This window comes from Candoia aspera, chromosome 10 (genome assembly GCF_035149785.1).
Source record: "Candoia aspera isolate rCanAsp1 chromosome 10, rCanAsp1.hap2, whole genome shotgun sequence".
Lineage (NCBI taxonomy): Eukaryota > Metazoa > Chordata > Lepidosauria > Squamata > Boidae > Candoia > Candoia aspera.
The window spans coordinates 21,245,250-21,516,874 of record NC_086162.1 but is presented as its reverse complement, the minus strand read 5'-3'; the positions used below and the strand labels follow the sequence as shown (position 1 = coordinate 21,516,874).

At 45.4% G+C, this 271,625-nt stretch overlaps 9 protein-coding genes across 9 annotated transcripts; 6 read left to right on the top strand and 3 right to left on the bottom strand.

Annotated features, from left to right (window-relative positions):
- Positions 1 to 51,701: 51,701 nt before the first annotated feature.
- Positions 51,702 to 159,594, top strand: CADM4 (cell adhesion molecule 4). Its single transcript, XM_063312545.1, has 9 exons — positions 51,702 to 51,838; positions 144,432 to 144,578; positions 144,844 to 144,996; positions 146,734 to 146,868; positions 147,783 to 147,944; positions 151,507 to 151,597; positions 154,614 to 154,786; positions 155,303 to 155,431; positions 157,367 to 159,594. The coding sequence occupies exons 1-9, from the start codon at positions 51,760 to 51,762 to the stop codon at positions 157,474 to 157,476; spliced, it is 1,179 nt and encodes a 392-aa protein (XP_063168615.1). The 5' UTR covers positions 51,702 to 51,759; the 3' UTR covers positions 157,477 to 159,594.
- Positions 159,595 to 168,728: 9,134 nt separating this feature from the next.
- LOC134503667 (basal cell adhesion molecule-like) lies at positions 168,729 to 180,494 on the bottom strand. The gene is made up of 8 exons (XM_063312546.1): positions 180,289 to 180,494; positions 176,946 to 177,070; positions 174,636 to 174,837; positions 174,017 to 174,159; positions 172,252 to 172,417; positions 170,680 to 170,815; positions 170,075 to 170,178; positions 168,729 to 168,937 (listed from the first exon to the last, which is right to left on the bottom strand). Exons 1-7 carry the CDS (start codon positions 180,359 to 180,361, stop codon positions 170,088 to 170,090), a joined length of 936 nt encoding a protein of 311 aa, XP_063168616.1. The 5' UTR covers positions 180,362 to 180,494; the 3' UTR covers positions 168,729 to 168,937; positions 170,075 to 170,087.
- Positions 180,495 to 197,337: 16,843 nt separating this feature from the next.
- Positions 197,338 to 201,130, top strand: LOC134503294 (zinc finger protein 497-like). The gene is made up of 4 exons (XM_063312061.1): positions 197,338 to 197,447; positions 197,754 to 197,857; positions 198,839 to 198,937; positions 199,810 to 201,130. The coding sequence occupies exons 2-4, from the start codon at positions 197,779 to 197,781 to the stop codon at positions 200,379 to 200,381; spliced, it is 750 nt and encodes a 249-aa protein (XP_063168131.1). The 5' UTR covers positions 197,338 to 197,447; positions 197,754 to 197,778; the 3' UTR covers positions 200,382 to 201,130.
- Positions 201,131 to 203,282: 2,152 nt separating this feature from the next.
- Positions 203,283 to 207,437, top strand: LOC134503427 (zinc finger protein 576-like). The gene is made up of 3 exons (XM_063312228.1): positions 203,283 to 203,557; positions 204,008 to 204,215; positions 205,109 to 207,437. Exons 2-3 carry the CDS (start codon positions 204,014 to 204,016, stop codon positions 205,624 to 205,626), a joined length of 720 nt encoding a protein of 239 aa, XP_063168298.1. The 5' UTR covers positions 203,283 to 203,557; positions 204,008 to 204,013; the 3' UTR covers positions 205,627 to 207,437.
- A 784-nt stretch (positions 207,438 to 208,221) lies between these two features.
- Positions 208,222 to 213,708, bottom strand: LOC134503530 (uncharacterized). The gene is made up of 4 exons (XM_063312331.1): positions 213,700 to 213,708; positions 212,641 to 213,155; positions 211,201 to 211,899; positions 208,222 to 210,211 (listed from the first exon to the last, which is right to left on the bottom strand). Exons 1-4 carry the CDS (start codon positions 213,706 to 213,708, stop codon positions 209,050 to 209,052), a joined length of 2,385 nt encoding a protein of 794 aa, XP_063168401.1. The 3' UTR covers positions 208,222 to 209,049.
- Positions 213,501 to 218,802, top strand: LOC134503426 (interferon-inducible GTPase 5-like). The gene is made up of 2 exons (XM_063312227.1): positions 213,501 to 214,302; positions 215,632 to 218,802. The coding sequence occupies exons 1-2, from the start codon at positions 213,707 to 213,709 to the stop codon at positions 216,833 to 216,835; spliced, it is 1,800 nt and encodes a 599-aa protein (XP_063168297.1). The 5' UTR covers positions 213,501 to 213,706; the 3' UTR covers positions 216,836 to 218,802.
- A 5,592-nt stretch (positions 218,803 to 224,394) lies between these two features.
- LOC134503420 (urokinase plasminogen activator surface receptor-like) lies at positions 224,395 to 233,353 on the top strand. Its single transcript, XM_063312221.1, has 6 exons — positions 224,395 to 224,535; positions 226,116 to 226,250; positions 228,525 to 228,665; positions 229,635 to 229,778; positions 231,209 to 231,346; positions 233,078 to 233,353. The coding sequence occupies exons 1-6, from the start codon at positions 224,466 to 224,468 to the stop codon at positions 233,284 to 233,286; spliced, it is 837 nt and encodes a 278-aa protein (XP_063168291.1). The 5' UTR covers positions 224,395 to 224,465; the 3' UTR covers positions 233,287 to 233,353.
- A 5,574-nt stretch (positions 233,354 to 238,927) lies between these two features.
- LOC134503529 (urokinase plasminogen activator surface receptor-like) lies at positions 238,928 to 246,781 on the bottom strand. The gene is made up of 7 exons (XM_063312330.1): positions 246,674 to 246,781; positions 245,501 to 245,614; positions 243,031 to 243,168; positions 241,741 to 241,884; positions 240,545 to 240,691; positions 239,949 to 240,080; positions 238,928 to 239,145 (listed from the first exon to the last, which is right to left on the bottom strand). The coding sequence occupies exons 1-7, from the start codon at positions 246,723 to 246,725 to the stop codon at positions 238,928 to 238,930; spliced, it is 945 nt and encodes a 314-aa protein (XP_063168400.1). The 5' UTR covers positions 246,726 to 246,781.
- A 3,724-nt stretch (positions 246,782 to 250,505) lies between these two features.
- On the top strand, positions 250,506 to 261,530 carry LOC134503528 (urokinase plasminogen activator surface receptor-like). The gene is made up of 8 exons (XM_063312329.1): positions 250,506 to 250,587; positions 253,229 to 253,342; positions 253,868 to 253,903; positions 254,519 to 254,665; positions 255,584 to 255,721; positions 257,231 to 257,407; positions 258,752 to 258,883; positions 261,219 to 261,530. The coding sequence occupies exons 1-8, from the start codon at positions 250,506 to 250,508 to the stop codon at positions 261,401 to 261,403; spliced, it is 1,011 nt and encodes a 336-aa protein (XP_063168399.1). The 3' UTR covers positions 261,404 to 261,530.
- Positions 261,531 to 271,625: the final 10,095 nt, after the last annotated feature.

Below are 271,625 nucleotides of genomic sequence, written 5' to 3'. Positions count from 1 at the left end.
ATAAGCCCTGGTTTGTACACTACAACAGCTGGAGTCATACCATGTCCTAAGTGAGACACAAAGATCTTTGAGCTTAGCAGGATGTATGAAGCTGGCTGAAGAATCAGAACATCTCCAGGCTGAAGAATGATTTACCCCTCAAGAGCTACACTTCTCATCAGCACAATTGTGTGAGTAATTTAGCTGGGCTCGGTACAAGAACAGAAAGCATCTGCCCCAATAGATGGGTGCACGTAGGATGGAAGGAAGAGGAAAACAAAATGAATCCCCTCTCTGGCTGATGTGGTGTGCCAACCAGCAATTCACTCGGAGCTGCAACCACACACCTTAAAATTAATGTGACGTGCATACAGGTAGTCCTTGCTTAACGACCATAACTGGGACTAGAGTTTCAGTTGCTAAGTGAAGTGGTCATTAATAGAATCCAACCTGATTTTACAACCTTTCTGTAGTGGTTGTTAAATGAATCACCATGGGCGTTAAGTGAACCCTGTTGCCATTAAGTGAATCACATGGTTCCCCATTTGATTTTGCTTGCCAGAAGCCAGCCGGGAAGGTCGAAAATGGTGATCATGTGACCACGGGACACTGCGATGGTCATAAATGTGAACCAGTTGCCAAGAGCCCAAATTGTGATCATGTGACCGCTGGGACGCTGCAACGGTTCTAAGTGTGAGAATTGGTCATAAGTCGGTTTTTCCAGCACTGTCATAAGTCCGAACCATCACTATATGAATGGTTGTTAAGGGAGGATTGCCTATAGTGAAGACCACTAGTGTAAGCACTAACACTCATGATGGAATGGTGATTTTAGAGTTAATTTGAAGAAGACAGCCGAAGTAGTATGGCTCCAGAACTGACCTTCACTAACTGTTGAGAACAGAACAGAAAATAAAATTGCAAGCTGGGTTCGAATTGCTTTTTCTTTCTGTGTTGTTGTATCAGCTAGAGTAGAAAGCAGAGAATGGAATGCCGCGGGAAGCACTCATAACCTCATAGATATGCCATCAGCTTAGCTCATATTTCCCTTAGCAATAGCAAGTGCCTACCCTTGGGCATCAGTGCCCACCTTTTGGGAGTGTTTTGCCCACCCAAGGGTCTGAATGATTATTGTTTACCCATGAAATTGTATTTGCTTATGATGTAATGATTTTCTGATTGTAGCTGTTTAAAACTGGATGCCTTAGGATTCCTTTTCTGCACCTGCTTTGAAAGCCAATTTCCAAGTGCCATTATCCTGTACAGAATAAAGTTATAAAAGAGATTTCTGCCTTACGTGTTAATTGGCAGTGCATGCCAGGTTTAAAGGACCCAGAATTCCTGGGACATCACTCACGCACAGAGAGACCTCCACTGATTCCAACACCGAGGCTCTCATTTGGTTAAAGATAAAATAGCACAACGAAATTGGCTTTAGGTCGTGAGCAGTGCAGAAACATACTTCAAAAGGAAAAGTGTGCTAACCCCTCAGACGTACAGCCCGTCTTCTTTGTGTAATAGGAACTCAGGGCAGCATCTGCTGAATGCCATTTGGTGGGTCGAGGGCTTCCAACCCAGCACTTACCAGAGCCAACCCTGATTACGATGGCTACACAACACTGTGTCATTTCAGCCAAGGCCTGGGGTTGCAGCTGAAATGGCAAACTCTGTCATGGTGTTCATGACCATTTAATTTAAAAGAGATTTAATTTTAAAGACTTTGGGGAAGAAGCCAAATCCTCAGTGGCAATATGAACACCTTGTACTAATATGTTTTCAAAAGGCAAAGAAATAGAGAAAAAATAACAGTGATATAAAAGTGCAACCTGGGAGGATCTCTGTCTAAAGGTAGTCTGCAGCATCCCTGAGCAGAATGCTGTTATCAGTGTCTTGGCAATTTGTGGCTTGGGACTTAGGGCCATAGGTAAAGGTAAAGGTTTCCCTTGACGTAAAGTCCAGTCGTGTCCGACTCTAGGGGGCGGTGCTCATCTCCGTTTCTAAGCCTTGGAGCCGGCGTTGTCCCTAGGGACACTTCCGGGTCATGTGGTCGGCATGACGACACGGAACGCCGTTACCTTCCCGCCGAAGCGGTACCTATTGATCTACTCACATTTGCATGTTTTCGAACTGCTAGGTGAGCAGGAGCTGGGACTAGCAACGGGAGGTCACCCCGCCGCGCGGTTTCGAACCGCCGACCTTCCGATCGGCAGCTCAGCGGTTTAACCCACAGCGCCACCGCGTCCCCTAGGGCCATAGAGATAGGCAAAAAGGCAAAACCAACAATGCTAGAAAGAGTCACAGTGTCAGCAAACCCATCTCAAATTTCTCAATATCTTACAAATATGTACTTTGCTTTGGGAAATGTCTTTTTCTCTAAAGCAAGAGTACAATACAGATAGTCCTTGTTTAGTGATTGCCTTGTTTAGCGACCATTCACAGTTGTGGCGGTGATGAAAAAGTAGCTTTGTGACCAGTCCTTGCATTTATGACTTCTGCAGGTTGGTAAAACAAAGGAAAGCTGAAGTAACATTGTAAGCAGAGTTATGGTTTCACTTAGTGTCCACTTTGCTTAACGACCGAGTTGCTGGTCCCAATTCTGGTCTCTAAACGAGGACTACATGTATTTGGTTTAAATCTGGTCTTCTGGAGCTTCTTACAAAGTAAAATGGAGAAGATTTGATTAGCTGGTGTAAAAAAAATAGACTAAAAGTGCTGGTAAGGCTACTGTCCTTTAGCTTTACTTTGAGAGCAGCTGGACAATATGTCACTAGCAATCCCAGTTTCCAGAAGCAAATCTGAACTGCAAGGATGTGATGACAGCCTCGCCTGCTCTTTGCAGCTGTGTCAACATTGCACACCCTGCATTCACACCCAAATAAAGGTTATTGTTGCAGAAATTTAACATCAAAGCCAAACACCCTACAGCAGTGTTTCTCAACCTCGGCAACTTTCAGATGTGTGGACTTCAACTCCCAGAATTCCCCAGCCAGCCTATCTGGCTGGGGAATTCTGGGAGTTGAAGTCCACACATCTGAAAGTTGCCGAGGTTGAGAAACACTGCCCTACAGGGACCCCGGGAGACCAATTCAATCAGTGTGTCAACTGCTTCCAGTGAGAAAGCGTATTTAAAAATACAGTGAACTTTTAAACTTTAATAAATGCGCATCTGCTACCCAAGTGCGTCTTAATCTCCCTACTCAATCCAGTTTGTTTTTCCTAAGCCTTCTACAAGAAAGAGTGTGTTGGGAATTACCGGGGGAAAAGTGAGCGAGTGAATCAGGATGCTGGGTTGTTCGGGGCTGAGGGAGTGGGGTATAGCAAAATAATTCAGAGGCAAGAATTAAAAGTTGTTGTCAACTATCTGACGAGCCAGCACCAGCATCTTCCCATACCGGTTACGTGGGAGTGTGCTGGCATGATGCTTCTGTGCCATATTCTTACATCTGAGAACACATTCTCTCTGTTTCACCCATCCTCCATTCGTAGTAATAAAAGCTTTCAGGCCATTGAGCACAGCAAAGGGAGAGAAGAAAAATTAATATCTGGAACTTCAGCCAAGTGAATCTTATTGAATTCTTGTTACTGGCCTTATTGAAGAGCATTTGCAGGGTTGACATAGTCATAATGCAGCAGCCTGGCAGAAGATGGATTTGAGTTTTGCTGAGCCAGTTGCGATTCCAGTTCCCTTGAGGAGTAGCAGGGAGCTGCCACCTAAAACCCCTGCTGGGCAAGATCCTGTTTATCTCTTTGGGGCTGTAATATATTACGCTCTAGATAAGGCTTTCCTGGGATTGGGTGATTCTGGTACGTTCACAATCTTTTTGTTCAGGCCAGTTCATTCCCTGCAATCGTTTAACTTATCTAACTTATCAAAGCTTCCCTGACTTTCCTCCTGGAATGAAACGGCTGCTTTAACCTCACTACCATCTTGTGAGGTAGATCCAGTAGAAAGACAAGGACATGGAATAGCCAGGTTCAGAAGTAATCATTGTTAATTCATTTTGAAATTGAGGATACCCCAAAGCTTTATCCTTGATCGGCTTCCCTCTTGGACTTACATACCCCTTTCTTCTCGCTTCTTTAATGAGTGACCTGGTGTTACGTTTATTTATTGACACTTATTATGAGATATTCAGGCGAAGACTTGAAACATGGTCTGCTTTAAGTCTTTAAAAGTGTGGAGCCCTCGGTGCTCTCTGAGCTGGGTCATTGGCTTGCAGATGTTTTATTACCCGACTAGGTAGCATCATCCATGGGAGTGAGTGTGGGCTTTGCTGCCTGTTTATATACAGTGGCTTGCCCTGCCAGTGTTGGTGGGGTGTGGTTTTCTCCTTGGTAGTGCCTTGATTCACTCGGTTTTCGCCTTGGTAGTGCCTTGATTCACTCGGTTTTCGCCTTGGTAGTGCCTTGATTCACTCGGTTTTCGCCTTGGTAGTGCCTTGATTCACTCGGTTTTCGCCTTGGTAGTGCCTTGATTCACTCGGTTTTCGCCTTGGTTTTTTGTTGTTGTTTATTTGTTTAGTCGCTTCCGACTCTTCGTGACTTCATGGACCAGCCCACACCAGAGCTTCCTGTCGGTCGTCAACACCCCCAGCTCCCCCAGGGACGAGCCCGTCACCTCTAGAATATCATCCATCCATCTTGCCCTTGTTAGTGCCTTGAAATCAAGGCACTACCAAGGAGAAAACCACACCCCACCAACACTGGCAGGGCAAGCCACTGTATATAAACAGGCAGCAAAGCCCACACTCACTCCCATGGATGATGCTACCTAGTCGGATCATGAGACGTCTGCAAGCCAACGGCCCAGCTCAGAGAGCACCGAGGACTCCACGATCCCACCCTGAGCCTCAGAGATCCTCTTCTATTGGTCTTGAAAAGTCTTCAGAAAGGTAACCATGACTGTTAGCAGCTGTTATCACACAAGCTCATCCAGTTCATTCTCACCCACTGAATGTTAACCAGAGAAAAGCTGAACTACGTAAAAAAACAAGAGGGGACCTGCTGGATCCAGCCATCATCCCGTCTCGTCCGGCATTCCTTATCATACAACGGCCAACTGGATGCATTTGGGAAGGTTGCAAGCCTGGAAAACAGCCTCCTTCCACTCTCGCATCCCAGCATCCGGTATCAAAGGCCACCTGCCTAGGATTCAGGAAGCCATAAAGTGCCTTCAATAGCCACGGATAGCTGGTTCTTCCATGAACCTGCCCAGTTTCCTTTGAAACCATCCAAATTGATGTCATTACCACAACTGCTGGCAGTGAATTCCATGGTTTAACTAGGTACTGTGTTAAAAAAAAAAAAAAGCCCTTTCTTCTATTGATCCTGAATTTCCCCACATTTAGTTTCAAGAGACGACCTTGAGTTCTAAGGCGGTATGAGAGGAGAAGTCTCATCCGTGTGGTCTGTGACATGAATGTTCTTTATGCTGAAGCATTAATCCTGTCACTGTCCTTTGTTCCAGGATAAAGACCGCCACCCCCAATTTTTGTATTGTATTCTCATAGTGAGCTGCCCCAGCCCCATAACTGTACATGGGTGGAGCAGAGAAGGAGCAGTTTGTAAACTTATTGCTCTGATACCTCAAATGTGGTCTGGAGAGAGGCTGCTGCCTCGGCCAGTAAGTTTCCTCTTTGAGGAAAGCTTTAAACCGGGTTTCTCACTTTCACAGTGACATGATAGAGTCTTGTTCTGATTGGGCTTGTTGGATCAGGTGGAACAGTTCTCCCCTGAAGATGTGTTCAACCACATCTCCCATCATTCTGATTCTGCATGACCAGGGATGATGGAAAGGTGACACTCAGATATATTTGAAAGGCACCAGGGTGGATGAGTCTTTTTTTGTATGGCATGAAACACTGCCTTATGCAGCAGGTGCAGAAATAAGGGGTCAGTGATGAGCTGTTGAAATATAGAGCAATTTATTTGGCATACCTGTCCAGTAGGTACAGTGGAGAATGTGTTCCATCCTTGGTATAAAACATGCTGGCTGGGGAATCCTGGGAGTTGAAGTCCACACATCTTAAACTTCACTGGCATGCTGGCTGGGGAATTCTGGAAGCTGAAGTCCACACATCTTTCAGTTGCCAAGTTTGAGAAACTCTAGTATAGAAAGAAGACCCAGCTGTTAATCCAACTGGGTTCTGTAGGCTGGAAAGATGCCATTTTGGCCATGTCTTAGACAGCAAAAATATTTTAGCACCTTCACTGAGAGAGATGGTCCATCCTGCCTCATGTTCTGCTTCAAACCTGGCTAATCGTGTGAGTGGAAAGTGTACAAAATCAGCACAATAGCAGTAAACTTCCTATACTTTTCTCCTCACCTTTAATTGGGGTTTAATACCAGCTTCCTGTGATGTTTAAACCAGAATCAGCCACTAGTTTGGGTTGCCATATGACCATCACTCTAGAGCCACCATTCTACAGTGACCCAGAGGGTGGCTGTTTAGAGTTAAAATGGCACAGAAAGCTGGACACCTCAATTAAAAAGCTGGGAATAGCAGCTAAACTGGCATCTGCATATATGCTGAAGCCACCGCCATGCAAGCCTAGCTAGGGGGGCTTCAGTTTGCTGTTATGTTGAGCTATAAGTCCACTTGCCCTTCATGAAAGTAGCCCTACAGTAGCTCATGAACAATAATGGCGCTTAGCTCAGTGGAGAGCGGTCCATGAGAAAGTTACAGTCTTCTTTTACACTGCTGTGCAGATGAGGCAAGTAAGTTTTAAGCTGGGGGGGACAGAGACTGTGAGATGGGTGACGTTTGAGGCCAACAGGGAGAACATGCAGACTGGAACCCATTTGGCACATAATAATTAGCATAGTAATTAGCAGACTAGGAGCATATTGAGGAAAATAATTGGTTCCCATTCTATAGATGGAGAACCCAAAGCCAGGGGAGATGAGGCATATCTACAGCTCCCATGGCCGTAAATTAGGCAGGTTTTAAATCAGTTTCTTGCAAATCCAATTCTAACAGTCTTTTACCCCTGCCCCACCCAAACTACAGATAGTCCTCACTAAACAATCACAACTGAGACCAGAATTTCGGTTGCTAAGCAAAGTGGTCATTAAGCGAATCTGACCCAATTTTACAACCTTTTTTGCAGCGGTTGTTAAGCGGATCACCACGGGCATTAAGTGAACCACGTGGTGGTTAAGCGAGTCATGCGGTTCCCCATTGATTTTGCTTGCCAGAAGCCAGTTGGGAAGGTCAAAAATGGTGATCACGTGACCACAAGGCGCTGCGACCGTCATAAATGTGAACTGGTTGCCAAGCACCCAAATCATGATCACGTGACCACGGGGACACTGCAACGGTTGTAAGTGTAAGAACTGCTTGTAAGTCAGTTTTTTCAGCACTGTCCTAAGTCTTAACCATCACTAAACAAATGGTTGTTAAGTGAGGACTACCTGTATACATTTGAAGATTGAAAAGGCTATAGGCATTTGGTGAATTGACTTGACATTTAGTACAGAAAACAAGTCTCTTGTGGGCAGGGATGTCTGCAGAGGGGTCAAAAAGTCAAGATGGTGGCCACAGCCATTGGAATGAAGCCCCACCACTTTTTTATGTGTGTCACATAAAGGGCAGGGCTTTAATTGCAAGGTGGCGGTCACCATCTTGACTTTTTTGACCCACCCTCCCTGTGGACACTCCTGGCTTGTGGGAAACAACTTGGTGGGATTCTTGCCAGCTCGCCATTTCATTCCCAGAAGAGCTGAAACAGTTTCTTCAAAACCTTTGCCTTGCATTTTTGGGTTTTTTTTTTCCTGCTTGCTGTCAGGAGGGGCAAAATTAGTATATACCCCTTGACAATCGAGACCCAAGAGGAAAATTTACCTTGGACTGACAATCCTCTTCTCTTTGGATCATTGCTTTCCCCTCCCCTTCCTCTGCGGGAGACGTGCAGTCAAGTAGTGAAGAAAATATTTAAGTGAAGTTTTATGGAGGGATTCCCTCCTGTGCATTCACTTAATTTGATATGGAATGGCAGTCTGCAAAGACACCCATTACCAGTTGGCATCTGCTATTATACGGCTGGATGTTCCTCGCTATGTTGGTTTGCCTGCTTTATAAGCTCAGGGCAAATAAAGAGGAAAGTAGGGGTCCTTATATTGGGGTGTTGCTGTTTTATGACTTTGGGGGGGGTGCACCTGATTTTATTTCAGGATCAAGAGGGAAATGAGGGAATATTTTACCTAAAGAGAGAATCCCAGCTTACCAGAACAGCCCTAAAGAGCACTCATGGGTTGTAAATGTAACTGCAGTAGAAGATACTCAGAGACTTTGGCATGGAGTAAGATTAATAGAATACTAAATACAACTAGGCATTGTAAGTTAATCATTCCAACAGAATAACATCTTTATAAATTTCCAGTTTGTTTCTGGTCCTAGTTTGAGGGACCAGGACCCTTGAACATTTAAACCCCGTTGTGGCTTGGAGATACAGTAAATTAAGATTTTATTTCCTCATCTGTGATCATCTATGAAGGTCTTTCTCCAGCATTTTGGCAACCTGAGAGGGATATCCGCAAAAGGCAGAACCTTTCTGAGAGTCCCTCCTCGTTTGTGGAATGTCTTAATCTGCAAGCCTTGTCATATAGATCTATTTTAATGTGTTTTTTCACTATCGGGCAACCCCCTTTTTATATTCAATGGCTTTTTGCAACTGAAACATCTACCCCAATATTATGCAGGGTTTTAATGTTGCTCTTTTAACTTGCTAGTACTTTTAAAGGTGCATATTATCTGCTGCATCTTCGTATGGTTTTTTTTCCTACTCTGTAATTGTTTCAGGGCTGCTTGATTGAATTATTTCCTGCGATGGTAAACTGTTAATGTTTTCTTTATGTTGGTTGCGGAACAATAATTACTGGGCTGATCCTAAATATAAAAAGCAAATAAATATAAATTCCACTTATTCTTCCCCATGGTCCCTGAAAAACGTATAGGGGGTAGAGCGGATGAAAGGAGAGAAGGCTGGTAAGGGGCTCAGGAGGAATCTGCTAATTGTTGAAGCTCCATCAGGACCAGAAGATAAACCTTTAGAACAGCCTTTCTCAGCCTTTTGACCCTGGAGGAACCCTTGAAATATTTTTCAGGCCTCGGGGAACCCCTGCGCATTCAGGCTCAAATAGAGGCCAGAAGTTACAAAAGTATCATATTCATTTCATGTATAGGCCTGTATATACCGTATGCATGAACAGTGTTCTTAAACTAAAAATAAAGAATGAAACTTACCTCCTTCATGTGAAGTTGCCTGAATTTGAAATAATTTTTTAAATAAACCGTGATCTCCCAGGGAACCCCAAGGGACCTCTCACGGAACCCTAGGGTGCCACGGAACCCTGGTTGAGAAGCCCTGCTTTAGAACCAAGACTCCCTGAAATGGCTGTGGGGTGTGTGTGTGTGTGTGTGTGTGTGTGTGTTCTGCTCAGGATGCAAAAGTAACCACGATTAGTCCTGAAACATGAGATGTTCGTGCTCTGCATCTTAAAGTCTTACATTATGTGGCCTTTAGAGGCCACAGTGCCTCATTTTAAGAGTCTAGAATTGAGAGAGATGTTGGCAAGAGATGAAGCCTTTCTGAATCTTCTTTTGACAGAAGCTCCCCCCACCCTTCAGCGCCCCGTTTCAGCCCGAGGAGCTCCTTTCAGCACCATTATCTAGGATAATTTTAGAGAAACAGAAACCGTGAATAGAGCTAGAATTAAGAGCCAGTTCTCCGTTTCCTCCTTCGCTTCACTTTCCTCCCTCCGCTCTCCTTATCTATGAGGAAGCCTGATGCTCCTTCAGCTGCTTCACCCTAACCCCCCACCCACCCCCACCCCGTCCCCCCACTTCTCAGCGTTGTTCTTTTCTAAGGCTTGGAGTGCATTAACCAGCAGCTAGCCAGAAAATCTCTGGAGCAAATCGAGAGGCGGTTAGATCCCTCCTTTGTGACGAGTTTTTTTGTCTGCAACTCCAGGAATGGAGGGGTTTCTGTAGCACAGCATAACCCAATAATGCACTAGCTGATGATATACAGTAGCAGGATTCTTAAAAATGGATATACACTTGATTTACAGTTGCGGCTATGGATCCCCCCCCCCCCGACTTCCTTTGTCCTCTACTAGGGTTATGCTCCTTGATGGATGAGAATATGCAAGACCGATGCATATCTCTCTCATGAATGCATGGCACAGAAGGAAACATGCATTACGTATCCTACAAAATGTTTTTTCAGCTCTGAAAAGGAGGACGTGATATTTTCTCCTCCCTCCTTCCTGCCCGACCTCTTCCAGCCACCCCCCCCCAATGGCTTTTTTGCCCACTGCTGCCTTCACAGAAAGTAGAACCAGTTCCTCTTTTGAGTGGCAAGCAAGAACCTTCACGAACTACCATGGTTATACTGAGTGGGTGACAAGAACTGTAGCTTCTTTATTTATTTTACTTGTATGACATCTATTCCTGAAGGCTCTGGGCAGCTTAGAATCTCAGCATAAAATATAATAATATCTCCAAGACTTCCCCCACCTTAAAAAAAAAAAAATGAAGTGAAGAAAATATAAAACAGGAGCATAACAAGTGACCCCAGTAAAAGATAGGACTCCTGTAGTTGACCAAATAAGCATATTTTCCACATTTGGCTTTGCTGTGGTCCTAGAAACTGTAGGTTTGTTTGGGGGCACATATTAAGTGGCCCCCACCCATTCAATTTCAGCTAACAGCTGGAAAGCAATGAGCATGTTTTGATTCCAATGCATATTGAGGATGTAGGGACTCCATCCAATTAATTGGAATATTTAGCAAAGGTGGAAAGATTTGACCTTACCCACAATGGAGGAATGGATGGTGAAGATGATGGAACTTGCCAAGATGGCCAGATTGACATCTCTGATCAGAGAAAAGACATTATCTAAATTTATTGCTGATGTTTTGTGTGAAACAGAAAAAAAAATGAGCTGATGATATATGGTTTTGATGATTAGAAAAAAATAGATTATAGAAAAAATGAAAGTCATGCTGTAACCATAGAGTAAGAGGCAAATTTATACTTATAACTGTTGTAAAGAAAATCGGAAGCCACTTCTTTATATTTTCTTTCTTTCTTTCTTTCCTGCACTTTTGTCTTTTTCTTTTTTCTTTCTTTTCTTCTTTCTTTCCTTTATTCTAAATATGAGTCTGTTAGTTTTTATCTTCCTTTATTAAAATCTTAATAAAGTTATATATAAAAAAGAGTTTATCTTTATACAGCCAGCTCCTGAGATCTCTGAGCAAGATGTTTAATGGAGGGAGACAGAAATATAAATCAGGGTTTAGAAAAAGTCTCTCTGTGTATGTGTGAGCTTGTTTGATTCTTCTTTTTTCCTTTCTTGTCTGCTTCTGCCTATCTCACTGTCAGTAATAAATGTATAATAAGGGAAAAAAATAATTGGAGTATTTAGGAAGGATGCCCTGTATTGAATCAAGGTTACAGAAGATTGGTCCACCCTTCTTAGTGCTGTTGTATTACCCTGACCTTCCACCATCTCAGATTAAAGTCTTTTCCAGTCCTACCTGAACATGCCCTGTGAAATGACCCTCGTTGCATGCAAACAGGCACTTCCCTTTCTGACTCATTTTGGTTCAGCACTTTGGAACCAGGGGACCATTTACCATCATCCTTATGATACTACATCTATGAAAGATGACAAGGGCTGGCCACTGTGGTGGCAAAACCCCCCCAGAAGGATGAAACAGGAATCAGCACAGAAATGCAGGATTTTCCTATATGGATAACCCCCAAGATGCAGAATCTGTTTTATCTCTTGATAGGAAACAAGTAGAAGTAGCTTCTGCCCTTTAATTCTTCCTCCACGAAAATGGTGAAAATGGTGAAAATGGTCTCCTGGCACGTCCCTTTTGGTGAGAAGACATCCTTTCAATGTTGCTCGGTGGGGGATGTTCCTTCGGCATCCTCTGGCTGTGCCAGGCTTGCAAATTAGGAGATGCCTCATCCCTCCTGGCTAGGAGCAGAGAGGAAAAACTAGGTTGCCGCTTGTTACAATTCACATGGCGTGGAAGGGAATCAATCTCATGAATGTACCCACACAAATGGGTCTATGCGGGAGACAGCCTGAGGCTTTAGGAACCTGATGATGAGCTCGCTCTTGCCAGACTTTTATATCAATATTTATATAATTGGAAAATTGAAAAATATAATCAAGTAGGGTCCTCCCCCCTTCTTTTTTCTTACTTCTTTCTGATCTTTCCAAGTTTGTGCCATGACTTCAATAATGGCAGCCAGGAGGGTTAGGGTCTTCCTTAGGAAATTCTGTGGATTCTAAGAATCCATCTGCCATTTTGAAGTAGTTGTGGATCAGTGAAGACACTGCCCTGATCTGGATCCTGCCCTGATCCTACCTATCAGGAATATATGTCTAGAAATGAGGTTGTCTCAATGCAGGAGATTGGGCTGGGTGATTATTAGAATTTCTTGGTGCCTATGACTCTCAGGGACGAGGAATCGGGAATAGAATTCTGCTCCTTACTTTGCAGAGCTATGATGATTATTGTAATTTCATTAGTGTCTGTATTTTCAAAATTGTCCAGCAACTTCAATCTATTACTTGCCATTGCCTTTATATAGTTACTACTGATGAACTTTGATTTTATGCCCAAATGGCTTTATGGGTTCCAATTTTGTATAGGGAGCTTACTGTTCATGGCTACTTTTAGAATAGATGTTTTCTCATTTCTTTTTTAGTTGTATAATAAAGTTTGCATATTAATGCGCCCAGATTGATAGAAACGCAGTGCTAATGCATATAAGAATACCCAGAGACGTATCTGCTAAGTTCCAATCCCTATAAGGTTTAGTCATTGGTGAACTGGAGCTGAGTATGATGGAGAATCTGGTGCAAGAGAGCACTATTGGCTTGCTAGAACAGTCTTCGCCAGGCTGGTGCCTTCAGGTGTGTTGGTTTTCAATCCCTAGTTAGGGCCAAGCTAGCTGAAAATAATAGAAATTGTAGGCCAGCATATCTGGATGCACCAGGCTGGAGGAGCAGAGTTTCGCTTTGTACCAGGCAGATGTGAATTCAAATCCTTGCTCAGCTCCAAAGACAGATGACATGGCACTTTATCAAAATCTCTACAGCTAAGCCCTGATGCAGAAGTTCATAGTGGTCTTCGCTAAAAGGAGAAGTGCCTCAGTTCAATGATGCAGACCATCATATTGTCCATCTACAGCAGAGTTTCTCAACCTTGGCAGCTTTCAGATGGGGAGATGCCAACTCTCAGAATTCTGGGAGTTGAAGTCCACCCATCTGAAAGCTGCCAAGGTTGTAAAATGCTGCTCTACAGATTCCATTGAAGGGAGTTCCTGTAGGACCCAGTTTAGGGGACTCTTTTTCCCGCCATCTGCCACAGTGACTGAAATCCTTTTAGGAGTGACTGTTCTCTGAAGTGTCGTTGCCTTTTCACTGTAAAATATAGATATAGATATATAAATAAATAAACCTGTGCTTCAAATAAAACGCTGCCTACTTTCCAATTTGGGCTTTGTATTTTCTATGCTGGATTTATTTTTAATGGTTCTAATTTAAATGCTACCATTTCTCATAGGCCAAAATAAAAAAGCTCTTAATTTTTTTTTAAGAACCTCTTTTTTAAGCAGACAAATAATAATACTTTTCTTCCTCCTCCTCCTTATTTAGTCATATTTCTTTTAAAATGTTCAGGGAAGATGCGTTTTAAAATAATACTAAAGGAGCTTTTAAAAATGTCTCAGTCATAAGCCCCTCTTCTGTTTCACTACTCCCCATCTTTTCTTTCAGCTGCATTTGTGCATTGCCACTGGGCAACGGTTGATTTCTTTCCCTGCTGGGTGGCTTGTAGAAATGTGGCTTCCTGCCTTGTTTACTGTTTATTCATGTTCCACCATGATTTATGAAGTCAGTATAGTGGTCAGCTTTGGGGAAGAGGGTGGGCTAGATAAGCTGAAAGTGCTCGGCTCTACCACCTTCACAAATTGCCTAGGTTCACTGTAGAGCAAGCCCCCCACCCCCTGCCCCAAGCAGGTCTCCCTTGTTGCTTTTTTCTTTCTTTTAAACCTCTTCTCTGACCCTGTAGGAACCAGCCCTTGAATGAAGCATTAAACAAGCCGCGATACCCCGAGTCAATTATCTCAGCTGGCTTCCTTGCCACCGGTGATCAGACGAAAGGAACTGTTCTCCATGGCCAGCTTTCAGAAGGCCTAGTTTGCTTCCCCTTTCAGCTCTGCCATCACCAATGGGTTCTGAGGAGGTCTCATCTGATTCATGTCTAAAGGGCCTACAACTGCACTGACGCACCTCCTGGGTTTCTGCTTTAGATCTGCCCAGGCATTTGGTTTCACAGAGAACTGGGTCTGTCCATCAAGACAACAGAGTGAAACTGCAAATAAAGAAAAGAAAAGGAGGGGGAGTGGGGAAAGAGTCAGAGGAAAAGAAACATGAAGAGAAGAAGCCAGCAGGTGCCAATTACATTTTTAAGGCCACCTCTTCTTTTCACGTATCTTTATGATACAGGAAACTTCTGCTTCTGCAGTAGCTTTCTGGTGGTAGCCTGGCTTGAGTCTAATTGTCTCTCATCAGCTGAGGCCATTTCCATCCTGCTACTGGTATCACTCCCCAAACCCTCAGAAGTAGATTGAAGGTTTCTGACCTGAAATGGGGAGGATAAAGAGCCAGATATTCTGCTGCGCCTGTGCTTAGGCAGATTCTGCTGAGTGAGACCCCCACTCACCCCCGCTGCATCCAAAAGGAAAGAATGAAAGAAAGAAAAGGAGGAAAAACACAATCATCTTGCTGCTGTACAAGCTCTAATTCCCTGCTGAAGATAAGAGGGAAAGTGACACTCTTGTTTGCTTTGTTCCTCCCTGTCTGGGCTACTGAGAGGAAGTTCCTTGCCTGTTGGGCTACCATTCCTCTTACAGGATCTGTTAAGATGGAAAAAGTTTGAAATCTGGAGAAGAGCCAAGGGATGAGTTCCTTCTAATGGGCAAATAGAGTAAAAGTCACAGAACAATTACTTAGCAGAAGTTTCGGGTACATTGTAGCTAAGCTGGAAATACTGTAAATTGGCTTAGCTCTCTGGCATGGCTGATATTGTGGGCACTCAGAACTGGTTTCATACTGGCACAAAATCCTCATCTGGAAATACATTATTGTGGACTATGTTGTCAGAACTGGGCCAATTAATATGGGAAGCAAGACATGTCCACAAGATGGTTGACTGGAATTTTGAGAGATATCTGCAACCTTGGTGTTGACTGGTCAGGTTCAGAAAGGCATCCAGGCAAACTTATCACCTCCATCATAAATCTGTCCACCTATGGGAAGATATGTATTTAAACTTCTGATGTGCTCAAGACAATCAATCCTGAATTAAAACAAACAAACAAACCATGAGATGGCACATGACCAAAGCAACAAGAAACCGACAAAGAAGTAACCGTACAAGCAGTGAAACAGAAAAAAAAATGAACTTATGATTTATGGTTTTGATGATTAGGAAAAAGAGATAATAGAAAAAAGAGAGGGATTTTTTTTTTGTTACCCTAGAGTAAGAGGTAATTTTGTATTTGTACTTATAATTGCTGTAAAAAAAATCAGAAGCTACTTCTTTCTATTTCTTTTTACTCTTTCTTTTTCCACTTTTGGCTTTTTCTTCGTTCTCTTTTTTCCTTTCTCTCTTCTTTATATTAGTTCTTGTTACTCTTTATTTCCTTTTGTCATGAGTGCCATTGAGCTAAAGTCATCAGCGCAATGGCACACATGACAATGGCAAGGAAATAGGTGAAGGGGTGCAAGATAAGTAGCCATCAACCCACAACGACTAACGGCCAACAAACAATAACTAAACGGATCACGGAGCACACCCAAGCCATCAGCGCCAATACAACGGGGATCGCCCAGCTGAAAGCAATCAGCAGAGGAATGGAAAACCTGATGATGGGCGATCCCGGAAACCCTCACCCACCGGCAGGGCAACGTATTGGACAAAGGGGGGTGACGTGACCGCGAGCGAGGGGGCGCTGACCGGCGCGGGGTATTTAAACCCCGCACCGGCGCGCTCCTGTCATTCTCAGCTTTTTTCTACCAACGCTGTACCTGCCCTGCAAATAAATCAGAGCCTGATCCACGAACCAGTGTCTGAGTGTTATTCAGAGGCAGGCAGCGCATGACATAAAGCTGAGAGTCATAAACTCAGCCTCGCCGAGCCCCACCGGACGACAACGAGCCGCGGGAGGAGTAGACGGCGAGAAGACCAGCAAGATGAGGCCGGAGCGGCGCGGGCAAGGAGGGCGAGCCGCGTGGCAAGAGACAGAGGAGGACCGACCAAGGCTAGAGGCACCGCGGACTCCCGGAGCCATGGACGCCCACCCCACCCGACCCGAGCCTCAGCTCCAACCCCAAGGGGAGATGGCGACGGAGGCAACCCGACCGCGGGAGGGAGCAGCACGACTTCCGAAACCAGCGGAGGACCCCGCGCCCCACATCGCACCCCAGCAACGGGCGTGGAGCGACAGCCCAACGGCGGTCAACACGGAGGAGGACGACGGAGACACCCAGCAGACGGCGGAGGAAGCGGACCCGCGGCAGAGGGACGATGAACCCCGCCGGCAACCCACCCCCGAGGACGCGCCAACGGAACCGGCCCCAGCGGCGGCGCGGGCTGTGGACAAGGAGGCACGAGCTGAACTCGCGGCCATGCGGGCTCAACTGACGGAACTCCGGACCATGCTCCAGTCGCTTATGCCCCCCGCGCCACCCAACGACGTCCCCGCACAGGCCCACACCCCGAGCGAAGCACCGAACCCACACGGGCCAGCGGAGGGTCAGCAGACGGCACAGGCGGCCGACACCACACCCCGGGAAGCGAGAGGCGGGGCCGCACAAAACGCCCGGGCCCCAAAGGACTTCCCCATCTTCTTCGATGGGACCCCCACAAAACTCTCGTTTTTCGTTACGAACGCTAGGGAGTTCATGGGGAGGCACGGACACTCCTATGACTCCGAGGCCGACAAGATCGCCGCCGTGGCGATCAAACTCCAAGACAGGGCGGCGGACTGGTACGTCCAACTGTACGAGTCCAGCTCCCCCGCCCTCGCCACCTTCCCTGTTTTCATCAATGAGATGAAAAACTACTTCGAAGACCCCCTAGCCAAAGTAAGGGCGAAAAGCGCACTCCAAAGACTTAAACAGGGCACACGCACGGTCCCTGACTACGCCCTGGAGTTCAAAGCCCTCGCGGGGAAGGTCAGCGACTGGTCCGAGACCACCCTGCTGGAAATGTTCAAAAGGGGGCTCAACCGCGACGTTCTCCAATGGGCCCTCTACCGCGACGACCCAGAAACGCTACACGGGTGGATCCACCTCGCGGGGAAAGCCGAACACGCGCACCGCACCTTCCTCATGACAACCACGGAAGACACAAACTATGCCGGGAAAAAGGTACCCGCACCACACGGGGGCATGGGCGGCCCCATATACCCAAAAAAGAAGTTCAACCGGGAGCCCTGCGGGAGGTGTGGCAAATTAGGGCACAAGACGGTGGATTGCTTCGCCAACCGACCGCCGACCAGCGCGCCCAAACCCACCCCGAAAATTAGCCCCAAACCACCCAACCTGGGGCCGCCCCCTCACCGCCGAATGACCGTGGCCACAGCGACACCAGAGGAGGGCTGGGACGCTTACTGGGGGGAAGAGGACAACGCAGACCCCGACCAGCCGGCGGGAAATGCTCCCCGCCTGCCCTGAAACGCGTGGCGAGGCAGGCGGTGGGACAACAGCGCGGACCACCTCGACGAAACGACGAAAGCCCCGTAATAATGGCAGCAATTAAACTCTCTGCCGGCAACGGAGCCACCACGGCCGCGGCACTAGTGGACTCTGGGTGCTCAAAAAACCTCATCCACCCCGACCTAGTCGCCAAACTCGACCTCCGCTGCTTCCCCCTCCCCACGCCGCTGGCATTCCACCAGCTGGACGGCTCTACAGCGGGAGGGAAACCAGCCACGCTACAAACCGAGCCGGTCACCCTGCAAATGGGCACTCACACCGAGCGCACATCGTTCGTAGTCACGCACATCGGACGGCCCATTGCAGTCCTGGGGATGCCATGGCTCGCGACAAACAACCCGCGGATCAACTGGGAGACCCGCACCTTCACATTCGGCGACGGCGAGTATCGAGCACCAGTTCCAGCGGGCAGAACCAACCCCACGGTAGGACGAGCGGAGGCGACCACACAAGACAACGCCGCTACCACAGCAGACCTACCAGAACAATACGCCGACTTCTCCGAGGTCTTCGGAGAGGCAGAAGCTGACCAACTACCCCCCCACCGCAAGACGGATTGCCGGATCGACCTACTGCCCGACGTCCCCTTACCTAGACCAAAGATCTATTCGATGACCCCGAAGGAGATGACAACCCTCCGGGAGTTCATCGATAAAAACCTAGACAGGGGATTCATAGAGCCAGCATGCTCACCGGTCGGAGCCCCCGTCTTATTCCGGGAGAAGAAAGACGGGACCCTACGGCTCTGCACCGACTACCGGGGCCTAAACGCGGCTTCCCTGTCCAACAAATACCCCTTACCCCTGGTGAAGGACATGCTCGCCCACCTGTCCACGGGCAAAGTCTTTTCCAAACTGGACCTTCGCGAGGCGTACTATCGCATCCGAATCAGGGAGGGGGACGAATGGAAGACGGCGTTCAACTGCCCCCTAGGCGCCTTCCAGTACAAAGTACTGCCCTTCGGACTCGCGGGGGCCCCTGGGGTGTTCATGCAGCTCATCAATGAGGTACTGCATGAACATCTGTTCAAAGGGGTCCTGGTCTACATCGACGACGTCCTTATTTACACAAAAACGCACGAGGAACATGTGACCCTAGTCAGGCAAGTCCTCGACAAGCTCAGAAGGGCGCAGCTCTATGCCAAGCCTACAAAGTGCGAGTTTCACAAAGAGCGCCTAGACTATCTGGGGTACCGAATCTCCGGGGACGGCATCGAAATGGACCCCACAAAAGTCGAAGCGGTGCTAAACTGGGAGCGGCCCCGCAACAGACGCCAACTACAGAGCTTCCTCGGATTCGCGAATTTTTACAGGTCATTCGCCCGGGGGTTCGCTGAGATAGCCCTCCCCTTAACGGACCTCCTCAAAACCAAAGGGGTGGGGGACACCCGACGCGCCAAGAACCCAGGCACAGTGCTGAATTGGACTCCCGCGTGCCAGACCGCATTCAACAAGCTGAAAGCGCTGTTCACTACGGAGCCAATCCTCGCGCACCCGGACCCAGAACGGCCGTTCGTGGTCCAAGCCGATGCCTCAGACTTCTCCCTGGGAGCCATCCTGCTACAGAAAGACCCCACGGGACTCCTGAAACCATGCGCCTACCTGTCAAGGAAGTTCTCCGAGACAGAGAGGCGATGGCACGTCTGGGAGAAAGAAGCCTTCGCGGTGAAATCGGCACTAGAGACATGGCGACACCTACTCAAGGGAGCCACCCAACCATTCGAGGTCTGGACTGACCACCGGAACCTCGAGGCCCTACGAACGCCTAGACGCCTTAGCCCAAAACAGGTCCGATGGGCCCAATTCTTCAGCCGCTTTAATTTCCAGCTGAAGTTCATGCCGGGCAAAAAGAACTTCCTGGCCGACGCCCTCTCCCGACTGCCCCAAGACGAAGAGCCCGCCCCAGACACCATTGGGACGGTCCTATCCGCCTCGCAACTGGGGATGGCCGTGACCACCCGAAGCGGCGCGCGGAGGCAGCTCGACTCTACGGCGCAGCCGACGGCGGGACAACCGGCGACTGGAAGAAGCCAACCGCAACTACCAGGGGGAATGCGCACGGACCTCGCCGCCGCCCTCAAAACCGACCCCTGGTTCCTGGCAAACCCCGACAAGGTAACGATGGCACAGGACCTGGCATGGGGGGAAGGCAGAATCTACGTCCCGGACTCGCAACGCCAGGCGATCTTGCATAGGTCACACGACGCCAAGCAAGCGGGACACTTTGGGTTCCTCAAGACCCTACACCTAACACGGCGTCAATTCTGGTGGCCCGCGCTCAGGCGAGACGTAAAAACCTACGTAGCGTCCTGCCCAACGTGCGCTAGGGCCAAACGGGCACCAGGCAAACCCGCGGGGCTATTGCAACGGGTGGCAGAACCCTCCCGCCCATGGGAGGAAATCTCTATGGATTTTATAGTGGACCTCCCACCCAGCCAGAAGAAAACGGCCATTTGGGTGGTGAAGGACTACTTCTCAAAGCAGGCCCACTTCATCCCCTGCACGTCGGTCCCATCCTCACAACAGCTAGCCAAACTCTTCCTCATCCACGTGTACAGGCTACACGGATGTCCCGCACGTGTGGTGACCGACAGGGGCACACAGTTCACCTCCAAATTCTGGTGGGCCTTCCTGAAGCTGACGGGGACCCAACAGGCCCTATCTACGGCTTGGCACCCCCAGACGGACGGAGCCACAGAGGTTCTTAATGCCACCTTAGAGCAATTCATACGATCATATACTAACTACCACCAAGACGACTGGGCTGAACTGCTCCCGTTCGCCGAAGTCGCATACAACAACGCCGTCCACACGAGCACGGGGAAAACTCCGTTCGAAGTAGTCTCGGGGCGCGACTTCGTCCCCATACCGGAGCTACCTCAACCCCCGGAACCCCAGGTGGACGCTAGCGACTGGGGACGGAAGATCGCGGAAGCATGGCCAGTAATCACGGCGGCGCTGAAGGATGCACAGGCAGCCTACAAAGAGCAGGCCGACAAGCACCGGCGCCAACAACCGACGTTCCAGGCGGGGGATATGGCCTATCTATCCACCAAGTTCCTAAAGTCAACCCAACCCTCGAAAAAACTGGGGCCTAAGTACATCGGGCCGTTCCGAGTCACGCAAATAGTGAACCCGGTAGCAATACGCTTGGACCTGCCACACAACCTCCGGAGACTCCACCCGGTGTTCCACACCAGCCTCCTGAAACCGGCAACCACCTCCCGATGGCACCCAAGCACGCCACAGCCCGCACCGGTGATGATCGACGGGCAACACCACTTCGAGATAAGGGACATTCTCGACTCCCGCAAGCAACGAGGAACTCTACACTATCTGGTCAGGTGGAAACACTTCCCCCACCCGGAATGGGTGGCGGCGCACAACGTTAACGCGCCTGACCTGACCAGAGCATTTCACCGGGCATACCCCGACAAACCACAACCAAGGTCAGCAAACCAAACCCCCCCCCCGCAGGCCCCCCCCGCCTCCCGTGCCCCAAGGGAAAGGGCCCCCCCAAGCCCGCGACTTGGGTGGACCTCCCCCCCCCCGGGACTCACTCCCCCCGCCCCGGGCCCACGGGGTGGTGACAAATGTTCGCCAGCACCCTCCCCCCGCCCCCCCCGGCCGCGGGGGAGTGGCAAGCAAGTCAACAGGGCAACCTGGGGGCAACGCCCAGGAGACACAACAAAGGCGACGCACTTTAAATAAGAAAAAAGAAGGGCCCTACCTGGAGCTGAGAAGCACCCGACCAGCCACGCCTCTCTCCTCGCCGAACTGAGCCAAACAAACAGGGTGTGGCTGGAGCATGCGCACGCCAGGTCAGGACCCGAGCATGCGCACCATGGACACACCCTGGGAAGGCACGTGGTAGAGGGAGGAGCAAAGGGAGGGGCGACAACTACTCCGGCGGGAACTTTGGAAAAAAAAAAAAAAAAAAAAAGTGGCGTTTTGACAGCTCCACGGAAAAAACCCAGAAAACCGGGGGGGAACACTATTCGGAAAGGGGGCAGTATGTCATGAGTGCCGTTGAGCTAAAGTCATCAGCGCAATGGCACACATGACAATGGCAAGGAAATAGGTGAAGGGGTGCAAGATAAGTAGCCATCAACCCACAACGACTAACGGCCAACAAACAATAACTAAACGGATCACGGAGCACACCCAAGCCATCAGCGCCAATACAACGGGGATCGCCCAGCTGAAAGCAATCAGCAGAGGAATGGAAAACCTGATGATGGGCGATCCCGGAAACCCTCACCCACCGGCAGGGCAACGTATTGGACAAAGGGGGGTGACGTGACCGCGAGCGAGGGGGCGCTGACCGGCGCGGGGTATTTAAACCCCGCACCGGCGCGCTCCTGTCACTCTCAGCTTTTTTCTACCAACGCTGTACCTGCCCTGCAAATAAATCAGAGCCTGATCCACGAACCAGTGTCTGAGTGTTATTCAGAGGCAGGCAGCGCATGACACCTTTTAAATTTCCTAATTCTCTCTCTCTCTCTCTCTCTTTTCTTCCATCCACTGACAGGCAGGTATGGCCAATCAACCAGACATCGTGGTGGTGACAAGGACCAGAAGGCAGCATGTAGTGGTGCCAAGTGACAGCAGCATCAGGAAGAAGGAGTATGAGAAGCTGGAGAAGTACCAGGGCCTGAAGGAGGAACTAGAGAGGATCTGGAAAGGGAAGGCCAAAGTGGTCCCAGTGGTGGCAGGAGCACTCGGGGCTGTGACCCCCAAGCTGGGAGAGTGGCTCCAACAGATCCCAGGAGCAACATCAGAGCTCTCTGTCCAGAAGAGTGCAGTGCCAGGAACAGCTAAGATCCTGCGCAGAACCCTCAAACTCCCAGGCCTCTGGCGGAGGACCCGAGGTTGAGGAAGACACATGCCACCCATAGGGGAGAGAGGGGTGTATATATTATAGTACAAGCAGATAAAAACATCAGGACTTTAAATACAGTTAATATTGTATTATCAAAGAATTATATAATTGCAGCTACAGTGATATCCACTTACAATAAGGATAGGTCAAGTTTTTTGTTTTTTGTCCTTATAAGAGGGAGGAAGCCAAGCAGGAAGCAGAGTATTTAAACACTTACAGCCAGCCAGTGATTTCAAGGGGCAGTAGAAAGTCAGGGATGCGGTGATGTGCAAATCCTGGGATGGCACCTTGCTACTTGTAAAACCAGTAGTCCTGAAAGATCACTTTAGAAGTTCAGTGGTGGAAGACCACGAGCAATCCACTGAAACAAACTCTTATGTCAGGCCTTTGTCAGCTGCCTGAACTGAAGGTATTTTTTTTCTCCAGGCATGAGTTCACTGAGATTTATTAAGGTGAAAAAGTAGTGGTACAAGAATTCCAGCAAGCGAACTAATTTTCAATTTAGAACCTCTCTATTTCAGTACACATTAAGGTGGAGACTTTCTGAGTCTTTTTCTCACAGCCGTAAGGTAGATCAGTGGGTTATCTTTGGTGAGAACTGGGAAGTTTATAGCTGGTTGTTTACATAAAGGTATCAGGAATCTATCAGTCAGAGAACAGATCTTACAATCTGTTTTCCCCCAATCCATGGGAGAGTATCCCAGGTTGAGCCATTTTTCTTGCAAATGAAGATTCTGCATCCTGCCAAAAGTTCAATGAATAGCAGAATTTGGCCACCACTTCAGAAAGTCAAGCCCCACATTGATCCCAATACAGGTAGTCCTCGCTTAATGACCACAATTGGTACTGAAATTTCAGTTGCTAAGTGAAGCGGTCATCAAGCGAATCCAACCCAATTTTACGACCTTTTTTGCAGAGGCTAAGTGAATCACCGCAGGTGTTAAGCAAACCATGTGGTCATTAAGCAAATCATGTGATTTCCCATTGATTTTGCTTGCCAGCTGTCCTAGAAGATAAAAAATGGCAATCACATGACCACAGGGATGCTACGACAGTTGTATGCGTGAGGGCCAGTCACAAGTTGGTTTTACCAGCACTGTTGTAAGTCTGAACCATCACTAAACAAATGGTCATTCAGTGAGGACAACCTGTATGTGATGTTGCTGGGGTTGACACATACCTGGTGATGGGGATGATGTGAATCCAACTTACCACACTGCTGTCTAATGAAGCAAAGATAACCAAACTGAAAGCAGCCTCAGATTTTGAAATCAACACTGCTTGGCTTAAACCGGTTTTCTTTTGCTAAGGATGGTTTGTGATCTAACTCATTGTAAAGGTTGGAGCTATAAAGAAGGCAGCTACTAATGTCTTGCAGTGCCAATTGCCATCCATAGCAAGGGAAAAGCAACTGTGGTATTTCATTTTCATTGATCAGAAGAACCAGGCAGGAGCTTCATCCCCAAATGGGGTTGCAATACAGTGATTGCCTATGGCTGCTGAAGTGTTTCGTTATCTATGTGCTCCAGAAAGAAATTAACAACAACAGGTGGCATGATTTAATAACTGCTGTGTAATAACATCTGTCAAAAAGGGGTTGTGCATATTTGGCCAACATTGCGAAGTGCTGTTTTAATACTGCTTTACATTTGGCAAAAGCAGTCAGAATTTCCGGCTCTGAATTTCAGAGAGAACATTATTTTGTTTGTCATAGTGAAAACAGCAGAACAGCTGTCCAGATGTGTAGAAGTTCATCTTCTTTAATTACTGGCAGGGCTGGTAGGGATTGGAGGACAAATGGAGGGCTCTAAGCAGGGAAGCTTGTTCACATTTTGTCTTTTCCAGCTTCTTGTGCCTCTGAAAAATGGTTGGTCTTCAAAATGCTTTTAGTTTCTTTGAAGACTATTGGGAGAAGGGGACATATGGATGTCCATCTTGGATTTAAAGCACCAACACTAGTGAACAGGTTTGCATATCATGGTAAGCCATGATTTGGTGTTACTAAGGTTTGCTCAAGCCATGATGGCCTGGTTCACACATGATAAGCCATAAATCATGCTAACAAACTGCAAAAGCTACAGCTACGCACAGCATTAAGCTCAAACCAAGCAGACTCCCATATGGCTTTGGAAAGGTGTGGACTCACTGTGCTCCAGTGCATGCCTGCTCAAAAGTAGATTGGTCAGAGGCTTTACTCTGTGTTTTAATCATGCTGAAATATCTACCTTTATTGTAATGAAAATTCATGACTTGTTTGCTCCTGAATGTAATTGCACAAGCTGTGATGCGGCAGATGTCCAAAGGATAGCCAAAGCCCGATCGTTTCTTCCTAGAGACCCTTTTCAAACGATGGTGGCAAATGTGATCCTTTGTGGATTTTTCTCCCTCTACCGCAAGGTGAATATTTCTGCTTTAGCTATTTCTTCTTCCTTTTCTGAAATTGTTCTAAATCAATCAATTCTGCACCTCATATTGCACATTCTTCCACTGAAGCTTGAAGAGCTGCTATTTTCTCTGTCCTTCTAAACTCCACTGTGCCATTTCCTTTGCTACCCTCCAGTTCTTATTTTGCCAACCTTTTTTTTCCTGCTGTTGCTATTGTTTGGAATAATCTCCTGTTTATGAGCTAGTAGAGCTATCCTATCTGGAGTGCAAAAACCTGATCAGCCACTAGAGGACAGCAAAATGAGTTCTAGAAAAGTCTGACTTTGCTGCCCTCTTGTGGTCATGCAGAGTTTTGCATTCTCTATGTAATAGCCCTAGCTAGAAGTTGGGTGGATTAATCATCTTTTTTTCCCTACAAATATTTATAGTACAAATCAAAAGCTTATGTTTTCACTGCCAGAGTTGTTGAGCTAATGGGTCCATTGCTTGAAGTGCAGTGTGCCGTACTAGGGGCATACCAAGCTTCTGCAAAAAATCTTAAGATTTGGGGTTGATTGTCTGAAAGTGTATAGAAGAGTATATGAGCCGGGATATCGAGTTCAGTGGAGTTCAGTTCCAATTAGGTGGCTAGAGGACTGCAGCCTTAAAAAGTCAATTTGATTATTTTTTGTACTTTTGGAATGTGTAGCTCCCTTGACAGTTGGTCAAGAAAACATATATTTATTTTGTTGGGGTCATTTACTGGTTCTGAGGGCTCCCTTTTAAACACAGGTAAGAGAAATCCGGCAGGTGTCATGGAAGGTGTCAGCTTGGTGCCTTTATAACTACCTTCCCTACCTGATGGCAGGAGAAGGGAAGAACTGGGGTGATCAAGATGGTAACAGCCTGGCACATTTGCTGTCTCAGACAAGACAAATGGAGTGAGGCTGACAGCAACGCTGGTGCCATGAATCTATTTCACAGTGAGCAATTGCAGAGATGATCATTAGTATGTATTGTCTGCAAGCCAGGATGTTCTGCCTTTGGAACAGCCCTTGCGAACCAGTGGGTGTTCTGCTTCAGTGCCACGGACAGGCTGGCGTTCCTGATGGGGAAGGAGGGCAGAAAACAGTGCTAAAATGTCCTGAGGACCTCTCTCTCAAACTGCCCTGAAGGCTTATCTCTGGGAGACAAGAAGACTTGATCAAAAATTGACTTTCTCCCCCCGAAACTTGTTACCTTGAACTTCAGCTTGTCTTTTCTGATTATTCAGGGCACATTAATGGACTGCATGAAAGCCAATAAATAGTTGAGCAGTCAAGATAAGGAGGAGGTTTGGTCTTCCAGATGAATGGAGTTCTGGAGCAGGCCGGACTTTCCCTGGAGGATCCGATTCACCAGCTGTGGAGGCCCCCTGGAGTCATCTTCAAAATGGTGAATCATCAGATTCTCAGCTCACCTATATGGAGTGCTCTCCTCAGAAAGACTGGCCTGGCATCTATTTAATATCTTTTTGGCATCAGACAATGGCTCTCAAAACTTTTCGCTGCCTTTTAAATTTCAGCGTTTTTTGACCCTGCGTCGTGCTGTGTTTTAATGTCACTATTTTATCCTTAGAATAATTTCAAAGGGATGTTTTATTTGATACTTGGTTTACTTTGTCTTTAGCTTTTCCCTCTGTTCTATAGAGGGTATTTTTAGGGCTGTTTCATTGTCTGAAAAAGGAGGATGAAACTGTGTACAGTCAACTGTTTCAAAAAGCAGAAAGTTTGCAGGAAAGTCATGGGCAGGCATGTGTTTTCCAGGCTATCTAGAAGGGTCAATCTCGGAAGGCACAACAACATTCACGACTTTTTTTATAAGTATAAATCTTCTTTTTTTAATTACAGCACTTGAAAATAAACATTAACAAACTGTTAAGTTACCATGAATGCCCCACCGAAAAAAAACCCAACTGAAAACCCACCCCTGTTAAAATGTAAGAAATTGTAAGCAATCTAACATTTATTTCCTAACTTGGAAATATATTTAAAAGGCTAACTAAAAAAAGTTGAATAGATCATAGCAGGTGAGAACCTATAGTTACATACAATAAGATCAGACACAACCAAACATAATCAATATTACAGCAAAATGGCCCAACGTTACAATCTTACATTTACCTTATTTGCCAAGCAAAAACAAAACAAGCATCAACACAAACATTTCAGATGAATCAAAAAGTACCATGGACTGACCAGAATTTGTAAATAAAATGCTGCTAGGCATGAGATCAGCACACTTTTTCCAACTTCCAGTGTCAAAATTCGGCCTTTGGCCATCACGTTGAAGCTACTTAACTCTTCTTTAAGGACAACGGTTGTGTGTCGAAGTCTGTATATCCTTCCTAACTTTACAGACATGCACTTCCTGTGAGCATTTCTTTCCCTGCAAATTCCTGTGACTGTTAATGTTTTCACTGGAGGCTGCTGTATCTATAAGAGGAGTTGTAATCTTGCTCGCTTGAGCACTGGGGACCACAGCAGACAGAGATATGGCCTTGTTAACTTGGTCTTTTTTTCTTTCTATAGGGGTTTTCAACTGCAGGAACATTTCTGGGTAGTCATTAAAGAGCTTTCTGGAAAGAACTGCTGTGCGTTGTGAACGGTGTCCTACTCATGGGGCTGCCCATCTTGAACAAGGTGTCTGTCCTTTTCATGAATTCCTGTCACACCTCCTGGGATAGTTGAACTGTTCTTCATGGAGTGCATGGCCACCTACTGCTCCTCTCCCAGGTTAGAAAACATAACCCCATCCAATGTGTTGCTATCTATTTAAAACAGGAACAGACTGCCTTACAGGTAGTCCTCGACTTACAACCACTATAGGGACCAGAAAATTTGTCGTTAAGCGGTACAGTCGTTAAATGAGGTATCACGTGACTCCGATTTTATGACTTTTTTTGCCACAGTTGTTAGCAAATCATGCAGTTTCCCATTGATTTTGCTTGTCAGAAGCTGCCTGGGAAGGTCGCAAATGGCGAGTAGATGACCCAGGACGCTGCAACCATTGTAAATACGTGCTGGTTACCAAGCACCCAAATTTTGATCACATGACCTCAGGGATGCTGCGACGGTCATAAGTGCGAGGACTGATTGGAGGTCACTTTTTTCAGCACTGTCGTAACTTCGAATGGTTGCTAAATGAATGGTTGTAAGTTGAGGGCTATCTGTATTCCTTATCTGATGGCACATCAGCACGATCAAAGAACAAGTAAATTATAATAAATACATATGAAACAAAGATAGTGTCATGTTCACTGATTCAATGTAGTTTATACATCGTAACGTTTCACATGCCATGGCGCTGACGCGCGTTTCTGTTTGGGAGGGAGCTGCTGTGAGACCTTGTACCAAGCTCTGTATGTGAAATCAGTACAGTGGAATGTGTTTGGGTTATTTTTTCTGCTCAAGGACTTTTCCCACAGACCATCAGAAACTGTTAGGAGCACCTGGGATTGTGAACTTGAGAAGATTCTAAAGGGGGAGGGATTTCATTTGCACTGAGGGTTTTTAGTTTGAATTTGGCGCGCTTTCATCATTCTCAGCTTTCTCTGTGATCCTGCATACTATTCTTTAATAAATCAGATATCTTTGAATTCCTACTCATGAGTCTGATGGTGTTTTAGAATAGGCAACCATTACACATAGAATATCAGAGTTTGAAATACTTAAGTGGGTGAAAAGAATGTTAAAAGGTGAGTTTAAAAAAGGAAATTTTTGCCTCCTGCATAAAAAACTGCAGACTTAGACATACCTCCACAGAGAAAGCATTCCGTAGCTGTGGCACCAGCAACACAACTGTTCCTCTGTTGAAGGCAATATTTGGAACATGACACTGGCCAACGATCTGTGCATATGAGCACCTTTGGGTCCTAAAACTGGAGAAGGCAGTCTTCCTCAGCCTGGTATTCTCCAAATGTTTGGGGATTGCAATTCCCAAAATTCCTAGCCAGCATGCCCAAAGGACAGAGATGAAGGCAACATCATGGGGACCAGCCAAAAAAAAAAGAAAAAAAAGACATGTTGCTGGGACATGTTTCTGCTGTGGTTTAGCTGCAAGTGATGGCTTCACGGAAGATAAACACCAGAATCTGTGGTTCTTTTCAGCTTTTGATTCTTCCTGAGATTACTTTGGAGGAGAATATTCAGTGCAATTACTTTTTCACTGGTCTAGCCTGCCATCACCATGGGATGTTTTGGCTCCCCAGTGTTTTCCAACAAGGGCATAGGCTCTTCTCCATCCAGAGAGGATTACTATTGTGTCCTTCACCTTTCCCGAAATGGGTTTCCAAAACCCAGTTGTGGGGCTCTCAGCTAAAATAATTGGATTCCTTCCTTTCTCTTTTGTTAGCGGCAACACACCTTCCCCCCCACCCCCCATAACTATTAACTCAGCTGTATCCGTTTAGATCCTGCTGACTACCTCAGACTTACTCTATCTGTGGACCGTGATTAACGCTCCAACACCAAGGCATCATTCATGTGCGCTGTTTGTATGCCTCTGGCTGCAAAGCCTGCTGCTTTTGAGGAGACATCTGTTAGCTTTAATTTCACTCCAGTCCTAGGTAGCTAGTACATTCCTTCAGACTTTGACAATTAGATAACAGGTTGCAAAGCCAGTAAATACAGTAGGGATGGAAAACCTTACTTATCCACCTTCAGGAGACTTGAAAGAACTGGCTAGAAGCTTAAGGACCTCAGATTTTAGCTTTTAAAAGAGAAGTCTCTGATCCTCATGGTTTTAGAAATCAACTGGAAAAAAAATCTGGTTGAAAATCTCTATGTTCAAAGGCTGCATGGGAGGCTGCTCAGCATCTCAAAGGATGGGTTTTGGAAACCCAGATTCAAATCTCAAATATAATTAGTGGTAAAACAGTAGCTGAGCACTGACCAGAAGGAAGGAGCTGTCTGAACCCACGACGAATGGGCTTCTCTTTCCTATTTCCTTGCATGAAGGTGAAAGTTCAAAAACTTGCTTCTGCTGCTGCTCTACAGTTTGTGTGGTCTGGAGTGAAAACCTGTCATTCATGTTAACCACAATTAATTCACAATTGAACCAACTTCAGACCATAGCTGCTGATGCTGCCTGATGTTTAAATGAACCCTAGTTAAGCTTAACTGTAGATCCATGACCTAATGCTTTGATGCAGCTTTAATCTTGTAGAAGATGGTGGGATCCTTTTGGGAGATTCTGTTGTAGGATGCTGTTCCCTCTGTTGCTTAAATGCAGAAAGACTTATTTTATTAAGAACAGGGCAAGGAGGAGACAGACCCAGGGACAACTGGGAAGACCCATCCCCTTACCTCTCTTTCTTGCCGCCGTTTGCTACGGTGGTCAAGGGGCTATTGGGGAGAAGAAATGGTGCAGTCTCCAGCCCAGGTTTCTCAACCTTGGCAGCTTGAAGATGTGTGGACTTCACTTCCCAGAATTCCCCAGCTCTCAAGTTTCATAAGTTTTATTATTGTTATGGTTGGTCACATGGTCAGCCAGTCGTTTAGACTGGATTTGGCATTTTTATCCACCTATCAAGTCCTTCCCAAGGACCTGGGATAGGCAGATGTTGTTGTTTGATGGTGTTAAAGGTGTTGTTGCAGGATATAAGCTGTTCCAAGTAAAGCTGCCTTTTGCAATTGACTGATAGTGATTTTGTCAATGCCGCTGGCGTTCATGTGGTGCTCCAGATGTTTTGGGATTGCACCCAAGGCGCCTATTCCTACTGGTACTACCTTTGCTTTCTTTTGCCACAGTTGTTCTACTTCTATCTGCAGGTCTTTGTATTTTGTGATTTTCTCCAGTTCTTTCTCTTCTCTTCTGCCATCTCCAGGTACTGCAATGTCCACTGGCCAGACTTTTTTGTCTTTCTTATCAACAATTGTCGAGCCTGGAGTGTTGTGTGGCAGGTGCTTGTCTGTTTGGCCTTTTCATTTTCTATTACTTTGTCTATTTTGTGGCCCCATCAGTTCTTGCTGGCAGGCAAGTGGTATGTCTTGCAGATATTCCAATGCACCGTTGTTGCTACTTCGTCGTGCCGTTGTTTGTAGTCAGTCTGTGTGATCTTCTGGCAGCAACTAACTAGGTGGTCCACTGTTTCTTCAGCTTCTTCGCAGAGGGTGGATTTGTTGTCTGTTGCTGTCTTCTTCTGGCTTTGAATGCATTTGTTCTTAAGGCATGATCTTGTGCAGCCAGAATTAGCCCCCTTTTTCCTCTTTCTTCAACTTTCCTACTCTTAGCCATTGCCAGGTCTTGTTCTTATCTGCTTTGCCTGCTAGTTTTTTTGTGTACTGGCCATGTAATACTTTGCCTTGCCATGTCTCTTTTTAATTCTTCATTTGGCCTTTCACGTAGGCCAGTATGGTCTTTTCGGTATTCAGTAAGCCTTCATGGTGTACTAGCTTCAGTGCATCTTCTTCACTGTCCTTCAGATATTCCTCCAATGCCCGTTTTTCTTCTTCAACTGTCTGGTGTACTTACAACATCCCATGCCCACCTATGCTCCTTGGTAAGTAGAGTCTGTCAATGTCACTGCGTGGATGAAGGGCATGATTCGTTGTCATTATTTTTTGGGTCTTCCTATCCAGGGCTTCTACTTCAGCTTGAGTCTTGTCCACTATTCCAGCTGTGTATCTAATGACTGGAATTGCCCAGGGCTTAATTGCTCTGATGGTATTTCCTCCACTGAGTTTGGACTTTAAGATCTTCATTCTCATGAAGCATTCACTACTAACCTTCTTCTTGACTTCATGTTATCAGCTTGAAGGATGCCCAGGTATTTGTAGTGATCTTCTTCATCCAGATTCTTGATGCTGTTTCCATAGGGCCTCTTGATTCCTTCAGTTTTCACTATTTTTCCCCTGTTGATGGTAAGGGTGGCACATTTGTCCAGTCCAAACTCTATTGCAATATCTTGGCTGTATATACGGACAGCGTTAAGCAGCGATTCTATTTCAGATGGTGTTTTTCCATACAGCTCCAGATCATCCATGTAAAGGAGGTGGGATAGCCTGGCAGCTGTTTTTGATGTTTGATAGCCATGGCCTGACTTGTTCAGTATTGTTGACAGAGGAATCAATACAATGACAAACAGTAGTGGTGATAGTGAGTCTCCTTGAAAGATTCCTCTCTTGATATTAACCTCTCCCAGTCTATCACCATTGACCAGCAACTGTGTCTTCCATTGTGCCATTGATCTTTGCACAAAGCTGCTATTATTATTATTATTATTATTATTATTATTATTATTATTATTATTATTTATGGTTAGTTGCACAGTCTGCCAGATGTTTAGAGTGGATTTGGCATTTTTGTCCACCTATCAAGTCCTTCCCAAAGACCTGGGATAGGCAGATGTATTATTATTATTATTATTATTATTATTATTATTATTATTATTATTATTCCTGTGATAGGCTGTTGGGGAGAAAGGACATCAGAAGGAAGCCTTATCTCAGGGTCAAAATGTACAGTGAAGATTGTCTTATACCATATGAGATGGCCAACCCAAGGCTATCTTCTCTGACTTCCACTGTCCAGGTTTTTGGACACAGTCTCTCTTCTATTACTTCTCCCCTCAGCCATTTAATGGTAGACCCTAGTGCTTCTTGAGTTGGTGTCTCCAGATGTGTTGGACTTCAGTTCCCATAATTCCTAGCTAGTGACCATGCTCGTTCAGGATCATAGGAGTCGAAATTCAACCCTCTGGAAGACTCCAGATTTGAGGAAGGTTGAGCTAGAGGTGAATCAGAGGGATTCAATCTGTGAATCAGGTCCTTTACTTTCGAACCACGTAGAGCATGCTGGCTGGGGAATCCTGGATGCTGAAGTCCACACATCTTAAAGTTGCCAAGTCTGAAAAACACTGATGTAGAGCCATTAGTGGTTCATGATCCCTTCCTGTGTTATAATTTACAATATTAGAGTGACACGCAGAAACCTTTCCAAGAAATAACATTCTGTTATGAACATGAGATTCCCTCTTCAGTCCTTCCCTTGCCCCCCCTCCCCAGCAAGATTGTTTTTACATCAGCAGGGGGCATAACTGGCTTGCTGGAGTGGGGTGGGGGAAGCTATGGTGAAAGACAGACCCTCTAACATCCTTCAAGACACTCCTGAGAAACATTTCCCATCACCCAATTTATGTATTTAAATCCTATTAAAAGCTACTCTAAGGAAGGATCCCTTGGTTACTGGAAGTTCTGCACAGGAAGAGATTAAGAAAAATCCACAAACTTAAATCAATTCCTGAAATAAATACTCACCCTGCAGAAGGATACAATTTCTAAGATCTGTCAAACTCTTCGGTGATATGCGCTGGTGGCTTTTCTCATGCATGTCTATATTTAGAACATGCCAATAACTCATCATGTTCTTCTTTCAACTCCCAGACCTTAATTCATCCCCCAAGTATCATGTCCTTGGCGGTTTTCCTTTCCCCCGCTTCTGCATTAGTTTTGCCAGACAGACATTTGACCTGCCGGAGGCGAAAGTCTATTTGCGACCTGATTGCAGATTACAGCCTGAATCTTTCTTTTTACAAGTGTTCTGTACTTTACAGCTCCTTGCCCTATTCAGCCTTGTGAACCAGGGTTCCTCAACCTTGGCAACTCTAAGCTGTGCAGACTCTAAGCTGGCTGGGGCATTCTGGGAGTCGAAGTCCGCACAGCTTAGAGTCGCCAAGGTTGAGGAACCCTGCTGTAAACTGTATTGGTGGAGAGCAGGAGGCGCAGATTTGGGTGGGTCTAAATACGGCCACAGTTTCAAAAATGACCAAGAGCTCTGTCCCTCTTATGCTTCAGTTTTTTTTACTGAGAAATGTTGTTGCAGGTTTGGGTGTTTTTTTTTTTGTTTTAATTTAAAAAAAGAGCTGTGTCATTCCACCCCCTCCCCCTTTGCCTCAAGCCAGGTTTAGTTTTTGTTGTGTTCTTTTAAAAAAGAGTTCTTAAAGTTTCCTTGGGTTTTTGGCAACTGGAAAATGGGATTTAAATTTCTAGCAGGATTCAACATTTGCACCACAGCCCTGCCTGTCAATTAGAAAAGTCTCTCTCCATAATGCGCCACTTCAGATGGAGGGTTGGGGTGACATTAACTGTTAATTAAAAGAATAGGGCATATCTGATCTTTGGGGCAGAACCCACCAAATAGTACTCAACTTCCTATGTATGCCCCAGGCTGCATTGATTTTAAATTGAAGTAATTTTAAATAAATTATTTCAATCGCCCAGAAAAAAAGGCCAATTTAAATAATTGATTTCAATCACATTTCCAGCTTCCTAATTCATTTGTTTACTGAGCAAGCAGGCAGATTAATTGACTGTCATAACAATTGAAACATACATGTCTGAAGCGAAATGGAGTCTTCATGCTACTCACAAGAACATCCCCCAGATTCTAGCTATCTAGCATCCATGCCTTTTGTATGATGAAGCTGAAATCTGCTTTAAAAAGCTGTTATGGAATGAAGGACATTGCTTTGACTGACTCTGTGCATCTGTAAACTAGGTAATTTCAGAAGCTAACTGCAGCAAGATTTTTATATCCACAACGATGGAAGAATAATGATACTCCCACCATGAAGGAATGGATTGTGAAAATGTCAGAATCTGCAGAAATGGCAAAACTGACCTGTTTGGTCAGAGAACAAACAACAATTTTTTTTTTGAAAGACTAGAAATCTTATATGGACTTTTTGCTGAAAGAAGAAAAAAATGAATTGATGATTTATGGATTTGAAGATTAAGAAAGATGTGGATTAAATGAGAGGGCGAGGGGATTTGCAAAATGTTTAAGAGGGAGGAGGGACAATAGGATTGTAATTATCTGTTGAAAAGAAGGTCGGAAGTCATTTATATATTTCTTAACTTCAGTTTTCTTTTTCTTTTCTTACACTCTTTTTCTTTTCTTTCTCTTGCTCCCTTTTTGTCTTTTATTATATGAAAACTCTTAATAAATATAAATAGATAATTTCAGAAGCCAGGGTTAATGGTCATTGAGCAGACCTGATTTTTTCTTTTTTAGATTTTTTTATCCCACCTTTATTATTTTTACAAATAACTCAAGGTGGAGAACATACCTAACCCTCCTTCCTCCTCCTATTTTCCCCACAACCACAACCCTGTGAGGTGGGTTGGGCTGAGAGAGAGTGACTGGCCCAAGGTCACCCAGCCGGCTTTCATGCCCAAGGCGGGACTAGAACTCTCCTTCTCCCGGTTTCTAGCCCGTTGCCTTAACCACTGGGCCAAACTGGCTCTCTTTTCACACAGTTTTCTTCATGATGAGGAAGTAAATCTTCATGGGCTTTGGTTGATATCTAAATATTCCTAATTTTCACCCTAATAAGTGCCCAGGTTTGAATCAGCTGTATTCTGATTCAGTGAGAAATCAGTGAGCTAGGCTCCTGGGGGTTATAACCTCCATGTATCTGCAGGGTGAACAAAATGGTGGACTAAACCAACTGAAATACAGCTAATTTAAGTTAGTGTTTTCCTTGGGAACCTCAGCATACAGAGCATATCTTCTGCTGCTGAACCGCATCTCTCGTATCGCTTGAACTTTGAGTACCAATTTTTGCAGAACAATGCAATTTGTTCTAATCAACTTCATTCATGAGTCTCCCATGGGTTTCTGGTGAGGATAAAATGGGCTTTACCAATGGTAAATCTCTTTTAGAAATAACCTATTGAAAATCACTGGGACTCTCTGCAGGCAGCTTAATGCAATCTTTTGCTCTACATAGTGCAGACTTCGATACAGAAAGGCAGTCCTGCCTTTCTGAACGTGATGGATTTGTCTGTGTTAGCAAAGTTCTGTGAAGTTAGGTTCAGCCTTCTTCCATCTTGCAGATATATCATGATCTAGGTAGTCTTTTCCTTCACGAGGCTGATTTTTTGTGTTGGATTTCAACCATCTCACAGGCAACGTCTCTGAATCTGCCCACTTGATCCAGCCATCTAGAGACAGCCTGCTGAGAATATCAACCCCTCTGCGAGAAGTACCTGGGGGGTTGGATTACAGGCCTTCTCTGGGGTTGCCCCAGCTCTTTGGAAGACTCTCTCCTAAACTTACTCACAGCTCCTACCCTGTTCGTCATCTGTAAATGATTAAAAATGGCATTCTTACAGCAAGTCTTTGGCCCCAGTTATTGAAAGATAGTGCCTAATATAGATCCTGAAGATGATATCATTGTTTGTATTACTTCTTCTTGTACTTGTATGTTGCCAGAGTCCTTTTGGACAGGGGCAGGTTGTAAATACGGTTAAATATTTAAATTAATTTTGTGAATATCCTGAGATCATTTTCACCCTAAATCATGTGGCCGAAAAATGTGTGTGTACAGGTAGTCCTCGCTTAGCAACCATTTGTTTAGTGATGGTTTGGAGTTACGACAGTGCTGGAAAAAATTACTTACAACCAGTCCTCACAATTATGACCATCGCACTATCTCTGTGGTCACATGATCATGATTTCGGCATGTGGTAACTGGTTCGCATTTATGACTGTCACAGTGTCCCATGGTCACGCGGTCGCCATTTTTGACCTTCCCAGCCAGCTTCTGGCAAGCAAAATCAATGGGGAACCACGTGATTCACTTAACGACCACAAGAATCACTTAACAGCTGCAGTGATTCGCTTAACCACTGCCGCAAAAAAGGTCAAAAAATCAGGTCAGATTCTCTTAATTACCACTTTGCTTAGCAACCAAAATTCCAGTCCCAATTGTGGTTGTTAAGCAAGGACTACCTGTATGTGTGTGTGTGTGTATAAACTCAGATCAAAATCCTCTGACAGCAAATAATGTGGGAGGCTAAACTGACCAAATCACTAGAGCCAGAATCTATGGTGGGGCAGAGAGACCCATCCATTCGCTCAGGGCCACAACTGGAGGGGGCAAGCGGGGCATGTGCCCCAGGCACCGTGCTGGGGGGCACCAAAATGAGCACTGGGGGGGGGCGCCAAAATGGGCACAAGATCCATGTTTGCCCTGGATGACACAGACCCTAGTTGTGGGCCTGCTTTCGCCCCCATGGGGTAATGGTCAATGAGCTGGAAGCTGAACTTCCTTGCTCTCTTTCATGGGTGTGCATACATGTACTTGTTCTGTTTGTCTATGCCTATAAATAAATGTTGCTTCTCCGCAGTCTTTTATGAGCTGGGAGGAGCCTGCCAATGTGGCATCTTCCCTATTTAATTCATGTTCCTTACAGCCTGCCAAGCATTGATGGAGGGGGGTGAAGGGTGAGGGGACAGGGGATGGACCCTTCTCCAGCACATTGTGTTGGGGAATGGGATTTGGAGAGGGTGGTGATAGCAACATATGCCCTTAGGTTGCCTGCATGTCCTTTGGGCTAACAAAAGGGAATACAGTAGGTAGCCAGTGTATAACCTGTGATTTGTTAAGTAGCCTTTGGGCATTTTTTTTCCTCTTTGGGAGAGAAAATCTCTAAAATGAGAATCATTATCATCCGTTTTGCAGAAAGTGAGCAATATTCAAATTGTAAAGCACTTTGCACTTATTTTCCAAGCAGCCAGATTAATTATTTAAAATAATAACCCTTCTTTTAAAATGCAATAGAAGATAATTAAAAGCCATGCGGATTTGCAAAATCATGACAGCAGCATTGCAGGGTCCAGAAGCTGCTCATGGAAGTACTTTCCAATCTGCCCATTCTGTAAAGAAGTGGATCCTTTCAGCCAGGTGCTCACTTGAAAATCCAGAGGTTAACACCAGTTGGCTTTTAAATTCCTTTCCCAATTTTCCCAGATCATAATTGAGTAAGTATGGGAGTCTTGGAGAGATGCAAATTCACACCTGCTTCTTCATCCTGAGCTGACTTTCTGCAATTGGTATCAGGAGCACTGATCCGTGCTGCGTTCCCAACAGTGCAGCAATTCCCAATTTGTGTGTCGAGGCAAAAAGGAGAACAATTAATGTGCCCAGAAGATTACATAGATGAAAGCTGGGGCAGGCAATCTTGTGTCCACCAGATGTTTTGGACTTTAAGCTCCCTGAAATCCTGACCATTGGCTAATAGCTGGGGAATTCTGGGAATTTTAATCCCAACGCATCTGGAAGGCACCAAGCTGGGGCTGGCTGCCCTCTGTTAAGGCTAAAGTTAATGGCAGACTGATTTCAGAATTGGAGTGATGGTTAAAGAGCAAGTGTTAATATCCTTGATTAAAAGGGACCTGTTTCTTTTGTAGAATAGTCCCCTTTTGGGAGAGATGGGCGGTGATAGAAATTTGAAGAATAAATAAATAAAATAGAATAACATAATTGTTCTAGAATAAAAGAAGCGAAACACGTCCTGCTTTGAGAGCTGGGCTTGCAAAACTAAGAAGCAGGATCCTGCTTTGCTTGTGAGTCACAGTATGAAAATGAAAGGTAAAGAATAGTTGATTCACATGCAGGCAATGAATGATGATGCCCTGACCTGTAAAACAGGCTCTGACAATGCAACAGCGGTGTGAACTCTCTCTAGGTCCAGGTGCTATTGCACTGTTCCTTGGCAGTGACTTGTTGTTTATTCAGAACTCCTAGATATAAAAGCTTCAGCAGAAAACCAGGCTTGGCCCTGCCTGGAAATTAGATTGATTGATTGCCCATTGCTCTCTCTCTCCCTCCCTCTCTCTCTCATTCTGCATCCTTTTCTGTTTGCTGCTTGAATGGCAAAAATGCCTCCCCTTGTTTATCCATGGTTGGCATGTCTACACTGTTTTCCACTCCTGAATCCCTTGCAAGTGATCTCAGGATGATTCACAATCATCTTCTCTTCTTCTGATCTTGTGACCCTGGAAACAAAGAGCAAAGAATCACTCATCTGCTCCAAATGGCCACAGGTTGTCTTGCCCCTCCATACATGAAAAAGAAAGATATTGCATTTGTCTTATCATATGCAGAAAATCAAAGCAGTATCAGTGAGGGGAAATGGCAAAGCCAACCAACCATCTTTCCTCTTGAAAGACCCGTTAGGGCAGCTGAAACTCTGAAGAGGGGAGGTAGCCAAAGTTCCACTGTGGTTTCAAACCCACCGCAGGGGAGCCAGAAACAAATCAGCTCAGCTCTTGAACATTGCTGGTGTCATGGAAGTTAATTTCCAACTCCTGCAGAATTGTGGTATGACAGCTCTGAGCAAGCAACTTATCTGGTGTATTTTGCATAAGCAAAAGGGCTGGATAATTATTAAAAGATTGCTGGGGTTTGAACCCTGCTTTCCTTTTGCTGTGAATTAAAATATAAACGGGGGAAAGAATTGCTGTTAGGGCCAGCTGGCCCACGAGACAAGCTGGGGCAGATGCTGCTTGAGGTGGCATTTGAGGGAAGGGCAAAAGTCATCGCCTCTTAACCCTTGTCATTCCAGACAGCTGCTCCTGCAAACCACAGAGCACACCGCTGGGGAATGTTTTATTTTGAAATGCTGGCTCCCATACATTTGTATGTAGGCAGCCTGCGTCTTGCTACCAAGGGCAGAGGGGAACGGCTGGAGCTGCCAGGCTGCAAAGAAATATTTCTGCCCCTGCAGTTAAAAGGATCATCCTGCTGTGGTTGCGCATTCCAAGTTTCGCATTTTACTGTTTATTGAGTGTCGAAGAGGAAGCTGATGGAGTATCTGGGTTGGTAAAGATTTTAGTGTATTTTAGTCCCCGCGGTATCGATGGTGGTTTTAAGCTCCTGTGATCTATATATGAACTACTATGTGGGTAATTTTGTTCTGTGCTGTTTTGTTTTTTAATGTGCATATTGGATTGTTATTGTGTTATGCTTTATTTGATTTTGCCGTTTACATAGGGCCCAAGAGAATCTGTTTTATAAGGTGACTAATGAATCTAAATATATAAATAAAGATAGACAAATAAATTGGAGCCATGCTCCTTGGCCTTCATAGCCATTCCAATCGCTAGCAACCCCTAGAATTTCCATTATTCTGATGCATTTTGAGGACACTCTTGTATGTATGTATGTATGTATGTATGTATGTATGTATGTATGTATGTGCCAGTTTGGTATAGTGGTTAAGGCACCAGGCTAGAAACCAGGAGACTATGAGTTCTAGTCCTGCCTTAGGCACGAAGCCAGCTGAGTGACCTTGGGCCAGTCACTTTCTCTCAGCCCTAGGAAGGAGGCAATGGCAAACCGCTCCCAAAAAACCTTGCCAAGAAAACTGCAGGGACTTGTCCAGGCAGTCTCCAAGATTCAGACATGATTGAACAGATTAAAAAAAAAAGTATGTATATATGTATGTATTTATTGAATCTATATGGCTGCCCATCTCAAATATACGACACTGGGTGGTTAACACTACTTGAAATAAGATAAAAACAATATAAGAAAATTATAAATAACAAAGGTAGTAGCCGAGAAAAACCAACCAACAACAGCAATTAGCATAACCATGATAGGGCTCAACCACACATCCAGGGCCCCAAGCTTGATGACAAAACCAGGTCTTCAGGACCTTATGAAAAGCTAGCAGGGTCAGGGCAAGTCTGATCTCTGAGGGAATGTTGTTCCTGAATTACTGAATATACAGTAGAATATTTTTTTACCCTCCGTTTTGCTGCAAAATTAAAAGGAAACAAGCAGAGATTTGATGCCCCTTGTGGTAAATCTCCAGAAGCCTTTGGCCACACATTTCTAAGATGTTCTGTATAATCACATTGTGAACTTGTAGGTAGCCAGCTGACATTTCTCTAAGTTCCAGCATTCTGCAATTAAACCGTGTTGTTTTGTGTGTGGGTCTGGATATAAACTAGGCTGTATGGTTGGTTAAGCAAAATACAGCTTATTTGTATTTATTTTAATTTATATGGCTGTCTATCTCAGTGTTATGACTCTGGGCGGTGAACAGCAGTTCAAAACATACAACCACACCCCAATAAATGTGGAAATGGCAGCTGAGGTAAAAGATCTGAACCGTCAACACAACCACCCATGGGCCCTGTCGCGTATTCTAATCTCCAGGCCAGGGACACAGCCACGTCTTCACAACCATATGGAAGGCCCCCAGGATCGGACCAATCAGATCTCGGGGGGGGATGATGTTCCAAAGGGTGGGCGTCATGACAGAAAAGGCTCTCTTCCTGGGTCCCGCCAGATGGCACTCCATAATAGACCTGGAGCATGCCTCTCTTGACGGATCTGATGGGACAGGTGGACACAACTGGAGAGAGGTGGTCCTTCAGATAACCTGGCCGCATGCCAGGAAGGGCTTCATAGGTCATCGCCAGCACCTTGAATTGAACCTGGAAGCATCCAGACAACCAATGCAGCTCGCAGAGCAGAGGTGGCACATGTGCCAAACGATAACGGCCTGCACCAGTGCATTTTGCACCTGCTGAAACTTCTGAATACTCTTCAGAGGCAGCCCTATGGAGAGTGTGTCGCAGTAGTCCAATCGGCAGATGACCAAGACATGAGTGGCTGTGAGCAGGGCCTCTTGGTCCAGCAGCAGGGCACAGTTGGCACACAAGACATAGCTGGGCAAAAGCCCTCCTAGCCATGGCTGCCATTTGCTCTTGCAGCAGGAGCTGGGAGTCCAGGAGGATCCCCAAATTGTGCTATCTGGGGTAGGGCAACACCATCCAGAACTAGAGATGGAAGGTCCCCAGAACCAGGGGGTCCTAAAACCCAGAGCCAACTCGGTCTTGCTAGGGTTGAGTTGAAGCCTGTTGTTCCCCATCCAGACCTCCACAGCCTCCTGAACTGAGACAGGGCCTCGTACCTGAGAACCCTAAGAAGCAGCTGGTACTGTGCAGACTGATGCTTGGGAAGAGAATAGGACATTGGCTGTCCTTTGGGACTCAGCTAGACCAGATATTCCCATGCTCCTGGATTGTTATGGTGAATCCTAAGTGCATCTCTGCAGCTGTGCTATAGAGCAGTGTTCCTCAACCTTGGCAACTTGAAGACCTGTGGACTTCAGCTCCCAGAATTCCCCAGCCAGCCATGCTGGCTGGGGAATTCTGGGAGCTGAAGTCCACAGGTCTTCAAGTTGCCAAGGTTGAGGAACACTGCTGTAGAGAACATACAATATTGATTTTTTTAAAAAAGCTCTTACATTCTTATCAGAGTTTTATTCTCTCTCCCCTCTCCCTTCTCCATGGGATGTAGAAATACGAACAGGATTTCATATCCCAGGAGTAAAACCTGGAGGAAATGGGTGTGTTTGGTCTGGAGAAGTAGATACGTTGATTTTCTTTTTCATGCATTTCCCTTGTGTGATTCAACAGCAGACTCTAAGGTATTGCACAAAATCCTCTGAAATATAGATGGACGCCATAGAGGACCTAAAGAGTTCTTAAGCAGGCAAATTGATATAGCAACAGCTCCTTACTGATAGAAAATGGGAAAACTGCTGACATACAGGTAGTCCTCATTTAGTGACTGCCTCTTTTGGCGACCATTCACAGTTACAACGGTGATGAAAAAGTAACTTTGCGACAAATCCTTGCATTTATGACCTTTGCAGGTCTGTAAAGCAAAGGAAAGCTGAAGTAAGATTGTAAGCACAGTCATGGTTTCAATTAGTGACTGTTTCATTTAATGGCCAAATTGCTGGTCCCAGTTGTGGTTGCTAAAGAACGACTACCTGTAGTAAGTGAGCTTTGAGAATGGGGATGCCTCTTTCTGTGCATATGTAAAGGTATGTACAGGTAGTCCTCACTTAGCGGCCACAATCGGATGGGCAGCTCAATCACTAAGCCCTGTGGTCGCTAAGTGGAAAATCACATGACTGTGATGGGCTTATGACCTTACTTCCCCATTGGTTGTTAAATGAATCACCATGGTCGTTAAGTGAAACATCCCATGACTGTGACTGCATTCCATTCTGTAGAGTATTAACTCTGCTTGTTGCAATCTGGATGTGAAGTGCCTGAATGGCAATCACGTGACCACAGGACGCTGCAACAGTTGTAAATGTGAGGATTGGTCGCAAAGCTATTTTTTACGCAGTCATAAGTTCGAATGGTCAGCTAAAAGATGGGACATCTGGGAAGCAGCTGATAATGAGGCAGCTGGTAAGCGAAACTACCTATATGTGTATGATGTCTGCAGAGGAGGAAAAAAAAGGGAAAGGGTTTAGGCCTATTTAATGGCAACCTCCCTCCTCTGACCAGTACTAGCACTAGATTGAATGATCCATCAGGCCTGTTCCAATCCTATTCTTTCTGGATCTGTGAATCTTATTTTTGTCTGCAGCGGTGTTAGACAACTGGCAGGGCACAGGCTAGCCTTGGCAGATGTCAACATATGACCACGACATCTCAGTCTTTACCCTTTTCGCTTTCACTGCTGTTGCCTGTCAGCCCAGAGATTTCCCTCAAGGCTCCCTTCCACCGTTATCTGGAAATTCTGAGTTTGGGAGAGCTCCAGCAGAAGATGAAAACTTCACCGACTTACGAGGTTGACTTCATCTGAGAGTGTTGCCCTCTTCCTCTGTGAGCTTCCTCTGTGTTGCCCTCTTCCTTACATTTTCTGAGTTTCTCAGTAAGTGCAACTTCTGATGAATCCAAGTAAATCCCTCCTTGATAGCACAATCTGGTGTCACTCTGGATCACCCAACAAGCTTTAAAGAGCCAGAAGTGAGTTCCAGGAAATCAGTAACTATATATATATATAAATAAAAGTTAAGAATTCTCCCAGTGTGTCTGATGATTCATTTTCCTTAAATGAAAACTGACGCATTTTTCAAAGGCAGAGCTTATGAAAGCTGGCTAGGTTTGAAGGCTAACGCAGAGGAGAAGACCTGTAAACAATCGAGCAGAAGGTTATAGGAGAAACTTCTTGGCTATGGCTTTCAAAAGGTGACTTCCTTGAGCCAGTTCCAACTACTACTGCTCTGCAGAGGAACCATGTTTCTCAGAAGTCTGATAGTAGAAGTGCACATTTTTTTCTGAATTAAATTGGAGGCAGAAGGCAGAGTAAGTGGTAAAGGACAGACTATTTATGTGATGGGTCCCTGGTTGAATTCCTAGCACTTTTAAGGAGGGCTGAGAAACATCCTTGCTGCATATTCTAGAGCAGGGTTTCTCAACCAGGGTTCTGTGGCACCCTAAGATTCCGCGAGGGGTCACTAGGGGTTCCCTGAGACAGGGCCGCAACCAGGGTCTGTGTCACCCCGGGGCAAACATGGATTCCGTGCCCATTTTGGCGCCCCCCAGTGCTCATTTTGGCACCGCACCACCATGGCGCCCGGGGCACATGCTCCGGTTACCCCCTCCTAGTTGTGGCCCTGCCCTGGGAGATCACGATTTATTTAAAAAATTATTTCAAATTCAGGCAACTTCACATGAAAGAGATAAGTTTCATTCTTTATTTTTAGTTTAAGAACACTGTTCATGCATATGGTATATACAGGCCTATACATGAAATGAATATAATAATTTTGTAACTTCTGGCCTATTTTGAGCCTGAATGCGCAGGGGTTCCCCGAGGCCTGAAAAATATTTCAAGGGTTCCTCCAGGGTCAAAAGGCTGAGAAAGGCTGTTCTAAAGACCTGCTTCTTGTCGGTAGTGGGACTCATCCTGGCATTGTCTCCGCGTTGTTCTACAGGGACAGTGCAGGAACAACTGTCTTACAAAGTGACAGGTTCCCTCATGATAATGGAAATATTTTGATTTCAAAGCGGGCTTGAGAACTTCCTTGACACTGATCTGGCTTATGCTAAGCTATTGTTTGCTGATTAGGCTTTACTGAATAAACCAGAACTGGCTGGATTTGGACCACACACTGAATTATAAAACATGACGGACAAGCTACTGTGTCTAGATTCACAAAACCCGCTAAGCCCAAAACCAAACAAACCATGTGCCCAGTTGGGGGATGCACGGCTATGAGAGATCAGAGGGGTGTGGGATTAGCCATTGAAGGGTGGGGGTAGCCCTTTTGGCATGTGTCTGAACTAGAAGTGATTCTTTACCCAGTGAGATGCTCACCAAATTCTCTTCAGAAAATAGTGTTCCACCCTCTCTCCATGCATGACCTTTAGTATCTTCCGTACAGATATTTCCTGTATAGATAATTTCCTTCTCTGGCTGGTTAGCTAGTCTGGTCCAATTTAATCTCTCCTCATAACTCAGGCCTTCTACTTTTCTGATCTACAGAATGCCTCCCGTTCATCTTTACTTTTCTGCTCCATTGCCCAGTTCAATTTGGTAGATTCTCTGCCCTCTTTATCCCCTTCTTGCCTGGCTCAGCATAAGTGTTCCTTCTTGTTAACCTGTCTCCTCTGATCTAGAAGCCTCTCTTGGGTGTGGCCGGGATGTTCTCCTTCGCTTGCATATCACTAAAAAAGAAGAAATGCATTGCTAAAAAAAGAGAGACAGGGTTGCATAACAATTGCCTGTATTCATATTTCTCTCTACTTAAGTAAAAAGAAAGAAATTATATGCCAGTATAATGGAGGAGAAATACGCAGTCAAGAAATATGCTGCAGACTAGCACTTGGTAGGACAGCAATGAAGGCCTTGGAGCAGATATTCAGCTGCCATGACATGCCTATCCTTACAAAGATCAGAACTGTGCCAGCAACATTTTCCCTGTGACCTTCTATGGAAGCAAAAGTTGGACTTTGAAGAAACTGGATAGAAAGTACATTCCTGCTTTTAAACTTTGGTATTGGAGAAGACTCCTGAGAACACTGTAGACAGCCAAGAAAACACACAAATGGATCGTGGAACAAATCAATCCAGAGTTCTCACTCAAGGCACAAATTATTGTATTTTGGATACACTATAGGAAGTAATATGAAAAATCTATAATGCTGGGAAAGGTAGAAGGAAAGAGAAGAAGAGGATGACCAGCGGCAAGATGGATAGGCTTGGTTACAATGGCAATGGGTGCACTGTTGGAAGACCTGAAAGGCCAAGCTGGGGACAGATCACCCTTGAAGAAAGTCTATCTGTGTGCTTGTTAAGAGTCTGCACCGACTTGATGGAACATAATCAATCAACGATAGAAAAGACTGGGATCAGGTGACCCATGTGTCTTCTGCTTGGACTATGTTTCAGGTACTGCCAAGGGTGGTGAGGCAACCTCAATCTCTGCTGCTCACCCTTTCTAGGATTCCTTAAATTGGATCTGAGTTAGATAAAGGTAGATTATTTAACTCTTGCTGATGACCCCTGACCTACTCGTTAAATTTGGAGCCCAGAAGACCAGGAACGGTGTCATGGCGAGTTTGTTCTCACAAGGAAAGAAGATGCCTTTGTAGCATCCAAATGTTATAGCTGGGTGTGCAAGAATCTGTTGTAGATCAAACAGATCTTCCAAGAGCAGATCTTCTCTGCTAGTAGAGCCTTCAAAAAGCAAATGCCCTTTCGGCAACCACAGGATGGCAACCTGAGACAGTGACCCATTATTTAGCCAGGAGCTTAATTACCTAATTCCTTCATCCATTATGTGTAATTCCTTCATCTGTTCAAATGAAGAGTTACTTTTAATGGGTTACACTTCAACGAGGATTCAAATTTGGAACACGGTAGGTAGGGATATTCTCAGTCCTTTATTACTACTAGTATGGGGGGTGTTCTTACAATATGGAACCCGACATGCAGACATCTGGGGTTTTCTTTTTAACCCTTAAAATCTTTCCCTTCTCTTGTCTGTTACGGTGTGTTGTTTTGCTGCCAAATTTCTACCTGTACTGCTGCTGCTAAACTTCAGGAGTCATGCTGCACAAAATGATCATTGTATGGATCTTACCTTGTAAGCATTCTACTTTTTAGGAACTAGTTTTCTGCAAATTTAAAGCTACGCTGTTTCCCTTATGGCTGTGTTGTTTGCTTTTGGGGGGAATCAATTAATGGAAGCAATAATTCATTAGTTACCAAAGCATGATATTAAACTGGAACCTTTTTATAGTTGTCTGGAGCTTCCCCCTCCTTCAGCTTGGGGTATTTCATTTGTAGGAATGTCAATTTGTTTACTGGAGGAAGGGGCATTGTGGTGCAGAAAAGTCAAGATGGTGCCCACTACCTTGAAATTAAATCCTGGTCCTCTTTTACATGCATCATAATAGGGGTGGGGCTTTGGCTGTGTGGCTGTGGCCACCATATTGACTTTTTTAACATCCTCCTAAGGTTTTGAACATTCGCAGGTGAGAGAACACCTGTTCTAAAATGTGCTGACATGCAGTGAATCATAATTCCTGAACAGTTCAGCCAGTTCTGTTGATGGAAAGCTACACATCTGGCATTCAAATGCTTTGGAACTGTTCCTTAATAGATGTTGCGATAACAACGCCCCTTGTTTGGTTTCAAAATAGGGCAGAGTACATAATTTGACACGGTTGTTCGAATTAATGTAGTATCTCGATTTGGGGGCCCATTTTGTCCTTCCAGTCCTCATCTTCTGCACATCTGATATAATTAATAATTGGAAATGAGAGAAAAGAATGATTGGGTAAAATTATTTGACAATTAGAAACCTTCCCCCCTTCATTAAGCACTACGAAACTGGTACCTTAAGTCAGATTGACTAATGACCTCAAAGCAAGAAATAGCCTTCCTCTGAAAAATTCACATGGGTTTGTGTCTTGAAGTCCTGGTATCACAAACTTGACTTTCAGGCCTGGCCCGTGTGATTCACTCTACCTTTGTTCTTCCTTCTCTTCTAGTGCTTCATAGTGCCTGAATCCTGGTGGGCTTTATTTTTTTATTGGTTTATGAAATGCGTACGGTGCCTCAGTCTGATTGGGCTCTAAATATTGTTTGCAAAAGCCATGACAGTTGGCTGGCTTTACACAACAAAACCAAACAAACCCAGTTATGGTGTAGAGCAGTGTTTTTCTTGGCAAATTTAAGATGTGTGGACACACTGGTGTAGAGGAATGTCCTTGGCTGCGTGGGCTACATGCTGTTCTCCCCCCTCTTTTTCTTTTTTCTTTTTTTTTGTGGCTGAGCTCAGAGCATCCAGTAGTTCTAGATTTGATCCATGCCACAACTACACTCTTGAGCTAGATTTGCAGCCTTTCGACTCTGGAGTTCTCTCTTTCTACAGCAGGTTGTGGCTCTCAAATGAACACACACAAAAAAGATGTTTGATGGCTCTATTCATCCCTTCTCCTTGAGAGACTGTATATGCTGAATGAGGGCCAGCAGAACAAAGAGTTACCTGCTTATTTTGGCCTTCTTGTTCCTTCTCAGTTATTCAAAAGAGGCCTTCTTGGCTACTGTGGTGGGGTCAGTTTGGAAGCAGAAGCTTGGCTTAGAGAGATCTTTAGTCGCTTGCAACTTGGGAACTCATACATGGAGGCTTGCCAAAGCTTAAATCTGAGGTTCTTGGAAACACTGAAGGTATTAGCTAGCCTGGCATTTGGTAATGGGAACCCTCGATGGATTTGAACATGGAGTATTTCCCTCCAGCTATCCTGTATTAATTTGGCTCTTTCATCTAATGAAGACACTTCCAGATGGTGTGATTTTCAATCCCAATTCCTTCAAGGTGTATTAGAAATGACTGTGGGACCATCTTTATTTCTGTGATCTTCAAATGCCAGGAACAGGCAGAGAACACCATGGGCTACAATGCCCCCTCCAGCTGAGCAACCAGAGGGCAAAAGTCATCATCCAGTCATTGTCCTGCTTCTAGAGCTACAACAACTACAAATCACCTCTCGTGTGCTTTCTTTGCAAAGAAAGGGGGAAAAACTGCCTGCTTCCTCTCTGACATTTTCAGTATAGCTATGTGTATTTTTCTGGCCATTTCCCCCTAAATCTGAGCCATTATTTGGGATGTCATTTTTGTTACCTCCAAGTCCCCACTGAAAGCTGCCTGGATGGCATGAAACTGGTTTTACAGCCTGGTGCTTTTTCCAATAGATGCAACCATGACTGTAGACAGCACTGTGGGGCCTCTACATGGGTGTGTGTAGGGAGAGAAAGTAATAGCTTGGTTGAGGCCAAACTGGGAGGTGGAGTTAAGCAAGGGTTTGATGTGGGAGAATCCACAGGGGTGGGTCAAAAATGTCAAGATGAGCCAAGTGATTGAAATCTTGTCCCCTTTTTAAAGTTCTCCCCAGCAGGGAAATAGCCCATTGCCAGCCTTGAGGAGCTCCAGTGTTGCAAACCGCAAAACAGATGATTGGAGCAGAATTGTAATCAAGTTAGAAGGAAATCAGTTACTTTGCCCAAATAGGGGGTGATGTGTATCCTGTGTGTCATCATAGGTCAACAATTTATTTGTTTATTTAAATTTTATCCCGCCTTTATTATGCTGATCAAAGCCACATGTGCCCTAAATTTGTTTGTACTAGTAACTGTTTCAGGTCTTCTTAAATATATTTGATGCCCCTGATCTGGGCCTGCTTAAAAAAAAAAAGGGTAAGGGACCATCCCACTGTCTTTTATTTGGAATCATAGATGTAATCTCCTTGCCTGAAGTCTATCCAGTCACCTGGTGCAAAGGAAAGGTAGTATTTTCCATAGATTATGCCTGAGCTCATAGCCAGCTTCCTTCAAAGCTGCAATAATGTTTAACGACCAAGAGGAAGAGCTTTTATTGTGGAAGCATTAAATGTTTTTTGCCTAATGATCGAAAATAGTAAAATCCTAGCCTTTGATGGTTAAGGGAGCATAATTCTCCTGGCCCAGAAGATTGACTGTGGTTTATAGATATTGCGCACCTTTGGTATACAAATCCAGGTAGCTTTTCCTACTGATAAGATGGAATCTTTTGTCCCTTATGTGTAACCACAGTGAAATCCAACCATACGCATAAGTTCTCCAAGTTGAAATCCAGAGTAATACTATGTCCTGACCAGCTCTTAAACAGTCTTCCTTCCACCTGTGAACTCATTTTGCAATGTTCATTGTTACAAGGATGCTTGAAGCGTATTGTAAGCATCTAATTCATAGCAGTTACATCTTTAGAGAAATTCTGCAAAGCAACCATGAACACACGGTACCAAAACGGAGGACAGTCTTCCTCTTTAGTAGGATGAGACTATCTGCTAAGGCAGGTTTGGGAATATAGTCAAACAATGACATCTCTCCTTTCCTAGAATCTTAGAATTAAAAGGTTTGCTGCTGAATCCAACCCTCTTCCAGAATATGCAAGAAAGCATCCTCAGCAAACAGCTGTCCTGTCATCTAAATGAAATGCTGAATTATCTTTGCTGGATTTCATTTAGATTTATATTATTTATTTTAAACTGAGACCTTCCAGATATTTTGAATAACTCCCCTAATTCTGACTACTGGTTGGGGCTTACTGAGGTGGCAAAATACCTAAAGAACTACGGTATTGTATTGTATTGTATTGATCTGAAGTTGCCTACCCCAGTTTAAACAATCTGGTTTCATAAACTAAAATAACTTAGGCTTGCAGAGTGTTTTAACTATGGTTTGTTGAATTAGTTACAGTTGTCTGGAACTGCAAAACAGGTGAAAGCCCAACAACCAGAATTTAAAATGACTGAGTTTGCACAACACACTAGGGCAAAAGCTGTGTGCAAGGAGAAAGTAATATTTAAAGCCAAAAAATCCACATTGTGGCTTAATGGGTAAACCAGGTTAGAGCGTAGCCCCCTTTTGCGTAGTCAGAAACTAAAACAAATAGCGTTCAGAGTAGTTTTCGTATTTAAACAGAAGTATTGTAAGAAGAAATGAAGAAGAATAAAAGTAAGACAATAGGGTGAAGTTATTATGGACTGTTTTAACTGTCCTTGTTTTTGTAGGGAGAATACTGATTTTTTTTTTTTTAAAAAAGAGTAATAGATACGATCTGGAAATCCAACTCTAGTACACAACTTTTCTCTAAAATAATCTGGATGTGGCTCCAAAGCAGGAGCCGTAAGTATCTGACTAAATGGGAGAACAATTTTTCCTCATTTGAAAAATAGGTTGGAGGGTGTAACTCTGCTCTCAAGCTTGGCGTGATGGATTGTGAGGAGCTGCACACTCAACGTGCCATTTCTAGAGTTCCCACGTGTAAAAATAGAGCCCAGCCCATTGTTAGGGCTTAGTTAGTAGCAGGGATGTGAATGAAAAAGCCATTAGCTCTGCATTTTGTCCGGGAAAAACTTTTTTTAAATGAAAAAGACACCTCATCAAGAATTACCTGTCTGGAAATCCTTGTCCCCAGGAGCTTATTCCTCTACATAATCTGAAATACGCCCTGCTTTTCAGTGTGGATTTCACCATTTTTAACACCATTAATGTACTTTTATTTTACTGCTCATCTTTCTTGTGATCTGCAACCTCAAACATAAGGCGAATATTAATTTAGTGATACAATATTATTATTATTATTATTATTAAGCAATAACACTGTAAGTTATAAGAAGATCGCTGTTTTAGGCCGATTTCTTGGGATTGATAGCTGTTTGGGGATGGCCCTGATGGGCTTCTCATAACCCAAACTATTTTCATTAAAAAAAGAAAAAGAAAAAGAAAGTTCCCATAGCTGCCAGGCCGGGTGCCAGCGGTGCCCCCTCCCGCTTCGAAGGGGGGGGAAGCCGGCCTCCCCGGCCCCTTTAAGGCCCCTCCCGTCGGGCCCCGCTTCCCCCTCCCCCGCCCTCCCTCTCCCGCATGGGAGTTGTAAACAGTTGCCTCCCCCTTCTTTCGGCAGGCCCCGCCCCCCGGCCCCCCGCTCGCATCTCATTAGCATAGATTAACGCCGGGGGAGCCGGAGTGCAGGTGCGGAGCCGGCGAGAGGGGAGCGCGAGGCGGCAGAAGGGAGCGCGGCAGGATGCGGTCGGCGCGGAGCTGCAGGCACTCGCCTCTGGCGGCCGCGGCGGGGATTTTGCTGCTGTGCGTGGCTGGCCGAGGTAAGCGCGGCGGCGGCGGCAGCGGCCCGGCTGAGAGCCGGCCTCTGGTCGCGCGCCCTCCCCCTCCCCTCCTCCCCGGGAGGCTCGCGCGGCTTCCCTTCGAACCTCGCCCGCTCGTCCTCTACGGCTGCCGCCGGGCGCTCCTGCGGTAGGCGCGAGAGGACGAGCCGGCGGCGCGCGGCGGCGGAGCCGGGAGCGAGGCAGAGCCGAGCCGAGCCAGCCAGACCCACCTGCGGTTGGAGCGAAGGGGGCTCCCCGGCCCGCCCGCTTGCCCGCCGGCACGGCTCGCCTCTGCCCTCCCAGCCGGGCAGTGGCCGCGGATGGACCGAGCGTGCCCTCCGCCCGGGGCCGCGGCCCTGGCCGAGGAGGGGCGGGCTCGCGCTCCCCCCTCCCGCCGCCGGCACCCTCCCGCCCGCATTGGGTGACCCTGGTACTCCCCGCGCCCGCCGCAGCAGCAACGGGCTGCGGGGCTGGAGGTGGCGAGGGGAACAATGAGAGGGCGCCGCAGGGACCGCGCTGCCGGCGAGGCTTTGTTCGACGGAGAGTGTGTCTGCGTGTGTGTGTGTGCGCGCGCGCGCGCGCGTGTGTGTGTGTCCCATTCCCACTTTGTCCGGCGAGCCGTGGGTAGGTTTGGGTGCCTATTTTGGTTCTCTCCGTAGCTCGTCCGCCAGATGATGCCCGGGAGGGGGGGGCATTGGCAGCAGCCTAGAGGTCGTTCACTGATGCTCTTTCAACTCCTAAATTGGAGGGGAGGGGGCGTCTAGATTCCTTCCTGCTTGCGCCTATTGCGGAGGGGCGACCTCACAATTCCTGAAGCATCCTTTCTTTGTAGATCAGTTTCTGTGTCCGACTCCAACGTTGCTTTTTGATTCCCGTTTGGGGAAGGGCTGGTGGTCGCTTCCTTTTGTTCATTAGTGCCACGTCTAATTGTTCAGCTCTCACTCTCCAACGGATCGCGGTTCTAAAAAAAGGCATCTAAATAGCTACATCATCTCTCCCCCCCCCCTTTCCCTTCTTTCTCTTTTGCCCTCATTTTCTATCGCAACAGCCGGGGCCACGAGTTGTGTTGTAGAAGGAAAGGCATGTGAGGTGGCCAGACTCAATTCCCAGGACTTCTAAGTGAATCCACCTTTGTCACATTTTTCCTTTCCCCCACCTCTGCGGGGCCATAAGGTGGCTTGACCGCTCCACCCCGTCTCCAAACAAACCGTCCTGAATGTTGCTCTGACCATTGGGGAGAATTACAAGAGCAAGTACAAGTAAAAATGGCGTTTCTAAATCACCCCCCCCCCCAATCCTGGGTATCCGTCAATTCCCATCTGATGCAGCAAGCACGGGGGGGGGGGGCGGGGGAGGCGGGTGCCGGGAAGAGAACAAAGCCGGGGAAAGTAAGATTGGGGGAGAAAAAAAAAAGGCAAGCGGCATTTTGGTCTGTTGAGTAGCCTGGTCCAAAGCACAAAGATGTTCCTTTGATTCCAGTTTTAAGTGTTTCAGTTTAATGGCATTGTAGATCTGTCTGACTGTGAGCTGAGCCGGGGAAAAGGCCTTTCATCTCCTTCCACCTTGCAGTGGGTGGGATTCATTGAAAAGGTCAGACTTCGGAGCTTTACATTCCCTTCTCTTCGCAGTTCACAGAGAAAAGTCTGAACTGTACTTGTAAGTGTCTCAACCAATCAATCAATCAATTTCTCTTTGGAGAGGTCAGCTTCTGTTCAGGCAGAAGTTCCAGCACAGCATGGGGTCTGCAGGCCTGTCAGGTGTGCGTCTTCCGCTGCGATTTTTTCTTGCAATCTGTCCACCTCTGTCCTTCACTGTTCAAGGATGCAATTATAAAGCAGGCCAGCAAATGGCTTGGATGAGGAATTGCGGGCGGCATAAGGCAAATGGGGCTTGAAGTAGGGTTCCGTGTTTGCAAGCGTGTGTGGGTGACCTTTACACACTCTCCTTCCTAGCTTCTGTGAGCTGGCTAGGTACTTTTCAGATCGGTAATTGGTTTATTTCATCACCATATAAGAATGGGCAGGGACGGTGAAAGAGTGTGTTCAGACGGCCTCAGCCATTCCGGCTTGTTCTTCCGCTGAAAGGACCAGGAAATAAAAAGATGGTGAATGTTAAGTCCAACTTTTCTTGAACGGTTTCGTGGATGTGTCCAAGGTTTGGTAGTTCGCAGAACTCCTTATGCAACATTTTTTAGTAGGCATCTGCTCTATGATGAAACATATATTTAGGGAAATGAAACTTAAGTATAAAATGTACTTATTAAAGATATGTGTGCATTTTGTTAAATAAATGCACCATTTGGGGATAAGCTTATTAAATCTCTGGGAGACTCATCTTCAGTAAACGCAGGCTGTGTGGTGCAAGCCTTTATGGGGAAAAACCCCAAAATTGTTGATTGAGTGAGAAAAGCCACCATTTTTGATATATAGTCTTTTCAGTAGCTTGGAGTTTGATTTTCCCTTCCACAACACCGGCGGTCTTGCAGATTTCTCATTCAATTTCAACCCGATTTTCAATTCTGCTTTTGCTGACAGTTTTTATCATCAGGGCAAACCTAAAAACCTGTTTGTTTGTTTTTAATAAGCTAGCGCTTCAGGCTTGGCTTTGCTTTTTCATTTTGGTTGGAAAAGCAGCAGGAAAGTGTGAATACTGTGTATGTACATGGACGAGTGGCTCAAAATAAAATTGGTGGATGCTCTTTTGCTGTCTCCCATTGTTTGATTAAAAAAAGAAGTAGGGGCAGAAGCTTTTTAGCAACTGGAGGAAAGAGAGAGAGAGAGAGAGAGAAAGAGAGAGAAGCCCACAAGTTTTGAGGCAGAGAAGGACATTTGAAAGGCAGAAGCTCTGGCTGCTGAACGAAAGGGTTTGCTCTGCCGAGATGCAAGATATGGTTTGTGTCGGATGGGCAGGCGCATGGGGGGAGTGATGCTCAGCCAGCAGGGGAAGTGATCGCAGAAAGTGCCTGTGATAGGGGTGGAGAGGAGGGGGAAGAATCTGGTTGCAAAGAAAATAGAACTGGTCTTGACTTTAATTTTGTGACTTTGCAACGAACTCTCTTCTGTTCCTTATCAGAGGCAGCAGGTCCATGCGCTGGGTAATTGCATTCTGCTTTAATCAATAGCTGGACTAAATCTACTTTCTAGGTCAGTGAGGGGAGGGTGTGTTTCCGTCCCCTCCCTTTTCCTCGCCCGCTCCTTCCTTTTCCTGCTTTACTCATCCTTCAGGCAGCAGAACCTGAATAGGGTTGTGGGCACGGGGAACAGGAGAATGACAGGAAAATGTCTTCAAATCAGCCTTGATGGACGGCAACAGTAATTATAGACTGTTGGGGTCCTAGAGTTTGGAGGAAGAGGTCTGCAGCCCTTGTGTTTGCACAAAGCATTGGGGCTTGCCAGGTGCATGAGTTTGCTTGTCAGGAAAAGACACTCTGCACATGCCTAAAAGCGCTACATCTGGCATTTCCATTTCTTTTTGCAAAGTAAGTGACCTAGTCTGCTTCTCCTCTCCTCTCCTCTCCTCTCCCCTCCCCTCTCTTTGTCTTTCTTTCCCAGGGACAGTCCCTTAAAATTAAAAGTCCTCGAGCAACCAGGCTTTTCAGTTGAATATTTTCAAAATAAAAGACGCTGGAAAAGCAGAGTTTGAAAAACTGTAAAAGACCGCAGTTATTTTTTAACATAGCCCTGAGAGGAGAAAAGAATCAAAGGAGCATCCCGTATGTTCTATATGGATTTATGAGCTTCTGGTGTAAGGGACAGTAACTCCAAAATAAAGGGCCTGGGGTAGCTAAAGTTCCTTAAAATGAGCAATGCTCTGGGCTTTTGAAATTTTCATTCTGGTTCCAGGGAGCAAGTTTTCAGAGAAAGAGGGCTGGGATTTCCCTGGTAGGGCTGTAAGTTGAAAGAAATACCTGTGAAATTGAGAACCACAGTTGAGGATTGTGTGGAAAAGAAGGGGTTTGTCTCTCTCCCTTTTCCCTGTAATTGTCATTAATATGCACATTAAAGCACCCAGTCAGTGCATGAGACCCCCCCACTGAGGGAGCACACTCCCAGGTCTGTATCCAAAGAGAATTCTTTGTGTGTGTGTGTGTGTGTGTGTGTGTGAGAGAGAGAGAGAGAGAGAGAGAGGGAGAGAGAAAGAGAGAAACAGAAACATCACTCTTGTAAAAAGAGGAGGGAGTCCAGAGACAGCAAGTGAGCCCTTTTATGCAAATGTGCTTACAAAACACTTCCTCTGTTTGATGCCAGAATTAATCGTTGCAAGAGCTTTCTTGCTTTTTTAAAACAAAAATGTATAAAATAATTGACTAGAATGCAGCAATGTTTTCTTCTTGCATCCTGCCTGCCCTTGCCCTTGCCCTCTTTGGTAATAGCAAGGGTGGAATATTGGGTGGAGCAGAAACAAACCTTCCACTAGGCTAACTTTTGCTAGAGCTCAAATCCGGCACTAGTTTGGAACACGTCAGGTGCCAGAAAGATACCCTGACAGAGGCATAGTCTGCCTTTTCCTCAGTCTGCAGTAGCTTTATTATATTCATAATAATAAATCGATGTTAGAGTGAGGAAATGCAGGCTACCTCTGGCTGGCAGACCCCTCTCCCCTTTTAAACAGGTAAAAGTTTTTTAAAAAGAGAAATGAAGAGAGAGACAGAGTACCTGTAGAACACCTAGGAGCAGAGTTTTTTCATATTTTGCAGAGTCCCACAGAAGACAGGGTGAGTTTTGATAGCACTCCATCTATCTCTTGAAAAGCTTGATCTGGGTTTTTTTTTAAAAAATGTGATCCCTCCAAATTAATTGCTCAGTCTCTTGAAAAATAGCACCTTGAGTGTGGAGTGCTGAATCCTCTGAATTAATGGAGGTTGTACACAGTGCACTGATGGTTGCTATTCCACAGCTAAATGGAAGGAAATAGTTGTGTGGCCAAGCCTGGGGACCAAACCTAACCAAAGAGTTTGCCTGCTGCTCTTGTCCAAAATGTATCCGTATTCTGGCGTGGAAAGGAAAGCAAATTCTGTGCCAGCCTTCAACTTGCTCAGCACTGGCTCAGGTTGCTTGGGATTTAAAGTCCAGCACATCTGGATTTGCTGCTTTGAATTCCTGGTGTCACAGTATTTATCGTTTGTTGTAATGGGGGGGGGGAGAGAGAGAGTATGTCTGTACGTGTCTGCCTCCTCTCTCTAGGAGTTGTCTACAGGTAGTCCTCGACTTACGACCACAATTGGGGCTGGAACTTTTGTCACTAAGTGAGGTGGATAAGTGAGTCATGCTCAATTTTATGGCCTTTTTGCTGTGGTCGTTAAGTGGATCACATGGTCGTTAAGCAAATCCAGATTTCCCCATTAGCTTTGCTTGTCGGAAGCCAGCTTGGAAGGTCGCAAATGGTGATCACATGACCCTGGGATGCTGCAATCATCGTAAATACATGCTGGTAGCCACACACCTGAATTTTGATCACATGACTGCAAAGACGCTGCAAGTGCGAGGACCAGTCACAAGTCACTTTTTTCAGCACCGTCGTAACTTCCAACGGTCACTAAACAAATGATTGTAAGTCGAGGACTACTTGTAGTTGTATAGCCTCTTCTACAGCAAAGGATGCACTTGGCGAAAATGTGGTTGGTGGGTCATGAAAAAGCAAAAACAAAAATTTGATTGAATTTCATTCAATTGAGAATGAAATGTAGTAAATATAGCCCCATTCCAATGGTGCATTTAATAATGTAGTTACCATTTGGTATCACCCTTTTTACAGTCTCCTTAGGAGTGGCGAAGGTTACAGGCAGCTTTGGGACCTTAGATAGGTATCTCTGTTGTCTCCCCCCTCCCCCAGCTCTTTGCACAGTGGATTGGCAGGTAATAGCTTGCTTGGGAAAATTAACCCCTGCACTGGGGTTAATTTTGCTAAGAATGCAACCCTGGGAGATTTGGAACTGAAATCAGGCCTTCGCGTGTACTCTGTTCTCAGTTGCCCTTTCCCAGATTTCTGCTCTTGGGTTGATGGGCAAAGACAGAACCCTTTCTGCTTTTGAATGTGTGACGGTTTGTTTCTGGATTATTGGGGGCAGTTTTTTTAACGAAGTCCTAACCAGTGACCTAGGACGGTGTTTCTCAACCTGGACAACTTTAAGATGTCTGGAGTTCAACTCTCAGAATTCCCCAGCCAGCCTGCTGTCTGGGGAGTTCTGGGAGTTGAACTCCAGACATCTTCAAGTTGCTAAGGTAGAGAAACACTCACCTAGGATTTTGCTGCCCCTTCGAAACACACAAAGACAACTTGCCTTGGGGAGCAGGAGGCCTGCAGTCGATGACGCTTCCATCCTAGTTTGGAAAAAGCACATTGCCAGTTGCAGATGGTGAATTCAAAAGAGCGATCTGCAATTTGGCAATCACAGAGGGATTTAGCGTCAAATGGCAATTTCTTTGTGCGTGCGTACTTGTTTCTTGATTGGTTTTTGTGTGTATCTGTGTGTGTGCTAGGAGGGGTTGATTTGCACTGTACAGGGCTGTTGGTGGAAAGCAGTTTGTTTGCACCCTGCTAACTCGGGTGGGGGAGGGGGAAGATAGCACTTTGTGATAGAGCAGCTACCTTTATTTTAGACACATGGAGGATGGGAACTTGATTTTAAAGGAGCAGGTGAAAAATGGAGATCTGCTGGCCAGACTGAGCCCAAAGGTTAGAAACATAGGTGTATTTCATGAGTTGGCTTGCGTCTTGCATCTTGCAAGTCATGGGGGGGAGGGGCGGAGAAAGATAGCTGCTGTTTGCTGAGACAGCTAGTTCTGTTCTAGGATGAAGGAAGGGATCTTGAAACAGGGAATTGGTGGCTGTTGGGTTAGATCTGGACTCCTAAGTCTTACCTTTTAAGGAGACCGCTTCTGGGCATAACCCCAGTAGGGCAGTGGGGTTGTGCATTTCGACCACTTTCTTCCAAACTGAGGCCCAGATTGCACTGGGTGGAAAATAAACATTTGAAACCTTCACACCTGCAGCTGCTGCAATCTTGTGTAAAGTGGAGCCAAAGCTTATCTTTGAAAAGTCTCTCGATCAGGATTACTCTCCATTCAGTTACTGACTGGGAGAAAAGCTTCTGGGCGAAGGAACAGATTTGTAGGAGTGTGTGTGTGTGTGTGTGTGTATAGAGGAGATAGTTTGGCGCCCCTCATCTGTGCAAAGCCCCCTTGGCTCCTTAAAACAGCTCTTACCTTCAGCATCATAAAGTGCAGGTCTCTCTTCAAAAAAAAATCAGAATCTGTCAATTTTAATTTAGTTCGAGACCCAGGGAAAAGCCTCTGGGGCGTTTTCCTCCACATGGTGAATGCTAAGAGACTTTGGGGGAGGATCTCATTCTTAGATACTTTGGTGATTCCCTCCTGTGCACGAGCCAAGGGGTGGGGGGGCTGTACCTTGCTTTCATGCTGCCAAGCTGAGTCTGTCTGTGCAAGGCAGGAGGGCTTTGTGCTGTAGTACCAGGGCCATGTCTGATGGCACAGGGATTCAAACTGCTCCGCTGATCCTGCCAGCTGCTGCTGCTGCTGCTGCTTTGCACAAAAGACGGTCCAGAAATCAGCAAACTCTGCCTCAAATCAAAGGTCTTGGTTTGAAATCATTTGGGTGGGGCCAAAGCTGTGAAGGCAAAGTCAATGGTTCCCCTTGTGAAAGAAATTAGGGGGGGCGGTAAGAGAAAGCCATCCTTTGAGCCCTGAACCCATTTGCAGCCTTGAGCATGCTAGGCATTTTTCCACCAGCTTTATGAGCTTTGTTGTACATGATTAGCCTGCTACTCTTTAAGCAAGGTTTCCATTGGTCCCAGTTTTGGAAGCAAAAGTTGGATCCACCTTTATCGCCTGGCCAGACTGTCTATTTTGGGTTTTAGCTGAGCCCCGTGTGTGAATCAGCCCTTGTGCATGCATAAACTCTGATTTGTTGTCTGGGTTTATGTATGAATCAGGCCGGTGTGGTTGTTCCAGAAACCAGGGTCATCACAAGGCAGTGTGTCTTAGTGCTGTGTGTGAACACAGACTGGTTTCCATGAGCAGCCTGGGGACTCCTGGGGCGCCAGAATTCAGGGTGGGGTGTAGGCAGAGATCTGCTCATTCTCGGGGAGGCCAGATAGATGCCTTTCAGAGGAAGGTGTAAGCGTCCGCTGGGTTATGAACTGAAGTGACATTCCTGAGCTCCAAGACAGGGTTTGCGCTGGGCTTGCCAAATCAGGGAATTCACTGGATAACTGCCTCTTCCTTTCTGCTGAATCGACCTCGCAGGCGTGTTGTAGGAAATGTGAGACGGTTTGGGGGAGAGAACTCGAGCCCCTTGGATGAAACTTGGCACCGAGTGTTAGAAGCAGCACCTTGCTGCCTTCCGATCCCAAACACGGGGTTAGGTATGTGTGAACGCTGGCTGTGAACGCGGTCCCTTAGGAACTGCGCCTACCTTTACCCCCTTCACCGACACCCTCCTCCCCAGGTCAGCAAACCCCCTGCGCCTCCCATCCCTGCACCGGAGGCGTTTTGTTTCCCGGCCGGGAAGCGACGACATCCGCTCTTTTCGCGGGCGAACCGCGTTTCTAAGCCGGGCTCCTCCCGCGACCGGGAGCGGCGGGGCGGCAGGACCCGGCAGAAGCGAGCGGCGGGGAGGCGCCGGCGCGGCTCCCTTGGCATGCAGCTCACGCCTCGCCTCTCGCCTCCCATTCAGAAAATAATAAAGCCCCCGCTCGGAACGGGCTGGACCCGCGCGGGGCGGAAAGCGGGCCGGGCGCGCGGGCCGCGCAAGCGGGCGCGCGCAGGGTCACCTGTCCGGGGAGGACGGAGCGGCGCTGCGCGGCCGGGGTGGGAAGGCGGTTGGATTTTGACCCGCCACCCCCGGCTTTGGGCGTGCAGAAAACTTTCCTCTTTTGGGCTAAGCTGAGTCGCGTCGTGGCCGCGGACGCGTATTTTGCTTAGCCGCCTCCCTTCCCCAGTTCCAGCGTCGGTGTCAAAGATACAGTCAGAACTAATTATGCAAGTTAATTAAGGTGATGCACATGTATTTCATTCTGCATAATCATTTCTTCTCCTGGCATTTGAGGTTTGGGTAGCCTTTATATCTATATACTTTTTTCCCCCAGAGGAGTGATGCGGTGGGGGAAGAGTGCGGTGAACTGCTTAATAGCAATTGGCCTGCTCAACTGCAGATGAGATAGCAAGCAGCGGCTGGCTACCTGGCTGTAAAGGTTAAGGGTTTAGCTGCCCCTGCATCTTTATGTGTTAATTTCCACAGATGTTTTTCCAACTGAATCTGTTCCCTTACAGTAGTTCTCTCATAGCTTAACTCCTGCTTGGGAAATGGCAGGAATGGCCTACAGGTAGTCTTTGCTTAACAACTATTCGTTTAGTGATGACTTGGACTTACGACAGTACTGAAAAACCCGACTTATGACCGGTCCTCACACTTAACAACTGTCACAGCGTCCCTGTGGTCACATAATCACAGTTTGGGCGCTTGGCAACTGGTTTGCTTTCATGACCGTTGCAGCATCTTGTGGTCATATGATCGCCATTTTCAACCTTCCCAGCCAGCTTCTGGCAGCAAAATCAAATAGGAAACCACGTGATTCGCTTAATGACCACATGGTTCACTTAACAACTGCCACAAAAGTTCGTAAAATTGGGTCAGTTTTGCTTAATGACCATTTTGCTTAGCAACTGAAATTCTGGTCCCAATTGTGGTTGTTAAGCAAGGACTACCTATATATGCAGTAGAAGATTTTTTTACCCTCCATTTTGCTGCAAAATTAAAAGAAAACAAGCAGAGATTTGATGCCCCTTGTGGTAAATCTCCAGAAGCCTTTGGCCACACATTTCTAAGATGTTCTGTATAATCACATTGTGAACTTGTAGGTAGCCAGCTGACATTTCTCTAAGTTCCAGCATTCTGCAATTAAACTGTGTTATTTTGTGTGTGGGTCTGGTTATAAACTAGGGCAGTCTTTCTCAGCCTTTTTACCCTGGAGGAACCCTCGAAATATTTTTCAGGCCTCGGGGAACCCCTGCACATTCAGGCTCAAATATGGGCCAGAGTTTACACAATGATTATATTTGTTTCATGGGTAGGCCTGGATATATGCCTTAACAGTGTTCTTAAACTGAAAATAGAGAATGAAACCTACCTCTTTAATGTGAAGTTGCCGGACTTTGAAATAATTTTTTAAATAAATTGTGGTCTCCCAGGGAACCCCTAGTGACCTCTTGCAGAACGCTTGTTGAGAAACTCTGAACTAGGGTGTATAGTTGGTTAAGCAAAATAGAGCTTATTTGTATTTATTTTAATTTATATGGCTGTCTATCTCAGTGTTATGACTCTGGGCGGTGAACAGCAGTTCAAAACATACAACCACACCCCAATAAATATGGAAATGGCAGCTGAGGTAAAAGATCTGAACTGTCAACACAACCACCCACGGGCCCTGTCGCGTATTCTAATCTCCAGGCCAGGGACACAGCCACGTCTTCACAACCATATGGAAGGCCCCCAGGATCGGACCAATCAGATCTCGGGGGGGATGATGTTCCAAAGGGTGGGCGTCATGACAGAAAAGGCTCTCTTCCTGGGTCCCGCCAGATGGCACTCCATAATAAACAAGACCTGGAGCATGCCTCTCTTGACGGATCTGATGGGATAGGTGGACACAACTGGAGAGGGGTGGTCCTTCAGATAACCTGTCCGCATGCTATGATGGACTTTACCAGCTCCTCGAATTCAACCCAGAAGCACATATGAAATATGCACCAATCAAGGAGTGCACATAACTGCCTGCATCACTGCATTATGTACCAGGTGCAGCTTCCAGATGCTCTTCAAGGGCAGCCCCATGTAAAGCGCATCTCAGTATGGATATTCAGGAGGTGACCAAGGCATGAGTGACTGTAAGCAGAACCTCCGGGTCCAGGGGCAGGCACAACTGGCACACAACATGAAGTTGTGCAAAGGCCCTTTTGGCCACAGCTGCCCCCTGCTCCTCAACAGGAGCCGTGAGTCCAGGAGGACCCCCAAGGTGTGCACAGGTCCTATCTGGGGTAGTGCAACCCCATCCAGAGCTAAAGATGGAAGATTCCCAGAACCTGGAGGCCCTGAAACCCAGAGCTACTCAGCCTTGCAAGGGTTGAGCTGAAGCCTGTTCTACCCCATCCAGACCCCTACAGCCACGAGACACCATGGCATTGCTGGGCCGGCTTAGCTCGGAGCCCAGCTAAAGAGAGAGGCTCTGTGGATCTGTGGTGGCTAGAAGGGTATGAGAATCCATTTGAAATTTCCATATTGCCTTTTCTTATATATAGTGTCTTTTTAAAAAAAGTCTGTTTTGTGGTAAACCTGCAGGTAGTTTATAGAATAGACTTCGGAACAAACTCGGTGAGTTGAACACTAATTCCCACCTGAGGCTTTGTGATTATCTGATCTGTTCTGATTGAACGTTGGAAAAACGCTTCCTCCCAGCCAGAGTGGTTTAATGGCGGAGGCAATTAGCCAGAGAGGTGATGGGCTCCCTTTGCCGGATGCGTTCAAGCTGAGTCTTTGCTGCCGTCGGCCGTAGAGGGTTTAATTTGGATTCTTGTGCCAAGCGGGGGCTTGAATTCCACGGTCAATGATGGCTTCTTCTGTGCTTGTGCAGTCCATTTGCAAAAATTCCTGATTTCAGGAATTTAGCCCGTCTTTGCTTGGGTCTCTAAGCATTTTGTCGTCTTCCCTCCTCTCCCCCGACCTCAATCTCCCCTTTCTGCCCTGTATGAGCCATCTTGCATGGCAGTTGGATGTAGATGTTACTCATGACCTCCCGTCCCTTAAATAAATGTGTCCTCCCGCCAGGAACCGGCTTTGCTCGAGTGTTTTAGGAACTCTGCCACTGTAATGAAGCAGGCATTTGACATGAAGTAGCCTTGCCTGCCCTGGGCCCTCTGGGGTAGGGTGTCCAATTAAAGCGAGTCCCTTCCAGCTTTGGCTCGGCCCACCCAGACTGGGAACAGTTCTTGTACTGTCTGATGAATGAGGTGTGAATTGCTTCAGAGAAAGCCTCCCTCAAGCTGTGTTCACACTTGTTCATCCTCATTCTGGCTCTGCCACCCGGTTCTTGCCAAACTGTGAACATACTGGAAAAGCAGGGACCAGAATAGCACGAAGCACTTGCCCTTTGGGACTCAGGGCCCTGCTGACATCTCAGGTCTGACAAAGACGTGTTCCTGGGATGGGTGGGGCATAAAATCTTGGAAATGGTTAGAGGAATTTCCCAGCCTTGGTTATAGGGAGTTCATGAAGGTGGAATGATTCAAAATGCTTCTTCCCAGTTTCTCGCCACCTGGCTGAGTTGCACTTTATGAAATAAGCTGTCAAATGACTCCGCCCTCCGTCTCTTGGTAGTTTATGATGTGATCTCCCCTCCCCTCCCTCCTCCTTTTTCCCTCCCCTCCCCTCCCCTAACCTCTCCACAATCACTCACACTGACCCCTGAAATCTACTTTGCCAAAAGCGAAGAATGATGCCAGCACAATTTACCTCTCCCCATTCCTCTGCTCCCAAATGGGTATCATAGTGGAAGATGAGTGGGGAGACACACTCTTCAGGAAACCTTCTCTCAGTCTCTTGTTCTCCATGTTCTTCGTTCCTGGTGTTTGAGTCTCATTCATGCACTAAAAGGTAGAATGGTTGAATTTCCCTTCTCTCTGGTGTCCACTGCAAATCCAGATCACTGTACCCACACAGCCTGGAGCAGGTGCTGGGAAAGGCACCATGTGGGCGGTCCAGATGGATGTTGGAAGTTTTAGCACAACAACAGCATAAATAAAAAATGCTTTCTAGAGATGCTGGGAGTTTTAGTTCATCAGCATCTGGAATGCCACAAAGTGGTCTGTCTTTGACAGAGTACCTGTAACTGGAATCATCACCCCGATCCCCTCAACATAGAAGAGAGGCAGCAAAAAGAGTCCCTCTTTGAATAATGGATTAAATTTGAATAAGAAAGAAAGAAAGAGAAAGAAAAGAAAGAAAGACCAGCTTTGTAAGAATTGAGGCAGCATTCATGGACGCCATCAAACATGTGTGCTTGCAACAGAAAAGGTGTGCCAGATGTGCTAAAATGATATGGCCAAGCAGGATGGAACTGACCAGGCTGCTGATCCTCTTGAAGGTGGCCGATTAGGATGCTGGAAGAAGACGGCTCAGCTGCGTGGGGATAAGCAAGCTTCTTCCGTGCCACAAATTGCAGGAGCTGCCCCAGTTCATTTGCTGTCAGCTTTGCTGGGTCTGCCAATCCATCATCATCTAGTTATTAAAGGACAACATTAATGAAGAGGTGGGAGCCAAAGAGGCCATTGGGCTCCTAGGACAGCCAAGAGAGTGGGTGTAGAGAACCCCGCTCTGGGTACAGTGCCTTGTTTCTGTCTTGGAACTGGGAGGCAAACTCTGCAGCTTTGACCTCCATTCTGTGGCGTGCTAGGTGATTTTCCAGAGTGGAGCTCCAGGTGCACTTGGCAGTCCACTTGGCAGTCTGTGTACCTGGGAACTTGCAAAGCTGCTTCCTTTCGAGTCAGAGCCTTGGTCCACCTGGTCCATGGCCATGGACGCAGACTGGTGGCAGCTCTCCGGGTTACAGGCAATGCTTTTTTCCAGCCTTACCTCGAAATACTGGGGACTAGACCTTCTGTATGCAAAGCATATGCCGAATAATCAAGCTGTGGTCCTATTAAAAGGAAGGCTGTTCCACCTGAACTTTTTAAGCTCTGAATAGTCTGCCCTGGCTGTCAGTAGCTCTTTAAGATTTCAGACTAGAGTCTTCCTCAGCTTGATCTGGATCTCCAGGTTCCTCCCTATTTTGAGGTTCAGCTCTTCCTCATTGGGTGCTTCTCAAGCCATACAGCTGGTCCTGCTCTCCATCACATCTGTTCTCTACCTCTTTTCTGCTAGGCTTCTTACAGATGTTTGTGATTGGTTCCAGATAATGCTTTATAGACTGAAAACTATGACCACTGGTTGGATGAAATAATCTCTGAGCCTTTGGTGCGGACTGCTCTAACTGAGGATTATAAGAAATACTCTTTTCTTTTTTCTTTTTGGTATTGTCCATATATTTCTGCCTACTCTTCTAAGGTGCTGAGGGGAATTATGTATATTGGGTGGTGTGGTTTTATTTTCACAACCATCTGTAAAATGAGTTACGTTGAGCCGTGGTTACTGCTGTCCCAAAGTCTGTCTTCACAGTGTGGTGAGATTCAAACCTGGATCTCCCTAATCTAAGTTCAGCGCATTCTATTCAGGGACTCCCAATTCCTGAGATTTCTCTCTCCCAGCAAATAGGGACTATTCCTTAGATCAAACGTCTTGGCAGACTGATCTTATATAAGTAAAATAAAAAAAGATATGTGCTCTACAAATATATATGGGTCTCATACTTACTTATGGCTCCCCAGAGTATAACCCTCCCTCACAGAACTGCGTGTTCTCAAGATTCTCTGTGGAGAAGTAAAAATTTAAACTGGCTTAAGTCTCTGGCATCACTTTTGATGACTCAGACCTGCCTATAACAGTACTAGAAAGGTCTCCTTCGATGAAATTCTTGCTTCATAGCAATTCTGACATAGGCAGGTTGCCTTTGTCAAATTTATATGCCACCAGCCCTTTCTAAGAGCTGGCCTTAACCATCAGGTAGAATAAGACAAGTATCTCAGGTAAGATAGTGAGTGGATCAGAGAATGGTCCTTATGACTTCACTGTTGACCATTTTGTTCTCCAGAGCTGGCAGTGGTAGGACTGTCAGTCTGCCCTGCCCATTCACCATTTCTTATTGTGTTGCAAACTGGACTCTTGGGGGAAGACCCCTGGCTGAGGGAGCAGGCAGAGAATCAGGTGTTCCTGTTATTACTTTGCTTATGTGATGCATGCTGGTGCCACTGCATTGCAGTATTTGAATAGATGTAGGTGCCAGGTGAAACAGCAGTTAACATCTTAAGCGTTGAATGGGGTGTAACAGGTAGTTTGCCCAGTGTGCCCTAAGATAGTAATCTGTTTGCAAGTGCAGTGGGTTATCTTATCCCCTCTCCAGTATCAACATAAGTTTGAATTGGTTCTTTGTACCCACTGGGGGAGGTGTGCCATCATGCCCTACTTCTCGGGCAGCAAAATATCGTGGAATGGCCAAGTAAAGAGACTTGGAACTGCTTGAGGTCATTGGGGGAAGCTTGTAGCTGACCAAGGAGTCAAGTCCAAGTCTTCCTGGTTTGAATTCATCTTTTGACCATTGGATCACGTTGTCTATGTCGGGTTTTTAAAGGAAGGTTTGAGAAAGAAGTTCAGCAGGGTAGTTTACTTGCCCATGGTGGTATGGGACAAATGCCCCTTAAAAATGTTGTATCTTGTTTATTGCAAGTAAGTTTTAATTGGGACAAAACAGATTGCTGAAAGGGTTACAGTTTGGCCAGCCACCTTTCCTGGGCAGATTAGAACCCAGGGGTCCCAACTCACAAGGCTTTCCACATTGCATCTTCCCTTGGAGCAGTGATTGCTCCCCTCTTGTTTGGTTTCAATTGCTGAGCCTAATTGTTTTCTGCCTGCCCTATTATCTTGACTAAACATTGCCGTCTGTAGTTCAGAGTCTATTGCTAGCTTGGCACTTTTCTTTCAAGATTGTTTTCTTTCCTCTAGGCTACCAGGTTACGAAGATGGAGTGACCTAGGAAGTCAGCAAGGAGAGCTAATTATTTTATGTACAGAGGATGCCTACGAAGCCCGTCCCTAAGGACTCCGACCCAACTTCCTCTTTCTCTTGCTTGCAGAACACATCGGGAGATGGAGAACGCTGGATCCAGAGTGACATAGTGGCCACTGGGAATTGAGGCAGGGCTGTGGCTGCATTTAGCTTGATGGCACGCAAGTAATTAACAGTAGCACGCCTGTCCTTCTTGGGGCAGCTTGCCATCTGTTTATGCAAGGAATTGCTGGGATGCAGACTTCCAGGGACTTTTAAGGTAGATAGCTGATTAGTAGAGGAAACCTTTGCTCAGGCATCTGATGTAGATGTCCATAGTCTGGTTCCACGGTAGGAAGGGGTGCTATTTGCACCATCGTCGGTTACCGTATATACTTGTGGATAAGCCCATCTATGGATAAGCTGACCCTCGAAATGTTTGTATGTTTTAATTTTCACAATTCGCCTATCTGTGGGTGGCACATCTTTCATGATAGTTTGGTTAAAAATTTGAGAGTCGGCTCATCGTTGGATAGACTTATCTGCAAGTATCTATGGGTACTTTTCAAAAGTATTACCATATATACTCGCAGATAAACCCATCCACGGATAAGCTGAACCCAATTTTGGGGGTGTATTTTGGCACCTAAAATTCTTGGCTTATCTGCAAGTATATATGGTAATGAGAGCCAGTTTGGTGTAGTGGTTAAAGCATCAGGCTAAAAACCAGGAGTCTGTGAGTTCTAGACCCACCTTAGGCACAAAGCCAGCTGGGTGACCTTGGGCCAGTCACTTTCTCTCAGCCCTAGGAAGGAGGCAATGGCAAACCACTTCTGAAAAACCTTGCCAAGAAAACTGCAGGGGCTTGTCCAGGCAGCCTCCAGTCTCCAAGAATTGGACAAGATTGAACAGATTAAACACACACATACACACACACACACAGATGATCTTATGGTCGAACTGAGTTGACTCATTTGGGAATAACTGGCAGGCTTCTATGCTTGAGTTGAGTTATTTTGCTTTGTAAATACCTTTATTTGGGGTGCAGATTGTATGGGCTAGTCAACTTCTGTTCCTGAAACCGTTGTTCCTTGGGCTAATCTTTCCCAACCTCCAGCCCTCCGGATGTATCAGGGTGGGCCAGGAATTGTGGTAGTTGCAATTCCAGAATTCTGTGATTTGTGGTTCGTTGCAAGATGGCTGATTCAATATATTCTGGTTTGTTTTAATCATGGATTGATGATGCAATATATGAACCTAGGTACTGAGAACTCTATGAAGCTCTTTTCAACCGAATTGCAGTTTCTCAGGATCCATGGTTTGGAGCATATACTGTATAGCTGTTAGAGTAATATACTACAAACTCAATTTCAAACGTATCATTTAGGGCAATCATTCAGTTAAAGAAACTTGATGCGGTTAATTGTATGAGTTGTAATTAAATCTGAATAAATGTGCCTATGAATAAAACAATAGTTTTGAGTGGGGAAAACTCTCCTTAGTTGCATGTCTGTGTCACAGCAGGTACCATATCAGATACAGCAGTTTTGTTCTTAGTGGAGAGAAATATGCCTCTTCTAAAGAAATTTTCAGCACTTTTTTGATTTGAAGGCTTTTTTAAACATTAGGAAAGGAGAATCTCACAAAAGGGGAGCCACATTTGTTACAGGGAAAACCACAAGATTTTTATGGTGCCCACTGGTTTATTACTGCATAACATTTTGTGGACTGTAGTTAATTTCCTCAGCTGCTTGAGTTCTAAGTATATATGCACTGACGCTTGGGGATGAGGGAAAGCAGGTTGTAAACAGCGAGTGCGGTTCAAGGGAAATGAAATGCAGGAACTGCAGGCAGTGGCAATGGTGTCATTAGCAGTAGCCATTCACAAAAGTTACATACATACCATATGCAGTTCACCCAAACAAGATTATGCCTGCTCTGAAACTCTGATTTCTTGGATTAATAGGCAGGTTTTTATTATTCCAAGAAGGAGTCCAAAAGTCCATGTGCATGAGTGTAAAAAACCTGTTTAAAAGTCTTGCCTTCCAAAATGCCTTTGCGTGTTGATTTCAAAGCCTAGCACATCCTGCCTCAACTGGCATTCATTTCACACAAGTAGGGACCTAAGAAAACACAAGCTTTAGTATTCATATAAATGAATAATTTGTTTATCAGCTACCTGAATATTTGGGGTGCCTTTCAAAGGACTTTGATTTTCAGTTGATATATCAGTGTGGTTTTCAAAGTTCGTGGTACCATGACCCTCTGTGTTTTCATTGAGGTTGCAGTTGGGCAAGAAATAAATATACTACTTTCAATTATTAAATTTTAATGTATATATCACAGGACTTCTCCATCAGTGCCCACTCTGGGCTTGCCCAGGCAAAATGAGAAGCACAGGCCAAAGCATGTTTTGAGAGAGCCCTTCACCTGCAGGTTCTTTTAAAAAAAGTTGGTTGTGATCATCTGGTGGGTCTTGACCGAGCCGTTGAAAATCCGAGATAGATTGTGGAAAAAGGTGAGGCTGCGGTCCTAAAAATCAGTTTATTGGGGCAGAAGTCCTGTTTATTGAAGTGAGCTTACATCTGAATAAATGTGATAAATTTCCGCTGTCAAGGTACCAGTGTTAGGATTTGGATGGATTTCCAAGAGCTTTCTCATCTGGTTGGAACACACATATACTACATTCCTCATTTCTTCTTGCCTCGCCTGCAACTGTTCAGCTGTGCCTTCTTGGAAAGACGGGGGAAAGCATTTTGGAGAGCTGATGTTAATCTGTGTTGAACAATCTTGAGAAGGCTTTGGACTGATTTTAATCTGGAACGAAAACCAAGGACTGAGATGGAATTCTTAGTGTGGCGGTTCCACAATGTGCTTTAGAGGAGTTGGCCAGGGGTGTGGGGAGGCTGGCAGCTCCTTTCCATCAGATGGTTTTATGACATTGCATGAAAGTTGAGCTAGGGAAGGAGATAGAGAGCGGGTTGTGTTTTCTGCCGAGATTGCTTGCTCTGTGCTGTCTAAAAATGTCTCCATTCCATTCCATTTAAAAGCTGGATACAAAAATATGAGAGATGCAAGACCAATAAACACAATTAAAGCCTTTGATATAGCCAAAGCAGAAACGTCACTCTCAAGATAAATGGCATGTTTTGGCCATACCAATTTCCTATAGAGCTTAGGGCAATAGTTAAAAGGCTCTGTTTCATGGGAAGCCTGACATGACCACAAATAGGAAATTGAATTTGAAGCAAGACCTCATTTGCATTACTAGCTTCTCACAATAAGCCAAGTTTGGTTCAGAATGTGCTATGGCATGGTGCAGCTGTGGGGTGCATGTACAATTCATGCAGACTTGTACATGCTTATTGACAGTTTTTGCAAAACAGGCCACCCCCTCCCCCAAAAAACCCAGTCCCAAACCCTAAAAATTGAGGAGTCTGATGGTCGGGCAGGGCCATCTGTTTTTTATGTGGTTTTGTTTGATGGAGTGGTGCTTGCTCTGTGCTATTTTGTGTAAAGCAAGCGTCTCTCTTCCTTGACTTTTCTTCTGGGAAGCGAGATGGGTTTTTGAAGGAATGGGCTTGTGTGGGGAAATGTCTGCCCTTCTGCTACTGTAGGAATGAGGAGATTGCAGATTTGAGGAGAATCCAGATTTGGATTCAGATACCCCATAGCTGTACTAGAGGCAATGCTAGATACAAGTTGATGCATGCAGATGTTTTGTCTGTCTGTCTGTCTGTCTGTCTATCAAATTTTGCCACCGCCCATCTCCCCCCAGAAGAGGGACTCTGGGCGGTTTACAATAAAGCTAAAAAGTTTAAAATGCCATTGAACCATAAATAATACATAATATATAAATATAAATACAAGATATAAGTATAAAATAGCATCCGGATGGCAATGAAAGATCTCATTCGATTCGTGTCTGTATGAGGACCACTTTAAGGCACCAGCCATCCCCAAGATGTTCAAACCTATGCGTCACATTGGATGGCACATCAAGTCAAGGGAAGCCCATTCTCCATGGCCATGCATCTTCCGGGCATGATCAGAAATAATACTTGTTAATTCTTTCAAAGAAGGTAGAAGGGTGGAATGTGGAGTAAGTGTGCTGTGTGCCTGCTGTGCTGTGACCAAGTGAAGCACAGTACTACTCTTTCCTCCCCTTTACAAACATCCACTTAAATGTATCTGCTACCTGATTATTTGAGAGCGTCTGTCTAATCAATTTGATCGTTCACCTGATTAATGATAATTATTCATTCATCAGATTGAGTGATATGCTTAAAAGATATAGGAAGGAAGTCCTATTAAAAATGGCAGGGACTCACAATTTAAAATGAGAAGCTGTCAGTGGGTTCCCCTCCCTGTATCTTTTTGCCTTTATTTTAGAACCAGTGCCCAAAGTTGGTATTGTCGGGCACCTTCCAAGGCCTGGAGCTTTTGCCCCCTCCGCCCTTATTTTTGCCAAACTCCACCCCTGCCCTCTTCAAGTATACAGGTAAAGTCAGTAGCAAGGAGAAAGCGCAGCAACCATTGATACTGGTCCATGTTATTGTCAGCCGTACAAGGTAGACCAGACTAAGAAACCAATGCCATGTAGGTCAGTACTACTTTTATCGTTAACAGCTCTTGTAGCAGAATCTTGCAAGTCTGAATACGTTTTTCCCTCCCTCCCGTTACCTTGGTGTGAACTAGGGAGGGGCTCTCCTTTTCAAGTTACTTTCCTGGGCCCAGGCTCAAGCCTCCCTTATCTGACTGTTGTCTTGGTAGCAAGTCTTCCTCCTGTCCTTCAAGGCCATTTCCTCTTCCCTCTACAGTTACCATGGCCGTGTTAGACGGACTAAGCATCCTATAGATGGTTAAAAAAAAAAAGCTGTATTTTGCAAAACAGCCAGTTTTATAGTGCTGTGTATCTTAAAACTATCTTTTCTTTTCCCGCCGCTTTCCCATGGGGCCATGACAAAGTCCCGTTGCCTTCTTTAGGACTTCCTCTCTCCTCTAAGGCACTTAGGGGGATTCATCTCACAATCCTCCTTAATCCGTGTCTCTCCTCCCAGATTAAAATAATTACAGTGCTCTCTAAGGATTGCTGATGCAGATTGATGTCACCTCTCTGAACAACTTCTGCCTAATTTTTCCCTTAAAATGAATGAAGCTGGATGCCTCTTTTCTCTCTCTCTCTCTCTCTCTCACTCCCCAGAAGGATAAAGTGGAGCAGATGGCTTCAGTAGATTCATTTCCGGAGTCCAATTGTGATCGGCGCATCAAGTTAGCCTTCATGGAGTCAAACGCCTGGACTGTTTAAGTGGGTTGGGGGTCTCTCTGACTCTCGTCAACCCTGTTAGCTTCCATGTCACCTGAGTAGCATCAGTTTCTGTTATCTCCTGCTTTAGCCTCGTTAAGCCCCCAATCCCCCTTCTCTTTGGTGGAAGGGTCCCCTTTTTTGCTTCTGCAGCTCCATGCAGAGGGATTGAACCCGCCGCCGACGTGGGGAACTCTTTCCTTAAGCCCATGTCAGCAAGCTCCACTTTATTACAGAGAGGTCCTGCGATCTGATGGTTGATGGTGGTATTTTTTAAAGCGAGTTCCTTTGGACTTCAAGGCTGAGAGAAAACTTACTGGGATCTGGGACAGTATTTTCATGTATGTTAGGGTATTTGGGAGTAACTCCAGGATGGCTTGGGGCGTAGCAGGGGCTGTTGGGATCTGGGACTGGTTTCGAAGACTAAAAATTGTTTTAAAAAAGCAGTTATTCATTAACGCTCTCTAAGTATTCTGCAGTATACCTGACCTGAGCCGGAGAGTGGTGAAAGGATGGCATTTTAAAAGCGCTGGCTAAGGCACGTTTGTAGGGGATGGGAAGATTTCAATTGACGGAGCAACCATTTTGGGGTGCCAGGGCCACGTTGCTCAGGGCATCTGGACTGCTCATTCAACTGCACGTCCACACTCCTCCCCCCATCCCTTCACACACCGGACTGTTCCATGCGTGCGCGCACACACAGACACACAAAACAGCCCCTTCCCCTTGCAAAAACAGACCACTAGTTCCCCACTGTGGGAAAGCAGGGATTTTAGGCATATTCGTGGAGGGGTGGGGCATGAAGAGCTGAGTCGACCCCCCATCCTGGCATTCCCTCCATGCTCCTTCCTATTCCTCCCAGGGATGAAAGAGCAAATGGCTTAGATTTCTCTCCTAGCTATTTATCGAGCAGCCAGAAAAAGCATGGGTCTAATTTGGTCAGAGTTCGCAGTGTGTGTCTTGGGGCGTATGCGTTCACATTACATTTGAGAGGTCTTTCTAGAGGCATAACCAGGGTCAGGCTAAGAGAAGCAGAAAGAGGCAGAATGGCTGAAGATAGTACAGACATTTACTCCTAGAGATATACTGTACAGCCTGCAGCAGATGGCAAACCTACTGGGTCCTACAGGAGTCAGGGAATGGGTACATCAGCTCCCAGTAGTGTGTGTGTGTGTGTGTGTGTGTGTGTTTCCTTCAGAGAGGGTCTGGATTCTGCAGGTCAAAGGAAAGAAGCACGCCTGTTAGCTACCATTGCATGGCATGTCTGCTAAGGAAGTTTTTCAGGCTTGTTTTGTATGCAAGTATGGAATATTCCTTTTCTGTGATATTTCCCTACTTAGAGAAGTTCGGACTGAAGTGCCACCCTAGCACTATTTGGGATGAGAAATGCATGCCTGGGCCACTGGAAGTTGGAAGAGGAGGCAGGACCAGATTGTTGTGTGAAGTTGGAATGTCCTCTGCCTTCCTACTCAGGAGATGCTCTGAGGTCACCTTTTCCCCTTGTTTACTCTGTTCAGAGTACACCCCTAGGAGGACTGGGATGCCTTGGTGATGGCAACTCATGCCCAGATTACCACTTGTCTGAACTCCTGCAACCCACTCTATGTGGGGCAGCCTTTGAAGGTAACTCAGAAGCTGCAGTTGGTACAAAATGCAATGGCTAGATTGCTGGTGGGGGAATCCCACCAGGACAGAATAACATCAATTTGGTTATCAGCAGTTTCTGGGCCACTGATCTAAAGTGCTGATGGTTACTTTTAAAGCCTTATCAAAGCAGGACAGGATACATCAGAAGTCCCTTGGCAGAATTGAATCAGTCCATCGGGTCTACAGTATCTACAGACACCTATAGCAGACCAGCTCTGGTGAGCATGCCCGCTCCTTGCAAGGCACATAGGATGTGGATGAGACAACAGGGCTTCTCTGTAGTAGCCCCCACTCTGTAATGGGCAGAAGGAATAACCTTGAGGAACAGGAGGAAGAGCCACAACCAAGACAATGGTCAGATAACAGAAATTTGAGTCTGGGGCAGAAATGTAATTTGAGAAAGCATCTCAGGTAGGACCCTTCCTAGTTCTCATGAAGGTTGCATGAGACTTGCAATTCCAACTTGCAAGATTCTGTTACTGTAACCTTATAATAAAAGCAGTATTAGCATTCATAGTACTGACCACAAAGAAGGAGGATTCAAGGATACCACTTAGTTGTTCCTGGCCCTGGGCATACTAGATGTGATGGCACAGCCATGCTCATTGATCTGTGCAGCAGCTCCATTGGTTGTTCCATGTGTCTGTCTTATTTACGTGTAAGCAACACCTGGAGTCTGATTTTTGCAAGCTGAAAAGTGTCAGAGCAAGGACAACAGAATCCCCCTCCCTGTTTCATGTTCTCCTGTGCTGCAGGCTCTTCTTATGCTGACTAGACCGGTGCTGTGCACGTGAAATGGGTTTGCCCCATCACATTGGGTCTTGCCCCTAGACAGCAAGGGGCATTTGGCAGGCCTTTGCAGGGATAGTGTGCCATGCCACGCTCCCACCTCCTTTGCTAATGATCAAAGAGCCCTGGGGGTGCACAGCAGGCTCTGTTGTATGCCGGTGTGCAGAAGCAGGCAAATAACCGCCAACATTTCCATGTGCCCAGTTGGTTTTTTGTAACTATCAATCTTTAATGATCCTTAATTCATCTGAGCTTCTCCAGGGCAGAAACACCGGGGAATGTCCCAGCCGTGGATGGAGGGAGAAACAGATAATCTATGCTTATTCAGTTGAATGAGTTCAGGGGAGATAAGGGCCTGGAAAATTTCTGACCATTTTCTGTGAAGCTCTGGATCTTTTTATTGAGGGTTCTTCTCCTTAAACTTTCAGCTCATTGGTTACACACATGTACACACACACACACACACACACAGATACACACACATCATTCACAGGTTGGGTAGGTTGCACCAAAGATTTCCTTTACTGCTAGCTGGATGGCATTATCCTTCTGATAAAGAGAGCACAAAATAGAACTGTTTGGGTAGAAAAAGATACATCCGTTTTTCCTCAAGCTGCTGCTTTCCAAATATGGAGATGGTTTCCAAGTATGGAGCACCCACCCTCTCTGGCTCTTGGTTTGCTGACTGTGGATACTGGAAGGTTTAGTTCAACGTGTCTGAAGGCAGACTGGTGAAATTCCTCTCTATGTTCTCTTTTTTGTAGCTTTATTGTGGTTCCCCTCCCCTCCCCTCCCCTCCCCTCCCCTCCCTCCCTCCCTCCCTTCCAGAGAGCAAGGAATCCAGATTTCTGATTCATATTCAGGACTTAAATTCTGAAGCAGAGTTCACAGCGAGGAAGCACCAATAAAGCCAAGATTTCTTTTGAGCATGTGGAAGGTGACTTGTTTATTGTGATTTATCATATTGGCATTGGTATTTAGCACGCACCACCTTAGGCTGGGTTCAGATATGTGTACTTTGAGTTATGACCCACTGCAGCTCTGTGATCCTCTCTTATTTGTATCCAGTTGTTCAAGATTCCCCCAAGAATTGGGCTGGAGGCTGGTTGGTTTGTTTTATTCCCTGCAGAACCCTCTTGCGCCAACCGGCTGGTCCTTTTTTGATAACCACAAAGCCCTGTTCTCCCTTCTGTCTATACATACACACACACAGAGCAGAATTTTAGGTTCAGAAAACCTTGCATTAGCCAAAAGGGGGTGAAAAAAAGTGGCAGGAGAGAAATATTTAACTGTATAAGCGTGTCAGGGACCTGAACATGTTGCTGTTAATAGTAAATAATTAAATAAAGACCAGCGTTTCTGTAAGAAAGAAAAACCCACTCCTCGTAATTCAGGGCCAGGGTCCTCTTGGGCTGGAGGAGCAAAAGCAGAGGGACAGGAACCAGCAGTAGGACCGAAGAAGTCTACGCCTTCCTGATTCTCTGTGCAGGCTCTTATAAATAGCTCCTTATGGTCCTCTCTCCAACTTTAATGAGGCCATCATCAAATTAGCTTCTCCAGGAACAATCCCAAATAATGCTCGGCAGCTTCTCTAAGACAGAGCTTGGGTTGATGCACCTGAGATGAGGCCCATCAAAACATTTGGGGACCCAGTAGATTTCTGCCCTGCCTTTTGTTTGCTGGCTGTCTTTCGAAACACGACATTGGAAGGAGCTTGCCCACCCTGAGATAACTTGGCTACCTCCCGCTTCCCGTAATGCATGCGACAGATTTAAATAGCTGGAGGATAGAAAGTTAATTCAGTATTCCGACATGCACCTCCACTTCCCATGTTTCAACAATCTGGCTGCCTTATTTTATATTTCCATTTAAAGCTATAGTTGCACAGTTTACTTATTGTGTTAAATCAGCCCCTTGTTTATACTGCCTCTTCTTAATGTTTCCCCCCTCTGTCCTGTTGTCAGGGAGATACTTTCTGATTCTACTCTCCAAATGGGTTTGTCCGTATAGATCAGGAGAGGCTGAGGTCGTACGTCTGAAAGGGAGGCTATAAGTTCTCTATGTAAATAAGGACTTATTGCCCTTTCATGTTTAGGATTCCAGGTCAGATGAATTTTACTTATGCTTTCTTGTGACTGATCAGCATCCAACAAGAACAACAGATGTTGCAAAGTTCTGCGTAAGTGCCAGCTCTATTTGCTGCATGGAATCAGGGTCATTATTCTTGCTTTGCCTTGAGTAGTATTTCCAAATCTATTTTGTCTTGATTGTATGGATGTTTTTATCTTATACTCTGTCTGATCTATGATTGTAATAAATTTGTCATCCTCATTCCATTAAAGGTGGATGTGTCCTTTTATCTTTTTCATTTTTTAAAGCAGCAGGCTCAATTTAAAAGCAGTTGGAAAACTTCTGTGAGGAAAGGAGCACTATGGCACTGATTCTAGCCAATCGGTCCTATGCACTGCTAAGTTCTACTGTGGACGCCCCGGGAAAGCTTTCTCTGTTCTTGATTCTGCACACTAGAAAAAAGAATGTCGGAGTGATGGCTGAGCAGCAAATTTGCTTTGACAGTAACAGGTGGATGTATTTTGGGATGTGACTAATGATTTTACTGAGAAGGGAATTTATTTTACTTTGATTCACATTACTGGAAAGTAGCCTCGTGGATTTTACTGCCTGCCTCGTCATCTCTGATCTGATGGCTTTGTTTTTCTCTTGTCTTCCTTGCTCGCTTGGGTAGGGCTGGACTCTGTGCAGACCTCAGTTCCCAACTGCATTCCTTTCCTTGTGATGGTGTGATTGGAGTGGGGTAGGTGAGAAGATAATGATTTTGTCCATTGCAGTAGGATAAAAACAGTAGATAATGGGGAAAAAATACATATAAATACTGTGCCGGCTTTTGCAGAACAAAATCTGCAGCGTTATGAATAGTTTTGTTCTCCTGCTCCAAGCTCCAAAGATGCTACCCTCTTGGCATGGAATCGTCTTTAATGGCTGTATTAGGCAACTCAACTTCATTCATCCACTGCACAGCAATTCTGAATCCCTGGAGAGCTATGCAAATGCAAACACTTCTGCCAGGGCAAATGGTCCTCTACAAAAAAATCTATCTACAGCACACATTTAACTGGCCTAGTGGTCTCCCCTCCCTCTTCCCGGTGAACTGTGGGAATTGTAGTTCTCTGAAAAAGGCAGGGGGGAAAATATGGGTTGCTAGCAGAGTTTTACTACCATTCCTAGGATTTCTTGGAAGTGAGCCCCCCCTTCCTAAAAATGTGACTTCAGTATGTGTCCAGCTGTTGCTGCACACATCCACTTTTGTTCATCTAGGCTTCGTAACTATGCAGTTGCCGCTGCTGCTGACCTTTAATACCAAATATTTGTCCTGCCTATTGGCCGTAGAGCATGGCCCTCTGCTTTCCTAGGGACAGATATTACTTATTTACTATATTTTGCTCCTAGTACACTCCCAAAGCAACATGCATCTGAAAAGAATTTCCGTTTTATATATTTTTTTAAAAATGCACTTATTGGGCCAAAGGGATGGATGTTCCCAGATTCGCCAACTTGGCACACTTGTTAGCATGGAATAGGAAAGGAAGAAAATCTGGATGCTTCATACCAGAAGGATGAAATGGGGTAGTCCAATTAGTGTCAGGTTTTTAGATTGGGTTGGAAAAAACAACATATTTCTCCCTTCTTTCCCTGAAGAATAATGGGCTCCCTCTCTGTTAGTGGCACAATAATCTTGTGAAGTAGAATACAGGTAGTCATTGACTTATGACCATTTGTTTAGCAACTGTTTGAAGTTACGATGTCGCTGAAAACCACTTGTGACTGGTCCTTGCACTTATGACCATTGCCATGTCCCTGCGGTCACGTGATCAAAATTTGGGCACTTGGCAACCAGCATGTATTTATGATGGTGGCAGTATCCTGGGGTCACGTGATTGCCCTTTGCAACCTTCCCAGCCGGCTCCCAACAAGCAAAGTCAGTGGGAATCACATGATTCACTTAACGACGGCAGCAAAAAAGGTTGTAAAATCAAGTGCAGTCATGTGACGCCTCACTTAACAACTGCACTGCTTAACAAATTTTCGAGTCCCTATTGTGGTTGTAAGTCAAGGACTAGCTGGGGAGGGTCTTTTCTGGTGCTCTCTGATTATTTAATGGCATTATTTAATGGCATTGCTTGACATGGTGACCAACCCTTGATTAACATTGCTTAGAACTGGCATACTTTCTTTGGGGCCAGAACCTGATGTGATGTGGAAAGATGAGTTGATGTCCTTGCCCTTTACTTTCTTGTAAAACAAACAAAAAAACAACCTGCGAGGACTCCTGTTTTTGTTAGGGCTGTAGCGCTGCTAGGGTTGTTGTTGTTGTTTTTTTAATCCTGCAGATTGCTCTAAATCACCCCCCCCCAACAGCTATTTTTCCTGCTGGGAGAAAAATACAGGCATCTGACTAATTTTTTTCCCCTTCTGCTGCTAATAGCAGGTTTCAGGAGGAAGGGAGAATATTTTGAGTAAGGAAACAATAGGAGGAAACTTAGAAGATGCCCCGAGTTCCTGAGTCACATCTGCTTCCGCCCTGAGGGCACCTTGCAAATGGAGGATTTCTAGATTTCAGCAGACCTGCAAATAGATTTTCTTGCCTTTTTTTTTCCCCTGCCTCTGTGAGCAGTTTGGGTCCTTCATAGTTGCATTGCAGGCTGGAGTTCAGTGGCGGCAGCACACCCCCCCCCCCCAGTGATGGCGAGGTGACCAAAACAATGACCAGCTAGATTTCTGTCTGCTGGACCTCCATCAGGAACAGCCAGCTATTCACCAGGGGCAGTCAGCTGGTGAACCGAGTGGAGTGTCAAAAGAGTGCATTGGGAGGGTCAGCACGGAAGGTAGCCCTCATTCCACAAGATCTCTCCTGTTCTCTACTTGCTTACTGTGGATGAGCTGGGTGCTTAGCAAAATTGCAGGCCTCTGGGCTGCCTTCTTCCCCTCCCCTCTGAGCCTCCCCCCACCCCATCAGCAGGGCAGAGCTGCCGATAAAGCGGCAACCTTGACACAGGTGTGGGAGGAGACGCCTGTGCTGGAGCTCTGCAGCCACCAGCAAACGGAGTACAGCAGCCAAACTAAAGAAGCTGTTTTTTCTTCAGAGGGAGTGGACGGTCCAAAAGAGGGGAAAAGAAGTATGGAGGCCCAGCGAGACGAAGCACAACACAAAGAAGGTGCAAGAGCTCTACGTGCTGGCCATGAGCAGAAAAAGAAGAAGGAATCTCAGAGAGAGGGGACTTAAGGCAGAACAGGCTGAAGGAAGAAATGCTGAGGCGTACTAGTAATAGTATAGAGCAGTGTTTCTCAACCTGGGCAACTTGAAGATGGGTGGACTGCAACTCCCAGAATTCCCCAGCCAGCCATGCTGGCTGGGGAATTCTGGGAGTTGAAGTCCACCCATCTTGAAGTTGCCTAGGTTGAGAAACACTGGTATAGAGCATAGTATATAGGTAACTGTAATAGAATAATAGGAAATAGAGTAATAGGTAATAATAACGGAATAGTAATAGGATAGAGCAGCCTTTCCCAACCTTTTGACCTTGGAGGAACCCTTGGAATATTTTTCAGGCCTCGGGGAACCCCTGCACATTCAGGTTCAAATGTAGGCCAGAAGTCACAACATTATTCTATTCGTTTCATGGGTAGGCCTGTCTATATGCACTAACAGTGTTAGGCTAAAAATAAACAAGGGAACATACAGTACTTCTTTAATGTGAAGTTGCCTGAATTTGAAATATTTTTTTTAAATAAATCATGATTTCCCAGGGAACCCTTGGGGACCTCTCATGGAACCCAAGGGTGCCCCAGAACCCTGGTTGAGAAGCCCTCCTTTAGAATATAGTATGTTAAATAGTAATAGTATAGAGTGTAAACATTGTCATAGTAATAGTAATTGAAGTGTACTAGTATATATTTACGGTAGTCCTTCGGGTTCAAAGAAGACACGCTGTTGTGCAGTTCCCCTGTACATTGTAATAGTAATTATCATAGTAATAGTGTAGAGATAGCAATAGAATAGAATGTAGAAAGCACTCACAGATCACTTTCATATGTTTGTTTTTACAAACTAAAACATCTCCCCAACCCTTATAGGGAGGTGTAAAGAACCCATCTGTCCAGGGGGTCCAGTGTTTTTGTGTCTTTCCTGAGTCTGGGTCAGTCTAATTGGGCATGGTTTACAAAGAGAACCAGTGACACTTACCCAGCCTGGGAAGAGACTGGAGCTTCTGAGCTGCATGCCAGAGAAGTTGGAAAGAGGAGAGCGGTGGTGGACGGGGTTGGCCGCCTGATCCGGTGGGGTGGGAAGGGTTTACCAGGAAGAGAAATGCAGGCAGGTCCCTGGCTTGCCCTCTGCCAGACCATGGGGTTGACCTGGCCAAGCACATGAGGAGTTGGGATCCCAGCAGGCCACAAGAAGAGTAAGAAGGCAAGACCGCTGCCAAATGCAAGCGTGTGTAATTCATTCCTGTTTGTCAGGATTTAATGAAACTCTTTCTCTCCCTGGAGACCCCTGTGCGCTGAGAAGCGGGATTGTTCTTGCATAGGAGGCCGAAAGAGAAGGCGCTTGCTGCCAAGGGAAGAAAAGGCCTTTTCTCAGCCTTCCTTATCTTCAACCTACTCATCGTATGTAAGACTGCAATCCCCATCACCCCCCACCCTGAAGACAGGGCAAGGGGGGTTTGCAATTCATTGCAGCTAAGGGCCCCCTATTATGTAATGGTATGGGGAAAGAGTTGCAAGGTTGATGTCAGCCTTGCAGCTTAAACCAGACAGGAATCACAACCTGATGAGCTAATTCTACTTTATTGTAAAGCTACATTAACAGAATCTTGCAGGTCTGAAAGTACAATTTTCCCCCCACTACCCTTTACTGCCCAAAAAACTAGGGAGGGTCCCTTCTGAGCCTCTTACCCCACCCATTATCCAGCTGCAGGCTATGCCGTCTCTTATCTGACCTTTCTCTTGGCAGTGCCTCTTCGCCCATCTCCCAAGGTCTTTCCCACATACCATTACATCTGTGGTTATAGTTTTTTTATCTTGACTTGCAAGTTTAACTTGGTTTAAAGTGGTTGCTTGCTTTCTCCACCCTTCCAACATTTTGTCAATCGTTCTTTTCTGCCCTGCTGATTGGAGGGAGAAATAGTCATTTGGGAATGCATCAGTCTGTCCAGCAAATGGAAAAAAAATGCTCATCAGAAAGACAGGATGCTGAAAGAGAGACTCTTCCCCCACCTCTGAAAAGCCATTGAGATCAACCCACTGGTCCAAGAATAAGACCCCTGTCTGTAGATGCTGTCCTTCCTTCCATGGATCACAGCATCCAGTCCAATGGCTGCACCAGGAAGCAGATTTCTATATTTCAAGAAGAACTCAGACCTCCCAAACGCTCCTCAGAGCTCCCAAACGCTCAGTCCTGGAATAAAATGTCCTCCTTTGTCACTAAATTGGGGATAAAGCAGGAACACATCTTATACCATTGCACCAGGATGGAAAGTTGCTGGCATGTGCCTGTCCTTGGAAAGGTCTCTGGTTGGGTAACTTCAGGAGGCTGAGGATGACCCTGATTTAGTCTCAGGTGTGCCTGTTGGATTGGGGGCAGGGGGTAGGGGGCAGGGGGTAAATAAATAATGACCTAGGCAGGATTGCGCTTCATTCCTGACTTTCCCCAGTTAGAAAGCGTCTGTCTGGCTTCCCCTGGCGCATGGAAGCCACTTGCTGGCTTCCTCGAGAGGTCTCAATTATATGCTTTAATGAAATAATCCTTGGACTGCTGCCCAACTGGTTGTGCATGCCACCCCACCACTGGTGTATTCCCCCCCCCCGTGTATTTTCCTGAGTGTCATCCTTCCCCTCCCAGCTCTTCTCTACCACCATGGCATTGGCTGGCATGGAGCCTTGCGGCCTCTCCTGGTCTCCTCGCTCCCTCTCTTCCTTGTGCTCAGAAATGAATCAAGTCCTTGGAATGAGGCCTTAATAGATCACTGATACTGATGCCAACTGCTAGCGAGGAGACCAGCCCTGTGCCAAGACGGGGCTATCTTATCACACAGAGGAAGGGCCCTCTTCCATTTGGCAGCAGAATCACAAGAGTCTGCAAATGGCTCTGGAGCAGAGCTCTGAGCCCAACCCATCCCTATCTCTCTTGGTGGGGGGAGGCTACTGTTTGACCCCTCTACAGATGATTCTATCTTTCCATCCGTGTCCTTTCAGTACACAGTTCAGGAGAAGGTTGCAGAGCAGAGGTGGAGAACCTTTGGTTCTGCAGATGTTGTTGGAACAGATATTCAGTCAGCCGTAACCAGTGGTTAGAGATAATGAATATTGTAGTCCAACCAGGGTTCGTTCCACACCTGGACTAGAGGGAAGAATGTTGGTGCTTTCAGGTGAATTTGGAAAAAAGCTTTGTCATGTCATGCTTTTTTGTGTTTTTTAAGAGATGTTGACCAGCTAGCATTTCAAAGGTGCAACTTTAATAAGGAAAACTATGGAAGATTTCTGAAGGAAGTGAACTGCTGTGATTGTGTTCCAGACAGTTTTGCATTGTATGTGTGTGCGTGTGTGCGTTTGTCTGTCTGTTGAGGATTGTGTTCCGCAGCCCACAGAGGCAGGCAGGCAAGCAGGCTGGCTTTTTTTGAAAAAATGGGGGAAGACGATGGGTGGGATGGATTTGGCCGGAGGCTTGCTGAGCACGTCCTGCGGGGAGTCCTCCTCCCCCCCTCAAGTGCCCATCAGTGGAATTGGGAGAACGGGGCTGCAAAATGCAGGGAGGGGGCTGATTTTGTGGGTGCACAATAGTCCATTCTCTGCTCCCAGGCTGGGATAAGGGGCCCCCTGTGCAGAGATTGAAGGCACACAGAGCTGCTTCTCAGGCCTTTGTTCCCAGCCTGGAGGCCTGCTATTTTTCCCCCCTTCTCCCTCCACCAGATGAGCCAGGAGCTGTCATCTCTGCCTGGCACCAGATGAAGAGGGAGGGGAAACAGCCCAGCGGCTCCTAGGAGAGAAGCATCGCCTTCTTAGCTGGAGTCCTGGGGAACGGGAGGTAGTTTGCAGTTGTTCCGATGCACCTCCAGGGGCAGGGGCAGTCTATCTGGATAGCAGGTGGCTTGAGAAGAAACACACAGGTGGGGTCTGATTCTGGGTTGTTTTGGAGGCCTCGGTTAGCCTCTTCTGGGAACAGGGCGCTGGGCTCGGTGAGCCTACCTCTTCTTGAGAGGCTCCGGATAGGACAGCGGAGTGAGAAGAGACTGAAGGTAACCTAAAACATATCTGCTCTGTAATCCTGGAAAAGAGGAATTAAAATGGACTGTGACTCAGTGGCTGCTGTGATTACTATGATCTTTTTCATCAGATATTACAAGCGGTATGGGGGGGAGGATAGGCTCACTGCCATGAAGGACCTTGAGTCTGCTGGACTTGATCCCTGAGATTATTTTTACTATGGGTGTTGCAGCAAAGAATGATAGGGCAAGGGAAGAGGCCATGCACAGTTGAGTGGTGAAGGTGCTTGACTAGGAGAGGGGAGACCCAGGTTCAAATCCATCCCAGAAGGTCCTGGGGGGACTTTGGATGAGCCCCTCCCTTTTATCCCATTTAAGGGTATGTGGGAAGGACCTTGAGAGACCCGAAGAGATGCTGCCAAGGGAACAGCCAGATAAGAGACAGCACAGCCCGCAGCTGGGTAGTGGGTGGGGCAAGAGGCTCAGAAGGGATCCTCCCTAAGTTTTTGGACTGTAAAGGAGACGACGGGAGATTTGTACTTTCAGACTTGCAAGGTTCTGTTAAAGTAGCCTTAAAGTAGAATTAGTTCATCTGGTCGTGTTTCCTGTCTGGCCTACCTGAGAAGGCTGACACCAATCTTGCAAGTCTAAAAGTACAGTTCTCCTGCCATCTCCTTTACAGCCTGAAAAACTAGGGAGGGTCCCTTCTGAGCCTCTTGCTCCACCCATTGTGCAGTTGTGGGCTATGCTGTCTCTTATCTGACCGTTCCCTAGGCAGCATCTCTTCACCCCGTCTCCCAAGGTCTTCCCCACATACCATTACAGCCCAAGACCCAGAGTGGTGTTGTGGGAAGGTGCTGGACTAGGAGCAGGAAGATACAGGCTCAAATCCATCCCCAGCTGTGGAAGTTCACTGGAGGACTGGGCCGGTCACACACACTCAGCCCAACCTGCCTCACAGGTTTGGTGTGGGGAAAAGTAAGAGGTATGGGAGTCCTGTCTCTGCTCATGAATGAAAGGTGAGTTGTCAGTCTACCAAATCATGTAGAACCAAGTTGCTCAATGAAACCAAGAAGAATCAGTGCTTCCAGTTTACATCCATGCTCCTGCTAGTTAATATTTTGCCTGCCCAAGTACAGGAGATCTACCCCAAGACTCATGGTGGGTACTTCTTCAGAGAATATGATATTCACTGTGCCTGGGCTTATTTCCTTCCTCCCCTGCCTGGGTGAGGCATCATGCCAAGAAGCCCAAGGCTGTCATCCTTGAGAGCCAACTGGGCCCACCTTACAGTTGGTGACAGGCATGGACTCCTTGGCTTGACTCCCTCATCTGGAATTTGCAATACACCCACTCCCCTTCTCTGCCTACTGCGCACTGCACAGTAATTTGCATGACTGCCGAAGCAATTCAGCAACTGCTTCACCTCCTCTCCTGCCTGCAAGATTCCCCTGACCTTTGCATCAGCACATCGGCAGGGCTTCCTTTGGCTTCTGGTCCTCGTGCTGCCCGGGGTGTGTGGGTGTGTGGATTTTCTTTCTGGCAACCACAAGGACCAGGAACCTGGGCGCTGCTTTAAAGCCAAGCATCTGTGTGTTATGTGGGAGCCAGCCTGTTTGGTGTTGGTCTGTTGCAACATATTGTTGCAACAGGCTAACATGGCCACCCATCTGGAAGCATATTTTGTGTGAGACGGAATATCATGGCATTCTCATATCTGACGATTCCTAGAAACTGTGCCAGTGATGGTGTATTGCAGAGGCGGCCTTGTGTGCTCAGCAACCCCGGCTACTTCCAAGTGGCCCAGCATGACCTTGATTTAAATCATCCCTTGCTTAGGCTTTTTTTTAATGGCATCATAGCCTGTGCTAGAATCAAAAAGCCCTGTGTTTTATTCATCAACTCCCTATGTTTACCTGGAGTTCCTACAGATAAATAACTGCTTTTTAACATAGGAGGCTGTAAAATGCTGATAATTCCAGATGGAGTGAGCGACATTGTTAAAATATAGGAGGTAGTTAAATTTCACAGAGGAGAATATATATATATATATATATATATATATATATATATATATATATATATATATATAAAACACCTCTTCTGTTGTCTCCATTATGGGATTGCAGAGAGAGCTGGCAAAGTGCTTGCTCCCTGTAGCAGCTCTGATTTCCTCTGCAGAATTCTGGAGCACAAGAGGGGGCAATACTGTCTTGAAAGAGCTGTAGGAATCCACCTTGAGCCACAAAGGAGAGAACAGCATTTCTGGAGCCTTTGGAAGACCCTTGTCTCGAGGAGATGGGTTTGGGTACAGTTAAGGGGTGGGGCAGGGGAGCATATCTAGTGTGGCACCTTAACCATGACATCACACTGGCTCTTGGGCTGGGAGAGAAGGAGTGGTCCATAGACACCTAGTGAACTCCCCTGTGGCCGAGGAGTGTCTAGAATCTGGATCTCCTTACTTCTAGCCCAACTCCTTCAGTACCAGACCACTGGAGCTCTTAGACTGAGGAGGAGAATTGGATTGGCTCAAAATCACTCCATAGCTGTGGGACGTCTAGAACCAGTCCTCTCCAGATCCTAGTCCAGCTCCTCCACCACTAGATCACACTGGACCAGGGACAAACTGAGCTTTGTTTGGCCTGTGTAGAAGACTTCTTGCTTGGCTGTTGGTGACTTGAATGCTGTTCCTGAAGACCTGGTACCAACTGACCTTTCTTTGTGTCCAGGGATACAGGGTTCAGAGCTGTTGAGACCAGGGAAAGATCACATTTCCCCTTTGCCATCCCAGGTGTATATTCTGCACAATTTTTTTCCTATTCTGTGTGATGGATGGATGGATCTGTCCTTGCTTCTAGATTCTCCTTCAGCTTAGCATAAAGGGCTCCATTCCAAGTCACTAGGTCCAACTCAGCCTTTCTGATTAGATCTTCTGGCTAAAGGGCTTATCCTTCATGGTGCAGAGGAAGCCCTTCCTCAGTGGGGCACTTTATTGAGGAGTGCAAATCAGGAGATAGCAAAGCAGGTTGCAGACCAGAAGAAGAAGAAGAAAGGGGGAAAAATGGGAATCAGCCTCTCCAGTCAAGGTTCTTCAGCAAACATTGTTTGCTGGACTTTAGGAAACAACTAAAGACCTGGTTCTGTCTTCATGCCTGGGGCAGGAGGGAGAATAGGCATTTCTGGGGAGGGCTAGTCTCTTAGAAGGACCCTGCTCTGCTTGCGAATTGTAGAGAACTTTTAGCCATCAGGTTCCCACGATATTTATTTTTACTCTGTATTATATTATTTTATAGTGTTATATTCTTCTTATTTATGTTTTATTGTAAACCGCCCAGAGTCCCTTTTGTGGGAGATGGGTGGTGATCAATTGGATTAATAAAATAAATAAATAAATAAAAATTGTTGAGAAACAGAGCTTTGCAATGGAAAGAGCCACCACTGTGCAGTGCAACATTTGGTTAAATGCTTGAAAAGCAGACTTAGAAAAATCGTGGGATAGGAGAGTCTGTGTGGGCATGACGTCTTGTTGGGAGCTACTGTGTTTTCTTCTTAGAACTTGTTGGGAAGAATGGAGTAGGATTTCAGGTCCTTTTCAACTCTGGAGGTGGTGGGGAATCCTTAGAGAGCTAGGAGTTTCCTTGTGCTGGTCATTGACCATAATAAAGTTTGCTGTGTTCTGCTAGGAGCTTCCAAAGAACAAATACTCCTTTCCTACCTTGGGACCCTCTAGATGCATTGAACTAGAGTATCTGCCATCCCAAATTACCGTCTAGGGCTGGTGGGAATTGTAGTCCAAAAACGTCTGGAAGATCCCAGGTTGTGGGGAAGGCTGCAGTACAAGCTGACAAATCGCTTCATTTTAATCTTGTCTTCGTTTCTCCATGACCCACTTTGGATCTGACTTGAGAGCTGGTGATGGTGGCTGGCATCTGGGACCTGAGCAAAATGCCAGAGTCCTTCTCATTTAGTAGAACATCGTGACCTCTAAAGCAACTTTGCCCCTTTGGCTGATTTCTTAGACCTCTTTGCTTGGGATCCTTCCTCACTGGGGTTTTTGTGGAAGTTCCTCTGGTGGGAGAAGGCGGTTTCTCTTTTTTTTATTAAAAGATTTGAGATAAGAAATACATTCAAAGAAAAAAAAAGAGTAAAGTAAATGTGAAAAAGAAAAATATAGCATAATAAGAAATACATTCAAAGAAAAAGTAAATGTGAAAAAGAAAAAAGAAAGGAAAAGAAAAGAAAAGAAAAGAAAAGAGACAAAGAAAAAAGGAGATAGGAAAAGGAAAATAAAAGAACAGAAAACATGAAGAGAGAGAGAGAGAGAGAGAGAGAGAGAGATCGAAGCAGCCTCTGATCTTCCTCTTGGCAGTTACACATACAATTCTAATCAAACCTCTCTAAGATTACATCATAATTCCCTTCTTTCTATAACCTGTTCTTTCTAATCATCAAAACCATAAGTCACAGAATCATTTCCTTTTTTATGCAAAAAGCCCATAAGGGGTTTCCAGTCACTGATGAATGTCAATAATGACCTTTCTCTAATCAAAGAGGCCAGTTTGGCCATCTCAGCAAGTTCTGTCAATTTCACCAGCCATTCCTCCATGGTGGGCAATGGGGAATCTTCCCATCTTTATGCATGTAGTATTGTCACCGCAGTAATCATATATTGAAATAATCTTCCATGGCTCTTTTCTGACTGTTTCTCCCTCAGTCCTAAAAGGAAAGGCTCTGGCTTCAACTGAATATTAATCTTTAAAATCCTCTGTATCAATGTGTGAATTCGAATCCAAAAAATTTTCACATGTCCACCAAGAACAACACCCTTCGTGTTGTTCACATTTCCAGCGTAAATTTGAAATGCCTTTATACATGCTAAATAATTTCTCTGGCGTCACGTATCAACGATCCATCATTTTATAAAAATTCTCTTTAAGTTCATACCATAATATAAATTTCAACTCTTTTAACCACATATTTTCCCACTGATCCATCTGCATATTATAACCAAAATTCTTAGCCCATTTCATCATGGAGAAGGTGGTTTCTAATGTTTGGAGATCCCAGCTCATTTTACATTTTGTTTCGTTCCATTGTTTTAAAGCCCCTTTGTGTGCCTTCCTGGCCGGATGTAAAAATAAAAAATCTGCCGCTGGCCAGTCCAAACTACTTGCTAAGAAAAACTGAATTCCCTTAACTGGCGTGCATTGCTCGGATGGATCCAATTTACATTAGTTCTTATTTTGCATGCTTTGGTTAGGTGGGACAGGCAAGGTTAGGAGGCAGGCAGAGCACCAAATTCGCAACCCAAGCCTTGGAACTCAGCTATTCCTGCCTGCCTGGTAGCTTTCGGCAAGCATCTTCCCGCCCCTCCTTTTGAGGCTGCCTTTGCAGCGGGGAAGCAGCTTTTCTTTGAACGTCAAAACGGATTCTCAGTGTGCTGAATTATGCCCCTGGGAGTATGCTTTGTACTTCCCCCCCGAGATTCTGCAGCATCGCCGTACAGAAGCAACTTGGTTTATAGGTCAAAACTGAACTGCGCAGCGAGGCCGCGAAAGCAGGATTTGCCAGCAATTTTAAGGACTGGATCTGGGTAATACGAGGGGATGTGGCATGTGATGGGGAACTCCGCACTTCTAAGCAACGGGGGAAAAGGGCGTTAGGACGATGGAACTAGAGTCCCATCGCCAGAATGGGTCCGGAGGGAGCAAGTGAGGCTTTTCAGTGAATTACCTCCCTGTCGTGGCGTTCCTTCCCCCTCCTCCACCGAGGCTACACCAACACAGCTCTCATCCCTCTAAAGCAAGGCCCATCTCAGTTGCCGCCAAGATAAGAGGGAAAACTAATTCAGACTCTGCTAGAGAATGCAGCCCCGAGAGCTGGTCGCTGCTTCCCATGAGATGCTCCAGCAGCTTAATCCCTTATCGCAGCCTCTGCAGGCTGGATCCTCCCCCGGCTGCTAATGACACCTGTAGCTGCGCTTTCTGTGGCACTAGAAGGACCACTGAAACAGCTGGGGAGGGGCGAGCTCAGACCCTTCCCTCTTCCCGGAGCCTGGGCTGAGAGCAAGCAGGCATCCAAGAGCCAATTTTTGCGAGAGCGACGTAGAGTGAGATTGGGAACGAAGCATATGCCTGTCTCATTATTGGTGAGACCAAGGAATATTCACAAGCTGGGTCATATGTTTGGCTTCTAGCCAGCCCACAGCCATATCCCTAAAATGCAACCCAATGAAATCGGGCTAAAATATGGTGTAGTTAGCCGGGACCCTGGTTTATTTTAAGCAAGCTGTGTGCTGGTAAGCATAGCTGATTTCCCAGCCCTCCCTCCCCCGCCAGCCAGCATGGCTCTAAACAAACCAGGAAGGTTTGCAAAGCCAGCTCGGGCAACACGAAGGTAACCTTTTCCGACTACTCTGATGGAGAAACAGCCTGGGGTGAACAAGCCGAGGGTGCCGACCTGCCACTCCTTCACGATGAGCAGCAGCTGCCTTGCCTTGTGGGTGCCGACCTGCCTCTGTGATCGCGGCTGACGTGCTTTAAAACCCTGAAACTTTTTGAACAGGAAGAGCAGACATTATTTAAAATTTGAAGGGAAGGAGGGAAGAATTGGAGCCAGTTCTCACCAGACGCGTGCCAAGCAGGAATAAGGAGAGGGAATATTTTCCTCGTGTCAATTTTGTCTCCTTCCTCAGCACATGCGGCAGCCACCTTGCAGACTCCAACGCTGTGACAGATGGTGACAGACACTGGTTTGAAGAAACGGCGGGGGGGTGTTTATCCCAGGGGATGTGTTGTCATTGCCTCTTGCTGACGTAGCTTAATGGAACTTAACTTCCCTGTTCACTAGCACATACAGGTAGTCCTCGCCCAATAACCGTTTGTTTAGCAACAGTTTGGACTTAAGACGGTGCTGGAAAAAACGACTTACAACCAGTCCTCACACTTACAACTGTTGCAGCATCCCTGCAGTCACGTGATCACAATTTGGGCGCTTGGCAACCGGTTCGCATTTACAACCATCGCAGCATCCTGTGCTCACGCGATCGCCATTTTCAACCTTCCTGGCCAGCTTCTGGCAAGAAAAATCAATGAGGAACTGTGTGACTTGCTTAATGACCACGTGGTTTGCTTAACACCCGTGTGCTTTGCTTAACAACCGCCGCAAAAAAAGGTCTTAAAATTGGGTCAGATTCGCTTAATGACTGCTTTGCTCAGCAACTGAAATTCCAGTCCCAATTGTGGTCGTTAAGCGAGGACTACCTGTACCTTCCTGGGTACTAAGCTTTGAGGCTAGTTCTCATTTTCATGGTGGTGTGTTTCCAGGGGAACATCTGGATGGCCACAAAGAAGCTGGAGCGGTATACAGGCAGGAAGCTTCATAGCTAAAGCCAGCAAGTATTTCTTACGTTTAGCATTATATATTGCTAGTCTGGGGAACAAAGAACATGTTTGCCCCATGCCAAATCTGGCCTTTTTCATTTTCTTGGCATCGGGTACTCCCGTCTTTCACCCTGAGGAGGAGGAAAAAACAAGTTGCTAGGTCTCAGTTTTGATGGGTGAAATGATCTGGTCTTGGGTAGGGAGGCAAGTATCTATTGTAATCAAGCCTCTCTACACTGCAGCCAAGGAATGACAGGAAAGGACAAGAAGGTTTTGCATTTGTGCAGAACACAATCACATTCCAAACACATCACTGGTACTGATTCAGAAAACATCTCCTTTTTAAGGCTGGCTCTTTGGCCTGTTCTTGCCTATGGCCACTGGGTATAGCAGTGACTTTTCCCTATGTTGGAAGTTGGGCTAGATCCAGGTGGAAGGCAGATGTTTCCAGAGGTGTTTGTTGCCAGCAGAAGGCTGGGTGTGAAGTGTGGGGAGAGAAGAGGGCATGAAGCCTGACTATTGAGAGGCCTTGAATAAGAAACTTAGAACATCTAAATACAGCCTCCCCCAAGCTGATGGTTTTGAGGCGTGTTAGACTTCAGCTTCCAGAATTTCCACCCAGCGTGGCCAAAAGATGAGGATTATGGGGTAGGGATCCAACAGGCACAGAGGGCGCCAGGTTGAGGAGATTTGTTCTGGTACGTCAGATGAACATGGCCAGACGCTTGTCCCCTTCTTTGGTAACAGAATTAGGGACCAGCTCTTTTGAAAGAACTGCCCTGTCTGATGAAGAAAAATGAGTCGGCTACAGAACAAAAGACCCCCTTATCTATTTCTGTGGGCAGCTCTGATGCTTCTTGGTTCCAGCTTGTGGCGTGCAAAGAATGCTAGGTCGCGCTCCCTTTCCTGGGGGGCGCCACTGAGTCACAGGCACCTTCAAAAGCTCCATTCTTCACCCGCCCAGAGAAATTCCAGGATGTTGTGAGCCGCTTCTCTGCAGTGCCAAGCCAGACTGTTCCCAGCCCAGTGTACATTTCCCTCCTTCCCCAGTAAAGAGAGACTTTAGGGGTTAGGTGACCTCCCCTACAGAAGCAGAGGGCAGATGAATGCACACCCTTCAGCTGAGCTCTCCCGTCCCATTTCAGTAGAGGCGGAAGGGGTGGGGTGGCAACAGAAAAGAAAAGGTCTAAGGATTGCTGCATTTTATGTCAAAGCCTTCCTTGGTTGCTGTGTCATGTTCTTTTTTTTTTTTAAAGAAAAGGATCAAGTCCTAAGGGGACGCAAGGGTGTGGTGAGGGTCTTCTGTGAATTATGGTAGCTGTCACTCTGCCAAGTGACGGCTGGTGATTGGCTGGGATCCGGGAGCTGCTATATACAGGATGGATGGAAGTGTTGAACAAGATGTAAACGACATTGTCATTGTATTAATCTAATACTTACAGGGACTGTCAGGCCAGCTTGGCTGGGAGCAGAGCAGAGGCAGATGGGGAATGATTGAAGCCTGTCGAAACCGGCCAGCGCAACGTCACATTCCTTTCTCTCGACACAGTGCCTCGGCGGGAACTGGCAGAAGGGGGCCTTGCTTGGATGCCATGGTTGAATACGCCACCGCTGTCTTTTATTGAGAAACTGGGGGGCCCCAGGAAATGGGACCTCACTGTTGACCTTGTTATCCTAGGCTGGCTCTCCTTACTTCCAGAGACTTTCCTCTGTGCTGGAGGCGATGAGCAAAGGGAAAAAAATACTGAAGGCAGGAGAAATGCATGCGTGGGAAACATTAGAACTTTGGCTTGATGGCCTCTGTCCGTGATAGAGCCAGATGGTCTTACCTTTGGCTACGGGCACTTCTGTTTGTGCCACTCCTGCATCAGCTCCATGCTGATGGGATTCCATGCTGTTGTCCCTGTTCACAACAGCTTATTTTATTTCTGGCTCAGCTGCAGTTTCTGGGGAATCTCACTGAAGCCTGTTTGCAATGGAAGTGCAGAAACTCTGCCAGTGCTACTTTCCCACTGGTGGGAGGTCTTGTCTCATGCCATTTCCTGGGCTTGCCTCTTTCCCTGCAGGTCAGGCTCCCCAGAATAGTTTAAACTGAGCAGAGGAATGGCAGTTTGGGGATAGATAACCCCATTGCGGACTCAGGATCAAGCACCTGATGCCAAACATAGCATAGAAGGTACTGTATTGGTTTTCTTAAAAATGCAAGTTTTTTTGTTTTGTTTTTTAAAGTTATTTGCCTTGCCTGCAGACTGCCTGTAACAGCTTTTAGTCCTCTATGTTTCTAACAATCCAACCCCCAGAGCCATTTGAGATTAATCCGACATGCCTCTGGCCCTATCATTTATAATTACAATTATATCACAATTTTCTCTTTAGTCCGTAGCGTGCGTGCTTGTAGCTTGGGTGGGAGAATATCCCCCTGAGAAGTTGGCCAAATAATGCCAAATAGGTAACTGAACCATGTTGAGTGATTTTGGGGAAGCCAGAGTTTTGGAGATCAGATTAGATCTGCAAGCAGGAAGAGAGATAAGGAAAAGCCCTTTCTCTTTCCCCTTCCGTTCCTACAATGCCTCCTTACCAAGTAGACCAGGCAGGAATCATTACCAGATAAGTTAATTCTACTTTATTGTAAAGCTACATTAACAGAATCTTGTAAGTCTGAAAGTACAAATCTTCTACCATCACCTTTACAGCCCGATAACTTAGGGAGGGTCCCTTCTGAGCCTCTTCTTCCACCCACTATGCAACTGTGGGCTGTGCTCCCTCTTATCTGACCATTCCCTAGGCAGCATCTCTTCGCTCCATCTCCCAAGGTCTTTCCCACATACCATTATGCCTCCCTCCCATTTTGGAGTCTCTGCTCCTTTTTCCTTGCACACACCTGTCCCCCAAAGAGATTACCTTGACACCTAAGACAGGGATGTCTCAGTTGCCTCAGAAATCCTCCCTTTCTTTTAGCAGAGTTGCTTATTTCTGGACAGTAGATATTGACCTGCCTGGAAGGGAATGGGTTCATTGCAGACAGGGCACCAGATCCTCAAGAAACGAATCTCTTCTTCCTTGATGCTCCTTTCTTTCCCTCTTTTCTTCCCCATCTCTTCCATCCTTTGCTCCCCATCACCATTATTTCGATAATAGCCAGAGATATCCACTTTTTTCCTTCTTCATGACAGAAGGAGCTGAAAGATGGGATTTAGATTTGGGAAACAGGGAAAGAGCATTTTGATCTGTTTTAGTGATCCATAGAGCAGAAGAGAGCAATGGTTGACATTGTTTTTGGAATGCAGATCTTCTTTTGCACCCACCTTCCACTTGCTACTTAAAGTCTAGTTCAGCAGTTGGCAGACTTCAGATTTATTGTTTTAGTTTGCCTTTTTTTTACTGGGACTCTGAAGTCCATTCATCGGAGTAAGGTGCAAAATAGCAATCTGAGAGTGTTGTGCTTTTAGGGTGAAGGAACAATAGGGCCACTGAGCTCATAAATGCCACAGGATCCTGTTTGAATACCAGAACTGAACTCGTAGTCTGCTCTTGATTTTTTCAGCCCTTGAGCTTTCAGCTACTAAATTTAGGAGAAAAGATGCCTTGCTAATCAGAAGTTGGTCAGAAAATGTATTTGTTTCGTTATGCGTGTGTCCCACCTTTTCTTTAAGGAGCACAAGGTAGCATGCATGCCCTTCTACTTTGATAGCGGCTGCCCCAGAGTCACGCAGGTGAGTCCATAGTCAAGTGGAGACTTCAGCCTAGGTCTCTCCAACATTTTCTTGCAGAACTCCAGAAATCTACCAGTAAGCCCCAGTCTTCTGCCCATCCCTAGCATAGACCAAAGAATGTCAGAAGGAGAAGCTAGGTGCAATTAATTTCCAGAACAAATAGCTGAAGGATTTATAGAATGGTTTTCCTCCCTGTATCCCGCCTTACGATAGTAGATGGTTCAGAATTCTGATTGGGACATGTATACTGAGTCATGTTAAGAGGAATTGATAGGTCTCCTGTAACTCCTCCGAAAGTTAAAGGGGGAAATACTATTCAGGATAACATGTGAATAATGTGGGACAAATTCAGGTGCCGGTAAGACTGTGTTCTTCAAGATGTGCTTGGCCCATGTCAGCTGGTAATGATGGCACAGTAATGACCATACCCTGAAGGGCATCAGATTGAAAAAGGGTCACCCAAGTGAAAATCAGTATGCATGGGTAAATGAAGGGTTCAACAAAGCAGTAAGGTATTGGAAATTCATTGGGACTTCTTTAAGACAGCCTGCAACTTCTCTCTAAGAGCTGAATATATAGTTGAAATCCCTTGTTATTCCCAGTCTCCTGCTTGCTGTGAGATAAAAAAAAAAAACAATCAAAATTTCCTGTGATATCTGCAATCTTCCTCATCTGTCTTTCCCCCTCCTATCATGATTATGGGATGTCTTCTGCTAGTGCTTATAATTTGTGGCTTTACTTTTTTTTTGAACTTTAAAAACATTTTTTAATCTTTCATTTTTATCTCCCTTTAATCTGCTATTCTTTTGAATGTGCATGCCTGTGAAAGATTTATAGGGTTTTTTTATGATGTAGATGCATTTGGAAGCCTCTGGGCTGTTGTGTGTGGTTCTGAAAAGCAAGAACAGTGATGATCTCATTATCAAATTGAGACAGAGTTGTCTGTGAAAACTCTCACCCATTTAGAGGAAAGCTCAGAAAGTATTTAAAAATATATATATAATTAAATAAATAAAATGTGGGGGTGCTGGGAAGGATGAAGGAAAAACAAATGCATTCTTTTTGGAGCCTTTGTCCAAAAGATGGGAAAGGAGAACGTGGGTCCTTGATTCTGCTTTCAGGAGGTACTCCCCCTCCCCCGCTTTTCATTTTGGTAACTGGATGCACAGGGGCATTGGCGGTGATGCATTGGCACTCACTCCTAAATTTGGATCCACAAAGACTGCATCTTTCTACAAACCTGTTCCCAGTGCAAAACAGATGCCATTTGTATGCAGAGACACCTCAACATATAAATAATTAGTCAAATAGCAAGAATGGCTGTGATTTGCTGAAGGGAAGGTCTGTGCAGTCAGTTCTCCAGATGCTCTAATTGGTGGGTCCCTTCAAGACTCTACTGCTCTTGCAGGAGTATCTGCCGCAGGGTCAAAAAAGTCAAGATGGCGACCACAAGCACATATAAAAAGGGTGGGGCTTCAATCACATGGTTGGGCTGCGATCTTGACTTTTTTTTGACTCCCCCTTGTGGACATCCCTTCTCTCCTTTCATTTGGTCCTCCATCTTTAGACCCCAACTAGGAGGTCTTCAGAAGGATGATGTTCCCCTGGAAGTGGAGGGTAGATCTCAGTGAAGCAGGACACATTCCCTCCCCTCCTCCACTTTTGATTGCCTGGAGAAGGGAATTTCAGAAGAAACAACTTTTTCTCCCCATGGGTTTGGCTTAAAACATTCTGCTGCTGGAGGGAGATTGGCAGATGACACTTTGCCCTCCATCAAGTCAAGGTGTGGAATCTCAAGGGCCACCAAGTTTGTGTTGGCACCTGAAGCAGAAAATCCTTTCTTTAAGTACTTACTGTACCTCTGGAACTCAAAAGAGAAGCCACACCAGTGAGTTAAAACTAGGAATATGTTAAGAAAGTTGGGAGGTCCACCCTTTCTCTCTTGGTGAAATCCCCTTCTCTTCTCTCCTTCCCTTCTTGAGATGCTTTTCTTTGACCATCTCATTTCCCTTATTTGTAGTACATCAAGCAGGTTGCTTTTGCTGGAGGCCTGAATGATTCCTTGTGGAATTAGAGGGAGGGCTGCAGATTGCTCACCTCTGTTCTGAAATATGAGAAATTGGTGAAGTGGGACACGGCATTGGTAGCAGATTTCTTGTAGACCTGCCTGTCCATTCTTTGGCTATGTTCTGGATCAGCCTTCTCTTTCTCCCCTCCCTAGAGGTGTTTGCTATGCTGGGTTAGAATGTTAGGAATGACAGTCCAAGGCAGTATTTCTCAACCTTGGCAACTTTGACCTGTATGGACTTCAACTCCCAGAATTCCCCAGCCAGCAGTTGCTGGCTGGGGAATTCTGGGAGTTGAAGTCCACACAGCTTAAAGTTGCCAAGGTTGAGAAACACTGGTCCAGCTCATCTGAAATGCACCAGACCAGGAAACGCCCTTCCGATTTAACCTGGGTAAACTCCATTGGACTCCTTGACTGGCTTCTGAATAAACGGGTAATTGGACTGTGTGAAACCGAGTGCAGAATTGAACAGAGAGGGAGGGATAAAAATTCAGGAGCTCTTTCTTCCTTCTGCGTTGGATTATCCTTCTCTCAGTGACTTCCCCTCCTCATATTACTTAGGGTGAAAGCGACTCTGGGAACATTGATCCTGTTCCCATCCCCACCTCTATGTTCATGTCTGCAGAGCATGCTGGATCAGGAGTGCTTTGCTTTGTCTTCTCCCTCAGCGGCTCTTGAAGGATGTTTGGGGAATGCTGGGGATGTCAAGAGTACTGTTTAGTCTCTAACGCATCACTTCTGAATGTTGTAAATGCAACATAGAACGAAGTAGCACAATTTTGTAAATTGAATGTGCATTCTAATCAATGTGGTTCTTTCAGTTTGCAGACACGAGAAACTCAAATGCCCTTTTTAGCGTCATTTGTGAAAGCACTCTGTTTATACAGCGTGCGTATCAACAGAGAGACAATAGTGGTGTTTTTTTTCCCATTCTTGCAGGAAGCTGAAAGTGCTTTCAAAAAGGAATCGCTCCTTAAGATACCTGTGCCCAATCCCACCAGTGCATCTGGTCTTGGTATTCTTCCCAAATCCCACAGAAGTGTTTCACCAGAGGTGAGACCTCTTGTAAACCACTTCAGCTCTCTTCAAAATTATAGTCTCCAGTTCTTATTTTTAGTGCGCTTTATATTTTAATATTACTGTTTTGTTCTTGAGAAAGGGGAACTGAGGCTGAAAAGTAGAGGATACATTCACACCAATCATGATACGTCAGAGGAGAATTTCAAATGCAAATTTCTCCACTCCTCTGTGCCAACATGTTCTTATGACTGCAGGTGTAGCAGGATTTTAGAACTAGCATAAACCTGGAAAGGCAGAATAATGGGTTTCTTTGTGGCTGGTATGTAAGACTGAAATTCAGTAGGTTTGGATTGGGAAATGCCAGGAATTCTATCCCTCTCAAGTATGCATAGAATTCTTGGGGCTGGGGCTCCCAAAATAGGGACTTGCCAGTTTAAGGACTAATTTCTTCTCAAGATCTATCAGTTGATCTCCTCCCTGGTATTTCTCCCCAGTCTTTGGGGCAATTCTCTTTCCCTTCTGCAGGCATTTTTCACTTGCTCTCCCAGGGGAAACTTCAAGAGATCCTTCCATCAGTTAACTAACAGTTAGCCCCTCTAGCCTAACAGCTTGTCTCCAACACTGTCAGCCAAAATTCCCACACAGAGAGAGGGAATGATAAAGGGAACCTACCCCTGGCATTTCTTACTTGGACCGACAGCCTGGATCCATAGCGATAACCATGTCCATCAGGCAGAAGGGAGAGACTGAGATCCTCTAGATGCCTTGGATGTGAAACACCCATCGTCTCTGACCATTGGCCATACTGGCTGAAGGTGATGCAAGGTGGAGTGTGCAGATTGTCTGCCTTGCTGTTTGAACCAACGGCCATCCTTTGGATCACGATTGCTAGTTGAAACACCAAAGGGTCTGCTTATGAGGACTGTCAAAGCACCTTTTGATGATGAATTCCACAGATTAGTTATGCATCAGGTGAAGAAATAACTTGGTCTGGTCTGTCCTAAGCCTAGCTGTCAATCAGCTTGGTTGGGTGAGCTTGAATTCTAGTGCTTTGGAAGAGAATGAATAATTGCTCTCTGTTCACTCTTCGCTCTTCCAGGCCAAGCTTCTTATATTATGGAAGAGAGGCAGCGGGTTGGCACTCTTCCTCCTGGCACAGAGCAGCCACAACGGGGAAAGGACGCGGATGGCATTTGTGCCTTCCCTGGCAACTGGCCATGTCTTCTTAGGGAGGTTCTCCTTGATGCTATTTAAGAAATCCTTGTTAAAATTAGTCAGATAGGTAGTATTTCCCCCCGATGAAGGGGCTGGGGTTAAGGTGGGGCTGGAAAAGGGCTGGTGGAAGGTGCGTGGGAGGAAGAATGGGAGCATGGAGACGGGATAGCTGGGAGGGGTGCAGGTTGGGCTGTGGGGCTTCTGCAGAGTGGCCTTATTGGGGGCAGTGGGTGGTTGACCTTGGCAAAGAGGAGAATGACCTTGGCAGTTCTAGCTGGCTGCACAGGAGATTCCGTGGAGGGGGTGAGGGGGATAAAAGGAATGAGCTGACACAGCAATAACTTCACCCCCCATCACCGTTCGCCACCAAGTCAGAATTGTGGTACCTAGCAACAGCCAGTGGGGGTGTTGCTAAGGCAACCAGACGGGGATGGTGATGCAGCAGCTTCTTGTGACATAAACTGGGGTGGAGGCACTGGGTAACCTTCAGGTTGGGGCACAGCAGTGTTCAATTCCTACCTTAGAGTTCTCTTATTGATACTTGGGGGTGGGGGGGGAGGAAGAGGGGAACCCTAAAGGTTGTCTTTATAAGCATGGCATGCAGAGGGCCCGAATCGTTCCTGCTGGTCAGCACCGTGCTTGCTTTCAGCTGCATTTCTAGTCAGTCCCAACTGTTAACACTGCAGTTGTGTGTGTCTATACGTGGTGGGTATGCATGAGAGAGAGAAAGAGAAAGAGAGGAATTGTATGTACACAAGTGGAGGATGAAGGACAGACCCTGCATGCTTTCCCAGTCACCCGAGTAACTGTGCTTCAGATTTGTAGCCCTGTCGTATGCATATTTACTCAGGGGGAAAAAAAATCCTGCTAAGTTCAGAACAATTTATTTTCTTTTGTTAAGAGTGTGACATTTAATTTGTAGAGAAGCAGAGCTCAAACGAGGCTGGGTCCTCTGCTACCTCACCTTGGAGGCTCTTTCCCTAAACGTGAAGAACAAGGGCCAGGACTTCACTGCATAGAAAAGGCGAGAGGCTTTCCATACACGCTTTCAGACACCCTTGCTTTTGTCCTTACCAGCTAATAATCTGTCCAGTTGTATGAGTAGCTGAGTGAAGAAAAGAACCCCAGCTGAACTCCTTCTCCTCTCCATTGTCTATTCCTGGCTTGTTTTTCTATGATGGCTGGGGAAGACAGAAGACAGAAGCTGCTCCATGCATGGTCATACCACTGGTCCATCAGGCCCATCATAGGGCACTTCTACATGGGGTCTCGGCACTGCTTCAGAATCAGTAGTGCACCTGTGCAATCTCACACAGTTAACTCTGTTAAATGTTAAGCCCATATATCTCTAGCGTAGCGGCATCACGCCCAAAGTTGCCCCAAAAAGTGATATTTCCATCTCTGACGTTGAAGCTCTGCAGAGGTTGTGGGGGGTTATTGCCCTATTGGCAAGAGTTTGCCTCTCCCTGCCTTGTAGCCCAAGCCATTCTCTCAACTCCCTACAGAGGTTCAACCACCTTCATAACTTCACATCTTTGTATTTTGTGTTTATTGTATTTTCCTCTCATATATATAAATGGTTTGTTTGTTGGCTGCGATGGGGGAATCGCCAGACAAATGCATAGACAATGAACTAATTAACACGGCCAACTGAAAGAAAGAGCTGAGCGGCTTATGTTTTTCTCTGTGTTTTGAGGCTGATGGCAGAGAAGATGATAAAGGATCAGCTACAAATAGCTTTGAGGGATTGGGGAATGGCAATGATGTGGAAGTCTTTATAGTCAATTCTGACTGGCAGTGAGTCTCCAAAAGTGAAGATAGCATCCTTAATTTTCTCCCTCTTCTCTTGAAATACCTCCACTGTGATGAAGTGGTTAAGGTATTAGAGGAGGAAGAGGGAACCTAGATTCAAGTCCATCTTCGGCTGTGAAGCCCCATTAGGTGACTTTGGGCCAGTCACGGTCTCTGTTTGAACCACCCACTGAGCCACAGACTAGTATCCCAAGTTTGCTTGATTATTATGCTGCCTGTGTGATTAGTTTATGTTTCAGCAGAACACGCAAGCTCAGAAAAGTGGGTTAACTGTGGTTAACTTAATCATATTGTACAAAAATAGTATTTCTCAACCCAATCTTTCTGTTGTGGAGAAGGATGGAAGGAGGGAGTGCTGGGTGGAATGCTTTGAGCTCCTGCAGGAAAACCAGATATAAATCTATAAATCTACCCAATATCAGGGGACACGGTGGCGCTGTGGGTTAAACCGCTGAGCTGCTGAGCTTGCCGATCGGAAGGTCGGCGGTTCGAATCCGCGTGACGGGGCGAGCTCCCGTTGCTAGTCCCAGCTCCTGCCAACCTAGCAGTTCGAAAACACGCCAATGTGAGTAGATCAATATCAATAGGTACCGCTTCGGCGGGCAGGTAACAGCGTTCCATTTAGTCATGCCGGCCACATGACCACAGAAGTGTCTACGGACAAACGCCGGCTCTTCGGATTTGAAACGGAGATGAGCACCGCCCCCTAGAGTCGGACACGACTGGGCTTAATATCAAGGGAAACCTTTACTTTTACCTACTACCCAATATCTTTGCTTCCCCTGATTACTGGGAGCTTTGAATATAGTTCTCTCTCCCCTTAAACATATCTCTTCTGAAGCAAGAGGAACAGTCTAGCTGGCCATCCCATGAGATGTGTCTTGGGGAGGATCAAGGCAGTTTTCTCTCCCCACTTGATTCCCATGGGTAGGATTTTCCTGTTAGAAATCACATCTGTTCAATTGATGCTAGGTAAAATGAAGATGCATAGACTGAATCTCTTGAGTCAACTGGAACCATCAAGAGCTATGCCTACTGACTCAGATTCATTCAGTTCCAGGGTATCCCTGAGATTTTACCATACCCTTTGGACCCATCTCTTCTGCTTTCTGTTGCATAGTCCCTCAACATCATCCCTTTTCAGCTGAGAAAAGAGGGCAGTGCTCTCTGCTGTTTTGCAAATGGTACTTTTTGTGTTCAATAGTGGACCATCTTTCCATGCGCTAGAGCAGATGGGCAATGGGTTGTCTCCATACATTGCTGAAACCACCTCCCATCATGGCTGATGGGAAGGATGGGTGCTGCAGTGCAACAACATTGGAGGGCTACTCATTCCATTGCTGCTGGAACATGACAGTATTTTAGTTTAATTGAACGGCACCAACGATAGATTCCATTTTTTAATGATGGTTTTTATGTATTTGTATCAGATTTCTAATGTCCTGCATTTGTCTTGACATTGTTGTACCCCACCCAGAGTCCATATGGATTGAGGCATGTATAAATAAATAAATACTAATTTCTTTGAAAGAGAGAGATTAATGTACTTAACCCTTGCTGACTGGTGTTCAAATCAGGCTGTAAGCTTCATTCCAGACAAGTTCTGATTTCATTTAAATCCCAATCAAAAAAGAAGCTGGCTTCACCTCTCCCCATTCTATTTCATTTATCTGTGCGATGCTGTCTTTAACAGAACTCCATCTCTACCACAGTAGCTGGGGCCTGTTCGTATTCTTGCAGTCCACTATTTCAATCTCTGAAGCCAAGGGAAGCCAGTGTTCTACCTGGGAAGACTGGAAAGGATTTTTGCAGATCGTTTAGAAAAAAAATTGTGAAGTTCGCTGCTTACATAAATATGCTTTCTTTGCGTGCTATGCATCCAAGTCTGCTGTCTTCATGTTTGAAAAAAAAAGAGGTAGGGCAGGAGTGGAGATGGGGAAGGTGGGAAGTGACAAGGAGAATTGGATGGAAAGTGAGAATTTCTTGAGCTTCCTTTGAGCTGTGACCCCTGCTTTCTTCCCTCCTTCCACATTCACCCCACCCGTGAAGCATGTTCCATCTTAGAAGTTCTTCTTTCTGATCATTCACATACAGCCTGAAAATATCTTGGTGAAGGGGCATTAGTCCAATTGAGGGTCGTCATCTCCTGATTATTATTTTTTTTGCACAATATAATTTATGTACTTCTCTGCTGCAAAATGTCAGTAGCAGTCACCAGCATATGGATGGCTTTGAAAACAAATAGGCAACTTAATTGGAGGGGATGAGGGCTGCCCGGGATGATGATTTGAAGATGGCTTTACGGAACTTTCATTGTCTGAGACAGGCCACCTCTGAATACCAATTGCCCAGGAGAGAGAGGACTGTGGCTTTCCAAGCTTCTGCTGATGCTTAGCTTGGCCTTGGAAGTTTCATGCTCCTGTTGGGCAAGAGGAATGTACAGCTTAAGGCAAGATTTGGTCCTCAGGGAGATGACCAGTTGAGATGCTTCATTTTAATTAAGAAGTGAATGGGGTTCAGAATCCTTTGTGGATAAGCAGAGATTTGCTAATGAAGAGCAGGTGTCTTCTAATCAGGGTTAGAATTGTGGAGCCAGTTCCAATTACGATTGAAGAATTAATTGCAGGCACGCACAGTGCACCGTGGGCCAGCAAGAGGAAATGCCCTGGCACTTCCCAATATCTGCTGTGCTCATGGTTTACAGTCCTGGAACATTGATGCCTGACAGTGACTTGGGTGTCAGGCTAGGCACAGAGAAGCCGCTGCAAGGTTTTATAGACCAAAGAGCAAATGTGAATCGAGCCTGCCTCTCCCTTCAGCACCAGCAGTCTTTCTACTGTTTAGTCCCAAGCTGGCCATTTCCTCGGTTGCAGAAAGAGATCCTAGCTCTCCTGCCTTTGGAGAACCCCAGAGTCTCCGAGCCTGCTGACAGTTCCTGGGATTGCAAGTTGACTTCTCGGGCAGAGACAGATTGACAAATTGGAGGAAATTCGAGTAGAGTCATGGCTATGATGAATGCGCCACCGCAAGGCAGTTTGGGAGAGATTTACAGAGCTGGAAACCTCGTTCTGCTGTTTCTTGGAGGGGGAAGTGTGCTGAAACCGGGGTGGGTTATGCATGTGCTCTCTCACTTGCAATTTGCAGGCACACCTTGCCTTTCTGTTGGCAGTGGTAGATCCAGGATTTATAGATCTGCTAAAATCTCAGAAGAGGCTCTGTAAAAGACTTGTCCAGAGGGGTATAAGTTTGATAGTTGGGGGTGTAGTTAGTTTGCACTTCGGGTATCTGCTCTTATTCCAGCCAGTGTTTGATGGGAAACTTACTGGAGTGTGTACAGTCTGGAGTGGTAGTTTCTAAGCTCCAGTATCTACCTTCTGTCTGTCTGTCTGTCTTTTTTCATTGACAACAGGCTGCTTTGGATCTGTAAGTCACAGTTTTTCAACTGGAAATCTTTCCTCTTAATACTGGATGCATAGAAATGTTTTCTGGTCAATCCTTAGTTTGAAAGAAGCCTAGAAAGACAACACAGATTTTTCCGGATAAGATCAGCATCTACTCTACTTGCTCCAGCACTCTTATATACCAATAAAAGCCAGACACTCAACCTGGAAAATCTGCCAGCAACGGAGCTACTAGCGTCAGTTACGTATTTAAACCCTTCTTAAATATGGGAGGTCAGCTGTTGGCTGGCAAACTTAACCTAAGTTTATGCAGTCTACAGTGATGGCTCTCTGAGCTACCTTCGACAGTATCCATCCTACATCTTTTTTTCATTAGGGGAGGGCTATCGCTGTGTCTGTAAAGTTTTTTATCCTTCTTTAAAATAATCTTAAGTAAGCAGTCTTTACACGTCTTAGGGTGATAAATTTTGCAAATTACTTCTAATCAGCTTTATTTGGTGACTCCCATGTTTTGGGTCTATTTGTTAGAGCTGGGGGAGATCAGAGCTACTGTTTATTCTCTTCACATCATTAATAGCTGCATTAAATATTTTCTTCTTCACATAGCCTAATTATGAATTCAGGTAATTGAAGAGTTGAAACTGAGAGGTGGGAATGAATGTACATGCTGGATTCACCTTCCAGGCTCAACCATTTCCACCTTTCAGGACATCTTGGAAGAGTTATTTCCAATAAAAAAATATTTCCCTTTTCAATTAAGCACTTGGTCACAATTTCCACCCTGAGCCAAATTGTGGTTAACTGTTGCTTATTGGGAAAAAAAGGCAGATTATAGCTTCTAATCCTAACTTTTCAACAAATCCTAGAATATTCAACTAACCATGGTTTGAGCTGGTTTGGTGATGATAGGAAATGTGGTTAGTTTAAACAAGGAAGTAGCTATTATTTCTTGTGTGTGCCACAACCAGAGGGAAAAGTGGGGTGTCCTTAAGCAGTTTTGCTTGTTCACACAAAACCATTCTCTTCTAACCTGTTGTCCTCAAGATATATTGCAATCAAACTCCAGGTGGCCATTAGAGGGCAGCAAAGTGTTAGGGTTTTCTGTTATCTCTGCTGCTCTCAGTGGTCAGCCCTATTTTTGCAACTCAGATCTGCAAAAGTATTTGTGGAGCACAGCTGAAGGGGGCTGATGGTGTTACTGAAAATAACTGAAAATGCAAATGATCTGCAAGCTCTGGTAATGGAAGTCAAGGAGCACAGTGTGAAAAAAATGAGACTACAATTAACCAAACTAATGACAACAGGTACAGCAACCAGCCTTAGAACTGACCACAGAGACATTGAAATGGTAGATAGTGTATGCGTTTTAGATCAACTGTCAACAGTAAAGAAACCAGAAGTCAAGAAATAGGCTGCAGACTAGGACTTGGTAGAATAGCAAGGTAGGCCTTGGAAAAGATACTCAGATGCCATGATATCTCTATGCCTGCAAATATTAGAATTACGGAAACATCGTTTTGCCTGTGATGCTGAATGGATGCAAAAATAGGACTTTGAAGAAGCAGAATGGAAAGCATATTGATGCTTTTGAACCTGGATGCTGGAGAAGACTCTTGAAAAAACATTGGTAGCCAGGAAAACAAACAAATGGATCATATCCAGACCTCCCACTTGACATAGAAATGAGCAAGCTCAACTGTCATATAATGGACACATTGTGTGAAGATTCAGCTCCTCTGAGAAGTCCATAATGCTGGGAAAGGTGGGAGGAAAGAGCAGAAGAGGATGACTAGCAGCAAGGTGGGTGGACTGAATTAGCACAGCAACAAATGCACCAGTGAGAGACCTTAAAAGACCAGTCTGAGGATAGATCATCCTGGAGAAAGTCTACCGGTTGCTAAAAATTGGCACCAACTCGAGGGCATCTAATCAATCAGTCAATCAGTCAATCAACTGAAGGGGAAATTACAGTTTAGCTCCATGTTGTAAACCGCCCAGAGTCCCTTCTGGGAGATGGGCGGTGATAAATTTGATTAATAAAATAAACAAACTTTTTCCCATCACTTCTGCTAGTGCTGTGTTGTAGATATATTGAGAATGCAGATTGCACCTGACCAAGTCCGAACCTTTAACTGCACCAAGAATACTGTTGATATGAATAGTCCTTGACTTAATGACCACAATTAGGGCTGGAACTTCTGTTACAGAGCGAGGCAGTTGTTGAGTGAGTCATGCCCAATTTTACGACCCTTTTTGCCACAATCATTAAGTGAATCACAGTCATTAAGTGAATCCGGTTTCCCCCATTGACTTTGCTTGTTGAAAGCCAGCTGGGAAGGTTGCTAATGGTGATCACATGACCCCAGAATGCTTGCAAGCTGGTTGCCAAGCACCTGAATTTTGATCATGTGACTGCAGGGATGCCGCGATGGTCATAAGTGCAAGGACTGGTCACAAGTCACTTTTTTCAGCACCATTGTAACTTCGAACAGTTGCTAAACGAATGGTTGTAAGTCAAGGACTACCTGCAGAAGGGAAGGATGAAGTGTAATTGATGAAGAAATTACATCTGTTTGGTACCTAGGAGCATTTGCAATGTTAAGATGGAAGAGTGGGGTGATACTATAGCCTGGAGCTGAAGCGAATACTTCTCTTTTCAAACTGATGCTGCTGAGTGCCTCTCCCATCCCTGCATTTCTCACAGCTGCACCTTTAGCAAGGAATCATGCCATAATCATGCTCGCCTTGTCTAAAGGGAGCTCTGCTGAGGAGGGAAGAAAGAATGGAATTTTTGTCTGTAAGCTCTTTGGAAAAAAACCCGAAAAAGGCAGAGCTATAGACATAGACCCATAGAAGGAGCAATCCGTCCTTTGCTCAGTTGCCAGGGCAATTCTCAAGATCCCTTCGTTGAGCATCTGACATCTTTGGAGAGGAAAGACATGCTGCATGCTGAGAACTGGCAGACAATCCTGATTTAAGTCCTAAACTGCTTCATTTGGATAATAAGCTATTCATGCTAGGCTGGCAAATATGGGAAGGACTAGAATTGTCCACCTCTTCCCACCTTATTTAATCCCAAAGTTGGTTAGGTCCTTTGCTGAGAGCATGGCCTATCTATCTTGTTCTTCTAAGGAGGTTTACTTTTTAAAAAAACAACAACCATAAACTGTCTTGTGACTGTGGTTGTGTGGTGTGGTTGTGCTCTGTTGATCCATATAGACGCTACACGTATTGGTTAGCATTCAGGATTTTCCACAAAGCCACCTGAGATAGTTGCTTGAGAATTGGATGATCGCTATCATCCAGTGCTTCTGGAGGGCAATTGGTGGATGAAGATGGGCTTACTGATCATGACTGGTGATGGGTTCCTCTTTTGGGTCCCTTGTCTTGTCTTGTCTTGTCTTGTCTTGTCTTGTCTTGTCTTGTCTTGTCTTGTCTTGTCTTGTCTTGTCTTGTCACAGTTGGCTATAGCTGGGAAGCAGTAGCAGAGGTAGCATGGGTTCTTACAGTAAACCACGTCCCAGCCAAACAACATGGCAAATCAGGCAACACATTATGGCTTAATGGCAGGTGCAGACCAGGCTAATTATGGTTTATTCAGCAAACAATAACAAGCAAAGCCCTTGGGCAAAGGGAAAACTAGGTCATAAGTTCCTGGATTTGCAGTCTCAGGACACTTCCGCAGAAGGACTCTGTGGCAGTTCAAAAGTAGCTTCAGACCTCATGACACTGGCTGTGCTCAAGGATTGAGCCAATTTATTTCTGGCAGCTGCAGGTATTTAAAACCACAGTCAAATTAGTCTTTTCTTTGAAATGGTGCTACTGTAAGGAGTTTCTGGGGGTTCCATTTCCTTTCTTGGCTACCTGGACATTCCCCTGAACTAGCAGCTTTTTCAAGGGGAAAAAAAATCCTTAATGGGGTTGGAGACGCCCAGAATAGGAAATACCCGGATTTTGTTTTTCATACAACCAGACAAATGCATATAATGTGAAATAAGGATGTTGGAAAGGGGTGAGAACGGTGGCAAACAATTTCTTTTCCCTTTTTATGGAGCAAGGGTGAGGAAATATTTGTTTTTCTAAAACCTGCACCTGCCGGGTTGGGGCAGAGATTTTTGCTGCTGCTTCTCAGCAACCTCAGAGGAGGAAAAAAAACAATCACATTGTCCTGAAAATGCTTCTGTAGAATTGGGAAATGAAAACAATGGCAATGTGGAAGTGCCGATAGTGGAAATTACATCTCCATCTGGGTTGCACAATTCAGTCTTTGTTTCGGGATCACATGCCTTTTCAGCATTCTTTCTTAATAGAAAAATGACCTGTTAAGATGTCTTTTGACCACTCAGGCCCTGGAGATATCCAGAAGATCCCCATTTCTCATTTTTTGCAAAACGTCTAGCCTAATCTAAATATCATTTGACAGCATCTTCTGACTCTTGAGGGAACAGAAAAAAGAATGGGAAAGAGATGCATCAGTGCCTTCCCACAAGATAGAGCAGAGACTTGGAAAAACTTAAGCTCTCTTATGCAGTTCAACCAAGAGCTGTGATTTGTAATGCGCAGACTGGTAGAACATGAGTGATGACAAAATCTTTATGAGCAGACCAGAGCCCCAGCATCAACTCAATTCTTGAAGAATTGTGAAGAAGTGGGTTGGTTGAATGAACTAGTGGTGAATACTTTTGAAAATCAATTCCAGAAAGCTTTTGAAGGAGATGTATTAAAAATGTCTCCAGATTTATCACCTCTTGCAACACTAGTTCTAAGAAATAAATTGAAGAGCTCTCAGTTACTGAGACAAATCTTCCAGATGGCCCTTTTCTGCATTGGGTGGAAATGGTTGTTAATGGTGATGAAAATATTGTAATGGTGCCTACAGCAAATTGCCTAGCCTGTGCCCACAATGGCTTGTCCTCCTGTTTTTCAGGTTCCTTCTGTGTTGCTTTCAACTTTCAGTTCAGGCATAATTATTCAATAACCCACAGCTTTACCAACATCTTCCAGAATTCCAGCCATCCTGTTTTTGTTACTTGCATGAAGCCACAATAGAAAGCTAGTGTGCAGAGGTTTCTGTTGTGCATGTCGGTTCAGATCATCAGTTGCACAATCCTGAATTACAACCATAATATACTTTAGATTAAACATTGATTTTTAAAATGTACTTCGCATTAGCCACTTCTAAAAAAAAGAAAATAATCATGAGTCCCTAATTTGGATTGAGAGGATGTTTTATTCCCATTCCTTCCCAAAATCTCCTCCTGCTACCATTGTTCCCCAAGAAAATTCTGCTTACTGCAAAATGAGAAAATTTCCAGCCTAAAAAAAAGAGAGAGAGAAAGAGAGAAGAATAGGGTTAAGCCTCTTTCCAAATCTTGCAAGACTAAATGAGACTGGGCCATGGGTGCTTTTTGAAAGAAAGAAAAAGCTAGTGCTAAACTCACTAAGGAAGAGATTCCCTCCTGTCAGGCTTGATCTGTTGGCTTCATGGCCCTGTCTTTGTTTTATTGGCAATAGTACAGAAGTGGTTTGCTAAGCCTACTTTTTTGGATGTTTTCACAACTTGTTCCCAAATAGTCCATCCAATTATTAACATCATTCTGGGTGGGAAAATGAAGCGATCCAGCCAGTTGCTAACTTGGTCCTTATCTTCTCAATGAGTTGTGTCTTTTGGCATTAGTTCTTGATCCAACTGCTTGCATGTTTTCATATGCTTATTTTTTTCTCGCTTCACCGGCCATGGAGCATTTAGCCTCTGTAATGATAATACATTCATGGATTGTGTCAACACCTGAATTAAAACTTTTATCCTCCAGAGCTTTCGATGAAGAAATCACAGACTGTTTTGATTGAGGTGGCCCTAGAAACAACAGCTTCTAATGCATGTTAAGTAGCAAGCAGAGCCACGTGCCTTAGTCTACTTAATGTCCATTTTTCTTGAAAGTCTCTAAATCTCAAAGATTCACTTTCAGGTATGAGTAAATCCTAAATAGGATTATGCCATCCAAAACATGGTTGCAAAGCCAAACCATAAATCCAGATTTGTACATTAAGTTTTCTACTCTCTGAATATATTATGCAAATGAAGCCAAATTTATTCTGCCTGTATTAATGGCTTAGGCTTACATCAATATAGGCAAAAACCTCACGCAGGATATGCACCGTGTAAAAACAGAAATTTTCTGTCTCTCTAAGGGAGGGATGAGGGTGGAAAGTAAAACTCATACCTGAGAACTTGATGTAATGTAACTCCTGTATCTCACTGGTCTGAGAACTTCAGAAGAGGAAGGTGGACTGTATATACCATTCTAAAAATAAATCAAAGGTCTTCATCTCCACCAAATAAATCTTACATTGGCAATGCAGCCCTCATGGTGCCATGACATCCACAGCATTTCCTAGTGGCATCCATGGCCAGCATTAAAAAGGGTAAAAGCATGCATATATGCATTTTTAAAATTTATTTTAAAATGGGTGAAGTCCAGCAAGTCCAGTCCCACCAATGCCCTGGGACTTCTGCTTCTCACAACAGCTCAGATGAAATGCTGGCTAGGATATTTATTTGTTTGTTTATTTTTATCTACGCAGTTTTATTTTTATCCATGAAATTCCATGAGATTACATAATGTTGCTTGCTAGTTGCTAATAAAGTTGTATTTGGTCCACCTGTATTTGGGTAGGCATAGGTACTGGTGGGGTTTTTTGCACCTGGAAAGACTGAAATAGGGCATTTCTAAGATGTGATTTTTCCATCCCTCAGAATCAGTTCTGCACCTCTGTGATCCTACAAAGTTGGCTGTACTTGAGACACGAATTGATTTATTTCTGACTAATTACGCTGTATTGGAAGCCACAAAAAACCCAGTCTTTCAAAAGAAAATGCTGTAACTCTCAGGAACTTCCAATAGAAGAGAATCTCTCTAGCTCAGGGTTGAACTGTAGGTAACATCATCAGTGCGAGTGAGTGTGGGGTTTGCTCCCTGATAAATATACAAGCTATTGTATATAAACAGGGAGCAAACCCCACACTCACTCACACTGATGATGTTACCTAGTCGGGTAATGAAACATCCGCAAGCAAACAGCCAAGCTCAGAGAGCACCAAGGACTCCACATCTCAGGAACTTGTGAGTGGTTTATTTACATATCTGCAAAACCTCTTGCCTCACCCATATCCTGGTGATTTGTAGTTCCCTTCGTAGGAATTGCTCAGATTTTTTTTTTTTTGGGTAGGACCAAACACATAGATCTAATGAGAAGGATACAGATAGAAGGGTCCTGCAAGCAATTTATTTTCCTTTAGTGTGGAGACAGGAGTGATGGGATTTTTGTTACCTGAACAGCTTGGGGCAGAGCAATAATTAAGTGAACTTCTTTGTTTCCTGTTTTCAGTGTTCTGGAATCAACAGAAATTAACAGGTTCACTGCTTTTGAAGGATTGGGGAGTAGAAATAGTGGCCGTGGGGAAGTTTCTGTAGAAAAGTATCTGGAGCAGGCCTTAGGATAAATCAGATTGCCATGTAATTTAATTCAGTGGATGCTAGCAAATCCAGCACTACTAGGGTACAGTCATGAAAGTGAGTATTTCTTTAAAAAAAAATTTTTTTTGATATATTGGTGTCTTCTCCATACAGATCTAAGAAAGAGCAGTAGGAAATTTTATTTGCACTTAGGTGCTATAGGGATTCTAATTTGTGTCAGTGGTTATGAATGCAAAACCTGGAGGTGGTGATTAGAAAAAATCCAAGACTATAAAAAATAAAAAGGCCTATTCTTTTACGTTTCATGTTGAAGAATGGGATGCGAATATTTTTAGTATCTTTAAAGAGGAGAGGATTCCTTCTGTCAGGGTTCTTAAACTGTGTCAGCTTTTTTTTTTTGCTAATTCTCTTGGATCACAAAGATCTTTGTGGGTGGATTCGATGTCGCAGATTATCAGTACTAATGCCACCTTGAATAGCTTGGAGAAAAGATGGAGTATGAATGAATGGTGGGTTTTAATTGCTATTTAAAGCATGGAACTAACCCTTTGCCTTGGACAAGGAGAAAATCACTATTTAAATGACTCTTCTCTAATTAAATATAGATGGTGTGAAGCGGGGGATAGAGCAGAATTCTGTTTTCTACCTGCAAATCTTATACGTAGCGTTGGTGCAGCCTACAGGTATGTAGGACCAAGTCTGTGTCAGAAAATATACCATGTGCAAGTTAGGAGACGTGACCCCTCGTATGCATTGGTGGGGAAAAAGCGGGGGGGAACGAGCAAAATGTATAAGAGGCATCCCCTGTTTTCATGGCCACGAGAGCAAAACAATTGAATGGGGAAGGCTTCAGCAGGTGCAACCAAGGGCTGAGGTTCTGTGCTTTGGGTAGCTAAGCTAAGGAGGAATGTTGGCAGATGGAGGGTGGGAAATTGCTGGGATCATATTGCTGCAGGAGGCTCGATTTCTTCCTTTTCCCTAACACTAGAACTTGGCAACCCCCAGTAGCATTGCTCTGTGGAACTCACCACCACCAGGTAGGCAAATGGCCCCTTGCCGAGAAGCTGCAGTAGAATGTCAGAGTTCGGAGGTGGTGGGCAAGTTGCTGCTTGCTGGCAGGGGGCAAGTACAGGTAGTTCTCGCTTAACAACCATTCATTTAGTAACGGTTTGGACTTAAGACGGTGTTGAAAAGAATGACTTATAACTGGTCCTCACATTTACGACCATCACAGCATCCCCCACGGTTACGTGATCATGATTTGGACACTTGTGGCAACTGGTTCGCATTTATGACCGTCACAATGTCATGTCGCACGATCGCCATTTTTTACCTTCCCGGCCGACTTCCGGCAAGCAAAATCAGTGAGGAACCATGTGATTTGCTTAACGACCACATGGTTTGCTTAACACCCGTGGTGATTTGCTTAATGATCGCTGCAAAAAAAGGTCGTAAAATCAGGTTGGATTTGCTTAATGACTGCTTCGCTTAGCAACCAAAATTCTGGTCCCAATTGTGGTCATTAAGTGAGGACTACCTCTAACAATTTAAGGGGCTAACTAGCCCTGGGTCAGAGTTTCCAATAGCTTTGATTGGCTCCTGCGGATGCTGGGGTGCTGGACCAGCTGCCTCATCCTGCACCACTGCTTGTCAGTTCTCGGGAGGAGAAGCAGTTGCCCGAATCTCCTCCCATCCAGCTCCTGGAAAGTGCTGTAGCAAGAGCATCCTTGCTCCTCTCTTCTTCTCCAGCCACACACACCCCCCCGCCTGGCTAATGGGTGGGTTTCCCCTTCCCTCTCTCTCGCACAGGTGGAGAAAGGCTCCTGGAATATCAATCAGGCCCAACGGAGAGGTCAGAGTGGTGCAGTGGCGGGGCGGCTTCAAGGCCGAGCTGTGCAGCAGCATTTCATGCTCCCTGTCTCCTCCTTTGCCGGATATCAGAACAGCTCGTGAGCTGCATCTCTGATGTGCTTCTCCGCCGGCCTCTCATTGCAGGAGACGCAAGGAAGGATGGAGGCTGGGAGCGCGGGGGTGGAGGGGATGTCAGGGAGTGGAGGCAGAGGGACCAGCCAATTTTGGGAACCAGGGCTCTTGCCGAGCCCCTGCAGGTAGCACCTGAATTATGGCAGGAGACAGACAGAGCAGCTGGGAGCTGGATAGAGTTAACTACAGGCACGGATCTTTTGGCTCTGCCGAGTTGCTGGAAGCAGGCAGTTGGTAGTACAGCGGGGATGGCAGAAAAAATGGCCCTGCTCAATTTTTCCTTTCTCTTCTGCTGTTCAAGGGCTGGATTGATTTTCCAGTCTCATCTTCTTTTGAAAACGGCCACTTTTCCTTGGCCTGACCCTGCTCTAGCGCCTTTATCAGCAGCCTGATGTGCCAAGGCTTTTCCTGGCCCAGAAATGAAGGTGAGAAGGTTTTCCAATTGCTCGTAACACTGGTCCCTTAGTTGACTAACAGATAAGTTTTAAGTTTTGGTAGAGTTCCTCTCCCAATGGCAGGGAAGTCCTATCTTCTGGGTTTTTACATGCTGCAAAGGGTCTCTTGTTGCAGAGATCCTCTCAGAAGAGGCATTCCCTGTAAGGTGAAAATAAAGGCAGAATATATACCAGAGGCAAGTAAACTGAAAGGAGGCAGAGCTGCCTGTTTTCTCATTCAGAGTTTAACGCATTTCTGATTCAAACATCTACACCCTTCTTTGAAACATTCCCGGTATTGTTCTTAGTCACTTTTTTTGACCCACTTTCTTCTTCGGATTGCATCAACCTCTCCCTTTGCTTGCAAGCCTGCTATTTTTCCTTCCTGTTTAAATGCTTCCTAATGGTTTCTGCCTCCCCCCAAACACCAATTGTTGACTTTTTTTTTTTTAACCAGGATGTTAAATTGTTTACCACCTGGACATGTGGTGCTCTTTGGAGACAGACTCATGCTGAGATATATAGAGATGGCTTGGCAGATGAGCTTGACTTTTTGCTGTTGCTCAGGGCCGAGCGGTCTATTCATAAAACCATTTTGACATTCAAGGGGCAGGCTGCCAGAGTCAAAACTGGCTGTGTGTGCGCGCCCACTTCTCGAGATGATTCTGTCTCTCTCCATGTCCTGGCTCAAGCATATATTGCGCTAATGAACTATGATCGCGGCATGTCAGCCACCAGTTGGTGCATTCACAAAACCAGGGCTTGTGCCAAACACGACAACTGATTGTGTAATTGGCCCAAGCTGATTTCCATATGTAGCATTCATGAATAATTATTCCCCAGCTAAGGATTTCTAGCCACCAGTTTTCCCCATCCTGCTCTGTAATCCTTGGGTAACCAGAAATGTCCATTTCTTAAAAGTGTGGTAGGAGATGCCCGTATTTTGTTTTGCGGCATTAACATTAGCACTGGTTGTTCTTGCTTCCCTCTTACAACAGCCTCAGAGTTTCGTAAAGGAAGTATTTAGGGTATCTTCGTGAGCTCTGGTCCCAAGGATGCTTTTTGGTTTGGATGGAGAAGACAACAAGGAATTTTTTTGCTGGGGGTGTGGGGGGGGGGGAGAGATTTCTGCACAAAGTGATTTTAATAGTCTTATCTCACCTGATTCAGAAGCATGGCAGAATTTCTCCACTGCACCCTCCCCCCCCAGGTGAGAGATAAGTCAGATCAGTAGACCACACAGAGGTGGTAGAATGCCTTCTCTTGAAGTGGGTACTTTGTGCCTGTGGAATCTGCTTAATTACATTCCCCCAGCACACCAGCCATCCTTTTGCAGCGCTGTAATGCACACAGTTGGGGAATTAATGTTTTAAAACTACTGTGTTAAGTGGGAGATGTTATACCCGTGGCTTCTCCCATCTATCCCTTCTCTGGCTCTTCTTTTTCTGCTCGTTTCCGCCACCTGTTACGCACATTGAGTCCTGCTAGCTCAGAATGCGAGGGATAGAACCAGAACAAATGGTCTGGGAAAGATGGCTTTTCCACCACCGACAGTTCGTGGTGTGTGTGTGTGTGTGTGTTTTAAAAATAAAGGGGGAGAAATGACCAATACATTTTGGATCTGGCAATTCCTACTACAGTGTTCAGCTACACCAGTGTTCCATGAAAGTGGGCTGCAAATACGTTAATCACATCCTGAGGCCACAGACGAGAAACATCATCCTGTGTTGTTGGAGACGATTCTCTCTGTCACGGTGCTGAAGAGGTTGGGAAACTAGCAAGGGCGGTGTAGAGGGAGAAATAATTTGAGGAGTGGATGAGGACTGGGTTGGTCTAAGTGGCTTTACCACCCAGCTCATGAATGATACTGTATTCAAACTTTTCAGGCCATAGAACCTGTTAACAAAATCAATTAATCAATCCCGGAAACCCAGATCATGAAGCCAAACTCTTGTGACAGACTATGTTCCAGTGAACCTTTTTCCCCCTTAGTTTCTTGCGGAGCCCCTCAAATTCTTACAGAATCTGAGGATTCTGCAGAACGTAGTTTGAAATATCCTGAATTATATAAGCATATCAGAGAAGATCCTTGCTTGCTTGCTTGCTTGCTTGCTTGCTTCCTTCCTTTTCCTTCCTTCCTTCCTTCCTTCCTTCCTTCCTTCCTTCCTTCCTTCCTTCCTTCCTTCCTTCCTTCCTTCCTTCCTTCCTTCCTCTCTGTTGGGTAAAACCCACAAAGGCTCATGATTAACATATTTATTATTCCATAAACCACCCTTCTTTGACCAGGGGCTAGAATATTGGATGTCATATCTTGAAGGAGAGGTTAGGAGAGGCTGATGTAACTTTCATGGATACAGCTTGCTTTATCAGATGCATCAGATGCGTTGAAGTCTCAAGGTGTTGAAAGGGTGGGGAAAAATTATTGTGGGACATCCATATTCATAGGGAAGTCTTGTGTTTGCTTGTATTTCTTGTCTGTAAAATATCCTTGAATGGTTGAACTGCAAGTATATGCTCAACAGATCAAGTTCCTTCTACCTTGGGTATCAAATTCATTTTTCTTTTCTTATATTTGATGACCCCGTTATCAAATACTGATAAAACAACTCAGCAAACCTTTATACAGAAATACTTAATAGAGCAAAGCAAGAAATTTGTTATAAAAGAAATAGTAATAATAATAATAATAATTGCAGTAACCTGTAAAACCTATATTTTAAACGTTATGAAAAATAGTTAGTACCAAAGAAAGAATGAAGAACTAGAGTCACTGAGGATCAAAGGCAGGTAACTAATGGCTATGCGAAGACCCATGCATGCATGCACACCCTCAAAAGAACATATAAAATGTAGATCCATCAACGTTATTTAAAATGAAGAACATAAAGTAATATTCCACCATAGGTCGTGCAATTATTAATATGCATGGCTGCTAGAGATGTGGCCAAAGTGAGTGTAATAAGAGGGGAAGATTTCCTTGATGCATTTCTGTGAAAGATGGATCCTTGAGTGCATGAAAACCCACCACCTTTCTGCAAGCCAATTAAAATCCCCCAGACAATTTACGTTAAGGAAAAATGAACATATTTTTGAACAGAAAACACATGCTCTTTGTAGCAGGGAGGGGAGGCAGGGGATCTCTTTCTCTCCACCCCCTCCCATCTCCTTTCCCTCCCATTCCCCAGGCCCCATTGGAAGTGAGACCCAACATGGCATGGTGCCAGGGCTATGCAAATGGCTGGTTGGCATGGCAACCAGTGATTAGCCTGCAGATGAATAGAGCAGGAGGGTGGCTTGGGGTCCCTGCAAAAACTTGGTGCTCTTTTCCAACCCCATCAGGGTCAGATTGGCATTCACCCCCTCTTCCTCTCTTCCTTCTCCAGCAAAAGGGGGACCTTTTGTGGCTGGTAGGTTCAGAAGCCTTCCAAGCAATTTGAAAGCACGGTAATACAAGAGGCATAATAAGGAGAGAAAATCAGAAGCCGAGTGGTGGAGCTCGCATTTTACTTGCTAAAGGTCTCAGGTTCAATTCCTGGCCTCTTCAGATTGGACCGGAAAAAGTAGAGCATCAAAGCCCGGGAGGATTGAATCTAGTCAGGGTCAATGGTTTGGGGCCTGAGTTGCCGAGATGTAAAATGCAGGAAATTGCTCAGGAGAAGGCACTTTTCTATGCTGCTTAAGAAAGTGTGTTTTCACCTGTCGGTTTTACCAAACCTTTTGTATATTTCTTTAGTTGCCTTCGGCAGCTCGGGTGTAATGCACATTGGACTTCTTCAACCAGGTGCCCTCCAGAGGTGCTGGGTCAATTCTAATTGTTCGTATCATTAAACTGCTCTTTTTCATGGACCTTTTTATCTCCCATCCCTCCCACTGCACATACAAAGCAAACGTCCCCAACTTTAGTCTTGTAGGGATCTCGTAACACCTGAAAGCACATTATGAGCGTCTCAAAAGATGGCTGCCAAGGGGATGAGTTTCATCCACAGAATGGTGGACATGGCCAGTCCCAACTCATCCGTTGACCAGTAGGAAAAAGGCTGAAGCTGAAAGAAAATTTAATAACCTGCCAAAAATCTTAATAGACATACTTTTTAAACTGTTATAGAATCTAAGCCAATTTTTAGAAGTCAGATGGACAGGGAACTTGGAAAGTACCAGAGGAATTGATTATGGATATGTTTGTGTTCCTCAGTGCCACATGGCAACCCAGAGGCAGAGTTTCTAAACCTGAGAGTGGGCTTCTAATTTTTGTTTTTATTTTATTAACAGAAACCTCTTCAGGAGATCAGATTTGACTGAACATTAAGATAACGATAGAATAAAAGTAACCAGCCACTGTAGGCCTGCTTCTAATAGCCGTAAGATTTGCATCCATTAGCAAATCATAATGTTTATCTCTCGGCTGTGAAAAGCTTCACTCAGAGATTTCTGCACATCAGACTGCTGTTAAAAGCAGAATAGCAGATCAGATCATTTTTTCCCTGTTTGGTTACTAGAGCTACCCAGAGGTAGACAACGTCATGGCCCCCAGCTGTTTGGGATCAACATCTGTCATACTTACAGTGACCATACGTCCTTTATTATGAAGGACAGTCCTTTATTTCAGAAAGCTTTCCCTTAGATTAATTTATTTTAATTATTTATTTTCTTGGTTTTGCTCTTGAATTTTCCTTTGTAAAAAGCAAAGTTGTAAACAATTAATTTTTTAAAATCCTTATGAACCTCTTTCAGATTTTCCTCTTTTTCAGGATTGTCCTCTATTTTTTTCCAAGAAAATATGATCAACTGAAAATATGATCAATAAGGGTGGGGGAAGTAATCACGTTAATGCCCAACATTATATTGACTCTGCAAACAGAGATGTCTTTTTCTTCTGTCCTGGCTGCTGCATCTCCTTAACAGCAGCCTGATAGAAATTCAGTAGGTCAGACTTTCCCTTATATTGCATTTCTGCACAGAGAAAAAGCTGGAGTGACTAACTACTGTATATAAATATTTCCTCTTTGTGACATCCCAAGTTCTTACAGGATCAAGCGGTTGATAGATGAACAATAGCAGATCAAGCTTCAGGGTTAGGATGGTTGGCAACAGTAACTGTCATGCAGCCTAAGGCACTATTACAAGAACCCTAGTGATCTATTTGAAAGGTGTGATTTGGAGAGTGTGTTCCTTGCAATGGAGGAAGCAGGTAAAGCTGAGATAATGGCAGATATACCACCTCTGGCAAACAGTATCTATTTTTGGTTGGGACTTGCTGATTTCATTATAAATCTGTGCGGAGGTAACATTGCCCATTGCTCGGCAATGAAATTGACATTTCTTTTTAAAGCTGGTTATTTTGTAATGGAAAGGAAATCAAAACAGCAGAGTTCAGAATTGCCCCAGTGTTAAATGCAGATGGTAGGCCCAAGATGAGGTGAGGAATTCAAAATTCAGTTCAAGGAATCTAGAGTTTAATCAGCAGGTTTTGCCAGTAGCAAAATAAGCAAGCCAAATCAATAAGGAAAGATTTCTAGTAATATGAAAAACAGGGTCTGAAGAGAGGAAATCCAACTTTGGAAACGGTTACCACCAAGTATTCTTCAGAAGTGATAAAACCACTGGCTTTTCTGGAGTTTGAAGATGGGTTGGCCCAATTCATTGAAGACAGATCTAACAAGAACTGAATACTTGAGAGTACCAAAGCATTATCTTCATCTGCCTGACTGGATTGATGGAGACCAAAGTCTTTAGCCTTAGGAGCATTAACACTATTTTTACTGAGGTCCTCAGTAATCTGTTTTGATCAGGGCATAATTCATTTCCACAAACCTGCCTCATGAGTAGATTCTGACAGCAACATCAAATGTGTATATTTTTATAGGGGAGGGTCCCTCAAACTCACACTTGATTAATATCTCATTGCTTTTCATCTTAGTGACCTCCCAAGGGGAGATGGTTATCCCAGGGATTCATGTATTTTTCCAACAAAAAGACAATGAATGTTGGTTCAAAGTGTTCAGGGATGACCCACAATATAGTCCTTTGTATGTTGTTGGTTTAATCTGAATCTCTTTATTTCCTAATAGGACTTAGATGAAGCTCTGATCACACTGTAGACCACAGTAGATTACAGATACAGTAGTTCTAAAGAATTCACACACTTTCTGTCACTAGTAAACCAAAACCAAGGAAATCGCATTATGCTGATCAGGTTTCAGTGAACGCAGCCATGGTGGATTTTAAGCCATGTTTTATAATTGAACACAATGGGTGAACCCAACCAGCTGTGGCTTGGTAAGCAAACCATGGCTTGCATGAGGTGTAAAAAGACCAATCTGTCGATGAGATTGACTGACTGACTGATTACGAGCCATCAAGCTGGTGTTTCTCCAGGAGGATCTGTCCCCAGCCTGGTCCTTCAGCTCTTCCAACGATGCATCCATTTTCACTGTAACTGAGTCTATCCCCCTTGCTGCTGGTTGTCCCCTTCTTCTCTTTCCTTCCACCTTTCCCAGCATTGGAGCCTTCTCTGGAGAGCTGTGTCTTCTCATAATGTCTCCAAAGTAGGATAACTTGAGCCTGGTCATTCGTATATTCCCCATTTTCCCACAATGCTAACAGGATTGGTTCCCCCCCCCCCCAGTGTCTCATGTTAACATTTATTTTATTTAGAAACGTACAAGTAGAAGATAAGTGGAGGCACTCTTACAAAGATGATACTTTTGAAGATCCCTAGAGGCCGAACTTCATGGGCAGTTTGAAAAGCCACTCTTATTACAGCTGTTTACAGCTAACCCCAGGTAGAAAATCTGTGGTCTCTTTCTGGCCATTGTAATTGCCAAAGGGCAATTTTCCTACCCTATCCGCATATTCCACCCTATCTCCGAGTTTTAAGAGAGATTTCAGATTATCTACCCAGTTCTTCCTACTGATGAAAAATTTGCTGGCAAACTGTCTACCCAAACAGCGATAGGAACATCATCGCCTTGTATTTAAACAGCCTGGTGCACAGCAGATGCGGTTGCTTTTGGAATCTGGAGTGGAGTGGGATGGATTTTGCTCTCATGTTCATGATATGATAAGCCCAATAATTATAACAGATTTTCTTACTGGTCTTAAAAAAATGAGAATAAGCAATATTTAGCCAGGGCCCCTTTATAACTGTACTCCCAAGTGAATGATTGAATGTGAGTCTTGGTGATGAAGAGCAGGGGGATAAAATGTTGGCAGGGATGCTGAATATATTCCTGTGTGTAAGTGCTTCTTTTTTTCCACTCACACTATCAAGTTGCATATGGAAATTAGTGGACAAAGAGCCAGGTGTTGTTTTCTAGCATTCGCTTTCAATCACAATCAAGCAAGCTTGTGTCTCAGCCTTTCTGGTTGTAATTATATTTGGACGCCACATGCATCACCTCTTTTCATTCCATGTTAATCCGGAGGTGGGGGGGAATGCAATATTTCATTTTAGTTGTTGGGGTTTACTAGCATTTAGAATGCATTTAGATGACATCCCAAGCCAACTCTAGCACTTACCCAAGTGCCAGAATTATGACTTATTGGTGTGGCACTAGGAGACATAGTAAACTATGATCAGTTATGGTTTGCTGGTCACCCTTCATTTTCTTTAATATCCCAGCTGTCTTTGCAGGAGCTGGCCAGTCAACAGTTTCTGAGAGTTTAAAAATGTTTCTGTAAAAATAAAACTTAAACAATGCAGTGACCAGTTGGGATTTGAGCCATCACTGATGAAGTGGGGGAAGGCTAAACCTTTTCCTTGTTCCATGGCACTTCATATATACCCAGCGATTGGCAAAAAAGAGGAGGCAAAATGAGGAGAGGACAAAATGCAGGGATTGGAGCATCTTATTTTACAGCCAGTCTGTCTCTCATCCTTGTCTGGAGGCTGAAAGGGACATGCCTTACTGATTAACCCCAAGTCTGGGTTAGGAAGAGTCACTGAACTGTGGTTTAGAGGAATAAACCAAGGCGCTGCTCCTTAGCCACAATTTAACCCATGGTCTGAGCTTAGGGAACGTGCTATGACTAGCCAAAACATGGCCTCCTATGTTGTGTGAATCACATCGTCGGGAATGCAGGAAAGCTTTATCTTTAGCTCGATTTAATGCTCCCCCCAAAGCTGTTTTCGAAGGGAAATATAGGGGAACCCCTTATGAAACTCAGCACTGCCCCTGTGACACGGGTGCTATAGAAATCACAGTGCATGGACTGCTGGTTCTGCAGGGACATTCACCACCAGCTGATTACCCCGTTTTTATCAAAATTTCCTGGACACTCCGATAATTTTTATTTGCATTGTCTGTTAGATAACCAAGATAAATCTAACTTTAGACCTTCAGTCTGCTTTACTGAGCAAACTCAGTTTGGTTTACTGAATGTATTTTTATTGATCAATGACCGAAATAAAGTTTCTGTCTGTCCTAAGCCTCTCTCCCTACAAGACGTACTAGAAGCAACTCCACCTTTCATATTCAGGTACTCAAATTTCATTCATACTCCATTTTCAGATTTTGTTCCACGGAGTAGAATACGTTGGGAAAGTACAGTAATGTTCATTTTACCACAGTGGCTCAAAAGATGAAGTAATGTCAGCTGGCGTCTTCTGAGCATTTAAATGTGAGTCTCCCACAGCGGTTTCCAACATTCTGGCTGCTTCACCCTGGAATTGTGAAAAAATTGATAGGGTGCCAGGGCAAAGAAAGATTTAGGCCGTGCCGTCCTTGGCGTTTCCTGCACAAGGGATTAGCGTTGTGGGAAAAGCAACAAAGAACGTGTCAGAAATAGGTGAAACCGGCATTATCGGAGAGGGGAACAGATTTAGGGAAAGGGGAGGGGTGCCAGAAAGAGCTTCCTCGTGCAGGAATCTAATTGATGGATGGCAGTGAAAGTTTTCGGTCTCCCTCTCCCGGTTGTCCACAACCCATCCTGGCTGAGGAAGCGTTTTGTTGCTGCCTCAGCATCTTTGGTGATGCTGCAGAGATGGAAGGACTAGGAAATTCCTAAGGCCATTTGCACATGTGGAAAAGAGCTGCAGTGGAGATGGTAAAAGAGGCCAAGGATGGATGTTTTGGTTCTGCAGAAGAGTTTTGAAGCAAGTCACCTTTTCTGGAACTTCACGGTGGCCTCCGCCCTAAGATTTCCCTTCTGTCTTTTTTGATTCCACTGTATGCATCTGACTGTCTCAATTTCTGAAGGGATTCTGCGTTTTGCAGAAAACTCCACCGGATCCTTTCAGATCCTGATTTCAGCATGCATATCTGTCTGCCTGTCTGCCTGTCTGTCTGTCTCTCTCTCACAAATTTATCACCGCCCATCTCCCCAGAATAGGGACTCAGTGGCTTGCCTTTATATTAAACTGGAGATTATGTGGTATATTGGTAGGAAGCCCAAAGAAACCCAAATTGGGTGGTATAAATTCAAATGGGGAACTATCCAATTTGGCTTCTACTGCTTTCCTAGTGCAAGGCCTAAGATTACCTGCTTTGCTTTGTAAAAACTCCTCTTTTTTTCTTTCTTGGATTTGCAAGGAAGCTGTTTGTGTTGGCTTAAGCAGTAAGACTTAGATTTCTGTAAAGCCTGTTTTGAGTAAAGCTCCACTGGTAAATTCATGGACACATCTGTGTAGCTATTGTCGCAACTGTACAGAAGTGAGTTATTGCATTTTTCCATTATTATTATTCACTTCTCAGTCAAACCTATGCTCCTGGTATTTTCCGGTGGTCTCCCATTCAAGTGTGAGTCAATCCAGCCCTGTTTTTTGAGATCAGCCAAGGTTAGAGTGCTATTACGTTTCTGTCTTTTTAAAGAAAAGTGCTGCTGTGGTGCCTTTGTCCCAGGAAGTTCTTGGAGTCTGCATCCCTAGGCCCACTTACCTGGAAATAACCTGTTAGTTATATTAATACAACATGCTAACCTCTGAAGTTAACCTCAGTTAATCAAACATGCTATGCCCAGACAAATGATCTTAACGTAATGATCTGGTACAAACAACATCCTGAGGTAATGGCTGGGTTGCTTCAGCAGGCAGACCACAAATTCCTCAGCCCTCTAATACAGCGTCTTGTGTGAATCCAGCCAATGGGACTTCCCATTACATAAGATTTGTGCTTAGACTTTGCTTTGTGCTTAACATACTTTACGCTAATTAAGGCTGCAATCCTGAATTGACTAGGGAGTCAGTTCCATTAAACTTGTTGGGGCTTTCCTCTGAGAATACGTGCTTAGCTTTGCTGTCCACATTTGCATATCATCTCCTGCAGCCCTTTATAGGATTGTTATAAAATGCAGACCTGGGCCATTTCCACCTGGCTCAGCTCTGTGTGGTCTCTCCACTCCCCCCCTCATTGTAGATCCACTCTGAAGAAGTGAAGAAGAACTGAAATGGTTGCTTGTCTTAATGAATGCCATTGCTCTCCAACAGCTTTTGGCCTTGATTGATTGATTGATTGATTGATTGATTGGACTAACTGGGCTGCTGGACGATATTTAACCTCTTGAGCGGATTAGATGGGTCTCTTCACTGCCTATTTACATATATCTGTTACCAGAGAGCCATGTACAGTTCTGTGAGCCACAGGTTTTCAGTTCCAATCTACATTTCCCCCCTCAAAAAATGCAGAGAGGAAGTGGCAGTTGTTTATTTATTTATATGTATGCTCAAGTGAGTATTTAAGATGGGTCACACATTTAAAATCCAGAAATTTGCGAAGCATGGATTCAAAGTCATATATATGTTCATTTTAAATATTCACTTTCTCAGGACAATGTGTGAATCAGAGTCTTTCGATTGTGGCAGGTTAAAAAAAAAGCAAATAAACAAAGCCATAATACGGGGTACAGGTAGTCCTCGTTTAGTGACCACAATAGGGACTGGCAACATGGTCATTAAGCAAAGTGGTCACTAAGTGAAACTGATTGTGTTTACAATTTGACTTCAGCTTTCCTTTGCTTTACAGACCTGCAAAGGTTGTAAATGTGGGCATTGGTCGCAGTTACTTTTTCATCACTGTCGTAACTCTGAACAGTCACTGTCTGAGGCAGTCGCTAAACAAGGACTACCTGTACTTGTTTAGGCAGAATATATTCCACAAACAGAGGAACTGGGCCTTGTTAACCTGGGTTTAGGATTGTGTGTGAATCCAGCGCCCCAGATTTCCTGCCAAGTCCTGGGAAGACCCTTTGGTGTTTATCCCTGAGGGAAGGGATGCCTTGAGATAATCCTGGTTTGTAACTATTTAAGAGGGAAGAGAGACAGCAAGATTGTAATTATCTGTTGAAAAGAAGGTCAGGAGTCATTCCTATATTTCTTAACTTTAGTTTTTTCTTTCTTGTCTTGTACGTTTTCGTTTCTTCCTCTTTTTGTTTCCTTTGATTTGTCTTTTATTGTATGAGAAAATTCTCAATAAGTATAAATAAAAAAAGAGATAATCCTGGTTTGTTTTAGAGAGATTTTCTAGCTGATATTGGACTTGGTTGTTGCATAGAAGATAGAATTGCTGCCTCTCCAAGCAAATACATCAAGACGCTTCCTGCCCTGTTCTCAGCCATCGGGGGCTGGGAATTCTGCAGGTCCCACACACATCTGTAGGTTTTGAAAGAGAATTTAGGTAAGCATTGTCTCTTTCAAAGAACAGGAGTTGCATAAGGAGAAGGAGACCCAGCAAAAGTGGAAACATCCAAGTTACGTGGCGTTGCTAAGGTTGGGCTACCTGACCCCACACACACCCTTATCTTCTTCTCCCCTATTCAGGAGAGCCGAAGGCACCTCCCCTCCCCTCCCCTTTACACACACACACGGGGACATGCACACTTTCTGGCTACAAACACATCAAGCTCATCAGTGCCATTCCCATGGCAACTCATTATGATGTCTAAGGAGGAGGGACAAATTACCAAGGGATTTAAAGGGACAAAATGTTCCATCACAGCTGATCCCCTCTCCTGCCCCCCCACCCTGTTTGCTTTTGCCATGAGCTCCCCCCCCCAAAAAAATTATCCAATTGCTCCTCTGCTCTGGGTGATAGTGGCATTCTCTGCTCCCCTTACCTTCCTTAAATCTTAATTAATTACTGCATATTGACTTGGTAATAATTAACACCCCCTATTCCCCCTGACAGATACATTTTAGAATGACCAATCTCTGCTCCTGCAGAAGATTTGCAGGAAATGGATGTGTGGGAGCGGCTGGTCCTTCAGCTCCCCCCTTTCCCATCCTGATATCCGTCAGGTGTGTTTTTGTACAGCTCCTTTTGGCAGGAGCGGTTGGGGATGGTACCAGTGGCCGTGGAGCAGCAGGTTAGGAAAGGCTGCGTTAAATATTGGGTAGCTTTCCCCCTTCCCAGCCACAGCCAGATGGCTCTCGCTGGAGCCATGATGCACGAATGTGTTCAGCAAACCAGAGCAGGTGCCTCCATTAGGTTGAGTCTTCAGGGAGGCAGGAAACAGAAATTGCAAACTTCAAAATAGGCTTTGGGGAACTTCTGGTCCCCAGATTGCTGTTTCTTCTTTGTTCTGCAGGTGGTGACCCCTTCCCTACTTCTAAAAAAATGGCTTTGGTCCTTTAGTAGCAAAAATTAAGCAGGCAGTTCCCCCCACCATCTTTAACTCTATGCCAGGAGGAGCATTAATTGCGCTCTCTCTCTCTCTCTCTCTCTCTCTCTTTGCATGATGTACTGCTGTTTACAAGACACAGGAATAGGGCCCATAAAAACAGTCTGAGCTTCTCCTAACCTGGATTCAGAATGTGCCTCTTTCCTTCCTTCCTTCCCTCACCTGGCAGCCTTGAAATTGGGTTCTCCCTTCCAGCCCCAAAGGAATTGTTGCCAAGCTGAGATAGAATTGCCAAGGGAAAAAAGAACAGCCTGGCCTGCTCTTGTGCTTTGAACGGAGTCGATGAGCCCCGGCCAACTCAGGAAGTTTTTGCAGCATGGAGCAAAACATGGTGGGGTGCTAATTGCTGCAGATGGAGCCGCTGCTCAAAGAACACTTACAGAAGGCATGCTCAGAGGTTGGGAACCCTAAAGTGGAGAAAGCTAGAGAGACGGCTAGGTGATCTGGAGTTCTCCCCCACTCCATTTCAGGAAAGTGTCTTAAGTACAGCTAGTCCTCGCTTAACAAACACGTTGACCCAACTTTACGACCTTTCTTGCAGCGATCATTAAGCTAATCACCATGGGCGTTAAGTGAACCATGCAGTCATTAAGGAAACCATGTAGTTCCACACTGATTTTGCTTGCCAGAAGCCAGCTGGGAAGGTTGAATATGGCAATCACGTGACCACGGGACACTGTGACGGTCATAAATGCAAAACAATCGCCAAGCACCCAAATCATGATCACGTGACCACAGGCATGCTGCAATGGTCGTAAGTGTGAGGACTGGTCAGAAGTTTTTCCAGCACTCATAAGTCCAAACCCTCAATAGAATGGTTGTTAAGCGAGGACTACCTGTATTGCACTTTAGCCTCTGCCCAGGAGCTAAACATAGGACTGACAGATGCATAAAAGGGTCCAGCTTGAAATGCCAAAATTCAAGGGAACTTTTACAGTGCTGATGCATTCTGAGTAACGGTGCTTCCTGAGGCATGCTCTGGGGAAACACCAATCTTAGCTCAATGCGCAGCTCTTCCATCTTCCATTCCCATTTAAAAAACAAAACAAAACTTGGAAAATAGAGCAGGCTTGCAAATGGAAGATGATACCCCCTAACAGTGAAGATGAAGCAAGGAGATTGCACAATAATCTTCTTCTCTGGAAGCAGGGAAAGAAAAAGAAAACAGAACGAGGCTATGAGGCTATAGATACATTTGTCTGGCAGCTAAGCTCATTAAAGAGAGTTAGAGTGCGTTTAATGCCATCCGAATCTTCTCAACTTTTATTCTGGGCAATTCCTTTAGTTATTATTGTTTTACTTGGATGGTTTTTAAATTGTGGTTTGCAAGAGATGAAGTGCAGTATAAGCATTTACAATAAACATGGTTTTTCTTTAAAGAATATTGAAGGGGACAAGAGAAGACACAGTCTGATAAAAAAAAAAAAGGATTACTGTAGTAAAAATTTTTATTGTAAACCACCCAGAGTCCCTCTTTTGGGGGAGATGGGCGGTGGCTAAATTTGATCAATCAATCAATCAATCAATCAATAAAAAAGCCAGGCACACCTACAGCACACCCTCCTGCTTGCACACACAGTGTGTGTGTATCTTGTGACAGTAAACAGAAACCTAAAGACCAAGCTAAATACTACGGAGAAGTTAAACAGTTTCTTGGTTTGAATGCAGATGGGTGTGTCTAATGGAAAACAATTGCAGGACCCTGTCAGTTTGAACAGGAAAAATAAGAACCGATTAAGGTAAACGTCAATTACTTCGTCTGCTCAGAGTCCACTCCCCCACTCCCCAATTACTTTCCCAGTCACGGGAAACGACGGGGAGGGGGAAATCTTATGTCTTGTAAACTGAAGGAAGAAGGAGAAATCTGAGAATCATTGCGATGGATAAGCATCAGAAAGAGCTGCTGCTTTGTAATTGTTGTTGCTTTAATCTCCCTTTCTTCAGGGTTTCTTTAACAGGATTCTTGAAAGGGAAACAAACCGGAAACTTGCACAAGGCCCTCTTTGCTCCCCCGGCTTTGACAAAAGCAGTTCAAGCACAGGTCTTTGCTTCTCTTCCCTGCATGACCAGGTCTTGCTGTTTTTTGTTTTTTTTTCCCCTCATGCCTGGGCTGGGCCTGGCAAATTGCAGATTGCTAGCAAAGGCAAACTCCTGTTAAGTGGCTTGGCATGTCCAGGACTTTCCTGCTATGTTAAACCCTAGGCAGAGATTGGTGGGCAGGAGAAGCTGGGGGGAAATCCGAACATGCCCGTGGCCAACCTGGATCGTGGGGTTTAAATCTTTGTCTTACAGCACTGTTTGGACTGGCAGCATTTTCAGCTCCTGAGACGCCTGAGATACTAGAACAACTTGTTAAATCCTTTAAGACTAAAGCACCTAGGATTAGTTTTTATAGGTATTTGTTATCAATAAATCAATCTGATACGCAGATGCTAAGACATGTGTCCTAACAGCCAGGAACCACGCTGAGACAAGGAATAGGTCTCTAGTGTTTATTACTGCTACATTAGACAGAAAATCCTAACAAACTGAAGAAGCGTGGGAAAAACCCAGACAGATAAACCCCAAAAGTCAAGGTGGGTCTGTTCTGTGTCTCTCTGAATGGCTGCTTAACTCCTCAGTACTACGCATGCGTGTTCCCCCCTGGATAGGGGCCCCCTCCTGCTCACCATCAGTACTCATGACAACATGAATGGAATAAAGAATTAGAGGTTCCTATATTGCCTAGACCAGTGTCTCTCAACCTTGGCAGCTTGAAGATGTGTGGACTTCAACACATCGAATTCTGGGAGTTGATGTACATACATCTTCAGTTAGTCAAGGTTGAGAAACACTGGCCTAGACAATGGGAGAGCGCCTTAACTTTCATAGCAAGCGTATCAATGGACCTTAAACTACAACTTACACAACAACAAATAATATTTAAAATTCATTGGACTCCATTTTGTTTGCATCGAAAAGGATTGTCTAAGACCACATGCCGTTGGAGATGTAATAAGGACAAGGCTTCTTTAAAACATACGTTCTTACCATGTGCTACGCTTACTAAGTTTTGAAAGGAAAAAAGAGGCTTTGTCGGGCTGCATTACGATTTCTGTCCCCGTCTCCCTCTCTGTCCACAAGAGCTGCATTGGTTTTGTGAATCAGGGACAGATGCAGGCTCGGCTGGAGAGCCCATTTTGATGCACCAGGATCCTCGGCTGAGCTGCCGTGCAACATCAGTTGGAAAAAAAAGGGAGCAAAGAATAGCACAAGCTCAAATGAGATGGTGTCATTATTAGGTATTTTTGTACATGGGAGAGAAAAGGTTGGAGGCCGATGGCAAAGCAGCGGGCAAAAAAAGCCCAAATCCTGGAATTTTCCTGAGGAGTAGGATTATCTAGAGGAAACCGTCTCTCGCTAGACTTGTTCATTCGGCAAGCGGCACTGGCTGCGTCCTGCTGCCAGCAAGGGCACCCCTCCTACCGGTGTATAAATCCTGGAGAATGTAAGTGCTCTAGTTCTTGATGAAAGGAAGCCGAGCTGCTTCTACTGTGAGGAAGCAATGGTGGGTAGAGATTGAATGCTGGGCATCTCGCCTGAGTGAGCTTCAGAGTTAAGCCACTGCAGGCTTGACTTCAGAGTGAAATGGTTGTTCCCCAGTCTGGTTGCAACTTTTCCATGGTCAAGGAATTCTGGGACTCCCAGTCTAACACCTCTGAAGAACACCAGGTTGGGAAGGCTGGATCAGACCATTATTATTTGAGAAAACACCCTTCAAGGTTAAGGTTGGTTGGATTTACACTGGTATTTGTGGCTGGTACTTAAAATTTAGAGAGCCAGTTCGGCATCATGGTGAAGGTGCTGGGGGCTACCAGGCGGCTGTGAGTTCTCCCTTAAGCATGGAAAGCCGCAGGGTGACTTTGGGTTAGTCACTCTCTCTCAGCCCAGCTCTCCTCACAAGGTTGTTGTGAGGAAAATAGGAGGAGGGAGCACTGTGTATACCACCTTGAGTGGTACAAAGTACAGATGGGATGCAAATCAGATAAATGAACAAAATGAAGAAATATAAACTAAATAGGCTGTCTCCACCCCTCCATTTGGCAATCCCCACTGAGGAATGAACTTGCATGAACTTTAACATTGCTTACAACATAGATTAAAAAACAAATTGGTGATGAACAGAGCACCCACAACAAAGATTGTAATGAATGCTTGCTTATTATAAATTCATCTGTCTGATTGATTAATGGAAGCATGGTCAATAAGATAACCAGTTTGGGGTAGTGATTAAAGGCATCAAGCTAGAAACCAGGAGACCGTGAGTTCTAGTCCTGCCTTAGGCATGAAGTCAACCGGATGGCTTTAGGCCAGCCACTCTCTCAGCCCTAGGAAAGAGGCAACGGCAAACCACTTCCTAAAATGTTGCCAAGAAAACTGCATGACTTGTCCAGGCAGTCACTAGGAGTCAAGATTGACTCAAAGGTGTGCTCATGCGCGCGCGCGCACACACACACACACCAGTTAAATAGATGGTGCTGGTTGCCATCTTTAAAGCCCTATGTAGCTTAGGATCTGGATTTCCAGAACAGTGTTTCTCAAACTTGGCAACTTTAAGATGTGTGGGCTTTAAGATGTGTGGGCTTTGGATGCTGTTGTGTTGTTTTGTTCTTTGTTACTGATGTTATTTTCACGTTTGTTGCAATGTAAGCATCATATGCTTACATTGCATACAGGAGTCGGTAAATATATAAATGCCAGTTTGATGAAGTGGTAAAAGGCCCTGGACTAGAAACTGGGACGTTGTGAGTTCTAGTCTTGCTTTGGGCATGGAAGTCAACCGGTGCCTTGGGACAGTCCCTCTCGCGCAGCCCTGGGAAGGAGGCAATGGCAAACCGCTTCTAAAACTGTTGCCAAGAAAACTCCAGGGACTTATCTAAGCAGTCACCAGGAGTCAAGACTGACTCAAAGATACTAAATAAGCAAGCAGACAAACAAAAGCAGTGGTAATAAAACGCAGGAGGATTACAAATGAATCATATCTTGTATGGGCCACATGTAAGACAGGAACGAGCAGACCCCAGCAATTCCACAAGAAATCCACATTTGGAAGCAGTGGATTTCTACAGTACCAACCTGCAGCTGTCTTCACGAACATTGTCACTTCTTTTGCTGAAACACCAGGGACATGGTGTAGGCATGTGCTTAAAATACAACCAGCCCCCAAATGCTCCCTAGTTCTGTTTATAAGGCTTGGAAAACCACAGGTGGGTGACTCTGGAAACCTGCAGAGTGCAGATGTTATTTACATGCCCAGCTTTCTTCTTGTTGATTGTGGATCCTTGTGTGACCCATCAAACAAATCAGAGGGGGTGAGGCATTCTGGGTGGCTTTGGGATTGTTTCCCCCCTCTCCTCTTTAATTTTGCAATATCCAAGGGAAAGCAAAAGCTTAAGGAAAAACAATGATATTTATTTGAATTGTGAATCATAACTTGATGAGAGGCGCTGTTGAAAGCTATCTTTTCCTCTTACTTTGTTTTGATGATGCTCTATTTGCATATGTGTGTGTGGTGGGGACTGTTCCTGTGCAATTATGCTACTAATATGGAGAGTTAAGTGAGTTTGCCCTATTAAACCAGCAAAGCCCTTCCATGCACAAACAACTTAATCTGCTTGTGAACCTTGAACCTCATTTTCAGATGCTAGAATGTTGTCCGATTGTCTACTAATTTGGGACAGTGGCCTTGAGCACGTGCAGAGGGCTCTTCTCTCACAACAGAGTAACTACCACCATTGATTGCATGCTGGCTTTCACTTCAGCCGGCCAGTCTTTGCAATCAGCAATTTCGCAGCAAAACGGTACCAGGTGAACCCTGCATTTTTAAGTGGGGTGCTGAAGAAGGATCCAGATTCTAACCAACGTTCTTAGCCTTGTGGATGTGACCTTTGGATGGTGCTTCCCTGAGGATCTTTACAGCCAAGAGCAAGCACAGACATGGGAGGGTGTCGCTAGTCTTCCTCTCCTTATTGGGCCCCATGCATCTGCCCCTGCCAGGTCTGCCCCATGAATCATGGTGGCTTCCATCTGATGCCTGTTGAATGCCAGATAGCCTGGCCAAGAACAGCAGATGGTCTTAATCCAGGGAAATTTCCAAGGCCCATTAAAGCCAAAGGATGCCTGCCAGGTCTTTATAGGCATGGCATATCCCAGAGACAGCTGTGAATGGCATATAGCTGGGGATGCTACTGCATTTTTTACTACAGTAGCCAAAATATTTAAAAGACAGGTTTTGTCTTCTGCCTCATTTTCTCCAACTGGATTCTGGCGTTCTTGATCCTGCCATGCTCGTTGGCGACCACTCCCCAATCCTCCTCTTTTTCCCCGTAAAAGGGCAGGAAGAGCTACAGAGCAGCAGGCAGCATCTGAATCTCTTCCAATTGTGTCCTGAAAAAGTGGAGGCTAAATGTAGGCTAGTCCTAGTTTTAAAAAACAAAGGCCCCCTCCTCTCCTCCAAAGCAGAGCAAATTCCCCAGAAATCTCAGCCCTGCTGCTTTTAGATGACCAACTTGTTCATGTCATATATAGCCTCATCCCCTAAAGAATATTTTGGGTGGCCCCCGGGTAGCAAAAGATTGCCTATCCCTCCAGTAGAATCTTACAAGCTAGGCAAACATGAACAGCCTGCTTTCTAGCCCTTAATACAGGTAGTCCTCGTTTAGTGTTTAGTGGCTGCCTTGTGACTTTGCAGTTACAACAGTGATGAAAAAACTGTGACCAATGCCCGCATTTATGACCTTGGCAGGCCTGGTAAGCAAAGGAAAGCTGAAATAAGATCCTAAGCACAGTCATGGTTTTGCTTAGCAACTGAGTTGCTGGTCCCAGTTGTGGTCACTAAACTAGGACTACCTGTAATAGGTCATGTGACCAGGAAGGAAGAGGGAGGGGCTTAGATTGGAGCAGCTGACAAGCATATTGAGCTACTGCCCAATGGCATCTCCCATAAGGGTGCATTGGGGTATTTGTTCTGGATTTCCCATTTTCAGCCTCAAATCTTTTTGCTGGGTTCTCCCTCCCACACCAGATTTGATCTGTTTCTTTTCAGGTTTTGAAAAGGTATCCAGCTGATGGACAGTTTGACAGAGTTGGAGTTCCTTTAATTTCTATCCTACTTCGTACTGAGGAAGGTGCTGTGGGAATGCCGTAAGCAGGACATGAGTATACTTACGCCCGAGAATTTCTGTCCTACAATACAGCAGTTTGTACTCCAAGACAGACTTGGAGTACAAGTCAGAGACTACCTCTGATCCTGGAGATAATAAGCAATGATCATGGCCAGTAGCCACTGAGGGCCAGGGACCTTTCATTCATGGTGCTGTAGAAGATCAGGTGTCAGCAGAGGCCAGAGGTAGCTTTTGGGAGAGGTCACTGCAAGTCAAGCAGAGGGATGCTTTGGGTGTCCTTTGCCTATCTGGCTTGCCTTCAGAGCTCTAAACGCACCAGTAAGTCCAAGAAGTGAGTTGGGGGGGGGTGAGTGCCAGGATTTGGTGCCAGGATGTGCCCCAGCAGCAATTATGATGCCAGCTGCTCAAGAAACACTTCCAGTGACGGATGGAGCTGAGGCCAGGACAGAACAGGACCCATTGTTCCCTTCTGGAGTCAGAACGATGGCTGCAAACACTCTTGTTCTCCTCTCCCCTCTCCTCAAACATTGTTCCTTTCAACGTATTGATTGAGGTTGTTTTGATGTGTGGTTTGCGGTGTCCTGAGGTCTGAGGGCAAGTTCACAGAGTTGCAGAGGGCAGGAAGAGGACCGGTAGATCTTTTTATTTCCTCCAGCCCCGCGCCTTGGCTCACCTGCTCCCCAGCATCAAGCCAGCGGATATTTAGGGGGAAGAGAAGCTTCTGTTCTTGGAAGGCCTCTTGCAGACGACCTTCTGTCCGTCTTATGCTACAAATGGGAGGTGGGTAGGTGATTACAGGCTGAACTGTGAAAACCTGGAGCTGTGCAGGGGGGTGGGTGCCGAGGTTGCGTCTTTCCTCCTCCTCTGCTTTTTCCTGCTTAGCATAAAATCTCTGAACAGAAGATGCCGTTCCTACTTGATATGTCCCAAGAGAGAAAGAAAACAAATATTAAATGGCAGATACCCTTGCCTCCAAGGAACTGTTTACCCATCAGCCTATTCCCCTGCATAAATCCCACCAGAGTTCATTGTCTTGTACGACGTTTTCACCGTTGCTTTGCTAAATTACCAGGGATGTTTTAATATGTTGATAACTGCTGGGATTCCTTTGGGATTATAGCAGCGTACAGTAGAAAACAAATGGATTATTTATTTATTTGCTTATTTATTTGAAAGCTCATTAAAGCTTTTATAGGGCCGCCCAACTCAGACCGTGTGACTCTGTCCGTTTCTGTGGGACGGTGCAAGGACCATCTCCTGGTGGTCTTTTCTGTTTTCCCAAATATCTGTTGATCTTACTGAGGAGCACCTCTAATCTATCTGATGCTGTCACTTCACCTTGTCTAATTGAGGGTGGGAGCCTTAGTTTTCAGAAATAAAAATATGTGAGGATAAAGAAAGGTAGCAAGGTCAGCATTTGAAACTTCTTTTAAAAAGTGGCCTTTGTGGTGAAATGTGGCCTTAAATTAGAAAACGGAGAAACCAGTACCATCTGTGATGCAGAAGAATTCAGGAAACCCAAGCAGGAATTTGCTGGGGATAAGGCCTTGTATCGGAAAAAGCCTATAAAAATCTATGTTGCTGTGAATTTATGTATTTAATTTGTCCCATTTTGTATCCTTCTCCCAATGAATGTAACATTTAGGGAGTTCTTAGTATTATCAAAATGAAGTTATAGTCTAGGCTAACCTCTCTTCCTTTGTGCACCGAAGATGTTGCCTAGTCTGGCAATGAAACGTCTGCAAGAAAACAACAAGGCTCAGAGAGCACCAAGCACTCCACCGTTCAACCTTGAGCTACAAATATTCTCTCCGATTAGTCTAGGCTAAGCTTAGACCTTAGCAACTTGGTCAAGGTTCTCTTCTACTTCATGCATTGCCATCGTTCATCCTTCCGCTGAAGAAGTGGAGGAGAGATTGCCAAAATGACATGGATGAAATAAATCACTTCAGGTCTTCAAAGGGTCTACATCCTGTATCATGAAGTCAGCTACCCATCCCTACGAATCTGCCTATCGTTTGCTGTTGCTATCTGCTGGCTGGGGAATTCTGGGACTTGATCCACACATCTTAAAGTTGCTGAGGTTGAGAAACACTGATCTAGAGAACATTTTTTCAGGATCTTACTGATTGGATTGGAACCTGCAGGGATTGGACAAAGGAAGGTGAGGCTCCTATCCCTTCTGGAGCTGAGAACAGAATCCAGGAGCCGAGACCCAACATCATCTTCCTCTGCTATGTGAAGAACGTGACCCTTCTCAACTCTGGAAGGGAGGAATGCATTTAGCTTGTGGTGGAGGGGCTGAGCTGAATACAGTGCACGAAGGGGGGGGGCAGGGGGGGCAAAAGATATTTTCAAAGCTCAGCTCCTCTTATTGGCTGGCATTGAATTATGGCTGTCTGCCAAGGACATTGCTCTGTCCCCTGTCCGTTTTGGTGCACTCACTCCCAATGGCAGCCTTGTTTCCATCAATCAGCTCTGGTTATTGTTGTAGAGCAAGCCCTGGACTGGAAGAAATGCAAGGAGACGAAGCAGTCCTCTCTCTGTAAAAGGCCTAAGAGCATGCATGCTTGTTCCTTGGCTTGTAAGAAAGCAGTCCTGTATACCTCGGGAATGCTTGCAGGTTGCTATGGATGGATGGAAGACAAGGGCCCTTTTTTACTCCTTCCAACTCTGTGGAGTCATATTATTAAGGGATTAGAAAGATTTCCAGGAGCCATGTTCTGTATGCTTTCCCTAGTTTGTTTTGTGAAATAGCAGGCATCTTTGCTCAGAATATTTTTATTCACTCTTTTTGTTCTGCTTGGTTTCCTTACGGCTAACAGTGCCTAGTCTGACTTTCCACCTGGTCCTTCAGTTCATCTTAACTGGGAACAAATATTTTCGTTCCTCCCACAGAGACACCAAAATAGCTACCATTCTGACTTCTGTGGTCCAACATTAGCTGTTGGTTGCTTGCTTTGTTAGCCAGAGCATCACTGCAAGTAGCATAATTATAGACTAGAGAAGATGTGGACGGTGATGGTCATTCTGCTTGATGGATAAGTCTGACAGGCCATTTTTGTTAAGCTGTAGTCATAGCAGCTCGAGTGTAGGTATGGCACATTGGCAGTGTCTGTGTGCCTAAATCTGTGATCTCCAAATTGGGAAGGGTGTTGGATTTCAGCTCTCACAATCCCTGGCTTCAGTGTTTGGCCACAAACTATAGAAGTCTCATGCATCTGGAGGGTTTCAGTTGGGGAAGATGGCTTTTAAAGTATTACACCCTGCTCTTCCATCAAAAAATCTTCTAGAATGGCTTGCTGTTTAATAAAAAAATCAGACAGTTCCTTTCCTCAGACTTACTCTCTAAAAATTTGCAACACAAAAGGAAAAAAAAGATGGGGAAAACAAAGGGAAAAAAAAACCTGTTTTTGTGAAAAATAAAAAGTTACAGCCTGCCAAAATCTTGTTAAACTTATTCAGGATGAATAAGCAAACTTAAAGAAAAAAAATAAGCGTTCAGATTTATTGGGTTGTTTTTTTTTTCCTTCTTCAGCTTTTGGCAAATAAAAGAGCAGACATTATTTGTGCTGAATTTTCTGTGAAAGAAGCTGTGTTGGTCTGTACCTTGCTCACTCTTAGATTTGGGTGAAAAAGGAATAACAAAGGTGTCTATTTGTGGAGCCTGAATTCAAAGTCATGTGGTACTGATGGTCTTCTCTGCCCCCTGCTTCAAAATGAACAGAAGACCTTCTCATAATTTTGCAACCGTCCTGTTGTCAGAGTTACTAATATTTTTTAAAAGGGAGGTTTGTCATCTATTGTGAAAAATCTCTTTTTTAAAGAGTTATAATCTTCGTGTGTGGAAAGAAAAATAAAGAAAAATAAGTGAACCCAGTAGCATGTGATGGAAAGAGAGCTATGAAATCTGCATTCTTCTCAACTTCTGCCCTTCTCTGCTACCAAATCCACTCCTGCTGTGTTTAATTTCTGGCTCAGCTCTCTGATTTATTCTCCCATTATGGTATTAAGTGGACAAAAGCTCACTGTGTTTCCCACATGTCTCGGTTTGGTTATCTTGCAGCTTGACATTTGGCTGGCCAAGGATTGTGACCCTTGGGGAAAGAAAGAATATCCCTTTTTACAAGGACTTTTCCGCCTAGTTGCTCGAAGGCCATTCTTCCTCTCTTCAGGAGATCCAGCAAGGAGCCGCATTCAAGTCAGGGTAGCATGCTCCGCTGGCGTAGCTCAGGCAGAGCTGTCGCGAATGAGTTGTTGCCCCTGCCACTGCGGAACGGAGCGCGTGTTGATCAAGACCGCTTAAAATCAGTCCGAGAAATTTGACAGATTTATTAGTTCAGGTAATGGAGCTGTATTTGCCGGATGCATTCTCCTTGCAGTAAGTTTCATGCAGCAAGCTTTTGCCACTCCAGATGTTTCTGGGGGGTGGGTTGGACTTTCAGCAAAAAAATCGTCTCCTCTGCTCACGCAAAGGTAGAGATAACGTAGCTGTATTACTTGGACAGAGCTAGCCCCTTTGCCCCACCAGCCCCATCCTCTCCCACCACGCCAAGTCCTCTTTTTGCTGACACAACAGATTATTTCTCAAAGAAGCACAATCTTTTGGACGTTTCTCCTCCGCAGTTCCCTTAGAAATGGACGTGCGCTTCTTACCAGAGCTGGCCTGAGCTCTTGGGGAGAGAAAAGGGGGGGCAGTGCACATGAATAAAGATCAAGCTGTCTCTTGGCTCTTCTGTGCCTGCGATGTAGGCAAAGTTGCTTGCAAAAGAATGGAAACTGTGCAGCGAAGCCCTCAGGTCAGTAAACCTATTAGCTCTGGCTCCCATTCAGAGAAGTCAGCTGGTCCACATTGGGCAAACTGGCTCTGCGCATCACTGTCTGAAACTGGTGCCTGGTCTTGTGACCGCGAAGAGAGGGTCAAGTCTTGGTGGTCCTGGTCTTTGGCCTGTATTTGTTGCCACGCTTCAAGTGCTCTGGAAGATCCACAGTGGCAATGGGGTTAATTCCTCCATCTCTGGCACAGCGCCCTGATGGATGGGTCGGCATTTTCAAGTCTTGACCTTTAGCAAGAGGCATATGGCTGGAATGTGTCCCCAGGAATCCCAAGCAGGCTGTGACTGTCTGGATGTTGGAAGAAGGAGGTGATGGAGACAACACGTGGGAGAGGAAGAGGATGCTTTACACAGGGCTAGAACCTCTGCACTGCTTATCTCCAGTCACATAGATGCCCTTTCTTCCCACCTCAGCAGCCACCCTCTCTTTTTGTTTTGTTTCTTTATTAAAAGATGATGGCGCCTTTTTCTCAGGTGAGATATTCCACAGGGCTAAGAGTTTGATCTTTCTACCCGTCCTTAAACTTTCACTACCCTCTTTCTGTTCCTTCTTTATGCATGTGGATTTGGGTCCACATACAGTGACAGGCTGTTTCTAAGAAGGTCAAGGAGGATGATCAAGGGACTTGAAACTAAGGCCTGTGAAGCAACAGGTCCATAAAAGGAAGCTGCAGGGAAGATGGTCAAGAACTATTTTCCATCGCCACAGAAACTAGGACCAGAAATAACAGGTGGAAGTTGCAGCTACCTTAATTTTCTTCAAATATAAGGAAAAACTTCCTGACACTGAGATCTGTTCAAAGTGGAATAGTCTAGCTATGGAGCTTGTGGTTCTCCATCTCTGGACAGCCACCTCTAAGAGATGGTTTAATTGGTTTTCCTGCACGTTGCAAAGGATTGGTTTAAATTATCCTTGGGGTCTCTTCCAACTCTGTTATTCTATGAAATATTAAAGGAATTGGGAATGCTTAAACTTGAGAAGACCGGGGGGGATTTGGTAATGAAGCCTAAAAAGATGTCAGATTGAAGAAGGGTAAGACCTGTTCCATATCATTCTAAAGTGCAGGATACAATATAATGTTATTAAATTCCTAGCAGTTTGATACTAGTTCTAATTACTCCAAGAGTTGGTGGGCTTCTCTGTACTGACGGATTTAAGCCCAGTGTGTCCCATATGAACAGTTCAGTCATGCCTTTCAGCGTGTGAATACTCGAACTTGGGTTTGATAACTGGGAGGGTTTTTTTCCCAATGGGTGCCTCGGACTCCCCTCCGACCACAGGTTGTAAAGGCTGTACTGTCCCCAGCTGTTTTGGAATTCACTTCTGCTCATGTTTGAGCCAGGAAAAATAAATGTCAAAAGTGATCTTGAATTTTATGGATCTGAGCCCAGGGCATGTGCATGTGAATTAATTCATTTTGGAGCCTCAAGACACTTCGCCCTCTGGAGAACGTGGCAGATATAGCAGTGTTCGATCCGGCCCTCATGAACACTTCCTCTGCTTTCGCTTTGGAGATCTAAGCTTGTTGGAGATGCAGGATGAAGCACATAGAAAAGGAAAAGGCAGAGTGTGGGGCAAACTCTCTGGGTATCATTTGTACTTTTCTGGCAAGGAGTGCATGTGCCCATCTGCAGTATGGACAGGTGGGAGATCAGTATGGGTGCCATGTGGCATCCTGGAATTGCTGGAAACAAGGACAAAAATTTACACGCTTGCAGTATCAGCCATGGTTGAGGAGAGGGACAGCCCTTACACCTTTTATGGAGACATGTTCTGTGTATCTTGGTGTATGCCTGTGTGATCTTTTGTCTCTGCACCTGTGAGATTTTTGTGGTGCATTTGTTCACATCTCTGCTTGTCCCTCCATTGCTCTGAGACCTCCCTAAACACACACACACACCCTCTCTCTCTCTCTCAGAGAGGGGGTTGTGGGGGTTGTAAGGCCAGAGTCAGAATTTCGTGCCCTTCAGATGTCTTGGACCAGCATTGATTGTTGTCTTCTGGTGCACCCAGATGGTGATGGGTACGGATGCTTTAGACCTTTAATTCTGTAGTTGAATGGCATGGGTGATACGGGGGAGGAAAAGTTGACACTGAGTAATCATTTTTAAGGGAAGAACTTTGCCATTCAAATGCATAATTTATGCAGACTGAAAAAAATTAGTCCTTCTGAATGACAAAGGGGAATTCTCTTGAGGCAGAACGTTGTGTGTTTTTGAGATGCTGGATAAACACTTGGCTGGGACTGCCTTCATACTGAAGTGGTGGCTGAGATTGGAACACCACATCCCGTGTGCCTGGTTGGAGTGGGCTTGATCACCCTCTCCCTTCCATTTGACTGCTGTTTATTGGCACCTGCCATTTATTGTCGAAGGCAGCCACCTCTAACGGCGGTGACATTCTCCCCGAACTCCTCCGACATGCCAGTGGCCACGGACTGAAACAAATGGTGTGAAGGACGCGAGGCTGTTCTCCTGGAATGCTGAGCAGGCTAGAACTCCCTGACGACACCTTCATGGAGTGGTCTTCCTCAACCTGGTGCCTTCCCACGGTGTTGGGGCTATACATCCCAGAATTCCTAGCTACCCTGGAGTGGCAAGTGCAGCGATAGCTTGGACTTATCACACTGGTGGTTTCTCAAATTTCTGGGTTGACCCATTAGGCAGAGTATGGTAGAGGTAGTCCTCACTTAACCATTTGTTTAGTGACAGTTCAAACTTTCGACAGTGCTGGGAAAATCGACTGTCGCAGCGTCCCTGCGGTCACGTGAACACCATTTGGGGTCTTGGCGATTGGTTCACATTTACAACTGTTGCAGCATCCCGTGGTCACATGATCGTCATTTTCGATCTTTCCGGCCAGCTTCTGGCAAGCAAAATCAATGGGGAACCACATGATTCACTTAACAACCATGTGGTTCACTTAACACCTGCAGTGATTTGCTTAACGGCCACCACAAAAAGGTCGTAAAATTGGGTCATTCGCTTAATGACCGCTTCACTTAGCAACCAAAATTCCAGTCCCAATTGTGGTTGTTAAGCGAGGACTACCGGTATCTGTACCTGTCTTGAGGTGAGAGACATGTCAGGGGAGCAGTTAGCAGTACCTGCCTCCTTTCTTCTTGTGCACTATCCGTTCTTCTTGGTGGGAGGACAGAGCTATGGGCATCCAATGTCCTCCTTTGGTGTCCCCCCCCCACCATTAAAAATCTGACCTTCTAAGCTATCTTCTTTGCTATCCTTCAGGTTCTAAATGTGGCAAAGAAGAGGCCACCCCCCCCCCTTTTCCACGTACCCCGGCAGCAAAATATCTTTGGTAGACCTTTGCATCCCCACATTTTGAGTAGGTTATAATTACCCCACCCCCCACCCCCCAAAGCCTGTTTCAGAATGCATGGAATTTCAGGAAAGCGATGTGGTTAAGGCATCAAATAAGTCGCAAGTCTAAAGCTCAGTTTATGCCAAGCTTGTACTGTGCAGGGTTGTATATAGTGGCATAGCATGTCGCTCATGGCATTTTTGTAGCACGGATAATACCAACGAACCTTGGAATTGTGTTAAGCCTATTAGCATTCGGGTTTTTACTATTTAGCATTTATTTAACGTGGCTGAGGCAGGCTGTGGGGAGAACACAATTCTAACACTGACCTGGGGCCTTTTGTCTCTGTTTTGTTTATAAAGGTGTTTAATTTTTGGTGTGTTGTCTACAGGACCTACAGGCAGGAAAGGTGATTGTTAAGAGTTATAAACCAATACATATATGGCACCAACCGGTACTGGGTTTATTGAAGCCCTGGGTATTTCCTAAGCTTGTCTGCAGTCACAGAAATGCATATACAGTGTGAGTCCAGGGAGCCTGATATTCTTCAAGCGTTGCCTTTCCCCTATAATCCACATGCCCTGGATGTCTGTGTTCCTATAAGGAATTCTCAAACAACACCTGTAATGCCTTCTCTGTTCATATTTTACTTCATTTTTTTGTGTGTGTTTATGTGTTCCTGAGATGTCCTCTTGTTTATGCCTCTGTGGAATAATGGCTCACTTCTGATGATGTGAAGGACTATTAGTCAAGCTTCAAAGGACTAGAAAGAGATTGTGCAGCCTTCCCTCCAGCTCTTAGTCGTTTGGCAAGACTATCCACCCACTGGCCGCTGACCCATGTCATGCAGACTACAGCCTGCATAAACCAGTTAGATAGATGAGTAGCTGTAGATGACTCACATAAACAAGCCAAAATTATAATAAACACACACATACACACACGCACACCAATGGTGAGGCTAGGCCAACCGTATCTTGGGCAAAAATATGGAGTACTGGATGGCCACTAGGTGATAGCAAAGAGATACAAAGAACACTAACTCTCTCCTGCCATCTAGTGGTCAGGGAGGTTTTTGCAGCCCAGATATTGTAGCCAGAGGTGGGTGGGCATGCATTTCTGTCTCATTTCCTGACACCTTCTGATCCCCTCTGAGGTTTGCTTGGAGGACAGTCTTGAAATGATGTGGCCATGCCCAGCTTTAGGGATGCATCTTCTTCATCCTTACTTTGGTTTAGTTCTCACTGGTACAGAATTTCCAAAGCTACCTTGATGTCCAGTCAGCTATTACCTTTGTAAGAAACTGCTTTGGATAGAGGTAGGATCCATCCAGTAGGCATACTTCCTCGATAAGCCAGAGCAGAGAAAATGACCAGATGTCCTTTCTCCAGGAAATAGGACTGGTTACCCTTCCTCTTTTTTTTCCCACCCTAGCTAGAGCTCAGGAGGTCCAAGCAGAGAATGTGACAGTGGCGGAAGGCGGGCAGGCTGAGATCAATTGCAAACTGCACCAATATGATGGTTCCATCGTGGTGATCCAGAATCCATTTCGCCAGACGCTCTTCTTCAATGGCACACGAGGTAACTGCACTCTAAGCATCAAGGCATAGGATGATGGGCTGGGGATGGGATTACTGTTTGAGCCAAAGAGCCACAGAGATATTGGCACATGGAAGTTGGGTCATTTACCCCCTTATTGCCCCTAAATGTTGATCTACAACATTGTCCAGGACTAGAGACCAGGAGTTTTCAGAAGCATGACTGTGGCTAATTGTGCCTGGGTGAAAGTGATCCTCGTTTATTTCATTGGCCCACCACTGAGGTATTTTCCTTCTGCTCCTTACAGCCTTGAAGGATGAGCGTTTTCAGTTGGTGGAGTTCACCCAAAAGCAGGTCCGCATTGTGCTTTCCAATGCCCGTCTGGAAGATGAAGGTGGCTACTTTTGCCAGCTATACACAGAAGACACCCACCATCAGATTGCCATCCTTACTGTGCTGGGTATGTGTCACCCACCCTGCTTTGGATCTGTGAAAGAGCAGGAGACAGCCTTGATTTTTCCAGGCACTTTCTTAAAGAAACCCTTAAGCACGACTCAGAGAGAACTGTAGCTTTAGAGTGGAATAGAGGGACCATCTACTTTAGCATGTTGCTAGGGGTGTATGTATATACTGCATGCATAATGTTAGTCCCCAAAAGGTGACAAGGGTCAGAAGCTTTGCAAATCTGTTGTGCTTCCATTAGCCACAAGGCTGGAAGAGAGAAGTGAATGATAATGGCAAAGTTATTCTTTGAGTGGATCCTCATGGAACTAAACACCATCATCTGTGCACAAGATCAGGGAGGCATTTGCAATCGTTGGGAGACCCTGATGTTTGGATTACAGAACATTGTTAGAGAAGTAGAAGGGAACGCAGTTCAGTGAGAGCTGCGCATGAGGACATGGAGCTGTGGACATAAACTAGCAGGCTGGAACTGAGAACAGATACACCCCATACTACAGTTTTACTGTAGGATCCATTCATAAGAATTAAATTTGTTCCGGCTTTCCAGCCTCCTGACAAATGAGCCATATGTAAGATCCTCTAAAAGCGAGCCCTTCTCCATTCACGTGTATGGCAGGGAGAAGAATGAAAAGTTACCAGAAAGGTGGGTTGGCAGGATTGGATCAGGTTTACTATGATCCAGAGGGAGAGGATACAGTGATATGAGCCAAAGAAGAGGGCGCTGTAGCCCACCATTTAGCCCTTTAAATTGAATAACCCTACAGCACCTTGACTGGGGTGGGGCTGGTCCAGATTAAAAAAGGTAGGTCTTCTAGTCTATGTCCCTTGAGATTACTCTGTTGAATCCACTGCTGCTTGCTAACTTGTTCATTTGTCTCCCCAAATGAGATGAGAAGGTCTGCCCTGTGTGTGCTGTTCTGATTTCACACACTGCAACTTGGCAAGAGTTTTCACCTGTTTCCCAAAACTCTGTTCATCCCTCTAACGTAGGCTGCAGTAGACCAAAGGGAAAAATCAGGTATGCCTTGGAAGGTGCTGGTAGAAAGGACATTCTAGCACACCATCGTCTAGACAGGCTTCCCATGGCTGTCCAGAATTTCAGACCAGCCTGCTTTATCCCCCCCAGGAGAGTCCAGAGATTGAACCTAAGAGCTTTAGCGTGCCGAACGTGTGCTTTGACGCTGAGATGTAGCCTTCCTGAAAGTCACACTTTCGGCAATCTACGTAACCTGCCAGACGTAAGACTGTTAGAAGACACGATCGTTTCTCAAGGTCAGCCGTTGGCAGTATTTGAGCAGATAATCTTCAGAGAGAGAAGACTTAGATTCTTCCATAGCAGAACATAAATGGAAGCATTTATGCAAATGAAACCTATACTTGGTTTTCAAAATTCTGATTTTGCAAGTAAGAGTGTTGGATGGAACAAATGGAGGTCAAGGGACTTAGCAAACCCAATGAGCCCTTGTTCCTTCAGAGGTTCATTCCCACTTCTAGTTTCTCTCATTTTTTTCCTGCTTAGCTTTGTGATAGGAGGCTAGGTCCTTGTTTTCCTTCTGAAAACGACCTTCTCAGAATGGATTTGAATCGGGAAGCTCGTGTGAACCCTGCTTGAAGGAATCTCCCCCCATCAGTGGCCCCATTGGAGGCAGTTTAGGTAGTCATGTGAAGGATTCAGCCACGGGATGTGACACGAAGGAGGTGATGACCAATGATCTGCTTTTTCTTCTTCCAGTGCCCCCCGACAGTCCCTTAGTGGAGGTGAAAGAACAGGCGGTGGAAGGCGGGGAAGTTGAACTCACCTGCAGCGTTCCCAGGTCACGCCCTGCTGCCACCCTGCGCTGGTACCGGGACCGAAAAGAGATAAAAGGTGTCATTCCAAATGGCGAATTGGGCCGCTATATCAATCTAACAGACCACCCAACAAATAAACGAATACATGTTCTGTGGAGTGGGGTCCAGGCGCTTCTTTTTCGGGTGGCATTTGACTTGGGCCAAAGTCAACTTGGAATACCAAGTTGAGGAATATCCTAACCTTCTTCCACTTGGTGTCTTCCAGATGCCTTGGGTGATGAGTGAGGATACTTTCTGCCTTTCAGTTTGGGATGGACTCGACAACTGTTTCTCCAACATAGAAACACGTTCTGGGATGGGCCTGGGGCTCCGAGGATGTGTAGGGGCCCGCTTCTTAGTTACGCTGTAACTAAGAAGCAGGCCCCTACACCTAGCTAACTAACTAACTAGTGATTTAGGTTGACGGTGCTCGGCCGCTGTGTATTTTAACTTTTGTAATGTTTGCAGTGTTTTTACTTTATTTTAACTCCGTTCGCTGCCCAGGGTCTCTCGTTGAGATGGGCAGCCATATAGATTGGACAAACACGCAAACAAATAATGCCATCTCCAAACGGATGGCTGAGGCTGCACTCATATATCTCTTTAACCCTGCCATGTATAAATGCTGAATTATTAGCTGCCTCCCCCCACTTCTCCGAAAAATAATTAAAACAAAGGATCCTATTCTCCCCTGAAGTAGGTTTCTTCAAGCGGGGTGTTGAGCTTCACCCAGAACTTCTTGAGGGACTGGGTCACAGGTTAGTGTTGGGGACAGATCGGTCTCCTTTGCTACGTTTGACTTCTTCCAGCGCCCGGTAGTGGTATGCAGTTTGGGAACGAGAGAGAGAAAAGTGTCCGGCAGGCAGATGGATCTTTTCCATTTAAAGCGAAGTTGTAAGTGCTTGCTAGGGTTATCTGACGGGGCTGGTGTGCCGTTTGTGTGTGTTTCAGGAACAAGCAGCAAGCAAGAAAACGGGAAAGTGTTCAGCGTTACCAGCATGGTGCGTTTTCGGGCGGAGCGCAAGGACCACAGCAGCATCGTGACGTGCGAAGCCGTCCACCCGGCGCTGCGTGGCCAGCGGAAGCAGACGCAGTACGTGCTAGATGTGCAGTGTAAGTGACTGCCAGAGTTCCCTAGGGAGGAGGCAGGAGAGGCAGAACAGTTTTGCGAGCCAGGGTCAGTGAGATCAAGAAAGGGAGCCGTGTTGCATTTTGCATCCTGTTTGCCCTTTTTTTGCCTTTTTTGAACGAAGGAGGCAACGATTATGATGCTGTGGGTCCCTGGATCCAGTATCACTTCCTGGGGAGCCATGCCTTGCTCACCAACAGGCAAACTGAACAGAATTGGTTCTAGAAAGTGGTCTTTTTTTCAGGATGGGGAAGAGATTGACTTATTGCCCTTCCCTGCATGCTCCACAATTTAGCTACCTTCAAAAAGCTGATTGATTCCTGGGGACTAAAATAAATATACCAGGGATGGCCAGCCTGGAGCCCCAGCCCCACAACAGGCCTCTGCTTAATGTCAAAAGTCTTCTTCAAGCCATCTGTCTAAACCTTTGGCAAGAACTGTTTTTTTTTCCCGATCCTAGCCTGCTAAATGAGGGCAGGGAAGAGGGTTTCCTAAAGTGCAGAAAAGGAGATACCAGAAAGTGAGAAGGGGGAGTGAGAGACGGGACAGATAATGTCTGTTTCTATCAAGATTTCATTCTGACCACCACCTGTCCTTTTCTTAGCCCTACCAACTACAGGTACTCCTTGACTTACGACCACAATTGGGACTGGAACTTCCATCGCTAGGCGATGTGGTCGTTAAGTGAGTCGTGCCTGATTTTATGACCTTTTTTGCTGCAGTCATTAAGTGCACAGTCGTTAAGCGAATCACATGGTCATTAAACAAATCTGGCTTCCCCCATTGACTGCTTGTCAGAAGCCCCCTGGGAAGGTCTCAAATGGCAATCATGTGACCCCAGGACGCTGCAACTGTTGTAAATGCATGCTGATTGCCAAACGCCTGAAATTTGATCATGTGACTGTGGGGGGGGGGTGCGGCAATGGTCATAAGTGCGAGGACCGGTTGTAAGTCACTTTTTTCAGCACCATTATAACTTTGAATGATCATTAAGCGAATGGCCCTGTCGAGGACTGCCTGTAATTGGCACGGGTATCCAAGTAGATGATCCCAAAGGAAAACAGCTTTTGATAGAGCCACCTGATCTGTGTGACTTGGTTCCACAAGAGTCCAGATTTTTGTACCTCTTCATCCTGCAAGTCTTACATGCGCATCGTTTTTCCTCACAGACTGATACTAATTCTTGGTTTATTATTTTAAAATATTTTATTTAGCTGTTCTGCTTTGGGAGCTGTGTCTGAAAAACAGCTTCTTTGTTATGCATTCCTTTTGAAATATATTTTTTTTATCCTGCCTTTCTGCCTACTAGCAGGTTTCCAAGGCTGCTGACAATAAATAAAGCTCAATGTGTAGTTTTTTTTAAGGCACTGATGATGGATGAAGTTTCTGAGGGGACAGTAATGTAAAATGTTTGCTCCTTGGGCTGTAGAAGTTACTGGTTTAGAACTCCAGTAAGTAAAGAAAGCAAAAATTCTGCATACATAAGAAAGTTAGCACTTTGGAGAGGAAGAAAGAGTATACAGGTAGTCCTGGCTTAGCAACCACAATTGGGACTGGCCACTCAGTCGTTAAGCGAAGCAGTGGCTAAGTGAAACCATGACTGTGCTTACAATCTTACTTCAGCTTTCCTTAACTGTGAAGGCCGTAAATGCAAGGATTGGTTGCAAAGTTACTTTTTCACCCCGTTGTAACTGTGAACAGTCGCTAAACAAGACAGTTGCTAAACGAGGACTGCGTGTGTTCCTTTCTGCGATGTACTAGCTCAGCAAAATATAGGAAAGAATAAGAGTTGATACCATCCTAACCCACCTTGGACCCTCTAGAAGTTGAGTTGGTTGAGGGAAAATGATTTATGTATAATAGATGTAGATGTAGATACAGACCTCTGTGATCTGTAGTAGTATGCTCCGGCATTCTAAAGCTGAGAACAGATCGTCAGAGCAGCTCTACTGGTTCAGATTAAAAACTCATCTAGTCCAATATTCTGTTCTCCACATCGATCAACCGGATGCCGCTGAGAAGCCCACAAGCAACATTTGAACAAGTACTCTACAACAGAGTGATTAGCAAACTTGTTAAGGGTAGGCTGGGTGGTGTGACAATGAAGGAGATAGATAGCTGGCTTGAAAATCTGAGGTCAAAGAGTGTGAATAGAGCTCTTCATCACTTGGGAGGGAGGATGCCCCAAGGTTCAATCCTGGATACTGAGCTGTCCAGCATTTTAATGACTTTGATGAGGAGGCGGAGGGAATGCTGATCAGAGCTGCAGATGACCCATGGCCAGGCGGGTTAACTAATGTCCTAGGAGACAGAAATAAAATTTGAAACGATCTTGATCAGCTGGGAAAGGACAGAAAATAACTGTGATGTTGGACATAGTCAAATGCAAAGTCTAGTATTTTACAAAGCAGATCAATGCACTGCTATAGAATGGGGAATTTCTGGCCTGGCTCTGGATCTTTTGTGGAGAAGACCTTGGAATGATAGCTTATTAGAGACAGGCGTCTGAGACAGCAGTGTGATGCGAGTGCAAAGAAAGGCAACCTGGAACCAGTTCAGACGAGGGTGAGAAGATGGTCAGAGGAGTAGAAACTAAATTCTGTGAAGAGAGAACAGAGGAACAGGGATAGCACTCTCCAAATACCCGAAAGGATGCCACACAGAAGAATGCCAGGATTCCTTCCAGAGATCAGAAGGAGTCCGGCAGCACCTTTCCCGACTCACGCGCTTGATTGAAAAGCTCACAAAAGCTTCTGCCTTTGAATCAAATGTGTGAGTCAGAAAAGGTACTAGCAGACTCTGATTTTTTGCTACTGTAGATTTACACGACTTTCCTCCTGCAATGAGATTCCTTCAGGGAGCTGTCAGAAACACTTTGGGCCAACCTGAACATTTTTGATGTAAGCCAACCCCTGCCTCTGTGTTTTAAGTGGCAATCCTTGTTAAGGAAGTGCTACCGAGGTGAACAAATAAGTCTAAACTTGCTGTGGCGTTCAGGTGAGGCCCCATTTCAAGACCCTGCTTACAGCATTCCTACATCTGAAGGAACAATGGCTTCTACAGTTTGCATCCCTTTGTTCGTGAAGAGTTTGGGCGATTTTTATGCGCAGACAGCTCTAGAAATTTGAGAGTCGTTGAGAGTCAGGTGGCATAGAGGTAGCCCTCGCTTAAGGACCACAATTGGGACCGGAATTTCAGTTGCTAAGCGACATTGTCATTAAGTGAATCCAACCTGATTTTACAACCTTTTTGCAGCAGTCGTTAAGTGAATCACCACAGGCATTAAGCAAACCATGTGGTTGTTAGGCAAATCACGCGGTTCCCCGTTGATTTTGCTTGACAGAAGCCGGTCAGGAAGGTCAAAAATAGAGATCGTGTTACCACAGGACGCTGCAACAGTCATAAGTGTGAGGACTGGTCGTAAGTTTTTCAGCACCAGTGTAGTCCAAACCATCACTAAATGAATTGTTGTTAAGTGAGGACTACCTGTACAAATTTAATATGTTGTTGTTGTTGTTATTTTCTTTTTTTTCCTCTTTTTTCCAGACTCACCCACAGCACGAATCCATCCCCCGCAAGGAGTCATGAGGGAAGGAGACACCCTAGTTTTGACTTGTGCTGTTAATGGCAACCCACTGTAAGTCCTTCTGCTGGATGGGAAAAGGCAAATTTTGGACTTGTGTGTGATGGGAGCAGGACGATCTTTGTGTAGAAAACCAGGTGGCCTTGAGATCCTGCTTTGTGAAGAGGAAACACATGGTTGTGTCAGCAGATACTTTGCTCTGATCCTTTTATTAAAACCCACATCTGGTGCTGAGAAAAGCTGAAATTGGTGACCCCTAACAAACGAGAGCTGTCAAGTGAGATATTGGAATATTTTGGGCTTCATCAACCAAGGGTATTGATTATTAGACCAAATCTGCCTCTCTCTGCATTTTAACTGAATCAGTACATCAAAAACCCAACTTCCCACAAAAGACCCTTTTGCCTCTGGGTCTCCTGATGGGTTTGTCCCCGGGGCAGTTCCTGGAGAGCAGCTGATCAGCCAGCCTGGGATCTTCTGGCTGACTCAGGCCTGCAGATCCCAGATCGCCAGCCAGCATGGCCAGTGGCCCCAGGTGTGGAATTTTAGAGGGACCAGACTGGAAATGCTGAAATTGAATATTTTGCTTCCCTTCCCAGCACTGTGGGCACTGTAGTCTAGAGAGGCTGATAGGAATACAGTCTTTAGCAATGATGACTTAGAATGCTGGGACTTTAGTCCCAAGGCATCTGGGCACTGTCAGGCTAGGGACAGCTTCCCTATTTAAACTGAAAGACAGTTGCTTTTAAGTTGCTTAGGGGCTGCTGACCCCCTCCAGTTTTAACCAGCTTCCTTGGTTACCTTGTCCTCCTTCCTCAAGTGCAAAACTGTTGTTTTGCAGTCCTCCTGGGGAGGGGACTGTTGGTCTGTTCTGGGCACGCGTTGCCTGTCGTGATTCTGCTCCAAACCCATGGAGGCTGAACAATACAGGTACTCCTTGACTTACGACCATTTGTTTAGCGACTGTTCGAAGATACGATGGCACTGAAAAGAGTGAGTTGTGACCAGTCCTTGCACTTACAACCGTTGCAGCATCCCCGCAGTCACGTGATCACATTTCGGGTGCCTGGCAACCAGCATGTATTTACGACAGTTGCAGCATCCTGGGGTTACATGATAGCCATTTGTGACATTCCCAGCTGGTTCCTGACAAGCAAGATCAATGGGGAACTACATGACTCGCTTAACAACTGTGGAAAAAAGGTGGTAAAATTGGGCGTGACTCACTTAACAACCACATTGCTTCGTGATGGACGTTCCAGTGCCAATTGTGGTTGTAAGTCGAGGACTACCTTCCATTCATAGTTGAGTTCTCCTGCTCAGCTTCTCACCCCATCGGATGCCTTAGAATAGGGCTGGGCAGATTTTAAGTTTGCAGATTCTGGCTTTTTTCTTTTGGAACCAAGACCTCAAGGTCCACCAACTGTTTCCATTTCCAAAATAATGGTTTTGGGTGTGGGGCAGAACCAAATGCAAAATGGAGGTTGGGGAGGCGAAGGTCCAACAATGGACTGAGTCCAGAGTCAACTGGAGTGGGTGACCATAACAGATGATGATGATGATGATGATGAAGAAGAAGAAGAACTCCAAGATTCGTACGTTTCTGCCACGCCACTGTGAAAATCTAAATCTTTTTTTATAAAGAATTTTATTATTCTTCAGAGCGTAGTTAAAATACAAAATGTAGAATACAGAAAACCTAGAGTACAGAACTAAAGAGAAAAGAAACACTATAAAAGTGCAAAACAGAGAAAAAATAGAAACAGAAGGTGACTTCTGAACTTCTCCAGTGCAGATATGAACCTTAATAACATTATTTCTATCAAATCAAACCATTAAAGCCTAAAACCAAAACTTCATTTTTTTCTGACACACGCAAGTAGTCTAAAAGTGGTTGCCAAGTAGAAAGAAATCCAGAAACGGTATTTGCTCTTATCGGTGCTGTTAACTTGGCCATTTGGTCCAGCTCCGTCAATTTAACAATCCATTCTTCCACTGTAGGTATTTGTGGGTCTTTCCATCTCTGTGTGAAAATCTAAAGCTTAATTGCTACAATCTGACTAGTTGAATTGGTGATGGGGAGCCCTAATTTTTGCCATTGTAAACCAGCGGAGAGCCTTTTTGATCCAGTGCAAATTATCCCGTCGTCTTCAAGCAGATGTTGATCTAAATTTTGCCCTCTCTGTCTGGGAACATCAGCTGTTTCAGAGATTGTGTGTGCCTGGGTGTGTGTGCGCGTGCATGTGTGAAAAATGAGACATGGGAGACAGTTTTCACAGCAAACGGCAGTTTAGAAGAGGGATAGCTGTGGGTGGCATGTACACATTTGAGTCACTTCTCTCCTCTGACGATCAGGTGTGCAATGCTTTTATATAACCTTGGCGACAGGGACCCAGTTTGACCAAAGGAATTTGCAAAGGGATCGCAGGAAGAAACCCTTCCTTGCCCCTTACACGGTGTGTCCACAATCCCAGTCTGTCTCCAGCCTCTGTATTTTGCTGCTAGTACAAACAGGCGCAAGTGGGGGATAGGGCTCCTGTCCTGGGCATAGTTTTCATAGCCAGTGACAATTGAATAAAACCAGCTGCTTTTGCCTAAATGTCTGCCTATCCCAACCCACCGGAGTCCTGTGGCCCGATCCTCAGTTTCTTCCATCCTTTCAGTATACAGGCTGTCCTTGCCTCTCTCCCTGACCAGCCTGACTGATGGATACAATTCCTGAGCAGAGTTATTACTCAGGCGCCCCTTGATCCAGCTGCCCGGCTCACTCTTCCATCCATCACTGGTCTGGCAGCAAATAACCTTGAAGGGAAGAGAGCTGATTTTCCAAAGTGGGGCGTGGGGGTGGAAAGGATGCTGCGTGCGTGGCCAGAAGGGGGCCGGGAGTCAGGAATGGGCTAATGCAGTGTTTCTCAACCTGAGCCATTGTAAGATGTGTGGACTTCAACTCCCAGAATACCCCGGCCAGCTTTGCTGGCCAGGGTATTCTGGGAGTTGAAGTCCACACGTCTTACAGTGGCTCAGGTTGAGAAACGCTGGGCTAATGGATTCTTCTGGTGCCTGTTTCAAGACCCAGAGACATCAAATGGAGCCGAGCGAATGACACATTGCCTGACCGGGCCCTGATAGAGGGCGAAGTGCTGACCATTCCTAGCCTCAGCATGCTGGATAACGGCACCTACTCATGCCAGGTGGCCAATAAACACGGGCGCTCCTCGGACCAGTACGTGCTCGTGGTTTATGGTAAGTGAGCCAAAGGTCCACCGCCCTCCCTAACCTGGAACCCCACATTCCTGATCTTCCGGCGGTGGCTCCATTGGGACTTCGTGCTTCCGGACCCCACAGCAGGAACACAGCCTTGCTTCCGGGCACGGGCATCCTTGTGGGCGGCAACTCAGTGGAGAAGACATGCCTTTCTTCACCAACCCTCTGAAAAATGCCTTTCACGTAAAAGTAGCACAAGGGAGGGGGACCGGGTTGGGCCGAACCCTTTGTGCCAGACGGCATTCCCACTTTTTTGTCTGCGTCAGTCAGCCGCTTGTGAGAACCAGACGGCAAAGCTCACCCTTCCAGGTCAAGGGGAAGAGTTTTCTGCTGAGGCTAGAGGTAGAAATTGCTGCTGACTCAGGCACTTGGCTCCCCGCTGCCAGGAGGGTAGCCAGAGATAGGAAGAGTGGAGGAGGCTCTCTTTCTTTGGCAGAGCGGGGAGATTCTTGCAAGAGACCTTTCCACCTTCACCGTTTTCCCTCTCCTTCACAGATCCTGGGGCTATTGTGGAGGCCCAGACATCGGTGCCCTATGCCATTGTGGGGGGCATCCTGGCTCTCCTGGTCTTTCTCGTCATCTGTGTGCTGATAGTCATGGTGTGGTGCTCCATCCGGCAGAAAGGTCAGTGAGGAGATGGGGGGAACACAGGAGGGCCACGTAGTGACCCTCGTCTCTCACTGCTGGTCAATGAATGGGAAGCTGGTTCTGCTCACTCACGAGTGGGCGTTTCATGGGTGTATTTCAGGGTTGGGGGAAGAGCGTTGGGTTGAGGTGCGAATGCCAGATGGGATGCTTCGGACCAGCTTCACCCGTTATCGTCCCCCTTGGGAATGTGGGCAGGGGGACACAGCATCTCTCTGCAAACCACCCAGGGTTGGATTCAAATTCCAAAGCTTAGAGCGAACCCAGCCAAGGGAAGCTTCATAAGGGCCAGTCACCTGCCCTTTCTCCGCCTCTTCTGCACCACTGCAAGCACCTGCTCTTTCTTCTCGCTGTGGGCACTGAATGGAGAGACCAGCTAGGAACCACTGTGACACCTATTTATTTATGTAAAGAATTATACGGGCACCTATCTCACACAGCGATCCTGGGCGTCTCGCAACAACCAATAAAAACAGAACAAGCCCTTCCCACCAGGCGCCAGACCAACCATACTGTTGACCCCCCGACTCAACCTCCTTCTAGCCCAACACTTGGGGGAAGAGCCAGGTCTTCACCATCTGCCAGAAGGCCAGAAGGGTAGGGGCCCCTCGTATCTCAGGTGGCAGGCTATTCCAAAGGTCTGGGGTAGCTACAGAGAAGGTGTACCTCTGAGGTCCCATCAGATGACAGCATTTAAGGGAAGGGACCTGGAGCATGCCCACCCTACCTGACCTAGTGGGACAGGCAGATACCCTCAGGGAGGGACAGTCCCATGAATAACTTGGCCCCGTATGTGCCTTATATAATGTGCCAGAGCTAACAGCATGTAGGTGTGTGAGTTGGGGTGAAATATGACTGCACTTGACATGATCTACGTGTGTCATGGTTCGCTGGTTCACCTTTGGCTTGCAAGAGAAATTATTGTCTGCCTTTGTCGACTGAAGCTGCTGCTTTTTTGCATTCAGTCCAGTTGGGATGGGTTTGTGACTCAGCCCTGATGGCCTGTGATCTCGCTTGTATTCTTAGACAAGTCTTCCAGACAAAGCAGAGCCTCTCATTCCCACCCAGGAGCAACAGCTATACAACTTCTGTTGCAGCAACACAGCTATCTCCCTTGTGCCTGGAGTGATGGGGGTGATGGTCATCGGGTTGACGAAGGCTGCCCACACCGTAAACCGAGATGCCTGCCTGGCTCTTCCTCATAATCTGTATTCCGTTACCCAGACAATAATAACAAGGTTATTATTCCAACCTTGTTATCCTGGAGCACTGGAGAATGCTGCGTGACACAATCCAGTGACGTGGGTTTAATACAGTAAAGGGGCCGGTCCAGTTTCATTTCTTGGGATTTTTTTTGTTGAGGGGAAGTGTCTAGAGTTGAGTGTGTTTCCTCCCCTGCTGCTTCTTGCTCTTGCAGCCGTTCGGAGATGGTCCTCAAGCAAACTGAAGGGTGGGCTATGCCCACTTTAACCGGGTCAGGAGTGGTGTTCTGGGCGGGCGGGCTGGTTTAACCAACTTGTATAGCCACCCATCTCAACAAGTGGCTCTTGCTGGAATGAATCAAGGAGGTGAGGTTCCTCAAAGGGCAGTCGTTTTATCCCTTGGAATAAAGCCTTGTCGTACAAGGGGTATATCCAAAGCTAGTCTAACCAGCTCCACCGATGCCAGCATGAAGAGTAGTCATCACGTTTCATCCTTCAGCTGCCTTACCTTCCAATTCAGCGAGAGCCCCTGAGAACCAAAGCAGATTTCATTTTAATTCCCCTGCTTTTAACATTGCTCCAGAATCACCTCCAAAAAGGGGAACAGCACCAACTTAAGGATCAGCTGGACAATCCCTACAAGAGTGGAGCCAGTTTGGGGGACCCTCTCAGGCCTTATCTCTCTCTCCCCCCCCCCTTTCTGCCATCACAGGTTCCTACCTGACGCACGAGGCCAGCGGGCTGGATGAACACGGAGAAGCCCGTGAGGCCTTTCTCAATGGTGGAGATGGCCATAAACGCAAGGAGGAGTTTTTCATCTAAGCCGGGGGTGTGGGGGGGGAAGGGGTGTCAGGGGTGCTGTTTTGAGAGAAGCGGCTAAGGAGGGGGTGCGCTGGAAAGGGGAGAGGTTGGAGAAAAGCTGCTGCTCTTGCTGGGGGAGGGAGGGCTGGATTCAAAAAGGAAAACAAACAAAAAGATGCTTTAAAGAAACAAAATCCATTGTGTACAAAACCAACCACATGCGGCTGCCACTTTTCCGGTTTTATTTTTGAAACCGAGGGTTTTTTTAGCCCCACCCCTTAGCTGGGAAGCTCCACCCCCTGCCATTGGATGCCTCCCTCCACCACCACCACCCTGCTGGAGTTATGCCCTGTTAATTTGGTGGGGGCAGGTGTGCATGCTTAGCTTTGCCCCCAGAAAAGTGGGGGACAGAGCTGCTGTATTTCTGTTCCCTTTGGGGTGGAGGCGGTGCATTTGGGGAGGGGGCTGTGGCTGTTTGTAAATAAAGTCCAAGTGGGGAGGTGGGAAGATGGGAAGCCCGTGGTATGCTGAAGGTGGGGTGAGGGACATTTCAAAACCAGGAGGTCCCATCCTAGTAGCCCCCCATGGCTTGTTAGGTCTGATTTTCCCAGATATTAGCACTGAGTTTCACAATATCTGGGGAGGGAGACAGGGCTAATGGGTTTAGCTTTGGGGCACCCTGATCTTCTGAATGGATGGAAGATCCTGTACCTTGAGTTCTGGGAAGGTGACCATGGGGACCTTGGGTCTGTGTTCCTCAACCTCCATACGTCTGCCATTAAGGAGTGCCGGTGTGATAGCAGTCTGCAACTCTGGGAGTCTGGAGGTCTCTTCAGCGTGTGGAATCCTTCTCGGCTGCATGCTGTCCCCGGTAAGGCCGGGCTGCTCAAGGAACCTTGGGCTGTAAGAAGCAGGTTGACTTTTATTTCTTCAAAGCCATGATAGTTTGGGGAGGGCGAGGGAGGGGGGAAGAGGAAGGGGGTGTCTGTCTGTCTGTCTGTGTCATCCTTGTTAAGTGACGTTCTTGGCCGGGGGCAGGAGATGGGACCACAGAGCCTCTTGGAGCGTCCAGTTCCCACACCATGTTCACCTTGTCATCTGTCCTGGACAGCACAGCATTGCCACCAAAAGGCCAGCTTCTGCAGAAGGTGGAAGACATGGCTATTTTTTTTTAAAGTCTGGCCAACTTAAATATATTGGGGAATACAGATTAAACTTGGCGTGTCTCCAGCTCCTCCTCCCTCCCTCCCTTTTGTGCAGGTGGTGATGACGTTCTACCACCCTGCTCTGACCCCAGAGACGAAAATGGGAACGTCAGCATAGACTACCCTTCCCAGCCCTCTTCTCTTCCCATTCCATCTCCTTTGGAAGAAGCCGATCTTGGCCGTTCTGCAAAACAAAAAAACAAAACAACCCAGAACGTAGGGACTCCTCGTCCCCAGGTTTTGACCCTGTTGCAATGAACTTCACCTTCTCAGACGCAGCTAAGGAGCCACTGGCAAAAATGGCTGCTTTGCCCCAGGGACAATTGCATCAGACTGCTGCGGATAAAATGCCTGGAATAGCTGGATTTGGGACATCCCCCTGGAACTCCTGTCCTGCATCACCATTCCCAAGGCAGCTGCTGATCCCCTGCCCTTTTCTTGTGCTTCGCCCCAGAAGGGGCAGTTCAAACACATTCTCTCGGCCTCTTACAACCTCCAACACCTGGTGATTCCTGATGGTTCCTTCCAGTTTTGCCGACTTTTCTCATTTGTGCCAGTAAATGCCCGCCCCGCCCCGCCCCTCCCCTCTTCCCTGCCATTCTCCTGCAAATCTCCCACCTCTTTCCTTCTGTCTCTTGTCTGGGGACATGCAAACAAAACAGAAGAAACTGACGTGTGATTCTGTGTCCGTCTCTGGCTCGCAGTTTTTATTTTAAATCGTTTGTGTCTTGGAAGAAGGGGAGATTAAAGAAAAAAAGGAAAAATATAATAATTAATATATAACTGGGGGTCGGGATGTGTATAGAGGGGCTTATTCCTCTGCAGCCCAAGACTGTTTCCCCCGTGCCCAAAAGTTAATATATATGTAAATATCTATGTCTGCCTTTTAACCACCTTTGATACTTCAATAAATCCCCCTGATTAATTCTTTTAACACCAGTGGTTGTGGGGTCCTTGTTCATGAGCGTGTGCCAACCTGCAGAAAGCAGGGACAGCTTCAGAACACCGGGAGTGGAGGTGGGGACATTTCCCCTTCCTGATACAGGATGAAATGCACCCACTAGGCATCTTCATCTTCACAGATGCCCACAGTAAACAGACCAACATAGTCGGGTGGCGAGGGTCAGTGGTGTAGCTGTGTTCGGATGCCAGCATCTGCCCAACCTTGATGCCGTTGGAAGGAGCCGCTGAATGGGGCATTCAACTGCTTCTCTCCTGCAGAAGAGAAGATGGCTTTGATGAGACCTGAAACACTGAAGTACAGGTAGTCCTCGACTTACGACCACAATTGGGACCAGAACTTCCCTTGCTAAGCGAGGTGGTGGTGAAGTGAGTCACGCCCGGTTTTACAACCTTTTTGCTGCAGTCGTTAAGTGAATCACCGCAGTCATTCAGTGAATCCGGCTTCCCCCATTGACTTTGCCTGTTGGAAGCCAGCTGGGAAGGTTGCAAATGGTGATCACATGACCTTGGAACACCAACCATTGTAAGTGTGAGCCAAGTGCCTGAATTTTGATCACATGACCGCAGGGACACTGCAATGGTCATAAGTGCGAGGACTGGTTGTAAGTCACTTTTTTCAGCACCATTGTAATTTTGAACAGTCACTAAATGAACGGTCATAAGTCACAGACTACCTGTAACGCACTGTAGTTTATATAAAGTACATGCACTGTTTTTCCTTTCACAATAGCCCTACTTTGTAGGCCAAGGCACATTATGGAAGTATGGAAGTTCCTTTCAAATAATAGTAATAATTTCAATAATAATCTGAACCCATCAATTGCAAAAAGTTGCATCACTTGGAACAGCACATACATTACAATAGTTTTTAACTATCCAAGGTTGTTGGGATGGTCCTGATCGTTCTGATTGGGTCTGGTGCTTTTGGCTGTCTGGTAGACAATGTGTAAATAGCAGCAGCAGCAGCAATAACAATGGTAGAGATGGCAAAAATTTGGAAGAGTTTGACATTGTTCGCAATTGCGCAATGCCCGGAGGACCTGGAACAAACTGGGACTGGCTAAATTTGAAACAACTGATGGCAGCCCATGTACAAGCAGCAGTCCTGTTGGGCACTTCATACATAATTAGACCCCACTTTTATGATTCCCAAGTCCTTGGGTAGGCTTGAATGGGAGTGGAGGGACAGGAACATCAGCTGCGACACACGATTAATGCAACTGGAATATAATATTGGGCTGTTTCTAGAGATCTGTCCTCTCTTCAGAAGGGGAAATGAGCCGAGAGACTTGCTCAGACTTGCATGAACATCCACAAGGGGGGGATCGGTCAGAGAATAGAAGTAGATCCCACTAGATCAGTGTTTCTCAACCTTGGCCACTTGAAGATGGGTGGACTTTGCTGGCTGGGGAATTCTGGGAGTTGAAGTCCACCCATCTTCAAGTGGCCAAGGTTGAGAAACACTGCAGTAGGCCCTCTTCTGCTCTCTGAACCACCTTTCTTTAGGTTGCAAAGGGAAACCTGCTTTTCTCTTTCCTTCGGTGGCGTTCTCTCAATAACCCGGTAATGGAATTTGGATGAATAACGAGCTGCGTTCCTGAGCAGGGATTTGAGTGAGGTCTCCACTGGAATCAGCGTTGCTTCCTTTCCTTTTCCTGCAATGCCGTTAACGGGTTCTTCGTCCAGGCTTTGCTCAAGGCCCCCGCTGCCCCTCGCCATCTTGAGGTCCTCCTTGTTCCCACTCCCTGGGCCCACGTTTGTGGTGCTGGTTCAGTCGGAGCCTCGTAACACATTTAATTCCGACTCGGCTGGAAACGGAGCCAATGTTACTGGCGCTTTTACACGTCATGCCGCCCCCCTTCCGTTTCTCTCCTTCGCGCTCATTTTTATTACTCTAGCGGGTTCTTTCCCTGCGTTCCCCATCTGTCATCCTGTACAAAACTCTCTTCTTGTGGAAAATATTTCGACGGGGAGCTCCCAGGAAAAATATTTTAAAATAATCGAAGGAGTGGAAGGAATTTAATGTTAAACAAAATGGCATAAATTCTGAGTTTGCGGCTCTTTTTATGGAAGTGACGATGTCGAAGTAGCTGGGGCAGCGATCCGGGTCAAAGTGGCAGAACCCCGCCAGCCGCGCATCATGCTTCATGATCTCTGACGTGTAGCTGTCGTTTCCCCACCAGAATTAGCCCAAAAGGCTGCCTAGCTGAGGGTCTGTTGTTTGGATTGTACCATAATGGCAACTGTCTTTGTGATTTTCATTCTAGATAGCCTTTGGGCCCTCACAGCTGGTGTCCTATGAACTTCGTCATGCCATAATTTAAAGTGAACGTACTACACAGGCGTTCTTGAAATGTGAATGCACTTGCTGCCTTCTGATACTGATTTTGAGAACAAAGGGCTGGCCAAGAAGTTTTGGAGGGGAGCATGTGGGCAGTTAAAATGCCCCTCTGCAAGATCAATAGGTGCCTTCTTCACAATTTCCTGATGGAGCATCACCCCAGGGCATCATGGGAAATGAAAACAGAAGCTTACAGGTAGTGCTCACTTAACAACTATTCGTTTAGTGACAATTTGGACTTATGACGCTGCTGAAAAAAATGACTTACAACCGGTCCTCACACAACTGTCTCAGCATCCCCCGCAGTCACGTGATCATGATTTGAGTGCTAGGCAACCAGTTTGCATTTAAGACCATCATGGCGTCCTGCGGTCACGTGATTGCCATTTTCAACCTTCCCAGCCAGCTTCTGGCAAGCAAAATCAATGGGGAACCATGTGATTTGCTTAATACCCACGGGGTTTTCTTTACGCCTGCAGTAATTCATTTAATGACTGCCACAAAAAAGGTTGTAAAATCAGGTTGGATTTGCTTAATGACCGCTTCACTTAGCAACCAAAATTCTGGTCCCAATTGTGATTGTTAAGCGAGGACTACCTGTATATCACTACTGTTGCCTAGGCATTGTGAGAAATGACCATCTTGCTCATTAGATGGAAGAGTAAACATATTTGGGGGCAATGTCCAGAAGGCATCGCAAGCATGCTTCCTCCAGATGCCTGGGGTCTTAGCAGTGCCTTGAAGACCTGCTTGTAGCATGCTAGCAAAGCACCTCCACCATGCTTGGGAGGGAGGATGCAGACAGACATAGAGTCTAAGCAGTGGGGCAGTTTGCACAGAGTGCCTCGCTATTGCAAACAGAAGCAGCAAATGTGCAGACAGACCTCTTTCATCACAGTCTTTGTTCTTCTGTTTCTTCAACACACCCTTAAATTAAAAAGCAGTGAGGTCATTCTGTCCTAAGGAATCTTACAGGAGTCCTCAGTAAGTCAGTGTCTTCCAGCCTTACCATCTTGGGCATTTAATAGGACCTGCTACTTCCCAACCAGAGTTAAAAGCGTTAAGCAAAGGAGTGAGTGTAAAGTCCAAGCAGAATTGAGGGATCCTTAAAAAGGGTATGAGGGATAAGTGAATGAGAAAGAATGGGTTGATTTTTAGAGAAGAGAGTTTGCCCTCATTCAGCCTCATTTAGAACATTCAACCTGTTAATCCTAGGATTAACGATGCCCTGGATGAGTTGTGTGGCTTGTCCAAACCAAAGTAAAACTGCACTCTGCTGGTTTTTAATCACCACTGACATCAAGCTGAAACATGAGATCTGCTGGCTGATTTCACACCACACACTAAGTTAAAATGGGACAGGGCAGTTTGCGGTTCAGCACATCATGTGAAGTCCAGCTGTCTTAGCATGTTCAGTAAATCAGATCATCACAAGAGGGTCTGTTCCTTTGGGCATTGCATCTCGTGCGACCACAGTAATTGCTTTGGTTCTTCCAGGTTTAACGGCCTCTGCAAAGTTGATTGAAGTCTTAACTGGGGTCCAGGCAAACTTTAGAATTTTGGGGGAAAAGATACTGCTGCTCCACCCCACCTCTTTTTTGCACAGCAATCAACTAATGCTGAGCTCTGGGTGGTTTCCCTTTCAGATCACCACCAATGGTGAACACCCAACATGTGTGGAAGTCCAACAGGTCCTTCCCATCAGTTTCCTACCATCTGGAGGGCAGCCATATTTGTACTTAATTTATCCCCTTCCCCTTTCCTGCAATCATGAAAATATTTTTTGTTTTCCACACTACAAAGTCCTTAACTCTCATTCCTTTCTGCATCCTATTCTCCACCTCATGTTCTTCTTTCGTGGAATTTTATTTACCCAACTCCCAACCTTGAACCATCTCAAAAAAGCAAATTCTATCTAGTTTGGGCTTTCCAAAGTGGTGCTGCTTAGAGCGCCCCCCCCCCCAATCTTTCATGAGTCCCAGTCATTGCCAATCGCTCAGGGTTGATGGGAGGTGTAGTCCAAACAGTCTGCAAGGCACCATCTTGGGGAAGACTGCAATAGGCGTCTTCATCCTCATCTAGGATTCACAGAGTTTGGGTTCCTATTTTTTGCTGCTTGCCAATAATTTTATCTCAGTTTTATAAACTGTTGTACACACCATATTGGAGAAGAGAAGCTTTTCTAAATGGTTATTTTAGAAGATTACCAAAAATAAAAAATAAAAAGAGTACCAGAAGGATAGAAGCTTATCACCCATCCTTTCTGGCCTTGCATTAGCCTTTTGCTTGCAATTATTTCCCAGGCCTGTGGTCCCGTGTTGCTCTCCTGCCCCTTTTTACTCAAACCAATGAGCCCATCTGTCCCTAATGCTAAAAATTATGGCAGCTGCCAGAGCGAAGATGGATGGTGTCTGCTCACTGGGGCAGCAAACTCATCTTAAGAATGAAATTGTTCTTAACGAATCTCATTTTCCTCATTAACAGGTAAGCATCTTCCCCAGTCTTCTGGTCCTTGGCTTCATTGGTTGCCTAAACCAATCCGCCTCCAACCTTTGAAAGGGGATTAGTAGAAGGTGTGAAACATCCAACATGAAACAAGGGGTCCTGAAGGATTTCCCATCTAAAAATGTGCCCTTTTCTGTAGAAATCCTTATCAGCTTGCTCACACAATGCCTGTGGGCATGGCTGTGGCCGACATACTGTAGGGTGAACCATTTGCTCTTGCAGGATTAAACTGGGAGGCTGAAACAAGATCTAAACGAAGTCCTGAGCCCGGGTGGCATCAGGAGGGCAGGAGGTGAGGATGTGTGTTTCCCGCCAGCTAAAAGCACCACAGACCTGAGAAGATTATTAGGGTCCTTCCAATGATGTCCCCCACTATTTTTTCCATCTTCTTTGCATTTATATTCTACCTTTTTCTTTGAGAACTCAAGCGGTTAATATCCCCACAACTACCTTTTGAGGTTAGGCTGGGGGAGAGTGGCTGTCACCCAGTAACCCATCATGAAGGGACTTGAGCTTGTATCTCTAGGTTTTAAGAGCCCACTGATGAATTCGGAGTACACCCATGCAGGAACTGAACTACGTTTCACACTTTGGACCTGAATATCTGCTCATGATCTCATCTCACAAACACCCTTTGGAGAGGGAAAAATGGAATTTCTGGACATTCTAGCTTTTTTGGAAATACTTGTAAGAATAAAATGTGGATGGATGACTTTCTATCACTCCTCACACCTCCTAGGATGACTGTTGAGCTATCCTAGATTTAGGTTAGTGTTTGTATTTTTCTGCATGTTTTCATACAAGGCATGTGCATGCACACACCCAACACACCAGCCTTCCCATTTAGGCTGCGTGTCAGAAGTAGGGATGCCTATTCCCAGAGTTCATGCTGGGTAGGGATTCTGGAAATCAGGATCAAGTCAAAGTCCACACACCTGGATCGTGTGCAGTGTGGAGAATTCAGATACAAATACTGTACACACTCATATGCACAATTAAGAGTCCTGGACTTTGGTAGCTTAACCGCCAAAAGGTAAATACTGTAGACATATAAATGGCCAAAGCACCTCCCTGGACTTGGGCTTTGTATTGTCTAGCCAGGAGGACCAAGGGTTTGGGTTTCAGAGAAAAGGCAAATGTTGAGTTGATGTTTAGGGATGAAGGTTCAGACCTAAGGGGTAACAAAGAAGAGGAGTCATCCTGAAGAGCAGCTGGTCTCGGGGAAGTGCCGAAGGAGCAAAGGCCATTGAGATATAACAAGATAGCTAATTCTAGTTGTTTCTGGGATGTCATTTTTCACCTTCAATGCATTTTTGTTGGTTTGTTTGAAGTGGTGGGTCTCTTTCACATATTAAAAAGTGCTTAGGCAACCCTCAACTGCCTGCTTCCATTATACTGTACATGTGCAACATGAGCCTGGAGGGTGGATGCTTTTCACGGAGATTCTCCAAGCTTGATTTTTAGAGTCCCTGCTGGACAGGCCTCAAAAAACAGTTTGTGCCAAGGTGGCCTCTTGGCAAGGTTGGTTGGTTATTTTATTTATTCAATCTTTAGGTATTCATTCCTGTTGGGAAACAACAATTGCTAAGAGGAGAAGGGCGGTGGCATGGTGTACGTCTGTAGAACAGATCCAGAGTACAAGATGGGGAATGGTGGAGAAGCTGACGTACCTTGGCTGCTGCTCCTTCTATGGCAAGGAAGAGAAGCTTGGCAGAAGCATCAGAGGGGAGTATTGCAACACTAATGTGCAACCCATCTTAAGTGCCATTTTTACCAGCTACTTTTTAGCTTCAAAATTTGAGAGGACACCGAGGTCAAAGCTGAGCCCATGTTGCAAGCCGCGTTTGCAAAATTGCAAAATGTGTAATTTTAGGAGCATGCGTTTCTCTGAATATGATGATGTAACCACATCGTTTTAAAATGCATTGCTGCTTTACGATCTAATCTTAAATACATCCAAGAGAAAATTGACCCAGGCTGTCAACCTCTCCTCTGCTGCTGAAACCATGCCCACCTCCCTCCCCTGAAAGCCGAAATTATGCCCTGTTGGGGAAGGGAATTGGGCTGTATTCAGTTTCCAGATGACAAGCATGCAGATTTGGTGAAGAGAAAAAACAACAACAACCTTAACCGGCTTCATTGCTGCTTGTTACAGAGCTGTCCAAAATAAAGGTGGGCAATGTAGATTTCACAGTACCCCAGGCTAGGCTAAACTAAAATGGGACTGGGTAGTTATGGCTCAGTCTTGTGGAAACCCAGCTGTTGTCTTGTCCTCACATGTTTTACAAACCAGGCCATCACCTTATGCCAGAACACGCTTGATTTCTCTGGCTGAGGCATGAGATATGAATACAGCTTAGCTTTAGGGTTTAGCCTGATGTGTGAATCCACCCTCTCTCTCTCTTGCACTGCTGTGCTAAAGCGCTTCTTGTTCCCTTTTGCAACGGGCTGCCCTAGATTGCAGACCAGGTCTATCCGAGTGCCAGTCATCCCCTTAGCTGAAACTCCATTCTCCTTTTGCAGTCCAACAGCCCAAATTTCATGGCAGTTATCAAGTTCCAATAGACCGGCGTTTCTCCATCTCAACAACTTTCAGATGTGTGGATTTCAAATCCCAGAATGCTGGCTGGGGAATTCTGGGAGTTAAAGTCCATGCATGAGGGCTGGGGAGTTCTGGGAGTTGAAGTCCACATATCTTAAAGTGGCTCAGACTGCGTAACACTGCAATACAGCATGAGACTCCACTATGCTTATTATACCCCATGTTGACTTTCATGGGTTCCCTCTTCCTTGGGGATAAAAAAGGGGAGTCCTCCTTAAAATCTGTATTCATTTTGTTTTAAATGTATTATTTAGGAGAAGCAAGCAATAGCCAAGTTTTTTTTTTTCTAAAGAACAAGAACTTAATTCTGGAAGGGCAACCCAGCTGTGTTTTATTCCTGGGTCTTCTAGGGATGACTAGGATTAGGGTTGCAGTGGTCCAAGTGGTACGTTTGCCATGAGGAGCGATGCGTCTGTGGAGATGCAGCACCGAACCGTAACCACATCGCCCTATTTGTTCCCCTGATAACGGAGCACCGCTGATTTTGCATGATGTAGAGGCCCTGCCTCTGACATACACAGAGATAGAAGAGATGGTGCGTTTTTTATTAGGACTTAATATCCAACAGAGGCCTTTTACGACTGGTTTCTGTAGAAGTTGGGGAAACACTGCTCAGTGCCTGTCTTTGGCGTGGGCTGGTTTATAGCCCCCTTGGGTGCCGTAGAGAATGCGGGTGATAAAGGGGGAAAAAAACTCTGATGTCACTCGCTCCAAACAGCCACCGTGGCAAGATTCTGTTATTTTTTATTTTGATGAAAGGAAGTGCTGGATGGGGGGACATTTAAACTGCATGGTGCAGAGACAGCATGATATATACTTGTTCCTCCCTACACCGCCACCCCCCGCATGTGCTGGCATGCAAATAATAGCAAAGCACAACTGAAATTCAAGGCATATTACCTTAAGACTTAACACAAAGCTCTAACAAACAAAAAAAAACCCTCTGGGTTTTGATGCAGGGCTGCAGAGGACTCGGGGTCACAGGAAGAGACTAAAAGGAGGATGGAAGAAAACCGAACGGGTCAGACATTTGACTAAACCGCAGGTCGAAGGGAGGGAGGCTTTCTGCAGGCTCTGTACCCCATCTGTGAGCGTCAGTGCCTAGTGATTATTTATCCCTCCATGTTCTCAAAGCTGTGTTTTGCAGAAAAGGCTAAAATACGTTTGCAGACTGCTGCAGAGATGCCTACAGGGGGCCTGAGTGAAATTGAGGGGATGGGTTACATAATACACCCCAAACAACAAAAAACACACTGTAGTTGGTACATTAATCTACCTCCTCCCCCCCCACACCCCATTTTGGAAGGTCTGATCCTCTCTCGCTTGACTTTCAACCTTCTCTTTAATAATAGGTGTCTTCCTGTCTTGGATAGAATGTTTTTTTTAATGTTCTCTCTTTATTACAAAATTTCTTCTGCTGGAGAACAGGCACTAGTGTAAAAAGAGCCCGTGTTTGTTTATTTTCAACAACTCTGCAAAGCGTGTAATGTCCCAGTGCCTTACTCTTCACCCATTTACCCTAAATTAAAAAGTTTAGAGAGACAGCATCCATCCAAACAGGAAAGGGGTTAACAACTGGTCAGGGTAGACCAAGCAAGCAGCAGGAACAAATATTTCAGCTTAGGAGGGGTAAGAGAATGGCAGCTAGAAAGCAGCTAACATGGCTGGAAGGGAGAGATTAACAGGAACCCCAGCATCACCACTCCCTCCTCAATTATTCCAAACAGGTCCTGCTAGAAAATCAAGATAACAAATGCCCCAAATATACACAAAAACAATCTGTTACTGTACACCGAGGATATTGCCACCATTCCATAATGAGAAAAAAGTTGGATCTTGAAAGTGAAAAAAAAAATCCATTTCATCCTGATGGAGAGAAGGAAAAAAAAAAGGTTATTAACACAGCTGGCGGTTGTTGCAGAGAATCTTTTAGCTCAGTCTTTTTCAACCTTGGCAACTTTAAGATGCGTGGACTTCAATTCCCAGAATTCCCCACTGGCTGGGGAATTCTGGGAGTTGAAGTCCATGCATCTTAAAGTTGCCAAGGTTGAAAAAGACTGATTTAGAAGGACCCTAGATCTTTCATGAACAGTCCCTGGCCTGATGTTCTCCAGATATGCAGGGATCATCACACCCAACCCTCCAGTTAATGCCAACTGGTATAAGAAACCCAAACAATTCCATGGGGAAACTAATCATCTCCAGGAAAAGCATCCCACTGTTCCAACTTGTACAGTGGTGCTTAAAAGTTGGTGAACCCTTTTGAATGTTCAATATTCCTCCATAAACATGACCTAAAATGTGATCTGTTCTCCGCACAAGTCCTAAAACTAGATAAAAAGAACCCAATTAAACAAAGGGGTCAAAAACATTATACTTGTTCATTGATTTACTGCAGAAAATGATCTCTTTATCTAGTTTTAGGACTTGTGTGGAGAACGGATCAGGTTTTAAGTCATATTTGTGGAGGAATATTGAACATTCAAAAGGGTTCACCAACTTTTAAGCACCACTGTAGATGCTTTCCTTGCTTACTGTCCTGTCTGTCTCAGCATTGTAAAGAGGAGCCAGACAATCTCATTTTTTTTAATAAGCCTTTTTTTTCCCCACCGCGTGTTACATCTGTTTTCCTTACTACTAAAATCTGTTCAAGGATATTTTGAGAGAATAGCTTCCCAAGCTTTTTTTGAAACACACAAATGGCATTTGTAAGAGAATTTCTTCCCTTTTAAGCTGCCTGAATTCTGTAGTTGGGCCAACCTCAGGCAACGCCATGGGGGAGCATTTCTAAAACACTGAGTAGATATGTGAATTATCAGATTGCTCTTCAGATACCAATATATCAAGGACAAAGTCTGCCCATTTTTCCCCAAATCACATATTTTCTGAAAATTGTTTATACTCTTTATGGAAGTCTGAGCTGAAGAACTATCAAGAACGAACAGATTTCCCTAGGATTTCAGAAGAAATGGATAGGTAAGCACACTATTCAAGTTTAGTAACCTGGGCTTCTGCTTCACATCACCAATGGCTGGGTGTCCCCCACAACAGAAGGCACAGAGTCAAGGCTGCCTTTGTAAATCGGGGTGCGCTGGCCAGATTTTTCCCTAAAAAGAAAAGACTGATGTTAGCATGTTCTCCCCACTGATGCATAAATATGCCACCTGAAACAGACATGGCCTAAGCCAGTGTGGGGAATGATGCAAAAGATGTTATGGGTTCCTCCATGCTTGTTCATGTATCATCCCTTCCCAGTGGTATGTCAACAGGCCTCTGTGAAACTCAGCAGCAGGAAGACCCAAAGAAAACCTTAAACAAAGAACAGTGCTTAAGCTGGAACTAGATTCTCCGCACCTTATGATAGAGAGGACAAACTTTAGGCTCTGCTTTTTGGAAAGGTAAAATAATCGCTACCGATTCCACCCACCGTGAGCCCGTGTGTTGGACTCTAGCTCCCGTCTAAGGGGAGCACCAATGGGGATTGTAGTTAATGTCCTTGGGTGGGATGGGCTGAATTTGGGGTCAAAAAGAATTTCAGATGCCTGTCTGGGAGCAGAACAGGCATGCCTCTGACCACCACAGGCCCCCAAATCCCATACGACACTCACAGAGCCATTTTCTTCATGGCAGCTGCCTTGCGACGGGGGATGAGGAAGGCAAACATCAAGATCGTCATCAGCAACAGCACAGCTGGCAGTACCACAGTCAGGACCAGCGTTGTGGGGTGGAATGACAGCACAGAACCTGGAGAAGACAAAGGGTCAACAACGAAATGGGGACCAGCCCTGGTGACCTCTGCCCATCTGCCTCCATCAGAAGGCAGAGAAAGGCAGTCACCCATGCCGAGGGAACATCCACAGGGAAATGGTAGCTACGCTGTAATTAAAAGAGCAGTGATCCAGCAAGCCTTCAAATTAGGCTGGGCTGGTTTCAGAGGGTGTCCCTGGGTTTCTCTCAGAAAAGATGTGCCTGGCTACGTGGAGTGTCTGGATCCTAGGAGAGGCTTATATTGTTTGCTTTGCTGCCATTATTAAAAGAAGGCTGTGTACAAATTAAGTATGTTGGCTGAGGGACACAGGTCACTTTGACAGGGTAGATTCTGGGGGGGGCCTTCATCATCCCTAAAAACAGTCCTACTGATTCAGTCAGTTTTATGACTCGTCCAATTTTCAGCAAGTTGAATGAGGCCTGGCTGACGAAACCTAGATCCAAGCCAACAGCCTGGTTCCTATATCATGCTAGGTCATTGTTTAATCATAGTTGGTCAAACAAACCACAATAGGTTGGTTTCATGTTACTGACTAGGTGATGAACTATGTTTTGCAAGCCACCGTGGTTGAGTCCACACAGCAAGCTAAGCCTTAACCAAATATATTTCAGCTGATTCTCTTGTGGGAAGCCACCTAAGATCTCACTCCTACAGATAGGTGCTTGCAAGTAACTCCTACTAAACAGTAGGATTTAACTTCCAGGTAATCATGCACAGGGCTGGGCTGTAAATATTGTTGTTTGTGGCAGTAGGAAAAGAAAAAAGGGTTTGGTTGGGTCTAAGGGTTGCTGCTATGGGGAGCAGCTCAGATATTCCTAGTTAAAGATGATGGACCTAATCAAGGGTCCCAACTCCTGGTGGCCTCTCTTCCTGGATGTTCTCACAACATATGTGGAAGATGTTGGAATTATCAGGGATCAACTCAGCATTGTCTCATAAGCATAAAGGGGGTCTCTCTAGCAAATGCATCTCTATTGTGCTTGTGGGATGTCACATGGGTCACCTGATTTCCACTTCCTCCTCCTTCTTGGGCTTGGGGATTAACAGTCTCCATTAACTCATGGGAAAACCTGCAAGCAGGAGGTGCTGCAGGAATGCAGCCCTCCCCCAACCATCCTCTACTACTAAGAACCAATGATGATTAAGTGCTTTCTACTATGAATCTACCTGTATCCAGATCTACTGAAAAGTAAGCTGTCTCTATTTTTCTTCATCTAACTACTATGTGAAGACTGAATTTATTTCTGAACGTAATTAAGCTTAATATGCAAGTTCCTTTTTTGGCTCATGCTTCTACTCTGCAAGATCGCTTTTTGCTGCTTGGAGTTCTTTTATTAACCTTTAAAAACTCCATCAGAAGATACCAAGTGGCCAGACACCATACTGAACATCCAAACTCAGGGATTCTCACCAAGAGCAGAGCTGCGCTTGCTGTCCTCCACGTACACTTGGATCGATGTGCTCTTGGTCAGCTGCGGCAAAGTCGGATGGTGGACCTGGCAAGTATAGGTCCCGGCTTGATCCTGGGTTATCTTGGTGAGAGTTAAGGAACTAGAGGGCAGGATCCAGTCATCCCCCTATTGTAGGAGAAAAAAAAGGACCATTAAAAGAAAGCTTTTGATCAACATGACAGGATGAAGCTGAGAAGTCCCACCAGTTTTCTGATGCCTGAGAAGCTGATTTGGGAAAGGTTGCCAAGAAGAGGAACCTTTCTTTAAGAAACTCTTCCTCCCTAATGTTTGGCTCTGGTCGGTGTGTGTACCAACCCAGAAAGTTGTTTTTCATAACTGGGCATTGCAAAACCCACTCGGCTTGGCTAATGTGGGATTAGGCAATGCTGTGGGCATCTTGCTGTTGTTGCTGTTGTTATCATTTGTATGGCTGCCCATCTCATCTAAGTGACTCTGGGTGGTTCACAACGGGCAAAAGCAGCAATCCAATAAAAGCAAATTTAAAAACTGATGTACAAACATATAAAACCATCAAGAATCATTTCAGAACGAAAATTATCATGATCAGTGGCAGAACCCATCCTTACATCAGCTCAACATGGCCACTGTAAATGCTCCCCACCATCTTCCATGAACTAGGCCATCCCAGGGTTTACTTGGGACATGGACCCAGCAACCATGTGTTGTCGCCCAGCTTGGTGCCTTGGGTCATCATGGCCCCTGGAGGCAGACATTGTAGGAGGAGAACCATGTTAGTCTATGGGAGCAAAAACCAGGAGGAATCTGATAGCAGCCTTTTCTGGCTCACGAATTTTATTCAAAGGCAGAAGTTTCATGAGCTACCTCTCATGAAATGTAGCATCTGATGAAGTGAGACTAGCTTGGGAAAGCTTAATAAAATGTGTTCATCAGAAAAGGTGCCACCCGGTTTCTCCTGATTTTGGTTTGATTACTGTTGATTACTCTGGCTGTTAAATAACACTGCACGTGGTCACTGAATTAGTCCTTCCATGCAACACCAAGAACCGTGAACTAAGCCATCAGCCTGAATGTACACCCCAAACTAAGGAACAAAGAAAAGTAACCAAGATAAAACCTAAGCAAGCTTAGCTTCTCATCTCAAGACAAGCCCTGGGCCTTAAATGACCTGGTTAAGCCAGCCACAATAACCCTGTGTTTCGGGCCAGAGTTTTTCCAGCCATATTTGGGAGACTTGCACATTCAGGGGATTTGCATATTCGGGGACTGCAAACCAGGGGCTCTGCCACAGAGCAGGATCGTTATTCCATTTATTTGATTAGGTTGATGAGCCACCTAATCGGAATGACTCAAGGCGATGTCTGTGACTTCCAAAACCCATCAGAAAAAGCAACCAAAGGAGAATGAATAAAACCGGACCACCAGGGCGGGAAATACAAAACGTACGAAAGGAATTAAGACACATGTTGCTAAGGTTGGTTTGTAACACCTAGAACCATGAACTAAGTGAACAGGCTGAACGCACACCCTACGCTAAGGGGCAAAGAAAAGTAACCAGGATTAACCAAGATTAATCCTAAACCAGCCTAACGAGGGTCTGCTGGAAGAACCAAGTTTTTAAAGCTGACTTAAAAGGCATCAGGGTCTTTTAACCTCTTCCTTCCTGGGGGGGGGGTGGGCTGGAGGGAGCACAGGGTGGCTGTGTGTGTTTGTGTGTGCCCGCACACACAAGTGCTGGTCCCTCACCTCTCGAATCCACTCGTAAATCGGTGGCTGGGAGGCGTCCGCCGAACACCGAAGCTGAAGGTCGCTGCCTTTGAGGACCGTGACGGAATCCCAAAGGGTCCCACACCAACTTTCTGAATGGCTGACAAAGACGTTGTGCAGATCTGGGGGAAGGGGAAAGGGAAAGTCAGCCCTCCTGGTTTTCCATCACCCTCTGCCCCTTCTTAATGCGAAACGCCAGCTTGGTGGGGCTCAGGGACTTATAGATGCCGGGCCTTAGAAGCAATTCTCCATCTATTCCCCCCCCCCGCCCCAAATATATGATTCTGTGAAGGACCGGCATGGCTCCAGAGAGATTGCTTCTGCTTCTAAATTGTCCTGTTACTGGAGCGGTGCCGGCTGAGATCAACCGTGCCTGCGAGAATACTTTTTCCTAAATGTGCTTTGTATTGGCACTTCAAATCCCTATCTTTTCATCCTCCGCCTTCTTCAGCTCTGCACTCTACTGCAGATCACAAGGATACGCGGACGCTGCAGGGCACAGTCTATCTAAGGATCTGATAGCACAATCTCCTAGTCCGCATCTCCTGTTTATCTACTGCCCTCCGGTGGCTAGAGGGGGAATAAAACCCGCACATACACTCCAAGTTCAGGTCCAGTTCGTTGGAGCTGGTGGTGTTGTCGGTGGCATTCATGCTGGCACAGCGATAGCGTCCTGCGTGCCAAGACTGGAGGTCGCTGATGGTCAGCAGGAGGCGCCCGTTGTCACGACTCACAGCAACGTCGTAAAACCAGCAACGCAGTTCCTGAGTTTTATCCAAAGAGATCCAGGAGTGGAGCCACTGGAAAGAGGAGAAACACCTCTGTTGGTCATTCGCCTTAACCAGGAAAAGCTCGCCGTTCCTTGCTTACAGCCGAGCAGGACAACAGATTATTTTTCTGAGTCCAGCATCTCTCATCTCAGTAAAGTCATAGTATCACAGACTTCAGTACACTTCCTTTAAAGCCAAATCCTTACAATACCAGGCAGTGACATTAGGAGCCTTGGTACAAATTTTGATTAAATCAGCCACAGAAGTAGCATAGACATGGTAATTCAGGAAGAAAGGCTGTTTCACCACAGCTTGTTGGTTACGCCATAACTTCACAAGTCCACGCCTAACGCTTAAGTCAGAGAGTACTGGGCTAAATCCAAAGCGCTCAACTTTTTTCAAACTTAAGGGTCATACTTGACCTTTAAATGATACGACGGGGAGTGAACATGCCAGAGTTGCAGTGTGTTAAAGCCAAGACAGAATTTTCCATTCAAATTTAAATGAACATAAATATTAGTGGATTAAATACAATTGATACGATTACTTGCTCCCTGTGTACTGAATTTTCCTCTTCTGTCACAGCTAAGAATTACAGCTTGGTAGAAACTTGAAAAGTGGGGAGGGGTTTCCAGCCTCCTAAGAGCTGAGCTCTGTTCCGTTTCACTCCTGTAAGGAAGGCCTTCAGACCCATTACAAAATGTTGACCAGTGTTTCTCGACCTCAACAACTTTAAGACATGCAGACTTCAACTCCCAGAATTCCCCAGCCAGTTCTGGGAGTTGGAAGTCCACACATCTTGAAGTTGCTGAGGTCGAGAAACACTGATGTGGACGATGCCCAAGTGGGTGATTCTGCCCAACCACACCAGAACCTTGATTAACCACAGACACCCAAGGGACTTCATCTAGGGTGCGGTGTCACAATACTGAAATGATGGGCTCTTTGTGTTTCACTTGGAACCAGGAAATTAAGGATGGTTGGCATTAAACTCAGGGGCTTTGCTGATAGTTTGGCTGAACCATGATTGATCAAAACTGTCGCAAGTGGCTGGGTTCATGCAACACATTCTTCAGTGAATTTTGTATAGGGACACACCAAACCCAAATGAGGTTTCTGTTTTGGGCTTAGCAAGGGCATCGGTGGGGGTCAAAAAAATCAAGATGGCAGCCACCACCGTGCAATCAAAACCCCGCCTGTGATAAGTGTTAAAAGGGGGGGGAGCTTTGATTATGCAGTTGTGACTGCTATCTTGACTTTTTTTGGCACCCTCTTGTCGATGCTCCCAGTATTATGTGAACCCAGCCATCGGTTTACCTCTACAGGTAGCCCTCGACTTATGACCACAATTGGGACTGGAATTTCCATTGCTACGTGATGCGATCATTAAGTGAGTTGCGTCTGATTTTACAACCTTTTTGCTGTGGTCGTTAAGCAAATCACATAGTCGTTAAGTGAATGCAGCTCCCCTCATTGACTATGCTTGTCATAAGCCCCCTGGGAAGGTCATAAATGGCAATCACATGACCCCGGAATGCTGCAACCATTGTAACTACAGCCTGGTTGCCAAACACCAAATTTTGATCATGTGACTATGGGGACGCTGCAAAGGTTGTAAGTGCGAGGACCAGTCGCAAGTCATGTTTTCCGTGCCGTCGTAACTTCAAACGGTTGTTAAACAAATGGTCGTAAGTCAAGGACTGCCTGTACTGTAATTTACCTTGACCAAACTGGAAGGCCAGAGCATTGCTAGGCAGCCTGCTCCCAACCTGTGTTGGACTTGAATTCCCCAAATCTCCCCTCTGGATGATTCCAAAGTACCCACAGGGTATTACTTTGAGGAAGGCTTTGGTGAGAACCTGAGCAAGATGCTCACCTCCATGAGCCCAGCATTGTAGTTTGGGAATGGTGGTTTAATAGGTCATGCAGAACCAACTGTGGCTTGATTAAAAACCAACAGCTAAGCAGCGAGGTGTGAAGGGGATCTTAAAATCTACCTCTCAAGGGCTACCCACTGCTGGTTCATTTCTGGGTGGAACCTCCCCGGTGCCCAGTAAGCATTGAGCCACAGCAGCGCAGCATCCCTAATGGAGGTGCAGGAGGGCTTGCTGGTCAAACACATTCCTTGATGAACTGACCTTGCTATATTTCTGGAAGGTGAATTCAGACAGGTCGTCCCCGTCACTGAGCAGGCATTCCAGAGTCAAGTTGTTGCCCTCAAGGATAGGGCCCTCCTGATCACTCAGGCCAATGGTGGGGAATCCTGGATTATAAAGTCGGAAGGACAAGAATAAATTCTCCTTCTTTTTTCTGCCTGCGGGCATTTTTACCTTGAAGCACTCCCCACCTTCCCCCCAACATGCAGATTAAGACTGCTAATCACTTGCTTTCTAATCACTTGCTTTCTTCCCATTCTCCAAGCCACACCCCAAAGCTCCTGTTCCTTACTTTCCACCCCCCAGGTCAACCCAGAGAGCTTGGAAAACAGTTGTGGAGAAGACCCTGGACGGCCAAGAAAACTTGTGACCAAATCAATCCAGAGTTCTCCCTGGAGGCACGAATGACCAGGCTCAAAACACCACACTTCGGACACATTAATGCAAAGACCTCATTCTCTAGAGAAGGCTCTAATGCAGTGTTTCTCAACCTTGGCAACTTTAAGAATTCAACTCCCAGAATGCCCCACCCAAGGTTGCCACGGTTGGGAAACACTGCGCTAATGCTGAGAAAGGTGGAAGGGAAGAGGAGGATGATGACCAGCAGTAAGGTTGATGGACTCAGTTACAGTGGTGATGGGGCTGAAAGAACATGTTAGGGACAGATTGTCATGGAGAAAATCTATCTATACAGTTGCTAAGAGTCGACACCGACTTGATGACACATAATCAATCAATCAATCAGTGCACCCCTTGCTGCCACCCTGATCAGCAAGAAGATGTCCCACCAAAACCTTCAAACAGGCCTGTTGCCCCAAATTCTCTTTTTAGCAGTGCAGATTTGCAGTACTCTTTGCATCAACCCTATAGAGATGCATCTGTGCCCCCAAATTTACAAACTGGGAACTGAGATTGGGAGAAACAGGCTAGTCTAAAGCCACCTGATGAAATCATGGTAGAGATGAGCCCAACTGATGGCATTCTTACTGGTCTGGCTTGACTCTGACGCTGAGACATTAGGCAGTTCTGTTTTGGGTGTTGCACAATTATGGCTCAGGGTGAGTGGAGTTGGGGTGACATCAGAAAGACCCTGGTTCTGGTTATCCTCACTTTTAGAAGCTTCATGGATGATGCTGGGCCAGTCACTCTCTTAGCCCAGCCAACCTCCCAGGTTGTTGTGGAAAAAAGAGGAAGGAGCGCTCAACATTTATGAAATTGCAACCCCATGCTTGCAGACTTTGACCCTTCCCCTCCTGCAGACTATTGGCAACATGTAAGCTAACTAAAGACAGGATATCAATCTAGCCAACCAACAAGCCAACATAATTCAAGAATCCATGGTTTTAACCTTGCCTTGACATTCAGTGCAACCAAGGAACAGTTGCAGACAAAATCGAATTCTGGGTGCTTTGCGGAGGATAATTCAGGACTTTTGACTCCCGTTTCTTAATAACAGCCTCATTTTCCTCCTCCTTTATGTATCCTGCTAAATGTTTTCTTCGCATAAACTTTACAAGCCTGAAATCTGCCCCTCAATCCCAACGGACTTCTGCCACACTACAAGGCCAAACAAAATACACTTGGTTGGCTTTTAAAAGACAGCTCTTCTCACAAGATGCCCCAGCCGGATTGGTTATGCCGGGCTGAAACTGAGGTTTCTGCGAAGCTGGGAAAGAAGGTTGCCACCTTTCTCTATCAGTTTATCTCCTGTGCCTCTTGCAGGGTTAAAGTACAGAGGAGGAAGAAAAGAGGCTGCCCTTCCCCTCATCTCCAGGCCATGAAACACGCCTCCGCCAGAGATGTCAGCACTCAGCTTCTGTTACTAAGAAAATAGGAAGCTGCTTGAGGCCAGAATTACACATGTCCAACAATGATCGGTTTCTGGGTTGTAGCTACAGATGTTTTCCTGTGACCTGCCTTACCTCCTTCCAGTGACTACAGGCAGAGCTTCCTATGTGTAAAACATCTGTCCTACCACCAAACAGAGGTGGGAGAGCAGGTTCAAAGATGGCAAAGCCAGCAGAAAATGTTTGCATTATAGTCACAACCCACCTTCCCTCCCCCTCGTTTTAACCTTGTAGGTTATTTCTCAGATTTATGTTCCCCCTTTCCTTCAAGAACTCAAACCAGTTTGCACATTCTTTGCTTGACTATACCTAAAAAGATCAGAATCGTGCAAGCCATGGTATTCCCCGGGATACTCTAGGGAAGTGAAAGTTGGGCTTTGAAGAAGCAGGATAGGAAGAGAATTGATGCCTTTGAACTTTGGTCTTGGAGAAGACACCTGAGAGTACCATGGATGGCCAAGAAAACAAACAAATAGATCATCGAACAAATCAACCCAGTTTTCACTTGAGGCACAAATGACCAGGCTCAAATTATCCTACTTTGGACATATTATGTGAAGACCCAGCTCTCTAGAGAAGGCTGTAATGCTGGAAAAGTTGGAAGGAAAGAGAAGAGGACAACCAGCAGCAAGTTACAGTAGTGATGAGTGTACATTGGGAGACCTGAAACACCAGGTTAGGGACAGATTGTCATGGAGAAGATCTATCTATGTGGTTACTAGGAGTCGAAAATGACGTAATCAATCAAACACTGAGAAGTAGGCTGGGCTGAGTGATCATGACAGGCTCAGAGTCACCCAACAACAAACTTCCATGGCTGAGGATGGACCTCAACCTCTACCTACTTGATTCAGCAGCTAAAGGTTGACCACTCTAGGGCTTAGACACTATACCATAAACAAAACTGGCTTACTCGGTTTTGGTTTAGCTGTTTGTGTGAACACAGTCTTCTGAGAGTTATGGTTTATGGCTTAGTGAAAGGTGAACTCATCCAACCATTGCTCATGCAACAAACCAAGATTATAAGAAATCATGTCTTGGCCAGAGGCATTAAGCTGGCCTTATGTGAGCTTCACAGGGATTCAAAGCTGGTTCTCCCCTCTGCTAATCTAACATACTTAACTCAGAAGTTAGGTAACCCAGCAGTCTCCAGATGGCTTCTGGGATGATTCCTGGCCATGCTCATGGAGACTACCAGAGGCTGGGGTCCTAAACATCTGGAATGCATCCTCCTCATACTCCCTAGGTGACTTTTCAGGAACTGTTTTCCTGTGCAAAAGTCTGGCTGGCATGGCACAACATTCTCATCCAACATGCGCTGGCCCACTGTTTACCCCTTAGCCCAGCTTCTGGCTGACCCCAGTGGCTGGGTTCACACAACCCGCTGACCCCACAAGGCGCTTCGAGCCTCTTCTGTGCTGTGAACCTTGCATGCCTGCCAGCCTGCCTGTCCAAGGAGGTTCCGCGATCTGACTCACCTGCTTGACAGAAGCGGAGGGTCGCGCTCACGGCCACGGCGAGGAGCCAACCCCGAGGACCAAACTGCGCCATGGCGGCCCGACGGCTCGGTTTCCTCCTCCGCTTCCGCGCTCGTCCTTCAAGGGCTGATGAAGCAAGCAGGAAATGCACCGAATCGCGTTAAGAGCTCGGCGTGTTTGGCCGCTGCCGCGAGGCCGGAAAAAGGAGGAAAGAAAGAGGGGGCCCCCCGACCCGCCGGCTGGCTCCCAGCAGCGCTGGCGCACCCGAACGCGCTCCTGCTCTGCGCCCGGCCTCGGGAGGAGCGGCGTCTCGCCAGCGGGGCGCGCGGGGGCGGTGAAGTTAATCACTTGCTAAACCAGAGAAACCAGTTCAAGAACTCGGGTCAGGCAATGCGCAGCCGGACTCCCGGGGGGGTGGGGGCGGCGGCTGCCTTGCTTTTTCTTTCTCTTTCCTGCCCGGCGAGCAGCGCCAGCTTCCTGGCTTGGCTGGTTGGCCGCCGCGGCTCCCTGGACCCTGAGCCCGGGGAACGTCCGAAACCATCCCCGGAGGCATCATTCTAAACGGCCGCCGCCGGGCGAGAGCGCCCCGGTCCGAGCGCCCTCGAGGCGCTGGCGTTCCCCAGCGGGTCGCCCGCTCCCCGCCGCCCTCGCCCCCGGGCGGCCACTGGCCCAAGCGAGCCGGGCGAAGTCCGGGCGGACGGAGGGGAGGTCGCTGAACGGGGAGCAGCCCGCTCCGTCGAGGGGCTCCTCCGCTGGGGATCGACCTGCGCTGCCAGCCGCAATTCTCGCTGAAATCAGTGGAAGGCGGGCCGAGGAGGGAGCGGGTGGCTGACTCCGTTGCGGGAACCTGACCGGTTGTGGCTTGTTTGCCCACCTCTGGCCGGCCAGCGGGTGCTTCAGTGCCCAGGCATTGTAATGTATAAGCCATGGTTTGTGATCTGAGTACAGGAGGATAGGAGAACGCTGCCTTGCTTCTCATTAGACACACACGTGTATGCTTGCGTAGCAGTCTGCTGCTACCCAAACGAACAACAAACAAACGGAATTATACAACAAAATGGATTTTCACCCAACTTGGAGAAGTTGGCTCATTCTTCCCTGGTTTAATGTTGAGGCCCGAAAACCTCTGTATATAAGCCCTCTAGAACAGCCTTTCTCAACCTTTTGACCCTGGAGGAAAATGACTTAATGCAAAGTTGCCCGAATTTGAAATAATTTTTTTAATAAATTGCGATCTCCCAGGGAGCCCTTAGTGACCTCATGCAGAACCCGAGGGTGCCACGGAACCCTGGTTGAGAAACCCTGGGCTAGAAGCTTGGCCCTGCTGGCCAAGGATGAGGGTAGTTGTATTCCAACAGACAGCTCCAAGTTGAGGAAGGTTGAATTAGAGCCAGATTTGAGTTTTCAGTTAGTGCTGGACCTCACAGGGCCTAGATTAGCAAACTGGGCTAAAGTGTGTTGAGGCATACAGCGTCTTCGGAGGCAATTGGAGAGCCAGACTGGTGTGGTGAAGGGGCTGGACTAGAAACCCGGAGACTGAGAGTTCTAGTCCCGCCTTAGGCATGGAAGCTGGCTGGGGGACCTTGGGCCAGTCCCTCTCTCTCAGCCCAAGAGCCAATCGGGCGTGGTATGAGAGTTCTAGTCCCGCCTTAGGCATGGAAGCTGGCTGGGGGACCTTGGGCCAGTCCCTCTCTCTCAGCCCAAGAGCCAATCGGGCGTGGTATGAGAGTTCTAGTCCCGCCTTAGGCATGGAAGCTGGCTGGGGGACCTTGGGCCAGTCCCTCTCTCTCAGCCCAAGAGCCAATCGGGTGTGGTATGAGAGTTCTAGTCCCGCCTTAGGCATGGAAGCTGGCTGGGGGACCTTGGGCCAGTCTGTCTCTCTCAGCCCAACCCGCCTCACAGATTATTGTGGTGGAGAAAGGAGGAGGAGGCAGCATTATGTCCACTGCTCTAAGTTGTACAGGAGAAATGCAGGATATCTTAACCCCTTCCCTTGGTGCCCAGCAAGTTCCCTGTCTCCCGCAACTTTGAAGACAAAATGAAGTATTTTTTAGCGTCATGTATTTGAGATGGGCAGTCATATAAATCTCATAAAATAAATAAATAGGAAAATGGCTTGAAGGAAAGCAGAGTGGCTGCCTTGAGCCTCCTGTTGATTTGCTGCAGGGCATCCTGGGTACCATTGGCCAGGCAGGCCTGCTTTGGCTGCCATTTTGTGAGTGTGCCTGCCGCATGATCTTAACCATCAGAGGAAGTCTTCCGCCATACATGTTAAGCCAGCACTCGACAGATTATGTTAGGACCGGGTGTTAACGTGGATCAAACCTTGGGGGCAATCTTAGCTGAGCCTCCTTCCAAAGGAGAACATGATGGTGGGAATGAAACCTCCCCGCTGTCCGCAAAGGAAGGCTGAGATTGGATTTGCAGGAATAGGAGATTAAGAAAGAGGCCAGGGAACGGGCCGCTGGAGTCGACAGAACAGAGGAGGAGAGAAAGCAGTTGTCAAAAACACTGTGGTTTCTCAATGCAAAGCATTACAAGCCCAGACTTGTTGTCTCTGGGAATTTCCACTGGCCTAGAGAAGTTATAAGTTTCCACAATTGGCCTTCCTCCGTTTCTGCTTGCACAAACCTTGCACGGCACGAGGTTTTGGGTTTTTGCCCCCTCCCCTCTGAAAGCCCTTCGGAAAAGAGAAGTGAGCAGAACAACAGGAGGAAAAACTAAAGCGATCCCTGCATGAAGACTTCACAACAAGGCTTGTGGCTTTTTGAGGATTTTTGGCACTCAAATTGGGCCTCTCGTTAAGATGGGAAATTCTGGGCTGATGAAACAGGCTTAAGGGGGCTCTCAGTCTGGAAGCTAAAAATAATTAAAACTATGAGAAATTCTGTGACAGATGCCAGGGCTTTTAATAGCTGCGTGACCAGCAGAAAAGTCACCACTTCCTTGTTTTGACTAGAGGGAGTTGCAACAGAGAAGGAGGATGTAACTTACTTTGAAATTCTAGTTGGGAAAAGATAATAAGGAAGAATAGAAAGTTTTAAAATCATACTCAGCTCCTGGGGAGTTCATGACCTATGTTGTTTTCTTGGCCTTGGGTTTTGTCATTGCCTCTGGGAAAGCTTTCTGATTTCCTAGCCTAAAGTTACTGCCTTTCCTTTCCTAGTAGTCTCCCATCCATCTAGTAACCAGAGGAATATCGATTAGCTTTCAAAGTCAGCCAAGATTTGTTGTTTTTGTTATTATTAAATTTATAAAGCCAGTCCATTCTATAATGACTCTGGATTTGGCTTTGTACCAGGGATGTCCCCTGGATATGGTAAAAAAAGTCAAGATGGTTGTGACAGTTGTGGCCACCATCTTGACTTTTTTGCAAGTGTGAAACATTAAAAATGGGCAGGGCTTCAATTGCACCATCATAGCCCTCCAGAAATTAGGATGTCCCCGACCCTGCTGCCCTTTCGTAAGGCCGTAAAGACCTGGCTTTGTGTCCGGGCCTGGGGCCTCGAGCATGTGGATGGTCCCGTCTCTTGGCTGTATTAACATCTATGCATTGCTCACTTGGCAGCCATATATATTTATTTTATATTTTAACTGTTTTAATTATAATTCTTTTAATTGTTTTATGGTTTTATTATTGTAAGCCGCCCAGAGTCACTTGTTGAGATGGGCGGCTATAGAAATCAAATAAATAAATAAAATAATAAAATAAAATAAAATAAAATAAAATAAATAGCCATCATCTTGACTTTTTGTACTACAGTATATCTTGCTGACACTCCTGCTTTGTACTGCTGCACAAATCTTGTGAAATGAATTTATCAGTGACACTAAACATTTCAGAGCTTGTTCAAGAATGCTCACTTTCTGTTTTGGTTATAGAAGCATCAGGCCCACCTTTTGGCACACAAGGAAGTGCATATTCGATAAAACACAAAGCTGTTTGAGACTGGAACTTTAAGATGAGTGGACTTCAACTCTCAGAATTATTGCATGCTGGCTGGGGAATTCTGGGAGTTGAAGTCCACACATCTTAAAGTGGCCAAGGTTGAGAAACCCAGATCTAGACAGAGATGTAGATATATAGATTCTTGTCTGGCCCAAGGTCACTTATCTGGCTTCATACTTAAGGCAGGATTAGAACTCGGGGTCTCCTGGTGCCTAGCCTGATACAGATGGCACCTAGCTGATATATTTATAGATATACAGATATTTCTTGCCATACTGTATTTTAGACATTCAAAGTCTGCCCCCCCAATACTAGCAAGTATAGGCACATTACACCAAGTATTATGTAATATCGTGTGTATATTATGTAATTATGTGTGAATGGTGGCTTGTTCAGCAAACGGTTGTACTGTAAACCCAACTGTGGCTGATCACCGCATATGAAGCCAGCTGCTGCTCATCTGGACACAATGAACAATATAACTGATGGGGAGCAGAAAACCTAGTATGTACCCCACCAAGGGCCCACAGACTTTTTGGCAGCCAGTTTGGACAATATGTAAGTGTTAAAATGGCTTCGGTTCTTATGACTGTCGTAAATCAGCCCCTGATATTAACTGTGGGCCTGCAGGATAGCAAAAACGAACTGTTCTGTTTAAAGTAGCATTAACATTATCAAGGGTCAACCAGAGATAGGCCAGTGGATGGAGCCATTCAACAATCATCGTCAACTACTAAGGATTGGTCTCATAGCTTCCTTTTTCAATTTAAGCTAACATTGCAAAGTGGTTCTTGCAATAAGAAATAGAACCATCAGTTTAAGATGTCTTAATAAACAACAGACTTTCTTTTTTCTTTTTAAAACACAAGGCAATCATTCCGCCAGCTTATTGAGTTAGCGAAAAACCACATAAGAGCCCAAGAACATGATCACATAAAACAGCACTTAATCCCATTCATTTGGGTTGTCGTTCTGTCAAACCAGATTCCTGTGATGTTCCAGGGCAAACAAGAAGTCGTAATCTAGTGCTTGAAATTTAATAAAAAGAGCACTCGATGCCTTTGTCAAGGAAGGGCATTCCATAAATGGATGTCTTCTACCCAGTCACATAATCCACTATCTCCTTTCAAGAGATGGTCATACAACCACTGCTGTGTCAGTACAACAGCGAGGAAGACAGGCTTTGTATTGCCATGAGGGTTGACAGCAGTGGAAGACGCTAGTAGGGAAATGGACTTAGACCCCATTCTTCAGATAACTTACTCAATCTGTTTGCACAACAGAGTCAACAGTCAAGAAGAAGGTAAGGTGCCACCACTAAGCGATGAGGACTCATATATCAGATAACAGAGCCAGAATCCAGCTCTTGTTGCAGGGTAGATTTGGATCCTTGTGGGAATTTATCTATAGGTAGGTAGGTAGGAGAAAGAAAAAAAACTCCTGACCTGTTAGGATGGAAAGGAAAGGGGCCATCCATCGGTCCCATGTCGTGACATTAGAGTTGGGCAGCTGGTGCATCTACCATTGCTTCTCAGAAACTCTGAGCTTCAATGACATCACAGAGAAAGTGGGGTGGGTTGGCTTGGCACCAGAAGATGTCAGTTGCTTAGTCAACCACATTGTGATCATCACAAGCTAAATGGGTGGTTCAGGAGACAACAGGGTGGCTCATTCCTTTCTAACGGATGCTGCTGGAGGAAAGACGCCAGCAACTTTTCCCCTGGATTTTTTTTTAAATTATTAATGTGCACTTCCAGCATTGTCAATTATATCTGGTTAGTTTTCTGTTTCTGCAGAATAAGATGGGTGGGAGAATGAAGTTGCACGTTCCACACAGCCTTTCCTGGACCTTTTCAGCAAGACTGAGGTTCTCTGGTCTGCTAAAAGACATTGTCCTTCTGTACATATAATGGGTCAGCCCATAACTGAGTATATCAGTTTTCACTGCAGATTTATCAGTTGAGTGGCAGTATCTAGCTGATCTTGGCTGATCTCCAAAAAGGCATCACACGGTTGGACGTCTTTAGTACATGGATGGGAGGAGACCACAGGAGGCCCAGTGGCATCCATGGAAGGAGGCGGGTCAAAATGTCACCAAGGCAGATCTATCTGCCATCTTGACTTTTTTGACCTCCCCCTTGTGGGAGCAGCTGGAAAGCCAGAGTTGTATTTCCTAGACTGGGAAGTTCAAAAATTTCTCAAAAGCCAGCAGTGAAAAATTTCTTCTGCAGTGTTGCCAAGAAAAAAATTGGATGTGGCCATGAAATCACCAGGGATTGAGCTCAACTTGAGAGAGGCTTTCTTTACAGGTGATGACTGAAAAAAAAGGTGAAAGGTCCCCTGGGCAAGCACCAAGTCAATTAAATATCAGTCATCTATCCTGGCAAAAGTACAGAAGCAGTTTCCCAGGGCCACCTTCTGAGATGCTTTTTGGTTTTCCCGATCCTCTCTGGTGTTTGGGAATTCTCCAGTGGCCTCTCATCCATGTTCTGACCCCATGTAGACCCTGCTAAGCTTGCCCCCTGCTGAAACCTCAGTGGGTTGCCAACTGATCATTGGTCTCTTGATTTAAACAGCCATGGACACAGACTGAGGGAATCGCTCTAGCCTTCCCTGTTTCTTCACACGGTTTGAAAGAGCAAAAGTGGAGAAAGAGGAAATGGCAAATTAAAGCAAACTCAAACCACAAAAGTATAAAGTGACACTTCTTATTATTCGGCGGGACCCTGAGGCGTAAGCAGATTTGCCACCACATTTCAAAGCAAATCTGAGGCATTCCACAGAGGCAAAACATCTGTGAGAATTTAAAGGGAAGTTAAAAGAATCTCATTAAGAGGAACAAAATTCCCTGGCTGGGAAGGTAACATCTAAGCTGATGAATAAAACCCTTTGCTTTAAAGAAAAAAAGTTTTTGCTTTTTAAGTTCGGGGAAAACAAGGAGGCACAATAAAAATGCCCTACTTATAATAAGATTAGCAAATATTTGTTTTTTTTTAAATGTGGGCTTTATATCAATGGAGTGTTTTGATAAATTAACCTCAAGAGCTTCCTTGGCCTCATTCACATATTGTTGTAATATGATTTCAGATTTTGGTCTAGCACAATGGCTGAACCCAGACACTGATTTGTAGACCAGGGTTTATCGCTCTGTGTGCTGCTGAGATCCAATTAATTGTGGTCTGTTTAATAAACCATAGTTAAATCATGGCTTAGCATAATTGTGTTATCCAAACCCTCATGCTTAGGTCACCTATGTCTGGTGATGAATTGTTTTTTCTTCTGCTTCAGTGGTGGTTGTTGACTAGCTGTCATCGCTTAGTTCATCCGTCCATTCATCCATCCATCCAATTTATATGGCCGCCCACCCCAGCAGGTGACTCTGGGTGGCGAACAGAATTAAAATAAAATAGAAACAATTATAAACATTACAAAAGTTAAAATACAAAGCAGCTGAGAAACCTCAAACCCAATCACTAGCACAACCAAGAAGTAGGTCCCTGCACACACTCGGGGCCCCAGTAAATATTAATTTACTGATATTTAGTGAAGATGACAAAAAACTCTGCTGATTTCCTGATGGCAACTGATGCTGCAAAAGACTATATTTGTAATCTTAATATTTGTTTTTAGTTATAATTGCCCTATGACCAATGTATATTTTCTATATACCGTTTTATATTCCCATTTTTAAAAATATATTTGTAATATGTATGATGTGCTGCCATACATATACAATAAATAAATAAAAATACTGATATTTATACCTTGCCCAGCTCGAGACTGCCAATCTCACTATGGAACTGCCCTTGAAGATCACCTGCAAACTTCAGAGGGTCCAGAATGCAGTGGCCCATGTGTTACTGGCCAGTTGTGGTACTACCACATACTGGTTACCAGTATGTTTCTGAGTGCAATTCAAGGGACTGGTTGCTACTTTCAAAACTCCATATGGCTCAGGGCCCAGGTATCTAAGATACCACCTTTCCCAGAAAGTTTCTGCCCACCTGATCCAGATGACCAGACAGCACCTACCTGTGGTGACAGGGGGCCTGAAGGTTAGGGTGTTCTCTCCCCGGGCTCCCCACCTATGGAACAGTCCACTGAGCAAAATAAGGGCAGTCCCCATTCTTGTGGCATTCCAGGGCTGGTAGAAACCTAGGTTTTGATATCAGCTTTAATAAATTAATGTATTTACATCAGTAGCAGCAGCATCAGATCATTGTTTTATGTATTAGTGATATCAGTAAACCACTTACAGCTCATTTTGGATTGAGGTGGTGGATAAATTACATAAATAAATAAAATAACTAGAAATTCATAAAAGAGCAACAGAGATATCACAACAATAATATCAAAACATGAGACAACAAAAGCAGATATGTGGTGGATCTGCAAATGCTCTCTTAAAGAGCCAAGTCTTGGTTGCTATGTGGAAAGACAAGGGTGCAGGGGCCGTGTGGATTTCAGGGGCCACATATTTCACAGGAACAAGGCCACTCTTGAAAATACCTGTTTCCTTGATCTGTCGAGGAGGAAGAACTGAGGGCATCCTTTCATGACAATCCATTTATCAGCCAGGCTTCTTCCTAAAAGCTTGTACTGGCTCAGTGTGCCAGTTTCTAAAAACCAGAAACCAATATTTGATAGAAATGGCAGTTATGATAACATATAGCAAGGGTTGGGAATCCACAGCATCCAAAACCTGGTTGGGAAACAACTCTGAACCCCTGATCATTATCCATTGTGCCTAGTCAACTGGGGTTGTCATTCAGAACCCTGGATCATTACAGTTTCTTCTCTGCCTTCAGAAATTGTTGGCTTTCTGGCTAATTTGGAATTTGCAGGACAGATACTGGAGCAGGAGGACACTAAAGGAGGCGCCAGGACTGAAAGAAACAGGATCACATTTATTGAAATTGTCCCAAATAATCACTTACAGCACCAAGCATCCTTCCTCAATCAACCATGGTGAGCCCAGAGTGGCAAGGGTGGTGTTCCATGGAAACGGACCCACAAAGGGGTTGCTTTTGTTGGGCAAGTTGTATACAACCTCACTTTCCCCTCCACCCCCGAAGCTGCTTAACTCAGGCATCAGCAAGGGAAGGTTAGATATTAATGATGATTAAGTATCTGGCAAGTATTGGATGCCTGCTACGACAAAAGAGGAAAATAATTATCTAATTGGGGTTAGAGCAGAATGTTTGTTATCTCGCAGCTCGCAAGAGTAAATAGGAAAAGCAAGCTTGTCTTAGCAGCCTCTCTCCCAGGTGTTAATTCAAAAATGTGGGTCATTCACAGGACATTCTCCCTTGACATAAACCTTAAGACAGACACATAACTCTGTGTAAGGTTATCCACCGGCCTTCCTTCTTTTAAATAAAGACTTGGCAGGCATCACGCGATCAGGAATGGAAATACTTGCATTTAAAAACCCAACATGTCCTTTGGGTGATCCTGGACTTAGACTGATTTCTCAGCGTCTTCCATATATATTCCTCCTATTGTAAACCAGCATGACCAATGGATAGGAGAGTTGCAGACACTATATCTAAAACACACCAGACTGCAATAAGGTATAGATGATAGGCTGGGTGCAAAGTATACTCACAGAAATCAGTGAGAGCTGATTTAACCATGATCACTAATTCAAATCACTTTGATTTCAGTAGGTTCCCTGTAAGACTGATGGTCACATTCTACTAAACTTGACTGATTGATTGATTAAAACGTTGAAGTATTGCCCTACTTCAAAAGACTTAGGAAAGTTTGACGTACAACAGTAAAAGTTAACAAAATAGAACCATGACCCACAAGGTTGGCCAATCCAGGTCCATCATCTGTATTCAAAGCTCCACAGAATTATGCCATTTTACAGCTTTATGGAAGGCAGAGAAGAGGCCCCCAAACTTTAGGGGGCAGAGTCTCAAAATATGGCCTCCCCTCTCATCTCATGCGAGTTGGGGACCCATAGAAGCCCCTCTTGAGATGAAAGCACAGGATAGGCTGAATCTGTCATTAGTCTGTGGCTGTACATTGTTGAATGCTCCAGCCTTTGTGGCCAGGACAGTTTATGAATCTAACCAATGTGATCAATCTATACATAAACTGTGGTTAAGGAAAGGATGCTTAGCTTACTGTGAACTGAGTCTAAGCCTGTCATTAACCCAATGGAACCTGTGTGTGTTCCTGATGTAAGTGAGAAGCGTGCAAGATATGTGCACTGGTGGTCCTTTTTAAAAATAAAATATGACGTTGTGGAGTAATATGCAGAAGGTGATGCTTCTGAGTGAAATGGAGGCCCAGGCGGTGGTGGAGCAGAACCTTGTTGATACCTCCACAAGCGTTCTCTGGCGTCTTCTGCCAGCTCCTTTTACTGTTCTCATTGCTATAGCAGCCCCCCCTCCCCGCACATCCCTTTTTGAGTCCAGGACACTTTCTGCACTGTTTGATGTCAACTCCAGTTACGTGAACAAAGTTGCAGTTCTCTGTTCTCAGGAAGAACCTGGGACAAACCAAGAGTCATTACAGTTCTGTAAAACAAACTTGGGATGTTCCCATTAAGAGGAAGCATTTCTACAAATGTTGAAAAACGTTAAAGGAGCTTTGTTGAGGCATGAGGTTTCTCAGGTTTAGGGAAGGGAAAGGTTTCACATCTCTGCACCATATTGTTAATGTTTTCTACTACAGATTGAGGTTACTATGGTAACTAATCATTTTGGCCGGGTGAAGAGGTTGAATTTAATTGTTTCCTTTTCGGATGTTAATTTTTGCACCTGGGGGGAAGAACTTGCCTGGACTTGTTTTAGTTTCAGTTTCCCTTCTGTGTAGGCATGTAGAGCAGCTCTCACTGAGAGCCTGTAAATATGTTTGCTTTCTGTAAATAAAATTATTTTTATAGAAATGCCTGGTGTGTGACTTTTCTGATCTCTCCTGGGCCAAAGGCTTTCCTAGAAATCTGCCAACACATATAAACCCAAGGGACAGAGAGATTAAAGCCTCAGGGGATTTTTTTTAAGGATTTGGGGGAAATGAGAATATAATATTAAAAAATCCCCTTCAAAATAATATAACTGTGGCTTATGTTCTTAAAATTAGAATGAAGTTCATTGGCATTTTTGGCTAAGTGTAATCCTATTAATCTATTTGTGTTTTAGGTTTCTGCTGTTTTGCTTTGAGTTATGATTTTCTGCCCTCTCTTTTCATCTCTTGGAAAGTGCAAGCAGACCAAAAGCATTTTTTTAACAAGAAGAGCCAGTCGACTGAGAGAAACTGTCGGATGTCTTCACATATTTCATTTAGGATGAAAATGCACAAAGTGTGAAACTTCACACGTGCGTAATGTTTCTGGGCCAAACACCAAAGGGGGAGTAGCAGCTGAGAATGTATTAAATTCATACTGGGGAGAGCTGGGTTCAAATCCTGGTGCAGCTCACTAGTTTTTTGAGCCTGTCACATCTTCTCTCAGGCTACTCCGCTTTGCTAGGCTGTTGTAAAAATGAAACCCAGATTTATGCTGCTTTTCCTGGCAGCTCAGAACAATTTGCAACTGTAAAAAACCCTCAGAAACCTCAATTATAGATAACATAAAAAGAACAATAACCTATAAAGGGATTTATGGGGCAGGAGAGAGGAGGACAGTTCATAATCCCACGTGTGCTGCCCGGGACAAAGAAGGATGGGATTGAAATATGATTAATCATATGATTGTATCCCAAATGTTCTATTGCTCCTAGGCCAAAATTTAACAAGGAAAGCCATCCCTGTTGCTTTATCTGCTAATTTTATCAGTTTTGCTGAAGGCACAGGAATGGGGTGGATGAGTGGGAAAGTGGAGGGGGGGGGATTTGACACCTCTAGTGCTAAGATGCCAGGAAGGCATTGAGGATTTAGACCTTGTGTGGGTTAAACTTTGAGTGGGTGTTGTTTGCATCTAAGTGATGCTGAAAAACTCAAGTGGTTTGGGGTTGGAAGGAACCTTAATGCAATTAACCAGGCATACTGAAGATCAAGGCTTGGCTGGCAGGCGAGGGAGGGGAGAAGTGCTGGAGGGGAAGACACTACAGGTAGAGACACAAATGAACCCTGGGTAGTGGAGATGAAACTGGGATGGTTCTTCAGAAGGATGGTTGACGGGAGAAACACATCTGCACACCGAGGATGCGTATCCAATGTCATCACCAAAGACTATTTAGATTTAACGCGCACTGTGGTTCTCCTTTGACATAGGATCAAATTCCCACCCCAACAAGTCCAAGCTTAGATGAGTTGCTAGAGATATGTTCCCTGCTGACTCTTCTTTTGTTCCTGGCAGGACTCTTGACTCGTTTCATCAGCAGAAACGAAGACTTCTTAAGAAGATTTCGCTTTCATACCTACAATGCTCAATTGTTCAAAGGGCTTCTCAAACTTCCTATTATTCATCCTTGATTTGGCACCAGCACAGTGGCTACAAGTACAATCTGCCCTTGATTCTTAACCTTTCAAACACCTTTCTCTGAGCTGGTGCTTTCCAGATAGGTTGGACTACAACTCCCATCTCCCCAGTCCATTGGCAGTGGACACTGAAGTAGGAGCACCATTCAGTGATGGCCACATATTAAGATCACCTTTAGGGGGTCCTTCCATGTGCTTCCCATTCCTGAGAACTGGGTTGGGCAAAAGGGGGAGGCATTCTCAGTGCTGGCTCCAAGTTCCTTCTTATGGACTTGTACCTTGGACCTCCTCTTCTGCTGAGATACTCAGACACCTCTTGAAAGCCTTTCACTGAGGTTCCAATGAACATGGATTTCAGTACTGCTTTGTTCCCTGTTCTGATGTATACTTATCATTTTGTGAGGTCACAGCCTTGGCAAGCTACTAAAAATATTATGCAAGATTAAAAAAACAGGATTGGATGTGATGCCTTGCCTAGATCTCCTTTCTAGAATCAGATCCTAGGAACGATGCTCCTTTATGTCCTGCTTGTAAACTTCCAGAGAAATTGGTCTGTGGTCACTGGAAACTGAATTACATGGGTCTTGAGCAGATCCAGAAATGCGTTTTTCAGTATTATTAACCCTGCAATCTTTTACAGGGAAAGCATTCATGTCAAATAGTGGACAAGGAATGTTAATGTTTTCTACTACATATTAAGGTTACTATGGTAACTAATCATTTTGGCTGGGTGAAGAGGTTGAATTCAACTGTCCCCTTTTCGATTGTTAATTTTTTGCACCTGGGGGGAAAGAACTTGCCTGGACTTGTTTTAGTTTCTGTTTCCCTTCTGTGTAGGCATGTAGAGAGTTTTTAGCAGCTCTCACTGAGAGCCTGCAAGAATGCAGAAGCCTTTAAATACGTTTTGCTTTCTGTGAATAAAATTATTTTTATAGAAATGCCTGGTGTGTGACTTTTCTGATCTCTCCTGGGCCAAAGGCTTTCCTAGCAATCTGCCAACAAGGAACACATCACTTTTTTTCGTGAAAACATAATACATTTCTGACACAGCTGCCAAAATAGGTATCAGAAATGGCTGATCACCCCGCCCAGGTTTGTAAGCGAGGATTAGCTTTTCAATCTCCCTTTGCCACCTGCGAAGTGGGAATGGGTGTGACTTAGCTTAAAAGATGTAACTTACATGATCCATGGCCTAGTTCCATGCCAAATGGATCCTCTACCACTGAGCTGTAGTCCTTCTGCCCGGCTGTGATGCTGAATGGATTAAGAAGGCATCACTCAGCTTCATGCAGATGAGTACCATCCTGCTGAGAATTGCCAGCTGATGTGCTCAAGTGACTTTCCTAACTATCCAGGGATTTCAAAATTCTTTGGCTTTTCAGGACAAATGAAAAAAGGCAGCAGAAAGAGATTAAAGGGGGAAAAAAAACCCAGTTTGGAATATGTTGCCCAGCCGAGCACTACCTTTCCTGGATGGAAAACAGGATCCTACAGAAATATAAGCATCATTCCATCGTTCGTCCCAATTTCCAACAGCTCCTACAAACCTTCCTTCTTCCTCATCATCTTCAGCATTGCTTTTTCTTTGCTTTTAAGAGAATGGGTTATGCGAACTCTGTTTAAGGATATGAAATGGGGGGGGGGATAATGCAACCCAAGCAGAAAGCATGTTTCGGCAGATGAAATTCCATTCCTTTGCAAGGGAGAAGAAATAAAATAAAACTGATTTCACTGAGTAGCAGAGCTGGACGCTACCTAGAGGAAGATGACGTCATCTTTATTCTGAACCTCCTCCTTTTTGGCTCTTTTAAAGAGGCAGTTGGAAACTGGGCACCCAAGCTTGCCTTTTCTGCAATTCTGAGCATCAGTTAGAGAAAACGTACAGGGCAATCCTAGGCATGGGAGTGAGTCAGTGGAATTTGGTCCCAGGAAAGCGGATATAAACATACGACCTCCTTTAATCCTATTTATTTACCAACCTTATTATTAAGTTTGCCCACATTAGTATGAAAAGCATCAGTCCTGGGTAGAGGAGTAGCTGTTAGCATTTTAGCAGGCCTCCTCTATGGCCTGGACTCTCACGCTAAGGAAATGTTTTTAAGGTTGCATTTCTTGATGGCAGTTCTTCGAAGGGCTCATCTTAAAGCTTACAACATTAAAAATGCTACCTCATTAATTAGGGATGTCAGTTTGATCAGCTCAAAGGTTAATTATTGTGTTTTTAACTGACTAATCAGTGAAAGCTTGCCACGCTAATTTTGAGATGCATCCCCGAATACAGTGGGACATTTCTCCATGGTGACTTGCATACATCAGCTTGGGGAAGCATGGAGGTTAGCCTCTTCTGAACTAACCACTCATTCTTATGATTGCTGGAAGGGTGCTCAAAGGGGTGCGTTGGTACCCCAGAACAGCCTTCTATCCCCCTGAGGTGTCATTACCCAAGCCAGTACTGTGTGTTTGTGGGGAGGGAGATGTAATCCTAAACATCTGGAGAGCACCAGGTTGGGGAAGCCCCTGCTCAGAAGGGAAAGACAGACCCAGGCCTTAGGGAAAGAACTTTATTAGCGATGGTCTTAAACCCAGGCCTTGGGGCTCCTTCGCTGAGATTGCTCTGTTCCTGGGGAAAAGCCAAGGATTTCTTGGGATACGTCTTGCAAGGCCAAACATCTGCAAAAATCACGATCCCTGCTTTGGAACTGATTTCCTTAAGCCCGGAGAACCCCAGTTGAAAGCCAGGAGAAAATCAAAGCAACCTGCTTTTATTAGGATCGGGCTAAAATGCTGGGATGCAAGGGAAGAGCAACCTTGCTCCTGTCCGGCTGGGACTGACAGGATACCCCTACTCTGGTTGAGCTCCAGCATCTTCTTGAGAGGTGCCAAGAGACGCCAAAGACAGGTTCTGCTGGCACTGGTGCTACCTTCTTTGATGTAGCGGTGAAGGCAGTGGACTAGAAACCAGGAGATTGTGAGTTCTGCGCCTCCCTTAGGCATGAAAGCTAAGCGGGTGTGTGTGTGTGTGTGTGTGTGTGTGTGTGTGTGTGCGCGCGTGGCTTTGGGCCAGTCCTTCTCTCTCAGCCCAGCCCACCTCACAGGGTTGTTGTGGTGGGGAAAATAGGAGGCAGGAGTTTTAGGTATGTTGGCTGAAAGATACAGAAAGGAGGGATAAAAATAATAATAGTAATAGTTGGGTACTGAAATCTCTGCAAGCAAACAACCAAACTCAGAGAACCCCGAGGACTCCAGCCTGCAGTTGAACGCTCTCTCCCATGCAACGGGGCTAGGCGATTGCATTTGGCTGCAAAAGCGGCAAAGAGCTGTGAGCGTTCTGCCTCTCTCGGCCGCCCTCTAGCGATCGCAGCTCCTATTTCCTCTCGAGGGCGCCCGCTGCGGGCAGCTGCCTGCTCCTGCGGCCATCTCGGTGCCCGAGCGCCCTCTAGCGTCCCTTGACCCAAGCATCTTCCTGATGTCTTCCGTGCTGCAGGACCGTCTCGCGAGCGCCACTACCCAATTGCAAACCTCAAAAGAGAAATTCTCCAAAATTGCTCCTCTTTAAGACCCTTTCGGGATTTTTTTTAGTAATGAGGCGGGGAAGAGCTATGCCAGATGGGAAGGAAGCCACACAGCAATTCTGTTGGAGCAGCCTCCGCTACTGTCCTGCCCCTCCAGGTGTGCAGGTACCACAACTCCCAGAATTCCCAGCTAAAGCTGGCTAGGGATTGTGGGAGGGGAAGTCTGCCAGAGTTCGAGACCACCAAGATGGGGAAAGGTGAAAGTCTTTCTCAACACTTCCTTGGCAGACTATAGCAGGGTGGTTTGCCATTGCCTTCCCCAGCAAGCTAGGTACTCATTTACTGACCCCGGAAGGGTGGAAGGTTGAGTAGACCTGAGCCAGCTACCCGAGAATCCGGCTTCTGCTGGGATCGAATTCGGGTCGTGGGGAGAGTTTCGTTTGCAATACTGCCGCCTACCACTCTGCGCCACACAAGGCGAGCACCAAGATGGGGAAGACAGTGTTAAAGGTACATGAACAGTATCAGGACAGTCTTTCCCAGCCCGGCTTCCTCCAGATGTCCTGGGACTACATTTCCCAGAATCTACAGCCAGCATGTGGGTCAGGTTTTAACATACTTAGGATCAGGACAGGCCGGGTTGCAAAAAATCCCCGTCCATTCTGCTTCAGCCTGATGGCAATAGTAGCAGCCGTACCAGCCCATCCTGGAGCGCCAGGTTGGGGAAGATTCGTTGTTGATCCTGGATTATATTTTCATTCTGCAATGGGGGGGGGGGGGACAAAAACCTAAGTGGCAATCCAGCGCCTAGTTACCTGACCACAGACCCCACTGAGTCCAGCTGCACTGATTTCCGAATATATATGCATATGTAAAATGTCGTTTTATCAGTACTAATTTCAGCCAGGTTTCTCTCGCCGCCCCTCCACTCCCGGCAACTCCCCCGCCGCACAATTGGTTTATTCCTGGGCGCACACATAGGACCTCGCCTCAGCCCCACCGCTGACTCTTGCAGGCGCATGCGTGGAACCATTCGGACCACCACTCCACCGGAGGGAAAGCGCTGGTCGCCCGTTTGGAGCAGCTCGCGGCCCGCTCATGCGCAGCGCTGATTTACGAACCCGAGCGCTCAAGCCTCACGGCGCACGCGCGAGGAATGAGGGTTGGTGGGCGGGTCCTGCCTACCTTCTCTCTCTGCGCTTGCGCAGCTAGGGTCCTCTGGCCGGAGGGGACCGGGCTGCCCCTCCCCAAATCCGGAGGAACCGGTGAGTGGTAGAACGTGCAAGGCATTATGGGAAAGGGGTAGCTTCCCCCCCTCCAGCTTCTCCTTTCTCTTGGCTCGTGGACCCTTTCCAGCCGCAGTGCATGATGGGGTCGTGGTCTCCGCCGTGGTCCGCATGGGCACAGAGCTTGATGGGAGCTGGGGTCGGGGCCGGCGCAGCGCTTGGCTTCGCCTGGCCGGCTGGTGGGGGGGCAGGCCTGAGCATTAGGGATGGGGCCCTGGGGTGGGGCAGGCTCCCTGCCGCGCTCTCTTCCATCTCTCTCTCGTCCCGGTTCTGCTCCTCTTGCAGGTTGGGCTGCTGGCATTAAGGGGTGATGTCCGAAGTACCTAAGCATGTGGAAGTGGGGAGCTCTGAGGACATTGGCTTTGAGGAGGAGGATGGGACTTCGACTGGTGAGCAAAGCCTAGGGGCAGGCAGGAGGGGGCAGGCTCCCCCACCCCGGCTGCGGAGTTTGCCCTGGGGGCCCTGAGGGTTCCCCTCCTCTCTCTCTGAGGTCTGGAGAGTCCAAAAGGGGCCCCTGGGACTGAGACAGGGGCAAGAGCAAAACTGGCTGTGCGCGGCGCATTTCTGGTAGGCGGAGGTTTCCTCATTAAGTCACAGATCTGTTGCTGTGCAAAATAAGGTGGCACAGAGTTCTTGAGACCCTCATTATCCCACGCCGAAGACAGGCTCTGGAAGGAGAGTTTAATCTCATCACCGTTAACTTTCCCGCTAGCTATCTGCACTTGTTTCGCCAGAGCACTAGGGGGTGGCATTCTGCAAGGAGAGTCACAGGTGACCTAGCGTGGGACTGCTGAACATCAACAACGCATGGATCTTGATCGCCTAACAATCGCACGCCAAAATTCCAAGCAGCAGTTTGCTCTCAAGAAGCTCAGGTTGCCCTGTTGTGATAGATTATTTTGGAGGACTCCGGCAAGCCATGTGTTCTTCTGAATGGGTCGAGGGATCCGTCAATTTAGGAAATAATCTAGAGCAGTTGTCTGGCACCTTCTGGATAAGTTGGACTATGATTATGGGAACGTGGTCCAACATGGTGGATGATTAAATTTAGAGACTCGTCCACGCAATTAGCGTTTCAGTGAACAATTTCTATTTCTGGAGTGGGGGCAGAGAAGGCTTTACCTGTGGTACTTTGCTCTGAATAGCAAATATCTATAGAGTTATATACATCTATAGAAAAGCCATAATTTGGGGCCAGTCTGTAGCATTAAGAATCTTGTAGTATATGATCTCTTTGGTCTACCTTTGAGTCTCATTGATCAAAAATGTCTTCCTGATTCATTATTTAAGCATATACACTCCCATGATTTAGCGTAGGGTAGATCATTGTTAATCTTAGCAGAACTCATAGTGGGTTTTAATTCTTCTAGGTGTTTCAGCCATGCAGGAGGAGGAGGAGGAATCAGAAGCGACCTCAGTGTCTTCTGGAGACAGTAGCCCCCCCACCCCATCTGCCAATGGCTATCCAGGTAAACTGAAGTGTCAGATCATAGGCAGCAGTGTTATGTAACAAGAAGCTTTAGGGCAGTAGAGGAGATGTCCAGGTCTGATGCTGGGCCCAGGCTCAGCTATTAATGTATTGTGCTTGGAGTTGTAATCTGTAAAATGGCAATCAAAACAGCACCTTTAAAGATATCAAGAGTATTATTTCCAACACCACTGAATAGCTGTAGTTCTTGTCCTTCTCACACATTGAAAGTACAGGTAGTCCTCACTTAAGCAGTTTTCCAGTCCCTATTGTTGTCATTAAGTGGCATGGTCGTTAAGTGAGTCACCACGTGACCGGACCTGATTTTACAACCATTTTTACGATGGTGGTTAAGCAAATCACTGCAGTCATTTAGTGAATCATAGGTCATTAAGTGAATCCAGCTTCCCCAATGGACTCGATCACATGACCTCGGGACACTGCAACTGGTCATAAATGCGAGCTGGCTGCCAAGTGCTCAAATTGCAATTGCGTGACTGTGGGGGTGGTGCGACAGTCATAACTGTGAGTACAGTTTGTAAAGCACTTTTTCTGAGACAGTCATAACTTCAGACTGTCGTTAAATGAACGGTCGTTAAGTGAGGGCTACCTGCATTTTGTTAGAGCTTCTCAACTGGAAGGTGGTGGCTTTCCTTGTTCCGGCAGGTTGCTTTCCTCACATTCCTTTATGATTCCACAAGATCACTTAAGACCTGTCCCCTCAATATAGCATATCATCCTGGAAAATGAGGCTGGCAAATGAGATCTTTGCACCCCCCATTGTTAGAGCTCTGGGCTGTAGCGAGGGGAACCAGCCAAGGGTGCTTTATGCTTATGTGCGTCATTGTGTCTTCTCTCTCCTTGCTTTGCTAGGTCCCCAAAGCAAAGAACCCAAACAGACAACTGCTGGGGAACAGGCGGATGATGGTGGAGAGGCGGGGCAGGATCGTCTCAGCTCTTCCCAGGCTCCTAGCCCTGAATGGCACGAATGCCCTGAATGTGGGCGTGCCTTTGGCACATCTCGGGCCCTGAAGGTGCACCGTAGCTACCACGTGGGGCGCAAAAGGCCACACAGTGGTTCCTCTTCAACCAAGCCAACCCCACCCCCACTGATCTTGCCGGGGAATCCCGACAGCCAGGAAGGGCGGACGGCCCCGACTTCTGGCCGGGGCAGAGCTTTCCACTACATCTGTGCTGAGTGTGGTCTGGGCTTTGCCTCTCCTGCCACGCTGGAGGGCCATCGCTGTGAACATAGCTGGCGCAGAAGCCCTCCAGCCCCTCCTCGTAATAAGCTTCCTCCCTCTCCTGCTCCCAGGGAGGCTAATGGGGACCAGGACACAGATGGGGCTGATGGACCGTACCACTGCACCGAGTGCCCAGGCGAGTTTGGCTTGGTATCCGAACTTCATGAGCACTACATGCTTCATGCTCGCGGAGAGCTGTAGATCGATTTTCCGCCCTTTTCCCCAGCCCATTTCCACTTCCCTGTTGTAATAGGTGGCCCCTGCTGAGGGATCTGTCCTGCTAGGATACTGAAAAGTGAAACCTCCTTTATCTTTAGTTCCTTTAAAACAAACAAACATTTCTTTCTGTATTTCCGAAATGAATTTAGCTTTGGGATGGGGAGAGACATGACCTCAAGAGCAATCACTTTTGTATCCTGCCTCTCTGGAGTGAGTGCAGTGACTTCAGAAAAACCCAGTCCATCTACAGGAAGAGAGGTTCTCCCTTCCCCGCGGCCCTTAAAGAAGTAATCTGGATCTGATGATCCCTAAAAATTCTTCCCGAAAAAAGAGCTCCTGTTAATGAACTTTTGCAACAGAAGCACTAGCACGACTGTGCTTTGCAGCTCAGTTTCATTAATGGAACCAGGATGGTCTTATACCAGACCCATCCCAAATTGGGGGGGGGGGGAGATAGGAGGTGATGGATTGGAACCGCTTGTCCTGTGTGCCAGATCCTGCATTCCCAGACAGTTCCTTTCTCAGGGTCCTGTTTCCGTTGTCGTCATATTGGCATCTGGGTGGTCCATGCGGAACTGAAGCTGTATTCTGTTTGTGCGTGAGTGTGCGTGTGTGTTTGGCTTTTCAGAAAGCAGCTCCTGGAGATGGCACCCAATCCGCATAAATCATGAATATTAACAATATCTCTTCACAGTAGCTGGGAGATGTGGTTTAATAAAAATGATTCTGTATGTGTGACTTTTTATTGTGCCCATCTCTGTTTGGAAACGGGGAACTTGAGGGGTGCTGATTATGTGCAGTTCTCAGCCAGGGTTTCTCTTATAAGGAAGCCGGTTCTAGCCTGGGAGACACTGTCTCTGCAAATGAAGCTGCCTTAACTTCTCTGAATCTTGCTATGCATAAAAACCCAAGTTCTCAATACATCCTTACGAGATTTTAGGATAGCGAACATTCATTACATCATCACCAAAGCAGCAGTCCTTGTGGTTGCTTTCCAGGGATATTACAGGCATTCTGACAGGTTCAGAAACAGCGTACAATGTGTGTGGTTCACACATGGTTTGGACTCAGCAAACCATGGTTGTGAAGAAACGGTGGTTAAAAATCTGAATTCAGGGAATGAATTCAGCCAATGTCCTCATTTTCTGAAATTTGAAAGTGCTTATTGAGGATCTAAACCATGAGGTAGGATTGACACTTGCTTTTGGCATTTGCTTCTGAAATGGTGTACTCGGGTGGAAATCAAAAATGCAAATCATGAGTAGATGATGGTCTATGTTGCTTGCTTTGCTGATCTGCAGCTTACAAAAGATCTCTAGTACAGTTTGGGTGCTACCAGTCTGTGGTACAGCTGTTAGGTGAGGTCCAGGAGGAGAACCAACACCTTGTGTACATGTAGAGGGATTTTAAACCACATTACCTGATGCTTGGTGTGATTCACATTGGCATTTCATTTTCTATTGTTTAAATACTCTGAAAACACTGAAAATGTTGGGCAAATAATTGTTTTTGTCCAGATATGCCAAAGCCAGTCCCTACATCTACATTCTGCCAAATAGGTTTGTATTCACCAAATCTCCCATAACTTTGCATAAATATGCGTAGACAGCGATGGAGGCAATTTTGTGCCTTTTGACTCTGGGAAAATCTGTTAAATTTAATGGGACATAATCCATGAGGATAAGGTTATCCAGAACTATAGCATTACTGAGCTGTTCAGAGGGAATGTTACACTTTGCCTATTAAGACCTATGTTGTTTCAAAAAGCAATGGCCGTAATCCCTCACCTTGCCTGGAGGGAATTTCAGTTGAAATGTACAATGAACAAACCACTGGAATCAATTTGATACAGTCTCACGTTTATAAATCAAGTGGACTGCTGCTCTTTACTGCTTCAGATTTAAAAAAAAAATCTACGCAGTTCCTTCATCAGATGATGCTTCTATGAAAATGTCTTAAGTCTTCCTAATATGTGACAGACATGAAATGCTCCTGAAAGATGGATAATTGCAAACAAAATTGCTGTTACTGTTACTTCCTATTTCCAGCGATACAGGAAGACTGTCTTAGCAGATGGAATGACAGGCAGAATTTCCATTGGTGAAGATTCCTTCCAAAGCATGGCATGGCGTGCAATTAAAAATGCAGGAGCGTTGATGGAAAACTGAACAGAAAGTCAGAGTGGATGGCGCCTGCGCCCCTCGTTTAACGTTCGGGATGGCTGGGAATCACGCACTGCAAGGAGCATGCGCAGAACAACACAATCTAGTGGAACTCTGAAACCCAGCCGCGTCTCACTCTTGCAGGTAATAGTCTACGGGGGCTTTGTAGAGCGCTTTCCGTTGTGCGTGTGCGCCATTGCTCGGCCCCCCAGAGGCTGTCTAAAATAATGCCTGAAACAAATTACAATAATCTATGAGACCTGGCCCAGAGATTGGGCGCTGGAGCCCGCCACATTTCCCCAAATCTGTAATTTCTCTGTCTAAAAATAGTGGGTGGCAGTCATAGACACGTAACGGAAGTAATGGTAAGCATTTCGTGCAGGCGGCTGGAATGGCTCGCTCAACGGGAAGCGGAGGCCTTTCTGGAGGAGGAAGGGCCCCGGAAGCGGCCGAATGTGGAGCGGTGCGAGGGCCGTTAGGACAGCCATTGGGGTTATTATGAGTTATGACGGGGCGGGGGGCGGCCGGGGCGGCCTTGAGGGGCTGACCGGGGAGCCGGCAAGGATTTGGGACAGGTTTCCTGGTTTGGAGGGCCGCAGCTGGAAGGGACCCAGATGGAAGGCTCCGGGAGCCGCTGGGGCATCCGTGAGAGGCGCCTGGGAGGGGTAGGCCGTGGCGGCGGCGGCGGGCGGGCGAGCGAGGGACGGCGAGGCGAGGAGCAGCCGCAGCCCCGGCCTGGCATAGCCGTGGAGCGTCGGAGGGGCTCGTCCAGGGCTTGAGGCGTCGATCCGGCTCCCCAGCAAGGCAGGCAGGCGGGCGCGAGGAGGGGCAGGGAGGAAGAGCCTCCTCCCCGGCGGGGGCAAAAGAGGCGATTCCTTTTCTTAACGGGAAACCGAGAGGGGAGGATGGGCTGAGGGGGAGCCCTCTTTCCGTTCCGAACGCCCGTTCCTGGTCCTGGTTCACTGCGTAGAAGCCCTCCAGATCCTTCCCCCAAAGGTAATGGCCCGTAACCTCGTCCGTCTCTTGCCTATGCCCGGTTTGATGTTCGTGCTTCCTGCAAACTGATGGTGGGGGAGGGGGGGACACGTTTTCCTTCTGGGTCTGATGTGCCGGAGCTTGCTTGCTTGCTTGGCTCGAGAAGGAGAAAGGCTATTTTAAAACGGCGCATACAAAGGTTGCTGTCAAGCTTGCTGGAAGGGAAAGACGTGATAAAAAGGGTATTGAAAGGGGTGTGCTATGCTGGGGCTCGAGCTGAATCGTGTATGGAAAAAAAAAGCAGGCAATGTGGTGCCCTCTGCATATTTTGGGCTAGGATTGGCACAATCTCCTGTGACTGAACCCTGGTGGCAGAGAAAGATGAAGTGCAAAATGTTTTTAGAAATCACCATTTTTGGCGTACAGGAAGGGACTGGATGTTTTGCTCACGGCTTGATTTTGTTGTTACAGGAAGCAATGGCTGAATCTTCTGCAATTGGCAACTTAACGTTGGCTGAACCACTTCTTAAAAAGGTGTCAAACTGTAACAGCGAAGGTGCATCACCATCCCAGGAACATCTGTCAGCCTACAAACCAGAACCACTCTGGGTAGACAAAAACCCTGCAATACTGCCACCAGACAGCACGGGCAAAGAATACTCTAAGAGTAGTACCATCTGTGAGTGCTGAGTTTGGTTCTTGATTTCAGAGAATTTCTCGCAGGTTATAGTTAGGTTAAGAGAGCCAGTTTGGTGTAGTGGTTTTAGGCATCAGGCTAGAAACCAGGAGACTGTGAGTTCTAGTCCTGCCTTAGGCACAAAGTCAACTGGGTGACCTTGGGCCAATCCCTCTCTCTCAGCTGTAGGAAGGAGTCAGTGGCAAACCACTTCTGAACTCGTGCCAGGGACATGTCCAGGCAGTTGCCAGGATTCAACAGTGATGCACACATAGTTATATTACAGGTGTGTGTTCTGAGATGTGTATAACACTTAGAATTGATACTTGAGTATTCTTGTTTCCAAATTTTGTGTCTTTTTTTTTTTAGATCTAAAAGGTTAGGTATGCCTCTTTCTGATTTCTAAGTTGCTCTGGGAATTTCTACAGCTACACATTAGGCTGTATGCATCTTCTAGCATCGTGTTCACCAAATGATAGCTTTAAAATAGCCTTAAATAAATAATTTACTTTTAGTGTTTCAGTGAATTCATGACACACAGGTTTTCGGCATGGCATCACTTGCACTTGAGATAGCTGATTATGGCTCTGTAGACACCAAGTCTTCCCTAAAGACCCTGTAAGTCGTAGTTTTCATTAAAAAAAATAAAAGTGGGGGATGTGAAACTTATAGCTCCCATGACTGTAGGTGAAGGCACAGTACTCTTCACGTTTTGGAACTGAAGCTTCAAGAGTTCCAAGATATCGGGGAGGTGATAATAGATTACTCAGTGACTGATGTTCTTCTTGTGTTGTACTGCCACATTGTTGTACCATTGCTGTCTTAGAATCTGTAGATGAAAAGACATATCCAGATAAATTGTACCCATTGCTGGCTGTCTCTCTCTCCATTTCTAGATAGCCTGGGTGCCAATCAGTGTTTCCACTGCTTGATTACCTTCCCTGATGAGAAATTCAAGGAACGGCACATGAAGCGAGAACATCCGGAGGACTTTGTTCAGGCCAATTTGCGGGATGCCCTTTTTGTCTGCTTCATTTGTAACAAGGCTTTTGAGAGTTCCCGGGCGCTCATCTGCCATCAGCGAGGCCATGCTCGGGCCTCACCCTCTGATTGCAGTGACTGTCTGCGCCCCACCTTCAACTGTCCTGATTGTGGCCGCCGCTTTGGCCAGCTAGCCAACTACCAGCATCACCGCCTAGGCCATGCTGCTGGCCACAGCTTGCCTCATCGGTGCCCCGACTGTGGCAAGAGTTTTCGACAGCTTTCAAACCTGCGTCGACACGAGGCTTTCCACCGGCAGACCCAGGAATTGCTGCCCTCCCGGCCCTATTCCTGCACGGAGTGTGGGGAGGGCTTTGACCAGGAGGCAGACCTGCATGAGCACTACATCCGCCATGCTCGCGGGGAGCTCTAGCAGTAGCACTAGCGAATCCCTCGGCTTCCCAAGTCTGGGTGGAAAATGGAAGGCGGTGGGGACTATTGCATGAGCTGCAGAGCCAGATTCCTTTCTTTCGGGGAAATAGCGAGCAAAGTCGTTTGTCTGTTGGAAATGCCGCGGCTGGTTTTTCTCCACTTAGAGAGACGGCTCAGAATCTGTAAAGAAGCGTTTCCCTAACCTAATGATGGAAAAAGGAATGTTCGTAGTTGGAGATACTGTCTTCCTCCTAATGCTCTGTCAGGTTTTTTATGACTGTCAAAGGGCTCTCAAATCCTGACTGGCTTCCGTGCAGCAATTTTTTTCCCTTAGCCATCAAAATCCCCCCCTTTTTTTCTTTTAGAAAATGAAAACGTTTGCATTTTCTGCAGGGAACTGATTTGTGCTGCTCTAAAAGGCAAGGAAGAATGATCATTCTGAAGGGCACAGGATGCGAATTCTCTACTGGGTGTAGCTTTGATTGCTGACTGTAAACGTAGATGTATCATTTGATACGGAGAGCAGGTTCCTGTTTTTCAGCTCCTATTATACAAAGTTTAAATCTGTTGAAATCATGTTATTGCAGTGGAGAGCTACGTAACAGCCTAGCCAGGAGGGTACATCAGTCTACTGATTTTTTTGTACCTTATTGCTAAATAAAATGCAGTGCGTTCTGCAAAGCAAAAGGTCGCTTGCATGCATAGCTTGAGTATAATATTCCAGCAATATAGTTGCAGGTCTTTCAGGATGTAAAATTGCTGCAGATTTTAGTTATTTTTTTTAAGTATGCACAACATTAATTGAGGATCAAAGCTTGGAGTGAGCCCCCTGAGATGAAAATATGCATATTGTTGAATTCTGTACTTATTGAGAATATTGTTAAAAATGCCTAAGTCTTGCTGTAGAGAACAATCAGAAATGTGAACCAAAAAAATCCTACACCCTTTCAGGAGTTCCATCAGTGCAAGTAACCTTGGGTTATAAAATTAAGGAGCCCTGGGAACTGTAATTCTCAGAGTCACCCTGCATCCTTACAAAACTGCATTCTCTAGCACCCTTTTGGTTATTTAAAGCGATTTATGCTTTGAGAGAGGAGGATAGTCCTTGTGATCCTGAAAATGGTAAAACTAACTTGAAATTGTTTTTGCAGTGGTGATAGTGAATCTAGATCAGTGTTTCTCAACCTTGGCCACTCTGAGATGTGTGGACTTCAACTCCCAAAATTCCCCAACCAGCCATGCTTGTTGGGGAATTCTGGGAGTTGAAGTCCACACATCTTAAAGTGGCCAAGGTTGAGAAACACTGATCTAGTTCTTAAATGTGTGAGATTGGCTCAGGACAAAGTAGATCCAATCATTGGTCAGTTTGGTCCCATGTGGGACTGGCTACTTCTACTAGCTGCAATTCTCTGCTTTTTCAAGGTGGATGATTATTCTGGGCAAAAGATTTTTTAAAATTGAATTTGCTGTAGATTGTGTTTGAGGCCTTTTGCACGTAAAGTACATGTTCCGCAAGTGAATGGTGATTCATACATGAACTCCTGTATCTTTCTGGGTTATATTTCCTGGCACTTTATTATTTTTTATTGCTAAAACACTGTAATGAAATACAAGAGAAGAGTAAGAAAAAGAAGAAAAAGAATAACACTAAATATGAATTAAAAGCATTGTAAAAAGACTTTCTGGCAACTTTCTCCCCTTCTCTTCTATCTGTGTCCCCAACTGCTAACTGCAGTTTAGCTATCTGTACTTTACATTAAACATTAAAAATTGTTACTGGTTTCTGTTTTATCTTAGAAGCCATATTCCAGATGCATCCCCACTTTTGAGTTGGTCACTACTTTCTTGCTGACACATGAAATCTATGATGTGACAGCAGTTAAGAATAAAAAGTGCAAGTTTATAAGGTAATAGGTTAATATTGATGAACTAGTGAGAAGTGTTGGATTTTGTCTGATGCGGTGTTATTGGTAAGAGCCCTAGAAGTTTTAGTGTTTGGTGGTAACGTAGATAGAAAGATCTCACCCCCCCAACATTCAGCCACCTCTCAAGAAATAACAGGTTCATACGTTATGCTAAACCATAATGGAGTTGATTGGTCTTAGGAAGAATCCAGATACTGATTTGCAGACCACAATTTATTTAATGTGAACCAGTGCAGTGTGGACAATTTTCCTTAAACCACTGCATTTGTATATCTTTTCTAGAAATATGGTCTTGACCCATTGGTAATCACTCTGCCTTTGTTATGGCTTCACATCTAATACAGGAGGAAGACAGGTTAAGTTGCTATATTAATTTCTGCCCCAACTACTAGATGTTAACTAGCAAATAAAGACAATTTTCCCACCCAAATAAGATTCTCTCCCTGCCCCAGCACCCATTTCTTTTTTATATCTTTACTGTTTACTAGACAGAGACAGTGTCACATAAGCCACAATGCTCTTGCATCCCTATGAATACAATTTGCTGCAGGTAGGCTGTGCAACCATTATTTTGGGCAAGCCACGGGAATTTGAACTTCGAACCCTGTACTCCCTGGCAAATCAAATAAAGATGTATGATTAAAAAAAAGCTAATGAAATTAGGCAAGGACTGGGGATGAAGATTTTAAAAACCCAGTGAATAGCATAGTATAAAAAAGTATGATGATCAAAACAAGAAGACTGCACAATAATAAATGTTTAATTTGCTTGGCATGCAGCAAATTAGAGGCAGGGCCAACCATTTCAAACAACTCTTGCATGGCTAAATGTACAACATGTAGAATTTTTGACTGCAGTTTGCATTGTGCAACAAATAGACAGCCTACTATTGGGCAGCATTTTTAATAACGCTGTAAGAACATGACCTACTTCCAGGGCAAACAAATGTAAGCAATGAATATTTCAATCTACAAAATAATAGGGTCCTCCTGGACAGGAAATAACTCTTTTTAAGCATGCATACATCTGAGGAGTTCAGAGAGACTTAGGAAAGGGGTACAAGGTGTGCTTTTCTGAACAGGCCAACCCATGAGTAGCCTGTACTGGGTTGAAATGTGTCTGCCCATTTCCTTCAGAAAAAAAAAATAGCTACCCACTATAAAAGATCAGTACTCTAAGCCAGGAAGCAAGATCCTCTTGAAGAAGAAAGTTCTGATTTTTCTGCAGTATCTCCGTTGCAAAGGATAACACCTTAGCACTGGCTCTCGATTCTCGGTTTCTACAGCCAAGTCCCATGCTCCAATAACCTCCATTTTTGGTTGCTGGGCCCTTCAAGGACCACCACCGCTTCCACCACCACCACCACAGGACACTGTGCCGAGGAATCTTCGCCCTTCTTGTCCTTCTGCAGGGACGCTTCCATTATTTTGTCTGGTGCTTTTAAAGTGGGGTGAGGGGTTGTTAGCACTGCCCTCGCCCCATCCATCCGCCCTCCTGCTCTAGTCCTCCAGAAAGGCAGCCAGCAGCAGCCTCTCTGCATCCTCTGCCAGTTCTACCACCACTTGGTTCAGCAGGCGGTAAATGCACTCCACGGAGATCCTGGGCTTCATGTTGGCCCCCTTCCCCCAGTTCACGTAGCTCCATGCCCAGCCGCTCCACGAGGGGGGCTTCACAATGAGGCCAAGCACATCGGTTGGCTGCATCGGCCGAGCAAAGCGGCTTTGGATCTCTGCCTGGAGCTGCTGGGCTGCTTTGCCAGTGTCCTGGGCGGTGTTCTTCACAGACATTTCATCCACACCAAGGTGGATGCAGAAGCTGGCAATGGTGGCCAGGAGGTCCTCATCCCCGGACACCTTGGGATTATCCACACAGGAGAGGCTAATCTGCAGGGTCTTCCCCCATGTGTCTTTCATCAGCATTTTGCTCTCGCGCCTTACCAGCTGGGAGACGACTGCTGGGATGGCTCTCCTCAGGGCTTTCCTCTTCAATTCAGAAGCCTGGCTCCGGAGTTCTTCCCGAAGAAGAGGAAGGTCATAGGCTTCGGCCATGGAGGAGGAGACCAGGAAGACTGGACAGTTGATGCCATCGTTCTTCAGAGCTTCTCTGCAGCTCTTCCGGATCTGTTCCTGCAGTTCCTCTTTGAGGCTGGGTTGGTCTTCAGCCTGGGCCTCCACAACTACATCTATCTTGTTCCTCACAAAGAAAGACTGTTTCCCCACAGAAGCAATAATTCTGGCCAATTGGCTGTGGGTGTGCTTATAACGCTCTGAGGCCACCAGCAGGAAGACACTGTAGCAGCTGAGGTCCAGGTGGTTCACATCATCCTCCATCAGTCCCAATCCTGGCAAATCCCAAAGGTACACGTTAGGGGCGAAAGGGAATGGGTAGGCTGTTGCTCTCCTGGTGGTCTCCGCCACTCCGGTGGGGGCCGCCTCTGCCTCTCCACAGCCTACTCTTCTCAGCGCATTGATCAGAGAGGAGTTTCCTGAGCCTGTTTCCCCAATCACAGCTATGTTCAGACGGATTTGACTGGGATCTTCCAGCATAGCCCGGATTACAGCTGGCACTTCTGCCAAGCTGCCAGACTTGCAAATCTCATCTAGCTCCTTGACTATCTTCTGACTCACCACACTGAAGTCCTTCAGATTTCCATCATGGTGTCTAGAAAGAACCAAGAACAGAAATATAAATACCCATATTGACTTTCCATAGTAATCAGCTGCAGTTAGAGATACCAGTAAGATGACAGCCCCGTCACAAGATCCATCAAGGACTCAATACTGTCATTCTCAGAAACTACACTGGACATCTCCAGCAATAGTCTGGAAGATTTTGCTGGAATGTTTTAAATTGCCACATATGGGTAGACCTTGCTTACTGACTGCCTCGTTCAGTGACTGTTCGAAGTTACGACGGTGGCGAGAAAATAAGTTTATGATCAAAGCCTGCATTTATGACCTTTGCAGCACCCCTCAGTCATGTGATCACCATTACAGTCAGTACGTATCCTTTGCCTGATCTGTTGTTCTTTTTTCTCCCCTTGCAGAGTGGAGAGATTGGAGAGGAAGGGATCACAACAGAGTAGGCAGATACATAATGGGGAATATATTTGTGTAGCATGCTTATGGCTCCCAGTCCTGAGTGTGCTCGGGGCTGCTGGCACCACCACATCCCCTTACATGTGTATTCCCCATTGAATGTCTGCTTACTCTTTTGTATTCCCTTCCTCACTTTTTGATATGGTCATCTGACTAATCAATAAAGTTATTCATTCATTCCCTTCCTCTCCAATTAATACTGCTTCACTTAATGACAGAGCTGCCGGCCCCAATTGTGGTTGCTAAATGAGGACTATCTGTACAGGATGCTAAAGGAAGTCAGAGTGTGGAAGTTTTGCGCTATGTTATCAGGAACTTTCTCTACTCTGTTTGTTTGCTAGAGTTCTGATTTAGCATGTTTATTTGACACCCATACAGCAAACACAGTTAAGAAAAAAAGGAGGTTGTGTTCAACGGGCTAATGCTAAATGGTAGAACAGTGTTGTATGGAGATGCAACAGCCAGATAGCTCTTCTTTTCCAGCCCTGGAAGAGAAGTTAAATGTTCTGATCTAACTAAGTCAGACCTTCCTCAAACTCCAGACATCTTTACCTTTTCAAGTTGAGCACTTCTCCTTCCAAAGTGTCCTCCAACCAGGCAAAATCGTATCTCTCAGTATGCAACCCAGACACCAGGAAAATCTTGGCCTCCAGTCGGTCCTTGGCTAACCTGTCGGCCAGCTCCTTCCGGATCCTGTCCATCTGCTCTGCAGGATTGTACCTGAATCGAAGCCGCCTTCTAGCCGTGTGCAGATCCAAGTCGATCTTGGTGCGAGCCACAAGGAAAGGCCTCCTCTTCTGCTGGATAGCCTTGAGGACTTCTACATGAGTGTCTCTCAAGCCCGTGGTCCCCACCACCATCACAAAGCAGTTGAACCGGTTCAGGTCACCCAGGCTCTTGAGATAGGCCGCTGGTTTCTCAGAGGCCTCAAAGCCAGGCAGATCATGCAAGGTGAGGTGTGGGAAGGTGGGATGAGAGTGGATCTCCTCAAAGCCTGTGAGCTGCAGGTCTTCCCGGAAGTAAGCAGCAAGATTTGTCACCTGGCAGGGCTTGCCCAGCAGAGCCTTTACCAGCACGCTTACCCCTGTGCTGCGCTCTCCTAGGATCCCAACCTGGACCTTGAAGGAATTCAGAAAATCCAGCAGTTCCTGGATTTCAGAGGCAGCTGTGACTGCATTCTGGGCCAGATATTGGGCCTGGTGCTTTCTCAGCTCTGCTTCGTTTAGATCAAGAGAGCTGGCCATGGCTGAGCTGCAGGAAAAAAGAGGGGAGGTGAGTATGGCCCACGCAGGAGCCTTCGGGGGAGAATCCAGGCTGAGACTCCTTCACACAGCCCCCTGCAACCCTGCACTGACATCCTTTCTCCAGCCCCATCTCTGCTCTCCCGCTACTCGCATTGGTCTGTGCCGGCCCTCCGGAATCACAAGAGTCCTGCTGCAAAGCAAAGCAAAGCAAAGCAAAATCCATCCTGCAACTTGGGATTTCTGCCTGTTTCCCCACTTGCTTCAGGATGGGGACAAGACGCGGACACCCGGGTCCATCAGAAGCGAGCGGGCACTGCGGGGGATCCCAGCAGGCGTGGCTTAAACGAAGTTCCGCCCTGAAGGGGGGCAGAGCCCCCTCCGCTCCAGCTGCCCCGAGGCGGCTTCGCCCTTTCCCCCGCCCCCGGCCCAGCCCGCGATCGGGAGAAAACGAAAGCTACGGCATCGCCACCCCGCCTTCGGGAAAGGTCCCTCGGCCTGCCATACCGCAGACGACCAGGAGGGCGCAGCCAGGAGACTGGGCAGACGCCCATTCTTTAGCTGCACTCCAAAGGTCGCCCGGGCCGTGGATCTGGCAGCGGGTCCGCGGGCTTGGCGGGCGCTGCGTGGAGGCGCCGCGCCCCGCCCCTTGTTGGGGGGCTCCGGGATCGCCCACCCTCCGCCTCTCCAGGTGACCCCCCACCCCCACGCCCTTCGCCACTTCCCGGGGCTGCGGGAAAGAGCCGCTCACCCTCTCCTCCAAAGGGCTCCAGGCGCCGTCGGGGATGGCGATGCAGAGACCCGCGGCCGAGCCCTCCCTCCGGCGCGCTTTCCGGGACGGCCGAGCAGGAGCAGCGGAGCGCGATCCGGGGGCTGCTTCCCCCCTTTCCCTCCGGCGGCTGCTCGCACCGCGGCGCCGCAAGGCCGCCCCTTCTGATGCGCCGGGGAGGAGAGCAGAGCGGAGCGCGGCGACGGCGACGGCGGGGCGGGGCTGCCGGGGAAGCGAAAGTCGCTGGCGAGGGCCCTCCGCAGGGAGGCCGAGCGAGGGGGACGCCGCCGGGACTCCCGTCTGCCGCGCGCGCCGGCACCGCTGGACGGCCGACCCGCCGTTGAGCCTTCGAGGGGCGATCCGCAGGTAGGGAGGGAGGGTTTGCCGTGGCCCAAGCCCGGGTTGGTCAAGAAGCGAAGCGTCTTCCTGCGAGCCGGGTTGCTGGGCCGTGAGAATCGGGGACGCTCATTTTCGGGGCTTGCCCTCTCTCGGCAGCTCTAAAAACCGACCTTCCTGGGCCTTTCCAGCATCCCCAGTTAGCTGGCCACGTAGCAGGGAACGGTGGTTCTCAACCTTGGCCGCTTGAAGATGTGTGGACTTCAACTCCCAGAATTCCCCAGCCAGCTCTGGGAGTTGAAGTCCGCACATCTTCAGGGCCAAGGTTGAGAACCGTTTTAAATCAGACCTTAATATGTTCCCTTTTTTTTTTTGCTTACTGGAAAAGAGAAGAGGCTGAATAAAGACCAATAAGCCCTTTGTCATAGAGGAGGGGAAAGTGTACCCATCCCTATTTTTATGGACATGCAGTGACGTGAAATTAAATTATTATTATCTCTGTTGCGCTCTTGGCCTGAGGCCAATTGATTTTGGTTTGGTGGCCTAAATCTGTGACTGGCTACTGCTGAAAATATTTATGGCTGAGCTTAGGATTTGATTTGAGCCTAAATAAGCCATTTTCCTCCTCTCTGGCTTTTGTCTTTCTTTCTTCACAGGTTTACAGCTGCCTCCTCCTCAGAAGAAAAAAATAATCGCTTGACCAACACGTATCATGGCCTTGGAGACCTCTCAGAGCTCTGCTCCGGGTTCGCCAGATTGCGGGGACGTTTCTGTCGTCTTTGTGGGGAAATCCGGGGTGGGCAAATCGGCTCTCCTTAATGCCGTGCGAGGGATGACGGAAGTTGATGTTAGATCAGCTCCTGTGGGGAGCCTGGTGAAATCTGAGACACCCATCATGTACCCTGACCCATCTCACCCTAATTTACTGCTGTGGGAACTGTCGATGGATGGCAAGGGACAACACACAGATTTATGGACGGAGGAGGCCAACCTGCTTGTCTTGGTAACCGATAACAGGTTTGAAGATTCCCACACCCGCCTGGCTCTGAAGGCCCAGAAGGCGGGCAAGAAGGTCTATTTCGCTCGGACCAAGGCTGATCTGGAACTTCACACTCTTAAACGGTTGATGGGGGAGTGTTACAATCGATCTGAAGTCCTCCTGGCCCTCCAGAGGGTCTGTGCTGAATCCCTGGGGACCCTCCCTTTCAGGAAACCCTTTATATTCCTGATCTCGGCTTTTGAGCCTTATGCCCTCGACTGCCCCCAGCTGCGAGAAGATTTGCTGAAGGATGTCCACCAGTACGAGAGGTTGGTATGACAGTTTGCCAGCAGAAAGGTGGAATTGGCCTCCCTGGGATCTGGTCAAAAGCCCGAATACTCCAACATTCTCCTTCCCATAGCTGACCCCACTGGATCACTTCCCCAGGCTGATATTTTTGAAGCTCAGAAAGTGAGGATGGAAGCACCAGGGCCCATATTCAGAGAACTCCTGAGTCTAGTCTCTATAAACCAGTGTTTCTCAGCCTTGGCTACTTTAAACTGTGTGGACTTCAACTCCCAGAATTCCCCAGCCAGCTTGCTTATCTAGCCAAGCATCATTAAAGAAATCGTAGCTTAGCGCAAAGGATCAAGCTGGCCGTATTATTTCCAAATCCGAATCTCTTTGTTTAGCTTCTTATTTTAAGCAGCCTACCGTGTGCAGGCTTTGCTCAGCTTTTACTCTTCGCAGTCCTTTGCTTGGAGTTGCTGGGGTCAACCCGATCCCGCATTTTATAAGGAATGGTAGGTGGGGGTGAAGGAGTGGGGGGATTGGCTGTCTCCAGCAGAAAATGGATGGGGTCAGTTTTGAAACTACTACCCCCCCCCTCCTCACTCTTCATGCACAATTAGTGTGTTTGGCACAGATCCTACTGTGAAGGTCCTGTGGCAAAATCCTGCCTCATGTGGCAGATACTCATGTCTGAAACAGATTGTGGACCAATTCCCAAACATGAAATTTTCTGTTTAGGTATCATGGCTAATCATTTGGGATTAGATTGATTTTTCTTGAGTATGTTACAGAAGACCAAATCATTTGTAGATCCTGTTTTTTGGGCTACTTTGTTTTCCAAAGGATGCTGAATGTAATGAATACAGGTGGTCCTTGACTTACGACCATTTGTTTAGTGACCATTTGAAGTTATGACAGCGCTGAAAAAAGTGACTTATGACTGATCCTCGGCACTTACAACCGTCACAGCATCCCTACGGTCACGTGATCAAAATTTGGGCACTTGGCAACTGGCATGTATTTACAAATATTGCAGCATCCTGGGGTCACATGATCACCATTTGTGACCTTCCCAGCTGGCTTCTGACAAGCAAAACCAATGGGGGAAGCTGGATTCGCTTAACGACCATGACAAAAAAGGTCATAAAATTGGGCATGGTCACATGATGCCTCACTTAATGACCGCATTGCTTAGCGACCAGAGTTCTTCTAACTGTGGTCGTAAGTTGAGGACTTCCTGTATTTAATATTTTCTCTGAATCTGTTCCCCCTGCCTTGGTTAACCTTCCTGACATTCAGCGCTGCTGCAGGATCTCACTCCAGGTTCTCCATCCATGCCTTTGACCTTTCCTTGCATCTTTCCACAGGGTGCTAAAGCCCACCCACTTGAGCTTTGAACCCATCAGTGAACAAGAGATTGCCGAGATCCAGGAAGCCTACGAACTGGGAGGCCTCTCTGAGGTGGTGACCCGAATCCAGTGCAGTTTGGAAGCGATCTGGAACAGCCAGCTTGATATTGCGGTCACAGGAGAATCAGGTGCTGGAAAATCCACATTTGTTAATGCCTTGAGGGGTATGAGTGATGAAGAGGAAGGGGCTGCCAAAACAGGTGTGACAGAGACCACAATGCAGCCCACGCCATATCCTTATCCTGGGCATGCCAATGTCACCCTGTGGGATCTCCCTGGTATGGGAACTCCCAACTTCCAGGCTGATGGGTACTTAGAAGCTGTGAAGTTTTCCCATTATGATTTTTTTATCATTCTGGCTACTGAACGATTTAAGGAAAACCATGTTCGGTTGGCCAAAGCCATTGTCCGGCAGGGAAAGCAGTTCTACTTTGTACGCACCAAGGTAGACAATGATTTGGAGGCCGTGCGGAGAAAGAAGAATCCGCCCACCGAAGCAGAAGTTCTGGAGTTGATCAGAAATGACTGCCAGAACAAGTTTTCCGAGGCTGGGCTGGGCAGTGCCAAGGTGTTCCTTCTCAGCAGTTTTGAAATCAACAAGTTTGACTTCCAGGCTTTTGAGGAAACCATGGAGCAAGAATTGCCAGCCCATAAGCGCCAGGCTTTTCTCTTGTCTCTGCCCAATATCTCCACGGTGATCATAGAGAAGAAGAAGAAGATCCTTCAACAGGAGGTCTGGAAGGTGGCTTTGATTTCTAGCTTGGTAGCTGCTGTCCCTTTGCCGGGCCTGGCCTTCACCTGCGACGTTTCAATTTTGCTGAGGAAGTTGACCACTTACCGGCAGGACTTTGGCCTCGATGCAGCATCTTTGTCCCGACTGGCGGATCGTTCTGGGAAACCCATGGAGGTCCTGAGAGCAGAAGTGCACAGTTCTCTGGGCCGTAGCATTAACATGGACGTGGTGATCAAGTTGCTGGGAAAGGCCACGGGCACAGGCCTGATGGTGGCCAACCTTTTCGTCCACCAGATCCCGATTTATGGAGCACTGGCCTCTGGGGGTATTTCTTTTCACACCACTTACTCCATGTTGAACCAGTGCCTGGAAGAGCTGGCTGCTGACTCCCGACACGTTTTTATGAAAGCCTTTGAAAGTGCCGTCTGATGTGGCTACAACAGTTTACCCTTCTAGTTGCCTCCAGGTGGGCTACAACTACAGTTCCCATCATTCCCACCTGGCCTGGCTGCAGTAGAATGAGATGACTTTCCTTACTCCCATTTCTGATCTTCCTTGGATGCCTTGTCATTGATATTTCCTCAGCTTCTATCACTAACAAGCTACTAAGTACGGTTGCCTATAAAGTCTTGAGGGCTAGGAACGAGCGTTTGCTTCGCTTTGATGTTCTGGAGAGCAAGCTTAGATGAGCCGCTTTGTCTCAGTTCCATCAGCCCTGTAATTATTTACTCTCTGAAATGTATTGTCCGTCTCAATTCTGGCATGGATGTGCTGAGTTTGAATGAAAGGTTAAGGGTTTTGTTGCACATTACTGCCCCAGCCTCAGGATGGCTAACCAGAAATGTGAAAGGAGGAGAAAAGAAAAGTGGGGTTCAATATTTGGTGGGGTGTAAATCCTTGTCCTGTTTTCCAGAGCTAGATCCCAGTGTAAGCCATGGGGCTGACCAACAGCAAGGCTTGTTGGAGCACAAGGTTCAATCTAAGATTTCTCTGTTGCTTTACTTCTTGGTGGCACTCTCTCGGCTTGCCACTAGAGGGTGGTGCTGTGCATTTGTTGGAATAAAAAGCATCTGGATCTGTTTCTCAACTCAAAGAGTAACTACAACTCTTTTAGTTTCACTGGGCGCCTCCTTGTGGTGACTGCTGGATAGGGTAGGATGGGGAGGTCAACCCCATCGCACCTAAGATCCAGGCCACCCGCCTGTTGGGCTTACCCCCTGCAGGGGTCTTTTCTGCTGGTTCCTAAGCAACAGAGAAAGAAGCGTCTTGATCCCCCTGGAATGCAAGACAACAGAATTCAGGGAAACGCAAGAGGCGTAGAGGATCCTTCTGGCAGTACCGTTACCTCCAGCTCCAGTCAATTCAGCTTTCATCCCAGCAGAGCCGGGGCGTGCACAAATCTCATTGCCCTCCTGTGGAATTGGATGCTGAGCGAGTGGCAACTCTTCCGTCCAAATGGCTGACCTGGTCTACCAAGGATGAAGAGGCTCTGCAGCAGCATGCAGACCAACTCTGGAGTGTATTGTCCGTCTTCTCCAGCTGCTGGTCCCCTTCTTCCTGGGACGCTCTGTGGGGGCGATAAACAGCTCCAATTCCTTAGGTGGGTGTCTCCAGCATCAGCTCCTCAGCCTTTGCCATCTCCAGATGCATCCCGTCCATCCGCTCGGGCAGCCTCTGCTTCAGGCTCTGTTCCTGACTACTGGTGGATGGAGGAGCATCTTATGCATTTTGCTATTAAATACCTCCAGGAGCTTAAAATGGGAGTGGACACCCTGATTTCCATTGCTCGTGGCCTTCGGTCTGGTGGTCTGACTTTACTGCAGGGTGTGGAACTTCTACAGGAGCACGCCCAGTGTTGGTTTCCCCATAAATGGAAGCCATCTGCTGCTTGATTGGACTAATAAATCTATCCTAAGTCCAGACTGGGCTAACAGATCCATTTGCAGGGCAAACTGTGGCATCATTCAGCACCTGTATAAACTTCGATGGAAGGATGCTGCCTCTACCATGCTATTGGGGGGCTGAAAGAATGCATCTTGTCCTACACCTGTACTACCTGAGATGAACAGATACTGGTCATTGGTCTTTGAGACTCCAAGTCTGATTGACAGAACCACCTGTGCTACCTTCTGTTGTTTTGTGGCCTATCCTGGATGTCATCCAGGATACCCAGGGGAATTCTGGGAGCTGAAGTCCACCCATCTTAAAGTTGTTGAGGCTGAGCAACACTGATCTAGATAGATGTTGAATTGCAATTGTTGTGTGTGTGCCTTGAATGTATATCAAATTGCATGCTGAGCAAATGACCAAACAAGAGCCTTTCTTCCCTGTTTCCTCCCATGCTATAGTAATGTTTCCCAGACATCATTAATAAAAAGAACTTAAAGAAAGCCTTCTGTTATATCTCAAATTCTTTGAAATCTCATCCCGTGTCGTCATCATTTGAGCAGTTTAGATGGCAGACTTGCCTCCTAGATAGAGTAGCGCTATTAAACCTATTAGAGAGACTGAATGCACTTGTTTTACTGCTTCTGTGTTTGGTGGAGGGAAGGAGATGTAATGAGTGCCCCAGCCCAAATACTCAGACTCACAAGAGGCTGCTATATGAAATCTGATTTATTAAGGAACTTAGGACAAATACAGAGAAAGCTGAGAATGAGCAAAAGCGCGCCAAATACAAACTTAAACCCTTGGTGCAAACGTATCCCGCCTCCCGCGTAACAGCCCCGCCCGGCACAGGTGCTAGCAATCGTCAGAGCTGCTAGCCTGGGAAAGTAACCTTGAACGCAGTAGATAATGCAAATACATTCCAGAGCAAAGCCAAAAGATAAATACTCCCATCCTCCCGAGAAAGATGAAACACGCATCCAGCTAATGACATGCGAAACGTTACGATGTATCAAAGACATTGAAACGGCGAACATGACAGGAGAAGAGTGAAAAATTATAACTTACGCTGCTGCAGTTTAAAAGCTGGATTTTGGCAGTGTAATCTTGGGGAAATTGGTTGTAGGAACCCCTAAATAGGCTGTGGGTCACAGCTCTGCTGAGCAGCTGCTGTCACCTGTCCTAAATCAGATTTATGTCAGCTCACAGGCCAAACAAAATGAAAAAATAACGTATTTCTAAAAGGTCCAGAGGGGTGGTGTTACTTTGAAGGAGCAGCTGCCAAGAGGTGGGGTTAAGCTGTTTTCATATTATTTACAATCTGCTCCTTGGAAGCACACAGTGAATTTTCCCTGTTTGTAACTGCACAGTATTGTCATCTCATCTCGAGTCTCAAGAGAAAAGCAGATTGTCAGATTAAACTGAGACAAAAACAGAGCAGGGGTGGTGGATTGGTGGGGAACCTGATCTCTGCAAAGACGTTATATAAGAGGACAGATTCTAGAGCCAAATTGGAAATCTTCCTGGGACTCGTGAAATTTGAGGATCAAAAGTACCTTCTATTTACTGGGGCTGGGTTGTGCATCACACTATGGGATGTAACAATGTCCTGGTTCCTTCAAGTTATGCCACCCTCCATGGTTTACAGACCACAGTAGTTGTGTTCACACAACACAGCCCAAACTACACAAAGCACATTGTGGCTTAATGCAGTAGTGCAATATATGAATCCAGCGGGCTGGTTACTCCCAGTGACTGCCCATGAATTTAGGTAGAGCTGTTTCCCATCACTGTCGGCCCAAGGCTCTCGTCTAGAGGTGCCAGGATTGAACCAATCTGTCCTTGGTGCAGGGAAGATACTCTGCAGTCGTACCGTGACTCAAACCAAGCTGTAGTCTTGTGGTCTAAATGAAAGTTCTGTTGCTTGTTTAGACTGGAAAGTAGAAAGCCCCCTTTTTATGACATCCTAATTCATAACATTCTTCAATCTGATGGTGTAAGGGACCCAAATTCTATTACTTTACATTATAGGATGTAATTGTGACCAGGCATAAAGGTCTAGGAATCTGGTGGATTGGAGAAGACTCCTAGGAAGACATTCTGGCTGGGTTCACACAACCTGTTTGACCTTAAAATCCAGATAAGAAAGTGCAGTAGTATTCACATAATATGCTATGGTCAAGCAAACCATAGTATGGTTTAATGTAATACCTGTTTGTTTGTTTAAATTTACAGCTATTTGTACTGTGTGCTTCTTACTCACTAGACTCTAGGTCATGCTGGTTCACTAAATGACACCAAACTGGTGGTTAAGACAGTATGTAGCTTCTTGTGACAAGCTGAATCACAAATGACTCAACCTAGCTGAGTATGTTGTCTGAACCTTAGCCTCCTTGTGTTAAAAGTTTAGCCACTAGCTAGTTGAAGTTAGGATTCCAGAGAAGGTGCTGTCATACTAAAATTGACTTATACCTTAAAACCATTCTAAGATTAGTGCAATGTAGCCTCCTTGTGGTTCACCCTGGGCAACTTGGCTCATCATGGCTAAACAGTCTACACATCTGGCTGCTGGACCTCACAAGGATTTCCCAGCAAGAAAAGCAGCATGAACACTGAACTACTATGCCACATGATTTAAAAAAAATTCTAAGAATTATTTTGGAGAAGACCTGAACCTCAGTACAGCAGTTGAAGGAACCTACATTCACGGGCTTTCGCAAGATTGCCCAAATGCCTCATTGCTTGCTTGCTGGACAAACGGTTGCATGTGTTGCAATTTAACTGCCTGGTGTCTGGAAATACTGTGTCCTGTGGCCTAACTGTACATAATACAATATATACTCATTCATTTGCAGAGAAAGGAGGAGACAGGACTGGACCATAGGCAGAGTTTCATCAAAATTGAGATAGCTCTTTTGAGGGGGTATAAAAAAATTGAACAAAGTGATGTGGCATTAAATTTGGCTTATTCAGTGAAAACTGGAGAAGTAGGAAATCCCACCCCTCTGCTTATCCATTTGAAGGAGGTGCTATCCAACTGTCATCCTGGCTTGGCCATCTTTCACTAAGAATGGGTTCCAGGACATCCCTTTGTCTCAGCAAGGTCATCAACTGCCGGTAAGAATATACAAACTAGTGGATCACCAATTCACTTTCTTTAGCTTTTTATTTTAAGCACCCCAATCTGAAATGTCAAGGCTTTGCGCAGCTTTTATTCTTTGAATTCCTTTGCTTGAAAGTTGCTAGGATGTACCGGATCCTGCATTTTATAAGGAAAGGTAGGTAGATGGAGGTGAAGGAGGTTAGGGGTTGGTTGTCTCCAGCAGAAAAAGGATGGGGTCAGTTTTGAAACACTCTTTCTCCTCCTTGCTCTTCATTTGCAATTATCTTTGCTACAGATCCTACTGTGAAGGTCCTGTGGCAGAATCCTGCCCCATCTGGTAGATACTCATTTCTGAAACTGATTGTGGACAAATTCCTTGTCTCCAAAGCACATTATAATTTGCTGTGTTTCCCCCTTCTCTGATAGGGTTGCTATGATAGCTAAAGGGTCCATTGCAATCTTCATTTTCTGTCTTGGCATGGGTAAGTGCAGATTATTTCTCCCTCTCTTCTTGTGTCTGTTTAAGACACATGTGAAGCCCCACAGTCTAAGTATAGTTCAGTATTTGAAATGATATCAATGTATTATTTTAAACTTAAGTTGGATGGATGGTTCATAAAGTTAAAGCAAAGATGAAGTCTTCAAGTTGGGATTGGAGTCTGATGACACATCTATTCAGCTTTCTCAGTGTGGTATGGAAGGGATTTCCTGGTGCCTCCTTCCATTTTTTAAACTTCCACTCCAGCCTACAACCCTGTGGTCTCTCATTTAAGGGCTAACACAGTCTGTGACCTACTAATACACACACACACACACATATATGTATATATGTATGTATGTATGTATGTGTGTGTGTGTGTGTGTGTATGTGTGTGTGTGTGTATGTGTATATATATATATATATATATATTTGAGATCAGTCAAGATCAGCCGAAGACCTTAACACCAAAGACATTTGTTTTTAAACGTCTGGCAACATAGACCCAAAACTTCATGTATTGTTTTAAATAATAAGGTGTATCAATGCTGTTCATTCCAGGCAGTAAAACTACTAAGTTCAAATACAGTCCCTGTTGGATTCCCCATCTATTTAGTGGGCCATACCCTGCATTCTTGTTTTTAAGAACTCCATTTGCACCGGGGACAATGAGAAGGAAACAAGGGTGGCAGGGGAACTCAACACTGGTTCATAGACCCAAGCATCCTTCTTGAACAAGATGTCCAACAGATGCATTGCACTAACTCCCTTCATCTCTAGCCAGCACAGTTTTATATTACTAGGTTGGGAAGGTTGACCAGACTGTTACAGGGCAAACAAAGGGGAATTAAAAATGAAAGGTCTGCATTTGTACAACACACTTAACAGATCAGTTAAGCCTAGTAGCTACCTTTGCACAACATTGCTAAACTTGCTTACCATGAACCTTGATTCATTAACCTCGATTCACTTTGGCTAGTTTATTGTGTGTGTGGCCTAGCATCCTGTGGGAAAGCAGATGGTTTGGTTTGCTTGTGCTGCAGGGCGCTGCAATTTTTATTTCTCTCTAACCTGTTTACCGAAGTAAAAGAATACCTATGACAAGAGTAACAATGTAATGCAGCCTCAACATTAATCATCATCATGACAATTTAAAAAGGGAAAGAAAAATGAAGCCTGGGAAATTATGTTAGAAACAGAAGAACTCCAAAACTGTGACTGGAAAGTCTTTTTCCTGGTTTTTGGGGGGTGGGGTGGGGAATTGATACATTGACAAACCACATACCCAGAAGATACTGATGCAAATCAAATGCGGTCTTCCTCATTCCAGTGTTGTACGATACTTCTTTTAGCTAGTCCCCTTGGCACAAAAATTTAGAATATTGACGTGTTAACAGAGTCCAAATACTGGGGATGTAGCCAAAAATCTTATGCGACTTCACCATGCAGTGATTGCCCCAGAGGCTGCTGAGCACCTTGTTGATTTCAGTCCAAACTGTGGCCAGCCTAGGACAAGCTGAACCCCCTGAGTTGCCCTCCACCAGTAAGGCTGCTGCAACCATCCGGTCTTTCTTAAAGATCCTGTGAGGTGCCCAATACATACAAAGCAGCTTATTCTGTATTAACCTCAATGTAAGAGGACAGGAAACAAGAGCTCCTATTAGTCAAATGAACTCCGCTGATTTATGGTTCAATGTAATGTGCAAACCAGAGAAATGATTAATTCAATGGTTAGCTGAACTTTACTTGTGGTCAAAACCAGAACATCAAGCATATTACAGTATGGTACACTCAAGTAGGAACAAGGGGAAAAACCAGGAGATTAAAGAATTATTATAATTAGAATGTTTTAAAATGAAATTTACAGTCAGAGAATGAAGCATAGAGCAAATCTAAGACACTGCATCTTGTTACAGTCAGGAGAACCAGTAAAGAATGTTAAAAGGAAAACACGGATTGGCTTAGGGAAAATAAATTAATCAATGGCTAGATAATTGGTTGTCTCACAGCAATAGTGATGCTTCTTGACATTTTGGTAAAGCATAGTATCTGTTCTTACCAGTTTGATTAACTCACTTCCCAGGGAAAGTTACCGTGTGCACCAAACCCAACCCAACCCAACCCAACCCAACCCAACCCAACCAAAGATAAATAATTTTTCCCTAAAGTATGAAAAAATGGAGTTACGCCCTAAAGAACTCTACCAGTATATCTGAATAGGTCTCAAAGCCTGCTTGACAGTGTGCCCAGCTTGTCGGTGATGCACAATTTAGCGATTCAGTGCTAGAAATTTTACCACCATCTTAAGGTGGCTATTGCAATCTTCCCAAATTGGTGTGGTACAGAAATATGGGGACTGTCATTCCCAAAATTCCCAGCCAGATTTGGAAAGGCCAGATAATGCAGAACTGAGCCAGGAATTCTCAGAAGTCCAGTCCTACCATATCTGGAGAATGACAGTTTGGAAAGATTATGAAATTATGTTGTGCAGTGGAGATGACGCTGAATGTTGATTCTTGCCATCCATATCTTTTTCTTCAGCCAATAGCTTGGAATGTCGTAAGTGCTTAGTTAATGAAGGAAACTGCTCTATGGCCCAGGTGGAAGTTTGTGGGCCCAGCCAAGATGCCTGCTTCTTTGTGATCAAGAAGTACCATGGATGTAAGTCTTGTTCTATAAAGGTTTTGTGTGTGTGTGTGTATGCGCGTGCGTGCCTTTGAGTCAGCTTTTGACTCCTGGTGACTTCCTGTACTACTTATGCAGCTTTCTTGGCAAGATCTTCAGAAGTCGTTTGCCATTTCCTCCTCCTTCCCAGGGCTGAGAGAGAGGGACTGGCCCAAGGTCACCCAGCTGGCTTCCTGCCTAAGGTGGGACTAGAATTCATGGTCTCCCGGTTTCTAGCCTGATGCCTTAACCACTACACCAAACGGGCTCTTCTTTAAAGGTTACAGAGCTCAAAATACCTTTGCAGTTATTTGACTGCGCTTCTATGTATTTTGCTCCCTGCTTGTCAAAGACAAAGAATGGATTCCTGTTTTCTCTCCAGGTTCTTCACGAGTCAGAAGCAGTTTGTGGACAGGATGGTTTGGAATATAAAAGGGGTTGTAGGTCTGCAGCTCAAAGTATTGATTCCCCTCGCTCAATATTCTCTATAGAACCTTAGGGTGGCATTCCACTGAGGGGCCAGATACCAAGTGGATACCAATAAAGAAAGATTTAAATGACTGTAATCTTGCACAATTGCCCAATCAAATCTTTGAGGTATTTTGCAACCTTGTTTAGAACTTGGAAAGGGGTAGTTTAATAAGTGGTATTGAGAAATCTTTTGTCTCTCAGAGGTCAGTCCTCAACCCCTTGAAAAATGCCAAAGTGTGAGGAAATTTGGAGAGGGTGTTGCTGTTCCCATTCCCCTCTGCATTTTGGATAACAAGCAAACAAAATCAACTCTTAAAATTCAGTCATTTTGCCACCACCCAACTTTTAGCAGCACGATTGCAGGTATTTTGGGGGCACAGGTTACTATATTTGGTTTAGAGAGTAGGTCATCCTAGGCACAGGTGTCTGTTACAAGGCACCATGATGTCCCACATGTCATGATGTTGGCAGATTACATAATCCATGCCATTCGTGTGGTGATGTCACAACATACATGAGATCATATGCCCCCTTGTCCTCCAGAGAATGCCTTTGTGGGTCCAGGACTAAATGGACTAACACTCCAGTGCAACATCTGGGATCTTCTAGGCTAATTTCTTCAAAGCAGCATCAATTCTCTAAAAGCAACTAAGTGATTTTTCTCTAGCTCCTACAAAATTAAATAAGGAACAACAGCTAATAGCTACCAGCTCTCAAAGGCAATTCAATAAGTGTCACCCTTGCAAAGTAGAAGAAGCACACCCAGAAGTACTAGCTTGAACTTTAGTGTAAGGTGACATTAAGAGAATCTTGCAAGTCTGAAAGTACATCTCTCCCCCTTGCCTTTACAGTCCAAGAAACTAGGGAGGGCCCCTCCTGAGATGTTCGCCACCCTCCCATTCCTTTTGCGGACTCAACAGCCTCTTCTCTGACTGTTGTCTAGTCTGTGGCTCTGCCTCTTGTCTCCCAAGGTCATTCCCACATACCATCACAATACAGTAAATCACTTCATAGATTGCAACAAACTGTACAAGATAATTCTACAAATTCAGATAATACTTCTAGCTGATGGTAAGGAATCTCGTAATTTATTCTTGTCTTCGTAGTGAGCGCAGATACAACAAAGCAGGGCTGTGGCTCCTCAAATGCTTGCCGACGGTACCCTGTGGGAGTGAAGGGTTCCTTGTTTCGAGCAATGTGGTGTTGCTCTTCGAATCTTTGCCAGCCTGTGAATTTGCACGGTATGTAAAAAGGCAAGCAACAGATACATGTCAGGAACCCAGAATGTAATGCCTGCTGAGGAAATCTAGGTGGCTTGTGGATTTGTGAGTTTGTAGGAGGGTGATTTGGTGAGCATGAGACAATGTCAGTTGTGTTCAGGGGCAGTGAAATAAAACAAATTTGGCCCAGGATGCAGCAAGTGTTATTTGTACAAAAATGCTGCGTGAGCGAGGATACGTGCAAGGGTGCAACATGCATAAAAAATGGCCAGAGATTTGATCACACTGTCACGGCCACTATCTTGTTTTTTGACCTCACCCTGTGGACACCCACATGCAAGGTAGAAGTCAGCCTTGTGTTCTTTGTATTTTTGGTGCCTTCAAGTCAAATCTTGACTGCTAGGAACTACAGGGACATGTCTCTGCAGTTTTCTTGGCACCATTTGGTTTGCCATCACTTTCCTAGGGCTGGGACTGGCCCAAAGTCAACCATCTGGTTTCATGGGACTAGAACTCAAGGTCTCCCAATTTCTAGCCTGGTGCCTTAACCATGGCACCAAACTGGCTCCCTGTGCTCTTTGGGAATACTTCATTTCAGTTTTGCCAGCGATTAGATAGTTGGTTTGAGGAGGCTGAGAAAGGAAGAGAAGAGAATGCAGACCTAAACAGCCAAGAGGTAGTGGGTGGGTCAGCTGATAACATATCTCATCAACTGTAAGATCAACTGTATAAGAAAGAGAATGATCAATATTTTAGACTGCACTTTAGATGAACAGCCTATTGGGATCCTTACATTAAATCAATGTATTTTATGTGTGGTCAGAATCCTAAAATTACACATAATACCACCCTTTATCTGAACAAAACAGTACAGTTGAGAACTGCATATGTGGATCTGTTTGGGGTAAATTGTAGGGGTGACACAGAAATGTGATTTGCATTTTCTTTTACTTATGTCTTTTACCCTTCTTTTTAAACATACGGTCTTATTACTGTTCTGTATTTTGTATTCTGATATGGCCCAGTGGCTAATCAATAAAGCATTATTCTTCTTACAATAACTGTAACTTATTAAGGAGGCTGGGGATTTCTTATTATAGTTTCCAAGATTCTGGTTGTACCGCCAATTAGCAATAAGTGTTAGAATAAGACTTCCTGACGTCTGTGGTTCTTGCTTCCTTGATAACTTCCTCAGTTTCACAATTTCCCTTCCTCCTTGGGATTTCCCATCCCATTTCCACCCTCTGGATCAGTGTTTCTCAACCTTGGCAGCTTTAAGCTGTGTGGACTTCAACTTCCACAACTGTGGAATTGTGGAAGCTGAAGTCCACACAGCTTAAAGCTGCCAAGGTTGAGAAACACTGCAGGAGATAGTCAATATTTTTGTGGTTGCGCTGCGGGTTAAACCGCTGAGCTGTCGATCGGAAGGTCGGCGGTTCGAAACCGCGCGGCGGGGTGAGCTCCCGTTGCTCGTCCCAGCTTCTGCACACCAAGCAGTTCGAAAACATGCAAATGTGAGTAGATTAATTGGTACCGCTTCGGCGGGAAGGTAACGGCGTTCCGTGAGTCATGCTGGCCACATGACCCGGAAGTGTCCTATGGACAACGCCGGCTCCAAGGCTTTGAAACGGAGATGAGCACCGCCCCCTAGAGTCGGACACGACTGGACTTTACGTCAAGGGAAACCTTTACCTTTTTAGCATGCTATTTTAGTTGGATTCTGGGGAGGAGAGGAGTTGATCCCTTTATTCCCCCCCCCCCATATGTTTTTAATGGTTTCCCCAGATTTGTTAAAAGCATCCCCTTTTTTGAGAGTCCCTCCTTTGCAGTCTGCACCACTAATTTCTTGAATTTGCTCTTAAAAACGGGATAACCATCTTCATTTTTCTTGCTCTTCCTGGGCCTACTGTATGTCTGAAAGACCTTGGGAGCCACAAAAACGATGCTGCGGCACAAAGGGCTTCCCATCCCATTCCAAAGAGATTGGAAGATAGCAAATCGCAGGCTAATCATTCTGGCAGAAGTGTCCAGAATGCTAAGTGGGATTTGATACTTGCAATATCTACTAGGGATATCGCTTGAACTAATTTGTGGGGGTCTCTATCTCCTTCTCTTACTTTTTCATGCACCCTGAAGGGATCAGAAGAACTTAAAAAGATTGCACTTTAATCTTTTGGTAGATTCTGGTAAGTTTGCACAAATTTTGGTGGTGTTTTGATTGCTCCCAGTTATGGAGCTTGATCCGTGAATTGAATGAGTTCTTCCATTCTCCCCTCTCCCTGTCATTTCAAACAGTCAACCGAGATGGATTGCAAAACGGGGTGGTGTGTCAAAGTTGCATTGGGAACCCAACAGAATGTGGTCTGACGGCCCCTTCGATGCAATGCTATGGGAGTGCTGATCGGTGCGTGCAGCTTTCCCAGAGCTTCCTACCAGGTACGAGTGGGTGTCGATGTGCGATAACTCAGCAGGGTGTGCGTGACAAAATACACAACTTTTCTGTTCCTGTTGGTGGACAGGAGGTTTATTCTTGGTTTCCATGCATCATTCTGCAATTTTCTATCATAGTGAAAAATAGCTATTTTCTTATTGAAGAAAGAAAATAATAGAATTAAAAGAAACCTCTCCCCTTAAGGTGCAGCAATTTATTGCATAAGTGTAATTCATGAGCAGTTTGGGAACAATTCAACTCTATCTCTTCGCCACACTGAAAAAAGTAGCACAAATTTAGCAGGAAGCTTTTAATTAAAAGTACAAGAACTCAAGATTTTATTTTGGTTGGTGGACAGGTTTATTCTTGGTTTCCGTGTGTCATTCTGTAATTTTCTATCCTAGTGAAAAATAGCTATTTTCTTACTGAAGAAAGAAAATAATAGAATTAAAAGAAACCTCTCCCCTTAAGGTGCAGCAATTTATTGCATAAGTGTAATTCATGAGCAGTTTGGGAACAATTCAACTCTATCTCTTCGCCACACTGAAAAAAGTAGCACAAATTTAGCAGGAAGCTTTTAGTTAAAAGCACAAGAACTTAAGATTTTTATTTAAGTGGCTGGCCAACCTGTGAATTTACTTCTGAGTAAACACTACAGCTGGACTCTGGCAGTACCATGCTAAAGAAATACTCCAGAGAACCAGTGTTTTAAATCCACTTTTAGTTAGCTACAGAAAAGGTAAATATTGCAATTTGGAAGCAAACTTAGTCTGGAACAGCTAGGTAACCGCTCTGCAATTGCCCTATAGAAAAGTTATATATGTATTTTCTTATATAATAGAGGAATACATGGAATTATTTTCAGGTGAATGGTTAGAGTACTGCATACAAATTTGTAGCTAAAGCGCTTTGAATAGACTATGATGGACTATGATACTGATGCATAACGATCACCAGATGATTGTCCTCTCCAGGAGAAGAGCTAGAACCCATCATAAAAGGATGTGGAAATCGTTCTTTCAAAGATGTTCAGGTGCTCTACCAGATTGGGAGAGATGTTGCCTTTCTCGAGCAAAAGGTCTGTGGCCAGTCCAACTGCAATAATAGGAGTTTTCCAGGTATGTCCAATGAAGCCATTGCCTTCTTTTTTCACCTTATTCTGTCATATTGTCAAGTGCCCCGAATCTTTTGAAGTAGAGTGATATAGAAATAGATGCTTAAATACATTCAAATATAAATAGCTACCCCCCAACGCTATCCAGTCCACCACTGGATGGCAGCAAAGAAGTATGGAAATGTAATGAATTAATAACAATATACTCTGCCTGGAACCTTTACTAATGTCATATTGAGTAATAATTGCACAGTTTCAGTAATTATCGGTTTAATGTCTAATGTATGATAGTGTCTTTTTGCAAAATAAAGCTTTGTTTGATTTTAAATACAATAAAAGGATTATAATAAGACATAATGATAATGATAAAACAAGCATAGAGTGATGTTGAGAGAGAAGGGGGAAATGAATATTTCTATCTATATTCATATATCTGTATACCCTGTATCATTGTTAAATCAAGTTTTTTTTATGGGAAAAAAATAAAAATAGAGGCAGATAAAGAAATGTAATTAATTAGGCTGACTGGTGGTGATCTGGGTTTTTTTTGCAGCCCAGACCTGGTAGCACTACATAAATATATATTTTTCCCCCTGGAAGGAAACTGTGAACACCTTCCTTGTCAGCCCTTTGAGACAGTCCAGAATGGAAATCAAAACCATGAGTACTAGGTAGTCCTCAACTTATGACCATTTGTTTAGTGACCATTTGAAGTTAGGATGGTGCTGAAAAAAATGACTTATGACTACTCCTTGCACTTATGACCATTGCAGCATCCCCATGGTCATGTGATCAAAATTTGTGCGCTTGGCAACTGGCATGTATTTACCGTGGTTGCAGCGTCCTGGGGTCACGTGATCACCATTTGCAACCTTCCCAGTCAGCTTCTGACTAGCAAAATCAATGGAGAACTGTGTGATTTGCTTGACAACCATGTGATTCACATAATGACTTGTGGTTCGCTTAACAACCACTGCAAAAAATGTCATAAAATCGGGTGCGGTCACGTGATGCTTTGTGTAACAATCGCACTGCTTAATGATGAATTTTCCATTTCCTATTGTGGTCATAAGTTGAGGACTACCTTTACTACTTTTACGGTAAGGTTATAGTAACAGACTCTTGCAAGTCCGAAAGCCCTTTTGTGACGCTTTTATGCGGTTGTTCTTGTGTTTTCATACCTTGTATTATATGAACCACCCACAGTTATTTGGAAAAAGGTGGGAATGAATGAATGAATGATGACAAGGAAGACCAACTTTCTACTAGGCTTAGTCGTAAGCGTACAATAAGTAAAACCTCTACCACTATTTAACTGCTACAACTTTCTAACCGCTTCCATTTCACCTGATTTCCTTCAGGCCTCCTGGTTTGCACTTGTAGTTGGTAGAAACCATGATCTCTGCTACAGCTTCTTTTTTTCCCTACCTGCAGAGATACCTGCTGGACAGCCCAATGGGCTGCGGTGCTATACCTGTCGAGATTCAGGGCGTGGGGAGTGCGCCCTCAACAGATTGCAGCTTTTGGAATGCACTGGAGCCATGAACCGTTGTGTGCATATCATAAAAGCAGGTAAAGAGAAGGCCTAGAAATTGAGCAGGTATAAAAGAGCAAAAGAGAGAGAAAGAAAAAACTCTATACCCCAACAAATTGCACGGAAACAGTTTCTTGGCTGTATTTTGCTGCTAGATGAGACACACAGGGAGGCTCTTCAAAAGCTGTGAGATAAACACATTATGTTTTGAGGTTAGCCAATTGCTCTCAAGAGCTGGTTTACACATAACACTTAGCTGGGTTTTTTAAACTATGATTTACTGAACAAGCCATAGAGGTTTGGTTTGTATGTAACTTTAAGCCATTATGACTGGATCACAAACTGTAGTACAGGTAGTCCTCGCTTAATAATCATTTCTTTAGTGATGGTTCGGACTTACGACGGTGCTGGGAAAACCGACTTATGGCTGGTCCTCAGTCTTACAACCGTTGCAGTGTCTCCACAGTTACATGATCACGATTTGGGTGCTTGGCAACCAGTTTGCATTTATGACTGTCACAGCATCCAGCGGTCACGTGATCACCATTTTTGACCTTTCCGGCTGACTTCCAGCAAGCAAAATCAATGAGGAACCACGTGATTTGCTTAACAACCACGTGGGTTGCTTAATAACCGCAGTGATTTGCTTAACGATCCCCACAAAAAAGGTCGTAAAATCTGGTTGGATTTGCTTAATGACTGCTTTGCTTAGCAACTGAAATGCCAGTCCCAATAGTGGTCATTAAGCAAGGACTACTTGTATGCCAGAATTAAACCAACCACTTGATAGCTTAGCATTATGTAATTCAGGGGGATGACTAGGAATGGCTGGAGATTTTTTGGAAAGTTCAAAGCTTTGGTTTTCACACGTACTGTATCAACAAAAGAGGCAGATTGAAATGTGAACGGTGCGATCCAGAAGCACCAGACTGGTTGGATTTTGAGATCTGATCAGAAGCAAAAGTGAAATTATCTGCCGCTGTGTTGAAGCCTTTTGCCACAATCATTTTGCATATTTGTGAATAAACACAAGCATTTTAACATGCCAGTATTTTCCAGAGAACTCCTTTCAAGCAGAGCCAAACCAGGGTAGTTTGTGATACAAGAGACTTTCACTGTTACTATCGCTGTATTTTTGCAAGTGATGAGAAATTCCAGGGGCCCCACAGAGTTCCTGGTGTCTGGATGTAGCAGATCTATCATCTACCATCTACCTGCCTACCTTCTATTTTCTACCTATCATCTTCCTGTCCTGTCCTGTCCTGTCCTGTCCTGTCCTGTCCTGTCCTGTCCTGTCCTGTCCTGTCCTGTCCTGTCCTGTCCTGTCCTGTCCTGTCCTGTCCTGTCCTGTCCTGTCCTGTCCTGTCCTGTCCTGTCCATCTATCTTCCATCCACCCACACTCCTATCCATCCATCCCTATCCAGGCACAGGGCTTACAAAATCATTCCTGTGGTGCAGCAAAATGGCTCCCCTTCAGGACAGTCTGCCTCTCACATCACTACGTGACTTGCAGTTTTATGCTTCTCTCCTCACATCTGGAGGGCATCTCCCACAGAAGCCCATGCAGTGGGTTTGTTTGAAAACAGGCAGTTCTTCTTTTGATGCAAGGTAAAATTCCTCCTGTTGGGGATGGATCTTTGGGCACAGCGTTTTAATAGTGCCATTTAATGGTCTAGGTCCTCTTGGTAGTTCAATCAGAAAATTGCATTTTAAAAAAGGTAAATTTAACCACCGCTCCATGCACTTAACTGCTGTAACTGTTTTCCAGAAAATAAAAGCACAGCTGTGACCACCCAGAAGGGCTGTGCCACGGAATCCATGTGCAGGAAAGACACAGATATATACCTTCGACTGAAGGGAGAAGATTCCCATGCAGAATGTTGTAAAAGGAATCTTTGTAACAAAGCCCACAGTCCTTCCAGCCCAGAAATGATAACAATTCTTGGTTTATGGTTGGTGCTGAAGGTCTGTCAATAGCTATCGTTGGTTCATGTATATCCCAGGTAGTTTCATCGGTGGCACAGAAATAAATTTGGGACATTTTGGTGTGTTTTTGCATCTGCCATTCAAATGCATGACCTTCATTGCCCTGTGTGATCTAAAACTGTTGCCTTTCTTTCTCCCAGTTTGCACATTGAGAAGGTGAAGTCTCACTTGAGTTGACCGCAACTTCAGGCGGGACGTAGATATCTCTGTCTAATATTCTTGGCAACAGTACAGAAGTGGGTTGATGTTGTCTCTCTCCAAGATGTTTTCTCAACGTTCCAGCTGAGACTAAAACCCTGGGGGTTTCCATCCAAATACTAACCAGATATTGATCAGGCAGCAACACTGTAAGTGAAACTATAGAGCATTAAAACGATTGTGCTTAGTAGATAAAGGAAATTCTCTCACACCCTAAGACTGAATCTTCTTGGAAGACTCCTTTCCTTTCAAAGGGAGCAGCCAAAACTGTCTAATGATGTTGGGCAATGATTAGAGTTGCTTCCTCAGCCTTTTTTTTTTTTTAAATAAGGTTAAACATTCAGTCTAGTTTGGATAACTGTAATCAACCCTCGGATTCTGTCAGGTGACTTTTGTGAATGTGGGTGGGCAAATCAAAGCTGCATTCCCCTATGAGAAATGGACGCCGCTAACACACACGGTTGGAGATGCGTCCTCCATCACATCCCACTTTTATCTTTCAGTCTGACAACTTTGGATAGCAGGTGGCAGATGTTTGGGTTTTGGGGTTACCCAGGGCGGACTTGGTTGAAGATTCAAGGTCGATCAAAAGAGTATGTATGTAGGGACTAAGTGGCTTAATTTTGATTCTTGGATTTTTAAATATCACTCGTGTGTGTTGGCAGAGATCAGCGTTTTGTCATCAGATGATAAACAAGCAGATAAATGGTCTTTTATTGCACTAAGCTCGAGACCCTCCTGGTATTTTACAACTGGGAAAGGGTGTCTGAGATGGGTCTGCAAAGTGATTGATCAGTGGGCTGTGTGGAACAGTGAACTCCCCACGCGGAGTGAGCAGGCATTTCTTTTTCCTCCTGGGATGCAGAGTTTTGGTGCGGCCTGGGAAGGAAACAGCCCCACCTCTCCTTAATTGGAGAGGCTGCCCCATAAAAGGGAACCGAAAGCAAGCATGGTGTGGGGGTCGAGCCCGGAAGACAGCAGGGAAGTGGGAAAGAGAAACTACGGCTCAAGGGCGAGCAACTCAGCAGCGTCTTCAGACGGTGAAAGAAAACTTCAATTCTTGGAGCAGCAAGACTGCTGAGAGGCAGAGCTGAGAGACGGGGAGGAAAAGAGGCTGAGGAGAGTCTGCAGAGCCAGCTCCTGACCGAGAGGGCTGTGGCTGCTGGGGAGGGAGAAAAACCCCTTCGCAAGTCTATGAAAATGTGAACAGGGTTTGGCTAAGGGAGCTGAAGACCTGGGGAAATAGAGTGAAGAACTAGTTAATTAGTTAATAAGTTAATTCCTAATTAACTTAGGAAAACAATCTTATATATCTATAACACTCATAGTTTACTGTATTTACTTTTTTTCTCTCTTGCCAATTCTTGGGGCAACTGCCTGGACAAGTCCCTGCAGTTTTCTTGGCAAGGTTTTTCAGAAGTGGCTTGCCATTGCCTTCTTCCTAGGGCTGAGAGAGAGTGGCTGGCCCAAGGTCACCCAGCTGGCTTCGTGCCTAAGGCGGGACTAGAAATCAGAGTCTTCTGGTTTCTAGCCTGGTGCCTTAACCACTACACCAAACTGGTTCTCATATTTACTACAATACTATGTTTAATTTATGGTATGTTGCATAGTATGTAGCAAGTAAAGGAGCTGAAAGAGATTACCTAGAATAGACAGACAGACAGACAGACACCTGGCCACCCCTCTGATACCAAACACTGGCGGTAGCCAGTCAAAAGACTGGCTTTGCACAGCCCACTCACTTTAATGGTGGTTCCTTCATTACTGAAACCCTGACATCATGCTCCCAAAGGATAGAAACAGACAGAGTTGAGAAGACGGAACCAGCTTCAGACTAATCCCATTTAAATGAAAGGCTGGAGGTCATTCTGTCTTTTCTCCTCCAGAGAAGCGAAGGCCGTTTCAGCAAAGAATCTTGTGAAATGAACACTTTTTGCCTACCATCCAACAGGTTCGTAGGCTTTGGGGCTGTTCTCTAAACCTGCCAAACTTGGCCTCCTAGAAGTGGCACTGAATTCCTACGTTTACACTTAACAGGAAGGAAAACCTATCCAGACCTTCCCTTCCCTAGAATTGGTGGGATTTTTGTCACTTGCTCCTAACTATGGCATAAACCTGCCCTGGGTAATTTTTTTTTTTTTTTGACTCAGGCAGGCTTAAGTTGTTCTTCACTGTACTGGCATTACGTGCAGGCTTCCCCCCTTATTCCTGCTGGAAGTTCTGGCAAATCCAGCATGCCTCATTTGCATGTGAATGAACATGTAAATTAAGTTGTCCCACAATGCAACACTGAAGAAGCTGTTTTGCTTCAGTTCCAACACTATCCCAAGCGTTACCCAAGTGGGTAAACTCAGCAGTGGGAAAGAACATCTCTGTGTTCGTGTAAGCTTGGAACACGTAGTCCCCCTCGGCTTTTATGGCGGCCTGTCCCCGCTGCCAGTTTCCTTCCTCACTGCCACTAGCAAGCCTCAGATTTGCTGATACTTCTTTATGGGCACGTGAAGGTATGAGCTCCAAGCACATGCAGGACGATCACTTCTGCAAGGTGTACGCTGTCTCCTTGCGGGGGTGAGATTTGCATTTCTGCATTCAGGCAGGGAGTAAATTCCTTTTTCTCTCTCTGCATATGAATGGGCATGCCAGTCTTGAAATCAGAGACACAGGGCCTGCAAATGTATCACGTAGCATGACACAAAAACTGGGAGAACAAGCTGCTGCTTGGGGATCTGCTGCCCAACTTCAACAAGGCAGTTTGAAAATAATGACTTGAAATGGATTTCATCATGAGCTTCAGACCAGGTAGCCACATAGGAGCATAAAAGCACACCTACGTGATTACAGCTGGGTGTCGTTCAGTGTCTCCCACTTTCTCTGCAAAACTGGAACAATTTCAGGTTTACAAGTTCCAACAGGAACAGAAAAATGAGAGATCCCAAAGATGCATTTCGGGAAAACCAAGTGCTGCTGAACAAGGGGTGCTGCCTGCAGTAGGTAACAACCCATTTACTGCAACAGTAAATAAAGTTTCTCAAACACCTGCTATAGATTTTCCTCTACCCCCCATCATTTAAGGGGACCGAAAGCTCTTTTGCAACCTATAAAAAGCACGATTGCTCCAAGTTACACAAAGCATTGGCTTCCTGTTGTGAGGCATATTCCACAAGAAGAGGATGTGCAGGCAGCCTTGCACTCAGGCTGCCTGTGATGCATGTAAAAAAGGGGGTGGGACTTTGATCACATGGTCACAGCCACCATCTTGACTTTTCTGAACGCCCCCCATAGATGCCTCTGCTGCTCTTTATACTTTTTGCCCTTGATAACTGATACATACTGTATGTTTGTCTGTATACACATTTATATATGAATATGCACCAATTGTGTATAGCACACAACCCGTAATACCCAGCCTATGAAATAATAGCATTAGTCTATGAAGGCTTATAGAATGTTTGTCTTACAAGGGGCAGAACACCCCTTCCTTTGCCTCCTGCTGCAACTGTTGAATGTGGGAAATCTTTGCTTGGAGAACAGCTGCAGCCAGATGTCCTGGTTCATAAAGAGGCAGTGTCCTCCTGCATTGCAGGGTAATTACTATAATGAAGGAGGTGCAGCCAATTCAGGGAGCGGCCGTTTATCTGCAGAAGATGAGTAACATCTGTGGAAATCCTGCTGAATGTTCAGCGGGCAAGTTCACAAGCAAAGTTCTCTTGCCTCCAAACCAACTATGGAAGCCCAATCTGGGATTTCAAAGAAGGAATGAAGGAAAGGTCCTACAGAATGGTAAAGAAAAGAAATTCAAGAGGAAAGCCCTGATCCTCAACCTGTGTCCAAGGTAAGAGCTCCTGGATTGATACCTGAGCTGTTGCAGTGTGTGTGTGTGGAAACATCTCAGATGGGACATGGTGATCCTTTTAAGGTAATCTCAAAGGAGTCTGTTAATGCTAGAAATCTCTCCCAACTTTATTTTATTCTTCATATTAAATCAAGAAAGTGTCTCAAAGTCTTTGAGAAGGCGGGAGAAAGCCATGTTCTAAAGTGGTCCACATGGGAATCTCTCCCCTCCCCATATATGTGGGTGATCTCAGGAGCAGCTGTGTTCTGCATCTCCTCCCCACCTCCATGGATTGAGATGGGACCTCAAAATGTGCCCAGTGCTATCCCCAGCTGTGCTCTTTAGGGGAAGAGGAAAAAAAATAGATGCCCTTCAAAGAAGTTGGTCTGCCATTACTGTTCTTATTGAGGACTTTCTGATAGGTTTCTTTAGAAACCACACTTGGAAAACCATGCTCTCTTCAGCTTCAACTTTCCGCGCAATGTCTATTTTAAAAACATTTAATGTCTGCTCCTTTGCCCTTATAGTATTGACTCTTTTCTTTCTCTCTTCCAGCTTTCCTCTTCTTTATTCTTGCTTTTTATTCATCCATTGATCTTATTTTAATTTAACCCCAAGGAATTGAGAGCATACAGTGTGGTCTATCAATTTCCACTTTAATCATCACGACAAATCAGTGAAACAGTCAGCGGCCTAACCTCACCAGGGGATATTTCAGCTTGGATCTCTGTTCCCACCCAAGATTATTTCCTCCTCCTTTTTGCTCTCCAAAAAAAGAGGCCGGATTGTCATGTGCAATTCTGCTGTGACTCATCTTAGATCAGATTCCAGCTGAGGTGTCTGTTGTAATCCCCTAATGGATGTTTTAAAACTCCAAGGAAAGTGGGGGGCAGCCTGCCAATCATGAGACTGTAGAAATGTAGTTGAATTTTACTACGTTTTCTGGTCCTTATGGGAACCCTAAAAGGTGTAACAGATCAATGAAATATTCTCATCTGATCCTCCCTAAGCCTGCACTCAGCAACCTTTTCACATCGTAGTCATCTTCCTGTTTTTTTGTTTTTTGTTTTAATTTAAACAGGGACTAAACTCCGGTAAGTTTTCATGATTTGGCTAGGTCATGACATTATGGCCACTTTTTATGTTACCTATTTTAACCTGCCTAACCCGCTTCCTCTTCCATCCCCCCTCCCTCTATTGAAACATTTCTACATTAAAAGGCAGGGAAGTCAATCCTAAAGAGGGATCCTAGTTTTCGTCCAGTTTATCATCATCATTGTCATCATAATCGCAGTAGCATTTTGGGTACGGTTTGCCCATCATTTTATTTATTTATCAAATTTTGCCACTGCCCATCTCCCCCTGAAAGATTATCTACTTTTATCACATCTGTAGGAATTGCTCCTCTGGATAATTTATCAACGTAAGGAGAAAGATCTCATGTAGGTGTGAAAACCCTCATCCAGGACTGTGTGGCCAGGCTCTTCAGCCAGAGGCTGAACTCTTCAGCAGTGTTGCCTTATCTACATGCTTCAGCCCCCTCTGGTTGTGGTTCAAATCATGGTATAAGCAAGGAGATGTTTAGAGGGAGGTGACGGTTAGCTAGTTCAAAGCAATGAACAATGGCACCATCAGCAGGCTAAGAAAGACTCTCGTGCTACTTCTTTCTCCCTGGTCAGGGTCTCCGTTGCAGAAAGGACTCTGGCAGCATATCATGTAACTGATTGGCAGTTTGGGCATCAGAGCTCCATAGAAGGTGGTATCTTGGCAGAGTTCCTGGTTGGCACATCCAGCTCGGATTCTGGTGTTGTGGGTATAATCTGTATCAGAACAAAAGAACGAAGAACAGTCTTGTTTCAGGACGGGAATGCGTATGAATGCTAAGTTTCCCCAGAAGGGCTAAAGTACCTGTTATAAGAACCAGGAAAAGTCGGAGTGGATTAGATGAAGGGCCATTCTAATCCAACATCCTCTTGAAAGGATGAATTTGACAACCATAGTTCCTCCTAGGAGGGATGAATCTGGGGCCTTCCAAATATTTGATGAACTTCTGAATGCTGGCCATCATAGGTAGGTCTGATGGGTGGTAATGTCCAGCGACAAATAGAGGGCCACAGGTTCTTTAACATGGTTTTCTCCCCTATCTTGGCACCCTTGCAACAGATTTTCAGAGCCAAACTGCCCTACTCATGAAGAGTTTTGTAACTAGTAATCATTGCATTTGCATCCAGAATGAAAAGACAAGTAGGATGGACTTTCCCTGCTGAATATATGCCTGCCTTTCAGGGTTATTAAAGGCAAGGAAATCCTTCCAGGAAAAGAAAGTGGAAAAAGATTCAAGATGGCAGCCATGATCCCATGATCAAAGCCCCATGTCTTTTTTACAAGTGTTGAGACACCTGTAAAAAAGAGGTGAAGTTTTGATTGCACAGTCACAACCACATCTTGATTTTTTTTTTTCTTAACACCTGGCCCTTTAGACATGCCTGATTTATAGAGATATTTTGTAAGGTTTAGCGAATGTTTTGAAAGAATGAATGAAGGCCAGGGATCTGGCTAATAACTGCAGCTACTGAGCTGCCACCCAGCATTTCCCCTAATCTTGCATTGTGTTTTGGCTTGCCTAAAACAGTCATGCAGTGGTCCATGGTTCCCATGCAGTCTGCCGGTTGCAGGTTCTCTGTGTTGCATTCACCGTTCCCTTCCTCCAGGCAGCTGTAACATTCCAACCCGTTGGGCTCCCTGGTCAAAAATTCTGAAATGGAGAACATTATCCTGGGAGAACCCCTTCCATCCATCCATCCTTCTCATTCTTTCTCTCCCCTGTCTCCTATACCATCTCTCAGTTTCCCTCCCTCCCTCCCCCCTCCCCCCCTCCCCCCCATTCTTTCTCTTTCTTTCTCTCTCCTGGTCTCCTATACCATCTCTCAATTTCCTTCCTTCCTTCCCCTGCAATGCATCAATGCAATTTACATACTTGAATTATGTAGAAACTGCAGGGAAGCTGGACCTGCAGATTGCTCCAAAAATATAGTAGCTTCATTCTCAAAGCATCCATGCATTTTAAAGTTGGAAAAAGGAATTGTAATTGCTGGGGTTTTTTTTTTGTCTTTTTGCATGCCAACTTGAATTAACCTTGGATTGAGGGTCCTATCCCCTCCAAATTTGTGTCAGCTTCAAAACAGAGACAATTGAAACTATATTTAAGCCTAGGGTCACCTGGGAAAGAATTGTTGTTGCACTTAGAGCCTTCACAGATTCGGATCGCCACATAGCTGATTTTGCTGCCTATGCTGTACGCTAACAGTCGTTCTTCTTTGGGATAATCTCCGCAGCCCTTGATGATAGGCTCCACCAGACCAGTTCCTGTGAAAATGCAGGATATTCAAAGCTCTTGACAAGATCAGAGAGAGAAATGCTTTTTCTTTTCTTCTGAACAAAGCCCTGAATTAATCTCTCTGTTACGAGGGGTAGCAGGTCATATGCCCCAGGAAAGCTCTGGAGTTTTATGTAGTGTGTATGAGTTCTTCAGTGAAATGACCACTTATGGTAGACCAGCCAGTTTATCTATTTTGATGGATTTCTTTTACAGTGTTGGTTCCCCTCTGACACTAGAATGAAACCTATGTTTCTGTGCAATGCACAGAATTTGCAGATTCCTTTCCACGTCGGTCTGCATTTTCCCAGGCAATTTGCAGAGAGATCCCACTGAGCCAAATTTAAATATAATTTAGGTAGATCTGCTGATTAAGCTTGAATAGGTTAAAATAGGGTTGGGAAGTTTGTGGTTCTCTGCGTTACAGGAATCCAGTCATTGTCTTAGCATGCTGTGTGGACCAGACCACCACGTAAGCCATCATGTGGTCTGTTGAGGCATAGCATGTGATGTGAACTCAGCCAGTGTAATTCGCTAACCTGGGTTTAAGGTTTAACATAATGTAGTAGTTATAGTCTCTTGTTGTTGTTAGGCTTATCAGAATGACAGTTTTGTACTACATTTAAATCAACATTCCTGAACAGCGCAACCCAGCATCTGTGCATCTTCTATACCACAGCGGATCTTTCTGATTGGTATAAATTATGCATAATGAGATTTGCATATATGCTGCTGCTTCATGATTTGAATAGCAATTCGATGCCCACGTAGAGTAGCCTATTTGAACACAAGGGACCATTAATCTTAGATATCAGTGCAGCCATTGAAAAGACCTAATTTTTGATCACCACCAATCATATCTCACTCTGGTAGAACATGGTACCCTCCTTACGTATTGGATTTCAAGTTCCGTAAGTTTCAACTACAGTAGTGTTACCTGTTAACGGAGAGCAACCAGCTTTTGGGTCAATGCATAGATGCTTGATCAAAGAATGCTCTTGAAAAAAGAGACTATCTGCAAACTTCTCCGATGGTTTACCTGGCAACCACTGACGAAAGATTTCCACGCAACGATTTTCTCTGCCTCTGCACTGGGCTGTGGGAATGGCAGTCCCTCTACATTCACCCAAGCTGCCGATACAAGTGTAACACTCCAATCCGTTGCGCTTGGCAGTATAAGTGACTGCAAGGGGGTAAGAAAGAATAGATGGAAGCTGTTTCTGTTCTCCTTCCCACCCTGGATTATGTGGCTGTCCTGAATTCTGAAAGTGAAATGCAATCGGAGCAGGAGCAACAGGGTGGTAAGGGGCTTGGAGGCTAAATCCTACAAAGAGCAGCTAAAGAAACTTGGTATGTTAAGTCTAAAAAAGAGGAGGCTCCGCGGAGACATGATAGCAGTCTTGTAATATGTGAAGGGATGTCACAGGCAAAGGGTGTGGATTTATTCTGCATAGTTCCAAGGGTAAGACAAGAAACAATGGGCTGGATGTTTTACAGAGGGAGATCCGAATTGAATTGAATTGAATTGAGGAGGAATTTCCTGACTGAGAAAGCTAGTAAGCTGCAGAACAGCCTGCCTCCTGAAGTTGTGGGTGCTCCATCCCTGGAAGTTTTCAAGAAAAATTGGACAGCCATTTGTCCAGGATGGTATGAGTACTTCTGTACTGGAAAAGGGGTTAGATGACCTCCAGGTCTCTTCCCACCCCTTGATTCTATGAGGAGGACCTGGATCTAGGCACCAGTCCTCTTGAAAGAGGAAATGGATGTGTGAAGATCAGTGGTTAATGCCAGGCAATTGCAGGTGTGGGAATTGGGTTGAAGAAGATCCAGGAGGGAAGAGAATGCTAGCCCGTATATTTGGGACACAGATATAAGGATGCCTGTTCTGCTCTCTGGTGGATCCCTTGTGGTACTGTGAACTCCTTATCTTCTATATTATTCTACATCTTAGCATCACAAATTTGCTAGCAACACTTTACTCAGGGTAGTATCTTTTGTGGGTGAAGGATGAGTATCCTCTAATACAATGGTGGGGGACCCATGGTTCTCCAGTTATTGTTGGACAGGAGGAGAAAAGGCTGTTTGGGTGAGATGCCCTTATAGTGAGTGAGACCCTCCAGTGTACTTGGCAATGGTGCTCCAGATGTTTGTATTCTTTGCATGAGGGATGCCTCAGACCTCAGGTCCCTCTGCACTTGAAGCTATGCAGTACTATGTTGCTCTGATGGGCAGGCAGAGGGATCTCTCTGGCTGGCTTTCTGTGCATCTGGAGTACTCCAAGCTCTGCTTGTCTTCACTTTTGCATGGTTCCCATTCCAGAGGCCCTTACCATTGTAGGGAACAGCATTGCAAAGGTCCTCAGAGCAGCAGTAGATGCTTCGTGAAACAAATCCCCTACGGACAGCGAAGTATAACTGGCAGTGCTGGGTGGTTGCACATCCCCTTTTCAACGTCTCACTCATGGGGCCTAAAGAAGGAAAGAAATTTGACGGCACCTTTCAAGGGTTTTGGTCAAGCTCTCCTTCCTTTCCCTCCTGGCCTTAACTGGAGAGGCTGAGGATTGAACTTGGGACCTTTGGCACGCAAGACCAGCGTGCCTTCATTGAGCTCCACTCTTGCCCATGGTGTAATGACTGCCTATCCAAAACAACAATCAGACTCACACAGGACTTCTATGGAAATCCAATTTAATGATGAATAGTATGCAGGATCACAGGCAAAGCTGAGAATACCAAAAGCGCAATCCAAATTGAACCGGAATTTCCACTCCGACTCCCAATGCAAAACATAGGAGCTGTTACTCAAGAAGTCAAAGTGAAGGCGTCCTTTGCAGAGATGCTGAAGGGCAGAGCAGCCATTTCAGGCAGAACAGATGGCAACTCTCATCACCCTCAACCATTCTGGAGTGTCTAGGGCCATGCTGTGCAAAGAGAAAATCTTGGCCTTAGGTAACATCCTTCAACTGTTGTTGGCAACATAGACTATATGTCACTCTAGACCAGAGTTTCTCAACCTTGGCAACTTTAAGCTGTGTGGACTTCAACTCCCAGAATTGCTGGCAATGCTGGCTGGGGAATTCTGGGAGTTGAAGTCCACACAGCTTAAAGTTGCTAAGGTTGAGAAACATTGCTCTAGAATTCCACGTCTTATGTTAGTCATTGCAGGCTGGAACCTCCAATGGAGAGGAACTTTTAGGTATTAGATCATGGATAGGGAGGCAGTTACTGAATTCTTCTTGGGCTGTGTTTGGCTTCATAGGTCACAAGTTATTCAGGCAGAGTCCCTTGGAGTTCAGCCAGGGATACTCTTATCTCAAATCTTTGCATTTTTAAAACATTCCATCGGTACCTAGGTTGTTTTGCCTCTGGGCAAAGGTAACCATTAGGTGCACATTTAAGGGCTTCCCACCCTTGCATTTAATATTTTATTTGTTGCTCCCATGTTTTCTGTGTGTGTTTGCTTAAGATGGTAGGTTTCCATGCTGCAAGGGATCAAAGGCTGAACTCAGGCAAGGTGAGATGGTATCTCCATCTCTTGTGCTTTCCCCAACCTGGTGGCCCCTCAGATGTACAGTGCTAAAATCTTCATGGGCTGTACTGTCTAGGGATGATGGGAATTGCAATCTAAGCTATCCAGAGGTACTGGAGTAGGATAGGCTGATGTATTATCATTTGGATGCTGCAATGGGCAGGACCCCTGTAGAAAATCTTTCCTTCAATTGGGTTGTCCCTCATATAGATGGGTAGAATTCAGCTCCCTGATTTCTCAGAAATAGCCATCCTCAGCAATCGAGGAAGACTGGCATGGATGTCTTCTCACCACTAGCAACCTGTTGCTTTTAACTTTGGAGATACTGGGGGTAAGCTGGGTCTTCTGTTGGGCACAATCACATGATGGGCTAGAGGAGCTGGCTTAGTTCTGTTCTTACAGTTGAGGTAATAGGCTGAATGGATTGGATCATCGCATTCTAAAATTGGAAGGGACCACAAGGATCATCAAGTCCAATCTCTTGCAGCGTGCAGGGACATCAGTTAGATGATCCACGAGAGATTGCTGTCCAGTCTCCCCTTCAAAGACTAGGATGGACAGTTCAGGATAAGGGACTGTTCCCAGAAAGTGACCTTCCAGATCTTGCAGACTTACAACTCCCAACTGCTCCAGCCAGGACAGCCAACAGCGAGGCATTCTGAGATCTCTGTTCAGGAGCACCTGGAGGCCCCATGTTCCCCATCCCTGACACGGCCCATGGTAGAACATTTCTAGGAGCCAAAGTTCAAACTTCAACATGTTTGGTTGAAAGGGTCTGGTAACAGGGGATTGTTTATTCTTAATCTGTCCAAGATTACCCTGCAGGAGATCCAGGACTGCTATCCTTAACCAGAACAGACTTGGCTTTCCCAGACTAACGCCTTCCAAAGGAACCTGGACTGCCCCTCCCAGAATTATTCGTTAATATTTGGCCAGGAATTCAGGAATGGCAATCCTAGCATACCTGTAGTAAATAAGATAAACTGTGCTTGCTATTAAACAAATGAAACACGGATTGTTCAAACAATCATAATTTGTCATTTGCACTTGCAAATTATATGTAATGTATAATAATAAGTATTCCCAGGTTGGACTACCAACGTTTCAGCTGACTCAATAGCTGTGCCTTTAAGAGCAGGTGACATATGAGTGTTAGCAACTGATAATACTAGAAGCTCTTCACTAAAAACTTCACCACTGATTTCTGCAGATCAAGTCACTTCTAAGGGATTTGGCTAGTCCCTTGGCAACCCTGTTCTCAGGCTACCTACCATAAGTAGCTCGTGTTTCTTCCATGCATACAGTCTCATTCTCAGTACAAATTTGCTCCTGGCTGGTGCAATTTTCTCGAGTCCCCAGACATTTGTGACAAGTCAGGCCTGAAGCTGCCAAATGCAAAATTAAACAAAAATTACTACTGCAGACTAACTGAATCCTTTTCAAGGAAAATTGATTTATCCATGGCAGAGAACCGATCCACTGTCCCTATTGCCTGCCCGTGGAATTCTCTCCTTTTTGTTTAAATGGAGAGGAACTTTTCCTAAACTTGGATTTGCCTACCACAGATTAGGCATCATGTAATATAATATTAAATCTGAGAATCTCCACACTGGACTGCATTTCACAGGAAAGTAAAAGCATCAATAAACAAAGTGAACTCATTTATTCCTGGACTATCTCTTGATTTAGGGTTGGAGAAAAAAGAGGATTCACTTATCCTCAAACAGGTCAGTTGGGATTACTGAAGTTAGTTCAGACAAGCTCATATGTTGTAAGATGGGATGCAAACTGACACGCTAACAAAGCTATATAATGCTGGTGTTGCTGAGAATTCCCTACCTGTACAGCATGGAAGGTTTGGGGCAGGGGGTAGCAAGAGGGGTCAGTGGATGGACTCACCCAGCATGCCAAACCATGTTTTACTGTGGCTTGGAGCACCTGGAATGTCTTTCTATCCAGGCACCAGGGAAGGCATCTAAGGGTGCAAATGTATGTTGCCAAGAATTGGGATGGATGGCTAACCCAGCAGGGGAATAGCGTACCGTCCTTAAGAAAAGAAGATCTGGCACAGGAGATAATAATGCCTACTTTAGAATGAGAACCATGTGGAGTAACTACAGCATGAGTTGGAGACAGATTCAGATCCTCCTATTCTGGAATTAGCAGGCAGAGTTACACTGTTGTAGATGCAAAGGAGAGTATCTCCTTTACTAGTGGCATAGAAGAGAGAATTTGGGCAAATGGGGTTTTTCTCCACCCTGCACCAGAACGACAGGACAAGCCAACGCCTGCTGAAATTGTATCTCCTCCCTAACATTGAGGAGCTCTGCCTCTATTGCATCTTACCACCCAACCCAGGGAGCTGGAAATCAGAATGACCTTTCCTAGCAGAAGGGATAAAGGATTATTCACTGTAGCAAGGAGTTCCCCTGGCAACAACCCACCTGTGGCCGGCAAGGCAAGCAGGATGATGATGAGCTCTGGAGCTGCCTTCATTGTCTTGTTTCTCACCTCTCCAGTCTGTCCCGTTCTCTGGCTTGGCTTGGCAAACTGTGCACTCCTAGTTCTGCGTCTCAGTCCAATCTGATTGAGGCAGCCAGCTTGGCCTAAAACCTGCTTGGCAGCTCCAGAAGGAAAGCAGAGGGTGATGCAACCAATCCATCCATTTCTAAGGTGCTGCCTGGGAACCTGTGCTGGTTTTCTCTGGAACGGATTGAAATGGCACTATTTGGGATGGGACAGAATGGATGAAATGTTTACAGGTTAGAAGGAAAAAGGATATGGAGGATCCAGGGGCAAAAGAGAGCTAGGAGTCCCCTATGTGTCCCCTCCTTCAAACAGAAGGAGTTTTCACACAGCATAGCTGGTTCTCCAGGTGAGGTGGAATCTCTCTGCGTGTTCTCCCCTTGTCCACAGCAGTTAAAAGTACAGTAGCCAAGTTGAGCTGGGATTCACTTGCCTGGAAACACGGCAAGGACACCCATTCTGAGATGTTAGATTGCAACCTGATGTCCTTTAGATCAGTGTTTTTCAGCCTTGGCAACTTTAAGATGAGTGGACTTCAACTCCCAGAATTCCCCAACCAGCATCTGTGGACTTCGACTCCCAGAATTCTGGGAGTCGAAGTCCACAGGTGCGGCTGGGGAATTCGGGGAGTTGAGGTCCATCCATCTTAAGTTGCTAAGGTTGAGAAACATTACTTTAGATGTTTTAGATTCTAATGCTATTCAGCTCCAGCCAGCAAAGTCAATCCCAGGGGATTCTGGGAGCTGTAGTCCCCCCCCCCCCAAGGCACTAGAATCTATTTTTCATCCTATTAAGGATTAACTAGTTAAAAGATGTGTGAGTTTAAAAGGAATGGAGGAAAAGAGTGATTATTGCATTAAAGCACTAATGTTTTGGCAAGAATAAAGATGAGTTTATTCTTTTGAGAATATAAAGCCATGTCCCCATCTGCATCTAACATTGGCACAATTAGTCACCACCTATTATTCATCCTCAGCCAAGTGAGACAGGCAAAAGTCGTTCTTAGCTGTACCAGTATTAAAATAGTGTTTTCCCAATTATTCCAGTACCATCCAAGGGCAGCCTTAAGGTGTGCAGAATCAGTTAGCCTTTGTCACTGAATGCTTTGGAAGAAAATCAGAGGATTGGCAGTGCCTGGGAACAGAGGCAGTAGAGACAGGATAAGGGCCAGCCCCAGGGAGAGCAAATGGCATTCGAACTCAGGGATGGGTGTAAGTACTGTAAATTGGCAGGGGGAAAAGACCTGCACATCCAATAGAAAAGAATCTCTGTAGCTCAGGGTTGAACTGTGGAGTCCTTGGTGATCTCTGAGCTTGATTGTTTACTTGCAGACATTTCATTACCTGTCTAGGTAACATCATCAGTGCAAGGGAGTGTGGGGTTTGCAATGTCTTTGACCAAGGAGAGAAAGATTCTGCATGAAATGCTGGTGTTACACCTTGTCAGTGGAGAGGTTCAGTGGCTATTTGCAGAATCTATGCATCACCTTTTCAGAATTCGTTATGCTATATTCTGGTAATAGAATTATAGATTCCTACTGGCATGCAGTAACAGCCACAGCAGTAGTGAGTCTCTCAGAAAATACTTTGGAAACAGGTGTATAACTCCCCAAAGCAGTTTGCAGAGTGGAAAATTTTGCTTACAAAAAGGGCAAGGCTTGGATGGGAAGGGGTGGTTCAGCCACTTGTTAATTTTTATGACCCATAACTTTAAAAATATCTCCGTGGTATCTGAGGTCATATTTTGCTTCGCTGCTCATGAGGCCTTTCAATAACTAGCATTTTTTTCTTCCCCTGCATAGCTTTGCCCAATTTGTCCAGGTGTAAGGAGGGTCAGGGAGTATGTTGGAGAATATATCATGCTGATGACTTGGCCAGGATTGCCAAGCCTCTTAATTTTTTTTTATAATGGCACAACAACAGGGCTAAGTGTTTTTGCTCCCTGAAATGGAAACTGGATTTGCAGCTGGAGACACAACCAGATGCTTGAGTTGGGCTGTGGGTTGAAAGTATGAAATGCGGCGAGGCCCCGTTGAGAGGCAATCCTTGTCTGTTTCACGTGGTCCAAGTCAGGTATGTATTTCAGTCCCCATCGGGTTCATTTTTAAGCCGGTTCCATCCTGTTTCATATGCTTTTGAAGGGGCTGTGTTTTTAAAAATCCACAGAAAACTTTGCATGGGGTTTTGTATGCAATTTAATATAAACTCTGTGTTTTTATATACGTTTTATGGCACAACTATCATGTCAGCATGATTCTGGTCCATTTTGAAGCTGAAAGCTGTCACTCAGAATTTGGGAGGGTGCAGAGAGGATAACTCTGAACATTAATTTGGGAAGCATGAATCAGGGAAATCTGTCTTTAGGAATGCCCTTGTTTAAAATGTATTCCTAAATAGTTATTAAACTATTGATTCTTTAGTGTTTACCTCCTTCCACCCTCAGACATGATTTGGATTCCACAGGATTCTTTCTCTAGATTAGCTTTTCCCAACCTACTGCACTGCAGAATGCCTGGATGATAACTCCCCTTACTCCAATGGTCATGTTGTCTCAGGGATGATTTAGAAGTCCCCTGATTGGGAATGATGATGGCACAGAAGGAGAAGGCATCACATAAGTTGCCATAGCTGAGATAGGAAGCTTGGTGCTGAGACCTTCCACATTTCTCAGCAGGTGGTATCTAGCCAAACTAAGGAACTCCTTGTCCTGGTTAATACATGGGTGGAGGCATACCTGGCAATTGCAGCTGTTGGTTAGAAGGAGAAGTTGAAAGATGTCCCGGAAGAAGGCAGAGACACGGTTCTTCCAAAACATTGTAAAGGAAACTGCATGGATGTGGTCTCCAAGAGTTGAACTTGGTGGCATCTTTATTTTTAAATCTCTGATACGAAGTAATAGTGTAACTGGCAGGTCTTCCTTCCATTGCAAAGTTGGGTGTCACAGATTCAATAACTGTCTTTGGCTTATTTTGATTTATTCTTTGTACATTTTAATTACCGTGTTTAATTCACTAATTACTATTCAAAAGTTTTATCTGTGATTCTAATACATAACAAAGCCTCTTAAGAATGCTTGGTTCTGAAGGGCGGCCTGCATTTTTCTTAAAAGTAAAGAAGTACATAAAATAAATAAATAGCTGTAGCTCAGTGGGGGCAGAGGGGCGATGTTCCATACACAGATGCTTTTCAGAGCTGCAGAGAGAATATTGTCACTTGAATGCAACTTCTAAGGGTCCTCTGCATGCGTTTTTGCATCTTGCCTTCCATTTTAGAAATGGAACAAAAATATCTGGAAGATACTAGGATACATGGAAATGCTGCTGGTTTGATGTGGCATTCTCTTGACCATTGAAAATCCTCTTCTTCTTTATAGATGGTTGATGGTCATTCCAGAGGTTGAAGGAAAACTGTGGGGGCATATCTCCAGAATCCAAAATATGCTTTGCAAAACCCAAAACAAACTGTAAATCATCACCACCAACAAAATTGCATGTGACAGCCAAGGATGCAGTCAATTGGTTAATCTTGCTACTGTTGGCCAATTAAACACCAGCAATTGGTGGCGAATTTCTCAAGAACAGATAACCTTTTTCACCCTCTTTTCAGACAAACACAGTGTGTCTTCTTGTTGGTTGCTAGGCTGCCTCATTTGGCTCTTGGCCACTGACCAAGTTTGTAAGTCAAATCTAGCCTGAGTTCCACCAGCTCTTACTACAAGGTGAAGGGACTGCTTGCCCAACCCATGAGAAAGATGGCAGTGTGGGAGGAATACTGGCAACTGGTCAAGGTGCTGCTGCTGGCTGTGATGTTTGTCTCCTGTCTATTGGATGCAGGTAAGAACGAATCTGTCAGGATGATAAACTGCCCAGAATCCCCTTTTTTGGGAGAGATGGGCGGCGACAGACATTTGAAAAACAAATAAATAAATGAGTGGTCTTTTCTGTGGGATGAACTGTGTACAGTTCAGAAAAGAACCACCCAGAGTCCCTCCTTTGCGGGGGGAGATGGGCGGTGATAAAAATCTGATAAATAAATAAAATAAATAAATTTCTTTTGATGCCCTTCAAGATTTAGACTGGAAGGAAAAGGGTGAGGGGGAAAACGTTAGCTTTCTCTTTTTGCACAACTGGTTTTGAGCCCCACATTTCCTCTTTGTGGGTCAATGCAATGTAAATACTTTAGCAGAACCAATTAGATAAACAACCTCCATTAAACTCAGTAGGACGAAGGTGAGAAACCTATGACCCTCAAGGTTTGAGGACTCGGCTCTTTTTAGACCTAGCTAGGAAGGTCAATAGTCAGGAAATATTATATTTATTTGGTATATTTATACCATGCCTTCTAAGCAATATTTTTTTCCTAGAATTTGTGAGTACCATTCGGATTAAAGGGCTGTGATCCCTTCAACATTGGTTAATCAAAATTCCAGGGTGGCATGCATATAACATGTTATGCTTAGTTATGTTTAAACTTTTTTTCGGGGGGGTAGTTTAGGATATTGTATGAACCAACTACTTACCAGTTGGTAAGTATGTGTAGTTCAATCTCTGCATTGTGCAACTCCAGAAAAATGAATTAATTTAGTAATCAGCTTAAGCCTGTTGTGTTAACATAGCCAGCTAGCCCTAATTATATCCCATTGAAATGAATGAGATATAAACTAACCAAGGTGACTGGTTGATTGATTTCAGGGGTGTTTCTCACACCTAATTTAGTTGGAATGTCACAAAAAACAATATTAATTTTAAAATGCAACATGAAAACAGGTAACAGGAAAATCTCAATTACTTAATATAGGTGACAGGTTAAATTGAAATGGCCTTTGTACATAAAATTCAAACTGAAAAAAGGAACAGATACAAGCTACATTCCATGTTAACCTGAAAAGAGGTAAATCATGTTATTTCTAAATAATGAACATCCTTATAATATAGAATAAGTGGTCGGGCTACATTTAAAAATTCAGCAATGAATACAGCTATTTATGTGAATGTTTATACTACTGAATGTGGTGTCCACACAAGAAAATGCATTCCCCACCCCGGTAACACCAAGCTGCATGTTTTGCAAAACCTAATGTGTATGCTTAACTGTCAATTTTAAAATAATTGCTAATGTTTGAACTGGAAGAAAGATAAGTCTGTCCTACCACTAAGAAGAAGGCAGAGATCGAGTTGTACAATTTGTTGTCTGAAAGCAATATGTGGCTGGGTAACTCCAAAACCCCTCCTGCACCACTCAGATGCAAAAAAAAGTAGCAACATTAGCTCAGTGAAGATGCTGAAGGGTTGAGCTAAGGATGAGGGGACTGTAGATGAAAATTCCCTCATTCTTAGCTCAACCCTCATAGGTCAAGGTCTGGGTAGGCCTGGAAAGACCAAAGCCATCCAGGTGAACACTGTCAGGCAAGCTGTGGTCTGATTTGTGTGTGAATCCAGTACATGTGGTGAAGGACCAGGTGAGCTTTAGCCCCAATTCCAGTACAGCAGCCAGACTAATCTTATTTCAACAGTGGTGACAAGACAGTGTGTCAGCCCCTGATCATTTGAGCATTCACACAATCACAGTCAGGAGGCTGGGATTCCTTTAACTGTTTTAATGAAGCGTAATGAACAGTACAGAAGGCAAGCTGCGAATAAAGATTTCCTGCTCAAACCTGACTTAAAAACTACATTCCCTTAGTTAGTCCCGTTTCCCATGAAACCCTGTCACCCCCCCTCCCATCCAGATGGTATTCCTACCATATCTCAACCCTGCGTCCTTGATGTGCTCCACAGCCATAATAAACCACTTCACACTCCAACTTCACACCCCCTCCCATCTGGCAACATGGGAGAAGGAAATGATGGGAGATGCTCTGATAAGGGTTTCTGTGAAACCTTTGATCGGGGGGATCTGACACAGTGATTCCAACCCAACTCAAGAACATCAAGCTTCTTCAGGGGACACAAAGTAAGGCAGCTGGCACACAGTTCTCTCCTCCGGCTGCTCTTTCCCCCTTTCCCGCAATTCCTTATTGCTCATCCAAGGAACACCATACACGGTTTGGGATATTAATCCTTCTACCTGCTTCCTAGGTCAATTATAAGAGTTGATTCCGACGCTGAAAAAGATGGCAGTTGTAAACTACACACTTCTCTGGTTATTGGTGAAGAGATCTGCCTCCTTGCTGATTGTAGAAAGGCTATTGGGTGGAAAATAAATAAGTTCCTCTCCTAGTGCACACAGGATATATACAATCTGAAGAGAAGCCAGAGTATATATCAGAAACCAGGATATATTGGTTCTAAATGGAAAACAGTTCAGTTGCTGGAATTCTATTAACACTATCCTATTCATCTCAGTAAACCTTGCTAAGGAGAACTCTGTGAGAATTGTGCTTGAAGAATCACTTTGTGTTTTAGGCAGTGGCCAGAAAACCTGACCCTTTCCCAGTGTTGTTGCCATTTTGCCAATGGCTTTCTTTCTCTGTAGTCAGTGGCCTGCGGTGCTACCAGTGTGTGGGGATGTTCCATGAATGTGTCCAATCAGAGCAATTGTGCACACCGAGGGATCGTTCCTGCTTCTCGTCTACCATCAAACTTTTCTGTAAGGAGACTTCCCCAATTCTATGTACTTACTCAGGTTACTTATTTACTTGGGCCTCTTCCATAACATCTTTTAGACACAGTCCCTCAATAGGCAGATGTCTCTGTTGACACTATTAATATGAACTTCTGAGTCCATTTTTCAAAAATATCCTTCAGTAGATCCAATGTTAGAATATTTTGCTTCGTTCTGTAGTTGTAAGTCGAGTTTATGTGTTCTTCTCCTGTAATTGTGATCTTTAGTTCCCTCTAGTGCCCAAATCTGAAGTCCTCATCCTGGCTTCTTCTGGGTACTTACATCTCTGGTGCAGAGTCTCCTCAGCCTGATGGGAGTTGTATGCTCCTTCTTTGGGTCAACCCCCGGAAACTGGCAATGCTCTGGCCCGTTTCTCCCGAAGAGCTCTGCTGCCTGAGATGAGAGATAGGCAGCCTTTCTTGTCAACAGTGACAATTTACAACATATGAATTCTGTCTGTGACAAATTCCTGTGTCCTTTACTGATCTTCTGGCTCCAATTCTTTTCCAGATTCAAACAACTATGCAGGAGTCTTTTTGCTTCCAGGTGAGTTGGATGGTACTTATTACTTTGATTCAAAAGGACAAAGTTCAACCTGACCTGGGAGTTTTTTAATTGAACCCCCCCCCCCCAATCTATACAATGATTATGACTATTTAACCATGAGGCTGGAATCCCATCTGCACATGCTCAGAAACAACTTTCCTAATTTATTTCATATGCATATTAGAGGAAGATGAGCCAGAACTGAAAATGATCCCACTCAAGGATAAAAGAAAAGATGGGCTGAATTTGTATGTGCCTTAAGCCACATAAAACCTTGATCTTTACCTGATTTGGATAAACAAGTTGTGTGAACATAGTCATTGTTGTGCTTTATTAATAAATAATAAAGATTTAGACAAAAGTAAATGTATTTGCCATAAGGCAGAAAAATCAGTTAGTGGCATCAGATCTGCAGAAATTCTGCATGGCTGCCTTTAGCTAGCCATCTGCTCTCTGGCTGCCCTCAACCATCATGCTCGGCCTAGATTTTTAGGGTTATGGTTTGATCAAGAATTAGATCTTGATCGACTAATTCTAAGCCATAATGAAATGGCTACAATATAAATCCAACTGATTTTCTAGGCCTTCTCAAGCCCATGTATTTCTAAATCCCAGATCTGGAAATCGCTGAGTATGTGATGAAAGGCTGTTCAGGGGAAGGTGTATCCAACCGCACAGCTAACATCTACTCCGAAGACGATCATGAAGTACACAACACATATTACTGTGACTCTGATCTCTGCAACATCCGGTTCACAGGTGGTAAGTATGGAGGACAGAACACCAACCTGTTGGGTGAATGAGACAAAGATAATAAGAGTCAATGTGGTGTAATGATTAAGCTGCTGGACTAGGACCTGGGGTGACCTAGGTTTTAGTCCATTCTCAGCCATGGAAGCTCAGTAAATAACTTTGGGCTAATCAGTCTCTCTCAGCCCAACCAACCTCAATGTGTTGTTATGGGGAAAAATGGGGGGAGGAGGGGGAGGTTTCTGTGTCCTCCCAATTTGTTTTGAAAAACAGACCCATTCCCATCTCTCTGAAGCAAGAAAGAGAGTGACTAGAGTTTGATTCAGCCTGGTGGAAATGCGTTGATGCCAAAGAGTTTTTCTGAAGCCCAAAGTGATTTTGGTCACCTCATTGGTTGGCAAAAGGCTTCCAAACCCAAATTAAAGTGCTGGTTTTAACTTGTAAAGCTCTGCATGGTGAGGCTCTGGGATACCTTAGGGACAACTTCCTGCAGATGGATTCTATCCATCTTATGTGGTCATCTAGGGAGGAGATGCTTAAAGTCCTGACCCTTCAAGAGGCGAAGGAGACATAGACTTGAAGGCAGACCTTCTCTGTGGTGGCCACGATACTTAGGAACACCTTTCCAGAAACATTCCTGGCTCCCTCACCTCTGATCTTTTGCAAGCCAGTAAAGATGATGTTTGTGGTGGGATTTTGAAGCTTAGTGGTGATGGTTGGCCAAATTTTTAATTGCGATATGATGTTATGGGTTGGAATTTGTGGGTATTTCTAGGCATGTTGCTTTTTTGGATTTTGTGGTACCATGTTTGATTTTTATGCTTGTAAACTCCCCAGAATTTGGGGTAGGCATGTTCTATAAATAACGAAAGAATTATATTTTTAAAGAACCATGATCAGCAATAGCCTTCTCTTCCTCTTCCTTCCCAGCTCCAGCCAGCACTCCTCAAGTGGCCAATGGCATGGAATGCTACAGCTGCTTTGATCGTGGCACGGGGGACTGTGCTCAAGGGAATGCCACTCGGGTCAAGTGTTTGGGAGACATGAACCAATGCATGGATTTTAATGGTAAACTGAAACTTTTCTTGAATATGTTAGGGGATGATGCTAAGGGAGTGAAGAATTGCTGAGTGCAAATGCATGCAATATATCTATGATCTTTCTACCCATCTATTTGAAAGTTGAACACAGATTAGCAAGTAAGATTTTCTGCTAGCTAGACATGAATAAGCCAGACAGCACAGCGGCCTTCAAATTTGTTAGATTCCAATTTCCAGGCTGTCGGTTCTGGAACTTATAACCCAATACAACAGGAAGAATCCAGGTTGGGAAACCGAGGCTTATGCTTGATCTGATTGATGCTTTCTACAGGGATCAAATTTTGTTCCCTGTCACTGTTGGTGCAATACTCTAGGGGCACAGGTAACCACAGCATTTTGTGTTTAGGCTTTCTACAAAGTTCTCATACAATGGCAAAGAGTAGGATAAACACTTCCTATGGTTATATTTAGTGGAGTAGGTCCTGCTGCTAGCTGAGTCAGATAAGCTGAACATCAGGGTGTGGTTCAAAAATAAAGGAGAATTTGTTGAGATGGATTGGAATGAAAAGTTTAGAGGATACGTGGTTGAAATGATAACATGCTGAGGCAGCCTGAAGCTGGTGATGATGCTTCCTGCAGTGATTGGCTGAGCTTCCCTGATGTCACAGAGTAGGAGAGTTTGTGACCCTCATTGGCTGAGCTTCTTCAATACAGCAAGGCAGAAAGACAATTCTGGAGACTCTGGAAGAAACAAGGGCCTAGAAATTCTGGTGACTGTGGAGTGCTTGGTGCTCTCTGAGCCTTGTTGTTTTCTTGCAGATGTTTCATTGCCAGACTAGGCAACATCTTCAGTGCAAAGTATTCTGGTGATTGGCTGAGCAGCTACATTGTCAGAAGAAGAACATGGCAGACAATGGGTCTCTGTCGCTAGCTCAACTAGTCTGAATGGAAAGCATTTGTGAAAGGACAGAAAATGGTGGGCTTTAGGAAATGGAGAGACAATTGGTTGAGAAAGACAGAGCTGCAGAGCTGGAGGAAGGAGCAATTCAGAAGAAGCGGAAGAAACAAAGGCAGGAGAAAAGGCAGAAGAGGAAACTAGGGAAGATAATGGTAAAAAAGAAAAAAGAAAAGATGCCTCATGGCCAAGACAGGAGTGCAAAGCAGCCCTCTGCTAGGATGAACTGAGCCCCATCAACGTGGACTTCAGCTCTTAGAATCTTCAGCAATGACTAGGCTAACTGGCGAATTCTGGAAGTTGAAGTCCACATATCTGGAGGCTACTCAAATTGGGGAAGGCTGGCCTACAGGGTTGCCAAAACCTGAAGTCTCCACCTTGACATGAAGCTATGAATGGGGAACATGTGGGATTCCAGATCTTACTGAACAATAAATCCCAGCTTTGCTAATCACTGTTCAGGCTAGTTGATCACTTCTGAGAGTTGTCACTCAGGAACATCCCCAAATTAGTCAGTGTAGGTAGGAGATCCCCTGCCTACAGTCTGATGCATTATGTTCCATCACTTTCCTTGATTCCTAGTGATCAATGGTGCCTGGAAAATGACGTACCGGACGTGCGCCCTGGAGACTTTGTGCCGCCGGCAGTACCTGCTCCCAGAACTCTCAGGGAAGCTGGAGATCAGCTGCTGTTCTACTCCTCTCTGTAATGATGGGCAGCCTGGACTTAAGAGCATCTGCAGCCACTTCTCAGAGCAAGGTAGCTGTCTTGTAATCCATCAGGGAGAGTACCGTGAGATAGGAGCTGAAGTGGAAGAGTATGGCCTGATGTATCCATCCTGCCAAGCCTACCTTTGTGAGGTAGTACTGGCACCCCTTTAAGGTGTGCTCTGTGGAGGGCAGGACGTCACATCTCCTCAGCAGGAACAAGAGTGGTGCTGGATGCATTCTCTCAAATGCTGATCTACCAAAAACGATCGACATTTGGTGAATCTGACTCTTCCTTTAAAGAAGGGGCTTGGCCAATGGGGATAAATGGGCATGGTTACAGCATGGTGGGTGGAGCTGAAGAATAAGTAAGTTTCTTTTCCCCCTGTATGGTTTTGCAGGTAGCTCAGACTCTTCTGTATGGGATCTTTGTATCGTTACAGGATTCACTTCTTACCTATATGGTCTCACATCTGCATTTGGCAGCTAAGCCACTTTTATTTCTGTGGTGTATTTAGAATCAGTGAGAAGGCAACCCTTCTACCACAATGTTGAAGCTTTGTAGAGCCTCTGAGGGGAAGAGGGGAGCATCTTCCTGTTGCCAGGAACTTGCCTCATCCCATCTCTTGACTCCTGGGCTCAGGCCAGCCTCTCCTTGACTGTAGAAGTTCAGCTACTGTTGCATCATACTGAGAAGCTATGGTTTCATCCGTACCAATGCATCAGAGGATAGCATCTTGGCCGTTTTGCATCTCCCTCTTACAGCAGTTGCCGGGCTGGGGGAGGGGCGATTGCTTGGAAATCACCAAGCAAATGCATACAAAATGAATGGAAAGTATGATGGGGTATTAGTTCTTTGGGCCCTCCTTTTGGACAGCTGGAAGAACAAATTGATTGTTGGCTTGTGATGTTCTCAAGAGTTTTGAGATCAGCACCAAAGAGCAGTGAAAATGATCACATGAGTCTCTTTCAAACTGTTGAGAGGGCTGGTGAGTGGCCTAGGACAGTAGTTCTCAAAATATATTTTGGGCTGGAAAACATATTTTCATTTCTGGTGTCCATCAGATGAATTGGACCAACCATCAGGCTGAAATTGTACCCCAATACCTCTGGGGGGTGGTTTCCTCCACTGAGGAAGGCTACTCTGAGTCATCAAATATTGCCGGATGTGGCTTCAAATCTCTGCAGGAAACAAATGTTGGTCCCTGTTGGTCATCTGGGGGCATCTTCCTGGCTTCCTTTGGCACAAAATGTCACCATCCAAGCAAGGGGAAACCAGGGTATGGCGTGATGGAAAGTGCTTCGCAATGGTGTTGATTTGATTGGTGGGGACTCAATTCACTTCCTGAAGCTGTGATCATGCCTGTACTTTATTTATTTATTTATTGCTCTCCAGGGGTCAAGAAGAAGCCCGAGAATGGCTTGGAATGTGCCAGTTGCTGTGATTCAGGCCAAGGTGAATGTGCCCGTGGAAACTGGACTCATATCAAGTGTGTTGGGGATCAGAACATGTGTGTGAATGTCACAGGTGAGTTGCTTGGGCATATTTATAGGTGGGTAATGGATGAAATTGGAGCTGCACCCACAATTCTCTTCCCCGAGGGAAAAGAGGGATACAAAAGGATTTGTGTGGGAGTTAAGGCAGGCCCTGCTCAAAAGATAGGTTCCTAAAGGATTTTTATGAGACAGTTCTGTAAGTCCTGTCAAATTCAGTGGAGCTGGATGGGAACTGGATATTGCAGCCTTTCCTAACCTGGAGCCTTCTAGATATTTGGAAATGCAATTCCCAGAATTTCCAGACAAGGTTTTAGGAAATCTGGAATTGTAGTTCTAACACATCTGGAGGGTTGCAGTTGGGAAAAGGTTGGGCTATTGATTGTCGTTTTAGAGATTCCTTCGTATTTATGTTAGATGTATGTGTGCATCTTGTTAATGCAGAAAAGAAAGTGGGAGATGAAAATGTAAAGCAGCCAATGTTGCTTTTGTATCTGAACTACAAAAATGGGATAGTGTAAAAATAGGAGAATCTAATAATAATAGATCTTGGTATTCATGTATCCCTTCTGTTCCCTATACAACCATGTTACTGAATTTCACGCTTCCTAAATAAGACCTCCAGTGAAAATATCTCACATTTGAAGCAATACATTTTTCCAAAAGCCTCTGTATTTATTAAATTCAACTGTGTCAAAATCTGAATGATGACTCCTAGGCACAAAACTTGCATTGCAAATGTGAGGTTTCAAAAGATTTTCCTCCCTGTGGATGTGCATGTCTTTAGCCTCAGGAATTGAATTACTGAGCACATTTCTGTTTTGCAGATACGTGCATTTGTGAATCCAAGTTTTATTTGTTTAGTTATTGATCAATTCCATTTGTAGTTTGCAGCAGTCCCAAGACTCCTGGTGGTTCATAAAAATAAAATGCACACGGAATGGTTTATAACAAAAGCACATAATTTAAAGGTCTGCAAACCAATGAGATAAGAACACAATTATAGAAACAAACCCAACCCATGACCAAGGTCATACCATGGTCCACATGTGCTTCAGAAGACTTGTTTTGAGCTGCTTTTGGAGGGCAGTCAAAGCAGGAACTAGTTTATTTATTTATTTATTTCTCAAATTTGTGCTACCGTCCATTTCCCCCCAAAGAGGGACTCAGCAGTTTACCTAAGTAAGACTAGTTGGATGTCTGCTTTCAAAGGACCGGTGCTTCTACTGAAAAGCAGTGCCATTGAGCCTCAGCCCACCTCACCTCCTAAGGTGGAGCCATGAGCAGCTTCTCTCAGGTAGGTCAAATTGGCTGGCCAATTCCACTGGCAGAACGAGGTCCTGCAGATAACTTCAGGCCAAGCCATGTCAAGCTTTATAGGTCAGCACCAGCACTTTAAATGGCACCCAGAAGCCTGTTGTTAACCAGTGTAGGACCCCCAGCACTGGTGTAATATGTTTCCATTGACAAATACCCAGTAACTCACAGCCTGCTGCACTTTGAACTAACTGTAGCTTCTCAGTAGTCTTTAAAGGCAACCCTATGTAGAGCATGTCACAGTAATCTATAGCAGCCTTTCTCAACTTTTTTGACCCGTGAGGAATGCTTGAAATATTTTTTAGGCCTTGGGGAATCCCTGCATGTTCAGGTTCAAAGATAGGCCAGAAGTTACAAAATTACGATATTTGTTTCATGGGTAGGCCTGCCTATATACATGAACCGTGTTCTTAAACTAAAAATAAAGAATGAAACTGACCTCTTTCATGTGAAGTTGGCTGAATTTGAAATTATTTTTTAAATAAATCATGATCTCCCAGGGAACCCCTAGGGACCTCTCGTGGAACCCGAGGGTGCCACGGAACGCTGGTTGAGAAACCCTGATGTTGAGAGGTGGTAAGAAGGGTGTGGGTTACTGTAGGAAGGCCCTCCCCACAACACCCAGGTAGGGCCGCAACCACCCACTAGCCAAAGTTGGGTGAAGGTACCCCTGGCTGCGGTCTCCATCTGCTGTTCTAGCAGGAATCCAGGAGGACCTCCAAGATGCAGACCTGCTCCTTCAGGGATAGCATCACCCTGTTGACAGACACTACTGGGGCAGACAGAGAACCCCAATGGGCAAATAGTGGATTGATCCTTTAATTTCATTTATTTGTTTTATTTATTTTTGTTTAAATTTATATCACCTCCCATCTCCCCCAATGGGGATAGCCAAGTCACTAACGATCCACTAGTCCCTTCCCTTCCCATTTTGCTCCCCACTCCTCTTCCTCTCCATGTTCTCATCTCCAGAACCACTCCACTGATAGTTGTTTCCTCTTGCAATCACCTTTTGGACCTTTGGTGTTACCACTGTATTTGTTTTTCTCTAGAGGGAGGCCAGACACTGCTGCGTGGCTGCAGCTTGGAGAAGCTTTGTTGGGAGAAACCACAGCTGCTGGGTCTGGACCGGAATTCTTCTATCAGCTGCTGCTCCAGCTCACTCTGTAACAGAAGTATGGCCCCAGCTGGAAGTGCCACATGGGTCCTTCTGCTTCTGCTTCTCTGGCTGCTGTGACAAGAGTCTGGACTGCCCAGATTTCAGGGAAACGGAAAAATGCTGGAGAGCTGAGCCGTGTGTCACAAGGACTGATGCACTGCAGCCACGTACTGGACCTCTTGCCTGCCTTTGGCATCACAGCATCCAGTGTTGCACAAAAGGTTGTTTTAATTGCTCCAACCTAATGGCCATACCCTTAGTGATTCACACCAGGGTCTTTAAGTTGGAAGTTTCAAAGAAACAGACTCGGTGGCCTTTGCAAGAAAGATGGCTCTGTTTACAAGCCAAGGAAGGTGAGTCTAGGCAGGGTGACATCTGGGCAGAAGTTACAGTCCTGAGATGTTATCAGCCTCCCCCTGCAAAGAATTGCATAGCCTTGCAGCTTCTCAAGGCTGATGCCTGCCATGTGACCACAAAACCTTCATTCTTGCCTTCAGAGGGATGAAAAAAGTGCTTTCTTTGCCCTTACAGCATCAGCTGTAGGGTATGGCACCATAGGTATTAGTTATGCCAGACTTTGAATTTAGCTCTCATGCCTAAATGGAGATGGATGTTCTGAATAAGCAGAAAGTCCCCAACCGGTGTGACCTCCTTGTTGCTAGGGAGCACCACTTCCCCTATTTCCCTCAGGATGGTAAGCATCATTTTGAGCCATGGCAATGTTCTAAGTGCTGCTGCAAGTCCTCTGGAGGGCATGGTCTTCCAGTGAGTAACAGGAGATGGCTGTCCCTGCCCTGCCTGTGGACTTCAAGATCATGGACTTTATGATTCTGCATCATCATCCAGTATTGTCCAGTGGAGTTTCTTCTAGGCTTCAAAGTCATCATCTTGGGGAAGACTGCTCCAAAACATTTTGTACACACTGAGCTGAGGCAGTTTTGGCCAACCCCACTGCAGGGAACCAGCGTGGTCAAATCGCACTCCTTGTATTTCACTGCACAAGTACTGGTTGGATCTACCTCTGCATGGAGCAGAAGTGGCTACTTTCATTCTGCTGAGAGAAATAGGAACAAGGATCACTATATGCAGGGATGGGCAATTAATACAGGGCCATGGGAGAATCTTCTGCTACGGATCTCCAAATTGTGGAGGCTGACTAATGGCTGTGATTCCTGCCTTTCTTCTGGGTGCTTCTCTGGTGTAGAAATCTGCCAATGTCCTTGAACTCCCAGTCTGCAAAAGGATGTTCAGAAACCTTCAGTGTGAGGGATGCAGGGGACACAAAGGATATTTCAAAAGACATCTTATTAAAGAAAACACAGCTGGCAGATACGTTGTGTTCTGAGGTGTGAGTCTTTCTGTAAAATGGCATTTTGGAGAACTCAATATCTCTAGGACATTTTGTAGTAAGTAGTTTTGGGGGAGACAAATGCATCCATGAGTCCATCTCTGCCCAGGATCTTCCCCATGCTCCAGATTTTGGAACTGGCATAAGGATATTGTGTTCATAGTTGAGTAACCTGAATACCAAGAACTTTCATGTGGTCCTCAGAAATCTTGGGTGGGGCTCTTAAGAGACAGCCAAAAGTTGTGGCCAACTGTACTCCTTAATGTGACAGAAGGGAAAAATTAATAAACACAAGACCAGGGGGTAATAATATCAACAACAACTCCTCCTCCTGGTACAGGGTCTGCTTTTCAGATTAACGAACGCCATTTCACATGATCGAACGCAGTAACTGGATGAATTTCATGTCCGCGTTAATATGGGCATTTGCCATCAATGTTAACCTGGTAGGCGGTGCAGGCAACAGTGTGGGGTGCTGCTCGTAGAACGTGGCCATACCATTGTAGGCGTTTTTCTGTTGTTGGTGCAACGTCCATCTGCTGCCGAACTATATCATTGCTGATGTGGTTGAGAATGGAGATGCCTAATGACCAACGGAGCAATCATATGAATTATATTTAATTTTAACTGCATGCACATACAAACGAATTGATACCAAATTTAATTTTGATCCCCATTATTTTGGGAAGGGTGGTTCCTAGCGTGTCACTCAGAAGCTGAATGTGGTTCTCGTTCTAAAAGAAATTGCATGTTCTTGTTTTGAGGGATTCAGGCATGGGAAGGGAAAAGGACTGCTCCTGGGAATGAAATGACAATCTTAATTTCATTTAGGTACTGGCTGTTTCCTTGATTCTATAGAACAATTATGCCGGGTTCATTCAAATCCTTTTGCAACCCATTAGATGGGTTCAGAGAAAAAAAATTAACCTGTTCTCCATTAACTTAGTCAAAGTTCCTGCTGTTGATCTGGCAGCACACAACCCCAGCTTTCAGGCTACCGGTGGGGTTGGGGAGTGATAGAGGTATGCTGGAAACAGGAGATGGATTAGGAGCAGGTAGCCAATCTTGGTGGAGCTTCACTGCTCTCTTGTGGTAAATGAGAGTAGTTGTGAGGAGAAGATCAAAGAAGTATTTTTTCCCCACTTTTTCCCTTTCTTGCTACTGTTGCATTAGCTCATTGGTTTCACACAATAGATTTATATTAAAGCTCAGAGCTCTACACATTTCCCTATGAGATTATGCCAAAGAATTGCTTCCATGTGCAATTCAAGGTGCTGGTTGTCACTTATAAAGCCTTTCATGGCATAGGGCTTAGTTGTTTGAAGGATTGCCTGTCTCCGGTGGTTTCTGCCTGTCCAGTAAGATTGGATAGAGGGGGAGCGCTCTGTGTCCCTTCAATCAAGCAATGTCATAGTGGGACCCCGGAAGTGTGCCTTTTCTGTTGTAGCACCTGTTGTAGCAACTGGAACAGCATGGCTCCTACTCTACAAGGGTTCCATAACTCTTTGGAAACATGACTTTACAACCAGACCTATAGTGAGTTGAGCCCCTGATGGTTTTCTTTTGGAGTGTAATGTGTGATTTTGTCCAAGTGCACATGTTCTTTTCTTTTTCATTGTCTAATTCTCCTTTGAACTATGGAAGCTCCCCCAGAACCATTTGGAAGCCAGATAGCCTTCCAAATCTAAACAAAGAAACAAACAAACAGATAATGTGCCAAATCTGTATGAAGAATTGCTTTGATAATATCAGACTGGTAGCAAAGTGGATGGACTCAATTACATTGGTGATGGGTGGATCATTGGAAGATCTGAAGGACCAGGTTGGGGACAGATTGTCCTGGAGAAAATCCATCTATGTGGTTGTTAAGAATCAACAACTTGATGGCACATGATCAGTGTGTCTGTATATGCAGTTGACAAGTAGTAAGAGCCAGGTCATTTGGAACTACCTTATGAGAGCCCAAAAGTGGGTCGCAACATGGAAGAACTTCAGAAGTTGTTTGCCGAACGTAAAGATGCTGCCTCTACAGAGATCATGAGCGTGTGCCGTTGTGGGCCCCAAGGACTTTGGGGCTGCACTGTTGTGTTCAAGAGGGACAAAGTTTTACAAAGATATGGTTATCTTAATGAGAGCGTGTAAGAGAAAAATCCCTCTACAACCTAGAAGAAAAGGTATATTAGTATAAGGAAGCATATATATCATCTCCTGAGCTGATATGTAGATGAGTAGAACATGCAATAATATTTATAATATTAGGAAAATGCTTTTCCCTGTGACTTCCTTTCTAGTAAGTTCTACGAACTGAAAGAAAAGAATGAAAAGAAGTGTTTATATGCATGTGATATTTTATGCAGCTGATCTGGGCTTTTAAAGTTTGAAACAACTTCTCTAGAACTTTGTAAATCCAATTCACCTCCGATCCAGATATTTCTGATAAGCCGTGGCACTCTGAAGCACCCAGCCTGTCTCCAGATGTGCTGCATGTGAGACTACAAATGGTGGATCTGCTTCTTCCTTCTTGCCAACAAGCCCTCTTTTGATTCTGAACATGCCCTGCATTTTTCAAGAAAGACAGAGACTTGGAAATAAACCAAGAAGCAATGTTGGCAATTCTATAGCTAAGGCACCACCTGATGTATTGAAAAGCCTACGGAAGATGTGTGAATTTCATGCACTTGTTCCCCAGCAGCTTGAGAGAATTAAATGCGCCGACTAGCACATCTGCTTCCAATCCCAACCCCCACCCCAGAACAGTCTAGGAAGCATAGCTGATTGACTGGATGTTGCTCTTCAGCTTACAGATATGACCTTAATTTTTCCAGGTGGCACAGAGTAATCTTTCTGGACAGACTTGTCCATCCAGATTCTCTGTATCACTAGATTATCTGGGATGGGTGGCTCCCTTTGGCGCTGAGCAGCAGGTGGAGGTGAAAGTCTTGCAGTGTATCATCTGAAATCAGGAGCCAGGCTTTGTTGATGGAAACATTTATTGGTCAGGCCATTCTGCAGGGCCAGCTTTCTCATTTGAGAACCTGTACATCACAGCTGGCAGAGCCTGTGAAGATATTGTTCAAGAGAATATTGACCCTTGCCCCAAGAATTCTAATGGGGGGTGCTTAGCCTGGAGGAACGATACAACTGAAGTGAATGAGGGATGCAATTTACAGCTTTGTCACTGGCAGCTAAACGTCTTGGGACAATCCTGCTGGAGTTCCTGGATGTCATTCCTTTCTGTGCATTAATGAGGGCTTGGCCAAGCTTGGTTTGCTATAAGCTGCTTTAAAGGGCCTTTTAATGTGAGGCTTAGAAAAAGAGGTGCCTGTTTGAAAGATCTTTTGCTTGTGAAGTATGTGTTGTTCTGTCTTCTCTGTCTGTCCGAGATGATCTTGCAGGCCACCTGGAATGTGAGCTTGAGGCTGGGCTCATATAGAATACAATCCTTTTCTTAAGCAGAAGATTAGCCATGGGAAAAGGAACCCAATGGCTTCTCTTAATATTTGATTTTTAAAAATAAGAGGAGCTGCATTACAAAGGTTTAGCACATATATTTCTTTTAAAATGATGGATAGTGCTTGTTCCCAGTCATGACTTCTCAGCTTTGTCCCTATTTTGCTATGGGGAGAACGTTTGAGGACGTCTGTTAAAATGGATGAAAATGGTTAAGATTGTCTTATGATTTGAGTTTCTGTTCTCCTCAGGAAATAAAATCGGGTGGTGGGGTGGGTGGTTTGCAGATGTAGATCTTGATTAAAGTACCAAGTGATGCCCATTACATTTCTCCAGGAATATGAATATCACGAATCATGAATATCAGAGGGGGGAAAATGCTCAAAGAACAGAAATGATTTAAACCATGAAATATGCCCCCCCATGCTTAAAGCACATTATTCAGGAGAGTATCAATACATTAATATTACTAGTTTCACAATGATTCTGCAACTGCAGTCTGCATTCACTGATGGAGCTACTCTGGTGTGGTGGCTAAGATGCCGAACCACGACTGGAAAGACCGAGGTTCCACTCCTCTTCACCTGACCACACAAAGCTCACTGGATCACTTTGGGTCTGTCTCTCTCGTGCTAAGGCAACTAGAGGTTTAGTTTCAGCAGCTAGTGCAATCAATCCACAAAGCACACCTCTGTCTCTTGTGGGGAGGCGCCTTATGCGGCTGTAAAGCATTTAGAAAGGAGACATCCTGTTTTTTTTCTGGCCAAGCTGGATGCTGGTGAGCAGGTTCTGCAAAAGACGTGGCTTCAAGGCATACATGGAAGAAGGGAGGGACCATTCGAGAACTTGAAAGCCCGCAGACAGGTTTGCCCGGGGCATCCCAAAAGCGCACAGTCGCTCAACCCAGCCTCTTGCTCCTTGAGTAACCCAAGCCCCTCTCGCTTTTGGCCAGGGATATCATTCACTAGGGAAGAGAGCTGCTTGCTTGTGTTCCAGAAAGCAACTTAGCTCTCAGCACCATGTACTCTCTTGCCCTTTGCCTTCTGATCCCACTCCTACATCCAGGTAAGTCCTTTGGATTGATAGAATTTTACAGGTTGGTTTTTGACTAACGGGGGGGGGGGGGGGGGCGGCACCCCTGGCTCTTCCAGATGTCCTGGAGGAACTTGGGTTTCCCTTTTCCATTTCTGATTACTCCAGTTGTGAGCAAACTCTTGGAAACGTTCCCCGAAAGCTGAAGCGGCTGGATTGGCGGCAACGAGTGATGTTAAGTGTGTGGCTTTGGATGTGATTCCCCACTTCCTGCAAATTCTTCAGGCTCACATTTCTCTTAGTGCACTGAAACAAATCAAGCTGGCTTTGTTTGAGCAGGTGGCAACTTTAATTGAGAAAGCTTGTATTTCTCCCTTTGCCAGCATTTGGATGCAGGTTTATGGAGGAAGGGAATATAAAGAATGGTTAATGGATGATGGGTGATTATTTTGAATCGAGCCATGCGGAAGGGAGTTAAGAAGCCATTGTGTGCTAGAAATCTTTTGAAAAAGGCTTATATTAGGAAATCATCTTATCTTATAATTGTGGGGACCAGGTGCTGTGGAGGGGGAAGAACAGGGTATGTGAAACAAGAAACAGATAAATCTGCATGAAATCAGACTGTCACATGTCACCCTCTTGCTTCATGGACTTTTCCACGCTCCTGCCCCAGGGGTTGATGTATATCACCAGCTGCAGACACGAAGTCATGCTAATCTCTTTCTGCTAACGGGGTTGTGAGGATCTCAGCTGAAGCAATAGGTTTCTGTCCCACTTGGGGGAAGACATCCCTTGCTTTAAGGACTGGAAATCCATCATCTGGAAGGAAGAGAGAGTCCATGATAGCAGTAGCCAATTGCTCTTTCTCTTCTCCTCTTCTCCTTGGTAAGACACAGTCCTGTCTTGAAGTGGCTACAAAATGGCTAAAGGTGGCAGACAGACAGCCCTGGATTAACCCTTAAGCAAAATAAGCACGTGCTTAGGGCACCAAGGGAAGGGGGGTACCACAGAGTTCTTCCCCCAGCTATCACACCCTTAACTCTTTCACTGCCACACTTGACTTTAGTCAGATTTTTTTGCTGTAGTTCTTATCTGCCATGTTCGACTTTGATCTGTGTTATAATTTTTTTTCCCTTTGGCAAGGTGAGTGACTAAAGTTTAAAAGTTTGGTTTGAAGGCAACATCAGATACCACATTTGTTTCCATCCCATGGCGTGAGAGTTTTGCTTCTGTCGAGGGGGACCGTTGTTGGGCTGTGCTTAGGGCATCAATTGGCCTTTATCCAGCCTTGCAGACAGACCATTTTGTTCTACGCTGCCATGTACCGCGTAACCTGGAACTTGAGTATAAACATGCATACTGTCCCTTCATATGAAATGATTGTACTTACATATATAGTGGGGCCATCAGCAGCAGCCCAACCCAACCCAATCTAGCTCTGGGGCTGGTGTGCCAACTGTTTCTTGGGTTGATTGCATGGCCATAAGAAAAAGTATACAAGATGTTAAAAAATAGTAAATAAAATAAAAAATAAAATAGAAGACACCCATAGAGGAAGCACAAGAGCCAAGTACTAGACCTCAAGTATGAACATGCATGTCATCCCCTTGTACAGAATGATCAGGGAACAGCAGGACCTCCCAGCATAGGGACTGGTGTGATGACTATTTCTTAAGTTGACTTCCCAGTCATAAAAAGAATTTTGCAACAACAACATAAAGAGAAATAGAAAAAAGATATTCATAGAGCAGTGTTTCTCAACTTTAGCAACTTAAAGATATGTGGGCTTCAACTCCCAGAATTCCCCAGTCAGCATGGGAGTTTTGGGAGTTGAAGTCCACACATCTTAAAGTTGCTGAGGTTGAGAAACATTGCCATAGAGGAAACGCAAGAGCATGCAGTGCAGTTCTTTTACGAACAGTTTCTGATAGATGCATAAAGTCTAGGACAGGCTAGCTGGCATCTTTAGGTAGGCAAGTCATCTGGCTGACCACCTAGTTCATTAATGGAAGAAGAAAAGTGGGTATGAGAGATGGGGACCTGGTTGTCCTTGCAGTCAAGGGAGGACTGAGGGAAGGGAGAAGACCTCAGGGACCCAATGGGAGGGGGCAGTCCCACAGGACAATGGTAGAACCAGATGGAGCCACCATAATCCCTGGCATGGAATGCCTCATTTCAGGTCATCTCTTCCATGTGCATCCATGTGCCCCATATTGCCTGCACGGAGAATCTTGATAATATGGAGATCATAACTTCTCAGGTACAGCTGTTTTTGGGATGCTCAGCTGTGTGGGCTGATCTTGATATACAGTGGAGGTGCAAAGACTTGCACTTTGGGAGTAGTAGGTGGAGTATGCTCACAGCAGGGCAAGGAGTCTGTTGGATCTGGCCTCTGTTTCCTCCCCAAAATATCTTTTCTGGTGTAGCTATACCACCAAAGAAAGTCCTGCCATTGACCTTTTCTGTGATGGAAAAATAATCAAGAAAATAGAAAGTTTTGTTGCCAACACCACAGTAAGACCTGGCTGATGCTATCAAGTTGCTCGAGGAAGTCTCTAGTGAGGAACAGCAGAAGTTTAATGTGCTTCCAGGGGTGTTTGTGTTTGCACATGCTTAGACATCTGAACAACAATGCCGTGTGTGACTCAGTACTGTCCCAGAAGGTCTGGTCCAGCCAATGTGAAATATGAGATTCTTTGCAACTCTACACAGCTGCCCTTCTCTTCTCTCGTGTTTTTGGACATGTTTATCCATCTTGATACTTCTAATCCTTAGCTCAGCCTTAAGGCTTAACAGTTCTGCAAGAGGGTGGGTTGGGTTGACTGAACTCTGGAGCAAGCAAGGAATAGGTGTGTTTGTTGAACTAATGTACCTGATCCTTGAACCATCACTCATTTGGGTGGGTCCTTTTCTTATTTTTAAAGGACACTTGTTTTTTTTTTCCTGGCAAAGTTCATGAGCTTTTAACAGTAGAACAATTAGGGGAAATTCAACAGGGAACAATGATTCTTTGTAAGGCCCAGATTTAGTGCATCAAGTCCCAGATCAAGTCCACAAGCTATAGAATGATCTTTGCTGGAGTACTGGATGCTATAAAATAATTGTGAAGACAATTTCATGAATAAGTCACAAGCATACATTCTACAGCTGTTGAATTGTGAAGCTTCTCCCATTTGCTTGTGATTTAAAAAAGGAAGGCTTTGGGGGTTGGGGAGATGCAGTTTTCAGATTTGATATCCACCAAGGTTCACTTTCTGGAAACAAACTGTTCAAGCTCTAATCAGGCTGGAAGTTAGTCCATACTAAAAAGGTTCTAGAGTCAATCTCAGCCTCAGAGATGATTTCAATCACTTTCTTTCTACATCTCCCTACAGGTGATGCTATCTTCTGCTTCAACTGCACCAGCACAGAAGGTTATAACTGCAGCACAACTCAGCAGAAATGTTCACTCATGGTCAACAGCTGTATCACCATCGCCCGGGATGAGGACACAGGTCTGTAACGGTCTTTCAGTCTGTCTCTAAAACAATTTAGTACAGAAAAGAAATGTTTATCTTTTTTCTATCTGTTTTCTATTCTGTTTTTCCTACCATACTCCTGAGGACTTATGGTGGTTTACATTTAGCATAAGGGCACGTGCTAAGAAATTTGTTTGCACCAATTCCTGTCTGAGGTTTGTAAGCCAAAATTGTGATCTTTCCCCATATTGCTATCTGAAATTCATTTCTTGATATGGCCAGAGATAGGACATGGGACCTTCTGCATGTAAAGTGTGTGTCCTCTCACTGAGTTATGGCCATGGACAAAAGGTCGCCCATGGTTGTGAGAAGTTCCAAGACTCCATCTCCCCAGCAGACACCATTATACTCAACACACACTATGTTGTCACTATGAATATCCTTTGGACTACTGCAGACGAAAAGAAGGACCAGGCCTTTCTTCATAGCAAAGGGACGTATCTGCTTCAGGAGATTGCTTTTTAATTGATCTGACTTCCACCCCCAGGGACCCAGGACATAGAAAACCCAACTTATGAGAAGAAGTGCAATTCAGATGATCGATTGTGCAACCAGTTTTATGGGTTGATGGCAGGGGATTTTCGCATGCGGTGGAATTCTAGCTGCTGCCGTGCTGACCGCTGCAATACTGAGGAACTAATTGGTAAAAATTGGGTTGGTTTCAATAAAAGAAGTCATTCTGGGTTGGATTAAGCAGCATGTTAACTATTCTTTTAAAGCAAGTTTCCCATCAGGGCAGCAATCTTCTGCAACAAGCCTTCCAGGCATTGCTAATTCCTACCTGTCCATTAGTTACACTTGCTCTGGCTCTTGGGAGATGAATTTCAAGGTCCTCTGGATGGCCACAAGTCTCCTTCCTATTCCATGAATATCAGTAAGCCCTCTGGAATGGAAAAACTCTGCAGAATGTGGGAAATGGTTCTTAATCAGAAGTGAAGCACCAGGAGGTGGC

Coding starts and splice junctions, on each gene's coding strand:
- CADM4 (XM_063312545.1), top strand. CDS start 51,760: ATGCGGTCGGCGCGGAGCTGCAGGCACTCGCCTCTGGCGGCCGCGGCG. Junction 147,945..151,506: donor GTACGTGCTAGATGTGCAGT/GTAAGTGACTGC, acceptor TCTTTTTTCCAG/ACTCACCCACAGCACGAATC. Junction 155,432..157,366: donor GTGCTCCATCCGGCAGAAAG/GTCAGTGAGGAG, acceptor CTGCCATCACAG/GTTCCTACCTGACGCACGAG.
- LOC134503667 (XM_063312546.1), bottom strand. CDS start 180,361: ATGGCGCAGTTTGGTCCTCGGGGTTGGCTCCTCGCCGTGGCCGTGAGC. Junction 177,071..180,288: donor CCTCCGCTTCTGTCAAGCAG/GTGAGTCAGATC, acceptor TTTATAATCCAG/GATTCCCCACCATTGGCCTG. Junction 172,418..174,016: donor TTTACGAGTGGATTCGAGAG/GTGAGGGACCAG, acceptor CTCCTACAATAG/GGGGATGACTGGATCCTGCC.
- LOC134503294 (XM_063312061.1), top strand. CDS start 197,779: ATGTCCGAAGTACCTAAGCATGTGGAAGTGGGGAGCTCTGAGGACATT. Junction 197,858..198,838: donor GGAGGATGGGACTTCGACTG/GTGAGCAAAGCC, acceptor TAATTCTTCTAG/GTGTTTCAGCCATGCAGGAG. Junction 198,938..199,809: donor ATCTGCCAATGGCTATCCAG/GTAAACTGAAGT, acceptor TTGCTTTGCTAG/GTCCCCAAAGCAAAGAACCC.
- LOC134503427 (XM_063312228.1), top strand. CDS start 204,014: ATGGCTGAATCTTCTGCAATTGGCAACTTAACGTTGGCTGAACCACTT. Junction 204,216..205,108: donor CTCTAAGAGTAGTACCATCT/GTGAGTGCTGAG, acceptor CTCCATTTCTAG/ATAGCCTGGGTGCCAATCAG.
- LOC134503426 (XM_063312227.1), top strand. CDS start 213,707: ATGGCCTTGGAGACCTCTCAGAGCTCTGCTCCGGGTTCGCCAGATTGC. Junction 214,303..215,631: donor GATGTCCACCAGTACGAGAG/GTTGGTATGACA, acceptor ATCTTTCCACAG/GGTGCTAAAGCCCACCCACT.
- LOC134503530 (XM_063312331.1), bottom strand. Junction 211,900..212,640: donor GGAGCCCTTTGGAGGAGAGG/GTGAGCGGCTCT, acceptor TTTTTCCTGCAG/CTCAGCCATGGCCAGCTCTC. Junction 210,212..211,200: donor GAAGTGCTCAACTTGAAAAG/GTAAAGATGTCT, acceptor GGTTCTTTCTAG/ACACCATGATGGAAATCTGA.
- LOC134503420 (XM_063312221.1), top strand. CDS start 224,466: ATGGCCCAGGTGGAAGTTTGTGGGCCCAGCCAAGATGCCTGCTTCTTT. Junction 224,536..226,115: donor GATCAAGAAGTACCATGGAT/GTAAGTCTTGTT, acceptor TTGTCTTCGTAG/TGAGCGCAGATACAACAAAG. Junction 226,251..228,524: donor CCAGCCTGTGAATTTGCACG/GTATGTAAAAAG, acceptor CATTTCAAACAG/TCAACCGAGATGGATTGCAA.
- LOC134503529 (XM_063312330.1), bottom strand. CDS start 246,725: ATGAAGGCAGCTCCAGAGCTCATCATCATCCTGCTTGCCTTGCCGGCC. Junction 241,885..243,030: donor CAATGCTGTTCCCTACAATG/GTAAGGGCCTCT, acceptor ACCCCCTTGCAG/TCACTTATACTGCCAAGCGC. Junction 240,081..240,544: donor CAACAACAATTCTTTCCCAG/GTGACCCTAGGC, acceptor TCTCCATTTCAG/AATTTTTGACCAGGGAGCCC.
- LOC134503528 (XM_063312329.1), top strand. CDS start 250,506: ATGGCAGTGTGGGAGGAATACTGGCAACTGGTCAAGGTGCTGCTGCTG. Junction 257,408..258,751: donor CAGCCACTTCTCAGAGCAAG/GTAGCTGTCTTG, acceptor ATTGCTCTCCAG/GGGTCAAGAAGAAGCCCGAG. Junction 258,884..261,218: donor CATGTGTGTGAATGTCACAG/GTGAGTTGCTTG, acceptor GTTTTTCTCTAG/AGGGAGGCCAGACACTGCTG.